The sequence below is a fragment of the Lissotriton helveticus genome, chromosome 5_1, assembly GCF_964261635.1.
Source record: "Lissotriton helveticus chromosome 5_1, aLisHel1.1, whole genome shotgun sequence".
NCBI classification, from domain to species: domain Eukaryota; kingdom Metazoa; phylum Chordata; class Amphibia; order Caudata; family Salamandridae; genus Lissotriton; species Lissotriton helveticus.
Window position 1 is genome coordinate 1,937,667,960 of NC_136065.1, and position 288,358 is coordinate 1,937,956,317.

The following is a 288,358-nucleotide window of genomic DNA, read 5'->3' on the forward strand; positions in this document are numbered from 1 at the left end:
CGAACGGCGGTGTCGCCGTGACGGCGAGAGCCGACGCCTGACCACTTCTCGACGTCGATTACTCGACGCCGCCGCCGCCGAAATCGTCACCGGAGACCTCGACGGCGGTCTGTTCAGTTCCCTCGACGACGGACGTCGCTTCAACCCAGAGCCCTGGGGAGACGGGGAACAGACTGCAGTCATCCGTCTCGACGCTGTAGTCGGTGCAATCGACACAGACGGAGAATGGGGACGTTTGCTGGTCTTCCTGCCCCTGGGGAGCCCACCAGAGGCCTCAGCATGGGCAGAGGAAGCCCTTCCAGACCCACCTTGTGCTTTCAGTCTTCGATCTTCGAGGCCCTGAAGCCTGATCTTCATCCTATCTCTCAGGGTCCTACTAGAGAAACCCTGACAAATGTCACACTCCTCAGGGACATGGGATGAAGGAAGGCAGATGATACACACCTCGTGTGGGTCCGATTTGGCCTTCTTCCTGGAGCACTCTGTCATTATGCCTGCATTATTCGACAAATGCCCAATCAGGAAGTGCACCAAAATACACACAAGGAAGAAAAACTCCAAGTACTTCAAGAAAAGCACTCAAAAAACTTGAAAACAGTGAAAAATCACCAAATAAACCCTTGAAAAGTGAGAGCTCAATGCTCCAGGGTCCTGCTTGCAGGAGCCGGAAAAAAGAACTGAAAGTAAAAGGGACCTGCAGTGCATTCTGGGATACTGTGAGACTTCTGGAAAGTTCTCTTAAAGGCACAGTATCCTGTTCCGAGCCACATAATGGCAGCCCATGGGGCTTGTCTGTCCACTGTCTGTCCACTTCTTCCTCTCTATCATTCCAGAGGGTTTTGCTGTTAAAGGCAAGGTTTTTCTCTTGGAAAACCCTGGACAGACTGTGCTGTTTGTGGATTTTGGTGGAATTTCTAGTTGAAGTACTGGACAGTGTAGCCTGTGGGTATAGGCTGCATTATCTGTCTTTAAATTCTCTCTTAAGTGTCGATGCAGTTCTGCATGGTTTGACAATTTAAGAGATTATTTTTGATTGCTCCGGGGTCCACGCACTTGGGCGGGACTATTCACTAGATTATGACTATACACAGAGATCCCCTACTACAGAATATACAATACAAAACAGGGACAACAATCGGGGGAATGAAAGGAGGAGAAAACAGGCAATACAGTAGAAGCAAAAACAGTAAAAACAACAGCGAAAGAGGCAAAAGCAAACCTAAGGCATACCACTGGCTACCAGCGATGAGTCGCAGGTGTTAGCCTGCGGGTGGAGGTGGGCCTCAAACTCGCAGAAGCAGCTGGGCTCAAGACACGGGTGCAGTCAGGTGGAGCTGTGCGGCGTGGGGTGCGACCTGCCTGGAAAAAGGGTCAAAGGTCGCAAACTGTGTCATAAATAAGGCCCATGCTCTTTACTGAGCTGATGGTGTAGTCTCAAAAATGGTAAATGTCAAAGAAAGTGGTATTAGCATAGAGATTGAAAGTTCCACTGCCCCCGCTGCACTACTATAGCAAGTACCTATTGGACAGTATTTATACTGTCAACTGGGGGGATGCATCAAGGTAGTGACTGAGGGTTGGAGTGTACCTTCTTACAAAGGAAGAGGAAAAAGTTGAAGATGCGTTTCCGTAAGTATGTGTACCACATACATTTCTAGGGTGTTTTGATCTACAATGATGAGAAAGGCAGAAGTGATGACATGTGTGTGATGCCTTCTTGGAGTAGGTGTTTTCCTAAAAATTTGAGTTTTTCTCAGAGATGATGTGCGCTTTGACACAGAAACCATAAACTCAGGTTGCGCTGCATAGTTGGATACAGCATTGATTGGAACAGTTGTTAGTGGCAGGAAACAAATGTGGCAAGTAAAGGCAAGATTACATGATATAGTGAATTGGAAATCTCCACTGTTGGACTAGTGACTTCGCTGATGGGTGAATAGGTGCTTGACTATTCCAAATCTGAGCTCCAAGGCTTGGACTTTTAACACCATTTAGAAGATAGGTGATTAGATGCACGAGAATCTACAGATGGTGCTTTGGTATTGAAATGTGCTTAAATATCAATATTCTTAATTTCTTCAATGCAGTTTTTTTTTACAGTGAACAAGTACCTCTTCTTGACATCACAGTTCTTGATGACAACCGGCATACTTTGAGGTGAAGTCTCTTTTTGGATCTCCCTCTCTAGAAGTCTTCAGAGACAGTAGGACTTAGAGCTCACCCATTACTAACCAAAGCTTACCATTAGTTGGCTTCGAAGTCACTCTTGTTTCCTTGATTCCTATTTTTCACCAGCTACTCCTCGCTTCCAACTTCCTGCTGCATCTTCCAGTACTTGTCCCTGCAGCGGAGAATGGACCATGTAGAGTTTCCTGTCTGCGGTTAGTGTCCTTCCACTGGCCTTTTTAGGTCGAGCTGTTTATAGCTCTGAACTATTGCAGGGGAAACAATACTCTTGAACAAGCGGATTCCTCCCAATGCATGTTGTCTACTGAAGCGTGACGCTTCGCCAGGCGCGCGCTTGGCCTCACACCCCATCCCCATATGCTCGTTTGCCTCCCAAGCTGCTCCCCGCCATGAGACTTCAAAGCAATGCGCTGCTCTGAAGTGATTTTTTTTCACGCGCTCTGCAGGTCACCATTTGCCGCTAGCGCTTTCATCCCTATCAATCCCGAGAGTTGAAATCCCTTGGTGACTTCTGGGGACTGTCATAATGTCTGATATGTACCTTATCCATAGCAGCAATAGTGAGACTACATGCTCACAGTGTATTATCAAAACCAATTTTTTCTTACTTTCAGAACGCAATTTCGGGAGTTATCAACAACTCTCTGCTCTAAATTTGAGGACCACTTTGTGTTTAATAATAAGCCTCACCGAAATCTGAACCTTTCGCAGAAGCCAAAAGGCGTGTGATCGTTGTGGCTGTTCCACTCCAAGGCTGACCTGGTCTGTATGTTTCGCGTGAAATCTGATGCCATTTGTTGTCTGGAGGTGCATGTTGCAGCATCTCTATGTGATTGTCACCATATTTGTGCCTGTGATATTTTGGATGCTCAGTTGATCCTTTTTAGGTCGAGCTATTATATCCCGCAGGATATAAGATTCACGGGTCTGCCACATGCCAGCCAGACACCCATGCTCGTTCCCTCCCACTCGCTCACTCCCCCGCCCCCCATCCCCATCCAAAGTTCTTGTGATGACTGCTCCACCATTCTAAGCCTCTTATAAAATATTTTAACCAACTACTACTCCGTACTTGTTTGCAAACGAGCATTGTGTGGGCTTTTTTTGCTAACGTTCGTTTTTAATCAACCTTGTATGTCTCCTCACGGCCGAGCCGCACTTCTACAATTCCTCATGTTACCTCATTGTTTTACGACGCATGGGAGCTTAATCTGCAGCCATAATGAACTCATCATACATTTTATGTGTAAATGTATGTTCTCGTGTCACCAGAGCGCATAAACATTAATTATTGCGAATTGTTATTTGCGAAATGTCATTTGCAGTTTACTTTACGTAGTACTCATTCACATTCCTCATGGGCTCCGCTTAACTGGACAGCAATTCAGGCTTGGGCTACATTATCTGTGAGGCTTTTATTTACTACAATCAACCTTTTATGCGTCCTCACGGCCGAGCCGCACTTCACAGGCAGCTCGATTTACTTCTCCGGACAACGCAGGGCTCCCTCGCTGTGTTCATTAACTTACCTAGTCAAGCGAGAACAGCATTTAGCGGATGTCCGTCGAACGTAGCATGTGCACGTTTCTGGCCCCGAAGCCGGTACTTAACCTGAACACGCTCAGTTTTCCGTTTGCAAGCCTGCTTGGTGGTGTATCTGAATCTGTAGGGTAGATTTTGTTATTTCTTTTGGTTTGTATTGCATTAATCTTGCTGCTCTATGCTGGTAGAATTGCTGGTGTTGCACCCCTCTAAACGTAACAGCACCACTCAATGCCACAACACCACTCAACGCCACAGCACCCCTCAACGCCACAGCACCCCTCAACGCCACGGCATCCCTCAACGCCACGGCATCCCTCAACGCCACGGCATCCCTCAACGCCACGGCATCCCTCAACGCCACGGCATCCCTCAACGCCACGGCATCCCTCAACGCCACGGCATCACTCAACGCCACGGCATCACTCAACGCCACGGCATCACTCAACGCCACGGCATCACTCAACGCCACGGCATCACTCAACGCCACAGCATCCCTCAACGCCACAGCATCCCTCAACGCCACAGCATCCCTCAACGCCACAGCATCTCTCAATGCCACAGCATCTCTCAATGCCACAGCATCTCTCAGCGCCACTCAACGCCACAGCATCACTCAGCGCAACAGCACCACTCAGCCCCACAGCACCACAGCACCACTGAATGCCACAGCACCACTGAATGCCACAGCATCATTCAGCACCACTCAACGCCACAGCATCACTCAGCACCACTGAAGGCCACAGCATCACTCAGCACCACTGAAGGCCACAGCATCACTCAGCACCACTGAAGGCCACAGCATCACTCTGTGCAACCATTCAACAACTGGTTCTAATATGTTCTCTCAATGTTTCAAGCTTTATTACAAATGTCACAAAAAGATGTTAATATTTCACTGCTGTTCTTGGATTTTCATCACAATAACATACAATGAACATAATCTTCCCAAATGTTATTTACATAATTGTAAGCTATTGCCATTATAAATTACAATAACTTTTATTTAAGTATTAATTATTTAAAAAAACAAAAGCCATTGTTATTTGTAACTTTAATACATCTAAGTCATGTAAATACAACACATATTGCATTACAAATGCTATAGGTGTCGCGTTTGCGAAAGTTAAAAATATTGGCATTGTAAATGACAAAGCTATTAATTACGCTATTTTCAAAACCAACACATAAATAAAATATTTGTCATTTACAATACCAATAGATCAAACTTTCCTAATGCGAGACCTATTGCATTGCAAATGCTTGTTTATTTTACATGCATTCTATACGTGAGCATGTGTATCCAGTCCCTCCTTCCTCCCACCATCTGTGCTCTTGTCCCGCAGCCCCGTCCGCTCCCTGTTCTGGTGCTGTTCCCTCCCTCCTCCCCAACACTTTCTTTATTTGCTTCCCCACCACACTTCCACCACCCCCTTTATTCCCTCCTACGAATGTGTTGCTGCTCCATTCCTTCTCTCCCACATCTGCCTCCTGTTGCTCCCCCACTCTCCTCTACATGTCAGTTGTGTTGTTACCCCTACCACCACCCACAGTTCTACCTGCCCCCTCCAAACCTCCTATCCCCCACAAAACAAAACATGAAATAAACCCAAATAGCTCTCACGGATGGGGGTGCTATTTAGCTTTGTGTAATGTTTTTTATCCATAATGCACAGCAATGTTGGCTATTGTGCTACATGGCTTAAAGAAAAAAAAGCGATAGGACATGGTCAACTATGGGCGAGTAATAGTTTTTTTTTTTACTTTAAGCTATGTTGTACAGCAGCCCACACTGCTCGGAAACATGTCAAAATAAACATTGACAAAGCCAATAGATCTTGCATAGACGAAACCTATTGGCATTACCAATGCTTGTTTTTAAATCTGACTGTTTACACGGAAAAATAATTGGAAAATTGTCAAATAAAATATGGGCTTCCAAAGTTAGTCCATACTTATTCAGACTGACCTTTCTAAAGAAAAGTGTCCAGTTAACTGATATACATTTAGAAACGTGCTTCATGATCATGAGCAGAACTATTCTGCGGACAGCCTTTTTGCTGAGTCCTATTTTTGCTGGCTTTGTGCACTTTACCCCAGCCCAGCAGTTCTTGTGCTTGTTCTCTAGTATGAAAAAATGTGTACACTCCTGATTAGCACATTTAATGTACTCGTAAGTCCCTAAGGGCTCAAGGCCTGCAAATCAAATGCTATCAGTGGGCTGCAACACTCCTTGTGCCACCCTCTGCCGTAGCACTGTAAAACCTGTCCCTTAGGAGGGAGCGGTCCAGGATCAAAGTGAGAAGTTCCTAAAAGGTCCCCAAAAGCGTTTGGAGGTAAAGGATTTCTAGAACCCTTCTAAGCACAAGGGGAGAGGTTCTGGTGGGCAGAAGCCCAAGGCCCCATTTTTCCTGCCTAGGTGTTAACTGTTACCAGTCAAGGCACAAGAGGGGGAGACCCTGCCTGTAACATGAGACTACTTACAGGTGGGCACTCCAAAGGGGAGGCAATGTGGCCTTGACAGGAGGTTGTTCCCAGGAAGAGAGGGTAGAGTATGCCCAGGTGTCCTTTAGTTTTTCAGTGTACCCAGAAGGTAAATGGGTGATCATGGAGGGTGGGAGTCATCACTTTCAGCATATCAGTGAATGGGGTCCTTATCTTTGCTCAGAAGGGAAGGATGCCATCCAGACCATGTGGGTGGAAAAGCTGGTTCCCCAGAGCAGTATCGGACAGGCCATGTATGTAGGGTAACCCAGGCACATGGGCAAGGCTTTTTCCACCCTGTGACTAATGGGTGGGACCGGCCTGAGGAGGGTAATTGTCAGTTCACGTATGCCAATTGGCTACATCCTTGGCCATTTTCTTCTCCCAATGAGAGAAGAGCTAGGCGGGTCGGCTGCACTGGGCGCACAACCCTCTCAGATTTCTGAAGTTATTGTCTCCAGATGGAGAGTACAGAGGTCCGAATGGAGAGAAAGAGATATAAGGTGGAGGACGTCCTCAGTGGGAGACCAGAGAAGAGCACCCCAAGACTGACCCTGCTGATGTCACGTCTGATCTGTAGGGTCTGCCTGCGCTGTCGAAGGTACAGAGACCAGTGGACCGGCCACAGACAGACCCCCTACATGACACAGAGTGTGGCACCCTCGAGGAGGGCTATTGTATCCCCCTGAACGTTCCAGACTGCCAGGCACCTGTTCAGTATCTGGCCTCAAATCAGGGTCTGTACCAAGTCTCAAGATACCACCCCTGAGGTGGTAGAAGTAACAGAGGAAGGAGGGTGTTTATCACCTGAGGGTGCAGCCCCTACTCTGAGGAACCTAAGAGGGCACAGAGACCTCAGGAACAAGTGGGGGGCTCCTTCCCAACTCCAGGGCTAAAGGTGAAGCCTGCCCTAGGCCCCAGGCCCCAGACTGGAACTTCCACCTGGCAGTGGGTGGCTAGTGGCCTGGCTGTAGACACTGACAGATGTAAGTGGCCTTTGTTGGTTGCTGTCCATGTGGGCAGAGGTTTTCCTAGGTTGGGGCCAGAAGTCTGCCAAGGGGGGCAGAATGGGCCACATCACTGTGTTGTCCATAGTGGTACTATCTGCAAACTGGGATGTATCTGTGAACAAGCTAACTTTTGTTGCAAGGTAACAGTCAACACCTGGGCTGGAAAAAGGGAGCCTTGGGCTTCCGCCCATCAGAACTTCCCCCCTTGTGCTCTGAAGGGTTTTTGAAATCCTTTCTCTCCAAACTCTTTTGGGGACATTTGGGAAACTTCTCACTTTTATCCTGGATCCATCCCTCCTGAGGGACAGGTTTTAGGGGTGCTAGTGCAGTGGGTGGCACAATGAGTGCTGCAGACCACTGGTAGCATTTAATTTACAGGCCTTGGGTATACTTGGTGCCGTATACAAGGTAATTACGAGTAAATTAAATGTACCAATCAGAAGTGTACCAATTTTACCATGCCAACAGGAGGAGAACAGGCACATTGCCCTGCTAGGCAGGGGGAGAGTGCACCCAGCCAAAAAAATAGGGCACAACAAAAAGGCAAAACATCTGTGGTAACCCTGTAGAAAGGGCACATTTCCAACAACACTCTAATGAACTTCTTTTTCTTCATCTAAAAGGTTCCTATCTACTAGATGATTGCTTGTTGAGGGCCCTCCCTAAAGAGACCGTGTTTTCCATCATACGTTTACGTTTTTTGAACCCTTCACACTAAGGATTTTCTTGAATATTCTGAAAGGTTACTTGGTGCTATTCAGGAGCCTATGTTATATCTGAGACATTCTAGCCCTGCCTAGCCTTCCCCCTGCTAGACAATCTTGGTCCTCAAGGACATGGTAACTCCACAGGATTCCTGGGTTAAATGCCTCCTGCGATTAAGGTTGTCTCTTACTTTGCTGGATTACTCAAAGATTTGTGACTAGGTCCTACCTGAATGTATATCTTTAGTGGTAGTCAATGTAGAAGCTGCACCCCCAAAACCTTTTACCTTCTCCTTCCCACGTTTTCTCCCTCATGACCCAGGATCACATCTAGATAGCAATGACTGTTGTTCTTTGTTACTTCCAAAGCAACAGCTGCCCCTTTCCACCTGCTTAACCCTGCAAAGCACCTGGCCATGCTGTCAAAAAGTTCAGGCCTCATAGCCAGGGTCTGCAGATGAGGAAAAGCGTTCCTCGTGCACCAGTCCCATGTCCTGGAGGATGGTGCTGAGGTACAGATACATTCAGAGGGACATTGAACAGACAAGTGCCACTACAGCAGCTGTAAACTGTTCTGTCACCTGAGCAGGGAAGTCCATTAAAGGTATTAATTAGTCTACTCTAGCTTTTAGTTGGGAGGCTGTGTTGAAAATGTGGCCTTTCTGCAGGCCAAGCTGATTTTTTTTGCCGGACCTATTTTTACTGATTATAATACCCTGTGCAGTTTACCTCTGCTAACCAGTGGCAAAGAACTTGTGCTCCTTTTTGCAATATGGTTAAATTGGTAGACTCCGGGTTTGTACATTTTAATTTACTTAGACGTCTTTAGTGCATGGCACTACACTCACTGCAAAAGCACTATGAAGCGCTTCTCCAGGCCTGCCATTACAGCCTGGCTGTGCAGTTTTAAAATTGCAAATTCGACCTCTTATGACAGGCCTAAACCTTCCTTTCAAATATTAATAGCTCTCTCCTAAGTACGCCTTATTGCCATTAGGCAGGGTGCATGGTATGTATAAATAGGACGTGTAAAAGTTTAATGTTAAACGTTCTTGCTAATAGAGATTTCTAGGCACAGACTCCTCACCTTTAGAATATTTACCAGATGTCTGTCTGGATCTTAAAATTTTTCAGTAGTGCTTCTGCACACCGGAAAGTGGTGCTCTGCAGCTCCACAGTGACATGCGGGCCTATATAGGCGCGCCCCTACTTCATGAGGTCAGTTAATTTCTACACCACCAGACATGCATCAGGAGCTTCCTCTCGTTCCTCCGAGACTCTTACTGTGATATTTTACACAAAATTTCCTCCCGTGTGCAAGGGAAGTCACCCCCTAAAACGAGAGCTCTCAAGCCCTGTAGAGACTGTTTCAAAGAAATGTTTGTGACAGAATTCCCATCAGGTGTGCCTGTGGTATCTGGGGTGAAGCCATGACTCAAAGGCCTGTGGCGACTGCTCATCAATGAATCTGAAGCCCAACCAGGAATGTGTAGTAAACTTTGTCACCAAGCATAAGAAGACTCCACACCAAGACTTGGAACTCTGTGTCTAAGGCTGCTCTCGATCCTGTTCCTGCTCCCAGAGTCAACAGAGCACCTCGTAAGGTCGGTCTTCGTCGCACTCAAAGTCCTCAGGTAAGCTTAAGAAACACAAGATATCAAAAAAGTGATTCTGCCCCCTCACGCCACTTGCTTTGGCCTAAGCAAGCGCAGGTGCGGCATCACCCTTCATCCCACTACCGAAGTCGACCAACTTTGGAGCAAATCCTGCAGCTGGTTTCGGCACAACCGGAGTTTTAAGCCTTCAGCTACACAGCATCAGATCAAAGAGTTCTGCACAGCGATCCTCCGGCTCTTTGGGTTCCTGGTGCATCCCTCTGGTGTGTCTTTGGGCCCCAAGGTGCAGAGAGGTCTCCACCTGGGATACCACAAGCGGGTTTGCCCTCAATACCAGCAGGACTCACCGCACTTGTTTTGCCTCGGACTCCACTGCGGTATCACAACCCATGCCAGCCCTGGGCATCTCAATGCCGATACTAATTTCACCACCTGAAGAAGCAGCCTCGATTATGCTCTCCGACCATGACCAACATCGCTCAAGAATCCGGTTGAGGCGCCACTTCCCCCACTTGAAGTACCACAGGCTTGAAGACACTCTTTGTATTCCATTTTTGGACTGATTCTGATAATGACTGTGACCTGGATGATGAGTTCACTCAGCATGAGCAAGGTGGCAACTAGTATCAGGACTTACAGGAGGCTATAGGCCTCAATACCTCCCCAGTGACAGGTCTTTTTCCTCCCCCTGGACTAGCCACAGAGCAATCCACTTTCTACCGTGGTCCAGTCAATAGAGTACATGAGACATCCAATGAGTGCAGTGCTCTTTCTGCAATAGAATCTGGTTGAGGAAAAAAATTGGCCAAGGTGGAATGGTGATAAGACCTTAGGGAGAAAGCTAGGATTGGTATCAAGAACAACCTTGTCCAGGTGGATCTGGATGAAGGGCCCTTGTGGTGGAGAGGGTTTGCAGTTTGTTAATGCAGCCAAGCGAAGTAATGCCCGCCAGGCAAGCCACTTTCAAGCAGAGGGGCTGAAGCAGGCATGAATGCATAGGTTCAAATAGTGGTCCCTGGAGCTTGGTGAACACTATATTGCGATTCCACACAGAAGGCACTCTAGGGGGTAAAACTGTTTTGAGATCCTACAAGGCTGTCTTAACTGTAACTTTGAATGGTGGGTAGGGGGGGTAAGTGTTCCCTCTTCTGCATGTACGCTCCAACTGAACAAAGTGTAGGCTAAGAGGTGCACCTAAGGTCTGCTTTCTGCAAGTACAAATGGTGGACAATATCCTGAACAGTAGGCCTCAAGGGACCAACTTTTTGTAATTCCAAAGTAAACAAACCTTTTCCATTTTTCCGTGTAATAAGCCAGCATTGTCGGCCTTCAGGCTAATTTAAGTGTGACATACATTCTTGGAAGGATGAGGTTCCATAATGGTAGGATCTCAGGTGCCAAACTGCAAGTTGAGCTGTCCGGAATCAGAACGAGTCACGGGAGGCCTGGCTTGAGCAGGAACCTCTTGGGAGGGCTGAGAGACATCTCTAGGAGGGTGGAGTACCAGGACTGTCTGGCCAAGGGTAGTGCTACTAGAATGAAGGTTAGTGATGTTGGCCTGCGTTGCCTTACCATGTAGGGAAGCAGCGGGAGGGGTGGAAAAGCATAGGTCAATATCTTAGGCTAATGCATCCATAATGCTTGATCGTTCTCTACTGCACTGGTGTTTTCCCCATATTCCATAAGCCGGGTCTGAATCAAAATTGTTGTTCCACTTGTCTTTAGCATCAGATGTTCCATTCTGAAATCTGCAGGCCCACAAATCTTAATTTTAAAAAATGTTTGCTTACAGGAGCTCTGTTTAATAATTCAATGTTCTTCAGCTGTTCTATTGCCGATTTGCCTGCTCTTAATGAATGCAACTTTTCAAACACCAGAGGGCGTCCTTTTCTGAAACGCTTAACCGCATGCGTGCGGGCGGAATTCCGCCCGTACGCTGGGATTTACTCATTCCCATGTTTCATGACGAGCTGGGCTCGTCATGAGCGTGCGAGGAGGCTACCTCATGACGAGCCCAGCTCGTCATGAGCGTCGAAGGGGTTAAAAATACTGGAGTTTTTATTCTTATGATATTCTCAGTCAGCCCGCACATCTCTTGTGGTCTTAACGGTCACGCATCCCTTCTTCAGTCCAACATTTTTGATATCCCATTAGACTATTTTTCTTGCGTAGTCTTAGACCACCTCTGCCATCTGATGCAATTCAGGATCTCAGTTTGATTGTTGAAATGTATTTTGTGGTCCTGATGAAGGGTAAGCCAACTTAAGAATTCGACTGAAACGTGTATCAACATTTTTTAGCTGTTCATTGTGAGTTGCCTTTGAAGGAGGAATCAAGATCACAGCTGATGGCTTTGTAAACTTTTTAGGTTTGTCTTGTACAGCAGGACTTAACTTTTATGATTAACCCTTTCCATGCTGATGACGGAACCACTTCATCAGCTGCGGTTGGGCTGTGCTGATGACGGAGAGGTTCCGTCATGGCCCGGCCACCGCGCCTGCGCAGTGCTGATTTCGCGCCTGCGCGCCGCGTTCTATTGAGCGGGCGGGGCCATGACAGAACCGCTCCGTCATCAGCACAGCCCAACTGCGGCTGATGATGGAGCGGTTCCGTCATCAGCATGCGGCCGCCCCGCCCCCTTAGCGCTGCGGCGGAATAGCCGCCGCAGCGATGTGGTTAATGGACATTTCTGGATGATTTGCTACACTCCTTTATGAGGGCTACATTTCTGCATAGAATCTCTGTAAACAAGATTGCAGAATTAATTGCAGACGTTGATTTTTTACGTGTCAGTTGATATAACTGGGATCTCCTAAAGGAATGTTTTGTTCAACAAATGGTCTAATTAATTAGGGAAACCTTGTTAATGACATGGAGGCCATCTGGTAATGATGTAATTTGAGGATAGATATCAGTTCTTCATGTATATTTAGTGGGTGATCTTTTACCCATATTTCCCCATAGCCTAGTCAGTGTGTACAATTCCATAGTGCATTGCCCATGAACTGTTGGTATGTATGGGTACATGGCGGCTAAGGATTAGTTACTTACCTGTAATCCTAGTTCTCTTCCAGGGGTATACTCATTAAAGTCATAAGCACTGAATTATCTCCGCCCATAAGCGGGAACCCGGAACACATAACAATATACATATATATGTGTAAATATATATCAAAAAGTACATTGTACTAAAATAATTATACACATATACATGTATAACAACCATAATATGCAGCCCAACCTATACACATAGGCTAATAAAGCCAACCTTACACACGTTCTGAAGCATGAAAATATGCTAAATATAAATGCAATAAACAGGCATGAGCCCAAAATGCATTTCATAACCATGAAAAACTTTTATTTTCATCAAAGAACCTGTTGTAAACAGTTATTAGCCTAAAAGGCTGCATATGAAAAATTGTCTGTGTACAGAAAATCAGACTGGCACCCTGCCTTTAAGGCCCCAGAGAATATGCACACTTTGCCTTTAAGGCCTCTAGGAGAACTCTGTTCCCATCATGCACCACAGGTGACAGTTAGGTCAGTTCTTTTGTACGGTACAGTAAACTTTTAGCAGGAATCTGCACTTAAAAACTTCATAATACATATTGAAAAAACTTCAATGCTACTGCTCGCCCGGGGAGGCGGGAGGGTGCTTATGACTTTAATGAGTATACCCCTGGAAGAGAACTAGGATTACAGGTAAGTAACTAATCCTTCTCTTCCAGGGGATACTCATTAATAGTCATAAGCACTGAATAGAGTAGCAAGCTCATACCCACTAGAAGCGGGCGAACAGACAAATGCATAGATGCACTATTAACAATACAGTGTTTAACTAGAAACAGCAAACAAATTTCTGAGTGATGCTTGTCCCACTTGTGCATCAGCCTGCGCATCAGAATCCAAGCAGTAATGGCGTGTAAACGTATGCACTGAACGCCAAGTAGCTGCTTTACATATCTCTGACATAGCCATGTTCCTAAGGAGAGCCGTGGTAGCAGCTTTCCCTCTCGTAGAATGAGCCCTAGGTCTACCTGATAAAGACTTGTGGGCTAGTTGATAAGCCAGTAAGATACATGACACTATCCATCTAGAAATGGATCTCTTGGATGCTGCCAAACCAGTATTCGTAGGACCATAGTTCACAAACAAACGATCCGTGTGTCTCAAAGACTTCGTTTTATCTAAGTAAAATTTCAAAACCCTCTTTAGATCCAATGAATGCAAAGTCTGCTCAGCCGGACTCGAAGGGTTTGGAAAGAAAGTAGGCAATGTTATGGATTGGTTCACATGAAAATCCGACACCACCTTTGGTAGAAAAGCAGGATGAGTCCTAAGCACCACTCTGTTTCCATGAAAAACTGGGTACGGTTCCTTGCAACACAGAGCCTGAATCTCGCTCACTCTACGAGCAGAAGTGATGGCTACCAGGAATGCTACCTTCCAAGATAAGTGTTGCAAAGAAGCTTTATGTATGGGCTCAAATGGTGGACCCATCAACTTAGTCAATACCACATTAAGCTCCCAAGGTGGAGAAGGAGACCTGACTGGAGGAAAAACCTTCCTTAACCCTTCTAGAAAATCCATAACCACAGGCATCCGAAAAAACGATATCTGTGTAGGCGATTTTCTATAAGCAGTTATTGCAGCAAGATGGACCTTGATAGAGCTAAACTGCAAACCAGACTCAGCAAGGTAAAGAAGATAAGGCAAGATCACCTGTTCTTGACCATGAATAGGATCAAGACCTTTACTCTGACACCAGAGGTAAAAGCGTTTCCACTTAAATCCGTAGGATTGTCTTGTAGAAGGCCGCTTTGCCTCCTTAAGAATGTTCATACACTCCGGATTCAGCTGTAAATGTCCGTACTGGATGACTTCAGGAGCCATGCTGCCAAGCGCAGGGAGGGCAGATTCGGGTGAAACACTCGCCCCTGCTGCTTGGACAGAAGATCCGGGCGACAAGGCAATCTCCTGTGTGGCCTGATGGACAACTGGAGGAGATCTGGGAACCACCACTGGCGTGGCCACTCCGGGCAAATCAGTATCATTCTGGAGTTGGTCTTGTACATCCGGTTGATCACTGCTGGTATCAACGGTGTCGGTGGAAAGGCGTACAGCAAATTTTGACACCAGTCTATCAAAAGGGCATTCCCTTGAGACCCTTTCTGGGAAAACCTGGACGCGAAGACGGGGCATTTTGTGTTTGCCACGTCTGCGAACAGATCGATGTCTGGTGTTCCCCAAGCCTGGAAAATGCTGTGCGCGACGTCTCCGTTGAGAACCCAGTAGTGCGCTTCGACGAAGTCTCAGCTGAGGCCGTCCGCCTCTGAGTTGAGACTTCCTGGTAGGTGAACTGCTGTTATGGACAGGTCTCTTGCAAGTAACCAATGCCAGATGGTCTGGGCTTCTATGGACAGAGTCCTGGATCTGGTACCCCCCTGCTTGTTTAGATAATACATTGTTGTGGTATTGTCTGTTTGTACCAGAAGGGACCGAGCCTGTAGAGATGGAGCCAGAGACTTGAGAGCAAGATGGACCGCTCTGAGTTCGAGTAGATTGATGTGATATCCTTTCTCGAAGTCTGACCATAGCCCTTGTACCTGAAGAGGGCCCATATGTGCCCCCCAACCAAGGAGAGAGGCATCTGTGATGAGAGTCTGCGTTGGTGGGTCCTGATGAAAAGGAACTCCCTTCATCAAGTGTGCCTTCTTCATCCACCACCGAATGGAATCTCTTGCCGACTGTTGGAGATGAATTCGATCCTCCCAGCGTCCCGTACTCTGTTTCCACTGATCTTCCAGACACTGCTGCAGAGGACGCATCTGCAAACGTGCGTTTGGCACGATGAATATGCATGATGCCATGGACCCCAGGAGAGAGGATACTTGCCGAACTGTCGGACGAGCATACTGGAGGAGAAGCACGCACTTCGCCTTGATAGATGACCATCTCTCCTCCGAAGGACACACGTTTTCGTTTTCTGTGTCCAGCTGCGCACCCAGGTAGTGGATTTTCTGGGTGGGATTCATTATGGACTTCTTGTAGTTGACTTGCAGACCCAACTTGCACATGAGTTGGAGGCATATCGATAGATGTTCTTCTAGTAGCGATGGGGATGAACTCTTCAGAAGCCAGTCGTCTAAGTACGGATATATGAAAATCCGTCTCTTTCGAAGTCAAGCTGCCACTACCGCCATACATTTTGAAAATGTTCTGGGAGCTGATCTCAGGCCAAAAGGGAGTACTGAGTACTGGTAATGATGAACCCCTACTTGGAACCTGAGGAACTTGCGATGCTTTCTGGATACCGGAATATGAAAGTACGCATCTTTCAGATCGATGGAGCACATCCAATCCCCTTGGTGTAATTGAGGGAAAATCTGATGAAGAGCCAGCATTCGAAATTTCTCCTTCCGAATGAATTTGTTCAATACTCTCAGGTCCAGAATGGGTCTGAACTCTGTAGCTGGACCTTTTTCCTGTACGAGAAAAAAATCGAGAGTACAGGCCTTGACCTCTCTGTTGAGATGGTACTGGTTCTATGGCGTTCTTCTTCAGACGAACGTTCGCTTCCTGCTGCAAGCGCCCTATATTCCACTGAACCATCCTTAAGGGGCGAATGACAGGAGGGGGCTTCTTGAATCTCAAAAGGTACCCGCTCTGAACAATACTCAGCACCCATCTGTCCTTTGTGATTTGCTTCCACTCGTCCAGATACCACACAATACTTCCTCCAACCAGAGTGGCACACGGTTGTGGAGGAAGCATCCGTTCATTGTTTTTGAGGCTGCTTGGTAGCAGAGGATTGCTGCCTGTTTCCATTGCCTCTGCCTCGCCCAGGTCGTCGCTGTTGAAATTGCGACCTCTGCTGATTCTGGCCTTGATTTTGCGAGGACCAATTCGACTGTTGGCCCCTCTGCTGAAAAGATCTTTTGTCAAAGGGACGAAAATTACCCCGACGACGAAATTCTTTTTTCTTTTCAAGACCGACAGCTTTCAGGGTGTCCAACTCCACTTTCATTTTAGACATTTCGTCGTCAGCGTGAGAGCCAAAAAGAGTCGAACCATTGAAAGGTAAATTCACCATCTTTCTCTGCGCCTCTGGCTTAAGTCCCGTAAGGCGAAGCCAAGCCGTACGTCTAGCACAAACACCATGTGCATAACCATGAGCTGACAGATCCGCCGCATCAGCAGCCGCACTAATACTCTGGTTCGCCACCAATCCTCCTTCTTCTACTATTTCCAGGAAGTCTTTCTGATCCTCCTTAGGGAGTTTATCTGCAAAACGAGTCACTGAGTCCCAAAGCAGACGATCATAGCGACCCAATAAGGCTGACGCACTGGCCACTCTCATGACCGAACCTGAGGTGTTGCACATTCTTCTCCCCAAGGAATCCATACTCTTACTATCCTTTTCAGGTGGAGCAGAAGAGGTAGATGCCGCAGAATGTGCTTTTCTGACTGCCGCCACAATAAGTGAATCCGGAGGAGGGTCAGAACGCAGAAATAAAGGGTCCTCTGCTGGAGCCCTGTACTTCTTAGCAATCCTAGAAGGACCAGAACCCACCGTGGCCGGAGTTAAGAAAGTTCTCATTGCTGGTTCTATTAATCCGGGCACTAACGGTAGAAGAGGTCTACCAGTCGTCTTGTGATGTAGGGTTTCAAAGATGACGGACGTTGATATTTGAGGTACTGCCATCTTGATCTTGAACTTATTCGCCCCACGACACAACACATCATTAAATGTGCCCAAATCATCCACTGGAGACACTCTGGAAGGGGGAGTGGATGAGGTTGTGGGAGAATAGTCTCTATAGGAAGATCTTAAAGAAGACTTCGAAGACGTAGAAGATGAGGAAGGAGACCTACTCCGCCTCGGAGGAGTTGCCGATCGCTGCCTCATTCGCTCCCGTGAACGTGATTTCTCTCTCACTAAGGACCTAGAGCGTGATCTTCTATGCAGCTCCGTCTGAGGGACCGGAGCCCTCATCCCCATCAGTCCTGCATCTGGACGCATTTTCCAATGTCTCAGGCTTTCCAGCCACCTCGGTGACAAGTTAATAGGCCGCCCTACACGCTCAGGTGAAGCCTCAGGTGACACCTGCACAATATTCAGTCCAGTTGAAGACTTGGAGGCTCTGGAAACTACACTGTGCTCAGAAAACAATGAGCCAGATGGAGTCCGTTGTCTGGGCACCAATTGTCTATCATCCGACACCTGTCCTGAGGTTGAGCCCGAATGAGCCACCACAGACGAGTCCTGGTGCACTACTTCTTGTCCCACCGCAGACCTGTCGTCTTGCTGGCCACGCGGAGAAGACAGATGTTCTGGACTGATGTCTGACCTCGACAAAGACCTAATTGAGGTCCGAGAGGCCGGTCTGGATAGTCTCGACGCCGACCCATGTTCGGGTGGGGGAGACCTAGACACTCCATGCTTCGAGCCCGAAGCAGACTTAGACATCGACCTATGTCGCGATGGAGACCTTGATCTTCTCTTTTTAGGTCTTGACGTCGACTCCTTCGACGTCGTCCTTTCTCTCGACGTCGACCTCTTCTTCTTCGACGTCGATGTCGACACTTTCCTCGACGTCGACACCATCCTTCGACGTCGACACACCATCCTTCGACGTCGACACACCATCCTTCGACGTCGACACCTTCGTCGTCGGACGCCTCTCTTCTCTCGACGTCGACTTCTCACGAGCCTTCGACGTCGAACATGGCACCCCCGACGTCGTCTTTACAGCAATCGACACCAGATGTCTCGACGTCGAAAAAGATTTCAACGGCGACCTCGACGCTGAACCTTGCCTCGCCGGCGAAGTCCTCGACGTCGACGGAGCCCTCTTCGACGTCGACACTGTCTTTTTTGACGGCGACGCTCCCTGGAGTCGAGTTTTCTTAGATCTACCTTCTGGAGACGCTGATCTTCGACGTTTAGGATGAGAAGAAGGCTTGGAAGAGGAGAATAAGCCCTTGGAACTCTTCTCACCACGGTTTTCTCTCTCCAGGAGGCCCAGCAACCTCATTTTCTCCCTTTCTCTTAAAGTTCTACTAGAAAGGTTGAGGCAGTGATAACAATCCTCCACCTTATGAGAAGCTGGAAGACACACCACACAAACAGAGTGTGGATCCGTTTTGGACATCTTCTTCCCACAGGAAGGACATTTGTAAAATAAAGGTGGCATTCTGACTAAAAAATACCAACAGTTAGTCAGAACAAGATAGAAAACACCACCAAAATATTCTTTTGTCAAAAAAAGGTAAGAAAAAACCAACTTCTGACAGAAAATACTACAAATGAGCAGAGCTCAAGTTCCAGGTTCCTCACAGAACAAGCCGGAAAAAAGAACTGACCTAACTGTCACCTGTGGTGCATGATGGGAACAGAGTTCTCCTAGAGGCCTTAAAGGCAAAGTGTGCAGATTCTCTGGGGCCTTAAAGGCAGGGTGCCAGTCTGATTTTCTGTACACAGACAATTTTTCATATGCAGCCTTTTAGGCTAATAACTGTTTACAACAGGTTCTTTGATGAAAATAAAAGTTTTTCATGGTTATGAAATGCATTTTGGGCTCATGCCTGTTTATTGCATTTATATTTAGCATATTTTCATGCTTTCGAACGTGTGTAAGGTTGGCTTTATTAGCCTATGTGTATAGGTTAGGCTGCATATTATGGTTGTTATACATGTATATGTGTATAATTATTTTAGTACAATGTACTTTTTGATATATATTTACACATATATATGTATATTGTTATGTGTTCCGGGTTCCCGCTCATGGGCGGAGATAATTCAGTGCTTATGACTATTAATGAGTATCCCCTGGAAGAGAAGCTTGGTTATTTGCTTTTTTCTGGGGTGGCAAATAGGTCTAGCTGTGGGGTGCCTCGATGCTAGAATATGTTATACTAGATAGAAAGAATATACTAAGCATGAGCAGCAATAGCCACACGTGGTATGAACACAGTAGTAACTATAACAAAAAAAACATTGACAGTGGAACCGTACAAGGAACTAGCACCTAACCTGCTATCCCCTATCTGCTGTGCTAAGTCGGAAATACCCGAATGGTGTGCACACAGTTAATGCGGTCACGGTGCAGTCCACTACTCAATTTATTGTGGATAAAACGTTAATAAACCAGAACCGGAGCCCAAATATGTCCAAGTACAGAGCCGAATAAATCTGTACCTGGACATATTTGGGCTCCGGTTCTGCTTTATTAACGTTTCATTCACAATAAATTGAGTGGATACAGAGCGTTCGATTTCTAATTGCTGGTCACACTGATCCATCGCAGTTCTCTAACGAATAGTTAGGAGTGCGTTGCACACGCCCTGAGGAAGTCTATCTCTTTGGACGAAACACGTTGGCTGTTCGACTCAACTTGATGTGCTAGAAGTGAATCAAATAAAGGATGATTTGAAGAAATAATCTTGGACACAGATCTCATAAATTATATATTCATAAAGTGGTGCACCATTTGTTTTGTTAGACAGTAGTAACTACGAAGAGCAGAGAAACAAAGATGACCTGTTGTCAGCAGCTCTAAAGTGGAGCATTTGAAAAGCTTGGAGTGTGGTAGTTTGACCTATGCGTCTCTCCATCTCAGTGGCTAGAGTTGGAGTTATTCTCTTGATGATCTATGCTAAATATAGTCAATAGTTGTTTTGAAAGAAGCTGGCTTTTTATGCAGTGTACCGAAAAGAGGTCCACTGTGTAGAAAGTCCAAACAACCCATATTGGCTTACCGAGCTTAAATTAATAATCCTAAATGCTCTTTGTGGTAGTGTGGGCGGGCAGTATAGGGACATCAAAGGGTAGTACAGGTTAGTGTAAGCATTTGTTTTACACACAGTAAATAAATGAGACATTCAAGATAAAACTCGAGACCAATTTAGAAACATTTTTATAGAATTTTAGACACCAAAATTATTGGTATCAGGTAATTACTTTTGATGTTGCCAAATTTTACAGCAGAAAATAACCACTGTCAGATTTGAGGCATGAGCCTTTAAAGCAGTAATATTATCCATAGACACACTTGCAGGCGCCTTACAGCACTGTTCTTCTGGACTTAAGGTAAGTAGGGGCCAAGGTCCAAGAAAGCACCAAGAGTTCAAATTTACTGGAACTGGCGTGTCCGGGTGCAGAAGTGAATTACGCGGCAGTAGCCTAGAACGCTACCTGATAAAGTCAATGGGAAAAGTATCTATAAGAAAATAGCTGCGACTGGGGTGAGGTTACCAGTCCGCCAGAACCCTAGGAAAGGGCTCGGCTCTTGATGGCCTCAGGATCACGGACACTGTAGGTTTATCTGAGCCCAGACTGGGGAGTTCGGTGCAGAGGAGTTTTGTCTGACAGGTCGGTGAGTTAGAGGCTCTCACAGTTCTCAGTGGTCCTGCAGAAGATGGAAAAGAAAACACAGCAGGACCACTCTTGGTGTGGAGCTGGCCTCTCAGAGTTCCCCGATGTGCAGGTAAGTTTTGGCAGCAGTGGTTTTCTGACTGAACTTAAACAAGCCTTGGTGCTTGCTGCTGGCTCTGGTACCTCGGGTATTGGTGAGGGGTAGTTTGGGGAGGTTGTCCTGCTTCCGGACGAGTCAGAGTAGTTGTAATTGGCAGAGAGCAGTAGTCAGGCATGATGCTGTTCCACAATTCTCACGTCTGCGGCTCTTCTTTGTCCTTCTTTCAGGCAGACACATCTCAGTTCCTGGGTGTCCGGGGGACACCTAAATGTTAAAGTTAGGGGTGTGAAGAGTAGTAGCCAATGGGCTACTTACCCTTGGGGTCACTACACCCCCTATATGACCACTTCCTGATGTGAATGGGCACAACAAGATGGTGGAATCCTTATTTCGTGGAGCACATCAGGTATCCCACCTCAGGGGTGTGACTAGCCTGGTGGTGGTATTGCATAGCTAATTTCCCACCTGTGATGGTACGAAATGGGCCTCAGGGCAGGGTGTGGCATCTCTCTGATCTGAGGGAAGCAAGGCTCGCATATCAAATGCAGCAGGGGCTTTGAAGACCCTGGCATGGATATTCTAAATCACTAGCCATCCCACTGAAGGAGGTGTTTCTGGCCTTGAAGAGCTTGGGGTCTCACCTGCAAGGTGTTCAGAAACCGGTCTGTTGTCACAGGCTGGATGATACCAGTCAGCCAGCATGTCAATATACATCTAGTATAGGTAACCGTACAGATTTATTAAGACAAGGTGTTGGATACCAAACACCATAGGTTTCAGCAAAGTCATGTAGTTGCTGAACACGTAATGACCAGTGCCCAATACATATACTTAAGATAGCTTCCCTGGTCACTTGTACCATCTAGTAATTAAAGTAGACATCACATGCGCTTAGCTGCTCATGCACATATGCCCTCACATGTAATATAATGCACCCTGCCACAGGACTAAAGTGCCGGCTGTAGGTTTGACTTACATATATTACCTGCAGTAACTTGGCATGGCACGCAGTGAGTGTGCCATGTGTATTCACTCATGCTCTACACCATGACACAGAGTCTGTATTCAATTTGTATGGGGGGGATCCATTTGGGTGGCATAATACATGCTGCAGCCCGGAGGGACCGTCTTTAGTACGCAGGCCTTAGGTACCAGGGGTACCACTTACTAGTGACTTACAGGGGGTGCTATAGTGTGTACCAACTGTGCTACAATTAGTCCACTTTACCTTGCTTTTAGGGAAAGAGCACTTGGCTTGGGGCCTGCGTTAGCAGGCACTTTGTCATGGTCATCCCCATTTTTTGCCACTGGTACTGATGTTTTTTGACTGATGTGCACAAAGACAGGCACTTTCCTACATTTTCAACGTTATCTGTAAAAAACGGTTCTCTAACATTAGGTATTTCATATATTTACATGCTTGAATATTCACACTTGTCACCTCAAGAAAGGAAATCTTGTGTTTTGCTCGTGACACAAGAGACAAGCATGCCCTCTCATTGCACAGCCAAGATTTCAACTGCCTGGCCTGCGTAGCTGCTGACCTACCAAAGTGAAACTGCCATAAAACACCTGCACTTATCCTCTCGGCAACAAAGTACCAGAGGATCTTTACTCTTGCATTCATACACAATATGGAGGAGAATACTGGTAAGCATGGTGATATGCCAATAACTGACCTGCACACGACACACACTATGCACAGCCTACAGCTCTCTACCACTCACAGGCAACAATGTTGATTAAACAAAATACGCAATGTAGGCTATGAACACACTGCAATTAGTGTTGACTAGTATGGTGTTACTCGTAACAGGTGATGCAGCATCCGATGGTGTCAGTTCACTACCACAATAATTTACTGAGAGATCCTAAAAGGGCGAGGCACTAAGGCATCAAACAAAAATCACGTTTGTAATTAGACAGTCAGTTTTCCAGCATTGATTTTATTCTGCTTCATTTTCTTCAGACAAAACAAAAAGTACACATTTTGCGCCCTTTCCATATTTTAGTGGATTATTTGTCTTCAAAATCCCTAGAAATAATTCTGGCAAAAAAACAAAAAAATAATAATAAAGACACACACACCTCAGTAGTATTATGTTCTAATACGATTTTGTTAGGAGCTGAGGAAAAGTGTACTACACTTTGCCACACTGAACACTTGCTGCCCTAAACTCCATGCTTCTGGTGTCATGGGATCGCAAAGATTAAAGCAAATGGGATTTGTGCTCTCAGACCACGCATCAACAGATCATGCATGGCATCTAGGGTTGCAACAGTTTTTAGTATTGGTTCTTCAAGAGGTACAGCTGGATATTTTCTACTGCATTGCAGTTTTTAAAACTCTGAGACGATTTAAAAGTGCAGGACAGATAAAAATGCTCTGGGAACAAGTTTTAAAGCTATCCTCACGTTCCTGGCAGCCATCAGAAACAGTGTTTCAGTGCGACCCAAACCTGCCTTGCACCTGGTCATTCGCCGGGAATATTGACACCCCACACTGGACCACATAATGCACCTGGAAACTGCTTGGTCAAAAAGGCATAACCAAAAATATAAATAACCATCAACTGAGCAAGAAATTGGACTAGAATTAACATTCCAGGGAAACCACCACTGAGTAGTGTGGTTCACCAGACTTGCCCACAAAAAAGGCAAGACGCCTCTCCACACCATAGGCAGCAATTATATATGGAGGACAAAATTCTATTGAACATTCAAGCACTTTTAAGCTAGAATAGTCTAAAACATATTTCACAGGCTCAGATGTTACGTGCTGCATAAATTAATCTGCAAATGTTGAAACTGTAAACAGAGACAACGTGTGTAGTGAACTTTGAAAATAGTGAAGTGAAGGAAATAGAGAGCCCTGGATTCTAGCTTAGTTGTCAGATTCCAAAAACACTTGTGACATGATAATGAGGGATGTGAGGATTAAGAGGGAACGGGAACTGCAGCTTGTAGCGAGTAGCGCAAAGCATGCAGACCCCAGATCTTTGGCCCACAGAGCAGGAACTCAAAGTCTTTGGCGGCAGTACTGGGAGCTGCATTCTGTGTTGAGCACCACCACGATGTTCCTCAGCCTATTAGGGAGGGGATGAATAGAGTGCGGACATACAATGGCATCACAATATGTCATGTCAGACTATCAACTGTGAGGAAGGGTAACTAGGTTTCCCCAAAGGGATGCAGATATATCATAGGCAGTTTACCTACAAACCTTGATCAGCCCAGGTCAGTTTCACCAGTACCCCTCAAAAACCCGTAACTATTGTGTTCAGTCGCTCAATGATGCTTTAAGTCCAAAAACAGCCTTATCGCTATCGGCCCACGTTTCACCAGTATCTCTCCTTGTACATCATGCAGCGGTTCAAACCATAATGCACATTCAAAATCAGGTAACTTGCTGTGCTCTATTCACCTATAGAGAGGCCTACCTGAGCCTATGTTGGGAAAAGTGCAACTATTCATCTTTCATCACCAGCTTTCTCTCTTGAATTAGCTATTTCACGCAAATAACTAAGAAAAACAGCAATTTCTCGACCTTTCCCTCCACATGTTCGAATTTTTCCAATGAGCATGGTTTACCAGTCTGTTTCCAACAGCACAGCTGTTTTTTGATCACCCATCAGCAGGCTCCCAACACCAACAATTTGTCCACTGCAAGGACAAGATGCTATAATTAAGAAGGCATCGGAGCTTGGTCCATTTCCCACATCCACCTCGATGAGGGAAAGCCATTTGGTAAGGCCAGAAGAATGGCGTGCGACCTTCACTTGTGGTCATTTCCCTGTACACTGACCTGTCAGCAGTCATGCCTGAGAAGATAAGGGATAAGGAGGATTAAAGATTCCTCTAATGGGCAGCCCATCTCCATAGTAACAAATTATAGATCCCCATCAATCCATCACTTTCTCCTGTCTTTTTGTTTTCTTTCCTGTCGCCTGGCTTGCTGGTCTGCCACAGTACGTGGCATCAGCACCACACTTCCATCATTGGCATACTGCAGAGCATATTGATGAGGAGAGTATGGCTGGCCATTTTCATTGCGTAGGTGATCAAACACTTCTTGGTAAAGACTCTGCACCTTCTGCTTCATTTGCCGAATGGATCGGAGGAATTCTACCTTTTCTCGAAGCAATTTCGACTTGTCTCTTCGCAAATCGTCCACATCATGCTCGAGGTTCAAAATTGTATCCAGCTTCCTCTTACGGCAATTTTGAGCAGCCATCTTGTTTTTTCCTCTCCTCCGAATGTCACGAATTAGGCTAAGCTGTGTCTCACTCAGCTGATATTTTGACAACATCTCGTTAAATTCCTCCACTGGAAGATTAATGATCTTCTCATTGGTGAAGGGTATCTTCATGGCCCTGGCTCTCTGCTCATCCCGGCCCATCTGCTTGTCAAGGAAGTCTTCTTGTGTCTCTTTACTGCTCAATCGCATCACAGGTGACATCTGGGATTCATCGCTGTCTACAACTTCAGGTGCCATGTTATATGTGTGGTTGTGGCCAACCTGCTCTAGATATGGCAAGTATTGGAACTGCGAGGGATCCAGGTAGCTCATACGGCAAAACTTACTATACTCTGGTTGGTATCCAACAGCCCCCTCGGATCCCTCGAAGTCAACAACTTCAGATTCTGAGCTGTACCCAACTGCTCCTTCTTCAGAGAATGAAGTAGAGGAAGAGGATGAAGAAGAGGCTGTTGAGGAAGAAGATTCAGAACTACTAGGAGAAGGAGGGCTGTGACTAGAGTCCAAGGAAAGTCCTGAGTCTGAATCAAATTCCTGTTGTAGCTGGGAAGCCTGTAAAGGATTAAAGCCCTCTTCGATGGCAAGGTCCATCATACTGATCTCTGCAAGCATAGCTTCATCAAGAAGCCCCCCTAAAGGATCTGGCAGTTGAGGACTGGAGGTCTCATTGGTGGTACTGTTCAGCTGAGGCTCGAAGAAGGTGCCAGTGAAGTTGGTGGAGCCAAAGGTTGAATTTAGGTGAGTGGAGTTATCAGGAGCCAATTGGAGCAAAACCGAATTAGAGGTTGAGGACGTTCCTTCAACCACAGGACTGAACAGTGAAGAAAGGTCTTGGGTGCAGCTAGGCAACAACGCCTGATGCAAGCTCACATTCTGGTGAATTGGTGTGCTAGGGGCTAAGCTGAAGTTCATGTTAAGCAGATCGCCGCTTGTGCTGTTGTACAGTGAATCCTCCGTTCTGTTATTCACATCCAGTGCCTAGAATTAAATGGGAATAGATTAGTAAATCTGTAATGACTATTAAAATTGATTAGACAATGCTGCAGGTTACACATTTTGAGCCTAATGTATTCTCGAACAAAAGAAAAGGTAAGATACGGTAGGATACTATGCACAGCTTTAAAACCTCAATCCAGCACACAGCATACAAATAGACCAGCTTTCCCACACCTTGTTAAAGACCACTATAAAAAGGCAGAAACCATAAAGACAAATCTAGGACACAAACAACGGTGACCTTATCCAGCTACAATACAAGATGGAAGACCTCAAAGCAAAAGCAAATGCAACTTTGATAGTCTATACCTAGATACACTGGCCAGTCTTCACTTATTTTCCCTATATAAAAAAAGGGAAATTTTAAATGGCTGATAGTCACCATTATTTGTGTAGTAACAAAAAAACTGTGGTCACACCTATAGCCGCTTAACTGCGGCGGTTCAGCAGAGTGGGCGGGACCACGTCAGCCAACGGACGTGCGCAGCACTACGGAGATAGTGCTCACGACGGTCGTTGGCCGACAAATGCAGCGAAGGGGTTAAAGGAAAGATAACTGGAAAGAAAGGCAATGTAACCCTATAGCATATAGCCTAAAAGACGAGCAAAAATTAGCTCTGTGTCTTAAGGGAATAGCATGCCACCAGTAACCGCCAATGCTCTCTCAGTGACAGATTGTGTGCGCATGTGCCCTTGCTAGTGTCTGTGTGTGTGCGCACAAGTGTGTCTGTGCATTTATATTCTGTAAAGAAGGTTGCTCCACTTAGGTATTTATTCTAGAATACGAATCAAGACATCTTGGTAAAGGTATAAGTGCCCATCATAAATGAGCAATGGATACGTTTCTTGGTAATTCAGCAGTAGCCACTTTACTTTGATTAGATTCAATAGAATACAATAAAATACAGGAAAGAATCCCCCATAAAAAGAAATGCTTGGACGTGGCTAAACCTATACATAGGGCAATAAATGAACAAATATGGACACATTTCTAATGGCTACAGTTTTATTGAGGTAAACATTTCTAACACTAAACATCCACAGTATGTAAAGTCCTCTCTGCTGAATAGGAGGGATTCTGGAGAAAGTTTGGAGGGGAAACAGGTTGACAAGAAATCTGAAGCTACATTAGGGAGGAAACTAGAATAAGTTTACACCATTTTATCTTTTTGGAAAACACACATTAGGTTCAGTACAGTATATCGTGTGACTTTCACCAACTCTATAAGGGTGAAGTGACAGCAACCAGTAAGGCTGCCTTCCAAGAGCTAGGGTGCAAAGCAGCTTATGAATAGGTTTGAAGAGAGTAGAGGGAGACATTAGTTTTGAAAGTTCCACATTGCGCTCTCATGGAGGTAAAGGGCTCCTTAATGGGGGAAAGATTTGTGATTAACTTTCTGTAAGAAGTAATGATATCAAAGAAAATTGCAGCGCAGGTCTCACCGAACAAAGATGATCTGGGAGTACGGTCTCTTGGCACCTGGTTGGAGCAATACTTTCTTCCAGATACAGTAGAATGTCTTCCATGTGAAAGAATGTGAAATTCTGACAGATGGACGGCTCACCTTCTTTCAAATAATGTACATAAGTCGATTAACACAGAAAAATCTCCTGTGGGCTCGCAGACCAGATACCGCACCTCTCCCCATTTCTTGTCATCTAGCTCATTTAATAAGCAGCCTGAGACCTGCTGTGGCAGAACAGCGGCGGGGATGGATTCTTTTAGTGAACCCCGGCCATCTGATCACTCACAATCTCAACAGTCCCTGCATAACGGTTCCACTCCCAACTCCTTGATTCCTTCCCATACCCTTACTACCAGTACACATCTATTAGACATACCTTGTGTGAACCTAGGCCGCACATGCGGAGCCACCAGTAACGTCCCTGACTCTAATTCACTTATTTCATGGAATGTCGCGGGGCTAGCTAGTAAGGCCTTCAACAAAGCTTGGCTAGATGTTATTCACATGCACGACATCTTATGTTTCCAAGAATCTTGGTGCTGTGAAGAAGTTCATCTTCTGGGGTATCAAACTTTTCACTCCCCTGCCACACTATCAGCTCAGGGTCACAACAAGGGGGGGCTCTGTGTCTATGTTTCAACAACAGCAAAGGTTAAGATCCACAAATTCGTCTCTAGCACCCACTTCCAATTTTTACACTTAAAGTGGGGTTCGTTAGAGAATATTGTATTGTTGAACTTTTATAATAATATGGCTGATACCGAATTGGAGTCCACCATGTCACATATATCGCGTCTGTTGTCACATACTGTGGATCGCTTTAAGGGGGTAACAATAATGTGGGCAGGGGACTTTAACTGTACTATTTGCCCACAGTCCGATTCTCCTTTGTGTGGCATTGCAGATTTTGGTGAGGAAAACCCAATTCATTTTGTGCACACAAAGAGGGGGATGTTGCTAAATACATTTGTTTTTAAATTTGATCTTTGTTTTGCCAACCAGTCCTGTCCCGCACCCGTGCAGTTTGAGCCAACCTTTTTTGGTAGAAATTGTAATTCAACTATTTATTTCATCCTGATATCTACTGCCAACTCTGGAATCTTGACCTCGTGGGTGGTCGGCAAGGACGTATTTAGTGACCACTACCCCCTTTCAATCAGTGTAAAAACAAAGGAGCGAAATGCTAAAAATCCTACCCTTCTCACGTATCCCTATAGGATCGAACTATCCAAAACTAATGGCTACGTGGTGAAATGGGAGAAGATTGTACCCGGTGTGTTTTTGAAAAAGCTACTATCCGATTCCGTAAACGATGTTAATCTCTGCCTAGAGGAACAGGTGGACCCTTCTTCTGTCATAACTGCTTTTGCCAATATCCAACAGCGGATAAAAAATTTGCTGACCCGGGCAGCAAATAATAACTACTTACCTAGGGAAGGGTGGTTCGATGGGAAGTGCACAAAAGCTCTAAAAGCCCTTAAAAAAGTTTTGGCACTCAAACCTAGGGACCCTCACACAATTCGCAGTGCTAGGCAAGTATACAAACGCGCATTAAAAGAAAGAACTCAGGCCTTAAAAAAGCAAGCATGGGCCACACTAAGAGAAGCATCCGCCCAGAAAATTACCACTAAGTTCTGGAGATTGGTCAAATCTTTGTACCAACCGAATTATAGCGGTAATAAATTAGATCTGGCAATAACAGGTGACAGATGGTACACACACTTTAGGCAATTGTACATGGACATAAAGCCAGCTGACACTATCATTTCGATAGGGCAGGTCCCAACTGCCTCACAAACCATAGATAGTAGGAGGGATACCCATTCCCGAGTTTGTCCTTTCCCGATTGATATAACTTTTACAGTAGGGGAAATGCAGGATGCAATCAGGGACAGTGCATCAGGCAAAGCACCAGGGCCAGACTGTACCCCGGTAGACGTGTACAAAGCTGAACCAGATTACTGGGCCCCCTTGCTCACAAATGTGTTGAATAAGGGCAATCTAAAGGGGTTCATAGAAACCTGGTCGGATGCAATAGTGGTCCCCATTTTTAAAAAGGGCAGGCGTGACGACCCAACCTGCTATAGGCCAATATCCTTATTAGATGGCCTTATGAAATTAGCAGGGAGGATTATTTTAAAGAGACTTCAGGAGTGGGAGGAGGAACACAATGTAGTCTCACATTTTCAATATGGATTCAGGAAGGGTATAGGGACTGCTGAGCAGTGTTTAAATCTGGCCCTTTTATGCGCTAAATATACGCAGGCTAGAGGTGGGTCACTTTTTATAACTTTTGTTGATTTAAGTTCTGCTTTTGACTGCGTGGACCATACTTTGTTATGGTCAACATTGGCCGAGATGGGCATTGATGCACGCTTAATTACCTTTATTAGAGAACTGTATCATAACTGTGGGGCAAGAGTGAGATTTGGCAAGCAGGGCGAATGTACCGACAAATTCGCCCTGTCAAGAGGGGTTAGGCAAGGGTGTATCCTAGCCCCCAGGCTATTCACTTACTACATAAACTCAGTGGGCCAATACCTCTCTCGCTTTCAAAATGATTACCCTACCGTGAAAGGTTCACCGGTGCCAATCCTCTTGTATGCCGATGACGCGGCCATAATGTCCCAGACCCAAGTGGGACTGCAGAGAGCAGTGACTAAATTTGCAGGTTTTATGCAGGATAGAGGGCTGAAAGTAAACATTTCGAAGACTTTCACCATGCCGTGCACCAACAAGCGCAGGAGGGCGCCATGTAACGTGTCCCTGGACAAACAGAATATAGCCATTGTAGATAAGTTCTGCTACCTGGGTATATTGTTTGACAGGAAATGCCGTTGGAAACAGGCGATTGAAGCAAGGAAACTGGCCTTCACTCACACCATAGGCGCCTTATGCACTTTTTCCAATAGAGTGGGTGGAAAACCCATCAAAGAACTGGTACAAATATATCAGGCGAAGTGTGTGTCCACAGCCACTTACGGGGCGGGACTTTGGGGCATCGAGAAGGATCAATCTCTGCAGAGCTGTGAGAACCAATTCATTAGCTACCTTCTAGGTGTACCAAAAACCTCATCTTCATTTATGACGCACATAGAGACTGGAGTTAAGCATTTGAGCGACATAATCAAGACGGCCCCAATTCTTTTATGGCATAAGGTATGGACAACAAGGGAAGCCAGTTTTAATAGGGACCTCCTGGAGGATTGTTTGGCCCTAGATGGGGTTGCAAATTTCCGATGGTTGTCGTACGTAAGATCTGTACTCAGTGAGATAGGCCTCCCAGATTATTATGTAAAACCTAGAACCCTGGAGGGCGTATCTAGATCAGCTCTCAAAAAAACACTGACCTCCCACCTGGAAACTTTGAGATGGAACGTTGAAAAGAACAAACAAACCATCTTAAACTTTCAAGAAATCACCCCTAACGAAGGCATGCAGATGTATCTAAAAGTGGACCCCAGCCCGTACCACAGAATGCTTTTGTCCCGTCTCCGCCTTGGGATTTTCTTTCGTATGGTTTCTGTACCGGAGATGAATAACTGGTCTTCATTGAAAATGACATGTTTGTGTGACAATACCGCATTTCAATCTAATCTGCATTTAATGTTTTTTTGCTCTTTCTATTCCACCCCCAGAAAACTCTATCTAAAACCTCTCTTAAACTGTTGGGGTGTAAGAAATTGTAGGCCTGCCTTCTTAAGATTGTTAAAATTTGAAGACGAGCATGTGATTTTTGCGGTATCTTGTTTTTTAAGATCTGTCATGTTGCTGCGGAAAAACCATGCGGTAAAACATTCTGGCTTGGGTCCCTCTATCTCTATTGTGTTGGACAGCACAAATTCCATTACATATTGTATTGTACTTGAATGAATTTTTTATTACAATTGCTGTTTTTTAACTGCTAATTTTATATGTAAGCATTTATTAATTGCGATGTTTTTAAATGTATGTGTTGTGCTTTTATGATTTGATGAAAATCGAATAAAGCTTTATTAAAAAAAAAAAAAAATGTACATGCAATCTTGGGGAATATTTATTAAATGGCTATATTGCAAGATTACAAGAGCAAGGTTGCCAAACTTAACAACGGACAGTTTAAGTGTAGCATCCAACTCTAAAATTTAACAGCAGATAGTGTGCACGGCAGCCTCTTGTGTGGATATTCCAATAGGGGAAGAAGGTCAGTGATCACCACTGATGTGGCTACTCTTCTACGATTAGGATCATCCAAACTCTAATAAGAACTGATAGAATCCGGGGTGTCACAAGATAATCATGCACCAACATCTTCAACTTGCTTACAAAAAGGCATTCCTTAGAGTGCCTGGTGAGTAGAAATATAGGTGCATAACCAGAGCATGTCCTACATTTGTGAAATTTTGGGGAAAATCCCAGTAGTAAAAAAAGACACCACACAAATGCGTCATTTAGAATACAGTCATGAGTCTCTTGAAATGCTCTCCAGTGAGACAGTCCGCTCCTGCATTTTGGACACTAGGTAGTAGTTGGATTACATTGAAATGCATGTTCTAGATCTTGCTCCTCCTTGACTGTTGAGATTATGCATCACCGAGTTATTCGCATGTACAAGCAGGCACCTTTGATTTTTCAGACAATGCTAATATACTTTCATCTGCAGTCTGGCATTTGGGAGTAGAACCACGCAAATGCTACTGACCCCTGTAATGATGAAATCTGCCGGACTATTGAATGTGGTGTCCTCGTTTTCTTTCTCTTTGTGAGAAACTTCAAACTCCCCTTCAAGTGATACATTCTTGCTACCTGCGTGTTAAGAATTGCTTCTAGGTGATGGGTGATGAATGGAACAGACCCGCAATCACCTTGGAATGCTTCACTCCGACTCCAGAGCTGGGAAACAAAACTTCTACATGGTAGTGATCAGGTTACTGGAAAGTTGATGCTTTTACAAGCCAGTCCCAAGTATTTCACAAATCTTTCTGAGATGCGGAGAAACTACAGCCAAACACTTTGACAATGTTAGTGGAGCCACTTTAGCTGAAAGAAGTAATGCGTATTGACAGAGTACACTGCCCACCAGCAAAGTAAGGACTCTGATGTTTGACAAAAGGCATATGAAAACAAGCATCTTGGAGGGATGTGGCACATATTTAATCTCCATAGAGTTGGAGTACAATTAATGAAAAGCCTAATTTCTGATATTCTTTTCACAGTAGTTTGCTGTACTTCGAAAACGGGATGGTGCACTCGTCTAGGACTCATCTTTCAAACTACTAGGAATATACCTTTCTGGAATGAGGACCAATCTTACAGCCTTCTTACATAAAAAAGTGCTTACCTCCAGGTGAAGTAAGTCTCAATGGTATACGGATATGTGTTTTTTGGAGGAACGCTTGCAGGAGATTAACACAACCTGGGAGTGTAGCCACTTAGAACAATATTCAGCACCCATCTATCTTAATAGAATTGTATAATATTTCTGCAGTTTAATATAGCACAAATATGGCTCAAAGTTATTGGAACCCTTAGAGCACTAGTTACATTCCTGAAAGTTAAATTTCTTAAGGCACAGGGAGATTAACTGTCCAAAATCACAGGATGCGGAGGCAACGCAGAGACTCAAACCTAGTTCCTTTGTTCCAAAGTCAGCTCTTGTGGCCAGAATGCCACATCTTCCCTTCCAGGTGACAGCTGATGTTCTCCATACTGGCTGACAAACAGAAGCGTGAGAAGTAGCAGTCACTAACTGGCAGGTTTTCCGGCAGCAGCTGATGTTTGGTTCCTTCCTCCCCTTTTGCGGATGTACCAAGACTGGTCAGCTTGCTTCTGATGTTGCTGGTACTTTTGGAACTACTGAGACCACAGCACAACTTCAACACTCTGTTGTGTGCAAAGCTGTTCATGGGTTGTACGTGTGTGTCCTGTACTCTTTAGTCACCCCTACCTGCTCCTTAAGAGTCTCCAGCTCTGCTTTAAAGTGGAGCTAGATTGAGCTATGCAAGGCTAGCCTATTAGAGTACCCAAGAGAAGCCAGGTCGGTTGAATCTGCATTAGTACAGTTCTCATAACTGGGCACAACCCTCCCTCCTTGCAGAACCTCTTTAAACGTCTGTCTTCAAGTGGAACCATCTCTTGAATTCACTAAAGAGTAACCCAGAGCAAGGCTGTGGTGCTCATTTTATTCATCGCAGTTGCGTCACAAAACTTTCTACAAACTGCATCCGTTCTTAATGGAGAGATAGCTCGGTTTGTCCTTGCTTGCAGCTGAAATAACTGAATCTGAAGGAGAAATGCCTAAAGGAGCAAACTCTTGTCCTGGTGGGCTGCATTTTGTCAGACATTTGCACAGGAGCAGAATTTGCCATAGCCGGGTTTGAAAAATAAAAAAAAACTCTACATCGGAGTCTAAAAGCCCCAGGGAGTCTTGCCAAGGAATGATTGAGAGCTTAAAAAAATAACGTTTTAGGTACCTTCCATGACCAAAACTTTATTAACAACTTTATCAATCAGTGGGATTCTCGCTGGAGAAAACTCAGATAACAGGGAGATTTGGCAAAGTGAAAAAAGCAAAGAAAGACAAGAGGCATATGAACGGTGTGGGGATCTTAACATACACAACAAGCACTGGCGTTGCCAATAGGTCTCGCAGTAGGAAAGTTGGAGCTATTACAATTGCAAATAACAATGCCTTTCATTTTTGTTTTCATTTTAAAAACCACTTGGCTGCTTGTTTCCTGCCGACCCTGCACTCCAGAGGATACTTTGGACACTCTACCTCTACGCCTCGCGGAACCCGCTGCGCGGGTCCCGCATCGCAGGGGGGCGCTCCTGTCACTTTTGGAAAGCTGGTTGCTGGGGTCTAACAGGGGCTGAGGGCTGCGAGCGAAAGGGCTGGACTCCATATCCCAGGAGTCCCAGGAAGCCGCGCCCGCTCCACCTGGGCTGCTCTCCCTCACCGCCCCGCCCCCAACGGACTGGGGATTAAATACCGGATTGCCCTGCATCTCGGGGGACCACTTGGCTGCTTGTTTCCTGCCGACCCTGCACTCCAGAGGATACTTTGGACACTCTACCTCTACGCCTCGCGGAACCCGCTGCGCGGGTCCCGCATCGCAGGGGGGCGCTCTTGTCACTTTTGGAAAGCTGGTTGCTGGGGTTTAACAGGGGCTGAGGGCTGCGAGCAAAAGGGCTGGACTCCATATCCCAGGAGTCCCAGGAAGCCGCGCCCGCTCCACCTGGGCTGCTCTCCCTCACCGCCCCGCCCCCAACGGACTGGGGACTAAATCACAGTTATAACATAACGTGTGCATACCGCTGCGCGGGAGCGCGCCGGGACAAGGGCGGGACAAGGGCGGGACAAGGGCGGGACAAGGGCGGGACCGAAGGAGGCCGGGCTGGGCCACATCCCCAACATTTTACTTGCACATCCCATTCTGACCAAGGTGATGCCCTCGCCGGCACCATGTGAAACTCCATCAAGGGAGGGGGGCAGCAACACAGGGACGCTGGACAATTATTTTAAATCTGCCAAAGGAGATGGGGCCAAAGAAAACTCCCTAGAGAGACGTAGGGCGGAGCGACGGCGTTCCATTGAATCCATGAAGAGTAGATCCTTGACAGAAATCACCCCGTATCCTATCTCTCAGGAGGAAGGTACGCCCCCCAATAGCTTAAATCCCCCGCCCCTTGAGGATTTCCCCCTTTTACTCCGGGAAATTCCAAGCACCCCCGGATGGAGCCTACAAAGATTACAGATACAACTCCTCCCACGACAGGCAATACCCCAGTGAATCTGGTCATTCAAACTCCCGTTTTGAATATAAACAAGAAGAGTAAGCCAAAACCAAGTGTTGTGGTAGAGTTGCATAGGCCTCCACCTAGCAAACGCTGTAGGAAGTCAATGGGGGGGCGGGGGAAAACTAAACTTTCTCATTTAGATTTTGGGAAAAAACATACTAACGTACTCCAATTTGGGAAGGATAATGAGACCGCGCCTACTGTTGTCCCCTCTAAGGTCCCAAGTCCTAACATAGCTAGTATTAACAGTGATCCAGTGGCCAACACATCCAATATAAATCCCCCGTCCATATCAATGGGGAGTATAGAATTCCTATTCCGTTCCCTTCTCCAGCCCATCAGTGATAGCCTGAAAAAAGTAGAGATTAGGCTTACTCTACTAGAGACATCTCTTACTACCTTGAACACCTTAGTTAGTAAGCAATCCAAAAATGTGGGACCTTATCCCCCTGTTGGAAACACTCCTAAACCAGGAGCCTCACAGGGTGCCAACAAACTCCCCCCTCCGAGCGCATCTATTGCCCCCCCCTTGCAGCCACTAATGGCTATTCCAGTCGAGGCACCGCGCAATATTCTAGCCAGTAGGCCCTCACAACCAACAGTCGCTGCCCCTCCAAGCTCCCAGATAGGGACCAATGATGGCCACCAAGAAGCTGGCAGCGCCCTTGCACCTTCCCCTGGTCGGCCAGTCCCAAGACCACAGAGACCAGATCTTCCGCCAGAAGCTAATAGTTTAACGGTGGTACTAGCAGGCACCCCCCACCTAAGAACAGGAGAATATGAAGACTACCAATCCCTAAAAAAAAAGGTGATTAAATGGCTGAATTGGAACCGACCCCTACCATCACATTTTAACAATGAGATCATTATGGTTAGAAGGGTCCCTTGGCTAGGGAGGACCAGAAAAACAATAATTGGGGACTGTATTTTGGTAACTTTTAAAGATCCGGGCACTGTCTTGCATATTTGTGAAGGTGTTAATCGTTCACTGGATTCTACCATTCAGACCCTTCCAGTATCCTTTTTCTTCCCTCCAATTCGCATGCACAATGCTCCATTGCATGATGAATGGATAAGGGTGGAACATAGGCGCAGACCCAAGGATTTTGCACAACGCCCTAATCCTCAATTGCCAGACACACCTTATTTCCACTTCAACCGTTTTAATTGCTTGAATAGCTTGGATGGGGTTGATTGACTCTCCGTACATAACCCAGTGCCCCGGGATAACGGCTCCTGCACATTTTCTGAGCCATTTTCCCCGATAGTTGGACAAATTCCTGGACCACCAGAGGGCCCAGTGACTCCGGATAATGGCACCGCAGGACTTTTTGATACATCCGGCCATAATGTTGACATTGCATCTGGAATACTGAATGAGCCAGTGCTTGTGGACAACGGCCCCTGTAGACTTCTTGAGCCACCTGCCCTTGCTACTGGTAATGTGTCAGAACCCTTAATTGATATGGTGTCTGAAACCATCCCCTTTAACTCTTCTGGCACGGCAACTAACACCCCCGAACACTTGAGGTTAATTTGCTGGAATGTTGCTGGACTGGCCAATAAACTGGGTGACCCGGACTGGGCAAATTACATCGAGACTGGAGACGTATGTATGTTCCAGGAAACCTGGGCCAGAGAGGATTACGGTCACCAAGGCTACATGTCATTTTTCATTCCAGCTAGGTGGGAAGGCAAAGGTCGTCCATCAGGGGGGCTTACGACCTGGGTTGCATCTCATTTGGGCTGTGTGGCAACACGGCTGTTGGCTAACTCTGAAGACATTCTTGTGGTTTCATTATCCTGGCCTAACCAAGTCAAACTTATTTTAATTAACATTTATTCTAGGCCAGTGGGAATTGCAAAGGAATCACCGACCATAGATGAACTCTCGAACTATATATCTGAACTACCGAGTGATTCATTCTATGTGGTAGGAGGGGATTTTAATTCCCACTTTGAGCCACTACCCGGTCTTCTGGAGGGGTTTTCATCGGAAGAAGAGGTCAGATGGGCAGTGCCCCCAGTGGAAGGTCCCCCCCCGAAGGTTTGGACCCCACTAGCATTACAAATCACAGCCCTTACCCTAAAGTTTGGAATTAGAGCCTGCAACGGGCGATTGAAATCTGACATACTCAGTAAAACCACCTATAATAGACTGGGAAGTGAGTCTCGCCTGGATTATGTCCTGGCCCAAATAGTGAAGTGGCCAATAGTTCAGGACTTTAGGGTGATGGAGAGGTCCGATAGTGACCACAATCCGCTTGAGCTTGATCTTATCCATCCTGGCCCCCAAGCTCTCGGGATCAACGCGGAAGGGAACAAACCTCCTCTTCTCCTGGATAATAGCAGGAGAAGGATCAGGTGGGAGCACTTGGTTACAAGCAAGAACAAACTCCCCATGCTCTATGATGGGATAACTCCCATCTTGGAAACTGTGGGGAGTTTGGTTACCGAGGCAAACAACAAAGATTCCCAGGCCAAATTGTTCAAGGCTCACGAGGACCTTATAAAAGCTGCGGCCCCCCATCTCTCCTGCAGTTCACGAAAGCCAAGAGAGGGGCGGCAAGGCAAACTATCATGGTATAACCTAGCATGTAGAAGGGCAAAAGCAGAACTCCTCAGACTAATTAAAGAGGGGCTAGGGGGGGATAGCTTAAAACATAGTAGGCGAGCCTACAAGAAACTTGTTGCCCACGCTAAGGCCGAATGGGAGGAAAATCAGTGGGAAGAACTCACCAAGGCACTAGCGATCCAAAACCATCGTCTGTTTTGGAGGATAGTGAGCGGGGGGGTCGGGGAACTTACAATCGGCACTAGAGCCCAACATTGCTCCAGAGGTGTGGCAGGCACACTTCCAGTCTTTATACAGCTCTGAGCCGGGAGAATCTCTTGCTGTAACTGAGGCGGGCTGGCCGGGTTACGAGGGGGAGCCAATAACGCTGGGTGAGGTCACTGCTGCCATCTCAGCTCTTGCTTCGGGAAAGGGACTGGATGGCTTACCTGGGGATATGTTTAAGCAAGAGCCCATTGTCTGGGTGCCCTACCTCACTGCCCTTTTCAATGGAGTCCTTGACGGTATGGAAATCCCTAGTACTTGGCTGGGGGCGGAGGTGGTCCCCATCTTCAAAAAGGGCTCGGCTCTGCTCCCAGCCAACTACAGACCCATCAGTTTAATAGACGTAGCACAGAAGCTGTTTGGTAGGGTTCTGCTGAATCGGCTACAGGATTGGATGGAGGAGGTGGGTGCCCTTAGCCCCTATCAGGCGGGATTTAGGAGGGGAGTATCCACAGTGGACCAGGTTTTCAGATTGAACCTCATCTACTGGAGGGCAGCAAAATTCGAGGGCGGTAGTCTGTACACAATTTTTGTGGACTTACGGGCCGCCTTCGATCTGGTGCCTAGGCGGAAACTCTGGAGCATCCTGGCAGAGATGGGCGTCCCCCCGGATATCCTATTAATCTTACAGAGGCTCCATCACAATAATTATGCCCGAGTGAGGTGTGGGCATTCGGGGGAACTGACCGATAGATTCCCCGTTGGCCGGGGGGTAAGACAGGGTTGTGTGTTGGCACCGACCCTGTTTTGCCTCTTCGTCAACGGGGTAATCGCTCACCTAAATGCCACCGATTACACTGACGCCCCCAAATTGAATGGCAGCAGGGTGCCCGCAATTATGTTTGCGGACGACACCCTGCTGCTATCCAAAACCCCAATGGGGATACAGAGGATCCTTGATTCTTTTGTAGCCTTCTGCACCGACAGGGGGCTAGAAATCAATGCGACAAAAACCAAATTCATGGTTTTGAACCAGAGTCAAAAATTGCGGCCAAATCCGCAACTGGGAGCTGTACGACTTGAGAGAGTATCCACCTTTGAATATCTTGGTGTGACTCTTAACGAAACCATGTCTTGGGGATCCCATCAGACTAGGGCAAACCTCAAGCTCACACAAACAACTGGGGGTATCGCCCGGATGATGACTGGTTCATCATACCGCCCATTGGGGGCACTAATCCAGATATATAAGGCCCAGGCTAGGGGAGCGATCATGTACGGGGCGGAATTGTGGGGTCATATCCCTTGCCGGAGTCTGTCACTTACGGAAAATAAGTTCATAAGACGGATAGCCGCACTACCGCCCAGTACTCCGCTCCTCCCCTTGAGGCTCGATTTGGGCCTACGACCGCTAGCCGATGAAATAAGTCTGAGACCCATAGCTTTCTGGCGTAGGCTGTGGAGCAGTAACGATCTTGCAGAATATAGGGCGGAATTGGTCGAATTACTGAACCACCCAAAAGCGCTTCACATCCCCTGGGTCAAAAACATACAAGTCACTTGTATGGAACTAGGGCTCCCTGACTTATGGACGGATCCGGCGAATGCCGCATCAAACATCTCCAAAAGGTTCCTGGCCAACACATATCATGAACAAAAATTAGCTAGGGCCCGAGTAATGCAGGCAGAAGGGTCCTTATCTTCTGTGTTTTTGCAAAGCAAGGACCTTTATAGGTTTGAAAAGGTATTGGATCCTATCTCCCCTGTACTTGCCAGGAAGTTGTTTCTCCAATGGAGATACGGCACACTGCCCTTCCGGTCCTTTACAAGCACTTGGGCACCATGCTCCATTACAAAGCAGTGTCCGGCCTGTGATGCCATGGAGGAAACCGATCTACATGTGGCTTTCTTCTGCCCAGCCTACAAGGCAGCTAGAAAATACTGGCTCCTCCCACTGATAAGGAATATGGGCTGTAGGGAATATGCACCAATGTATAGGATTTTAAAATCTGATGTCTCTGGCCCAACTGTTTTTGCATTAACAAAATTTTTTATTAAGGTTTGGTACACGCGCAACCGTATTTTAAGACGTTGGGTCCTTCTTAAAATTTCAGATGTATAGTTTTTAAAGCATTTTTGTATATACATTCCAATGGTTTTATCCTTGTATGAATTGATTCATCTGTGATGTATATGTGTACTGTTCATCTTTTATGGCCAATTGGCCGAAATAAAGATTGGAAAATGGAATTTTAAAAACATAAGGGCTTTGTCATTTACAAAACCAATAGCTCCAACTTTCCTACTGCGAGACCTATTGGCAACGCCAGTGCTTGTTTGAGATGCCCATTGATTGGTATCTGCCTTTTAGTGCACATTCCCTGAGATTATTTATTTCTGCTTTCAGTGCACAATTCGGATTATCAGATAGGTTGTGCTACTCTAGTGCATTTCACTAACCAAAAGAATGCAGAGTGACTAGTCTGAGCTACTTAGTGGCACGGTGGTACACAGTGATGGAGTCGGCTCTGTCTAGTTCTGTATGAAATTTTCGGAGTGTGTAACTGACTTTCGACCTTTCCTACCGTCTGTTAATTGAGCTGTTTCTGGTGGTCATTCGGGGTCGAGTATTTGTGAAACAGTATGTGGGCGAGTGGCGGCTCCTTTAAACGTGACATTGATGCAGCCGGTTTAATGCATACCTCCAAGCTTGGCAACAAGGAAACATTCAGACGCACGTGGTTTGTTACATCTCTGACTGGACATGTATGTAATGTTTTTCTCCTGAATTTAATTGAGACAGTAGATTTTTGTTATGACGGGGGTGGGGGGAGAGGCAGCAACACCGTGAAATTGTATTTTGGGGTGAAAATAGACAGGTGCGACTGGCGTACTTGCGCAGGAATTATAACTTTTCAAAAGCAATATTGTGCGTTTTCTGTGTACTTTCACCCTGTATATATTACGCATGCCGGGTCTGTCCGTATCACTGCATTTAAATGGACAACGCCTTACTAAACTTTGCTCGCGAAATCAGCCTGAGTATTGAATGCATCATTCTGTACTTTGGTTATTTTTGAGTTACTTAATAAAAACAAAACGGTACAATTTAGAATATTTTACGGGAGAGAGTGAGGCACGTGCGGGAGAATGTCTTGCTGTACATTGAAGCCATGGCATGCTTTTAAAACACACACAAGTGCTTTTGCCTGTTTACAATGGATTGGAATGAAAGAAAAAAAAACAAGCGAGAAGATGAGCGGCCGGGAAACTGAAAGTACGGCCGGCCGGCCATCCATAAATAATTAGGGGAGGAGAAGCCGAGAAGCCGCAGAGCGCACGCTGGGCGAAGCCCTTTGATGTGCTGCGAAGATGAACGGCCGGGAAACTGAAAGTACGGCCGGCCGGCCAGCCATAAATAATTAAGGGAGGAGAAGCCGAGAAGCCGCAGAGCGCACGCTGGGCAAAGCCCTTTGATGTGCTGTGCGGCCGTTAAAAAAAATGCAATTAGGAGGGAGGGAGGTTGATGCGCGTGCTTGTTTGGTCACGTTATTCACGTGAACTTAAAGAAAACCGCAGCGCAAGAAGCCCTTGGTTTCACGAGGATTTTCAGGACATGAATTCTCCCTCCGCTCAATGCGCTTGCCCGCATTGATAGGTCGCGAGACCTAAAAATCTGTAAGAATCTGTAGATACTAAGAACTATAGATCGAAGCCTCGAGTGTCTAGATTTGGAGCGATTATGTTTGGAGCATTGATAAGAACTCGAGGAACACCTTTACACGTGTGTGATAATCCTTTAGGAATTGGCGAGCTTCTAGGATGTTCAACACAAGTGGTGGGGATCGGTAGTAGAAGCTGTAGGAGCTACTGGAGCCACAGGAGAAATAGGCAAAAAGTAGTTGGTGCTGAAAACGTGGTACTCTGATGGAGTTCCAGGAGCAGAAAACACACACTGGGTTAAAGGTCATCATGGACAATATGCATTTGAATCGTCTGAATTCAGTGTATGTAGCAATCTCTTCTTCTTAACTTGCAAGCCCAAATTCACAAGTGGTCTTCTTCCATGTCCGATGCCTCCTCAAAGTTGATACACTGGATGGGGCTGTGGTAGCAGGTGCACAGTCTCTCAGATCTTCTGTCATTTTGGGATGCTTGAGCTGGTCTTCTTGCAGGCCAATAGAAATGTTCTCCCAATCCTCATGAATATGCTCTGGCGGAAAGTACAGGGGTCTGGGCGATTGAAAACTGGGAAGGCACCCAATATAGACATCACTGTTTGGGTCTTTTTTCCCCACGAGTAGGACACTTCACAAAAAGGGAGCGCATTATATGGAGACATTTTTTTTTTTTTCTGTCTGAAAAACAAAAAATAACTTACTTTTGGTCCTGAAAGACATATAGTAAAGTTCTTTTTGGGAGGCATGGAAAGGTTTTCCAAATAGAAAAAGTATGACCTCAATCCTCCAAGATGCTGGGGGGAAAAAAAAAAATAAAAAAATAAAAAAAAAAAGAACTGCTTCGCCTGTCACCAAGAGAGCATGATGTAATACTAGTGGTATGGTATTCCGTAAAGGAATAGTGACAGTTCCCAGCCTTTTATGCTACATTGCTCTTATTTCATCTCATCCTGCATTTGTAAGGAATATGCTACTTACCAGTATGCATCTGTTCTTGGCATAGAGGGCTGCAGAGTGGTACATTTATGAATAGATCGCCATCTGGTGTTGGGCTCGGATGATTGCACTTGTTTTTCTTCTGGAGAAGTCTTTGTCGTCATAGATGACTCCTCCTCTTGGTGTTAGTGCGCATGGGCATCGGCTCCATCCTTAGATTGTTTTGCCATAGTAGGGTTAGATGGAGTAGTGTAGTATAATACATAAAGATATGCCCATGTAAGTGTATCTAAATAAGATAATGTTGGGACAGACACAGGTTTCCGGGGAGGCAGGGAGGGCATGTACCACTCTGCAGCCCTCTATGCCAAGAACAGATGCATACTGGTAAGTAGCATATTCCGTTCGAGGCATATGGGCTGCAGATGGTACATTTATGAATAGATTGTACAGCAGTTACCTCCCTAGCGGTGGTCACCAGTGTCTGTCGCAACTGTTTGAAATAGAGTTTTTAATACAGCTTGGCCCACTCTGGCTTGTTGTGCAGCCTGTACATCAACACAGTAGTGCTTTGTGAATGTATGTGGTGTAGACCAAGTTGCTGCTCTACATATGTCATCTAGGGGAATGTTCCCTAAGAATGCCATAGATGCTCCTAGTTTTCGTGTAGAATGAGCTCTAGGAGGAACAGTTAATGTTCTCTTTGCTTTAATGTAACATATTTGTATACATCTTACAATCCATCTAGCGATGCCTGCTTTAGAGATAGGATTGCCCTTATGTGTTGGGGAAAATGCTACAAATAGTTGTTTAGTTTTCCTGAAGTTTTGTGTTCTTTCTATGTAGTACAAAATGGCTCTTTTGACATCTAGTGTATGTAGAGCCCTTTCTGCTACCGTCTGTGGCCTTGGAAAGAAGACTGGTAGTTCCACTGGCTGGTTGATGTGAAATGCTGAAATTACTTTAGGCAAGAACTTTGGGTTTGTTCTAAGAACCACTTTATTCTGGTGCAACTGTAGGAATGGTTCTTGTATTGTCAATGCCTGTAATTCACTTACTCTCCTGAGTGAGGTAATGGCTATAAGGAAAGCCACCTTCCATGTAAGGAATTGTATTTCGCACCTATGCATAGGTTCGAAAGGTGGCCCCATTAGTCTGGTGAGTACTACGTTGAGGTTCCAGACTGGGGAAGGTGGTAATCTTGGTGGAATGACTCTTTTAAGGCCTTCCATGAAGGCTTTTATCGCTGGTACTCTGAACAGTGATATGTGCTGCCTGTTTTGTAGGTACGCTGCTATAGCTGCTAGGTGTACCCTGATAGATGTGTACGCTAGATTACATTGCTGTAAGTGTAATAAGTAGCAAATAATCTCCTTTGTTGATACCTCCAGAGGGTTGATATTGTTATTAGTACAGTGTATAGCAAACCTCTTCCACTTAGCTGCATAGCATGCTCTGGTGGTGGGACGTCTCGCTTGTTTAATTATCTCCATGCAATTTGGGGGTAGATCTAGGATTTCAGGAGCCAGATCGCTAGGTTCAATTGTGTGGGATCTGGGTGCATTATTTCTCCATGGTTCTGTGTAAGGTGCATGGGTAGAATTCGTAGCTTTTGATGTGGCACTTGTGAGAGTTGCAGGAGCGTGGTGAACCACGGTTGTCTTGCCCACGTGGGTGCTACTAGTATCATGGTCATTGAGTGTTGTTGTAGTTTTCTGACCACTAATGGGATTAGTGGGAGGGGGAAAAGCGTATGCAAATTTGTTGGACCAATTTATCCATAACGCATTGCCCTGCGACAGGTGGTGCGGGTACCTGGACGCGAAGCTTTGGCATTTTGCGTTCTGATGAGTGGCAAAGAGGTCTATCTCTGGCTGTCCCCATCTTTGGAAGAATGGCTGCAGTATTTGTTGGTGCAGTTCCCATTCGTGTATTTGTTCCGACTGTCTGCTTAAGATGTCTGCTATCTGGTTTTGGACTCCTGGTAGGTGTTCGGCTAACAGATAGATGTTTTGAGGAATGGCCCATCTCCAGATTTCCTGTGCTAGTCTGGATAGTTGGAGAGAGTGCGTCCCCCCCTCTTTTTGAATATAATACATTGCTGTCATGTTGTCTGTTCTGATCAGGACTGCTTTGTTGGTAACATGTATTTGGAAGGCTTTTAATGCTAGAAACACCGCTAGTAGTTCTAGGTAATTGATGTGCAGTCTTTTTTCCTGCACACTCCACCTTCCTTGTACTGTGTATTTCTCCATATGTGCTCCCCATCCTGTGAGCGATGCGTCCGCTGTTATTGTCACCTGTGGAATTGGTTCTAGGAACGACCGCCCCTTGGCAATGTTTGTTGTGTTCCACCACTTCAGAGAGCGGTGTGTGCGGTCGTCTACCAACACCAGATCTGTAATCTGTCCTTGAGCCTGATTCCACTGTGTCGCTAAGCATTCTTGTAGCGGACGCATTTGTAGTTTGGCATATGGTATTAGCAGTATGCAGGATGACATCATCCCTAATAGCTGCATGAACACTCTTGCTGGTAGTGAGTGTTGTGGCTGGAATCTTTGAATGATTGTAAGCATTGTTTGGATCCTGACTGGATTGGGGTATACTTTGGCTTTTTCTGTGTCTATAGTAGCCCCCAGATATTGTTGAACCTTGCTTGGTTGTAGGTGTGACTTTGTGTAGTTCACCGTGAACCCTAGCTGGTGTAGTAGCTGAATTGTCTTTTGTGTGTTTTGAAGACATTCCTCTTGTGACTTGGCCTTTATTAGCCAGTCGTCCAAGTATGGGAAGACATGTATTTGTTGTCTTCTTAGGTGAGCTGCCACCACTGCCAGGCATTTTGTGAACACCCTTGGTGCCGTTGTGACACCAAACGGAAGGACTTTGAACTGATAATGTTGTCCTTCTACCACAAACCTGAGGTATTTCCTGTGGGCTTTGTGAATCGGGATATGAAAGTAAGCGTCTTTTAGATCCAGTGTAGAAAGAAAGTCCCCTTTCTTCAGTAAAGGAAGTACCTGTTGGAGCGTGACCATGTGGAAATGTTCCGAATTTATGTATGCGTTGAGAGGTCTTAGGTCCAGTATCGGTCTTAGAGACCCATCTTTTTGGGGAATTAGGAAGTATAGGGAGTATACTCCTGTTCCTTGTTGGTGCTGTGGAACCTTCTCTATGGCATGCTTTCCTAGCAGGGATAATACTTCCTGCTTTAACAGTGTCAGGTGATCTTGTTTCATTGGACGCTGTTTGGGGGGGATGTTTGGTGGGGTAGATGTGAGTTCCAGGCAATAACCATGTTGGATAATTTGTCTCACCCACCTGTCTGATGTGATGTTTTCCCAGACAGGTAGGAACTGTGATAGGCGTCCCCCGACCGGTGTTATATGGTCTGGGGGGAGCTGTATGAAGTCACTGCTTTGGGGTTGGAGAGTTGCGGTTGTTGTTGTTTCCGCGACCTCTACCCTTGTTGTTGTTACCTCTGTAACTACCTCTAGAATTACCTCTGGGTGATGTAGGTGTAAAAGAGGTTTGTTGCTGGCTTGTACCTGTATTTTTGGATCCTCCTCTATAGGTGGACCTACGAAAGGAACCTCCTTGTGTCGGCTGTTGCAATGCTCCCATTGATTTAGCCGTTTCCGTATCCTTTTTCATTTTTTCTAAGGCCTCATCTGTCCCTGTGCCGAAAAGTGTTTTCCCATCAAAAGGTTGGTTCAGTAACGATGTTTGTACCTCTTGTTTGAACCCTGATACCCTGAGCCATGCATGTCTCCTTAACATGATGCTTGTGTTTGTAGATCTTGCTGCAGTGTCTGCCGCGTCTAGGGCGCACTTTATGGAAGTGTTAGTAATTAACTTCCCTTCTTGTATGAGTTGATCTGCCCTCTTTTGATGTTCTTTAGGGAGATGTGTGATGAGTTTTTCTAATTCATCATAATGCGCTCTGTCATACCTTGCAAGTAGTGCTTGCGTATTAGCTATGCGCCAGATGTTTGCCGCTTGAGATGCTACTCTCTTGCCAGAGGCATCTATTAGCTTAGACTCTGTCAGGAGGTGGAGCTTCTCCTGTAGATAAAGAGTTTGCTCTCTTACGAGCGTTTGTGACCACTAGTGAGTCTAGAGGAATTTGCCCTTTAATGTATATTGGGTATTTTGGAGCTGCCCTATATTTCTTATCGATTCTTGGGTTCAGTACCCTAGCCCTCACTGGGTCTTTGAATATCTCTGATGTATGACTGAGAAGGCTCTTAAGCATTGGTAGTGTTCCTGATGTTCTTTGTGCAGTAGGTAGTGTTTCTAATAAGAAATCCTCTATTTGAGGTTCTGCATGTAGTTCTACCTTGTGATATGTTGCAGCTCTATTAATGAGTTGCGCAAAACCAGTATTATCATCAGGAGGTGAAGGTTTTGAAGGATACATTTCAGGGTCGTTATCGTTATCTGACCCTACATTGTACTCTTCCCATGGGTCTGCCTCCTCTGGGATTGTGTCTTCATCATCCCCAGGATGTTCCCCCTCCCCTGTGTCACTCTCTACATCTGTTGTAGGTGTAGATGGTCGTGTGGGAGGAATATTTGGTCTATTGTGAGGAAGAGGAGAAGATGGTGTGTGTCTAGGTTTTGGAGAAGGGGGAGGAGTTGTATTTGTCCCCCATTGTTCTCTTCTTCGGATGAGTTTTGTCGTCCGAATGTTCATTCTTCCTCTTTTTAGGTAGTTCTGTGACTACCTTGCCAGTTTTTGGATCAATAAACAGAGTCTTTTGTTTAGGATCGGTCTTGTATTCCTGTGTCGGTACCGCAGTTTTCGGTTCCGAAAGGTGTTTTTTCTTCTGACTGTCCATTTGTATTTTCGGCACCGAGATTTTATTCGGATCCGATGTCTTCGGTATCGAAGATGTCCCCGGTGTCGAGGGTGTTTGACGTCGAAACGTGTTTCGGTGTCGACATGGACTGCTTCGACTTCGAGCTTTCCTTGCCTTGGAGCTTCGGTGTCGATGTGGTCCGTTTATCGGAACCACCATGATGGGAGACCGAGTGTTTCGGTTTCGGTTTCGTTGCCGGGCTTGAAGGCGGGGCGTCGGAAACTTTTTTCGGTTGTCTGACCGGGCTCGAGGGCGGGGTCGACACCGTGCGGGGTCTGTTCTTTGGTAAAGGGACGTCGTCACTCACGGTTTGTTGGACGTCGATTTCCTCGACGTCGGACTCGTCCACTTCAGACCCCGCCTCGTCGGCCTCTTCTTCCTCCTCTTCTGGGTGCTGGTCCTCGAACAGCTACGGGATTGCTTGTGACTGCATTCTCGATACCTCGTGTCTTCGGGCTCGACGGTTTCTAATCGTCGATTTTGAAGAGAACGCTGCACAGGCCTCACAGTCCCTGGATTCGTGTTCAGGGGACAAGCAGAGGTTGCACACCTCGTGTAGGTCCTTGTGTGGGAACTTAGCACCACACGTTGGACATTTTTTGAATGGAGTCCTTTCCATGGACCCCGGGCTGGACTACTTCGAGTTTCTCGTAGTCGTCGTCCTTCGAAACGCGTCGGTATGGAAGTGAAGTCGCGTTCGATAACAATACCGTCGAATTGGAAAGGGTTACGCGCCGAATATAACCTTCTTTATCGAAGTCGGTCCGGAGCGCTTCGATCCTCATCCGAACCCGATGGCGGAAAAAAACAATCTAAGGATGGAGCCGATGCCCATGCGCACTAACACCAAGAGGAGGAGTCATCTATGACGACAAAGACTTCTCCAGAAGAAAAACAAGTGCAATCATCCGAGCCCAACACCAGATGGCGATCTATTCATAAATGTACCATCTGCAGCCCATATGCCTCGAACAAAGGGTTTATGAAAGGTTTTTGTTTAACCCTACTGAAAAGAAAGACTTTTTAGATTACTGTAATTTTTTTTTTTATCGAAGAATATTACTGAAAGCTGGATAATCTGGCCTGTAAAAGGCTGTGGAATATAGGTTTTAAAAATACGTTTTTTCCAAAAAGAAAAACATTGTATATTTTGGTGAAAATGTGCTCTGGGATACAGTGCCTGGGAGGGACAATTAAATGCTTAGGACAATAAATGAAGATCCCGTGAGAATAACTATCTTAACTAGGAACAAAAAAAAGGTCTGGTATTCCAAACAGAGGCCACATAATGACTTTAGCAATAAACAAACCTGTAGGTCCATTATAGACATCAGATCCTGCCACTGCTGCTCCAAATCCAGGGGGGACTCTGTATCTGGGAGAAGAGGTGATAAAAGATCCTCTGAAGTCACTGATGGTGTGCCTTCACTAACACTGGACTCCGCTTCTATCAAACCGGAGGGAACAGCAGCTGGAAACTAGGCAAAACAATGCATTAACTTGTGTTAATATTTGCAGATATATTCTATTTGTTACCTAGAAAGGAGGATATCCTGATAAGTATTCGGTACATTGGAATGTGACCAATCGAACGGCATAGCCCTGACAGGAAGGTATTGAAAGTGTGCCCTAGCCCCTATTCCTATACAGTAGCTAGCCTGCAATGTAATTGTAGAACTTACAACTGCTTCTCAAACATTTTCAATTTTAGCATTGTGCATCTGGTAATATGCATGTGATTAGCGCATACACTTTCATACACAACTCCCGCAGCCCCTTCCCAGCTCACATGTGGGAGACTGTCATGGTGGATTTGATTTATGTCAAGAGGGTAGGAGGAGGGTGTTGGTATTCAGCGAGAGTCTGGTGGGTCCTAAAAATAGTATGAAGACAGCGCTGGGCAGCCAATATAAAGATGCATGCCCAATATGTATTTCAAAATTCTCTTTTCAGCTTTGGGTCAAAGTTCACTGACCCAAACCTTTTTTATTGCACTTTCTCATGTTTTACAGTAAAAAGGTGGTTCTTGGCAAAATGCTGGTTGTCCATTACCAACTGGTCAAAGGCCTGACCGAGTGATTATTTTGCCATTGGCGGGAGAAAGGGTGGATAGATTAATATTTGCGAGGCATCATCTTGCCATTATTGTACTTCATTATTGCACATATAATTAGTCTTCCTTCACATTAAAGCAACTCTTTAAAAAATACATTTGCATGGATATCAACAAGTAGTTGCTGTCTAATAGTAATAGAGATATCCATAGTTGTTTGCCATACAGGAAATCTGTGAAAGAGGTGAAGGGGCTTTAAGTTAATGAATGAGGAGGATTGAGGCAACCGTGGGGGGGTTGGGGGAGATGAGTGGGCAGGAAGCGCCAAATGACCTTGACGTCTTTTGGGAGGGAAGGGATGAGGGGGAGCTAGATTGGGCAAAGCAATGGACGGGGGAGAGAGCAACTTAGATCACTTGGGATGGGAGCAGGTTTTGAAAGGGTGGGGAGGGGCTATGTTCCACAAAAAAAGTAGATTAACATTGAAGATAGGAACAAAACGCATGCACACACATGGAAGGCAGACAGCAAAAGCCTCCGGTATCGCTAAACCCTTCTATTTATCCACCAAGTCTTAGTTTGCCTAGTGCTGCTCTTTCCACCTGTGGTTTGGTAGTCTCTCTCAACATTGCACATTTCCACCTCCAATCTCTTCAAAGTTTCTAGCAGTGTTCTCAGCACACTGGACTGATTAGCTATGCTTGCCCCCCTTTTGCAAGCCTTGAAGGCCTCCTTGACCACACCTGGGCTGGTGATTGATTGGCCACTGAAATTAAAGTGTTCTGCAAACGTCCACTTCATCTCCATCCAAAAGAGTTTCTGATAGGGCTACCGATGAAAGCTGCCACGGTCTATACTTGGCAGTGGGTTCCGGGGTCTTGCATACCAATTTAATGGGAGAGTCAGACACAGGGGTATTGAATTTTTTTTCAAACTACTTAACTAAGGGATAAAATGCTACTTAGGTCTACTTGTCCTGTAAAAACCATATGTCTCCCCTAATCCCTACATCTTGAATAAAAGTGGTCAGATAAAACATGTAATATATCATTAAAATCAATAAGCAATTCAATGCTTTGTAATAATACTAAAAGAAAAACTTGAAGTGATATTATTCAGATTATCCCAAAGTATGAAAACTGTATAGGAATACAATAAATGATCTTGCATGGCAGGCAGTTCCAAGACTCATACTGACAATACTACAAAAGTTATGATAGTGGCCTCTTATGTCCGCACACAACCTTAGTGCCTTCTGCTGCAAGCCAGAGATCAATAGCTGTGCTGGGGTCATACTCCTCAAAGTTGGATCCTTCTATCTTAAGAAGCATTAGGTCTTGGATAACATCTTGATTTAACGGTGTTCTTAGTGGGTTTTTAAAGATAGTCATTGCAGAAAATACACGTTCAGCTTCTGCTGTAGTTACACTGAACGTGAGCATCATTTCTACGAGCTTTAATATATTAGTCAACATGGAAGGTCTTGTTGCTAGCAGGGTACAGTATGCAGACAATACAGGAATGCCTTTGGCCTGAAAGCTTTTCAAATGGCATTCAAGTCCACAAAACTCACACACAGGATATATCGGACTCCCGCCCAAAGGCACAAGTTTGGTCTCATTGCAAAAGATAGAGGCCTGCGCTGATCTGCGCCCGACTTCTCCCACCTCGCCTGGCTGTGCCCCCAGGTCTCCGCATACTGGCGCGAGGTCTGCACTGCAACCTGATCCTCTGCTTTGCCTCTTGGGCTTCGTCAAATTTTGTCCAGATGCCTCCTGCTGCTTGATTGCCATGCTGTTGGTCCTCGCGCGGCGCAGGGTTTCAATGTGTTGGGGTCGCAGCCCTGCACCCAAGGTTGCCCTTTGGCTTGAGGATGCGTCACGCTGCCAGACCCTCCGGTCTAGAATTCTGCCACCTGCTGCCAGCCAGATCCCACCCAATGACATATGGGGTCCACTTGTGTCCTACCTTTTAAGTCACAATTTCCAGCGCCCGGCGACTTCGCCAGCGCTCTGCCCACGGCGGCAGCCGGTGAAGATCAATGAGTAGCTCCCCTTCCGCTCTCGCTCCCCTCTGCTCCATCTGCCTCCCTCACCTACTTATGGTGCCTTTTTCAGTTCTCACTTTCTCAGCATCTCCACGATATTGCTCCACGATATTGTTTTCAAGTGTTACATGCTCACGGTAAACTTTCCTGTGACATATTGTACGATTGTGCATAATGCCTTGAAACTGTGCAATCCTGTAATGTAATGTTTACAAACTTATTTTCTTAAACTGCTGCATATATTCACCCAAATCACTCTTTAGGCCTTCTAGGGTCAATGCACACCTCTCTACAGCAGGTGGGACATGCAAGAAAAGCAGTTTATTAGACTGAAAGAATTCTGAAAGTTGAGACACTGGCTGCAGAACATCCCTCAGATTGTAAAGGTTTTTTTTTTATAAATGAAAGCTAATTACAATTGAGAGCACTTCTTTGCCTTAAAGGCAGAATCATCACTCCCAGCTGCAACATGTCCCAGGTGTAGAACCACTACCTGCAGGTTTTGTTGCATGGCTACCAAAGACCTGGTTTTGCTGAATATCCATCTAAACTGTTTAATAATAGGTAATCTGCTAATAGTGTAGGGTTTCCAATCATTGACTACTCTCACCAGCAGTTTCCTGTTAGATAATTGCAGTATGAAACGCGTTACTTACCTGTAACAGCAGTTATCCAGTATTGGTGTCTTTCATAGATTCACATGCCTGAATCATTCCCCGTCGTCGAGACGGGAGCCTCCAGGACATAGAAAAGTAATGTCCTATAGACATACATAGAGAAAAATAGGCCTAAGGGCCTCACCTTAGTAGCCTATCCTTGTCCTTATGTAAAAAGGACCAAACTATTAGAGCCAGCCAATCAGCCATCACCTCCCTCTAGAACCTTCCTGACAGGAGCCTCAGTCTCTCAGATTTTCGTACGCACCAAGCTAGGTAGGCGTAATATAGGTAGTGAGAGGGCGTGAGCCCTTCCAGGGGAGGCGGGAGGGTTGCATGTGAATCTATGAAAGACACCAATACTGGATAACTGCTGTTACAGGTAAGTAACGCGTTTCTTATCCAGTATTAGGGGTGTTTTTCATAGATTCACATGCCTGAATCAGAGTAGTCAGCAATATATTATGCACATTCCTGATGTAAGCATGTTATACTATAGTCATATCCGATAATACATCTATCAGCATACGTCAATACATATATATATATATCTATCTATATATATCATAACAACAAGAGATGTGCATACCAGGATGGCGGGAAGTTGGAGGGCACACCTCACTGGAATAGATGTCGAAGCACCGCCTGTCCCACTGCAGCGTCCTGCAGAAGCTCAACATCCAGGCAGTAGTGTCTGGAGAATGTGTGCGGTGACTTCCATGTCGCCGCTCTGCAAATGTCCAGAATCGGCACTCCAGCGAACAGCGCTGCTGATGTGGACATTGCTCTGGTGGAATGTGCTTGAACAGTAGCATTCAACGGCCGTCCGGCCTTCTCATGGCAGAATGCTATCGCTGAAGAGATCCACCTGGAGATGCTCTGTTTCGTTAGAGGCAGACCCAACCCTGGTCTGCTGTAGGCCACAAAAAGCTGTGACGACTTCCTGAAGCTTTTTGTCTTGTCCAGGTAAAACTTTATACACCTTTTGAGGTCTAAGGAGTAACGTTCTTTCTGCTGCAGTGGTAGGGTTTGCAAAGAAGGAACGTAGAACCACCGGTTCATTAAGGTGAAAGTCTGAAGGCACTTTCGGTATGAACTTAGGATTCATCCTCAGCACCACTCTGTCTTGTTTAAACTGCATGAATGGTTCCTGAATGGATAGAGCTTGTAACTCGCTGACTCTCCTGGCCGATGTTAGAGCGAGCAGAAGAGCCACCTTCCATGAGATATACTTGATGGGTGCTCGATGAATGGGCTCAAAAGGGTGCTTCATGAGTTGGGTGAGGACCAAATTGAGGTGCCATGTGGGTGGGATCCTTCTAGGTCTTGGGAAGGACCTATATAATCCTTTGAGGAACTGCTTAATAAGCCTACTGGACCAAAGCGAAGGAGCCTTTGAGGACCTGGTGAATCGTGAAATTGATGCCAAATGCACTTTTATAGATGCATGCGCCAACCCTGACTGTGATAAGTGCAGAAGGTATGGCAAGATCTGTACAGGTGTAACATGGAGAGGCGATAGTCCGTTCTCAACACACCACATGCAGAAACGTTTCCACTTTAGAGAGTACGTTCTGTTGGTACTGTCCGCTCTTGCTTTCGCCAGTACTTCCCTGCATTCTTGCGGGATGTCTAGATGACAGAATTCTCTGTGCTCAGGAGCCAGGCTGATAATCTGAGCGATTGTAGGTTCGGATGTTGGATCTGTCCGTTGGACATTGTCAGCAGGGTTGGGTGCTGTTGCAGACGAATCGGTGTCCTGATGGAGAGGCGACGAAGGTCCGAGAACCAGTGCTGCCGCGGCCAGAACGGGGCAATTAGGATCAGGGTACAAGGCTCCGCCTTCATCTTCCTGAGGACCCTGGGAATCATCGGGAATGGCGGAAAAGCGTACGCAAATACGCTGAACCAACCGATGGAAAGGGCATTTCCGAGTGACCCTGGTTGGGGATGCCAACTTGCATAGTTTGGGCATTTGGCGTTCTCCCTGGTGGCAAACAGGTCGATTCTCGGGGCTCCCCATTCCGAGAATACTTGATCCAACGTACTCTGGTGGAGCTCCCATTCGTGCGAGAGAGACATCTGTCTGCTGAGGGCGTCCGCGATGGTATTGTCCTTGCCCGGGACATAGTCCGCTTTGAGCGTGATCCCCTGGAGCACTAGCCAGTTCCAGATTTTCTGCGACTCGCGTGATAGAGTGAGCGAACGCGTTCCTCCCTGTTTGTTCAGGTAGTGCATCGTCGTGGTGTTGTCCGTTCTGACGAGCACCTGGGAGTTCTGGATACGTGGTAAAAAGGCTTTCAGTGCCAGGTACACAGCACGCAGTTCCAGAAGGTTTATATGGAAATGCTTCTCCTGCTCTGTCCATTTGCCGCTTACTTGGAGGTCCTGGAGGACAGCTCCCCAGCCTTCCAGGGATGCATCCGTGGTGATCACCAAAGGCGCTGCCGGAAGTAGGAATGGTAGGCCGGCCGACAGATTCCTGTGGTTCATCCACCATTGCAGGGTCTTGGACATTTGTGGTGTTATTCTCACTATGTCCTCGAAAGAACCTGTACTCTGAGTCCATTGGCATGTGAGGGCTTCTTGCAATGGGCGCATCCTGAGCCTGCAGTGCGGGATGAGGAGTATACAGGACGAAATCATGCCTAGTAGTGATTTGAAAGTTCGGACTCTGATGGACTTTCTTGATGCCACCGCCGTGGCCAAAGATATGATCTTGTGTTTCCGTTCGTTTGAAGGAAAAGCTTTTGCGCATTCCGTGTTCAAGGTCGCTCCAAGGAAGGAGATGCTTCTGGTTGGGGTCATGCAGGATTTCTCGAGATTGAGAGTCAATCCTAGCTGCCGAAAGAGATTGGTGCAGGCGTTGGAGGATTCGGTTGCGCCTGCCGCTGAGGGTGCTTTCACCAGCCAGTCGTCGAGGTAGGGAAAGACCTGGTGACCCATTTGACGTAGGAAGGCTGCCACAGGGGAAAGGCACTTCGTGAAGATCCGCGGTGCGGATTTGAGGCCAAACGGTAGGACTTTGAATTGGTAGTGGTGTCCTGCCACCTCGAACCTTAGGAATTTTCTGTGCCCTTTGAGTATCGGGATGTGGTAGTAGGCATCCTGGAGATCTAAGGATGTCATGTAATCTCCTTTTTCTAGAATGCCTAGTATCTCCTGGATAGTCACCATCCTGAACGACTGACTCTTTAGGAAAGAGTTGAGAGCTCTGAGATCCAATATGGGCCTCCACTTTTTCTCCTTGCGTATAAGAAAGAAGCGGGAATAGAATCCCCTCCCTCTTTGAGACGATGGAACCGTCTCGATCGCTCCCTTCTTCAACATCGCAGATATTTCCTGGAGCAACAGCCGTAGATGTTTGTGCGGCAGTTTGCGTGGCGGTGTTGGAGGCGGGATGGTGGTGAATTCCAGGGAATGGCCGAATCTTATTAATTGTAGCACCCATCGATCTGTGGTTATGAGAAGCCAATTTTGTAGGAAATGGGTCAACTTTCCTCCAATCTTTAATGATGGATATTGTGGCTGGACTGGCTGGAGTAATTGGTCACTGGCGTCCTCCAGTGCCCCTCCTCTGGTTCTTTCCTCGGAAGTTCGATCTTCCATACGAAGTTTGGCGACCCTGTTGCTGCTTCTGCTGGTATTGCGATTTATTTTGGTAGGAATAGGAGGATCTATTCTGGAAGGACCCTTTGTAGGAGGACTGGCCCCTGGACCGGTTACCCTGAAAGGACTGGTTTCTTGCCTGCAGCGTACCCAGTGCTCTAGCCGTATCGGTGTCTTTCTTGATTGTCTGGAGCGCTTCATCAATTGTGGCTCCGAAAAGATGTTGCCCGTCGAAGGGCATGTCTAGCACCTTTGCCTGTACTTCTTGCCTGAATGAAGTCGCCTTAAGCCAGCCCTGGCGGCGCAGGACTGCTGCCCCAGCTAATTGGCGAAAGCCCGTCATGGCTCCATCTATGGCACAATCGATGATCTCAGCTGCCGAATTTTGTCCTTCCGAGAGCAGTGCTTTGACTTCCTCCTGAACTGTATCTGGCAGTTCCGCTACATAAGGGACTATATCCTCCCACAGCTGGCGGTTATAACGTCCTAACAGGGCTATGGAGTTGGCCACCTTGATTGTCATGGCTGACGTCGTTGTGAACCTTTTCCCGATTGTGTCCAACTTTCTTCCTTCTTTGTCCGGTGGGGCTGACAAGGGAGAGGAAGGGTTGCGAGAATTCTTTTGGGCTGCCTGGGTTACCACCGAATCTGGTTTCGGGTGTCCATTAAAACAAGCTGCCGCCTTGGTGGGAGCTTTGTATTTCTTATCCAGGCGTGGAACCACCGCAGGTATAGAGGCCGGCGTCATCATCAGTTTCTTTCCCTGGTCCCAGAGAAAGTCTATAATTGGAATCGATTTCGTGATCTTCTTAGTTTGCTCCTTAAAATCATATAAGAAGCATTCCGTTTCAGTCGTTTCCATCTCCATGTGAAAACGCTTCGCTGCCCGTTCCATTATTTTATGGAAACCGCCAATGTCCACTGGCGGAGAGTCTGACTGGCGCGGTTGGGGCGAAGCTGGGGAAGGTGCCACATACTCCTCGTCATCTTCCTGATCCGTTCGATCCTCATGGACTTCGCCCTCTTCCATTTCCTCCGCCTCCTCATCTGAGGAATCTACCACCTGAGGTGAAACTTTTTCCTGGTAGGTCTGCGAAGTTGGCCGTGTCTGTCTTGGGGCTGCCGTTGGTGCATCAGTAGCAGGCGTCGGGCCCCCAGCCTCAGTTGTCGGTGCTTCCGGGAAACGTTGTTTGTAGTCCCGGATAAGGTGTTTAAGGTCATCCACAATGGAAGCAGGAAGGCACACCATCGGGGTCACCTCCGTTCTGACATGAGCTTGGAAAGAGTGCTCCTGGTAGCCCATTTCCTCTTGTTCTTCGTCAGTGCTTTGGCATTTCACATGAAGGTCTGAAATGGACGTAGCCTGATTCGTAAGTTCCTCTTCAGATTCTTCGCTCTGTAGAATCTCTGATGGTAAATGGCTTTGCACCTTGCTTGGTGATGTCGTTTCAGGTGTTATAAGTTTTTTAGCCACTTTACCAGACACAGGACCCTTAGCAGGAGCCCCTGTTGTCGTCCCCGGTGGCGTCGGCGGTGGTAGGGTCCATGACGACGTTTTTATTAGTTTGGACTTCTTCCATGGTTCAATGATGTCCAGATCAGTCGACGACCCTCCCGTCGACGGCATCGTCGTCGACGGCATGATCTCCGTCGCCGGTGCTTCCACAGACGAGACTTTCTTCGTCGACGCGCTCGTCGACGACGCGCTCGTCGATGATTCGTTCCTCGTAGACGATTCATTCCTCGTCGACGTTTTCTTCGTCGACGTTCTCGACGTCGATTCTCCCGTCGACGGCGGACTTCTCGTCGACGGTGCAGACGTCGACGGGCCTATCTTCATCGTCGATGGGTTCCTCGTCGACGGTGTCGTCGCCGACTGGCCCAATTTCATCGTCGATGGGTCCTTCGTCGACGGTGTCGTCGTCGACGGGCCCAACTTCGTCGTCGATGGGGTTTTCGTCGACGACGGCTTCGGCAGTATGATAGATGGTATGGGCTTACCCGCTGACGACGAAGATGGGGTGGTCGTCGTCGAGGCGAGAACAGACGACGCTGTCGTCGTCGTCGACACAGTCGTCGTCGTTGTGGAGACGGCGAGTGGCGTCAGAACCCTTTTTTGTGATGAAGATGACGCAGGCTTGGAGGATGAGTGCGTAGGCTTCTTAAAGGCATGAGAGCCTTTGTCAGACACTGAAGACGACGTCGACCTTGCCTCTGAAGATTTCTTTTGCACCTTCATAGGAGGAGTGTCTGAGGGGCCAGGGGACTCCTCCCTAGGCCTCTTGTGGGAGACGTCTGAGGTCATGGAGAAGCTTCCCTCTGAGGACTCCACATTATCCCTATGTTTAAGCCTGTCCAGCCAAATTAGAAGTCAACCTTCTCTATCCCTCAAGGTCTTGTTAGGGAAAGAGCGACATATCTTGCAGTCTTTAGGGACGTGGTCCGGATAAAGGCAATATAAGCATAGGTCATGCTTGTCCTCCACATGGAGCCTTTTCTTCCCACATGAAGAGCAGGCCCTGAAAAGGGCTTTCTTCTGGGATCCAGACATTCCTTATATTTATGAGGAAAGGAATCACTTACTGCAAGAGAAGAGTCTGAAGTATCCCTGCTCAAGATTTGGAGAAGAATTCCTTGTCACAAGTGAATAAGTAGGTTTTTGAAGAGATCCTGAGAAGAGCTCAGGTTGGAGACTCCCTAGCACAACGTGCGGTAGAAAATCTGAGAGACTGAGGCTCCTGTCAGGAAGGTTCTAGAGGGAGGTGATAGCTGATTGGCTGGCTCTAATAGTTTGGTCCTTTTTACATAAGACAAGGATAGGCTACTAAGGTGAGGCCCTTAGGCCTATTTTTCTCTATGTATGTCTATAGGACATTACTTTTCTATGCACCGGAGGCTCCCGTCTCGACGACGGGGAATGATTCAGGCATGTGAATCTATGAAAGACACCCCTAATACTGGATAACTGTGCTATCGTCAGCAAAAATGCAGAGAAAGCAAGAATTGAACATTTTTGTTGATGTCCTGTCGAATTATATCTATTTCACATTTTATGAATTCTGAGGCTTTTTTGAGTTGTATAATTTTCTCCAGCACCTACGCCTGCATTCTTCACTGTCCTACATAGGGTTTCCATGTCCGAGAGTGGCTTACCTTGTGTTGCAGTTAGGTAAGCATTGTTAAACAAGATGGTTAGTTTTTTCTTTCTCCTTCAGATTTTGCAGGGTTTGCATGTGGGGCTGCTCTGTAGGGGTACTGGAATTGAGGTACTTGCTGTAGGAATCTGAGACTGCAAGGCTTGCTCTTTAATTTCCTGGTGGTGCCATGAAACACGTCATATGTGCCTTACAAGTTTAATGAGCTCTGATTGGTTCAATGCGCAAATGTTCACATCCATTTAAAAATGTGTTTCTACCTGAACTCCAACACTCAAATGCTACAGCAGGATATTTTTGGCAAATAGTGTAGTGCATTTTTGGTGCGTCTCTCTCCTCACTTTCCTAAAGGCCAGAATTCCACCCAGTGAGACTGAAAAACTGATTCTTTTTACAGCATCATACGTTTTGTTCTTGGTTATGTTAGGATGATGTGGGGTGGTGTAAGGCCCAACCTCAGTTTTTTTTAGTTTCCTTCTCCTGGCTTTTCTTTATCAGTGTCTTTACTTTTTATTTAATCCAAAGTTGAATACACTTTGCGGAGACATATTTTCCTGTCAACAGGACAAACTGATCAAGTCTGAGAATATACTTGATTCAGAATTAAATTCACTGTCTAGAAATGTTGAGCTATTTATGGCAAAAAGCTTTTCACTTAGGAGACTGCACTAAATCTTGATATAGTTTTTCTCCACTGGTTTTCCAAATTTCCGAGAACGTTGAGGCAGTATGCTGCAATGAGCCTCCATACTGCTACTACGGTCCGTTGTGATCTGTTTCATGCCAAGTTGTGACGCAATAAAGACTGATGGCACACTGCTTACCCTCTAGATCTAAAAGTCAAGAAAAGATTTACACTAACAACAAGAATTTGAGCTTTGGAAAAGTATATGCTTACATAAAGGTGATTCATCCATATTAAAAATGTTTTAAAAACCTCTAGAAAGTACGTGTAATTGACTGTTCAAGAAAGAAGGCTAAAATAAATAGAGAAAATAATTAACAGAAAGACAGAAAGAAATGAGGCAAAAAGAAAGCAAAGAAAAAGAATGGAACAAGGTAAAGAAAAGGAAAGGCAAACAAGCATTTACAATGCAACGGTTTCGCCTTTGTAAAAGTTAGAGCTATTGGCATTTTTAATGACAAATTTTTTATTTATGTGTTGGTTTTGAAAACATAAATAAATGGCATGGTCATTTACAATGGCAATAGTTGGAAACAATTGTTTGTTAAATCAGAGCAGATGTGAATGACTCGCCCTGCCCAGGTATTTCCTCTATGTCTGTGTACGTTATACACGCGGCACTACAATTACCAGAATGCAGTGGGAATGGACAGTTCACACCTGTTGTGGTAAAAGGCTTCGGAGAGTGAAAACCTCGACCCTGCTCCTGAAAAGCGTCCAACAGCTCAGGGAGCGTGAGACCACATCTCAGGGAAAGTGTGGACTCAGCCCCCAAACAAGTGTCACCCACGTCCCCGAGAGAGTGTGAGACCCTTGCCAAGCAAGGCTGCGACCTTAGTACTGGGAGGGTGAGAAGCGAGCACTAGAACAGAAGTGACCACCTAGGGATTGTGAGACCCCCCCAATCCCCTATCTGCGGCGTGGACGCAGCCAGAACAAGTGTCACCCTCGTCCCTGAGAGAGTGTGAGACCCCAGTCAAGCAAGGCCTCGACCTTAGCACGGGGGGGGGGGGGGGAGAAGTGAGCACTAGAACAGGACTGGCCACCTAGGGAGAGGGAGACCTTCATCTGGAGAGGGTGAACGCAGCCCCGAGCGAGAGACCCTCCAGCCCTGAGAGAGAGACTTTAGCGATGAGAACGTGAGACTGTTAGTCCCAGGGGAGTCCCGGAAGCTCATTTAAGGTGAGACCCGCGCCATGGAAACGGCGTGGGCCCAGCCCTGAGGGAGGAAGACTATAGCCATGGCGTTACATTACCACTGCAACTATAGCTACAGGCAGCCCTTAATTTGAGCCGGGCACGTAATCAACTCCTGCGCTTTTCATGAGCATCAGTGTAGGACACATTCATTTGTGGGAGGCGCGGGAAGATAAAGTGTTTTGCCCAGAATCACAGGACATTGAGTCGAAGCCAAGACTCGAACCTGGTTCCCCAGCTGAGCAGCTCTGGCCTTTACGCTACATCCTCTACCCACTTTTATGGTTAATCGTTGATTCTGTTTTACGCAGCACTAACAATTGAAATGGGCTGGTGTAAGCTGCCTCCTGGCCAGAGCCCTGGCACTTATGGGTTTCAGTCGATTACCCACTTACTACAGGGGTGACAGCGCCAGCTCGCCGAGGTGATGGAGCAGACAGATGTGAGGGTGCACGAGTCACAGCTGCTGCAGTGCTTGGAACTTCAGTGTTAGGAGGCGCTCTTCGCCTCTGACAGAGCGAGGAAAAGTAGCCGCGTCAGCAAAACAAAGCTATATAGGCACACGGGCGCGAGGGCACACATAGGAGTACGTCATAAGCTGTACGTCAATTTCGGACGTCTGGAACACACAGCTGCTTGTAAAACACAAGGGGGAGGGGGGTTGAAAGGTAAACCAGGAGCTGAGAGTGAAGCGAAATCTGGAGTCGGCGGAAAGGAAGGGGTCAAATGGAAGGTGGACGAATACAGGAGTAAAGTGGGTGATGGGCGCATGAAGGGGTAAAGTGGGACATGGGTTAAAGTGGGAGTTTGAAGTAGGAAGGGGTAAAATGGAAGGTGGACGAATACAGGAGTAAAGTGCGTGATGGACGCATGAAGGGTTAAAATGGAAGGTAGGCGAATACAGGAGTCAAGTGCGTGATGGACGCACGAAGGGTTAAAATGGAAGGTAGGCGAATACAGGAGTCAAGTGCGTGATGGACGCATGAAGGGCTAAAAAAGGAGCAGGGGGAAGAAGGGTGAAAAATGACGGCGTGACTTTACAACAACTGACAGGAAAAGAGCACCTACGGGCACACGGACAGCGGGAGTGGGGGCGGGAACGGACAGCGGGAGGGGGTGCCGGAACGGGCACACGGAGAGCAGGGGGGGGGGGTCAGGAACGGGCACACGGACAGCGGGAACGGACAGCGGGACCTCACGCAACCTACCCCTGCAAACGCCACTTCCAAAATGGCGAAAACAAAGCTTTAAAAAAAATAAATAAATAAATAACAACCGCGGGCAAAAGCCTAAAATTCTCGGGAACGCCCACGAATCTGCTCCGGCATTGACGGACAGATCTCTGTTCCAATGGCTAGCCTCCATTTATGGAGCTAGCCAGTGGAACAGAGGGGCGGGACAACACACACATATTGTAGACATAAGATTTCGCCTGCGCGAAAAAGCTGCTGCACAGCAGCCGCTCTAGTACACAAACCTTGGCCGTAGCCCATCTGCTCACCCAGGGGAGTTGTCGCTATAAATCAGTGGCACTGTGGTGCTTGAATTAAGGCCTAGGGTATATTCACTGAGCCCATCCCGCAGAACTGAATGCCCACTGCGTGCTTGGCACTGTCCCGAGTCTGTAGTAGGTATGCCCACTTCCTTGTGTAGAAGAAAGGTCCCAACGTCCCTCCTGTACTGGTCTTGTCCCCTCACACCTTGAGAAGTAGTGGCACTATCTCCACAGTTGTGGTTTTACATTCAGCTACGAACGGGAGTGGGCATTAGTAAGAGCATAGATAGCTGCAGACGGAGTAGGGTCTATGCTGCGTGCAGGGTCCTGGGAGGGAGGGTGAGTGAGTGGGTGGGTGGGTTTGGGTGAGTGAGTGTATCCACATTACTATTCCAGGTACCAAAGCACAGCCCCTCACCACCTTCTTACAGCATCTACCATTCCTATGTGACACTTAGAGTTTATCCATTGGTATCACTTCCTTGGGTGACTCTCTTCCTTGTGTGACTTTACAACTTGTACATTTGCAATTTTTTTCTGCTTGTATCTTTTATGTAACGCACGTAATCCTAAATCCTTATGTCTTGAAACTGGTTCTTATGTAAAGCGCTCCGACACCTTCGGGTAAAGTTCGCGCTATATAAAAGCGCATTAAATAAATAAATACATCTCAAGCTGTCCAAGGCCTGACGCGAGACGCTCTGGCAGCACATACTTTTGGTATGCATTGCGCAGCATTTAGGTCCTTGTTTATTTAATGGCACAGTGTACTCTGTCCTCGTCTATTATCCGACCTACAGAATGGATTTCAGGCTGCACAAATGTCCAGTGGACATGGCTGTTGTAAACATGGCCGCCCAGCCTTGACACCACGGTGTGAACTAAACAACCACAAGTGAGCCTAGATAATCATGGGCCTTAACAGACCCGGGGCCCTAATTAACAATGCAACCTGAACTATGAAAATCAATTCATTGTGCCTAGAAGCAACAAAATTTATTAGTGTGCAGAAGGCAAACGTAAAGTAAACAGAAGCGATGAGGGAAGGGAGCTGCTGCAGGCTGGTTCATTTGTAGTGAAGATGGCGACTACAGAGCCTGGGTTTGCCAACCCTGCCTCGCGGTTCAGTGCACAAGGTCCCTGGTGTACTCGGGAGTTAAGGGGGATTTATGGGAGGATGCATGCGGAGACTAGGCGCGTAGAAGGGGCCGCGTCCCACGCAGGAGTAAAGCCATCCTTCACAACGTCCCGTGTTGAAAGTGACGAAGCCAGACACTGCGGTATCAGAGGGCACGGGCCTGGGCTGCTGGCCGGAGAGAGGGCGCGCAGGGCTGGCTGGGCGTCCATTCATGGTTTCCGTGGTTCAAGGTTCAGACACCTGCGCATTCAGGGCCTCTGATGCACAGCATGGGCCATCTCAGCTCAGCAGGTAAAGAGAGCAGAGGATGCGAGGACGGAAAAGAGGGGAGCGGGGCAGGAAAGATACACTTGAGGCTCTAAAGAGGACACCGCGGGGCAGAGTGGGTACAGCCGCCACGAGAGCTGCAGGAGCCCTGGCACTAGGGCACTGGTACGGATCCAAAGAGGCAGAGGACAGGTCTGCGCCCGACAGAGTGCAGAAGTATTGAGGGACCAGGACACCCCCTCAATGGATGCAGAAGACACCCGACTAAAAGTGGTTCTCAGAAGTTAAGCAATAACAAGTTTGTACATGGACGCGATCTGCAATAAATGCAGGCATAGCCGCCCTCCCCAGCACTGAATGTGAACATTGCCTTTGGGGAGGGGCCAGAGTCCTGGCTGTTCTTTTATAGGTTATTTGACGGGCACACAGGAGGGGGCAGGAACGGACAGCGGGACATCGCGCAACCCACCCCTGCAAAGGACACTTCCGAAATGGCAAAAACAAAGCTTAAACAAAAAACAACAACAAAAACACGCCCACAGCCGCAGGACGTGGGCAAAAGCCTAAAATTCTCGGGAACGCCCACGAATCTGCTCCGGCATTGACGGACAAATCTCTGTTCCAATGGCTAGCCTCCATTTATGGAGCTAGCCAATGGAACAGAGGGGCGGGACTACACACACATACTCTAGACAACAGTTTTCGCCTGCGCGAAACGCTGCTTGCGCAGCTTTCGATAGGCGAAACCTAAAAAGGGAAGAAAAGGGGAAAGGCAAAAGAGAAAGTAGAAAAGCAAAAAGCAAGAAAGAAAATGGATGGAAGGAAGGAAAGAGGGTTCTTAGTATAAAATAAATGATGGATACTAAAAACCAAATTAAACCGCACACATAAGTTTAAATAAAACTACTGCAAATTAAGGACCATATAATGTGTTTTTATCTGGGCAAAGTTGATCAAAGAATCAATGGTGAAATAGAGTCCAGGAATGCCACGAAATAGAAGCAGTTTACTTCAAAGGGAATGTATAACAGCATTGGAAGGAGATCGAGCTGAAATGTCCCATGTGCTCACTTCAAATGTGCCCTACGAGCAAATCGGACAACACTGGTAATTAAGGGACTCCTTGTGTGCGGATCTGCACCATGTGAAAGAGATAAGTACAGTCACTCAAAGTGACTTTATCCGGACGCTTAAGAATGCCAACCCATTGCTCCATGCTGTAGTGGGCGGAAGCAAAATGGGAATGACAACAACCGACTAGTGGGTGAAAAGAGGTGGCAGAAAGCCCCTTTAAGTATATTATTTTAGCAAAATCAAAAGGTCTTGTCTAAAGCCAGACCTAAAAAGCAGTGATGACGCAAACGCATGTAATTCCACTTACTCATGCATGCTGATATATCCACACGCATACTAGTGGAATGATATATATATATATATATATATCCCCCAAAACAATGTGATCCAGCAGGAGTTGAGAGCGCTCCACAGCGTGTGCTTGCTCAGGGGTCGGATCCAGACCCAATTATTATTTTTAAACAAATGGAGCAGCACATCCAGGATTTTTCAAAGCTACTTTATTGAAGCTTCACCCCACCAACGCGTTTCAGCCTCAACAGGCTTTGTTCACGGTCAGTAAGTCCTTCAACTCTTTTCATATTTATACTAGCCCATTTTAGCCATTATGAGTAACGTATATGTATATATATATATATATATATATATATATGTATATATATATATATATATATATATATATATATATATATATATACACACATATACGTTTCGGGACAGCGTCCCTTCGTCAGTGGTTCAACATCGAGAATCACGCCACGCCATTTTTAAAACACATTTGGTTGCAAAAATGAAAAGCGGACTAATTACAAGCTACATTGAGGTCACGCCGTCTTAGAGCAGTCAAAAACAATTTAGAATTGTAAATTGCATACACTCGTAAAACATGATTGTAAATTATCTTTTACATGAATTGTCCCAAAACATTTTAGCCGTTTATCGGCTTACACTGCCCATTGATTTATAACCCCAATATTGACTGTTATTTGAGAGGTCTTCTCGCAATAGGGCTCAGCAATGGAACTATATGTATTCCAGTTAACGCTCATGGTATATTTGCCATGGCAGCTTAAACAATACCATTTATGTTATTATCTTGCCGTGTATCGGCAATTGCAGCCTCATGGCTGCTTAAAATTCCATCTGCCTCGTCCCCCTCAGAAGACATCTCTCATATATTCAATTTTAGCCATTGTATGTTCAGAACCACAACAGACATAAGTACTCAAAAACCCACAACAAAATTTACAAATAAGATTCAAGATTTTCTATGTTCTCCGTGTCATTAATCAGTTCATATTACATTCTCAAATAATCATGATGTCAAAATGATCTATTGTGCAAATTCTAAAAACGGATAATTCATCCAAGATGAGTTCCCATTTCCTCTCCCATATTGAGGCCTCCAGGCGCCTTAGTCTCAAGATCAACAATATAACGTGATTCAAGTCTCCGTAAAGTCAATAATCTATTCCCTCCTCTGGGGCTTTCCGGGACATAGTCCAAGCAGAAGAATCTCAGCAAGTCCCTGTTACTATCATGTTTAATTGCGAAATGTCGAGCAACCGGGTAGGTGAAGTCTTTGTTCCCAATTGCTCTCATATGTTCTAATACTCGCAATTTTACAGGGTTAATTGTGCTACCAACATATTTTAATTGGCAAGGACATATTAGGCAATATACAGCATGATCTGTCATGCAGGACATAAACTTGTTGATCTTTCTCCCATCCCGACATCCCCTCACTTGATAGGTTAGTGTACGTTTACTAAAGGCACAGGCCTTGCACTTCCCACAGGGGAAGAAGCCCTTTGCATCCTTCAAAGTGCCTCTAGTATTACGCAAAGGTTCCAGATAACTCTGAACCATTTGATCTTTTAACGATCTAGCTTTCCTAAAGGTGAGTTGTGGGGTTGGGGGTATATCTGGTCCCACTATATGGTCCGTTTTTAGAATATGCCAATGTTTAGTCAAGATTGATCTCAGTTTAGCAGAATTCGCTGAAAAGGTAGTAACCATGCGAAATTTCCCTTCTACATCAGGTCTCATCTTCTTTACAAATAGACTGCTTCGTTTCAGTTTTTTTTTACACGGTTCAGGGTATCAAGTAGAATCAAGAATAGAAACTTCGGACTCGGACGTCATTGCGAGTGAAGTCTCTGGGGATGAAGTGGCAGACCCCTCCAACTTACTGGATAAGACTCCTTTTCATCTGGAGTTCAAAGTCATCAAGGAGAGCTGGTTAAGGGGTGGAAAAACCAAACCACCGGAAGAGGCAGACAAACAAGACGAGGTGGCTGGAAGAGGAAGGGGCAGAGGAAAGAGCAATACAGCCTCACGTACAACAAGAAGCAAGAAAGTAAACAGATGGTGAAACAAGATTCCCTTACGATTGTCAATCTTTCAAAGAGAGTCCTTTCCCCTTGTGAGGAGTCTGTTTTAAAACTCGGACTTACATTTTGCCCTAACGTGCAGATGGAATACACTCAGACAAGGATTGACCTTTACAAATTCATCAGGAAGGTCAAATTGCACAAGTATTTTAAAGTGAAACCAACAGCTAGAGAGGCAAAATATCTACGTGGCAACAAGAAGGGGACGGATCTCTTAACAGTTAATGACCTAACGACATGTGAGCTCTTGGAAAACCTACGCCAAGGGAATGACTGTGAAACAAGTGTCTCTGACACTACTCTCACCCAGAGATTAGTGTATGTTGGTGTTGATCAAGAGACCCCTAATAGCGGCTTCAAATTACCTTCTAAATTTGTACCACAAACTACAACGGATGCAATCGACACATTCTCTGATGCAGTCATCAGGGATCTGATGACCATGAGAACTGCAACGAAAAGAGTGAAGGACAGTTTTAATATCACCAAAAAACAGAGAATAGCAATTAAGACCTTAGCGGATGATAAATCGATCGTTTTCAAACCTTCGGACAAGGGAGGTAATATCGTAATTATGTCACGTGAGAGTTATGTGGAGGAAGCACAGCGCCAACTACAAGATACACATTGTTAAGAAGAGATTGACAAAAAGGAATATCTTACGAGCATAGAGACCCTGCATGAACTTTTGAGAAAATGGCATTGTAAACAAATGTTGGAGTTGGAGGAATACTTGTTTTTAAAGACCGTAAACCCCATTCTACCCACATTTTACCATCTGCCAAAAGTTCATAAAACATGGATAAACCCCCAGGGAGACCAATCATTTCCTCCATTGGTGGATTGACAGAAAACCTCTCCAAATTCTTGGATCATTTTCTTTTTTAATTCGTTTTGGATTTAAAATCCTACATACGAGATACTACAGACTTTATTGAAAAAATTGAAAATCTGACATGGCAACCAACTTATGTAATGGCCACGCTTGATATAACGAGCCTATACACGTGCATAGAGCATGAACAAGGACTCATTGCCATAGATTACTTCCTGAGTAAAAAACCATTGAAATATGCAATGCACAATAAGATGCTATTAGAGTTAGTGAACTTTTGTTTACATAACATCTTTCTTTTCCAGGAGGTTCTATATAGGCAGCGATGGGTTCCTGCTTCGCCCCCAGCTACGCAAATTTATTCGTGGGCTGGTGGGAGGAGCAGGAGGCCTGGGGTCCCGCAAACGCCACATGGAACAACAAGGTGGTGACCTGGCACAGGTACATTGATGACCTGTTCCTGGTGTGGAATGGGTCTATTGATGAGGCTAAAGAATACATTGAGTTGCTTAATCAGAATGTCTGTAATCTCAGGTTTACTGGGGATGTGAGTAAAACACAGGTCAGTTACTTAGATCTACAGGTGGCTATTAAAGATGGTAAAATTTCTACCTCCCTTTACCGTAAACCAACGGCGGGAAATAGTGTTCTCTTTGCAACCAGCAGTCACCCACGTAAACTGATCAATAGCATCCCCTATCGGGAATTCCTCAGGTTAAAGCATAATTGCACCCATGAGGAAGACTTTAATTTTGCAATTTCAGAAAGTATGGACAGGTTTTTGGAGAGGGGATATAAATTGAATCTTCTACTTGATACCCTGAACCGTGTAACTGCCACGAAGCAGTCTATTTGTAAAGAAGATGAGACCTGATGTAGAAGGGAAATTTCGCATGGTTACTACCTTTTCAGCGAATTCTGCTAAACTGAGATCAATCTTGACTAAACATTGGCATATTCTAAAAACGGACCATATAGTGGGACCAGATATACCCCCAACCCCACAACTCACCTTTAGGAAAGCTAGATCGTTAAAAGATCAAATGGTTCAGAGTTATCTGGAACCTTTGCGTAATACTAGAGGCACTTTGAAGGATGCAAAGGGCTTCTTCCCCTGTGGGAAGTGCAAGGCCTGTGCCTTTAGTAAACGTACACTAACCTATCAAGTGAGGGGATGTCGGGATGGGAGAAAGATCAACAAGTTTATATCCTGCATGACAGATCATGCTGTATATTGCCTAATATGTCCTTGCCAATTAAAATATGTTGGTAGCACAATTAACCCTGTAAAATTGCGAGTATTAGAACATATGAGAGCAATTAGGAACAAAGACTTCACCTACCCGGTTGCTCGACATTTCGCAATTAAACATGATAGTAACAGGGACTTGCTGAGATTCTTCTGCTTGGACTATGTCCCGGAAAGCCCCAGAGGAGGGAATAGATTATTGACTTTACGGAGACTTGAATCACGTTATATTGTTGATCTTGAGACTAAGGCGCCTGGAGGCCTCAATATGGGAGAGGAAATGGGAACTCATCTTGGATGAATTATCCGTTTTTAGAATTTGCACAATAGATCATTTTGACATCATGATTATTTGAGAATGTAATATGAACTGATTAATGACACGGAGAACATAGAAAATCTTGAATTTTATTTGTAAATTTTGTTGTGGGTTTTTGAGTACTTATGTCTGTTGTGGTTCTGAACATACAATGGCTAAAATTGAATATATGAGAAATGTCTTCTGAGGGGGACGAGGCAGATGGAATTTTAAGCAGCCATGAGGCTGCAATTGCCGATACACGGCAAGATAATAACATAAATGGTATTGTTTAAGCTGCCATGGCAAATATACCATGAGCGTTAACTGGAATACATATAGTTCCACTGCTGAGCCCTATTGCGAGAAGACCTCTCAAATAACAGTCAATATTGGGGTTTTAAATCAATGGGCAGTCTAAGCCGATACACGGCTAAAATGTTTTGCGACAATTCATGTAAAAGATAATTTACAATCATGTTTTACGAGTGTATGCAATTTACAATTCTAAATTGTTTTTGACTGCTCTAAGATGGCGTGACCTCAATGTAGCTTGCAATTAGTCCGCTTTTCATTTTTGCAACCAAATGTATTTTAAAAATGGCGTGGCGTGATTCTCGATGTTGAACCACTGAGGAAGGGACGCTGTCCCGAAACGCGTTTGCTTAAGGAATAAAAATACTGTTGCTGCACGAATTTTGAGCCCGTGAGTGCTGTTCTTCTTTCCCAACCCGGCTGGGTATGGGTGAAGGAGTTTGGAGCTGCAATTTAATAACGCGGTACACCGCCGCGTTTTAACGGCACCCGACACTGAGAGTGACTCACGGTTTCAGTGTTTCTGGAGTATATATATATATATATATATATATATATATATATATATATATATATATATATATATATATATATACCACCAGTCCCCGCCTCTTCCCAAAAGAAGGGTCCGACACATGCATTGAGGCTTTACCAGGTAAGATTTATTGCTGCCAAGTTGGAGGGCCCAAACAATTAAAAACACCTGGCAGACGCGTTTCGGCGTTGGCCTTAATCATTGCCAGCATTATGTTTTTTGCGTTGTATTTTGCGTGGGCTGTTCACTGCCTAAAAAACCCCCATTGGAGCTTGGTCGTTCCGATTTAGAGGCACTGCTCTTGCCACCTCAGTTGCAGTGTTTGCTGTTGCTTTCTGGTAGTTGAAGTTCCCACGCTAGCAAGTCCTCCGTACACTTCCCGCTGTTTGTAAAAGCTGACGTTCTCCATCTTGCGGACTCTGGTACAGTGACCGGTCCGGGCATACGATAATGCCCCAGCATACACCAGCAAGTGAGTTCGCCCGCTTTTCACCACGGGACACATGGCAGCAAACGTCTCCCAGCATCGCCTCAACCAGCAAAATATTGCCGCTCTCTCCCCGATTCCACGAAGTAAATCCTGGGCGGGGGGGCGCCACTGTGTGCATTCAGCACGCAAATCAAAAGAAGAGTTGCCGGCCATCAGTGGAGCACCTGAACGAAAGGCGTGTCGGGAATGCAGAGCCGACCACTGCATTTAACACATACCACCAGTCCCCGCCTCTTCCCAAAAGAAGGGTCCGACACATGCATTGAGGCTTTACCAGGTAAGATTTATTGCTGCCAAGTTGGAGGGCCCAAACAATTAAAAACACCTGGCAGACGCGTTTCGGCGTTGGCCTTAATCATTGCCAGCATTATGTTTTTTGCGTTGTATTTTGCGTGGGCTGTTCACTGCCTAAAAAACCCCCATTGGAGCTTGGTCGTTCCGATTTAGAGGCACTGCTCTTGCCACCTCAGTTGCAGTGTTTGCTGTTGCTTTCTGGTAGTTGAAGTTCCCACGCTAGCAAGTCCTCCGTACACTTCCCGCTGTTTGTAAAAGCTGACGTTCTCCATCTTGCGGACTCTGGTACAGTGACCGGTCCGGGCATACGATAATGCCCCAGCATACACCAGCAAGTGAGTTCGCCCGCTTTTCACCACGGGACACATGGCAGCAAACGTCTCCCAGCATCGCCTCAACCAGCAAAATATTGCCGCTCTCTCCCCGATTCCACGAAGTAAATCCTGGGCGGGGGGGCGCCACTGTGTGCATTCAGCACGCAAATCAAAAGAAGAGTTGCCGGCCATCAGTGGAGCACCTGAACGAAAGGCGTGTCGGGAATGCAGAGCCGACCACTGCATTTAACACATACCACCAGTCCCCGCCTCTTCCCAAAAGAAGGGTCCGACACATGCATTGAGGCTTTACCAGGTAAGATTTATTGCTGCCAAGTTGGAGGGCCCAAACAATTAAAAACACCTGGCAGACGCGTTTCGGCGTTGGCCTTAATCATTGCCAGCATTATGTTTTTTGCGTTGTATTTTGCGTGGGCTGTTCACTGCCTAAAAAACCCCCATTGGAGCTTGGTCGTTCCGATTTAGAGGCACTGCTCTTGCCACCTCAGTTGCAGTGTTTGCTGTTGCTTTCTGGTAGTTGAAGTTCCCACGCTAGCAAGTCCTCCGTACACTTCCCGCTGTTTGTAAAAGCTGACGTTCTCCATCTTGCGGACTCTGGTACAGTGACCGGTCCGGGCATACGATAATGCCCCAGCATACACCAGCAAGTGAGTTCGCCCGCTTTTCACCACGGGACACATGGCAGCAAACGTCTCCCAGCATCGCCTCAACCAGCAAAATATTGCCGCTCTCTCCCCGATTCCACGAAGTAAATCCTGGGCGGGGGGGCGCCACTGTGTGCATTCAGCACGCAAATCAAAAGAAGAGTTGCCGGCCATCAGTGGAGCACCTGAACGAAAGGCGCTCGGGAATGCAGAGCCGACCACTGCATTTAACACATACCACCAGTCCCCGCCTCTTCCCAAAAGAAGGGTCCGACACATGCATTGAGGCTTTACCAGGTAAGATTTATTGCTGCCAAGTTGGAGGGCCCAAACAATTAAAAACACCTGGCAGACGCGTTTCGGCGTTGGCCTTAATCATTGCCAGCATTATGTTTTTTGCGTTGTATTTTGCGTGGGCTGTTCACTGCCTAAAAAACCCCCATTGGAGCTTGGTCGTTCCGATTTAGAGGCACTGCTCTTGCCACCTCAGTTGCAGTGTTTGCTGTTGCTTTCTGGTAGTTGAAGTTCCCACGCTAGCAAGTCCTCCGTACACTTCCCGCTGTTTGTAAAAGCTGACGTTCTCCATCTTGCGGACTCTGGTACAGTGACCGGTCCGGGCATACGATAATGCCCCAGCATACACCAGCAAGTGAGTTCGCCCGCTTTTCACCACGGGACACATGGCAGCAAACGTCTCCCAGCATCGTCTCAACCAGCAAAATATTGCCGCTCTCTCCCCGATTCCACGAAGTAAATCCTGGGCGGGGGGGCGCCACTGTGTGCATTCAGCACGCAAATCAAAAGAAGAGTTGCCGGCCATCAGTGGAGCACCTGAACGAAAGGCGTGTCGGGAATGCAGAGCCGACCACTGCATTTAACACATACCACCAGTCCCCGCCTCTTCCCAAAAGAAGGGTCCGACACATGCATTGAGGCTTTACCAGGTAAGATTTATTGCTGCCAAGTTGGAGGGCCCAAACAATTAAAAACACCTGGCAGACGCGTTTCGGCGTTGGCCTTAATCATTGCCAGCATTATGTTTTTTGCGTTGTATTTTGCGTGGGCTGTTCACTGCCTAAAAAACCCCCATTGGAGCTTGGTCGTTCCGATTTAGAGGCACTGCTCTTGCCACCTCAGTTGCAGTGTTTGCTGTTGCTTTCTGGTAGTTGAAGTTCCCACGCTAGCAAGTCCTCCGTACACTTCCCGCTGTTTGTAAAAGCTGACGTTCTCCATCTTGCGGACTCTGGTACAGTGACCGGTCCGGGCATACGATAATGCCCCAGCATACACCAGCAAGTGAGTTCGCCCGCTTTTCACCACGGGACACATGGCAGCAAACGTCTCCCAGCATCGCCTCAACCAGCAAAATATTGCCGCTCTCTCCCCGATTCCACGAAGTAAATCCTGGGCGGGGGGGCGCCACTGTGTGCATTCAGCACGCAAATCAAAAGAAGAGTTGCCGGCCATCAGTGGAGCACCTGAACGAAAGGCGTGTCGGGAATGCAGAGCCGACCACTGCATTTAACACATACCACCAGTCCCCGCCTCTTCCCAAAAGAAGGGTCCGACACATGCATTGAGGCTTTACCAGGTAAGATTTATTGCTGCCAAGTTGGAGGGCCCAAACAATTAAAAACACCTGGCAGACGCGTTTCGGCGTTGGCCTTAATCATTGCCAGCATTATGTTTTTTGCGTTGTATTTTGCGTGGGCTGTTCACTGCCTAAAAAACCCCCATTGGAGCTTGGTCGTTCCGATTTAGAGGCACTGCTCTTGCCACCTCAGTTGCAGTGTTTGCTGTTGCTTTCTGGTAGTTGAAGTTCCCACGCTAGCAAGTCCTCCGTACACTTCCCGCTGTTTGTAAAAGCTGACGTTCTCCATCTTGCGGACTCTGGTACAGTGACCGGTCCGGGCATACGATAATGCCCCAGCATACACCAGCAAGTGAGTTCGCCCGCTTTTCACCACGGGACACATGGCAGCAAACGTCTCCCAGCATCGCCTCAACCAGCAAAATATTGCCGCTCTCTCCCCGATTCCACCAAGTAAATCCTGGGCGGGGGGGCGCCACTGTGTGCATTCAGCACGCAAATCAAAAGAAGAGTTGCCGGCCATCAGTGGAGCACCTGAACGAAAGGCGTGTCGGGAATGCAGAGCCGACCACTGCATTTAACACATACCACCAGCCCCCGCCTCTTCCCAAAAGAAGGGTCCGACACATGCATTGAGGCTTTACCAGGTAAGATTTATTGCTGCCAAGTTGGAGGCCCCAAACAATTAAAAACACCTGGCAGACGCGTTTCGGCGTTGGCCTTAATCATTGCCAGCATTATGTTTTTTGCGTTGTATTTTGCGTGGGCTGTTCACTGCCTAAAAAACCCCCATTGGAGCTTGGTCGTTCCGATTTAGAGGCACTGCTCTTGCCACCTCAGTTGCAGTGTTTGCTGTTGCTTTCTGGTAGTTGAAGTTCCCACGCTAGCAAGTCCTCCGTACACTTCCCGCTGTTTGTAAAAGCTGACGTTCTCCATCTTGCGGACTCTGGTACAGTGACCGGTCCGGGCATACGATAATGCCCCAGCATACACCAGCAAGTGAGTTCGCCCGCTTTTCACCACGGGACACATGGCAGCAAACGTCTCCCAGCATCGTCTCAACCAGCAAAATATTGCCGCTCTCTCCCCGATTCCACGAAGTAAATCCTGGGCGGGGGGGCGCCACTGTGTGCATTCAGCACGCAAATCAAAAGAAGAGTTGCCGGCCATCAGTGGAGCACCTGAACGAAAGGCGTGTCGGGAATGCAGAGCCGACCACTGCATTTAACACATACCACCAGTCCCCGCCTCTTCCCAAAAGAAGGGTCCGACACATGCATTGAGGCTTTACCAGGTAAGATTTATTGCTGCCAAGTTGGAGGGCCCAAACAATTAAAAACACCTGGCAGACGCGTTTCGGCGTTGGCCTTAATCATTGCCAGCATTATGTTTTTTGCGTTGTATTTTGCGTGGGCTGTTCACTGCCTAAAAAACCCCCATTGGAGCTTGGTCGTTCCGATTTAGAGGCACTGCTCTTGCCACCTCAGTTGCAGTGTTTGCTGTTGCTTTCTGGTAGTTGAAGTTCCCACGCTAGCAAGTCCTCCGTACACTTCCCGCTGTTTGTAAAAGCTGACGTTCTCCATCTTGCGGACTCTGGTACAGTGACCGGTCCGGGCATACGATAATGCCCCAGCATACACCAGCAAGTGAGTTCGCCCGCTTTTCACCACGGGACACATGGCAGCAAACGTCTCCCAGCATCGCCTCAACCAGCAAAATATTGCCGCTCTCTCCCCGATTCCACGAAGTAAATCCTGGGCGGGGGGGCGCCACTGTGTGCATTCAGCACGCAAATCAAAAGAAGAGTTGCCGGCCATCAGTGGAGCACCTGAACGAAAGGCGTGTCGGGAATGCAGAGCCGACCACTGCATTTAACACATACCACCAGTCCCCGCCTCTTCCCAAAAGAAGGGTCCGACACATGCATTGAGGCTTTACCAGGTAAGATTTATTGCTGCCAAGTTGGAGGGCCCAAACAATTAAAAACACCTGGCAGACGCGTTTCGGCGTTGGCCTTAATCATTGCCAGCATTATGTTTTTTGCGTTGTATTTTGCGTGGGCTGTTCACTGCCTAAAAAACCCCCATTGGAGCTTGGTCGTTCCGATTTAGAGGCACTGCTCTTGCCACCTCAGTTGCAGTGTTTGCTGTTGCTTTCTGGTAGTTGAAGTTCCCACGCTAGCAAGTCCTCCGTACACTTCCCGCTGTTTGTAAAAGCTGACGTTCTCCATCTTGCGGACTCTGGTACAGTGACCGGTCCGGGCATACGATAATGCCCCAGCATACACCAGCAAGTGAGTTCGCCCGCTTTTCACCACGGGACACATGGCAGCAAACGTCTCCCAGCATCGCCTCAACCAGCAAAATATTGCCGCTCTCTCCCCGATTCCACGAAGTAAATCCTGGGCGGGGGGGCGCCACTGTGTGCATTCAGCACGCAAATCAAAAGAAGAGTTGCCGGCCATCAGTGGAGCACCTGAACGAAAGGCGTGTCGGGAATGCAGAGCCGACCACTGCATTTAACACATACCACCAGTCCCCGCCTCTTCCCAAAAGAAGGGTCCGACACATGCATTGAGGCTTTACCAGGTAAGATTTATTGCTGCCAAGTTGGAGGGCCCAAACAATTAAAAACACCTGGCAGACGCGTTTCGGCGTTGGCCTTAATCATTGCCAGCATTATGTTTTTTGCGTTGTATTTTGCGTGGGCTGTTCACTGCCTAAAAAACCCCCATTGGAGCTTGGTCGTTCCGATTTAGAGGCACTGCTCTTGCCACCTCAGTTGCAGTGTTTGCTGTTGCTTTCTGGTAGTTGAAGTTCCCACGCTAGCAAGTCCTCCGTACACTTCCCGCTGTTTGTAAAAGCTGACGTTCTCCATCTTGCGGACTCTGGTACAGTGACCGGTCCGGGCATACGATAATGCCCCAGCATACACCAGCAAGTGAGTTCGCCCGCTTTTCACCACGGGACACATGGCAGCAAACGTCTCCCAGCATCGCCTCAACCAGCAAAATATTGCCGCTCTCTCCCCGATTCCACGAAGTAAATCCTGGGCGGGGGGGCGCCACTGTGTGCATTCAGCACGCAAATCAAAAGAAGAGTTGCCGGCCATCAGTGGAGCACCTGAACGAAAGGCGTGTCGGGAATGCAGAGCCGACCACTGCATTTAACACATACCACCAGTCCCCGCCTCTTCCCAAAAGAAGGGTCCGACACATGCATTGAGGCTTTACCAGGTAAGATTTATTGCTGCCAAGTTGGAGGGCCCAAACAATTAATATATATATATATATATATATATATATATATATATATATATATATATATATATATATATATATATATATATATATATAATGCCGCTTTCGAATTGCGCTGCAACGAGTCTCGCCAGCCAACAAAAGAAACTCTGACACGGACCAAATGGGCTCCTGCTTTTCCTTTTATTGCAGAGGTACTGTCAAAGACGTTTCGGCTCAACGGAGCCTTGTTCACATGAATATATATATATTGAATTTACTGATCCGAGAAAGATCTCGCTTTTCTGACTTGTAGGCATTGCCAGTGCTTTTTGCAGATGATGTGCAGCATCAACAAAAAGCTGCCAATGCGGTGTAGCATCGTAGAAATGACGATGAGACTATTTCCTAGGTTCACACCTGTACAAGGATGTATGCAAGTGCATGCGTCCCCATAATTGCATGCGCCTCTGGAATGAGTGGACATGTTTTTTTAAATATATATTTATGGATAAAAAATTGACACCCCTTGGCTTGCCTACAGACAAGCCTGTTTCATGCCCTGCCAAGGAGCTAGAAACTCATCGAAGTATGTGTCAAAAATGTTTAAGGAGAAAACTAAACCCCCACGCTTGATTTCCTCGTGCCATCAGTCTTAAAGAATGAACGATGTTTATACTGAACAATAGTGGCGACTGCCTCAAGAAAGCTCTTGAACCAAAATTAAATGAGTCTCATAGTCTCACCACCTTGACTGTTCCAACAGTAAACGGACTCAGCACCCTGGATTATATGCAAGTCTTTTCTAACTTATGGATATAGTGCAAGAGTTCTTGATTCTCTTTATACATAATGAGGAACACACTGAGAAGACCCCCAAGTGAAAACTACACTGTACTAATAATACTGTGCAGTGGTTGCCAACTTGTTAGCCCAATACCCTTGCCCATACTATAGTTAGTACATACAGTGAGCACTGGCAAAGTCAATGGATCTGGAGTTGGCTGCCAGTCTTGACTTAACACATGTTTACTTTGCCATGGTTTTTGTAAAACGCCATTGTTAATTAATTAATTAATTAACAGAAACTCACAGTGAAGTTAAAATCACTAAAGTGGGTTGACCCACTGCCCCATGCTGTAGTGTGCAGAAGAAAATTGTTAATGACAAAAGACAAATGAAGGAAAAGGGCTGTCTGAAAACCCCTATAAAATTATGTGTGCAATTTTAGTAAATTCCACATTCCCCACCCCAAAAGATAGGATAGATAGAACCCAAGAGGTTTGCCTCCCCCACACCCCCCTCCTTTTGCAGCTTACATTCCCCCCATGAAAGTCGGAGTCCCTCAGAGCTCCATCCTAAGCCTGTTGTTGTTTAATCTGTATCTGGCTCCCCTCGCCCTTTCTGGCAGAAGCCTGTGGTGCAACACTTATATCTCATGCTGAAGATACTCAGCTGTTTACCTGTAAAAAGGGCGAGGATTTTGCGGATTAACAAATGCATAAGCAAGGTTTTTGCTTGGTTTAGACGTAACCAGCTACAATGAAACTCTGAGAAATCCGAAGTAATTCTCTTTGGCTCATTCATCCATAATGCCTGGAGGCAATGGTGGCCAACCGATATGTCACCCCCTCAGACATCATCAGGAGATGTGAGAAATCTAGGGGTAAAGATGGATGATTCTCTTTAGATGAAAACCCAAGTTCAATCAGTAGCAGGTACCTGCTACTTCATCCTGAAAATGCCCCGGAGATTACTTCCCCTCCTATCGCTCCCCCACAGAAGGACTGCGGTTCAAGCACTCATCACTTCAAGACTGAACTATGTAAATGTCCTATATTTGGGCCTCCCGGATTGTCTTCTGAACAAACTCCAGGTCATCCAAAATGTGGCAGCTAGAGCCATTCTTATGTTGGGTCATAGAGTACAGATTTCTCCCTATCTAAAGAACTTACAGTGGCTTCCCATTCGTAGCAGAATTCCTTTTAAGGCCCTTGTGTTGGCCTTTAAAGAGCTCCATGGCACAGGTGCCCATTACATTAGGAAACCGGTGTCCTTCTACACTCCCGGTAGAAACTTAAGATCGTCACAACAACATCTGATGACGGTGCCCAAATTTGCCCGCTCTCGCAGAGGCGGCCGTTCTTTTCAAGTGCTGGTGTCCCACCTTTGGAATGGATTGCCTATTGCACTCAGACAATTGACTGATTTATGGCTCTTTAGGAAACATCTCAAAACTTGGTTATTCCATGAATAACCCACTAAGAGAGTCTGCCCTGTAAACAGTTTTACGCATGTTCTGCTGAGCGCCGGACACTATCGTGTAGATGCGCGCTTTACAAATATTGAATAACATAAAATGTTCTTTCGAACGATTACTTTGTAAAACTGTAATGCAGTCATACCAAGATATCTATGAGAAAAATCAAACGACTCCAGGGGCTGTGGGTGGCATAAACGGCACAAATGTAGAGAGAGACAAAGAAAAAGAGTGCTTCCAATTAATTATCCTGCAAAAACCTACGATTCCAAACGTCAGCAACAACCGGTTATCAAGCTTTGAGTATTTCCTGTAGGTGGAGCTACAATCTGCCAATGGCACACACCAGCTAGCTCATGAAGTTATCAAACCTTAAGCTTCTGCCTCTGCAAGAAAGTCTACTTTGCATATATGCTGGCTTCTGGAAGGCAGGTAGCCCAGATATCAGCCCTGTAGCCCACAGGTTGGCCTCTGGATTTCACCTCAAGATGAACAGTGCTACGGGGGTCCTACCTACATGGCCAGTTCGCTCAGGTGCTGGGAACGGTCTTACAGAACACCAGAAGCGATCCCAATGACTTTGGCAGCTTGGGGAGGTGGGGGAAGGGGTCAACCCAGAGCAAGCACGTCTTTGGGCCTTACCAAAGGCAATACACCCAGATTAGTGTTAACGAACATAACGTCCAATGGGCCAAACGTGTTCCAGTCCCGTAAACATGCACCTTTTAGAGTTGTTGATGAATTATGGTCTCGATGCCCAGAGGAGAGTGGAGCCCATTTTGAACACTCGTCAGAAGGTCACGCTCTAACAAAATTTCTGAATGACCACGACCTGGTTCACACTATGGACATGGTGCATTTACCGCAAGATGAGACCTTGCCACCCACCTTCAAGGGTAGAGGCTGCTCGTCATATATTGATTACATTCTCGCCTCACGGGCTTTTAAAAATAAGATCTCCAGGGTGGGGATTGAATGGAACCCGTTTAGCGACCATAATCCATTGGTACTAGATGTCCCCCACCGTGCTGATCCCAGTGGGACCAAGCACGTTGCAACAATTGAGAGGGCTACTGATCAGGGTAGACGCCTCAGGTGGTCGAAGATTGATGGAGATAGGTTCTACAAATCACTGATAGAGAAAGGGAAGTTAGCTTTTGAGGCATGTCTAGATGTGGCAATAGAAGGACAGCAGTTACTTATAGCATTTAAGCATATTACTGATTTAGTAGATGGGCTGTTAAAAACTAGTGCCCAGACAAAAGTTATTGGTAACCAACCATGCTGGTTTGACCGAGACTGTTCTAAAGCTCTGAGGGAACTTAAAGATAGTATTAAAATAAGGCCAAGAGATGCCACACGAGTTGCCTCCTGTAGGAAAAAGTATAAGAGTGAGCTGTGCAGGAGGAAAAAGGCATTACAAGCAAAAAGTTGGGCGGATTTAAGGGAGGCGGGGGAAAAGAGGGACATGACCGAATTTTGGAGAATTATTAATAGGCCCACCTTCCAGGATGATACGGTCCCTAAATTAGGAACAAATATAACATCCACTACGTGGATTACTCATTATAGGGCCCTATATAATCATGAAACGTGTACATCGCATGATCAACGGAATGTCGACCAAGCCCAGCCCATAGCTTTCACACTAAAGGAGATTAAGGTCGGGATTGAGGGGTTGTCTAAAAACAAGGCCCCAGGCCCAGATTGAATCCCGCCTGATCTGTTCTTAAGCTCTGTGGAATTATGGGCCCCTATAATGACAAGAGTCATTAACACTGCAATTCGCCATGGCTTACCGCCCTCCTGGTCTACGGCCATTATTGTCCCGATCTTTAAAAAGGGCAATAGGGATGACCCGCAATGCTATCGCCCCATCTCCTTGATCGACGTATCCGTCCAAATTTTGGGGAGGAGGATACTAAACCGGCTGTCGGAGTGGACCGAGGCGAATAACATTATCTCTGATACACAGTATGGTTTTAGGAAGGGTCGGTCCACGAGCGACCAGTGCTTGAACCTTATATGCTAGCAGCAAAGTACACCAAGGCCAGTACGGAATCCATCTACATGGGATTCATGGATCTGGCAGCTGCCTTTGACCAGGTTAACAGGGACAAGCTCTGGGACATGACTAACATGGGGATAGTAACTCGGTAGCAGTGGAGGTTCCCGCGCGCACTATTATAACACGGAGTGACGTATCATGGTCATTCATTACCTCGTTTACTGTTGAACGCAACCTCCACGTGGCAACACTTCTCTATTTATGAAGAACCACATCTCAACGTCTGATAAGACCAGGGGCCGTTATTCATGCTCCAAGACTACCTACGGTTTAATTACTAGGACTTCAAAGAGTGCTTCTAATCTGTTCATCCTTATTTGGAAATTATGTCTAGTACGTACATCTATATTGCATATTGATCCCATATTTTGAGGCAAGATCTGGAATAGTAAGATCTCTACACCAACACCTTTTAGCCTTGAAAAAGTCTCATGTTGAGACGAAACACGTGTCGGCGGTGTGAGCTGGAATAACTTTTAACGTGTATGAAATAAAGAATGTGAAGAACAACATTTGTTTCTGGATCCATACTTTTGTATCTCGAATGTTATTTTAGAATGGACAGTATTTCCTTAAATGATTGAAATAATTATATTGCACTCCATTTGTTTTTACAACTGATGAGATATAATGATCAATGTTGAATTGATGTCATACTTGGGGTGTGCCTGATTAACCTGTTCTCTTCGCAAAATAATTTACGTTAGCATTCCCTTGCTAGCCTAACACCCCTGGTGGTGGGTGTATAACAGGATTTACTGTGCACCTCCTTTCAAATTGTCTACTTATTATTGACATTACATACTCTAGGAATTGTATTTGCTTGATGTGCGGACGCTTTCTCTCATGAGAAACACTACCACCCAATATTGTGCATAAACATGGGGATAGAGGTCGGCCTTATTAAGAATTGCACAGTAACACCTCAGCGCAAGTAAGGTATAACACGGAGGGGGAATGTACTGATTCTTTTTTCTGTAGAAGTGGGGTACGCCAAGGCTGTATCTTGGCACCCTTTTTGTTTTCCCTGTACATTAACAAACTAGAGCAGCATCTCTTACAGCTGGGATCAGATTGCCCACGAGTAGGGACGCGTCATGTTCCGGTGTTACTTTACGCAGACGACGCGGTCCTCCTCGGGGGAACACCAAAGAGCCTACAGATTTTAATTGATGGTTTTGTATCCTTTATGGGTTCTTTAGATCTTTTTGTTAATCTTGGAAAATCGTATGTTTTATCTGTTGGTAATAAACCATGCAACAAATGCACATTCACGATAGGGAGCCACAAGATAGAGAAGGTCAAATCATTCTCGTATCTGGGCTTACTATTTGACGGGTCTTTAAAATTTAATCACCTGGTGGAGGAACGCTGTCGAAAGATGAATGTCACCAATGGAGCTATTGCAGGTTATGGCAGGAGGTTGGGGAGGTGGTGCCCTGAACAGGTGCTGAACCTGTATAACTCCATGTGTTGCTCCAAAGTCACTTATGGGGCAGAGGTGTGGGGTTTTGTGAATACTTGCCAACTCCAGCGGGAGGAGAATAAATATCTACGCTCCATCCTGAAAGCTCCGCACAGCGTAGCTGCATCCATTGCACACAGGGGGCTAGGGATACCCTATCTTGAGGACTTGGTGACAGTCAGGCCAATTTTAGCTTGGCTAAAAATCTGGATAAACCCTGAGGCAACTTTAAGTAGAGAAATAATGAAGGATTGCTTGGGCAGAGAAAAATGGTTGCGAATCCCGTGGCTCAGTTACGTTAAGTCCGTTCTGGACACGCTGGGCTTCGGGAACCTCTTTTCTGACCCGGCAATAATTACTCCACTCCAGAAGTCGACTGTTAAAAAAGTGTTTTTGGCACATAAAGCCACCCTGAGAACAGAGCTGGATAGGGTCAAAACCACGGTATGTGCCTATAACCTTGTAAAGACCCGAGAAGGAATGGAACCCTATTTATACTTGATGCATAATGCACAAGATAGATTTTTAATGAACCGTTTTAGGCTCAATCTTTTACCATATTTATTGGGATCACCTTTACGGTATTCCACTACAATTAAGCAGAAGGGAACCTGCGGCTGCGACAATAGGTCTCCGCAGGATTCCCTTCATTTTGTATTGTTATGTTCATTTTATTCTGTACCTAGGCGTAGATTTCTGGTAGACATCTTAAGAAAATCTAACATAAAATGCGCCCGAGAGGCTTTGATCTATTTACAACAGGCGAACGATCCCCTTACATTGTGCTGTATTATTAATTTTATTAAAGTGGCTGCTCGATTGAGGGCAACTAGAGGGGGGGGGGACGGGACTGTGAGATTCTTGATACTGGTGTCAAAGTTCCACAATGTCCTTTTTCCTATCATATACTTGGATATAGTTGTATCAATAACAGGATTCATGTTAATTTAATTGTTTTTTAATGATATGAGTATATATATGTATGTTTGTACTTTTTATGGTGATTTTTTAATCATCGAATAAAGAATCCTGACTGACTGACTGAGTTGTTGGCCTTGGGATAGTGCTGATGACACTTGGTGCACGCATACAGGGCAAAGGCCATTCTACAGCTGAGGAGATGCTGTGCTACTCAGGTGCTAGACATTGGCGATGCTCTTAGCCGGCGGACCATCTCTTCTAAGAATCTGCTCTTAACTTGCTGGCCTCTAGCGCTCAAGCCTTGGCCAGTCAGTGGTCTCCACTGCGGCTTACGTGCGGCTCTGGGATTCCACAGAACAGAGTAAACTGAAGGTCTCTCCCCGGTGTTCTACGACGGTCTCATCAACTCCTGCTCTAGTAACCGGGCTGCTGTCACTCTGCCTCGCTATGAAAGCCAGATGAAAACAGACTGCGACCGACCTGCACGAAAGGGATTTGAAACAGCTCTGTCAATGGAAATGTTTGCAGACGCCTCTGCTACCATTGGAGCAGTGATGAGGTCAGCGAGAGCCCGTGCTTCCTGCAGCCACAGGGACACCACATGCACCATTAGAAGCAGAGTATGTCACAGCAGTTGTCTGTTTAGAGTGGGCTGTAATAAAGTATGGTAAACTTCTTGGACACTTATGGCGAATATTCCTTCTAATGATTTATGGCAAGCCAAGATGCCAATTTGCAACACAATAGCAGGCACGGCGCCAAACGTTTGATAATATGGTAGTGCTTATTTTTATACGTAATGTAATCCTCATGGTGGCCAACCAACTGCCTCTTACTGAGACTCTGATGTTCTACCCCCCAGTCAATCACTGACTAGAGCCCAGTCAATAGCTTCTAGCCAATTAGAGGCCTCCAAAGGTTATTTGGCTTTCTGTCAGCATTTCGGAGAGGCTGTGAGCCCCAGAGCGCCCACAGCTTTTATAATATTTACGTGATTTAATGTCCGCTTGTCTGTCTGAAAAAAATAGACATTACATTTTCTTGCCCATCATAAAATTCAACATGTTTCGGACGTCACGCAATAGGATTCCCCCACCCCTGCAGACAGTATGAAGGATAATACCTTTGTCGGTCACCAGGGTGCATTCATCCCTAGATAGGAGCCAATAGTCTAGAAAAAATGATTCATCATGTGAGGAATAATAATATATTATCTTGTGTCTCTGGATTTCTACTTCTTGAAATATCCACTTGTCTCTATTCCTTTACCAAGCTTACTACTATTTTACACGCGGAGGACTGAGCGGGTTGCAAGTTTTGTGTATTCCTTGGCTGCTTATATCAGTGTTAAAATCATCTCCCCAGAGCAGTGTTTTCTGAGTCAAGTTTCTACATATTGTGAAGAGATGCTTGAAAGCCTGGACCATCTATATTTGTTCATTATACATTAACAAACGTGACATGTGCCTGACCTAAGTTACCTTGCTCTACTGGATACTTTACTTGGTCGTCTTTACCGGTGGCAAAAAGTTCAAAGGAAATGTTTTTTCTTTTTAATGTATGGGCACCCCTCTGGAATGCAAGCTATATGAGAAAAAGAAACATGCCACGTCCAATCCTTTGGCAATCTTGGTCTCCCAATCAGAGGTCAAACGATTTCCTGCAAGAGTGCAGTAGAAATAGTAAGTCTCCGGATATACGTCAAGGTCTATGTAGGGTCCATCTACTCATGTTTTGTAATGGTAAGATGACGATATGATGGCAGAGTTTAGTGCGATTCAGTCTCGATGTCTGGATAAAAGCTTGCACAACAAATATGCGTTGCCTCTCTGACATCAGAGGAGATCCAGAAACCACTATGGCCCCAGTCATTCAGAAACAATTCGAATCCTCTTCACCTCAAGTTTTGAATTTATGGAGAGCTGTTAGAATCAATGGAAATAGAGGAAAAGCATAAAGAAGTTTTAGTGGCCAGTCTATCAAAAAGGTAATGGCTTTAGGAACCAGCACAAAATGTCAGCAAGAAAGGACAACCACGAGTGAGGCAGTTAAATGAGTGATACCCACAGTATCTACAGCCATCCTCGACTACTGGCAGCAAGGAGAGTTAAGAGTGTGAATAGATGAAACGAGCAGAGAACAATGGAACTGTAGAAGAATCTGTCCCGGAGTACCCACAGAAGGACCATGGCGCAAGTGAAAACATACCAAGACTAGTGTGAGTACTAGGGTAAGACCAGCCTGTGTTGAGGGGAACCACGCCTACTGCTCTGACACCCACAATATTGCTGGGGTGGCAAAGAGAAGCTATTTAACTGGATAGGTGCCGATAGAAAAGAGAAACGCTTTTATAAGTATCGAGAGCATCAGGAAGCAGTTAATGAATGCATCACCCAACCCGGAGAGACCAGTCGCCTAGTAGAAAAAATTAGAAGCTGCCTCGCCCAAAACTGAAGCCAAAAGTCACACAGATGAAGCAAGCACAAAAACAATTTAGACACTATACACACCCGGCTAAATAGAGGGGTCATCATTAAGCACCTGTCCTGGAAAGGGGTAGAGTGGATGGCCTAGAAGGAGCTGGATAATAGGCGCACACTGACAGACTGTCGCCCTTAGCCTTCTTGCTCCAAGAGATTAGTAAAATTACTCAATTCGACACAACTAAGGAAACGGGGAGGAGTTTTATGGGTGTTCCAAGTTCAAGACAGTTTTAAGAGGATTGGAGGCGTTTAAAAGATCTTGTTGACCAAACCACAATGCGTCCATTTACAACCAGAGGCCCGCTCCTGTGAGATTTTGGGGAAGTAGGGACTGAACAATTAAGCTTACACCAGTAATGATTTTGGGGTATATGCATGTTAAGATTTTAGTGATATCCCTGCGGACCTCAACCTTCTCAGCAGAAAAGAACTAGAGGGAGATCAAAAATGGAGACTGAGAAATACTGTGAGCGTTCAAGCTACTATATTTGAATGTGTGAGGGCTCAACTCAAATAGAATTAAAAAAATGGAAATATCTTTGAAAGCAAGGTGAAGACCAAGACATTGCCTTCTTTCAGAAGACACATCTGCTTCGGGCCTAGCTATTCTCCATGAAACAGGTGATCACCCTTTCAGTTGTGAGCTTAGGCCAATTCAAAAAACATCAAGTGGCCATTTTATGTAGGTGGGACATAGGAGCCACACAATAGGGGAATGGAGTGAGACCCTAAGGGCAGAGTGAGACTTTGAGGACAGGTATGTTAAGACCGACATTGATGAACAAAGCGAGAACCTAACACTCATTAACATATACTCCCCCAATACATAGCAAGAGAAATTCCTGGTGTAGGTGATCAGGGGAGCAACTGGATGATGTTCTGACCATAGTGAGGAATTAGGGTCTATGTAGACAGATCTGCGCCAGCCTCACAACATGCCAAAGCCATGTCCAAGTAACTAAGAGTTGGTTTTGTACCAGGGACCAGACACCCAGAGATATCTGCATCCTGGAAAGAGAAATTATTCTTTCTACTTATCTGTACATACGGGATATGTAAGAACCGATCATCTTGTTACAATCAAGAGGCTTCGGCGCAGGCTACAGGGTGGGACATAGTGTATGGTGAAAAACTTCGGACCTCATAATTAGGAGGAGATGGCAGACATACAAGAATACTTAGAGACCAAGACAGTAGAGCGGAAATAGGTCGGGGGAAATTAATAAAACTTCTCTGAAAATACTCTCAGGACACGACTGCTCACACCCACTGGTACACATTTAAGACAAGAGGCACCGCAAAGATTTAGCTTTGACATTCAGGGCTCACCGGAAGGAAAGACCTGTTAGAATACTATTGCTTAAGGAACTATATTAGGTACAATGTAAACAAACTGACAACCTCCATAAAACTAGTTAGTACAATTGTATCGATTAGGTGGCAACTTCAAATATGAAGAAAAAATAAAGAAGAATATACATTGCTCCATCTAGAACAAACCTTTAAAAAAAAAAAAAAAAAGGAACAAAGCGGACAGACTGTTGGCGCTGCGACTGACAGCACAACAACCAAAGGCATTAAAAACGCTTCCGAATCCCAGGGGGCATGAAGGCAGGGAGAACAGGGGCCTATTCCTCTCATTTGGGAGGCAACTATATACTGTGGATGCTAGAAAAGAAAAGGAGCTATCAAGCTATTTAGAGAAGGTTCTGAAGACCACCATCTCCCCTCAGTGGAAGGGCACACTTTATAGGCCTATTGGATGCAGACTTAGCCATTAACTTCATGTGCCCAAATAAAGCACTATGCTCAGATGGGCTTATGATGACTTTTTAAAGAGAATATACAAGCCTACTTGATGGCCTAATGACTGACCCATTAAACCCTTACCAGAGATACAAAGATACATGCAGCAGAGAAGAAAATACCATAGCTGCATGCCTTTGTTTTTCTATCACCTTGAAACACCAGAAAAAATTGGTGCAAGCAGTAGGCAGGCGTAGCTTAAAAGGAAAATAAATGCAGCTCTGCAGGAGGAGAATGGAGCGCACTTAAACTGCTTGTAACTACAATGGAAGAGAGGAGAATAGCAGTGGAGGAATAGATTAAGGAGCTGCCATTGTCTATTAAGAAGAGCTGCAGAGCTAAAGACTGGGTGTGAGTGTTTGATTGGTTCAGATGCTCCGTCCATCCCCACCCCCTTTTGTACCGCTTTGGCCGCCATAAGTGTGGCAGGGTATGCTCAGACGCGAGTCCCTTGCTCACTTTGCCACTGGATTCAAGCAAGCTGGGCTGAAGATGGCTGTAATGCCAGAAACCGGTCCTCGGAAGCTTGTTTCCGGTCCAGGGAAGGCATGGCTTGGCAGTTCGGGCTGGACTGTTCCCATGAGGCACAGGGTCAGACTGATTTGCATATAGCCATGTCTGAACTGGGGTGGCAGAGTGGGCTGAAGAACGGTGATGGATCAAACCCAGATCTTCTGACTGGGTGTGAGTGAGTGATTGGTTCAGATGCTCCGTCCATCACCACCCCCTTTTGTACCGCAGAGCTAAAGAACAGCATTGTTTTTAACAGTACTATTGCCTATAAGAAATAGTCATGAGAGAAGCAGTAGTCTATTCTACTCAAGAAAGGGCATCTCAAGGGTTCCTCCTATCAAATCAACCCAACCTTATCAACTGTAATCTATTGGAGTCTCTCTTGGTTGAAGAGTATGTGGGATGGGGATGTTGCAGAGGGGAATAGGAGATGTTCCTTCCTTGGATACTTGGTTGTTAAAGGCTTCATGATATTGAGAAAATGCAACAAAAATATTGTGAATGGTCAATACAGAACAGATCAACATTCTAAACTAGTGAGAATAGATGTACAGGTCTGTAGGAGTTAATGGGGGCGCACCAGAGTATTCAATACGAAGAACTTCATTTTCATAGCTTTTTTCATTCATTCAAAACAGCTAGTGCCATCAACCCCCGACTACATTGCTTGAGTAATCAAGACTGGGAGGTTACACCGCTTCTGAGTGGTAGGTGTCTTAGTAATCACGAAAAGCAGACTTTCTCTACCCAACTTTTTTTTAATTATTATTTCTGGTTGGTTCATGATTTCTAGTAACGATTCTGCTGGAGCAATAACTGCACTGAATCCGCTGGCTAGAAGTTTTTTTTTTAATCCTCCTAGTGGGTGCCTAAAATAACTTCTGGGGTCCACAGATTTGAGCTTCAGATTAATTAGCTCAAATATGCAAAGGCAAATATGTGGTAGGCCGCTTGACACTACTAAACCTGTAAGACAATACCATTAAGATATTTTCTTGTTAAGATTATAACATGAAGCATTGACTGCTACACACTTAGCAGACCTCATCACCTGGCTGGCCATCAAATATTCTTTCAGTAGAAATTCCCAAGGATCTTCTTTCCGATCTGTGTTAAGAAAACCTGTTGTGTGTTGTAGGGATTCACAAAGCCATGTGTTTCATGGATTCCCATAGGAGCGAACAGCCAGTCTGTCCTTAGGATAGTGCCATACATAATCTCTGTACGAAACTCCATACAACAGCCTAAGTAGGTAGGTTGGGAATGTATACTTGGATAGAGTGCTTTGCTTCTCCACTAACTGAGGAGTGCTCTGTAATGGGATTAGTAATCTAAAATCATTTAGTTTTGGCATCCTAAAAAAAAAAAAAAAAAAAACTATTGACCTGCACAAACACCATGCTGTTTTTAAAACTTGTCCAGATGGTGCCCCAGTGTCAGGCATAGTTTAAGGGTGCTCCCAAGGAAGGACAAAACAAGGTCAGCTGCTGTAAATTGCTTATGTCATTTCGAACATGGTTCATTCTTAAGAGGGCTATTTTATGGTCTCTGCACTTAAGCTGAAGAAAACAGTAGCGCTAGGTGGCGCACGTCCGGAATGGCCGCACCTCTGTGAGGCTCCCGATGTCCGGCGCCTATATCCTCTAATTATCCTGCAGTCCTGCTTGCAAAAGATATACAGGCACCTGCAGAGGATTCCTGAAGCGGTCCCGGTCCCGCTGGTGTGGCTTCCGCGGTCCGTAAAGCAGAGGCGGTGTAATTCCGACCACTCCCACCAGCTGAGCAGTGCGACTCTGCGACAGCCCTGGAACTGTGCCTGGGACAGAACGGTGACGCGAATGCCGCGGTGGCCACGTGCCGACAGGGCCACGCGGCAGAAACAGACGGCTGGACGGCGCCTAGAGGCTCCCTGTAGTGAGTAGGCTAATAGAAGACTGGCCTACGGAGGCGCTGGCGGTGATTGCAGAACTGTGAGTACCGGATAGTCCAAGATAGTCGTGGCATATTTGGCCTGGTGGGAATCATATACTGTAATGTTGGGCACAAAATGGCAGATAATTGACGAGTGGTGAGGGCAGTCTTTTTTCGAAGTGACTGCTGGCTGCATAAACGCATGTATTGGAGGGCTGACGGCGCATGCCATGTTGCTACAGCTGCTGGACATACAGAGCTAGTTGTGATCAGCGCAGGAGGTGCGGGAATGGGATGGTGCATACGCTCTTAGCATTCATAGACAAACTGATGGTTCACCTACTGACGGCCTAGGTGTAGGTCACATAGCCTACAGCGGAAAGAACCTGGAAGCAAGGTTGGGACCCAGGATAAGGTGCCGCAGTGCCACGGGCCGTGACACTCAAAATCAGGCATAGAGCCCGTCTCACTCCATTGGCCCGACTGTTGGCTGGCGCGGATAAGGGTATTGTCAGAGGCGCCCTGCCTGCAACAATATTGTGCCTAGGGAGAACTGTATGGACATTTAGGAGGCCAGTTGCCTTGAATGAGAGCTCCTATTAGAGACCTTGGAGCCTGCATTGGTGCAACAACCGTCCTGATGCTGTGATTTCTGGCAATGGCCGAAGTGAGCTATGACTAACCTGTTGCTTGCTACACGTGACGAAGGCCGCACCTGCTACCACAACAGCAGATGGTCCCTTAAGGGCTTGCAAAGAGGGGCTGAACGACTAAGAGCTGCGCGATGGGACGGACAGATGCGTGTCAGCCGCGCCTCACGTTTGACTCCAAAAAGAGCACGCGCCCACCGACTATGGAACCAGAACAAACTGTGGAGGAATCCACCACTAAGACAGATGCTGCCGCAACCGGTGATATGCGCACGCTCCTCTCCGAGATGCGCCAAGGGTTCGCGACAATGGCGGACAAAATGTATACTATCACGACGCGTATGGACGCCATCGCACGCAAGTTGGATGGACATGACACGCGATTGAAGGAAGCGGAGCAAAGGATTTCTGATGCGGAGGATGTCACTACACAGCTGAAAACTGCAGTGTCCCAGATGGACAAACTGCTGAAATGTATAAATGCTAAAAATGAGGATATTGAAGCCCAGAGCCGGAGAAATAATGTATGAATTTTGGGTGTGCCGGTAAGTACTAACACTGGTAGACTGGAAGGCTACGTCGAGAAGATGCTGGAAGCGGTGCTTGGCAAGGACGCGCTATCCCCACAATTTGTGGTTGAAAGGGCACACAGATCCCTTGGCCCTAGACCTCCACCCGGCAGTACGCCTAGGCCCATTATAGCACGCCTCCTTAATTATAGGGATAGGGATACGGTACTTTGGGTGGCCAGGAAGAAATGCCAACTGAACTACGACGGAGTGGCCTTTACCATCTAACCTGACTTTACCCCACTTGTGCAGGAAGAGAGACGAAAGTTTAACGCTGTAAAGCAAAAATTGCGACAAGCACAAGTGGAATATGCCCTGCTGTACCCGGCGCGCCTCCGAATCACATACCAAGGTACACAAACGATATTTACAAAACCGCAACAAGTGGAAGACTTTCTGCGAAAACTTAAACGACGGAAGGAAACTACTTCGGAGCAAGGTGAAACCTGCGAAGCACATCTTTCTGATGTAGAATGATACCCCTCCTGTACTATGGCGGATTGGACTGGTACACGGAGAATGTTCATCTGCAACACCGGGAGATTTGACGAAGTCTCTCTACATATTTGTACAAGGTGTGGACATATATTAGATCTATGACTGAGCAGGAAACTGTGGAAGAAGCACGCCGGACAACCTTGCTGCCTGAAGCGAGACGGCATGAAAGCTGACAGTCTCCTTTACCGGGGCGAGGAACACGTGAGCCACCCGGAGGGTTTCCCCAAATGGGAGTGCCCCTACTAAGTTCTGTTACTTTGATGTTGGGGGATACTGGAGTGATTGGGATGCTTCAGTGGGTGGGGGGATGGGTGAGGGAGGGGGGTTGTAATGTTGATGACAAGTTGGGGTGTTCTGAAGTGACAGCGTTGATTCAATACGTGATGATTCCCATCAAGGGGCTGGAATATCGATATAGAGGCGATGGACAGTATGGCGAGGGAGGGTAATGGCTCGCATTTGAATATTCGGTCCTGGAATGTCCGGGGTCTAAATGATGCCCGTAAATGTAGGCAAGTGCTGGCGTATTTGAACAGACAGCAGATTCAGGTAGCAATGCTGCAGGAGACCTCCAAAGGCACATAACACTTTCGCTACTAAATGGGCGTCAGTCAAGGTGTTCTCTTCTTACTCTTCGTATGCAAGAGGGACTGCTATATTAATTAAACAACAAGTTCCCTTTGCGATAGTGGGTTCCATAACGGATCCTCAGGGGCGTTATGTTCTTGTGTGGGGGAGGTTGGGCAGGGACACAGTGACTTTAGCAAATTGATATGCTCCCAATGTAGACACCCCTGATTTTATTGCCACCTTATGGGGACACATAGTGAACATAGAATCTATGCATATCATATGGGGGGGTGATTTTAATGTAGCTTTGGACCCTGCACTAGTTAGGGCGGATGGTACGATGCTCTATCATAATAAGTCGTGGGAAATGCTGCTTGGCATAATGGAGGATGGGTACTTGGTGGATGGGTGGCGGCGGCTACACCCGACGGGGAAGGAAGGGACGCCTTTAACCTCATACACTGGGTCGTGGGCGAGACTAGATTATTGTTTACTGTAAAGAGGATTGGGTACAAGCTGCACATCTCCCTCGTTCATACTCTGACCACTGCCCAGTCAGTATTACACTCAATCTACCTGGGTACGATAGGCCGAGGCCTATGTGAAGGATGCAACCGAAAGCCCTACTGGATTTAGTATTTAGGACAGAGTTGGGGGAAGAAATAAAAGATTTTTTCATACGGAATAAGGGATCTGTGAATAGCGTAGAGAGTATATGGGAGGCTTTTAAGGTCACCTACGAGGGTACTGTATATCCAAATGTTTTGGGGTCCTGAGAGATATTCAATGTACTCAACGAACTTTGGAACAGGATATGAAGCGTCTAGAAGACCGAATGGTAGAGGGGGAGACTGGGAGGGTCCAGAAGGAATTCAGGGACAAGCTATCTGCATTTGAAGAAGAAACCGACAGGGAAGTCAAATTTAGAGGGCGACATTGGGTGGCGCACAGGTATGGAGAAGGGGAGCGCCCGGGGAGGGCTTTAGCGGAGATTACCCGGTGCCCGAGATTCAACAATACAGTACTGGAGGTAGAAACAAAGGGGGAACACTACGACATGATACGGAAGGCATCTTAGACACCTTTAAGGCACACTATGCAGCACTGTACACAACGCAAAGAACAGATGAGGTGGACCTGGATGATTTTTTAGGTGACGTGGCAATGTGCTGGCTAAGTGATGTCCATAGAAAGTTCTTGAGTGCTCCATTAAAAACTGATGAGATCAGGGAGGCCATTATGTCATTGAAGAATGGGAAAGCATCGATTGGACGGTCTGCTCGCTGAATTTTATAAGTGTTATGTTGATATTATGGCGCCAGTCCTGAGAGAAATATTTGAGGAATCCTTGGAAATTGGAGCCCTGCCATCTTCGATGCGAGAAGTGGTTATCACCTCTTTGTTAAAACCTGATAAGCCTCCCAGGAAGCTTCATTCCTATCGACCCTTGTCGCTAAACAACTGCGATACTAAAATACTGGCAAAGGTACTAGCTACCCGACTAACATTAATTATGGATAAGATATTTCTCCCTGACCAATCGGGCTTTATACCTGGCAGGGCCACCACGCATAATTTACGTACATTGTTTTCCTTGATTCAAACGGTGGCGCTAGCATTTCCGGTAGCAGCTGTTTTTTTAAGAAGCCTCTAAGGCATTTGATTCTGTGGAGTGGAGTTATCTGTTCAAAGTATTGCAGCGTATGGGCTTCCCACCACTATTTGTATCCTATATCAAATTGCTGTATTGCCGACCTTCTGCTAAGGTTTTAATCAATGGTCATATGTCTTCGGCCATAGATATCTCGAGGGGCATGCTTCAGGGCTGCCCGCTCTCACCATTGCTTTTTGCGGTAACGTTTGAACAGTTAGCATTAAGATGACGTCAAATTCATCGCGATAGAGCATTTCAGTGTTATCAGCGATAACTTTTGCTATCACTCTATGCAGATTACATCACGTTATAAATTAGGGACCCAGAGCAAAATCTTAACCCCCTCTTGAGGGAATTTCTGGTGTTTGGGCAGATCTTAGTTGTTAATATAAACTAGGGAAAATCTCAGTTTTCCCGCTTTCGCCTGCGGTTTCTAAATTCCCCTTAGACTATCCTATAGAATGGTGTGACTCAGATCTGCACTACTTAGGTGTACAGATATCTCTGGATAGGGAGGCATCACGCTCCAATTGAATTATGGCACTGCAATAACGAAGCTGGCGACTAAGATTACCCGGTGGATATCTTTGCCGCTGTCATTGGCAGGATGAGCATCTCTTGTGAAGATGGTGGTGCTCGCCCAATTTTTATATTGATTTCTCAATATTCCATATTACCCTGGTGCTTTTTTTTTTTTAAGACGTTACGCGCTGAATTGATCAGATTAGTTTGGGGTGGTAGGCAGCCTAGACTAAAATGGGCAGTTCTTATACAGCCCTATGATAAAGGGGGCTTTGATATCCCTGATTGAGCTTTATTATCTTAGCACCTAGGCGCACTATGCTTATCATTGGATGGCGCCTATGCCATACATGCCCCAGATAGCTGTCGAAGACTGGGTGGCTTGGCCTATCCCCCTCAGTGACATGGGCTCTCACTGCTGTTGATACGCCCTTCACTACAGTTACCTGCACGATAGATGCCTGGAGGCGCATTGCACGTCTTCTGGGAATACATCTTTAATATCCGCCACGACTCCCGCTCACTTACCACCTAGAAATTGCCCTCCTACAGGAAATGGGCTTTCGCGCTATGTGTAAGCGTCTGCAGATCGATACGTGGGGGGATTTGTTTTGTGATGGAAAGTTTCGATCACTGGAACAATTCTTTCAGGATACCCACTCCACACCATTAGAGATTTTTTTATATGTCCGATTATGACAGGGAATGAGGGCGTTCCTTCCGGACTTTCCTTGTGAGCCATGATCCCTTGCATCTCATTCTTAGCTCCCCCGACGGGAAACACCTAGTATTGGGATTGTACCGTACAATAAGGGCAAGAAGGGCAGGTGTCAACAGCTCAGCCCATACTCATTGGACTGAAGAATTGGCCCAAATGATATCGGACGAGCAATGGCAATATTGTTGTAGCGTCACAGAAAATGTGTCCTCTAGTTGTAGATTTAAGGTTATACATTAAATTACACTCCTGCCAAAAAATATCGATTTCATCTCTCGGACGATGACAGATGTAACAGGTGTCAGCGGGATGGGGCAGGCTTCCTTCACCTGGCGTGGGAATGTCCAGTTATCTGTGAGTACTAGACACAGATACATGAGGCTTTGGAACAAATGTTGGGCATTACACTGGAAAAGGACCCTCTAATGATGCTACTGGGATATACAGCACACATACCCAAACAAAGTAGGACATTTTTAGACATTGCTCGATTATTGGCAAAACGTAGGGTGGCTTGTAGATGGGGACGGGGAGGGCTCCAAAATTTAAAGAATGGTTACAAGATATCATATACTGTCAAGAACAAGCTTCTATATATGCAGAGTTGTTACTGATGGCTTCTCGGCCAAAGGATATTTGGGGACCTTTGCAGACATATTTACTAAGCAATGACAGGAATGACTCTGTTGAGCCTGCAATGCAAGGTGAACTGGGCACTGAGGACTTAAATGTTTCGTCCTGATATCGTAGTCAACAAGCATAATCCTGACAGGGATTCAGTACCTAATTGCTGTAGATTGTTTTCTGCTTCACTTCTGTGTTATGCAATGGGGTGGAAGGGACATGCCAACTGTGGATGCGATTACGGCTTTGCTATATGTGAGCACTTTGTGATTTCATTGATCGGATACCTGGGACTTCCTCCTAGGTGCAGTACAGCCCTCTCCGAGATATGGCTGAATGGGACTCCAAATGTTGAAGATTAACTTAATGCTGGGGTGCCGTTCGCGGATAGCTTTTGCTCTGCTGACCCTTGACCTCTGCTGGGACTCACTCGTGCTACTTCCCGGAGGTGTGGAACTGCTCCTTGGACTGCTGCAGCGCGGACACGGGCGCTGGGGACTGCGAGGACCAGCACCCTCTGTTCGCTATCAGCTGGTGCCTCTTCCCCTGATTGCCTGCCGGCTCTACAAAAACGCCTCACGGCCCCCGCTTCGCAGGAGCCGTTCGCGGATAGCTTTTGCTCTGCTGACCCTTGACCTCTGCTGGGACTCACTCGTGCTACTTCCCGGAGGTGTGGAACTGCTCCTTGGACTGCTGCAGCGCGGACACGGGCGTGGGGTACTGCGAGGACCAGCATCCTCTGTTTGCTATCAGCTGGTGCCTCTTCCCCCGATTGGCCCTTTACTCGACCTACTTAATCAAGCTACCTGTGCGCATCGCGGGACGCGCACGGGACTAGCCCGGGCCAAGGGCGGGCCAGTTGTAGCTCGTTTGAGCCCGAAAGAGACTGGACTGGGCTCACTCTCTTGGTTCGTTGCCTCGTGGAACTTGTGCTATTTACTTATTGCTTAGTGAGTTTTGGTTGTAATAGACCCTTTGCAATGTCTACACGTGGCGCTAGGAATAAAAATGTGGCAGGAGGATCCCTCTTAACTGGAACACTTGATAATTTTATTACAAGGGCAAACTCCGTGATAGATCAGGGAATTACACTGATGGAACGCAGGGTTTCACAAGATTTAGCCATGGCAAAAAGATCATCCATTGGCAATCTCGCTAACGCCCGTACACCTGAAAACCCACATAGAGGTAACATCATAGTAACAAGCACAGGTATACTGTTCCCCCACTCCAATAGATCAGTCTGATATTCAATCTATTACTGACCTAAATTTGTCTCAATCAACAGAGGAAAACATAGATATTACTGGGAGGGAGGACCCAGAAATAGTAAAGATGCAACTACGAGAGAGGAAGGAGGGAGCAAAACCAAAAAGAAAAAGGGCAAATACAACTATAGGGGGAGGGAGAAAAGCAAAAGTAGCTAAGGGCATGAGAAATATAATAACACCCCAAAGGCAGAAAAATACTGTGGATCTGGATATTTCGCACACACTGGCTATACAGCCCGAAACATTAGCACCTATGGTGAGGACAGAAATCATGGAAACAGGAGATGAGATTGCGGATACATTGTTGGTAAAAATCGGGGCTCTGTTTAATACCGCTATTGCTCCGCTGGTAAATAGGCTTAAAAGGATTGAAAAACAACTCTCCATTTTAGAAGTAAACTGGAAGGACTGGACAGGACCGATCAAAGAATAAAAGGCACCACAATGTGCAATAATGAAAACAACTAATCCGGTGGCACAAAAGCCCAGTAACAAATAGACTCTTGCCCAAACGATGAATCAGACTGTTACTAACTTAGCAGTACCGATCCCTTTGGTCAAATCGCCTGTTGGAGGTAAATGCACAGAGGGGGTTCAAAAAACACGGGAAAATCTAGACAGCTTACTCAGAGGGGACTCAAAGTTTAGTGTATCGCTGAGAAAGCCCACTGTAAATCTACCCCCCGAAGCGAGCCCCTACGTGGTTATATTAACAGGAGTACCAGAGCTAAGAACTCCCAAGGAGGAATCCTTTGCGGCTTTGAAAAATAAGGTGTCCCATTGGTTAAACACAAATCGACCCCTCCCACCTCACATTACAAGTAGAATATTAATGGTGCGCAGAGCTCCGTGGGTGGGTACAACTACCAAAACAACTCCTGGAGATTGCATATTGGTCAGTTTTAATGATACACGTACAGTAGAGTACATATGTAATTGGACTAGCAGGAGCTACCCCGGTGTGCAGTCACCCATAGAGGTTCGACCATTAGCATACTTCTATACACGTAATACCCCATTGACCTATGAGGATGAATGGACAACTGTGACACGGCATAATAGGGGAATGGGTGCCAGACCACAGCCAAAGACAGGAGGCTAGGTGGAGAGGTGTTTATCTAGATAATCGTTATAGTTCCCTAGAAATGGTGGATTGACATCAGAGCCCTAAAAAGAAATCTACAGGACTCAAGGGGGGCAATATGAAAGATCATTATTTAAATCTATCAAACAGAACACACCCCCTAAATAACAACATAGTAACGAAATTGGTGAGTGAGAATGTATCAACACTTGAGGGAACTACAAGCTTGAGGAGATTTTGCTCAAGGAAGATCCACCCAAATCATTTGCCTAGCCTAAAATCCGATGGTCAGGATCAGGGGAGTCCCATAGATCTTATGGAAACTGAAATACCAACATTAGCTACCCCCCCCCGGTCTCAAATAACCAAGTTGCCCTCATAAAGAAGAAGGATGATAATGACTCCATTACTTCTCTTTCATGGAACATAGCGGGTCTATCGAGCAAATTAAAGGTGCTAGGCTGTGTCCCTTATATAGAACAATTTATTATTATCTGCTTTCAAGAATGTTGGGACAGGGAGGAGACCCATTTAAATGGCTTTCGTACCCTTTTTACACCGGCCAAGCTTTCAAAAAGGGGCAGCAACGCGGGGGGCTTATGTACTTATATAGCTAATACTGTAAATATCACGGTTAAAAAGAGCGCCTTAACATCAGACTATTATCAAATATTGGTCTTATCCCTGGGTGGAAAACAAACTATCATTTTGATTAATTTGTATAACAATATCCCCAGGGAGGATACAAATAAGACACTGGCAGATCTTGTGCAAAGCGTGCAACAACTGCTCGAAAACCTACAGGAGGACGTGTGTGTAGTGTTGTTGGGGGGACTTAAATTGCCATCTAAGTACCCAAAGTAATCAAGGAGTTTGTGGGATTCTAAATCTGAAAGGTGATCCCTGCACTCACTTTGAACACTCAAGTGCGGGGAGTGCTTTTAATTCCTTGATCCATTCATTGAGCTTGGGGTTTGGAAATGAATTATGTAACCCGCAGGTCCCCTTTCTACCAACTTTTATGGGCAGGGGTTGCACCACAGTGATCGACTTTGCCTTGATTTCAAATAGTCATTCTGGTTATGTACTAGGTTGTTATAGAGGGGAGTCTGTATTGAGTGACCATTACCCTATCTGCCTCTCTATTGGCTATGCCCAGAATAGTAATAAGTCTGGCAATGTTGTGGAAACCCTTTAGAAATATGGAATAGCTTTAGCTAGGCAGAATGGGTACAACATAAAGTGGAATAAGGTTGAGTCCACGAAATTTATGGCAAACTTAATAAAAGAACACCTTGATGAATTTATGATTTGTCTTACAGAGAATACTGGAAGCGCCCAAATAGTGGCAGCTTTTCAGAAGATTTCTGAAGCAATTCATAAGGCACTAACCAAACCATCTAAAAAGGGCTTAAAAATCGAGGGGGAGGGATAGTTTGATAGAGCCTGCATTAAAGCTTACGCAGCTCTAAAATCTACCCTTAAGAAAGATCCAAAAAATGTTGTTGAAATCAGAATGGCCAGAGCAAGATATCATACCGCAATTAAAATTAGGAAAACCGAATTAAAAGAGGAGGCTTGGAGGACACTACACCAAGCATGCATCTTGAGGACACGGTGGGCTTTTGGAAGGCGGTGAATGCCCCCTTCTTTATTGAAAGAAATACAGATACTTTGGAGGTGGCCATTGATGAGGCAACGTGGGTAGACCATTTTACAAACTTATATAAGAAGGATGCTAGAGTGGAACTTCCCTATAATAATCCTCAGAAGAGGGAAATGGCTAGAATACAAAGTTTATTCCCCTTGACCATCAATTTCACCTTACCTGAAATTGAGCTGGCTATAACGAAAAGCGCTGCAGGAAAAGCGGCTGGCCCAGATGGGGTGCCCGTAGATATTTATAAATCTGACATGGATCTATGGGCACCACTCTTGACTAATGTCCGCAATAGTAGTAACAATACAGGTTTTATTGATACATGGCAAGAGGCGGTAGTGGTCCCCATTTTCAAAAAGGGGGATCGAAACGATCCAAAGTGTTATCGTCCGATTTCGCTTTTAGACTCACTCATGAAAGTGGCAGGACGAGCAATATTGAATAGGCTGCAAGCATGGGCAGATGAAGTAGAAATTCTCTCTAAATTCCAGTACGGTTTCAAGGCGGGCTTAGGAACTGTCGAGCAGGGTCTAAATTTGGCCATTCTCGTAGGGAAATACGTTGTTGCAAAAAAGGGCAATCTGTTCTGGTCATTCGTCGACCTGAGTTCGGCCTTTGACTGCCTTAGTCACGAGATTTTATGGGACACTTTGGCGCAGCTTGGCATTGAAACTACCTTGTTGAATTACATTAAAGAACTATATAGGGGAGCCGGGGCCAAAGTATGTTTTGGGAACAGGGGCGAATGCACATCTGTTTTTCCTATAAGGAAAGGAGTGCGACAGGGTTGCATTCTAGCACCCTTTTTATTTAATTTATACATAAACAGAGTGGCTGCCCAACTACTTATGGATAAAATGGATTTCCCCCAAAGTAAAGGTGCCCCAATACCACTTCTTTTATACGCCGATGGCGCGGTAATCATGTCAAGAACTCAGGTGGGTCTCCAGAGAGCACTTTCTACCTTTGCGGATTATATGGGAGAGAGAGGACTAAAAATAAATATTGCTAAAACTTTTAATATGTGTTGTACATCTAAAAGATATGTCTTTTGCAACACTTTTTTTAGAAAAGTCTAAGATAGAGTCAACAGAAGTTTTTTCCTATTTAGGAATAGTTTTTAATAAAAAGGGAACATGGGTGTCGGCAGCAGAAGCGAGGAAACTAGCATTTTCTCGCGCTATTGGAGCTGTAAAGAAATTTGCTACTAAATTAGGGGCCCGTCCTATACATATTCTCCTCGACATCTATAAGTCGAAATATGTGTCTACAGTAACTTATGGTGCAGGGATATGGGGGATTACTAACATCAGAGATATTCAAATTTGCGAAAATTCGTTTCTACGATTTTTGCTGGCACTCCCACCTTCAGCATCAATTTATGTATGCCACAAAGAGAGAAGTGTCACAGTGAGAAGTGTGGCTCAATGGTTAGAGCGGCAGACCCTGATGCAGAGATCTAGCCCGGGACCAGGGTTCAATTCCCCGCCTCGGCGGGTCTTGGGCTCCAAAATTCCACGGACCTGATAATTCTCGCCTTGGTGCCTATTCCAATCATGGAGTCCCACTCTGCAACTCTGGGCAATAGCTTGCTTAATCTCCACAACGGCCCCCACAACGCTAAGGATGCCTGGCCTCCACCTTGGGGGTACCCAGGAGTGGAAACCTCACAGGGAAAGCCAGGATGGGTTCCACAGCGGTATTCGTACAATCGCCTTGAGACCCTTGCGGGTGAGTAGTGCGCTATACAAGTATCAATTTACATTTACAAAGAACTCGGGCTGTCCTATGTGTCCGATTTAATTAAAATAAGCCCGGTTTTACTTTGGCATAAAGTTTGGAACACGGAAGAAACCGCCCTTAATAGAGATCATACAGGACTGTTTGGAGCTTCAGGAGGGACAAAACATTAAATGGTTTTCCTATGTAAAGTCCTTTTTAGGTGAACTCGGACACCCTGAATACTTCTCTTCTCCGAGTACTCTAAATTCTATTTCTAGAAAAAAACTGAAAGAACAATGCTTGGAACTATTAGAGTTAAAACGATGGCACATGGAAGGGACAAAGGGCTCTGTAATACAGAATCAATTAATGTTGCACGGGAGTGGTTTACAAAAATATTTAATTCTGGTACAGAGCAGTTTCTCTAAAATGCTGTTAACGCGTTTTAGAGGGGACAGCTACTTTAGACTGGTATCGTTTCCAGAAACTAAATTATGGTTAAAAGATCTACCACCGTGCCCATGCGATGATATTTCAAAGAAATCTACTATTCATTGTGTCTTGTTCTGTAAGTTTTACTCGCTTGCAAGAAATAAATATTTAATCCATTTGCTAAAAAAGTGGGGATTGAGACAGTGCAGACCGGTCCTTTTGAAACTTATGTTGCTGGAAGATGAAATGACCATGTTTTCTGTGTCAACTTTCTTGAAAATTGTGATTAGATGCAGGAAATCTATGAACTGATCCTTAATTTAAATAACATTCACCTACCGTTTTAACATCGTTCTGTACCTTCGCATGCTAATTAATTCTGGAACAGATTGTAATCTGTTTTTATTGCTTTTTGTAATGCTTTTATGATTTTTAATATGTAAAATCGAATAAAGCTATCTTTTGACTTTGGACTTAATGCTGATATTAAATGCCTATGAATCCAGTCTATATGCTATGTAATGGCTTGTCATCACGATGTATGAATCTGTATTGTTATTATTCTATGCAAAATGATATAAATACATTAAAAAAAAAATTTGTTAAAGCTGCTGAAAGAATTCCCTGAAAAGGGAAAGACAGGCCCCACAGCACAAAATGCAAAATTAAATTAAATCAGGTTCTAGATGTCAACGATCCATAGAAGGAAGGGAAAAAAATGGCGGTGCGGATACCCATTTATTATTTTGGGAGCGGTGTATACATGTTCCTTTGTGAGAGATACAGAGCATTGGGGTGTTCCTTATGAACAGCTTTGAGACGCAGCTTCTGATCCTTCCACTACATAGCACGACTGTAAGCAGTTAAGGATTAAAAGGCAAGATATAGGCATGAACCCAAAACCCAGTCAAGCACGGCATAACTGTTGACAGTAACCTTCCACATCCCCAAAGACCATCAAATCTGTCCTCTCTAAGACATATTGTATTGTATTCCCTTAACTCTTTAAAGGAATGGGGTGCCTGCAAATTTGGGGACACTCAGTCTGTTCCTTGGGTTATTAGGCCCAGGTGAAGTTTCCAATACGAATGTAATGTGTTATTCTTGTTCTGTAAAATTACATTCTTACTCAACATCTTCTAATTATGCAGAGTTTGCGGCAACATTTAGCAAGAGCACAGGAACATGACTGACAAGCATGCAAGCAGCAGCCGTTTATAGAACTGGCGTTCGTTCCAATAGCATCCTCTCATTTAAAATGTACACGAGGATGCATTTTGCTCTAAAAATAGCTCTAGATGCAGGTCTGCATGTCATAAAAGTAAGCAGATGTTTTCTGAAAGTTTGTGCTATTACGTAAAAGCAAATTATATGAATTTCATACAGCTTTCGGTTTAGTAGGAGTTTAGTAATAGAGAAAAATTGCTTTATATTCCTAAATGTACCCACTCACTTCAGAGTTCTCTCCAAAGGGGAATGTGGCCTCAAGAAGCCGTAGGCATTCCTCTAGAGACAGGCTTGTCTGGTCCGCCAAGGTGGACACCTGAAGAATGAAAAAAAACAGATGAAACCTCAGCAAGAAGCTACCAAGACTCTACATACTCTATCACCGTTCAGACCCTTAAATCACATCTTATATGCTCTCCAGTTGCCCGCTTTCCCGTACCTTCCAGGAAACTAACAACACAATCAACATTGGATATCCATACATCCTGACAGGATTCCGTATAGGACCATGCCACCAATAGATTTTAACAATTTAAGCAAAGGTTACTCTGATGTGCTTGTAAGCAGCCTTCCACGGTCCCGTAGTTCATGCAGAACCATTTTTGCAATCGATACCCCTTTGTAACATGCCATAGCCAACTACCGGATGCACTCACTTCATTTGTTAGGTCACTCATTCCAATGCACTATTATAACGAGCAAGTCCATAAAAAGTTTCCAAGTGGCAAAACTGACGAGAAAGTGTAGGCTCTTACCTGTACCGGGAGGGTTTCTCCAGTCTCTCCATCCACAGCTGACCTAGAGCATCGGACTTCATCCTCTTCTAATCTGCGACCAGCATCAATCTCTTCATGTGCTAATTTCTCCACATCACTTTCCTTTGGTCTGTTGCTGTAATCAAAAATCTCTCGCCCAGCTCCAAGGTCGATGTCCTGCCTCCATAATATGTCAATTAGATCCAGGTCCTGAAGTTGGAAGGGGATCAGGTAGGATGGTAAAAGAGAAGAAAATGTTAGCAACACTGGCAACCCAAGTGAGCTACGCTCCAAAAGCAGTAAGCAATTTGCACACGTCAAGCCCATCAATACCACGGAACCCACACAACGAATATTAAAAACTTCATCCCTCCCCTAAGAGCAGTCTGGACGTCAGGCTAAAAATCATAAACGGCATGCATTAACAGAGCCACGTTCTTTTAAGAAATTTGCAATGGCTGCATCCTCCTCCGCCCAAACTCGGCAGAGTTAGCTCTAGGTTTAAAAAAAACAAAAACACTAACAAGACTTAGCAGTTCCAAGCCATGTTATTGTTAACATAATCGGAGCCAGGATGCTCTATTAGCATGTATGTGATGCGCGATGCCACCAGTTTGTCCAAGAAACTAAACTTGCACTACAGACAGGTGTACCTGAAGAGTGTTCTAGTTTGCGGATGCCGACAGTGACTGAAAATATGTACATTTATCAACATCAGCAAAAGATAAAAGAAAATAAATTGTAAATTGTTTGCGACATGGTTGCAATAGTGTATTAGGACTGCTCTCAATAAAGGGGAGTTTCAAATAACTTCAGGAAAAAGAGTAAAATAATTTAGAATGAGAATAAAAGTCCTAAAAATAACGTCAACTAAATGAAGGAGTACAGAAGAGAGAGAGAGAAAAGACCAAACAAGAGAGACAAATGGGGACAAGATGTGGGAAAATGACATCTACCGTACACAAGTGAAATGTACCAAATGTATGAAGAGGATACACAAATTTTCCAGATTCATCCACCTTCCCTCTACTTTCACAGCCTTTACTCACTGTATGTACCACAATGAGAACAATTTAAATGACTGGCCAATCACGGAGCTTCACCTTTAAAACTATGTTGGATCTGTCATTCCTTTTAACATGAAGAGAAAACATGCTTTAGCTACGTAATATTCATGGATTTTTTTTTTTTAATTACATTTTAGGTAGTCTGAGCAAAATTTTTACAAGAGGGTACTAACAGATCCACAAATACCAAAGAATATTACAAAGTGGAGCATAAAATATAGAAGAAAATATCCAATATATATATATATATATATATATATATATATATATATATATATATATATATATATATATATATATATATATTTTGCATATATAGAACATTTATTTGTAAAGCGCATGTTCACCCAAGGGTATCTTGGCGCTGAATAACATTTATTGTTTCCCAACTCAATGGTACTCATTTTATCAACCTCAGAAGGCTGAAAGGCTGAGTGGACTCACTGGGATTTGAACCTGTGACCATGAGGTAGAACACAGGCCCCTAAAGTGACACATTAGTCCACAAAGCCACCAGACCCCTTCACCACACACACGTAAAATGAAAGTGTAGTATTTAGAGACCATGATTTTGCATATTAATGTATATCTGATATCATGGAGACCTCACAAGTCATAATAATAGATAAAGCTAAGATTGTGTAACAAATCACTTAAATTTAATTTGGTATTTATTAATTAAACAACGCTAAAATAAAATCCACTAATGTTGAGAAGTCTTCCGTATCACTTAAGGTAATTAATCATGTGCTTGTTTAGCAGCAACATATTTTTGGTCGCGAGGACCCTCTACTGCCTTTACATAAAATTAGAAATGTTGTCAAATTGATTTGGAATATTTAAGTTAGCGTTGATGGCCAAAATCATTGGTCTGGGAAGGGTTATAAAGCCATTACCAAACATGAAGTCATTCATTCCAAACTGGGAAAGAAGATCTAGAAATGAAGAAGTTCAAAACAGCGTTAATCTACCCAATTGTCAATTTTCTCAGCTAATGCACCCCATGACCAGATCGTCTGATGCTGCTAGGGATTCACAAAGAAAACCCAAAGCCAGAATATACGGACCTACAACCTCTTGTAGGTAATTAGATTATTAGCTGAGATGGGTGGAAGAACCTCTGGTATCTTGGCACAAAGAAGTCAGGAGTAACAGAGTAAACGTGTAAAGTATTTCACTCAAATAGCAATAAAATGAAGGAAAAAAAACAAGAAAAATCGCAAATTACTTTAGAAGAATAGTACATTTTAATAACTAAAATGACAACAAAATAACAAATGCAATCAGTAAAACCAGAGTTATGAGTCTAAATAGACATTAGAAGCACAACGCGCCACTCGCAGTTATCTGACCACACTGGACATGGGGACAGTCACAAGTTCGGGCCGACCCCGGGTCTGATACAGGGACTAGGTCAGCCCCACGGAATAGTTGAATTCTCAAGGCCAGCGTGAAAGGTGCAGTTCGCATGAGAAGGGGCATGGAGCTGGTCGGGAATCACTGCTGTAGCATGAAGATCCGGTTGTTGTTTGATATTCACGGTCAGCCTGAACTTGCGACTTTCCCCTAGTCCAGTCCAGTCAGATATTGCATTTTTGTCATTTTATTTATTAAAATGAACTCTATTTCCCTAACTTGGTTTGGAATTTTTCTTGGGTTGCGTTTTCACTTTATTACTGGTTTAGTGCTACATAAATACTTTACACGTCGCCTCTAAATTAAGCCGAACTTATTTATGCCAAGCTACCACAGGGTTAAGCACAGGCTCCACCCCTTACTACTAACAACCTAATTTCCTACACCTCTCAACAGAAAAACATTCGAGGTTATGGTTGTACGGTTAGAAAAAGACAAGTCAAGTACATATTTCGTTGAAGGGTCTCTTTGAGAAAAACTAATCTCCAATAAAACATTACTTCATAGCTTACATTTGCAAAACAGCACTTGAGTGAAGCAAAAGAGTTTTGTTAAAATGTCTTTGGGGCAGATAAGACCAAAGTGAAAATATTTGGCTGTAATGACAACCAAACACTAACTATCAACATAAGAACCTCACACCAACTGACAAGCAAGCTGGTGGAGCGGTGATTAAGTGGACCTGCTGCAGCAGCAGCAGAAAGGGGACTAGCCAACATGTGAGCCATCCAAAATCAAAAACGTAACTGGAGGTAAAGAGTGAAACAGGACAAATTGCCCTACTATCAAAGACTGGTTACAGAGCTAGAATAGCATCAGGATTTTAGAACAGCCAGACGTCAGTTCCTTGAGAGATTCTGTGGCGGGACCTATAGAGAACCCTCAACCCTCAGCAAGCTTAGGCAGGTTCAATTCCTTCCAGACAATGAGACAAAATCATAGGAAACCTTTACTGAAAAAGTTATTCCTAAAGGGAGTCACACAAGTTACTGAATTACAAGGTTCACTTTTTCCACATAGGCTACTGAAATTTGGCGTTTTGTTAACAAGGTGAAATGTGTGTGTTGCTGCAGTTTGGGATGAGCCCAGCTATATCCCCAGAAGTAAAACCATACAGGTTTACTTTTTCACACCACTGTGCACATATACATTTATGCTGTGGCACTAAAAATAAACCTTTTTTTAAGCAAATGTAGATGAAAAATGCCATGGAATAATACATGCAGGTGTGTAGAACACCATCCACTCCGGCTCCCCCACCGACCCCTGCCCACACCACATCTTCAACAAAGCCGACTCCATCATCGCACCCCAACTCCGGAACATCATCAACAGCTCCTTCGCATCCGCCACCTTCCCAGAGAGCTGGAAACATGCCGGGCTGAGCGCCCTCCTCAAGAAACCCACCGCGGACACCACGGACCTGAAGAACTTCCGCCCCCATCTCTCTCCTCCCCTTTCCAGCCAAAGTCATCGAGAAGACCGTCAACAGACAACTCTCCGCCTTCCTCGAGACCAACGGATCCCTCGACCCCTCACGGTCCGGCAGCACCGAGACCGCCCTCATCGCAGCCACCGACGACATCAGGTCCCTGCTTGACAACAGAGAAACAGCTGCCCTCATCCTCCTGGACCTCTCAGCAGCCTTCGACACCGTCTGCCACCACACCCTGATACAGCGCCTCAGCAACACAGGAATCCAAGGAGCAGCCCTGGAGTGCATCATCTCAGTCCTCGCCGGAAGAACCCAGAGAGTCCTCCTCCCCCCGTTCCGATCCGCGGCCACCGAAGTCATATGCGGCGACCCGCAAGGATCCTCACTCAGCCCAACCCTCTTCAACGTCTACATGAGCCCTCTCGCAGACATCGCCCGCCGACACAACCTCAACATCATCTCCTACGCCGACGACACCCAGCTGATCCTCTCCCTCACCCAACGACCCCACCACCGCCAAAGCCAACCTCCAGGAAGGAATGAGAGACGTCGCAGAATGGATGAAGATCAGCCATCTGAAACTGAACTCCGACAAGACGGAAGTCCTCATCCTGGGACCATCTCCCTCCGCGTGGGACGACTCCTGGTGGCCCCCTGCCCTGGGCAGCGCACCCAAACCAACGGACCACGCACGCAACCTGGGCTTCATCCTGGACTCCTCCCTCACGATGACCAAGCAAGTGAACGCAGTCTCATCATCCTGCTTCAATACCCTGCGCATGCTCCGAAAGATCTTCCGATGGATCCCCACAGAAACCAGGAAGACTGTCACCCAGGCCCTCGTCACCAGCAGTCTGGACTACGGAAACACCCTCTACGCTGGAACCACAGCCAAACTCCAGAAAAGACTCCAGCGCATTCAGAACGCCTCAGCACGACTCATCCTGGACATCCCTCGCTGCAGCCACATCTCAGCCCACCTAAAAGACCTGCACTGGCTCCCCGTCAACAAGAGGATCACATTCAGACTCCTCACCCACGCACACAAGGCTCTCCACGACATGGGCCCGAAGTACCTCAACAGCCGCCTCTCTTTCTAGACACCCACCCGCCAGCTCCGATCCGCCAGCCTCGCCCTCGCCTCCGTCCCACGAATTCGGAAGTCCACCGTCAGAGGAAGATCCTTCTCCTACCTGGCAGCCAAGACATGGAACTCCCTCCCCACTCACCTACGGCTGACCCTGGATCACCTCTCCTTCAGGAAACAACTCAAGACCTGGCTGTTCGAGCAATAGCGCCCGCCCCCCCCATAGCGCCTTGAGACCCTTACGGGTGAGTAGCGCTCTATACAAATTCTTGTGTGTGATTGATTGATTGATAGAATGTAATATCATATGTTTGTATGACCGCAGAAGGAGGGGCTGTGTTGCATGACTCCCTTTTATGAATCATGGTCTATCTGAACATGCACAAACACACATAAAAGTAGAATGTGAACACCATATACAAACACATAATTGTATCTACCCTTGTGTACCTAAAGAAAAAGACCTGGTCAACTTATAGTTATTAGGTCTCGCCTATGCAGCGCTTGAGCTGTCTGTTCGAGACATGCTGTATTCAGGATATGGGGATAAAGCTCCGCCTACTTTCCACCCATCTTTTTAACCGGTTCCTATCCTTTGTAAATGGTGGCTTTTTATTGATCATTAGGCTTAGTAGTCCCTCCTTAGTACCGCCTCGTCTCTTCTTGTAACCTCCCATGAGGACACCATGTTACATGTATTGTTACGCCCTAGGTTTTAATTACAGCCTCAAGGCACTATTTTCTTAAAGACCTTCAGATAGACACTTACTTAGTCCTAAACTAGGTTGGCAGTGGTTATTTTACTCGTTAGTACATCCCACATTTATATTAGAACTTCTATAAATGTCCCTTCATCAGCTCCACATAGAGTAACTGTAATGGGTGCCCTGGTAATGTCCCGAGTGGATTATTGCAACTCACTCTACTTGGGCACAGGAGAAAAACAACTGAACAAACTGCAGGCAATTCAAAATGCCGCAGCCAGGGTTCTGTTGAACTTACCCTAACGCCACCCAACATCCAAAGTCATCAAGGAACTTCACTGGCTCCCAGTCAGGTGCAGAATACAGTTTAAGGCCCTCTGTCTGGTCCACAAATCCTTGCACGGTATGGGACCAGACGACTTTCCCAAACTCCTCCCTCGATATGTGCCATCGCGTACGCGGAGATCAGCCAATCATGATTGAATAGGTCAGCCAAAAATAAGAAGAATGCGATGGGGTGGCAGGTCTTTTTCCTACCAAGCTTCCAGGCTATGGAACTCTCTGCCCCCTGCACTGCGCTCACAAAAGTCTAAATTATGTTTTAGAAAGGCACTGAAAACCTGGCTTTTTTCTTTGCATTAAGATCTGCTCTCACCGCTCTCTTTGTCATTATAGCGCCAAAACGCCGCAGCATTCGAGCACTTTATAAGTACTTCAGTCAGTCAGTCAGTCAGTCAGTACAACCAAGTCTGGAATTACTATAATAGTTATTTTGTCACATTTCAAAGTTACTAATTGTATATATGGACATAGCTACTTGAATGTACTCATGGTACTGTCTTGCATGCATGCATTATGGGTAGGGTGGATTTACCATATCTTCTGCAGGGTGCAGTACCATATGTGACCAAAAGTTTATGATGCTCACTAGGAACCTCTCGGAGCAGCTTGCGGTACTGCACCTAGACAAGTAGTGCTGGTGCCTTACTCACTAGGGTCTTCTAGGAGCAACTTGCAGTACTGCACTGAGACATAAAATGCCAGTTCCTGGCTCACTACGCAAGCATTTGCAATGCATTAGGTCTTGCATAACTGATAGTATGAGCTATTGGCGGTGCATTATTATTTGCAAAATCTGGAGCTAATCTGGGTTTTTCCTCCACTGCCCAGTTGAGTCGTGCAAATAAAAGTCTCCCCCCCTATCTCCATTGCCTTATTTACTAACATTGGGAATGTTCAGTAAGATACAGGTTGTGAGTACTATATACAGACCTCTACAGGTTTTGAGTACTAACTAAAGAGAACATTTATATTTAAGTAATCTAAACTGTACCCTGTGAGACTGACAGGAAGTAAAATATCTAAGGGCCATATTCTTCCACGTCTTTCCTGAACTTTGAGCATCTTAAGAGGTCATAGAGGCAACTGGAATATATTACGTCTCTGGCAGCTCGGCCATTTCTCCTGGAACCAGCCCAGTCTGTGCCTCACTGCAGAGCGATGCTCACATCTTGTAGCGTTTTCCTTGTTTCAGATTAACAGAACAGAAATTAAAACATTTTAAAGTTCATTTTTACAGTGCGTGAGATTACCGGTTCTTAGCGGATGAACAGCAATATCTATCGCATGGCTCAGTGGATGCGTTCCATAACAGTACTGAACTCATGGCAGGTACACCAGAGGGAAGTGGTTGGAAAACAATGGAAGGCAAATGCTTACACAGTTGTAGATGTAAATGTAAATGTACAGGAATTTATATAGCGCAAATCACCAAGCGGTTTCTAAGCGCTTGCTTAGGGAACCCGTCCTGGTATTCCCCTGTGAGAGAACCCTGGCAGGGTATCCGCAAGGTGAAAGCCAGGCATCCCGCCGCGAGGGGCCGTTGTGGAGATTAAGCAAGCTATTGCCCAGAGTCGCAGAGTGTGAACCCGTGAATCGAGTAGGCACCGGAGCGAGAATTGTCGAGTCCATGGACATTTTAGGACTCAAGACCCCGCCGAGCCGGGAATTGAACCCTGGTCCCGGGCTGACCTCTGCTTCCAGGTCTGCCTCCTCTAACCAGTGAGCCACACTTCTCCACGAGTGTAGGTTTGCCCTTCTAGAAAGGAACCCCCTTCCCATTGCGTCTTCTTCTATTGCTAAATGTTGTCTAGTAGTAAGCACTCTTATAGGTCTCTGTTTGGCTGGAACAACAAAAGAGTTTACTGGTTTAAAGTGAGCTGACCTTGGATAGCTTGTGTTAGAATCCCCAAAAAATAGGACAAATGTGCTTGCTCCAGATTGGCAGAATGTCTGTTAAACAATGCAACACCTTGGTTGACTCAGATTATCCATTCTAGCACCAAAAGGTGGATAATATACAGTTTTACCAGCTTGGAGGGGTCAATATTTTCTGTGGGCTCAAGGGACAGCCTTGATACCAGTGTTGGCAGATACATACACAGGAGCAAGACCGTAGCTCACGGACTGCCGTCCGTCAAGGTGAGGACAGGCCTGGATTACTGGAACTCTAGCATTGTGCTGTAAGCCATGGGGATATAAAATCTTTACTGCCCGTCTGGAGAAGAGCTTGCTCACAATTAAAGATCTCCAAAATGCCCGAAAGACAGAATGCTTAAGGCATCCTTCATGCAGTTTCTTCTAAGCGTTTGCAAGAGCCATGACCCCTACTGGAGTAGCTGGCTTGGCAAAAGTAGCACAGCCCCCAGATAAGAACAGCCTAGTTCCTGGTGCTCCAGTTGCTTTTCTGCATGCTCATGTGAGCCTACACCGCTCAGATCATTATCAACCCTTGGAAGTGTGCGTCGCTGTCACTTCCAGACCGAGAAGGCAGGAAATCAGCAGTTAGACCCTGGGAGGTTTCTCGTTCCACTGGCTTGAGCCAATCTTCATTACGTGCAGTTGTGTTTTTTAACCCTAAAATTCAGTTTCCCGTTGGAACGGTTTAAGCCTTGTGGTCCAGAGAGGGCAGCAGTGCTGAAGTCCACCTCTCCCCCAAACAGACACTCCACAAAAAAAAAAAAAAAAAATGCAACAAACGTTACTGAGAAATAATTGCAAAGTCTACGACTAATTGTTTTTCAGCTCCCTGGTTGTGATTGGATTTAGACACCGAGACTTTGGACACTCTGAAATCAATTTGCTTTGACCTGGGTGAGCTACCCTTATTGTTTGTGCGTTTGAGAAACTCGGCAGCAAAAAATAAAAAATAAATAAAAAACAAGCCGAGATATAGTTGTTACACTTATTTTTGGCTGGTATTTCTATCCATTTTTCTGAACCTTCAAAGACAGCGTTATCAACATATGAAACCCTATAATTCACACTCAACCCACTGGCAGCACCAGATCATAACTTAAGCCACACAGCCACCGTACAGAAAGCCAAGTTTCAGCCCCAAAAATCCTCTAGCACTTTGTCCTTTTCAAACCCCTGTAAATAAAAGTGTAATCCTTTTCTGAAGCTAATGCACTGGATCGACAGTTATTCCCTTATTTATTGTGTCATGTTGTATCTAGGTAGCTAACCTTAACCTCTACCAGAAACTAGTGTACGCCTTGAATTTACTATCACAGGAGAGTGAAGTGCCTAATGGTAGTAACTGGGTTATATACAATGTAAGCGCTGTGGCACTGGTGGGCAGGGCCGGCCTTGGGCGAGCTGGATCCCAGGCCAAATATTCCGAGGGGCGTCGCCGCTGCCTATCCCACTTGGTCTCAACCGGGCCCCTTACAGCCTTTGCAGTCAGCCCTTCATTTACCTCCACGTAATTGTTAGCGCCCCTTTAACCTCCTTCCCTCCTCTCATCTTCCTCACACCTCCTGCCGTCACACAGCAACGATCCCCCGCCCCCACAACAAACACCAAATGTTCTTTCCGTCCAGGGCGCTGTCCCGGTCCAACCGTTTTAGGGCCGGCCCTGCTGGTGGGCCTCAGTCACCAATGGGAAACGAAACATTCCCACACAAGACATCGGCCCGTGGCCAGAGAAACCAAGAAAATGCCACAGCGTCTAGGTGCAGATTTCAACTGTAAGAATAACAGCGGTCACCCTTATTGAAGTACAAATGTGACCACTGTTTTGATGGCTGTACATCAGGAGTCTATGGGCACTGAAATAAGGGCGGGGATGTTTTGCATCGTCGGAGAACGCAGTCTCTAGGTGAGCCCTAAACGCACGGTTCGACATAAACAAAGACGGCCTGTTACCAACGCCTTTGATTCCAAAGGGCAAATAACAGACTAGGACAATGGGGACAGATTAAGTGCATAACCGCCCTGGGCAGCTGAATGAATCACCTCGCAGTTGCTCATCGCTAGAGGCGCTTGCATCAGTTGTGTTAAATGTAGAATGCAGGGAGGAGACAGGCAAAAAAGCTGTATGTTCGCAAGCTGACGCAACAAAACCAAATCCGCAGAATTCGAACAACCCCACCCCATGACATGCAGTTAGTCATTCTACCAGCCCAACTGATGCCTGCTCCTTTCGACAGAGCTATGCCATATGCTAAGCCTGTCTGATGTCTGGCTTGGCCTCATAACACCCTTCTCCCTTTTAGAGGGATACGATTACCTAACATGCAGACAGAGAAAGTCCTGGTCTTAAACACACATGCATCAGACTGGGCTTAAGGGTAGATCTGCCCCCCCCATTTCATGCATACAGATGCAGGTCTTACAGTACCAAATGTAAACATAGCCATACCTTCCTGGAATCCCCATCCGGATGTCTAATAAACACTCTGTTTACTTCCAAGCTGTGAAACTAGAGATGCTCTAGCTTCATCCCTTAGCAGGCACACATATGCTTGTCTTTAAAAAAAGACTTCCAATCAATCGGTTTCTGTAATTGTCTTTATAATTCACTTCATTTTTTGACTTGGGTACTCCAGGAAGGGGATTGAGGACAGCCTTAAGAAGCTGGTGAAGAAGAAATTTGCAGAAAAGCCTGAGGCAGGTGCTCAGTTTATTCAGAAGACCTTAAACAATTTTTCGACATGCACAGATCCTGCATCGGTAGTGCACAGCACAGACCTAGTCATTGAAGCAATTGTAGAGAACTTGACGGTGAAGAACGAGCTCTTCAGGACGCTGGACAAGTTTGCTCCCGAACACACCATATTTGCAAGCAATACTTCCTCCTTGCCCATCACAGAATTTGCAAATGCCACAACAAGGCAAGATCGGTTTGGTGGCCTTCATTTCTTTAACCCTGTTCCGTTGATGAAACTTGTGGAGGTTGTCCGGACTCCTATGACAAGCCAGGCAACAGCAGATTCCCTCACAGATTTTGTGAAAGAGTTGGGAAAGCACCCAGTAGCTTGCCAGAATACCCCTGGATTTCTTGTAAATTGTCTTCTTGTACCCTATCTGATGGAAGCAGTTCGCCTTCACGAGCGTCTATTCCCTGATGAAGGGCATGATGTTAATGCCCGAAATGCATTGGATACGTTGTAAAGACATTGCCTAAGTGAAAACTGTATATCATGAACCCGGATACACTATATTATAAATTTTGTGATACCCAAGTCAAAAAATGAAGTGAATTATAAAGACAATTACAGAAACCGATTGATTGGAAGTCTTTTTTTAAAGACAAGCATATGTGTGCCTGCTAAGGGATGAAGCTAGAGCATCTCTAGTTTCACTGTTTCATGTGTATCTATTGACGCCGTCGGACACTCGACGTCACCTGGCGGAGCACCTTAAATCGACCCAAAATTTGCATCGCACCTCGATTAAAAAACAATTTTTCAAATTTGCAGTGCATCTATCCGATTCCCATTCTGCATACTTCCAAGCTGTGGCACAAACTGATCGAGGATGTACAAATCATGCATACAAAGGAAAAGATGACCTTCCATTCAAACAGAATTAACAGAGCCAAATGGCCACAAAGGAGCAACACAAGATGCTACCAGACTTGAGCAATGCAGATTGGATATCAACTCCTCAATCTCAGAGCTTCTGCAACCAAGTAGCCGATCATTTCATTCCTAATGCTAAAGCAATACACGTACACTTACAAGGGAAAACCAAGCACGTTTTGCAAATCCACAAAGTGGGGATCATTGGAGAAAAACATACCTTTCGGTTCTCCTTCAAGGAACTATTTATTGAATCCCATGAGCTAGTGAGATCAAGTGGTACAGCAGGCACCCCCTCAGATCCTTGATCCCAAATGACATTCAACAACTAAATATCTTCAAATCAAATCTCTAACCACATTCACATTTCCTTCAGAGGTCAAAGCATCGTACATACAAGAATAACTTGAACCACGCCAACCCCCCCCCCCCCAACAACTACAGATTCATTTTCAATGCACCATTGCTTAGTAAACAGAGAGAAATGGCAGCCTTCTCCCATATCTTTAAACACATGGGAGAAAGCGTCTTGCTGTTTTACCAGCAAACAAGATTGCATCATTTCGCCTACAGAGCCCTTACAGACGGTCCTTTGGACCCTCTAGGTGCCCTGTTAACCCGCTATATGCCCACGAGAACCCTCAGATCAGCGGAGATGAACCTGCTGGTGGTTCCCCGTGTGAAGAAGGTGCGTTGGGGCAGTAGAGCATTTTCCATCGTTGCTCCCAAGCTCTGGAACTCGCTTCCACTGGAAATCAAGGCTCAACCATCCCTGTCCCTTTTTAAAAAAGCGCTCAAAACCTGGTGCTTTATCAAGGCCTACCCACAATGAGAGCATATCTGTTGGAGTTAGATTCCTTTTTGGTTAGGCGCATTGACGCCCTTTGGGCTTAGTAGCGCTATACAAATCTGTTTTCATTTCATTCATTTCAGCTAGGAGGAGACACTAAATCCATTGTGATTCCATTTGGGATGACATGAAAAATACAGTGGTTAAAGATGAAGTGACAGCATACATTCTCTTGCCCCCATCTGCAGCATTTGGCAACGTACGTAATGCATTCTTACTGAGCAGAATAAATTCTACGTATCAAAGAAAATATACTTGACTGATCAACATCTGCCTTAAAGCAGTTCAAGCATCTTTGTCCTGTTCTCCTCCAAACCATACTGCATCCACAAAGCAGTTATGCAATGATGAATTCTCTATCAAACCACTACCAGACCTCACCAATTCTTTCAACCTCTCCTCCTGCTTACCTCCTATTCCATTTGCACGTTGACTACAGTCTCTATATTTTCTCTCATACTGCCCCTACATAACCATGGCATCCTTACCTCTTCACAAATGAGAAGCATTCTGTGTACAGAACTACACAGTGAAACACGCATACCAAGTATTAAAATATCAAACAGACCATTTTATGAACACCTGTGTAACTGGGGATGGGCATGAGAGGAAGTGTGGCTTTCGAAGTCGTGATTCTAAAAGCAAAGTCAGTACAACCACAAGGATAGAGGCTTTCCAATCCTGCCTGATCTGGAGTGTAATAGGGTTTCTGGAAAAGCAAGTGGTAAACAGGGGGTGGTGACAGGCCAGCAACTGAATGTGGAGCTTTCTCAGACAGGTCTTCACCTATAACCGAGGGCAAATCGGATCCAAATGTCACAATGACTTGTATGGCTAGGTCTTTCCCAGCTACATACACCTTTCACAGACACTAAAAGTATGTCTGAAGAGTCGCCGTTTCTCCTAAGGTTACTACACCTCTAGTGTAAATTTATCCCTTTACATTTCAACTCCTTATCAAATTGCGCCTACCATACAGTGCACTGTCTGGTAGCAAAAGACCTATTATGGCCCTATAAAGAAAATACTGGGCTTTAGTCTGATCGTTGCTCGCCATTAGTTGGTTTTACTGTCACTCATTTTCTTGCTTTTTATTCAGCGGCCTTCCTCATCCATCCTCTTTGCAGTGTCCTTCCAATGCTCACTTTTAAGAACTACTAGACACAGCACCGTTTCTGCACTTCAGGTATATCGTACTTAAGCATGAGCATGGGTTATTTCCAGCTCTCTCCCTCATCTGCCCACCCGCACAAATGCTTGCTCCCTGCTCACTCTGTGCTTCTCTCATGTACTTTTTTCCCCACCACCTGTGCTCAATGTTGGTCTCTCCCTTGTATGCTTCTCTCCAGCGCTTATGTTACTGGCTTTCGAGCTTCTATGGTGATCCTTTTGAGACCAGTGTTTTTCTCCATCATATGATTCTCTGCCATCTTTCTGTTTCTCTCTCTCTCCCTCATGCGTGCAAAAAAGAAAACAAATGTTTTCATTTACCGACCCAAGTGGCATTCACCATCTTCGATCAATAAATAAAAATAAAGCGAATGGCGTCCACGTCATTACGCACACGTGCATCAGTGGTCAATATCAAAGCATGGCTAACTAATCTACAAAGCTAACTGATGACACAGGGAAAACTTATTGCCTTTGACAATGCTCCCTCCCCCCCCCACACACACAAAATATTACATAATCGAGGGGTGTGTGAAATGTGTGTACTTTGCTTTTCTCCATTATCAAAGTGGGGAGCTGAACTGTTCCTGCAAGAGGGGGGGAAAAAAAGAGGGGGAAGACTAAGGTGGACTATGTACACGCTGGCGTGACCAGAGGTGTAAATGTAACACCTGTGGGCATCCCTTTTGTTGGATGTATTTGCCTCACACACCCCGAAGGATGTCATGCTTCATCATCGGCGGTTGCTCCTCGTCGGGGGGGCGGTGCAATCCCCGACGGGCACACCTCAAAGAGGGGCACTTTGGCGGAGATCTTTTGTATCCAACTGCCCTATGGTGAAGTGTGGGTGTGTGGGCGGGGAGGCAACTGAGCCTGAGGTGAAAGTTAAAATGCAGTAAGAGGTACCGGAAACAATTTTATTCTGGTGGTCCCCCTATTGCAGTTAAAATTGTGAAAGCAAGCTCACTCAGTGTCACCTCGTTAGGTAGAGTGACCTGTGTGGAGCTCTGGAAAACAACAAGTGGTCAACATGTTTCTCGCAAACGGAATATTATCCTGCGATTCATCAGGACCTTAAAAAGTGCAAAATAATAACAGAAGGAAGAAAATTAACTCAATAACATGCCAGTGTCATGTATATGGTGTGGTATGGGTATACAGTTTACCTCCATGGGAAGTCCTATGCCTAGAGTATGAGAAAGAAAGCAAATGCACATTAGTAATACATTTCTCATTTAGAACAGCAAGGATTTGCCAACGCCAGAACGTGAATACAATGCGGCATGCTTGGGGCAGTGTGGGGAATAGTCACTACCTCTCCATGCCAGGTGGTTTCAGCGTGCAGTGTGGTGTGCACACACACTCTAAAACTATATCGGTGAGGGGGTAGAGAATTTAAAAATAATAAAAACAGCAGGCAACTATATACACACCAAGTTGGCTTAGAGTGGCATCATGACCCTAGAGTGTGCGAGTGGCGACAGCTATCATTCAGTGTGTGCTATCAAATCTAAGTGGCTCATATGGTCATGAAGTAATTAGCGCCGAACTCACCTAAGGGTTAAGGGCTAAATACCACATGGGTGATCGGCGGGTCAGTACATCGGGGGAAGCCTTCAGACTTGGCTAGAAAATAGACATGTTACAACAAGGATGAAGAAGAATGCTTCGCATAGTTCAGATATTACAGTCGAGGTGCTGCACAAGATTACAGGAAGCCGGTATTAACTAGGCTGTGAGGTGGTCATGTTACACCTAAGGTCTGGAAATACACTTTCACTGTGTTAGGTGTATTTAAATTTATTTAATGTTATAGTGTCACAGCGCGGTAAGAATTAGGGCAAAAGGATAAGCGAAAAGAGACAGGAAGCCGGTATTGGAAGCTTCCACCTGATCAGGTCTTATGGAGTGCCCACATATTAACACGTGGGTGAAGCTCCGCTTAGTTCACAATAAATTTACTGTACCAATGGACGCGCTGGTAAAATAATCAAGGAGGTCGGTAATGACCTAGTTAAAAAATAGACGTACTGTAACGGAAGTTTGAACAAGAAGGAGCGGGGTCAATGTGCGGTTTGAAAAATAGAAGCGCTACACAAGGAGTGAAGGAAGCCGGTGTTACAGCCTCCAGCCCGTCATGTCTCAGAGCGTGCTAGCATAGAAAGGGTCCGCTTCTTACCTTGCTCTGCCCGTGTCCGCGAGGAGTCACCTACCCATCTCCGCCGAGTCCGGATAGATGGTGTAGCCCTCGTGGAGTTTGTATTTAATGGAGTCCGGATCGGGGGTTTCGATTAAGGGACCCGCCTCCCGCCAAGATCACGTGACTCGGGTGGTTGATGGGTCGGCCATGATGTAGTGGTCAAAAAGGGCCGTGAAATTCATGTGGAAAGCTAATATAAAAGGGTTAATTCCATCGATTATAAGGGGACAGAAGTTTATATTTACCGGTAATTCATGACTAATTCCCGGAAACATTGACTGTCAGCTACTCTTGAATTTAAAAGTAATATTGATAGAATCCCAGGTAAAACTTATAGTTTGTCTGTCAGGATTCATAAATGATGTATAAAATTACGTTCACGGCAGCAGGCTAATTCGTCACGTGATTTCCATATATAGTGTTTGTAATATTTATTTGTATGCCCGGTGGGGGTCTATTGGGTCACGTGATTGCATCAGTATCATTGGTGGTAATGGTGTCCCATGTGGACGGTCTAGGACACACCAGCAGTAGGGTGTAGACCATATATAGTATGTTGTAATTGTAATATTTATATACCCGGTAGGGGGCTATTGGGTCACGTGATTTCATCAGTATCATCGATCGTAATGGTGTCCCATATGGATGGTCTAGAACACACCAGCAGTAGGGTGTAGACCAGTGTGTGCCGGGGTGGGTTGGACCAGGGAGAGTTAAACAAGGAGGTTGATGAGATGCCGCACATTCCCAAACAGGTGGTTAGTGTGGACTCACAGTGAATGCCACGGGATGTCTTCATTCAGTCCCCGGCTATCAGTGGAAAGTCGGTGTACCCATCTCTGCTCCTTCCGAAAGAGAGCATTTTTAGGGCAATTTGGACTGGATTCCAGGACAACCCATGTCATAGAGTCCGCGTTGTGATTGGACTCCACATAATGTTTGCACATTTTGGTATGGGTCTTTTTGCAGCGAAAGTTGCTGCGATGTTCAATGATGCGTGTTTTTACTGGGCGGGTGGTCATCCCAATATATTGCAAATTACAGGGACAGGTCAACAGGTAAATGCAATGTGTTGTGTTGCAATTAGTGTGGTGCCTTAGTTCCCAAGTGAAGGTCTCAGATAGCTTGATGGTTTTCTGTGTCAAGGTGAGCCTACAAACAACGCAGGAGCCACACGGGTAGTGGCCCGTGACAGGTGGTAGATGCCAAAGAGTTTGTTGAGTCTCTTTTATGGTTGTTTTTGGCCTCGTGCTGATCAGGATATCCTTCAGGTTCTGCGATCTCTTGAACGCAAACCGGGGTTGTTCTAAAGTCAGGTCACCTGTATTGAGGATCCCCCAGTGACGTTTGATAGTATTTCTGATTTGGTTAGACAGGGGGGTAAAAGTACTTTGCTTTTCTGCAATTACAAAAAATGTCAGCAAAACTAAGGGAACTTTGATGTCGCAAAATGAAAAAAATTACATTTAGCTCTGTATTTTTAGCACTAAATGTATCCTTGCGCTCACTTTGGACAAGAGGATGCATTTCGTCCCAAAAACAAAACCAAGTGAAAAAATCCCTACTCACTCTCTGCCGTTCGCGTTATTGCTGTGAATTGCTGGTAAATCTCTACCGCGAATAGTGCATTCGCGGTAAATATTTACCAAGAACGGCGAATAATAACGACACGTGGCCTAACTGTCATTGCAAACAAGTGTAATGTGAAATTACGCCAGAATAATGCATTTTGTCCAAGCTAATATAATCGACGCTGCGACCCGAGGCAAATACACGTTCCAGTTAATCAACGGTTTAGAAGTACTGACATTTGAGACTTTACAATTTCTCTCGTCCGAAAGCCCAGCATGTGCGTTCACATTCAAGTTTTCCCAATGAGCTTGCGGCCTAGGGTGCTGTAGGACTATTAAAAGCCAAGAGATCGGAATCGCAACGAGCCGCGTTTACTGGTCCTCTCAGCTTAACTTGAAGGTTACATAAAACGCCATGTCCCAAGCCGGGCCCTGGCTGCTGTCATAAAGTCTGGGTAAACAAGCCCGGATTGACCTGGCGTATCAAGTGCAAGTGGGTCCAGCCAGGCGCCGACAGCCGCCGCTGCTCCCCTCACCCACTGGCTCACAGCAGCAGATACCCCTCCGCAGTCGCCCCCCTTACAATCACATGCTGCCACATGCGATATTTTTATCCGCTTGTGAAAATGTTACAGAGAAAAGGCTAATCCACCAGCTGCAGCTTCCCGGCAGCTGCCTCCCAAGGGATGGCACACTCCGCTTCAAAGAAAGGGGTGCTTTCTGCATTCTTCGGGGGAGGTCAGCTACCAGTTCTGGACAGCTTAGATGAGGCTGAAGGCCCACTTCAATACAGTTCTCGTGGTGGCAGGGCTCGGCTCGGCTCGGCCAGTTGAAGTCTGACACAGAAGGGAAACTCCAAACTCTTCCTCTGCATCAGAGATCCCACAGCTGTTAGCTTTGTACAGGGGAAGTCTTGAGAAGCAGTGAACGTCCATCTCTGTGCATCAAGAATCGGCTCTACCCGAGAAGGTTGAAGGCCCCAGCTTAGTGCAGCAGAGGGTACTGAAGAAATGCTATTTATCACAAGTGTCCTTGTCCTACGACTTAAAGCGTGATACTCTATTTGGGAACTGGACTCTCAGAAGGTAGAGCGGTCAGGCAGTCACTTAGGAAGCAGAAAGTTAGACCCTTAGACACAATATAACAGTAAGTATTAGTTAAAAAATATAAGCTAGTTCTGGAACTTTCACAAATAATCCTTGTATTGACAGTCACGCAAAACGAGCAGCTACTTGTAAAATACAGCCAGGCCCCACTGATCTTTACAGAAAGAAAGAACATTTTCTGAAGGGCACGAGAGGAGAGAGAGAAAAAAAGGGGGGGGGAGGGGGAACCGAAGAGACAAAAAAGAAAGAAAGAGAAAAAGAAAGGAAGTGAAGACTCGAATACAATCCACGAATCTGTCGTGGATTGTTCCTCCACATGCCTTCCTCAAGACCCTGGGCTTCCAATATAGAACCCACAGACCTCAATGTACTGTACCTCTCACAGGCACACATTCATCACAATTCGCACGCTATATAGCACTAAATACTAACACCATGTAGGCAAAGTTAAGCTCACATCAGCTGAGCTTTACCAGTAGGTCTGACTCCACTGACACGGGTAAACAGGCCTGTTCACACCACTGATCACTATTACAAAAACACCATATACTTCCACCACTGTGCTTGTGCTACTTAACTCTTCGGTAAGGGGCGGTAGCCCTTTACCACTTATGAGGGTAGCACTTTGGGAGCCCCGCCCGGTCCAATAAGAAAGACTGCAATACAGGAGTCGGGTCTAAGCCATGGCACGCACACATGATCTGTGTTCGCTTGTGGCACACAAAAGAAAAAACAATACCAAGGCACCAGATATTGTTGTAGGTGGGGCGCTCGGGGAAGGTATGCCCTTCCGTCACTATGTAAGGAACTTTACCATCCCAACACAATGTCATGAGAGGTGCAGGAAAGGGAGCACTGAAAATGCAAGCATCTCGGGTCCCATATCATCGCCGGACAAAACCAGCAGGAGCACATGGAACCAATGACAGGGCGAAAAAGCCCCCACTCCACGCAACAAACTATACTGGACAAATACTCCCTATCAAAGGAAGCAATGACAGGACGCGGGACAATGGCAGAGGACCTAACAGCCACAATGTTGCCTTCATCAGTAGCGCATGAATCCATGCTGCAAGTTATTTTGACAGCTATCTAGGTGGTCAAGACGGACCTCGCTGGGAAAATCGATTCAGTGACGTGTGAAATATGGGATCCTGAGTAAAGGAGGTGGCAGCAAAATCCTATAAATACAGGTCAGTTAATTACAGGATGTGACCAGTCAGTTGAAGGCCAAGCTTTAACACTAAGAAAAGAGCTCCAGGCGCAACAACGATCGAATTATAGGGGGTTCCAGAAAAAGCAGAGGGGCCAACAGTGGACCTATTTGTGGAGGAACTAATAACCAAAATGCTTCAACCAAGGTGACTATCCAAATACTTTTCAGTGGAACAGGCACACCATATTCCGGGCCCTTGACCAAAAGCGGGAGCACCTCAATGCCCCACAATAGCGAAACTCTTCAACTTCTGGAGGCAGGGATGTGATACTGCAGATTGCTCAGAGTGCCCTGCCACTCAAATTCGAGAACGCCACCATTACCCTTTTCCCTTGACTTCACACTAAAAAGGTACAGCAGCAATGACAGAGCCTCCTGGAGGTGAAAGCAGTTCTACGGAAAAATAAATGAAATACTCCATGCTCTTCCATGCAACGCTCAGAATAGCCTCGGATAAGGTTGGGATCCTTGTCCACCTTATGTACTTCACCTGGCTCCAACAGAGATTAGTGCATTACTAATGCCGGTTTTAAACCAGGCTCTGAGTTCAGGAGCTTTTCCCCTAGTATGGAAAAAGGCATGCGTTCGCCCGCTGCTAAAAAAAGACAAAGCTAGACCCCGTTGATGAAAAAACTAATCGCCCTATCTCTTGCTTGCCTCTGCCTGCCAAACTACTGGAGAAAGCCTTGAATTCGGAGCTATCATCCTATCTTGAGATTAACAACTTGCTCGACAATACTCAACACGGCTTTCGTGCAAAACACTCTACGGAAACAGCACTAATAATGGCGGCAGAGGAAATACGAAAGGGCATGGATGAGGGAGGTAGAGTCACTCTGGTCCTGCTGGATTTAACAGCGGCCTTTGACACCGTAAACCATGAGGTACTTATTCAAAGGCGTGTCAAGGGCATAGCGTTGGATCTTCTCACCTCCTTCTTGTCAGAGAACAAGTTATCCTCTGGAATGGTTATCAATCAGAAAAATTCACCCTTCCAGGAGGAGTTCCGCAGGGATCTGCTTTGTCGCCTACTCTGTTCAACAGTTATGTCGCCCCTCTGGCGAAATTAATTAAAGAACAAGGCCTTAAGCTAGTGTCATATGTAGATGACACTCAGCTGATAGTGTCAGTTTCTCATTCAGTGAAGGCCAAGGCAGCTGACTTTTCCTTTTGTATGTCCATGGTTATGTCTTGGATGAATCAGAACTTTTTAAAGCTGAACACCGCAAAACAGAAGTCCTTGAATTCGGCCAAAAAGCCTCCATCTGGAATCAGCTTTGGTGGCGTAGATCAGCTGGGGCTTGTCCGCTCCCAGTGGTTAAAGTTAGGAATCTCGGCATAGTGTTTGACAAAGACATGTCTTGGCAGCCACAGATTAATCAAGTGACCTCAGCGTGCTTTTTTATGTTAAAAGGGCTGAGAAAGATACTGCCGTTTATCCCCTTCTTCCTCAGGAAAACAGTTATAATTGCTACTATCTTCTCTAGAATTGATTATGGTAATGCTCTTTATCTGGGAGCTGGCACTGCGCAATTGGCCAAGCTGCAATCAGTTCAAAATGCAGAAGCGAGAGTACTTCTCAATCTGCCCAAACATCATCCTACTTCCCGCTCTATTAGGCAACTACACTGGCTTCCAGTACAACGACGGGTGGAATTTAAAGCATTATGCTTGGTTCATAAGGCATTGCCGGAGATGGGGCTTTAGATCTTCAATCCCTATTCTCTCGATACCAGCCTACCCATTCCTTGAGGTCTGCTGCGCATTGTCTGGTCAATGTCCCGAAGATCAAAAGATCACGATGGGGAGGCAAGGGCTTCTCCCATCTGGCCTCAAGGTTATGGAACTCAGCCCCCTTACACCTCAGACAGATCTCTAACCGTAGGCTGTTTAGGAGGGAAATTAAGACATGGCTTTTCACCCAATGATGCATCGGTCAGTACTTGTTTAGTTACTTTACTTAGCGCCAAGACGCCTCGGCATTAGTGCGCTTTAGAAATACCATCAGTCAGTCAGTCAGCTACGACTCCTGAGGCGGCATGGGACGACTGGCTCGATGGATGGAGGACGGCAGGGAAAGCCTGGGGGTGAATAAACAAAACAAAAAAATACCACAGAGACACGGGCGAACTGACCCATGACCGGACACACCTGGCCCCAGATCAAACAGAGGACCCATCACGGAGCTCTGATCCCTTGAAGAATGGCAGGGAATGACTATAACCATTGGGAAATCACAGACAAACGCACATGAGCTCGTCATGAACCGCGGGTTTTCGAAAAAGTCAGCGCACAGCGGGAAAACGCTTAGCGCGGATGAGGTTAAGCACAGACGTTGAAGGGAGATACCGAGAACAGAAGAGGTTGGGATCTTGTGGACAGAGACTATCTACACAGATAAATTAATGTTTAGTCAATTAACTGAATGATCTATAGGACAACCTTATGATATGGGATATGTTACTATACACCTGATGAAGAATATATATATATATATAAATATATATATATATATATATATATATATACACATATATATATATATATATGACGCTCGAAACTCTTTGCATATAGTTCAAAAGAGGCAGCACTCACAACCCAAGAGGTGTCCAGTTATTTTATTCGTAGGGAACAAAAAAGCACAGACGCGTTTCGGCGTTAGCCTTCGTCAGTGTGTCACTCGTTAGTTTCAAACATCCCATAGAAATACGAAAATCTGTAAATATTAACATAGACATAGGACTGTAACCCTTTGTGCCTCTATGGGCGCCATGTTGGAAGGGTGTTTATCCAGATAGTGGGTCTGTTATAATTCATTCATTAATACTAAGGTGAAAATAAAGCCGTGGATCGGCTAATGTCCTATGTTCAAAGGTACGATGTCATATTTACAGAGAAACAGTGCAAAAAATAATAATAAAAATATAGTCTCAAACATATAAAGAGGACGTTCAAATGCAGGGGCGTAAGGAAAAAATTACACATGTATGTACGATATATCCATAATGGCCAGAGAGGATATCCAAAACTCTCAACTATACTCCTAGAGGGTGCACAAGTCTGACACCGTTCATCCTTAAGCTGCTATACATCACATTTTACTCAGGTTATTTAAAACCCATAGTGGGAAACAGCAAAAGAAAAACAACATACTTTTCTATCAGTTCAGATTCCAATCTGGCCCAAATCAAATTCCATACATACATGTTTTCATATATTGAATATATACCTATCTACATAATTACGTCCTTACTTTGAACTGACATTCCAAGCGGAATGGGTAGAACGCAGTGTAGTGGTCTTCTATATGAAATGTGATTTATATTTCATTCCAACAAAGAGAGTTGATATTTTGGGATTTTTTGATATTGTTAGAATACAGTATTTACACTATCCACAAAATATACAAAATATACAGTATACAAAATATACAGATGGTCTTAAGGCTGGCAGTATATAGGTAGGGCTTTACATGGGGCTTACTAAACACCATGGTTTATTTCCCTAAATGACATGAAAGTTCCTCACTGCTATTCATCCCTCCCGGATGTTTAGCCGAAAGGTCTACGATATATCTCGACTCGAGTCTACGGAGTCTCCTTAAGCGGTCACCTCCTCTTACGTTTGGTGGGACAATGTCCAATCCAAAGAATCGGAGTTTTGTGCGGTCTTTGTTGTGTTCCTCAGCAAAGTGCCGGGCAACCGGGTATGAAATATCTACTTTTTCGATTGCTCGCTGGTGTTCGAGAATCCTCAGTTTGAGTTCCTTAATAGTGCTGCCTATGTAGCTCAGGCCACATGGGCAGACTAAACAGTAAACTACAAACTGGGTACTGCATGTAATAAAGTGCTTGATTTGCACTTTCTTGCCGGTGTCTGGAATGACATATGATAGTACACGTCTGCTGCCACTGCAAGCCTTGCAGTGACCGCAAGGAAAGAAACCAGCCATCTGCTTTAAAGAGTTGGTTTTAGGAGGTAGTTTGTCAAGATGACTCAAAACTAACATGTCGTTTAATGACCTTGCCCTACTGAACGTAATTAAGGGATGTGTGGGTAGGTCATCCTTTAATATACTGTCAGTCTTCAGTATGTGCCAGTTCTTGTTAAGCATAGCTTTCAGATCTTTAGCTCCCCTAGAATACGGAGTAATTAATCTGAATTTTCCACTCTTTTTGTTGGTGTTTCTGTTTTTCGTCACATTAGGATCATCTGTAGCCAGCAAAGTATTTCTCTGTATCCTCCTTACCTTATTCAGAGTCTTTTTCAATAAGGTATTGCCATAACCCCTCATTGAAAATCTCGCTAGGCATTCCGAGGCAGCCGCCTCGAAATCAGATTCTTTGGAGCAGTTCCTGCGGATTCTGAGCAGTTCTCCGTAGGGAATGCTGTTTTTTAGTGGGGTGGGATGGCTGCTGCTGGCAAAAAGTGTGGAATTACCAGCAGTTTCTTTTCTGTACAGAGTGGTCTGCAGGAGATTGTCTTCAATGTACACTCTCAGGTCCAGATACTCCGCTGCCACCGGACTCACTGAACCCGAGAAGTGCAAATTGAGGCCATTGGTGTTAAGAATCTTTATGAATTCCTCTGCCGTGTCCATCCCTCCATCCCAGACGATAAACAAATCGTCAATATAACGATACCAGCATTTTACTTGTCCTGTGTCTGTACCAACTGTGCAGCTTCTGGGCACCTGCTCCTCCCACCAGCCAACGAACAGGTTCGCGTAGCTGGGAGCGAAGCAGGTACCCATCGCCGTCCCTGAGGTTTGTATGTACAGCTGGTCCTCAAAGAGGAAAATGTTGTTAGACAGAATTCAATGAACTCTAAAATCATTTCGTTGTGATGTGCATATTTCATTTGGCGTTGTTCTAGAGCATGTGCAACCGCTTCGAGACCCTGCTTGTGATCTATACAAGTGTATAGACTTGTAATGTCTAAAACCATTATTAGGTATCCAGAGTCCCATCTTAGTTCCTGGATCTTAGTCAGGAAGTCTTTCGTGTCTCTTATATATGATTTTTGCTTGATCACCAATGGAAATAAAACGTTATCAACAAAACGGGACAAGTTCTCCGTCAAGCTGCCAATCGATGATATTATTGGACGGCCAGGGGGATTTATCATGTTCTTATGTAACTTGGGGAGATGGTAGAAGGTTGGTAACATAGGGGTGTGGTTCCTTAGGAAGAGGTTCTCATCTTTCCCGAGCATATTCAGAATATACCATTTTTGTATTAATGCATCATAGTTGATGATGCTTCTTTGGTACGCTGTGTTCGTGCATTCCTGGTAAAAGCTTCTATCAGCGAGTTGCCTTAATGCCTCAATACGGTATTGATCTCTGCTTATTAGGACCACATTACCCCCTTTGTCCGAGGGCTTGATTACCAGGAGTTTATCATCCATCAGATTCTTTATTGCTTGGCGTTGACATTCCGTGATGTTATTTGTTGCATGAGTTGGTTGCGATTTCCTGTAGTTAGTTAGGTCTCTTTTCATTGCCTCTGTGAAAACATCGACTGCGTCCCATGATGCTTGTGGTACAAAGGTCGATGCCGGTTTAAACGAGCTCTCCTCTCTTACTTGTTCCACCCCTTGTAGAACAGCTCGTTGAGCAATGGTCAAGTTTGCCAGTTCGTGATCGGGCTCTTGGTCCAACCGTAAGTCCTCTAATGCTTCGATGGCTGGTAAATCTTTGGAGCTGAGTATGTCCATCTCATTAACTTTAGTAGTTTTCTTGTTAGTTTTTAAATGCGGACGCATTTTAAAATGTTTATGGAGCTTCAGCTTCCTAGTAAATCGAAACAGATCAATTCTGGTCTGTGTATACTCGAGGTCATTCGTTGGACAAAAGGTGAGACCTAAACTTAAGACTTCAGTCTCCGCTTCCGTGAGTACCCTTGATGTCAGATTCACTACAGTGAGACTGGCAGAGTCAGTATTGTCATCAAGATTCACATTTGTTGTTTCTTGGTCGTCCGGCGGTTCTGCCATGAGGAAGCTCTTGCATTTCCTCTGCCTCCTCTTCCCGCCACCTGCCCTCCTCGTCCTCCTCCTCTGGTTGATGTTGTTGTGGCATCTGCATCCGCATCGGGCGGCTTGTTTTTGCCACCCCTTAGCCAGGAGCTTTTGATCACCTCGTACTCTTCCTGAAAAGGAGTCTTCTTTGGGCGGGCCCCTTGTAGATCATACATTGCACCTTGTGAATCCAAGTCATTCTGCCTCCGTTGTTCGTCTCCCGACTCGTTCTCAGTCAGGTCTGATTCAGAGGTAACGAGTTCTATCTCCGGTGCTCTGCTTGTGGTGGTTACCATGGTTCTTTTCTGGAGAGCCTTACGTTGTTGTATAGCTCCTATATATCCTTATATCGTGTTAAGTTAGCATAGGTACATTTGAGATTTAAACGCCATTTTTCCTTTCTTGCAACTTCTGCACACGACCCTTAATTGTTGACTTAGCTTTCAACCTAGTGGTTTGCCGTGGTGTATGTGAGAATAATATGTTATTGCTCTGATATCAGTTTTGTTTGTTAAACCATGTCTGCACGGAGAGTGCTGAAGTTTCAGGAGCAACACGATATGGAATTGTTATGAGGTCTGATCTCCACGCCTTCATAGTCATAACACAAGTGCAGCCTTTGCCAACTTGGGGTTGAGGCGGGATTGATATTGCTTTGCACGAGAATTGTTAACACACTTGATGCGGTGCACATGCAGAGAGAGCTGGTGTATGCTGATGTGATTCCTTCATGCTAGGACACTAAGGTATGGGCCCGCCCTAAAACAACCCAAAGAGACCTTCTTAGCTAATAATATAATATATGTGTTAGGGAGGGTGAGATATAAGTGTTGTTAACTCTTATTCATTACAGCATGTTAACATGCTGTCACCATTCGCTTTTTATGTCTTAGTAACTATGCTGATAATTTTGCTACTGATAATAAGTATACTTGTATTATCTAAGATACTGCGCCTGAGAAGACGGCATTAGTAAATAAACATTTCAAATGCACATGTGTCTTCTTTACTCCATGTTCTGGTTTGTAATGATAATATAACGAAAGAGTGTTCATGAGTCCCACGTACCCTGAGGTACTGTAAGTTCATGTTCTGGTTTGTCTAAACATTGGGAGTTTGATATGTCCAATGAGACACTGTAGCTAGCTCGGTAAGGGGTGAGTTGGTTGCTAAGGTAAGTTTTGGGACACCCTAATTTGCCGAGGTTCCACTCCTCTGTGCACAGTTCTGTGTGAGTACAGAAACCCTGCAACATGGCGCCCAACGGTTTCGGTGGTCTTATATCATGACACTCGAGTAGTTTATCGTTCATGCCTTAACCCCTTCACATCCGTTTCCGGAAAACGGGGTGTCGGTGAAACCTACCTATTTTTTGAAATAGGTCGTTATTCAAGCTTGATTCTTTCTTAAACGGTTTCTTTGAATTACTACCCAGTTGTGCTACAAAGTATTCTTTGTGTGTTCTTGTTTCCAGTGTTGTCATGGCGGCGGTGGCTATTGCGCAGCATAGTCGCGTAGCGGTACGCAACCATCTTCAGACGTACCAGGTCCCAGTAGATGGGATGGCTGTGATTTTCGTGGTATGTGCAGATCCGGCGTTTCCTTACGAGTTGTTTTACTCTTGGGTTACGTTTCCGGCTGTGGACGCTAATTCTGGTTTGTTCCACTCCTACACCGCCTCGTATGTCCCAGCTGAATATACGCCGTACAGGGCATTGGAAATACCTATTGATCATTGGCAGCATCGAGTTTGGTTTGATGGCGCCCTCCCCCACTCTTTGTCCCCTGCGAGGTTAGGTCCACTCTCAATTCCAGGTACAAATTGGCCTGCGTTGGGTGGCTTTACCCCGCACCCGAATCACGGGGCTTGTACCCTGGCAGAAATTCGCAGGCTACATGTAGTTTCCATTTCCGTGATTCGTGCTTTAGTGCAATACATCGGTCGACATCTTCCTGGTGGTCCCCAGGGGGGTGCGGCCGCTCCCATGGAACGAGGCGGAATGCGTCTCAATCCAGTGATGGTTAATTCGGTTTTTGGTGCGCGTCCTGTTGACAACGATGACTTCCCATTCTGGCTAGCAGAGAAGTTTGATCAACTGGAGGCGGTTTTTCCGAATTCTACTCCTGCTGATAAACATAGAATGTTAACGATTACTCTACCGAAGGATATTACTCCTGAACTTGCTGACTGTGAAAGCTGGGGAAAAACTTTTGCGGCAGTTTATACGAGGTGCTTCGGCACCCCGTCTATGAATGCTCTGCCTGAAATCATTAGACGTGTTCAGAATGATCACGGTCCAGAGGCAGCGGTTGAATTGGGTATGCGCCTGTGTGGTTCTTTTGAGATTGTAAGTGATCTCATTCTCTCCAATGTTAAAGGAGATGCAGTTAACTTTCAGGTGTCGAATGCTTTGGCTGCTCTGCCCGATGCCGACAAACCCCGCCAGTTAGCAAAGATTGTGGTGGCCGCTTATAAGACAATTGGCCGCACAAGTAGAGGTCTGAAATATTTTCCAGTGAAGGATAAAAAAACAACCTCAGGGACAATCTGCAGTGACAGATGTCCAGCCCAAGTCCAAAAAACAGAATTGGCCTAAAAAACAGACACAGGGGAAGCAGACTAGGCAAACTCAGGATCCTGTTCCTGCAATACAAGCTCCTGCGCCGGCAGACAGAGTTTATGATTTGCGCGATCGCGCGATGATTAAATCACCTGATCGTTTTCAGGGTTCTGATCAACGCTCTCCTCGTTCCTTTCAGGAAACATCGGCCCAGAAGACCGGTGGTGGAGGAGGGGGTGGACGTGGACGTGGTGGCCAGCAGGGACGTGGTCAGTCCCGCCAGACAGACGGCGCAGTGAAGCAGGAGGATTCTACGCCTAAGCGTCCGCAGTTTGCGAAGAAGAAAGTCGCGGCCTTAACAGCGCATAGATATGCCACAGATAGTGAGAACGCGGCTTCGGAATCTGACGTGGGCTCTGACCTTGCTGGACAGCGCGGCGGAGATTACCATAGTCAGAGAGGCGCTCCGTCCACTACTGAGGGTGACAGCGACTGAAGTTTTTGTTGTTATAGAAACAGCCGATACGAGATTGGCTCCCCCTGAAAGACTTTTTGAAATTGTCCTGTTAATTGAAGGTGACATACAGCGTACTGTCAGAGGGGTATTTTGGGAGAACCTTTCGTCTACGTACGACATTTTGCTTTCCGAGGCTGACTGGCCCCCACCTTTTGTGCTCGCAGCGCCGCGAGGGGAGGAGGTAATCCTTCCCAGTTTCGCGCACACTGTCTCAACTGAGCATGCGCAGCATTTTGCAGAAGAGTGGGCTCGTGCTCTTGCACCGGCTCTCTACCGCAACCAATGTGGTTGGGACAAATTGTCCCCATGCCACGAAATTCCTTTGCGGTCTGAGCCGCAGCCTCAGCCTCAATATCCCATACGGCGTGAAGCTAAAGCGGCCGTCGCAGAAATCCTTGAACAATTGGAATATCAGGGAGTTATTGAAACGTGTGTGTCACCAATGAATAATCCCCTTTTTACTGTGACCAACGGATCATATCGTTTGGTATTGGATTACCGGCATTTGAACTCGCATTGCCGTAACTGTGCAGTACAGAATACTCACGGCTCTGCCCTAGTGGATAGTCTAGTGCGTAAGCGTTTCAAGACAACGCTTGACATTTCCAATGGTTTTTATGCCCACAGACTGGATGGCTTTAGCTCCCAATGGACAAGTTTTACGTCCGCTGGTGTGCAAAAATGCTTCCGGCGACTCCCAATGGGCTACAAAAATAGTCCTGGGGTCTTCACCTCCAGAATAGTCACACTATTGGAGGGAATCGATCCGGATGCATGTTCTTATGTGGATGATATTTATCTCACAGACGACGAAATTTGGATGCATCTGTGTCGAGTGAATTCCATAATTTGTACCTTTGCAGACATGGGTTACAAATTTAATTTTGCGAAATCGCACATTGCAGAACACACAGTGTTGTTTTTGGGCTATGAGCTCAACAATGAAGGTAGAGGTTTGGCTCCTCACTTCTTAGAGAAGTGCGCACAATTGCGCGCTCCAACAACACTGAAAAAATTACAATCTTTACTGGGCTTTTTGAATTTCGGCAGAACTTACATTCCGGATTATGCCCAGCGTATCAAGCCTTTGTATGCTTTGATACAACCAACTTTCTCAAAATCATGCTGGCTGCCTGAGCATTCAGCCATTTTGCTATCCTTGCAGGCTGATCTGCTCGCTTCTAAATATTTACCAACTTGGTAATAAGAATAATTCCCGGGACGGTGGGTTTCACATACCTCACTTTTAATGAAGGTGACACAGTACCTATCGCTTACAAGTCACACTTGTACACTTCGGCTGAGATGCGGTTTCCCACAGTGGAAAAAGTTTTAACTGCTGTACAGATGGCAATTCTAAAAGAACGAGCACGGTCTCAGGGGAAACGCATGCTAGTGGTAACACCCTGTCCTCATTTGGAGGCAGTCACGAAAGCCAGTGTACCAAATTCAAAGGCTTTGCACCCTCGGTGGATTCAGTGGGCTGCGTCATTGTCATCCACGGATGTCATGTTTATTTTTGACGCTTCCTTACGGTCGCAGGAGTACTTGCAGTATGAATTCGTTCATCCTGCTCCTCTGGCGATGCGACCTTTGGAGGACTTCCATTGCATCATTTACACTGATGGGTCGGCGCAGGTTGCGCATGGCTCTAAACATGCCTACGTTTCCGCATGCGCCATTGTGGTCGGTGCTATGTTGAATGATGAGTTCATTTCCAGGGAGGTACACACGTTGCCCCTGGGCGATTGCACCGCACAATTGGCAGAGCTTCGTGCTCTCTTACTAGCTTTGGAGTACGCAGATCCAAGTGTTACTACTCTAATTGTAAGTGATTCTTACTACTGTGTCCAATCTTACAATGAAAACTTGTTCTTTTGGATTCAAAATGATTTTCATGATTCCAAGGGTAGCACAATAAAACATAAAATGATCTGGGTTCGAGTGGCAGAGCTTAAGGCTATGTTGCCACTCGTTTATGTGATTCATACTCTCGGTCATCAGCGCGTGGGAGTTCACGCTGTTGGCAACTCGCTTGCTGATGAAGCGGCGAAATCAGCAGTATCTACATACTTAGTTGCAGCAGTTACTAGGTCTAAAACCAAGATTGATAGCGACATCTTGGCAGCGATTGCTGCCTCTGAGAAGGGAAGTAAACATCCTGCGGGATTCCCTTCGAAGTATAAATACCACTTAAGTCCCGAAAAGGTTCCTTTTGTGACAATTCCTGATGTTGGGGAACGGCTGATTCCCAACTCGGATCGCAGAGCAGACTTGATTACAGCGGCTCATGAAGGTGTGGCGTCTGCGCATGCGGGCGTCTCGGCCACTGTAACTCAATTACAACTACGTTTCTGGTGGCGGGGACTGTACAAACAGACGCGTGATTATGTCCTTCTTTGTGACATATGCCAGCAGATTAAACCTTCAACTGCTACGCGTCCGCCTCAGACTCAGTTGTACATTTCTAATAAACCGCTAGGCTGTGTTTATTTAGATCACTGCGGTCCATTTTCATCTGATACTGCGTATAAATACATCTTAGTAGCAGTTGACTCATGCACACGCTTTGTGTGGGTATGGCCACATCGCAGCGCTGATTCACGGACTGTCATTAGAGATTTGCGTATCTTTATAGGGATTTTTGCCTGTGGTACCTTCCATTCGGATCAGGGTCCGGCTTTCGCCTCTAAGGCGTATAAGGATGCCATGACTTCGATGGGGGTCCAAGTCAAGTTTTCGTCACCCTACAGACCTGAGGGTAATAGTGTAGTTGAACGAATGAACCGTGATTTAAAGCAATCTTTGACAGCCCGAGTTATAGGCACTGGCAGAAACTGGCTGGCTCACCTCTATGGCGTGCAGAGTGCTCTTAATAATCTCCCTAGAAGGTCTCTGGGTGGGCGGACCCCATACGAAATGCTCTTTGGCATCAAGATGTACGTCCCTGACCTTGACGGTCTAGACTCTGTGGTTCGCGCCACTTCCTTTGACGCAGATGAACATTGCAATGTTTTACAGAATCTACAAAAGACCAGAGACAGTCTTGCAAAGGAACATTTGCCCTCCACATCGGATGATGCGTTGCAGATCCCGGTAGTTGGCTGGCTACCCCAAGTTGGAGAACTGGTTCGAGAGAAGATCGACAACAAGAAAGAGTTTGGTCCCTCCTATCGAGCTCCAGTCCCAGTGCTTGGAGTGAAGGGCACAAGAACAGTCATTTTACCACCACTTCCAGGTCGTAAGGAAAACAGGTTTATTTCTATTGACAATGTCAAGATACACAGAGTGGCCGATTCTTCTTAGCATGACACCGGCTGTTTCCTGTCCTTCCATTGTGAGAAATTCAATTATGCCCACTGCCTCTAATATTGAACCTGAAGTGGCCATCGAATTACCTGCTGTTTCCAGTCCATTATTAAATAATTTGCCCGGAACTAACATGGATGAGACAGACTATACATACCCCACTGATTTGTCCATGCCTGACCTGCAAGCTCGTTTAGCCACGGAATCCAGATTTTCATTTGACTCTGCTTCCCTTGCCTCGAAAAAACCCTCTCAAATTGCGGTATATGCTAGCCTGTTTAAAAAACATTTTTTGATTCCTCCTTGGATATACATTTGGCTGGTCCTTTTTTCGGTTTACCTTTTTATGTCAATTGGTTTTGTGTTTTATTTTTTTCGGATTATGAATGGACACTATGTCGAGGAGAGAACTTGCATTACTCATTTAAATGGAACATTGGCCCCACTTTCCTCTTCACATTCTACACACAGATTAAAAAGAGACTTGACTTTGGTTAACATCACAGCATGGCCTGTTCTGGATGGAATCGCGTGGGATGCAGTTCGTTTTCAGATTCATGGCCCAACGGAAGTCGTTAATGTTCCTAATGTACTAAGAGTTAATATGGGGGATGTGGTGAAACAAAACATTCGTTCTGATGATTGGGATGTTAATGCTGTGGAAAGTTTGTTTTCTGATTTGAAATACTATGCTGCTTTTGATGCTGAGGATTTATATTTAGAATCTGCTAATTATGGTGAATTGTTCTGTTACCAACATTATGGCAATCACTTCTTACACAAAACATCTTCCCGAAGGGAGGCTGTTAATTTTACTCAGTGGGAACATTGCCCAGCTCCTACACAAGGGAGTTCAGAAACGTTTCTTAAAAAGTATACTTATTTCACTGACTTTAACCAGTCCAGTCCCGAGTCCTTTTATTTTAAATTTCACAAACAGCCACTGTCCAAGGTTAGACTTACCGATACAAAATTGTTGTACTCGAAGGCCTTCCTAGATCAATTAGTTACTGGGGGCTATGAGTTATGGAAGGAAACAATAGACCTTAAATCAGTTTGGGGTTCAAGGGCCTGGCAGGTACGAGGCACTGAGGCTTTGCACCGTGCATGTCTCATCCCGAATCATATGTTGTTTTTAAATGAAACCATTTCCCAGACCACATGCTTTGGATTGGCTACATCTAAAAGGTTAAACACCCCGTCTTTCCCGGAGTTGGAGGAATATGAGAATTGGAGTAATTTTACTCAATTGTCCATTAAAGATATACAGGCTCTGCTTCTTAATTCCTCCTTTAACATTTCCAGTATGAATCCCAAGGGTTGGCTGCTTTGGCACCGTAGTGCTGATTCTTGCCAAAAAAGATTTTTGAATATATCTGACGGTTTTAAGACTGTTAGATCGGATCCCCGGTTTGATTTGAGTCATACTGTCACCTCTTACTCTGTGGGCAAGTTGTGTCAAGCTTGGCTGAAACATTCAACTTTACCTGCGGTTAAGTATCACCTTTCCAAACTGAATGCAGACGTGGATTTGAATGATTTCATTAAAGGCCCAGCTAGTGGCAGGTCGAAAAGGTGGTTATATGGGGTTTACAATGAAATTTGGAAACTCTCACAGATTGAGGCCGCTTCACGCCTTAGGGCTATTGATCAGGCGAATCTTGAGAAAGTGCTTGCAGTTGTTGACAATAGCATTAACGTGCTTTCCTCTAGAATTTACACATTAGATAATATTGTGTCGTCTGTTGTTGATATTGTGCATGATGAAGTGTCAGTATTATACCATGGTCAAAATCAATTACGGTCAATCATGCAGTTTGCATGGACACTTCAGACTCTGAAAATGGGTAAAGTTCCCTGGGGATACATGAACGTTTCCTCTTTATTTTCACCGTTTAATTTGACAGACAAACAACGCTTGCTTTCAATGCGTGATGCTTCCTTTTCTATGCTCCATATTGAAAGGTTGGAATCTTTACCTTTTTCTGTGGCAGAAGCCACTACTGCTACGTGGCTTATCCACGGTTTAATAACACTGCCTTTTGCTTTATATAAGTTTTCAAATTGTATGAAATACGTGCCAATAGGTCGTTTTGAACCCTTAGGTAGCGGTTTTCTTCATGAGGTCTGGTCACTCCCATACACATACAGATGTTTCAAGGATGAACAAGAAGTTTATCTAACAGGGGATGAGTGTACTGAGACGCCAGATCATTCTTTAATGTGCAGACACATACAGTTACACGGTTCATGTAACAAGGACCGACCGAATATGGCTTGCGTTTTACAGGGCACGCCAGTTCCTGCTATCATCCCCACGTTTAAATTGTTAGAGAATGGTAGTTATTTAATGCTCAATAATGAAAACTGTTGTGGTTTAATTAAAGGTATAGCTTTCATAGTAACAGTTAGTGAGCGAGTTATTTGCTGCAGAAATGTTCTTTATCCTCCCACACGTGAACATAGGGAGTCTTCCATTTGGCCACAGATACCGACCTTGGAGGCAGAATTCAGCGGCATGGCTAGAATAAGAGCTCTATTGTCCCAGAAAGAGGTGGCCTTGAGCTCGGCCCGTGAAACGTTCGTGCTTCACATTGCTAACACCCGTACGGAGGTTCAGGCTCTTTTAAATACTGATTTGCCTTTGCATTTCGGAGCCATGGTCCGTTCTATCTTTAACGCATCCTCCACAACGGGCCTAGCACATTTTTTTTAAGTTGTTAGCGGTGGTCTCGTGACTTCCTTTGAGAAGATTTTTGGAGTCATCCCTGCCTTCTTCCATTCTATTTTTTCATCCTTATTTGGAGGGTTCCCGTTTTTCCTTGCATTAGCGGCTGGCGCATTGGTGGTTTTCTGCCTTTTTAAATATGGATGCCCTTCCTGTGCAAGACCACGCTCAGCTGCTACTGACGCGGTTTCGCAACCGCATGCTTGATTATTATGGCACACTGCCGTTGGCGACTCTAAGCACGGCGTTTGGATTATCTTTTCGGTTCTCCTATTTCACCTGTGTCCAGCCTGTATTTCGCTGCCTGACCTGTGATTTCCTTTGGGCCATTGATTTGTGTCTCTGCGGACCAATATCTTCTGACGTCGATTTTGATCAACTGATGAGTCCTATCATTGCTCACGAGTTGGTTTGTTCTGACGAAAGGATTATGGCCTTGGCGGTGGCACATGGACTAATGGGTCCCTGGGATGTGTTGTCGGCAGCGCAAAATTTCTTGGAACGAAGTTTTCTTGAAAACCCACCGAGCTGTCCTCTGATGGTTATAGAGGATCCGGTGCTGGAAGATCACGTATGTTCCTTTCATCTTTTAAATTGGATGGCTGAACTGTTTTCGGATGAGGACAGTGACTTCCTCCTGGAGGCTGTTGCAGCTTACTTTTCATATACAGTCTTATCATAGACACTGCCTCAAATTGACATGCTGATTGATAGCATTTCCTTGATTTTATTGACTTTTAGTCAAGACATTTTTTTTTCTTGCCTATTGGCTTGAGCCACATTATACTTGTGGGCTATTTTTTAGCATTAGTTTTTATAATTGAATTTTTATTCATGCTCGTTTATAATTGGATTCTGCTCTCATGTGATGGCACTTCTGTTATCTTATTTAGTCCGTTCTCGGATCATGGGGGGGTGTTGTATAGCTCCTATATATCCTTATATCGTGTTAAGTTAGCATAGGTACATTTGAGATTTAAACGCCATTTTTCCTTTCTTGCAACTTCTGCACACGACCCTTAATTGTTGACTTAGCTTTCAACCTAGTGGTTTGCCGTGGTGTATGTGAGAATAATATGTTATTGCTCTGATATCAGTTTTGTTTGTTAAACCATGTCTGCACGGAGAGTGCTGAAGTTTCAGGAGCAACACGATATGGAATTGTTATGAGGTCTGATCTCCACGCCTTCATAGTCATAACACAAGTGCAGCCTTTGCCAACTTGGGGTTGAGGCGGGATTGATATTGCTTTGCACGAGAATTGTTAACACACTTGATGCGGTGCACATGCAGAGAGAGCTGGTGTATGCTGATGTGATTCCTTCATGCTAGGACACTAAGGTATGGGCCCGCCCTAAAACAACCCAAAGAGACCTTCTTAGCTAATAATATAATATATGTGTTAGGGAGGGTGAGATATAAGTGTTGTTAACTCTTATTCATTACAGCATGTTAACATGCTGTCACCATTCGCTTTTTATGTCTTAGTAACTATGCTGATAATTTTGCTACTGATAATAAGTATACTTGTATTATCTAAGATACTGCGCCTGAGAAGACGGCATTAGTAAATAAACATTTCAAATGCACATGTGTCTTCTTTACTCCATGTTCTGGTTTGTAATGATAATATAACGAAAGAGTGTTCATGAGTCCCACGTACCCTGAGGTACTGTAAGTTCATGTTCTGGTTTGTCTAAACATTGGGAGTTTGATATGTCCAATGAGACACTGTAGCTAGCTCGGTAAGGGGTGAGTTGGTTGCTAAGGTAAGTTTTGGGACACCCTAATTTGCCGAGGTTCCACTCCTCTGTGCACAGTTCTGTGTGAGTACAGAAACCCTGCAACAACGTGGGGCATCATATTTCTTAGCGTAAGTGAGTACACGCCCGGTTGCGTAGTCGTTGGCATCGCGCTCATATTTTTCTTGCTTGCGCGTTCTTATCTTTTGTTCATACTTCGCTAATCTCGTCTTCATCTGGTCCCTCATCTGGGTTATTAATGCCTTTACTCCATTATCCATTTCTTTACCTAGCTCCTCATTGATCAGATCAATTTCCGCCAGTGCTTTCCCCCTGTCGCTCCAGGCGTACGTACTTTACTAGGATTTTCAGGGTGCCCTCACAGTAGGATGCCGTGTGCTCAAACCAGTCTGTGAGAAGTTCGGGATCCGGATGTTCATACGTAGGCACCGTGTGCACTCAGCCCCCTAGGTACTCTCTTCTCTTCAATGTAATTTGTTAGGCTTGTAGCCTCCCACCACTTGCGCACTTCGCGCTCATGTAGCTTCTCCAGTTTCAAGAATGTCTCTTTAAGTTTATGATCCTGTGGTCGTTCTTCAGGCATTGTTCTCGTTGCCACTAGCGCTGCTGCCCCCTTGCGCTTGAACATGTCTTTCGCAGCGTTCATACGCTCTGTATCAGAAAACATCTTTAACACTGTTGTTGGAAGTTAGATGTTGATAATCACAATGGGGTTGCTCCTGTGATGTACTACAACCCTCAGTGCATAGTCCCCTTTAAAACTCGGACACCTCTCGGTCTTGCGGGCGTTCTATTGGCAAATACCGCTACACGCTCAAACATCAATGCGTGAAAGGGAAAGGCAGAAAGTCAGCTTACCGGCAAGCGCGTCTTCCGTCCGGGGGCCCGGAGCAAGTCCAGCGCGCTAATCCCTTCCGTCGATACACTGCCGGTGTTGAGATGGTCCTTTCAAAAATACTGTCCAGCGGCTGCAATGGTGCACAGCGTAACTCCTCCTCGGAAACGCTCAACTCCCACGGAAAGCCGTGCACACGTGAACGGGTGCTGCTAGCGCTCGTAACTCTTCTCAGATACATAAGAGGCAGCACTCACAGACCAAGAGGTGTCCAGTGTTTTAATTTTTTAGGGAACAGAAAAGCACAGACGCGTTTCGGCGTTAGCCTTCGTCAGTGTGTCACTCGTCAATTACAAACATCCCATGAAATATAGAAATCAGTGGACATTGACATAAACATAGGACTTTACCCCTTTGTGCCTCTACGGGCGCCATATTGGAAAGGTGTTCTATCCATATAGGGGTCTGTTTCAATTCATCCGTTAATACTCCCGGTGAAATAAAGCCGTGGATCGGCTAGTGTCCTATGATAGAATGTGCAATGTCTTATTTACAGATAAACAGTGCAAAAAACAGTAAACAATCAAAGAAAACATTAAAGATAAAGGCGTAAACAGGGGTTTGACATGCATTGATAGTGTATCCCAATGGGCCAAGAAGAACCTCTGAGACTCTCGACTGAGTTACCTAAGAAGTACAAAGGTCTATCACGGTTTATCCTTGGACTGCTATAAATTCCATTGCATTTAAATTCTGCTGAGCCCACAATGAGGAACACCAATCGTAAAGCATGATCTGTTCCAGGTCGAGATTCCATATTGGCCAATTAAGCTTCAGTATATACACATTTTCAATATATACATATCTACATAATTACGTCCTAACTTTAAACTCACAGTTTAAGCAAAAGGGGTAAGAAAACTAATCATCAACGCAGTTACATTATATAGTTCATTCCAACTTCAAGAGTCGATATTTTGGGAATTTAAGTGTTATTAGAATATAGTATTAACACCATGTACAAAATATACAAAGTATACAAATGGTCCTTAGACTGACAGTATGTAAGCAGAGCCACCTATCGGAAGTACTTGTCCCTATGGTCTTATTTCCCCAGGTGACATGATAGTTCCTCTCCGCTATTCATCCCTCCCGGGTGTTTGGCGGAAAGATCTACAATGTATCTTGACTCAAGTCTGCGGAGTCTCCTTAACCGGTCACCTCCTCTTACATTGGGTGGAACAATGTCCAATCCAAAGAATCGGAGTTTTGTGCGGTCTTTGTTGTGTTCCTCAGCAAAGTGCCGGGCAACCGGATATGAGATGTCTACTTTCTCGATTGCCCGCTGGTGTTCCAGGATCCTCAGTTTGAGTTCCTTAATAGTACTGCCTATGTAGCACAGGCCGCATGGGCAGACTAAGCAGTAAACTACAAACTGGGTGCTGCATGTGATAAAGTGCTTAATCTGCACTTTGTTTCCGGTGTCTGGTATATCATATGATAGCACACGTCTGCTGCCGCTGCATGCCTTGCAGTGGCTGCAGGGAAAGAAACCCGCCATATGCTTTAAAGAATTGGTTTTCGGAGGTAGCTTGTCTAAATGACTCGAGACCAACATGTCACTTAATGACCTTGCCCTACTGAACGTAATTAAAGGATGTGTAGGTAGGTCATCCTTCAATATACTGTCAGTCTTCAGTATGTGCCAGTTCTTATTAAGCATGGCTTTCAGATCTTTAGCTCCCCTAGAATACGGGGTGATTAGTCTAAATTTCCCACTCTCTTTGTTGGATTTTCTGTTTCTCATCATAGTAGGGTCATCTGTGGCCAGCAAAGTAGCTCTCAGTATCTTCCTTACCTTATTCAAAGTGTTTTTCAGTAAGGTATTACCATAGCCCCTCATGGAGAATCTCACTGGACATTCCGAGGCTGCCGCCTCGAAGTCAGAGTCCTTAGAGCAGTTCCTGCGGATTCTGAGTAGTTCTCCGTAGGGAATGCTGTTTTTCAACTGGGTGGGATGGCGGCTGCTGGCAAAAAGTGTCGAGTTGCCGGCAGTTTCTTTTTTGTACAAGGTGGTATGCAGATGGTTGCCTTCAATATACACCCTCCGGCCCAGATATTCCGCTGCCACCGGACTAACTGATCCCAAAAAGCGCAAATTGAGGTCATTGGTGTTAAGAATTTTAATAAATTCTTCTGCCGTGTCCATCCCTCCATCCCAGACGATAAACAAATCGTCAATATAACGATACCAGCATTTTACCTGCCCTGTGTCTGTACCAACTGTACAGCTCCTGGGTACCTGCTCCTCCCACCAGCCAACGAACAAGTTCGCGTAGCTGGGAGCGAAGCAGGTACCCATCGCCGTCCCTGATGTTTGTATGTACAGTTGGTCCTCGAAGAGGAAAATGTTATTAGTCAGACAAAATTCAATGAACTCTAAAATCATTTCATTGTGACTTGCATATTTCATTTGTCGTCGCTTCAGAGCATGTTCAATAGCTTCGAGACCCTGCCTGTGGTCTATGCAGGTGTAAAGACTTGTGATGTCTAAAACCATTAGCAGGTACCCAGAATCCCATGTTAGTTCCTGGATCTTGGTCAAGAAGTCTTTCGTGTCCCTTATGTACGATTTTAACTCAATCACCAAGGGAAATAAAATGTTATCAACAAAACGAGACAAATTCTCCGTCAAGCTGCCAATAGATGATATTATTGGACGGCCAGGGGGATTCTCCATGTTCTTGTGTAACTTGGGGAGATGGTAAAAAGTAGGTAGCATGGGGGTGTGGTTCCTTAGGAAAAGATTTTCATCTTTCCCGAGCATGTTAAGAGTATACCATTTTTGTACTATGGTATCATAGTTGGTAATACTTGTTTGATACACTGTGTTCGTGCATTCCTTGTAGAAGTTTCTATCTGCAAGTTGCCTCAGTTCTATATTGGTCTCTGCTCATTAGAACCACATTCCCCCCTTTATCCGAGGGCTTAATCACCAAGAGTTTGTCATTCATCAGAGCCCTTAATGCTTGGCGTTGGCATTCGGTGATGTTATTCACTGGGTTTAGCGGTTGCGATATATATATATATATATATATCAGGGCTCGAAAAATCCTAAAAAATGCACTAGACCTGTAGGTCTAGTAACCTACAAAATCTTCTCGACCTAAATGAAATGCACTTGATCTCTGAAAGCTGAGCAAATGTGACAAGTTAACGAGATTTAAAAGCATTTTTATTGCCCATTTAATTTGTGAGCAATATAGATGCCTTTAAATCTTGCTATCTTGTCACATTCCCTCTGCTTTCAGAGGCAGAGGTCAAGTGTCAGTTTGTATTGCTACTCGCCTGAAAGGGCGAGTAGGACCTAAAAATAGCTCACCCTGAACTAATCTGACTTGCAATTGCGAGCGGTCGAGTAAATTTTTCGATCCCTGCATATATATATTTCCCAAAACCGCTCGTAAGCATATGCACACTCACTCAGAAGCTGGTTTTGCTGAACATTTTTTTATTCTCAGGTAACGCGTCCGGCGGACACACCTGCGGCCAAAGCCCACCTGATTTACAGTACGATTGTACTGGGGAGTTAGGGGGGGGGTGGGAAGTTTTGAACCCACTTCGCAGGGCAGCAGGGACGGGGGAGTGGGGCTGCAATAGGTTAGGAGGCCACGTTCAAGGTGGCATTGCTTTACAGTTATACCTGATGCTCAGCTTGACAAACATGAAGAATTGGGGAGGTACGACACAAAGGGGGTGGGGGGGGAGAGGAGGCAAACGCCTACTAGGGCCACATGTCAAACGCACCACATGACAACAAGGGGTGAAAAGACAGGATTGCTGAACCTACCTACAAGGCGAACACATGCCAGTGCAGATCTGAGAATATTGACCTGGAATGTTAACGGCATAGGCCACAAAATAAAACGTACAATGGTATTGCAATATCTCTGGCTACACAATCCGGACATAGCTTTGTTACAGGAAACACACTTAAAAGGTAACAATTACAACACCCTGGATAGGGGTGGCTATAAACTCCTAGCACATGCAGGGTTCACATCGGGAATCACAAAGAACAGGGATCCTGGTGGGGACGGCACTTCCCTTTATACTGGGCAAGGTCAGGAGCGATTAGATGGGCAGATACATGGCGCTGACAGGGGTCTGGGAGAGAAAGGTTATCCACATATGGTCACTATACATACCACCAAGACTTTACGCTAACACAATGCCCGCCATCAATGCACTATTGCTTGAACTACCAATAGGCATCTTGATTCTGAGAGGAGACATGAGTGCACATTGGACCCCATAAAAGATAGAATATCAACCACAGATAGGGGAATGAGTACAGAACCCCGGAGAGAATTCATGAAGGCCCTCAGATTACTAGCTTTATGGAGGGAGATATTCTCGTTTAAACTAATGACATTCCACCACAGCAGGTTGGTTTAGGGGGGCAACTCACAAGACGAGGGGCATATCAGAGCATGCACCAGTGGCGGTATACATGAAGGGACCCACTAAAGATACCACACTGCCACCAAGACTAGACTAGACCCGTGGCTCTTCAAAGGTCAGCTGCTCAAAGATTAAGTGAGACAACGGACACAGCAATATTACCAAGAAAATGTAGTCACCGTAGATTCAGCATGCATAGTGTGGGAAGCATATAAAACAGTGATTAGAGGGTGCATGCAAGCTTTAGCTGGGGTTAAAAAGAAGAAACAGGTTCCAGTATGTCAATATAGAAACTGAGCTGGCCGGACTTGAGACTAAAGACAGAAATGCAGGGGGACTAGATGCCCAGGTTAAACACCAGATCCGACTCAAGCTGCAGGAGCTGAGGGACATGTGGAAGGGAAGGCCAGGGCACAGGCCAAAGCGACCCAGAAAAGATTGTTTGAGGTAGGGGACAAAGCCAATACATTGATGGCTTGGCTAGAGAAACGGGGCAAAGAAAGAAATTGAGTGTTGGAAATGTGTACCCCATGAGGAGAAACAAGCAGGACATCAGAAGAGATAGCCTCAGCATTTGCAATGCATTATGAGAGCATGCATCAGTCAACCACAAATAGTACTGGACCAGACTGTGCTAACTTCCTCAGAGAACCTAGTCTTCCCACACTATCCCCCGGCGAACAGGTAGATCTAATTAAAAACTTAACTGAGGGAGACATAGGGCGCGCTATTAGAGCCTTGAAGACAGAAAAGGTGTATGTACCAAACGGCATTCCAGCCAAATTATATAAAAGAGTAGAGTGTCATGGCACCGCATAGGCTAAATATGTACCAAGAGGCACTGGAGCCGGGTATCCTCCCGGAGGACCAACAGATGGCCACCATCGTAGCTATTCTGAAAAAGGGTAAACCACTGACAGACTAACTCATACCGCCCAATTTCCCTGCTTCATATAGAAGCAAAAGTGCTGGTGAGAGTTTTGGCGACTAGACGGAGTACAGTACTCGGGTTTTATGCCACATAGAAGCACCCGGCCGACTTAATCTACAATGATTATATGGAGTAATCCATTTTATGAAGCAAAATCGGGAAGAAGACGCAGTGCTCCTTTCATTAGATGCCCGTATGGCCTTTGATAGCATCGAATGGCCGTATCCATTTGCAGTGCTAGAACGTCTGGGACTAGGCTTAAAGTTTTGTGCTTGAGTCCATCTCTTGTATACCAACTCACTAGTCAGTGTGACAGTAAATGGGCCGATATCACAGCCAATAAACCTGCACAAGGGTACAAGGCAGGGTTGCCCGCTATCCCAGATGCGTTTTCAATTAGCCTTGGAACCCCTAGCAGCGTGGGTCAGAGGTGAGCCTCTGATAATGGGGATACCAGGAAGGAACGACTGGGATGGGAAAAGATCACTGTATGCGGATGATATATTATTATACATCACAAACCCAAAGTCATCGCCATTCTGAATACTTCCCCAAATATTTGGAATATGTGGATACTCGGGGTATCAGATAAATTGAGATAAATCACTCTTTTGTGCTGGCGGGAGCGGCACAGGCATTGCCATCCAGTGCTCAAACCCTGAAATAAAAGACAAATTCAAATACCTGGGAAGTATGATCTCAAAAACAGACATTGAATTCCTAGAGGACAACGTATTCCCACATTCAGACCGGCTTTGAAATGATGTAGTACAATGAAGACAGTTACCACTGTCTCTCGCAGGAAGGGCTGGACTGTTTAAAATGATAGCGCTACCCTCCGATTACTCTATGCTTTACAGAATACACCATGTAGGGTACCATCAGACTTCTTTCGAAAAGTAGACCGTGAAATAAGATTATTACTATGGGATGGTGGGGGGTAGGGGGGGGGAGGGAGCCCTAGGATAGCCATACACATATTACAGAGGGGAGTCTTTGTTGGTGGACTTACCATTCCAGACATCAAAAAATATTACTGGGCAGCACAGCTAGTCACGATTAACGCATGGGTCTTTACGGAAAGGGACAAACCTGCATACAGGGTATGGGGGCAGAGAGGATATCTAGCAGCTCTTCATCAAAAACGGAGGGGGTACACCCAACTACCACCACATACGCAAACGGTAATAAATATATGGCGAGAGGCAAAAAAAATCCTGGGATGGGAGGGAAAGATTACAGGAAGGACTCCGCTATGGGATAGTGACCTCCTAAGGGAAGTAGGTGGACTACAGGGTTTCAGCAAGTAGAAACAACTGGTTATTGACTACTTAGAAAATGTATGGAGGGGATGAAAGATGATTGAATTTGAAGAGTTAGAAACGGAATACGAAGTGTCCGATACCAAACAATATAGATAAATCCAGATGAAGCACGCACTGCAATGGCACATCCCAGAGGGCGAACACATAGTGGAGTACATGCCACGTGAGGATAGGCTACTACTGGATCCCATGACTTATAAAAAAAAATAATGAACACACCTGACCTATTAGGAACCCTATGAGAATCGTGGGAAATGGACCTAGGCATATTGGAAGAGGATGACAGAGGCTATACAGAGCCCTAAAGAGGTTGCAATAAATGCGCGATCTCGCCTTGTAGAGTTACAAATTCATAGATCCTACACCTCAAGGGCACTTCTCCACCGAATGGGCCACAGTGACACGGACCTATGTACCCGGGGCTGTGGGGAAACTGGCACATTTTTCCACATGTTGTGGGCCTGCCATAGCATTCAGCAGTATTGGGAAACAACCGTACGGGTAATGGCTGAAGTAGTAGGACAAGAATTCTCAAGGAGGGCCAAGTGGCACATACTATGTGGGAAAGATCAAAATAGATGGCAAAAAGACACAACACTATGGCTCAAGATAGCTGACATGTTCGCTAAAAGAAATATAGCACAAGCATGGGGGGAAACCCAATCACCGGGGGTTACTGATTGGCAGGAGGGCCTAGACTGGTGCTGAACTGCTGAAAAAGTGGTGTACCAAAACAGGGGGAGAACACTGAGATCCAGGCGATCATAATCAATCAATCAATCATTTGTATAGCGCGCTACTCACCCGGAGGGTCTCAAGGCGCTTGGGGGAGGGGGGGTCCTCTACTGCTCGAACAGCCAGGTCTTGAGTTGCTTCCTGAAGGAGAGGTGGTCTTGGGTCAGGCGGAGGTGGATGGGGAGGGAGTTCCACGTCTTGGCAGCCAGGTAGGAGAAGGATCTTCCTCCCGTTGTGGCTCTTCGGATGCGGGGAACGGCGGCGAGGGCGTGGCTGGTCGATCGTAGCTGGCGGGTGGGAGTGTAGAAGGTCAGGCGGTCGTTGAGGTATCTGGGGCCTTGGTTGTGGAGAGCTTTGTGTGCGTGGGTGAGGAGTCGGAATGTGATTCTCTTGCTGACGGGGAGCCAGTGCAGGTCTCTCAGGTGTCCGGTGATGTGGCTGTGTCGGGGGATGTCCCTGATGAGTCGTGCGGAGGCGTTCTGAATGTGCTGGAGTCTTTTCTGGAGTTTGGCTGTGGTTCCGGCGTAGAGGGAGATGGCGTAGTCCAGTCGGCTGGTGACGAGGGCCTGGGTGACAGTCTTCCTGGTTTCGGTGGGGATCCACCGGAAGATCTTGCGTAGCATGCGTAGGATGTTGAAGCATGACGAGGAGACGGCGTTGACTTGTCTGGTCATCAAGAGGGAGGAGTCCAGGATGAAGCCCACGTTGCGTGCGTGGTCCGTTGGTTTGGGTGCGCTGCCCTGGGCAGGGGGCCACCAGGAGTCGTCCCAGGCGGAGGGTGATGATCCCAGGATGAGGACTTCCGTCTTATCTGAGTTCAGTTTCAGGCGGCTGTTCATCATCCACTCGGCTACGTCTTTCATCCTTTCATGTAGGTTGGTTCTGGCGGTTGCAGGGTCGTTGGTGAGGGAGAGGATAAGCTGGGTGTCGTCGGCGTAGGAGAGGATGTTGAGGTTGTGTTGGCGTGCGATGGCCGCGATGGGGCTCATGTAGATGTTGAACAGCGTGGGGCTGAGTGATGAACCTTGTGGTATGCCGGAGATGACTTTGGTGGCCTCGGATCTGAACAGGGGGAGGCGGACTCTCTGTGTTCTTCCGGCGGGGAAGGAGATGATCCACTCCAGTGCCTTCTCCTGGATTCCGATGTTGTTCAGGCGCTGCACTAGGGTGCGATGGCAGACAGTGTCGAACTCTGCGGAGAGGTCCAGGAGGATGAGGGCCGCTGTTTCCCCGTTGTCGAGCAGGGCTCGGATGTCGTCGGTGGCTGCGATGAGGGCGGTCTCAGTACTGTGGTTGGCCCGGAAGCCGGACTGTGAGTGGTCGAGGGATCCATTCGTCTCGAGGAAGGCGGCCAGCTGTCTGTTGACGGTCTTCTCGATGACTTTGGCAGGAAAAGGAAGGAACGAGATGGGGCGGAGTTTTTGAGGTCGGTGGGGTCCGCTGATGGTTTCTTCAGTAGGGCGCTGAGTTCGGCGTGCTTCCAGCTCTCTGGGAAGGTGGCGGTGTCATAGGAGGTGTTGATGATGTCCCGGAGATGGGGTGCGATGACGGAGTCGGCCTTGTTGAAGACGTGGTGAGGGCAGGGGTCGGTTGGTGATCCGGAGTGGATGGAGTTCATCGTGCGGATGGTGTCTTCGGTGCTGACCGGGGTCCAGGCGCGGAGGGTGGTGGTGGTGGTGGGGGGCGTTGGTACGGTCGTAGGGTGCGTCGGCTGTGTGCTGAAACTGTTGTGTATGTCTGCGATCTTGCTGTGGAAGAACGAGGCGAGCGAGTTGCAGAGGTCTTGCGAGGGAGTGATGTAGTTGTTTCCGGCGCTGGGGTTCGAGAGCTCTTTGACGATGTTGAAGAGTTCCTTGCTGTTGTGGGCGTTGTTGTCCAGTCGTTCCTTGAATACAGTTTTCTTGGTGGTGTGGATCAGCTGGTGGTGTTTTCGGGTGGCGTGCTCGAGTGTGGTCATGATGTCTGTAGTCGGGTCTCTGCGCCAGGCCAGGCTCTCTCGAGGGCCCGGCAGTTCTTCTTAGAGCTCTTGAGTTCGTCGGTGAACCAGGATGCTTTCTTGCTGCCGGGTCTGACGCGGGGGGTCGTCAGTGGAGCGAGGTCGTCTGCGCAGTTGGTGATCCATCTTGTGAGGTTGTCGACGGCTTGGTTGCGTTTCGTTGAGCTGGCGGGAGGGTTCTGGCTCAGGGATGTGGCGAGATGGTCGGTGGTGATCTTGTTCCAGCTTCTGCGGGGGACCTGTTGCGGGTGGTGGTGAGTGGTGGTCCTACTGAAGCTGAAGTGGACGCAGCTGTGGTCTGTCCAGTAGAGTCCGGTGGTGTGGCTGAAGGAGATGTCCTTTCTGGAGGAGAAGACGGGGTCAAGCGTGTGGCCGGCGTAGTGGGTGGGGGCTGTCACCAGTTGCTTGAGTCCGAGGTTGGCGAGGTTGTCCAGCAGGGTGGTGGTGTTGCGGTCGTTGTTTGTTCTCCAGGTGGAAGTTGAGGTCTCCTAGGAGGATGTAGTCAGCGGAGGGGAGGGCGTGCGGGCTGATGAAGTCGGCGATGTCTTCGCTGAATTGTGTGTGGGGTCCTGGGGGTCTGTAGATGAGGGTGCCTCTGAGAGTGGTCTTGGGGTCGGTGTGTATCTGGAAGTGAAGATGTTCGGCGGTTGTGAGGGTGTCGTCGGAGTTGGTCGTGATGCGGATGGTGTTCTTGTGGACGATGGCGATGCCTCCTCCGGTCTGGTTGACGCGGTCCCTCCGGGTGATCTTGTATCCGTCCGGGATGGCGATGGCGATGTCAGGCGCTGAGGAGGCGTTCATCCATGTTTCCGTGAGGAAGGCGACGACTGGAGATGTGGATTCGAGGAGGTTCCAGAGTTCGACGGTGTGTCTGTGGACGGAGCGGGTGTTGAGCAGGATGCACTTCAGGTGGTTGCTGCTGGTGCTCGGCTTGGCGGGTGCGGTGCAGGTCCGCGTGCAGGAGAACTTGCAGGATTGGCAGGTGAAGGGTCCGTGGGTGCGTCCTGGGGTGGCTCGGTGGCAGCCGGGGATCCGGCCGGTATGGAGTGCGTTGAGGGTGGTGGCGTCGTAAGTCCGGCGGGTGGGCTGGCAGCTGCGGGGGCCAGGGTTCCTGGCGCTGGGCGCAGACGGGCGCAGACGGGCTTGCCTTTGGCGCACAATCGGCGCACCCGCTGCGCGTGGCCGCTGCGCGTGCGAACTCCGCCATATGTAGGGCAGCGGGAGGGAGGAGCAACTGGGAGGCGGGAGCGGGGTGGCGCGGGGATGGGGATACACAAGGAAAGAGGGGGCGGGGCCGCAGGGGAGCAGCGGCAGGGAGCGGGGAGGGGGCACTGGCAGGAAGCGGTCACGGGGGGCGAGGAGCGAAAACACAAACAGGGGGCAAACCAGGGGGCACAGGGAGGAAGAACAAGCACAGGGGACGACAGTAACAGGTCACAGGGCAAGAAAGACAAAAGGAAGACAACAACCTATGCCACAGGGGCTGCGTCGACGGAGCGAGGCAGTCAGGGACACCGGGCGCACTCAGGGGAGCCGCGCGGCGGGTGGAGCGACCTACAGACCAGGGTCGGGTCAGGTCAGGTCAGGTCATAGAAGCATTGATGGGGGAATGCCAATCCAGTAAGATTACATAAGAAGGCTATATGGCACTAAAAAAGGGGCTTAAGATCATGTTTAATTGAAACTAGGACTGATAAGAACCGGTTGTAGTAAGTTTATAATATAACGAAGACTGAAAGTGTAAAATGTTATGGATACTTTTTGAACGATGAAGGCCGCCTTATGATAGAGCACCTGTTTTGCCACGCTTATGTTTTTTTACAAAAAAAAAAGACAGAAAAAAAAAAAAGGAAAATGCAAGCATCTCATACCGATTACCAGTGAGCTTCGAGCCAGCTCAGGTGAGCGAGAAAGTAACTCAGACATCTCGGTATCATACAATTTCAATAGTTCAGCACAGGGAGGTCTAAATTGGAAATGGAAAGCCAAATAAAAACAACAAGATCTCCAAAGCAAGTGTGTCTGGACATCAGTGACCTTACCTTGCATATGCGTGGTTAGTTTTCCTTGTGGCCCTTACACACTAGGGACATGATAAAAGAAGCTAAAAACTAATCCTCACTCGACAAGTACGCCCCACAGAGTCTAACTCTTCATTGGACAGGAGCCACTGAAAAGGGGGGTACTTTCAACCGCACATTCCAAAGATGGCTGTACTTCCCATGGCACTATAAGGCCTATCCCAGATCCTTCTTACTGTAGACGTCACCTAGCAGTATCAAAACTTCAGTGACTGAGTTACCTAATGACAAGGATGCAGGACCTGCTACCAAAGATGCCTCGACCCTCCTGGATAGCCTGATTCCGCGGTGGTATAGGGCGGTACTGGGGCTCCATCAAATTAATGCAAAAAGCCAATTTGCTCTTCTACGACTGCTCTTGAAATATGTGTCTAACAAAGAATTGTATGTTGTTTTCTGATATAGCTCATCTCACTTGATAGATTATGTATGAAAATATATATTATATACACGCTCACCAAAAGCAAATAGGTCTCACCTATGCAAGATCTATTGGCTTTGCCACTGTTTTTTAGCCGTGCATCTTTATATTGCTTTTTATTTTTAATTTAATTTAATTTCCATCATGCTACACAGAAGCCACATAGCTTTACAAGGCAAACAAAACCATGACAAAGCTAAATTGCTCTATTTGACTTTTAAATGTTTAAGCCATGCTGTGTAGCTGCATGGATGCTGTACAGCACAGTTAAAAGTTGGAAGAAAAGCGTTATGATACGGCTAGTATTGAGTGCAACAAAGCACCGTTTTTACCCTTTTGCTCTTTTTTTTAGCCATGCTGCACGGCCGCTGCGTTTCTGTACAACATGGCTAAAAAACATTGACAATGCCAATAAAACTTGAATAGTTGATATTGGCTTTACCAATGCTTATTTACTAAGCGGACGCAAGTAATTCTAAGGAGACAAGTGGAGGAGAGCAGATATGGCGCTAGGGCCAGAGCTGCTGACTTCAGAACTGGGGAATCTGGATCAAGGGCCAATGTTGGGTCAACATCCTGTGACTCTGGGCAAACCACATTATCTACACCCCTCCCCCCACAGAAAAAAATGATGTGAACTCAAGAAATTTAACTGGTGCTCATGTAAAGAGCTCCAGTATCTTTGGGTCGGGTTTGTGATATTTGATATTGGCAAAAACAAATTAAGAAATACCCTAATCACAGCGGACAGACACTAAGTTAAATCAATCTGTACTTGGTCTATGCTCCACACAGAGAAAGGAAGTGACATCTTGCATGTGCGTTGCTAAATTATAAGGCAGCAAAGAAGAGTGATAATGATGCCAATGAATAGTAAGCAATTGGCGGGCTGAAAACCCCTGTTTATTTTAGACTCCCGCCCCCAACACACCATAGATTGTCACCAAGCGACAGCGCATGTGAGCCTCCTGCAGGATCGACCTAAAAAACATGATGGCCAAGCCCGCCTAAACATTCCCTTCCACCAGACAACACCAGTGCCTAGCAACGGGTGCATGCATACAAAAAGAACAATTGATGGATTGAATGCTAAACAATGTTAAACATTCAACCCCAGTACAGAGATCTGGGCCTAAATCCATTGTTTTTTGCTCCCAATGCCATTCCATTTTGGACCCAGACATATGCAAAAAAAAATCTTGACCCTGCTCCCAGTGGGAACAGTTCAGCTCGAACGGTCAGGCCAGGTACTCCCAGACCGGAAACAAGCATCCTAGGAACCGGTTCAAGGTATCCATCCTCATCAGCCAGGGCAGTTTGACACAGTGGCAGTTCAGGCTGGACTCTTACCATTGGGGAGCAGGGTCAAGACTGATGTGCAGATGGCTGGGTCCAAACTGGAATGGTGAGCAAAAAAATCCAATGCATTTAGACACAGATTTATGTACGGGGGTGGGGGAGGGAGGTGTTTGAATTGTGCAACATTCAATCCAGCAATTGTTCATTTTGCAACGGGTGCAGGCTCCTGTAAGAGGTAACGTGTTTGTGTGTACACACACACACACACACACACGCACACACACACACACAACCCTCATCCCCCTCACCCACCCCACCCCCCAACTTGTGAATTTCAACATCATGACAGCTCCCAAACAATTCTTAAGAGCTTTAAAGTAGTCGAGCCACTAGGATTAAGCAGCAAGGAAGGACCAAATTATGTGGCAGGGTTTTTTAAACTATATTATAAAACATTTAACTGCAGTATTTTAATTAATTTGATTTTTATAAATAATACATTTTGTTTAAATCTGCAATGTGCAGTAAATAACTATGCAATAAACACTGCAGCTAAAAAAGTGCATAATTCTACTGAGCTCGGACTACTATACACTGATCATTGATGATTCTTAATCAATTTTGTATTTTTTTTTGTTTCAACAAAGAGAGGAATAGTGCAGTATTTCACTATTTTCAATAAACATTCCCCCGATTCTTAAAACACGTTTCAACAGCATTTGTGGTACAAGTTTTGTTTTGCATGCTAGTTCTGTGCATTATGGTCAGGCCAACTGGAATTATGCGATTCTACAAAGTTTTCAAGATAATTATTCCACCCATGCCAATTAATCCATCATTTGCTGCATACTCGACAGATGTTTACAAAAAAATGTTTTTGGAAGGGAGACGTTGTTGGAGAACGTGGGACATTTTTCTGTTACAGAAGGGTGGTTCTGACTACACCATTTCTTAGAGACCTCAAAAAAGCTCTATATAATCCTCCGACTATCAGACTATGTAGAAAGCTCCTGCAGGTCGTACGCTAGGCATCAGTGTAAATCGAGATTTGGCTATTGTCAGTGTCTTGATTCAGGACTCTGTCCACTGTAGAAGGATAAGATGTTATTCTGCAGCTCTTGTGTAAGAGAAGAGAAATCATGCTGGTCTGGGTGGCAAGAGGCAGAGAGCTATATCCCTCACAGTATCAACAATACATCAGTGGGGGAGGTAGGGCATCTGTGTTGCCTGCTATATCCTTATAGGATGATGCAGGTTATTTTACTTCTCCATGCCGTTCCACACCAGACACTGGGGAAACGTATGTCTGGCGGCATACTCTAACTACGCTAGAGGAACCGCGATCCTTATTCATAAAGGTATTGGCTGGAACCAGATTCAAAAGCAGTCTGACCCGGAAGAAAGGTACATCTAACTCGGATCGGTCAGGCTGGTCTTGGTGACAGTCTATGGCCCCGAATCCGGGGCAGCATAATGCAAACCGGCTGTGACACAAAACTATGGGGGGGGGGGGGGGGGGGATGGGGGAATTTCAATGCCATCCTTGAGGGCTCTCTGGATCGCAGGGGAGCGACTCGCAAACTGCACCCCAATGCCAGCACTGTGTTAAACACACTAATAAAAGACAGCTGATTTATAGATATATGGAGACAGTGGCACCCAGACATGACGGAGGGCACATGCGTTATGGTGCAACACTTAGCCTGGTCTCGCATTGATTACTGGCTTGTAACTAAAGACGTAGGCATGTGGGCTATAGGCATTAAACACCTCCCTCGAACCCTCTCGGACCATGCACCATGCTTGCTTCATCTACAAATAACGACTGCACCTACCAGAGAATTTCAATGGAAGCTCCCACCTAAAGCCTTACAAGATGCCGCTTATAGAGAGGAAATAAAAAGTGATATCCTCGAATACTTCTCACTCAATGAGGGATCGGTATCATCCCCAACATCTCTATGGGAGGCATTCAAGGTGGCAAGTGTATCGCCAGACAAGCCGGAATACTTCAGGCCTTTAGACAAACACTCAAAAACCTAGAAACACAAATCTGAACACTTGAGCTTGACTACTACCAGTCTGGCGATTGCAAGCTACTTTCCCAAATCAGGAGCAGTTTGATGAGTTTGAAGAGGGGGTACAGAGAAAGGTTCAATACTGGAGCAAAAACACACAAGCTAGAAGGTATGGGAAAAGTGATGGGCCTGGGAACACAGTAGTAGCCCTACTCAGACCTCCACACACCACAAATTACATTACAGAACTGAGAGATGAGGCACAGCAGACAATTAGGGGCCCAGATGATATAATGAACCACATCACAAAGTTCTATTCAGATCTTTACACATCGCAGTGCACTAGCCAACCAGAGAATATGCAACCCTACTTTGATTCGGTGGAGCTGCTGTGGCTGAGCAATGCACACAGAGCATATCTAGACGAACCATTCACCGAAGAAGACGTAGTCTAGGTCATCAATAGTTTACCACCTGACAAAGCCCTAGGCTGGACGGCCGGCAGGCCTCTTTTAGGTCTCGGGTCTAGCGCCACACTGCGTAAGCAGTGTGGGCGGAGCCCGAGATTTTATGTTTTGGCTACAGTGGGGCTTGAACCCGCCCCTCTTCTCCATTGGCTGGCTTCCTAAACGGAGGCCGGCCATTGGAGGACAGGGGCGTCACTCTGTTCAAGCCCAGTCTTTTTGCGATTCGGGGGCGTGTTTTTGCAGTTTTTTAGCCGTGACGTCATCCGTCACTCAACTGCTAAAAACACATCCCCGAATCGCAAAAATGGCGCCGCTTTTGTGACGCCATTTCTGGATGAACGCTGCCGGAAGAAGTCGAGTCCTCAGGAAGACCTCCCCTGCTGTAAGTGTCCCTGTCTCATCTCCCACCCCATCCCTCAAATCTGGTCCTCTCGCCTTCTGAAGCCCCTTTCCTTCTAACCCTCCCTCCTGCTGGCCCCTCGCTCTGCTGTCTTTCTCTCGTACACCTTCCCCTGGTGCTCTCCGCTCTCCCTTCCGTCCAATCATCTCCCTCCTGTTCACCTGCTGCCCCGATAATCTCGCCCCGTCCTTTCCTGTCGCTCCCTCTGCAGCCCCCAACCCCCTCCTCTCTGGCCTCAACCCCGGCGCCCCATCATCTCCCTCCTGTTCACCTGCTGCCCCGATAATCTCGCCCGTCCTTTCCTGTCGCTCCCTCTGCAGCCCGACCTCCCCCTCCTCTTTGGCCTCAACCCCTGCTGAGCCCTCTCACTTCTGCCACGTAATTGGAAGAGGCACTCGAAAAAAATGTTTTGCCTCGGATGACACAATGTGGTTTCGTGGGGCTAATCTGAGATTTTCTGGTCTCGCAGTCAGCAAATCAACCAGTAGTTGGTGTGTTATGAAAGCTCGGCTCGTTTTCGACTCGAGGGCCCAAAAGGACCTGAGCGCGAGCCAGCCATCGGGCTCCAGATGCTCATGTCTTCCACACATCTAACCTCATCTCTCTCTTCTGCCTCTTTCCCCTCGATCTCCCTCTCTTTTCTACATCCTCCACTTCTCCCTTCCCTCATTCTCTTTTTAAAAAAAATATTTTTATTTGCATTTTATCAAAACTCAACAATACAGTCGTAAAATCAGCAGTACATATACCTCTACTCCCACACCCACCCACCTCAAAGCCACAAATTTCTGCCTCAGTGCGAAACATCTCAATTCAATGTCCACTGATACAAGGTGTAATTATCACATCGCGTAATACTTGAAGTCCTCTTGTCAGTACTCTCGCGGTGGAATAGCCAGATTTTAAAGTACCCATCCCTCACAACCCCCGTCCAACCCATGGTAATGCCGCCATTTGGTCCAGACCCTTCGAAATTTTTTGGGGCACCCCCTTGCTTTATACGTCACTCTCGGCTGCCATGTAGAGGTCCAACCCTCTCCTCCATTCCTCTAGTCCTGGCGGCTCCGGTGACCCCCAGTACTATGCAATATCCCTTTTCGCTACTACAAGTGCGAGAACTAGGAAGGTGAGGAGTGGGCGTGGCAGGTCTACCTCATTCGTCATGCCCAGTAGCGCTAGCTTGGGTTCCCGTTGGAGCGTGACCCCCAAAACCTCCCCCAGCTCTGTGAATATGTGCGCCCAGTAAGTTTGTAACTTGTCGCATGCCCAGATGGTGTGATAAAAATCTCCGTCGTGTTGGCGGCATCTAAGACAGTGCGAGTCTTCTACTTTCCCCATTCTATGGAGTCGCATTCTATCGTAGTAGGTTCTGTGGAGCACATTGAACTGGATAAGGCGTAGTCTAGATTTAATTGCCACCTCCCGGGGATGCGTTAATGCTATATCCCAGTCCAAATCCTCCATGTCCCCCACCTCCGCCTCCCACGTACGTCTAAGCTTCGCCAAGTCACCTAGCATATTGTTAGTTAAGGTTTTGTATGTGAGGGAGACCGCCTTCCCTTGGATCCGTTCTTGGAGCAGTCTTCCCTCCAAAGGCGCATATTCTGGGATATCGTTTAGTGGGACATTCTGGGCCCGCCACGCGTGTCGCAGCTGTGTATATTTGAAGAGCTGTGAGTGATGCAGCCCAAACTCTGACTTGAGGACCAGAAAGGATTTCAGCTCCCCTCTGGCGATCACATCCCCTATAGTGGAGATACCTATATCATCCCATCTTCGGAAGCCGCGTAGCTTATTGAGCTCTGCTAACCACTGACAGTGCCATAATGGTGTCTGCCGGGTGGGCTGCTTCTCCCATCCCATGCGCCGTGTGGCCTTAGTCCACGCGTTTAGCGTGAGGGTCGTCGCAGGGAGGAGCGGTGCCCGTCTAGTGCCCCTGTAGAGATAGTACAGTAAGTTTTGAGTCGATAGTTTAAACCTCTCTAGGGCATAGGTTGGGTGATCCGCCGGGGCATGCAGCTACTCATTAATCGGTGCCATGTGTTCCGCCCAATAGTAAGCCTCCAGGTTAGGGAGTGAGATCCCCCCACTATATTGGTGCCTTTGGAGCGTAGTCAGGGCCACTCTAGGTTGCTTACCTAACCAAAGAAAGGTTCTCAGGTCAGAAAGGATTTTAGCCATGAGCGTTGTCGGAAGCGGGTAATATTCGTTCTGTAGGGCGTAAAGATATTTAGGTAGAATGATCATCTTATACATGGCCGCTCGACCTAGAAGTGTGAGCAGGAGCTGTCTCCAGCAGTCATATCCGCCACTGAGTTCAATATGATCCGTTCCAGATTCTTTTTGAACGATAGCATCTTATCTAGAGCCTTCAGTCGTCGTCTACAGTTGCCCCGGCAGCCTTCCCCATTGGTCCCGTCCCCCAGGGTCGTACAAGATAGATTTGTGCCAATTTATTGTGTATCCTGCTCGTCTACCATAGTGCTCTAGTTCCCGGAATAGCTCCGGGACAGTGGTCTCTGGTTTTGTGATATATAAGAGGACATCATCCGCATATAGAGATCTTTTCTTGTGCGGGTTCTGTGTCTGTACGTTCAAAACCAGAGATGCCCTCATTTTGTCGAATCCTGGCTGCAAGTACCTCGATGGTAAGTGCAAAGAGGAGGGGAGATAGGGGGCAGCCCTGCCGTGTCCCCCTCTGGATCCGGAATTCACGTGATAACCGAGAGCCAGGGTGAGGGTGAACGGGAGGCTTAGTGTAGAGGAGTTGGACCCACCTCTGGAACTTAGGGCCAAAACCAAATTTGTGGAGCACAGCATAGAGGAATGGCCAGTGAATCGCGTTGAAGGCTTTTTCGGCGTCTAGGGAAAGAAACCAGTGTAAGTCGCTCCTTCCCCTCACTTCCTGTAGCCAGTTATGGGTACGTCTAAGGTTCAGTTTGGTTGCTCTGTCCGGTAAAAGACCTGACTGATCCAGATGTATAAGATCCGGGATCACCGACCTCAGACGGAACGCCAAGATGGTCGCTAGAAGTTTCACTTCCGTGTTTAGGAGGGAGATGGGGTGGTAGGACGCACAGTCCTCTCGCGATTTGCCCTCTAGCTTCCCTCATTCTCGTGCACCCCATCTCTCTCCTCCTGTCTTCCCTCGCCCCTTCCTCTACCGCCCCTCCGTCTTATCACTCTGCCCTTGCAGCCCCTCTCTTTCGCCCCCATCCTCTTCTGCCCCTCGTCCTCCCCGGTCTCTAGCCTCTCCCCTTCACCTCCCCCCACTCTCCCACAGACCTCTCTCTCTCTCTCTCTCTCTCTCTCTCGCTCTCTCTCTCTCTCTTCTTCCCCATAGTCTCCCTCCCACCCGGCACACTCTCCGGTGTCTCGTCTCTCTCCCTTCCATCCCCTCCAGCGGGTCCTTCCTTCCACTGCAGTGCTCTTCCTCCTCCTCCGAGGGTCCCTCCATCAGAGGCGGCCCAGGTGTTTCTCCTGTCTCTGAGGCCCCTCCTGTGCAGGCTGAGGGGCGTCAGCGGGCTGGCAGCTCAGGCAGCAGAGAGTGATGCGACGCAGGCATGTTTACAGCCCCCGGAAAGGAGGCTGGCCTGTTACAGGGGCCCCACCGAGCTGCACCCCGACAGGTAGAAAGGAGGAGCAGCAAACGCTCGGTGTGCCTGGCCCCCTGGCAGGATATGACGTCGCTAAGATTCTCGAGCGTTGGGTGGGCACAAATGCGCAAGTATAGTTTAGTGAGGACATGACAACCACATATTAACTGCAACACTTTCCAAGCTGTGATCGGTGTTATAGAGATAACAGGGGAAGATGGAGAAACACGTTTAAAGTGAGCATTTGAAGTGTACGGCGTGGCTTGCGTAGTGGAAGAAGAAAGGCTTGTTTGAGGCAAGCAGTACTTAATTTGTTCCTGCGGTTGAGGGTGGTGGTAAATAGGAACTAATTTGAGGTCCGGGACTTATTTTTCTTTATCAGATCATTTTCTCACGGTTTTCTACACTACAAGTCCCAGCATGCTTAGCAATGCGGCCTGAAAAACCAGGGCTTGCTGAACGTCACCCTCACGATGGGTGATCAGCTGCCTGTTTGTGGTGCTTCTTTACAACCACACGTGTATCTTCTCATCCAAGTTAAGAAACTATGGCCCATGGTTGTCACCAGTCCCTAGACTGCGTCTCCCTCCCCATTAACCCACTCACTCCTGCCTTTACTTAGTACTTAGGTAACACTAGCCGGAGGTTGCAGAGCTATACATAAAATGCACAGAGAGGGGCGAGCATTAGGGGAGCAGGGATGTCTGCCCAGGGGTCCAGGGAATAAGCAAGGAAAATGCTCCCTTTGACTGCAGTTGGGGCAGTAACTAAAGCATTGCCCAGGTTCATTGGGCGCCGGTGCCACTGCACCAAATGCTAGCCACGCTCCTGGAGCCGAGGGATATTCAGTTCTTTCTTTGGGGATGTCGAGTGCAGCAGGGACGTTAAAGGAGGCGTCTCTGTAACACCACCAGAGGATATACGTTTACTAACATAATCTGCCCATACATTTTTAGGGCACAGCATCATCAAATAAAGTAAGACGCTGCGGCAGCGCCAGGAGCTCTTTAATATCACAGACTGTGCCCTTGTGAAGGTGCCAGCTGTAAAGGGCTCGGGTTGAGCCAGACTGGCGCCCACTGCGGGGGTCGCACCGCTGTCTCCGCACCCCCTGCTAGGACTGTCAGGGGCCAGAAGCCGTCACTCAGCCTCGAGGCGCCGGGCGCTTCTCAGGTGCTGAAGAGGTGTGACGGGGCCATCAAAGCGCCTTCTCATAATTTTCTTTTTTTGTATTTTACAAATTGTATATTTCATGTTATTATTTTTAACTTCCTGTATGGTTTACCGTTATACATTTTAAGACTCATCAGTCATGCTTACAGTTTACTGTTTAACTTCAGCTGTTTTCCCTTTATTTCTCCTTTTCTTTATGACTTCTACCCAAAATTATGTTTTTTTTGCTGTTAATTACATTATTGCATTTTTTCTTTTTTTTTCTATTGTATTAGTGCTTACTCTTATGTAACGTCTTTATGGATTTATTGTGCTTATTTTGTCCGAAATTACTTTAATAAAATTTTTCCTGAACTTAAAAAAAGCGCCTTCTCAGCCAACGGGGCGGCAGGGGATAAACGGGCGACCCCAGACCAGCTAAACCGGGTTCAGGTCGGATTGACCCTTGCCCCCCTCCCTTGAGGCGAGAGATAGGGGTGGGCGGGAAACGGACAACCCCCCCCCCCCTTTATCGACTCTTAGAAGAGGCCCCCGTCATTCATCCTCGTGTCTGCTTAGCTGTCATTGCCCCAGCGCCCCTCTTCCTCTAAGAATATAAACCTAGTTTAGGGAAAATGTCTGCTATGAACCATTCATCCTACGTGCTGTGATGTCGGGGCTGTAGAGGGGCGAAGAGATCCGTGGATCCAGGAGAGCGGATGTGCTGCGAAGAGAAGGGGGGGCAGGGGGTCAGAAAGAAACGCTGGGGATGTGGAGTGACGCTGGAATGTGAAGAAAATGTAGGGCTAAGAATAAGTGCTAGGGATGTGGGGTGACGATGGGTCTGTGGAAAAATACTGGGCTGTGAAGAGATGCTGGGGGCTGTGAAGAGATGCTGGGGGCTGTGAAGAGATGCTGGGGGCTGTGAAGAGATGCTGGGGGCTGTGAAGGGATGCTGGGGGCTGTGAAGGGATGCTGGGGGCTGTGAAGGGATGCTGGGGGCGAACCACCGACAGAACCTTTCTAAAATAAGCTTGACTCACTCAAATATGTCTTGTCAAAAACACTTGGCGGTTGTTTGATGAGATTATAATAAGGAATGATTGAAGAAACGCAGTGAACAGTAGACCGATGCACAGTGAAAGGGCTTGGTCGCAAGGATATATCGGTCTTTGTCGCAAGGATATACCGGTCTTTGTTGGGATTATTGCTCTGATTAAATGAGACGGGCCTAAACATCAAGGCTGACTGGCGACGAGCCGCTTTGTGTGCAATTAATTTTTTTACTGTCACAGGTGCTACGTGCAGAAAAGTGGAACAATTGCCAATACAAGAACAAGATTAAAATAGTTTCTCGTAAAACAAATAATAGTTTAATGACGCACATTAACAGACCTAACGCTTCCACCCTGTTCAGTATAACCGTTCATGTCCAATACATTATTGGAATACATAACTTTACTTTGCAATTGCTGCCAGGCTTTTCTAAAAAGCTCAATAAATTGCGTCCCGCATATCCGCTGGCTTTTACGTGGTCACAGAATTTGACATCGGGTGACCTAAGAATCCCATTTTCTGAATAGGTTTTTTCCGGAAACGACTTATAAACTCATCTAAACCAGAATATAGATAGGTGAGACAAGGTTTAACAGTCATAATCGCGTACTTGATATCATTTCCTCCTTTATGTAACTGACAAATGGCTCTGTGTGTGTGGGGGGGGGCTCTGTGTGTGTGGTGGGCTCTGTGTGTGTGGTGGGCTCTGTGTGTGTGGTGGGCTCTGTGTGTGTGGTGGGCTCTGTGTGTGTGGTGGGCTCTGTGTGTGTGTGTGGTGGGTTCTGTGTGTGTGTGGTGGGCTCTGTGTGTGTGTGCGGTGGGCTCTGTGTGTGTGTGCGGTGGGCTCTGTGTGTGTGTGTGTGCGGTGGGCTCTGTGTGTGTGTGCGGTGGGCTCTGTGTGTGTGTGGTGGGCTCTGTGTGTGTGTGGGGTGGGCTCTGTGTGGGGTGGGCTCTGTGTGTGTGTGGGGTGGGCTCTGTGTGTGTGTGTGGGGTGGGCTCTGTGTGTGTGTGGTGGGCTCTGTGTGTGTGTGGTGGGCTCTGTGTGTGTGTGTGTGGTGGGCTCTGTGTGTGTGTGTGTGGTGGGCTCTGTGTGTGTGTGTGTGGTGGGCTCTGTGTGTGTGTGTGTGGTGGGCTCTGTGTGTGTGTGTGGTGGGCTCTGTGTGTGTGTGGTGGGCTCTGTGTGTGTGTGGTGGGCTCTGTGTGTGTGTGGTGGGCTCGGTGTGTGTGTGTGTGTGTGTGTGTGTGGTGGGCTCTGTGTGTGTGTGTGTGTGTGGTGGGCTCTGTGTGTGTGTGTGTGTGTGGTGGGCTCTGTGTGTGTGTGTGTGGTGGGCTCTGTGTGTGTGTGTGTGGTGGGCTCTGTGTGTGCGTGTGTGTGGTGGGCTGTGTGTGCGTGTGTGTGGTGGGCTGTGTGTGCGTGCGTGTGGTGGGCTCGGTGTGTGCGTGTGTGTGGTGGGCTCGGTGTGTGCGCGTGTGTGGTGGGCTCGGTGTGTGCGCGTGTGTGGTGGGCTCTGTGTGTGTGTGTGTGTGGTGGGCTCTGTGTGTGTGTGTGTGGTGGGCTCTGTGTGTGTGTGTGTGGTGGGCTCTGTGTGTGCGTGTGTGTGGTGGGCGGTGTGTGCGTGTGTGTGGTGGGCTCGGTGTGTGCGTGTGTGTGGTGGGCTCGGTGTGTGCGCGTGTGTGGTGGGCTCGGTGTGTGCGCGTGTGTGGTGGGCTCGGTGTGTGCGCGTGTGTGGTGGGCTCTGTGTGTGCGCGTGTGTGGTGGGCTCTGTGTGTGCGCGTGTGTGGTGGGCTCTGTGTGTGCGCGTGTGTGGTGGGCTCTGTGTGTGCGCGTGTGTGGTGGGCTCTGTGTGTGCATGTGTGTTGTGGGCTCTGTGTGTGTGTGTGGTGGGCTCTGTGTGTGTGTGTGGTGGGCTCTGTGTGTATGTGTGGTGGGCTGTGTGTGTGTGTGTGGTGGGCTCTGTGTGTGTGTGTGTGTGTGTGTGGTGGGCTCTGTGTGTGTGTGTGTGTGTGGTGGGCTCTGTGTGTGTGTGGTGGGATCTGTGTGTGTGTGTGGTGGGCTCTGTGTGTGTGTGGTGGGCTCTGTGTGCGTGTGTGGTGGGCTCTGTGTGCGTGTGTGGTGGGCTCTGTGTGCGTGTGTGGTGGGCTCTGTGTGCGTGTGTGGTGGGCTCTGTGTGCGTGTGTGGTGGGCTCTGTGTGCGTGTGTGGTGGGCTCTGTGTGCGTGTGTGGTGGGCTCTGTGTGCGTGTGTGGTGGGCTCTGTGTGTGTGTGTGTGTGTGGTGGGCTCTGTGTGTGTGTGTGGTGGGCCCTGTGTGTGTCTGGTGTGCTGTGTGTGTGTGTGTGTGTGTGTGTGAGTGTGAGTGTGAGTGTGTGTGTGTGTGTGTGTGTGTGGTGGGTTCTGTGTGTGTGTGTGTGTGTGTGTGTGTGTGTGGCTCTGTGTGTGTGGCTCTCTGTGGGTGCAAATGCAATAGGTCTCGCATTTGCGAGAGATTAAGCTATTGACATTGTAAGTGATAATGCCATTTATTTATCTGTTTTCAAAACCAACACATAAATAAAGATTTTGTCATTTACAATGCCAACAGCTCTAACTTTGGCAAAGCCGAGACCGTTACATTGTAAATGCTTGTTTATAAATGTTACGCATCTATCCTTGCTTCTCACCTTATGGCGGTAAACCAGGAGTCCCTTGAAAATTGTAGACTACCCCCTACACTTAGAGAAGCAAGCATATTGTTGCTACTTAAGCCTGACAAAGCATCAGATCTCTGTGACTCATTGTCCACTATCCCTAATCAACACAGATAATAACATTTAAGCCAAATTGCTAGCCAATAAAGTTCAGCCGCTTTTACCGCTCATTACCAGACCAGATCAATCTGGTTTTATTCCCAGGAAATAGACTGCACATAATTTGCTCACTTTCTTCACGATCCTTCACTACCTCGACCCACAATTTCCCACGGTGGCAGCACTCCTTGACGCCACCAAGGCAGTTGACTCCCTGGAGTAGCCATTTCTTTTTGCTGTACTTACGAGATTGGGATTTTGTCCGCTCGTTACACAACAGATTCAACTGCTATATTCAGATCCCACTGTAAACGGTCAAATATCAGACGCATTTACTATAACCCGTGGAACGAGACAGGGATGTCCCCTTCCCCCTGCTCTTCGTGATAGTGATGAAACCACTTGCAGCGCCACTGCGGCAACATCACGCAGCCAGAGTCTTGGGTTTCTCTTCTAGAGGGATAATAATATCACAACATGCAGACGATATTACCTTAGATATTAATAATCCCCAAATGAACTCAATTTGGCGGCATGTCCAGCATACAGATTAACTGGAAGAAATCCACTCCACTCCATCTCCACTGACAGAGCACCACCCCATTCGAACTTGACTTCCGTCGGCTCAGTTAAATATCTGGGGATTTGGTTAAGCAGAGATACCCAAGAATTATGGAACATGAAGATAAGGCGTACCATTGCCTGGCTAGAGGAGAAAGTTAAAGTCTGGTACACACTGCCACAGTCCCTAGTGTAAAAAATAGCAATCGCTAAAATGATAGTCCTCTCCAAGTGTCTGTATCTTTTTGTAAATGTCCCTCTCAAACTTACTCAAGCATTCTTCAACACTATGCGCTCGTTGATATCACTAGTATGGGCGAGAGGACAGGCTAGAGTCTCTTGGGAAACATTGACGCTCCCACAGAGCCAGGGGGGGACTGGGCACGCCCGATTTTCCCTATACGCATACTGCGCACAAGCGTAATTCTTACATACGACCCCTTTCCAGCCCCACATGGCGGTCGAGTATGATATAGCTGCACCTACTCCTCTAGAAGTGGCATTGTACCGACCATACAAACACCCCCACCGCGCCATTGACACCACAGTAACATTGCGATGGGCATGGAACGGATTACGGAAGAGCGCCAATACAAAGATACTATTTGCCCCCTCAATAATCTTTCGCCAAAAACCAGCAATGCCCCCGTTAGAGGATCAAGGCGCCTTAGCGAGAGCTCGGAGACTTAGCATCATCAGCTATGCAGATTTATATCGGGAAGAAGGGTTCATTGGCGCACCATCCGCGACAGACACGCCGTCAGATGCATAGCACATTTCCAGACTCCACTCCTGCCCTACAGGCCCTAGAGCACATACTCACCACTCCCTCAGCCCACAAGCTAATTACAAGACTCTACTCGTCCATGCAAACACACTGTCCAGTGACAACACCAAAACACTGAACAGTGGAACACAGAGTTGTGTCCCCAAACTATAAACTCAGGTAAATCCATTTTAAAATTCATAAATCAATACTACAGAACACCTATACAATTGTTTCGTATGGGCATTGGGCCCAACGTGGAGTGCGGAAGAGGTCACACAGAACAGGTAACTTTTCTGCACATGGCCTGGGACTGCCCCCAGATTGCGGCATATTGGAGAGAGATCTTTCTAAAAATAAGTGAAATACTCAGGACACACAGAGCCTAGGGCACTAGTGGGATTACTGGGGTACGTCAGGGAAGTCTCATTGGGGGTCCGCAGGTTATTGGCTATGCTGTTACTATTAGCAAAACAGAGTCGCCATGAGGTGGGGTAGGCCAAACCCCACCCTGCTTAAAGACTGGATCCTTGAGGTCACATTTTGTCAAGAACAACTCACTGCCTTTTGGGAAATAATGCCCATTGCATCTCGACCAAGGGACATATGGGGTCCCTTTGTCACTTGGCTGAGGATGTCAGAACAAAACGTACCAGAACCTAGCGAAACATCCACTATTACTTAATTGCCTTCCTGGTTCACATGTTTGTCCCTCATGTACCTGAACTGATAATGCCCAATATGATTTGTTCCTCATGACAACCTGAGTGATGTGGCGGTGTTCCCGAGTGATGTGGCGGTGTTCCCGAGTGATGTGGCGGTGTTCCCGAGTGATGTGGCGGTGCTCCCGAGTGATGTGGCGGTGCTCCCGAGTGATGTGGCGGTGCTCCCGAGTGATGTGGCGGTGCTCCCGAGTGATGTGGCGGTGCTCCCGAGTGATGTGGCGGTGCTCCCGAGTGATGTGGCGGTGCTCCCGAGTGATGTGGCGGTGCTCCCGAGTGATGTGGCGGTGCTCCCGAGTGATGTGGCGGTGCTCCCGAGTGATGTGGCGGTGCTCCCGAGTGATGTGGCGGTGCTCCCGAGTGATGTGGCGGTGCTCCCGAGTGATGTGGCGGTGCTCCCGAGTGATGTGGCGGTGCTCCCGAGTGATGTGGCGGTGCTCCCGAGTGATGTGGCGGTGCTCCCGAGTGATGTGGCGGTGCTCCCGAGTGATGTGGCGGTGCTCCCGAGTGATGTGGCGGTGCTCCCGAGTGATGTGGCGGTGCTCCCGAGTGATGTGGCGGTGCTCCCGAGTGATGTGGCGGTGTTCCCGAGTGATGTGGCGGTGTTCCCGAGTGATGTGGCGGTGTTCCCGAGTGATGTGGCGGTGTTCCCGAGTGATGTGGCGGTGTTCCCGAGGTGGTGTCCCTGAGTGGTGTCCCCGAGTGATGTGGCGGTGCTCCCGAGTGATGTGGCGGTGCTCCCGAGTGATGTGGCGGTGCTCCCGAGTGATGTGGCGGTGCTCCCGAGTGATGTGGCGGTGCTCCCGAGTGATGTGGCGGTGCTCCCGAGTGATGTGGCGGTGCTCCCGAGTGATGTGGCGGTGCTCCCGAGTGATGTGGCGGTGCTCCCGAGTGATGTGGCGGTGCTCCCGAGTGATGTGGCGGTGTTCCCGAGTGATGTGGCGGTGCTCCCGAGTGATGTGGCGGTGTTCCCGAGTGATGTGGCGGTGTTCCCGAGTGATGTGGCGGTGTTCCCGAGGTGGTGTCCCTGAGTGGTGTCCCCGAGTGATGTGGCGGTGCTCCCGAGTGATGTGGCGGTGCTCCCGAGTGATGTGGCGGTGCTCCCGAGTGATGTGGCGGTGCTCCCGAGTGATGTGGCGGTGCTCCCGAGTGATGTGGCGGTGTTCCCGAGTGATGTGGCGGTGTTCCCGAGTGATGTGGCGGTGTTCCCGAGTGATGTGGCGGTGTTCCCGAGGTGGTGTCCCTGAGTGGTGTCCCCGAGTGATGTGGCGGTGTCCCCGAGTGATGTGGCGGTGCTCCCGAGTGATGTGGCGGTGCTCCCGAGTGATGTGGCGGTGCTCCCGAGTGATGTGGCGGTGCTCCCGAGTGATGTGGCGGTGCTCCCGAGTGATGTGGCGGTGCTCCCGAGTGATGTGGCGGTGCTCCAGAGTGATGTGGCGGTGCTCCAGAGTGATGTGGCGGTGCTCCAGAGTGATGTGGCGGTGTTCCTGAGGTGGTGTCCCAGAGTGATGTGGCGGTGCTCCCAGAGCGATGTGGCGGTGCCCCCAGAGCGATGCGGCGGTGCCCCCAGAGCGATGCGGCGGTGCCCCCAGAGCGGTGCGGCGGTGCCCCCAGAGCGGTGCGGCGGTGCCCCCAGAGCGGTGCGGCGGTGCCCCCAGAGCGGTGTGGCGGTGCCCCCAGAGCGGTGTGGCGGTGCCCCCAGAGCGGTGTGGCGGTGCCCCCAGAGCGGTGTGGCGGTGCCCCCAGAGCGGTGTGGTGGTGCCCCCGAGTGGTGTGGTGGTGTCCCCGAGTGGTGTGGTGGTGTCCCCGAGTGGTGTGGTGGTGTCCCCGAGTGGTGTGGTGGTGTCCCCGAGTGGTGTGGTGGTGTCTCAGAGTGGTGTGGTGGTGTCTCCGAGTGGTGTGGTGGTGTCTCCGAGTGGTGTGGTGGTGTCCCTGAGTGGTGTGGTGGTGTCCCTGAGTGGTGTGGTGGTGTCCCTGAGTGGTGTGGTGGTGTCCCCGATTGGTGTGGTGGTGTCCCTGAGTGGTGTGCAGTGCGCCAGGTTGCGCGTATTCTAGTCAGGCGGCTATGTATGTACCACAAGCTAAGTGCATACGGGCGACAACAGGTGTGCAATTGTCAAGGCAACTGTGGAAGCAACTAGTCCAGTGTGAAATGTCACAAAACAGGGAGGACCGCACCCACAAACGATACATGCATGATGTTTACTGGAGCAAAGTGCGCGTTCATCAGTAAACAACACGAGTGATGACGAAAAGCTTAAACAAGTGAAGAGCGCACACCGAACAGAACATGGGAAGAGAGACTCAAGAGGGCGTTCATCCCTCGGAAGGTATCGCTATCAGCTAGTCATCCTGCGTGTGATGGAACTTCGGGAATGTAGGAAACGGCCTGATGCGGCGAGGCTTCCGCAGTCGGCATGGCTCCCAGGCAAAGTATAGGGCATGAAAAAGAGACTAATGGATAAAGCAACACACACGAAAAGAACGCATCGGAAAGCGATTTAAGAATATTGTGCCCGCACCCAATATTACTGTGGTGTTGGCATGTTTGAAAATCAGAAACCTTCGCGCGGAATGCAACAAAGTAATATGCTAGTCAGGATGAAGGAGAGAAAAAGTGTGGGGGCGGAGAGTGGTGCAGCAGCAGAGACTGAAGCTAAAAATACATCTTAAAAAAGCTCTCCATTGCGTGGCGCGGGAGCGCATTCCTTTGAAGTCTGATTGGGGTGGAGCGGCTTCCTTTGAAGTCTGATGCCGAGGCTCAGACAAATGGTGGTATGCGAGCGGCTTCCTTTCAAGTCTGATGCGGGAGGGGCCCAAATGGTGGTGTGCTATGTGGCTGGCTCTGTGCACGCGCATAGATCACATGAACTGTATGCGATCTGCAGCCGTTTTGGTAGACTTTTCTTTTCCGCTTACTATAATCTCGCCGGGCAATGCGCAAGCGCATTGGCTCAGGCGAGACCTAAAAATGAACAAAAAAAAGCACTAGGGTATTCAAGAGCAGAAAAAGGGAACATTAAATGCCAAATATGAGGTCTGCAGTAGTGCAGTCCATGGAAGCCTGATACTAGATGGACACCACATGTTGGAGCCCCGGACCTCAAGAAAGAGGACTTAGTACCACAAGCCTCATATTGGCACTAAGCTGTAAACTGTAGAGATTCTCAACCACCGAAGCCCCAATAACAACCAACTAGCAAAACCTGGGAAAAGGGTACTTTTAACAATTCCTTCCAGTACATAAGTTACTTCTCTGTCTCTCCAAAAAATGCACTAGATTCAGACCTTCAAGCAGACCAGCACCGGTTTGGCAATGTTTCACAGACCATCAATGACCAAAACCATGGGGAATGTTTTTGACGAGAGTGCTAAAAATCACTTAACATCCAACTCAAAGTCCTGATTCATGAAGACATGTTCGCACTGTGATGAGAATCCAGTGGGCCCAAATTGGCGAGCTCTGTCACCTTCAAGATACAAGGCGCATTGGCAAGTGTGTAGTTTAATCTCTTAGCAAACCTGTAGCTCTTTATAATGGCCAGCGCTAAACTGTATGTGACCAGCGGAGTGCAAAGTTTCAAGCACTCAACTATACCAAACAGCCCCTTCCTTCCCAATAACAAAGAATTCATTTGCTTCTCATCCACAATGGTGCTTTTGTTACACACCATCACTCCTACTGCCGAGCTATTCCCAGAACTGACCCCTCAATTCATGCATCTACAAATCCAGCAAGTAAATGGAAAAGACTTTCTAATTCGCTACACTCGCACCCACCAATACTTTCCTGACGAGCAGGCCTTGGCAAAATGATTTCCCAGAATATACACCTCCTTTACAAGAAGGTACTAGCTTATTTCTCCTCCTCCCCCTCTGCAGCCTGTTCATGTATGCGTTCTGGCAGTAGAGCCAAGTTTTCTGAAATGTGTGTGCCAGCTCCAGACCACAGGCTCTCCTTCCAGGCATACTTCTTTTCCTATTGAAATATCCTGTTTAGTTCTGTGTCTAGTTTTGTCCTGCCCCACTCGGAAATCCCCACCTCTTGTTTGTGACAGAGGGCGGTTCCTAGGTACTGCAGGCCTGACCGGAATGGGCGCAACCACAGATTTTTAAATTGCAGTGCCAACCCAGAACCGGCATCGCCTGTTCCAGAGCAGCAAGGCAAACCTATGAAAAGGTCAACGGCACCTGCAGGGTGGGAGAAGCGCATTCCAGCATCTCTGCTTTCCTCTTCACTCCCATTTCTCAAAACAAATCACTGAAAAGGTGTAGTGTAAGTTAACTACCATCCCAACAAGACACAGCAGTAAAGACTGCCACCTCTAAATCTTTGAGGCCAAAACAATAGGGCGGTGCGGTGACCGGAGGTAAAGAAAGCCAAATTATATGGAGGCACATGCGGGGGGAAATATACAAACTCCCAGTCATGGTATGGAACACGACAGAGAGAATGAACATCTAAACCAAGACATGGTTCAAGCCTGAGCTACAGGGGGGTGTATGAAACCCTTAACTCCAAACCACTGGGGCATGACACAACCCTTAACTGTTGGGATGAATGCCCTCGGTGCTCTTTGAAAAAGAAGAGCCATGCTGCCTTTCAGGTTTTTCTGGTTAGGGTAGCGTGTTCTCTGATGGACTCCAAAACCAGAGAAGGCCACTAGGAATTGTATCTCTTCATCCTTCTGTTCCAATATACCCCAAAGTCCGAATGTGGTTATTGCTTTTTCGACCCACCCAAGTCCGTGACAGGAACAGATGTATAGCACAGTGGCACCTTTTTTTTTTTTTAACTGGACCCTTGTACCTAGATTTCCTAGTGGCTGTACCACATGCCAGATAAAAGATCAGTCCAGTTCGTCTAAATATGTGACTTTCCTGGGAAGGATGGCTAGGTCCATGCTGGACATGCCCAGAGCTGCACATGCTGCTTTCCAGTCACTGAAACCTGCTGCAACATGATGGTGGTGGCGATGTCACAGGCACGTGAAAATTCGGTATATAAGCATATAAATAAATCTGTGCAGAGAAAGTTTCCCCTCCCTGAGATACACTCAGCTACCCCGCTTTCTTGTATTTTTGCACGTTGCCAAAGCTATGTCTAGCCCTCATTCCAGAAAGCACTTGGACCACTGCATACTGGTTTTCCCTCCAACTTATGGCTTCAAAGCCCGGGAAAGCAAGCGCAAACTTTAAATAAAGCAGTTTTTGTGATTGGTTGTGTCTTTAAGCCTTGGTCACCAGAAGACTAATGAATTACACCTGCTACGTCTCCCCCATCCACTCCCCACGACCAGTACTTGCAGTCGGTCGGGATGGACAAGGAGGAGGCTTACATAATCTGGGGGTCCGGATGGAAAATTCCCTCTTTCGAGCTCCATGCCAAAAAAGTGTCAGGCACTTGCTTTTCCCACCAACGTGGTTTGAAACCCATAGGTGGGTCTGAAACCCATTCTGGGGGTTTTCCGACGCTTTCACACGACAAGTGATTATTCAATCAATGGTTCTGTCATGTCTCGACTACAGCAACAGGCTGCTACTAGGCTTTAATAAAGTGTCACGAAGAGACTCCAAAGGGCACAGAAAGCATTATTTTTGCCCTCCCTAAGCACTGTCACACCTCCCATCTCCTGCACCATCTACATTGGCTGCCTATCAAACAGAGAATTCAGTTTAAATCTCTCTGTGCCACCCATAAGATCTTACACAGCCAGGGCCCCCAGATACTGCAGGGGCTCAGTACAGTTTATGTCCCAACACGAGCACCGCGCTCCGCTCACCTGTATCTGGTCTGCACCCCTAGGGTGCCCAGGAGCAGATCGGGAGGGCGCTCTTTGAGGTCTCTGGCCTCTGTCCTATGGAACTCTATTCCACTCATGGCGCGCTGCACACAAGATCATTGCGCATTCCAAAAGCGCATTCCAAAAACAGATTAAAACCTGGCTGTTTTCATCCATCTAGTTCATGTGTATGCGCATGCCGCGCTCCTGTTCCGTGGCTCTTAGAAACGGAGTATACCTGACTGTCTCTTCATCTGGCTTGCATCACTTTCGCTGGTCACCCGTCTGTGACCACTGGGACGCCCCTAAGTTGATGCAGCCATGCGCTAAACAAGCACGTCTAACATAACATAACATAACATAACATAACATAACATAACATATCAATGTTGGAAGAAAACATCTTCCAATAGTCTGGAAAGCTGAAACCTTACTTCGGTGATTTGTGGAAAGAAAAAAAGAGCCCATCTGCATGAGGAGCACGGTGGTCCACCCCTGGAGAAATAGACTTAATTCCATGAGGATCTGCAGAAGGGCCAGCTGATTTGAAGAGCTGAAATAGTTCAACCACAATGAGATGAGATCCCCACAATCCAGCTGACAGATGAAAGCATCCTGTCCTGAACTGCATCGCATCCTCAGACAGAGCTGCATCATATGGGTCGCAAGCTCCACTGTCACCTGCAGTCACAAATCTAATGAGACAGAAGTGGTTGCCCCTGCCAATAGAAAATACTGGGACTGACAGTGCCAGAGATGCAGGGTCAAAAGTTTAAGTAACCCGTGGATTTAATGGAGGACAATTGCCCACTACATGTGTCCTACCTCTTCGTTTCTTAACTACTTGAAGGGTTTTACTTACTTTGGACTGAGCCCTAACCAGATTCCTGTAACCTGACCCAGGGGTCAGCAGAGACTACATTGCTAGATCTTCGGTGCAGCATCATTGTCTTCAATGTCGTGGGGTCCTTGTATGCGTAGTATGAGTTTGGACACACCTTGCAGCAAATGGTTGCCACAGAAGTACCTGTTACATGAAGTTTTTTTTGCTTTCTACAGCTAAAGCACTGACTGGACTTTAAAGCTATTCAGTACTAGTGTGAAATTCTGGGGTTGTGTTTTTAACTCAGCAAACACAAGGAGATGATGGCTGGAGCGCTGAACCTTTTCAGACACTCACCCCCAGTCACATACCTGGGTTGAATCCATCATCATGCTTTGGCTCACTTTGCCACCCTAGTTCAGACCCAGCCATATGCAAATCAGTCTTATAATACAACAGTCCAGCCCAAACTGCCAAGCCAGGTCTTCCCTGGACCGAAAACAAGCATCCTGGGACCGGTAATAGGGTAACACCCCTCATCAGCCAGGCTAGCTTGAATCTGTGACTGGAGGCGAGTGTCTGAAAAGTTTCAGCACTCCATCTATCATCTCCTTGTGTTTGCTCTGCTTGCCCGGAGTTGGCTGGGTATGCCCAGACATAGGACCCTTGCTCACTTTGCCACTGGATTCAAGCTAGCCTGGCAGATGAAGGGTGTTACCCCGAGACCGGTCCCAGGGTGCTCGTTTCCGGTCCAGGGAAGACCTGGCTGCCTTGGCAGTTCGGGCTTGACTGTTCCCATGATTAACAGGGCCAAGACTGATTTGCAATGGCTGGGGTGGCGAAGTGAGCTAAAGAACGATCATGGATTCAACCCAGATCTGTGACTGGGGTGAGTGTCTGAAAAGTTTCAGCACCCCGTCCATCATCTCCTTATGTTTGCGTTGAATTTTTAACTACCTTTCAGAGAAAGCCTTCCTATGTGTTAATGTATTACGTACAAAAAAGCATGCTTAAAATAAGTGAGTCTTAAGCTCTTTTCTGAAGTGGGAGTGATTTTCACAGGTGCATAGTTGCATTGGCAGTTTCTTCCAGAGGTGAGGGTCAAGGAGGGAGAATGATCTACAGCCTGCCTGGGCCTTTCTGAACCTAGGGACTTTAAGCCAGGTATTGTCACATGATCTTAAAAGTCTTGAAGGGGTGTAAAACAAAAGTTTAGAGGCTAGGTATGTGGTCCCTGGTCCACGGAGGACAAGGGCTGACTGCTTGCTCTTACTAGAGTCAAATGCCGGAAGGCAGTAACTTGGTTAGAAAACTGGAAATCAATAGTATTGTGGCCCTAAAACACCAATGGTGAAAAAAATGCTCAGTGGCCATTCATCATCCCTAGCTGGTAACTGACTTAGAACCCAAGTAAAGACTTCACATAAAAAATGTGACCCAGAATGGTAGTTTGTTTCAGACTATATTGTGGGTTACACCGTCATATGCACACGACTACCATGTTGACATAATTGTCTCAAGTGTTTAACTCCGACATAGGGGCTCATGTAAAGACAGAACCAGTTCCCAGTTTTAACGTCTTTATTTCGAAGTTTTCCTTCATAAAAGACAAGCATATAAAATACATACACAAAACACATATCTAATATATACAAATTTATACATACAGTTAGAATTTTCAAGAGTCTTGTTTAAAAACAAATAAATGACAGTGAAAGACGTTTAAGTACACGTTAATACAATTAATAAAGGTCAATTCAAGAATGCTACCCAGGAAATATATGTTAGTAAAATTGTCACTCAGCTACTGGCTCTTCGTGCAAGTTATCAGAATACTAGTTTGAAGAGTAAACTTCATTACTCAAGCAATACAGTGTTTATACTGTAGATCTTCGAGGGGAGCAGTATGAGGTACATGGATAAAAATCATACAAATCCCAAATGGAGATGGGGCCGTCACCTTCGTGGGGCTGGCAGGATCGTAAATAGGGGACAGTGTTCCTATTCCTAAATTTAACAAGGATTAGGTCCCCGGGAATGTCCTTAGGTAGAGAGCCAAACCAGCCCACCCTTCTGGCACTCAGTATACCTCCATCCTTATTGGGTGGCAGTGGTCTATTTTTATCTAGCCAGAAGATGACCTTGTGTAATAGGTCCTGGTATCTCTCGGGTTTCCTGCGTGGGGGAGCTGGTACTCCAGAGAGAACTAGCACAAAGGGGGCGGCTTCCGGGGGCAGGTCTATATGTGCTGCTCTGTTTGGCTCTGCTCTAGCGGCTGGGTAGTTTGTTAATAAGGGTTTGGGGACAATTTTAGTGACCAGTGGAGGTTGGCACTTAGGGGGCTGTTTAGTAGTCCGGACATTTATTTTTGAGTTGTTCAAGGGTTTACGGCCAGTTCTAGTATCAATTAGGGGTAGCATGCTGGGAAGTTGTCTATCAACGGAAGCAGATTTTGTTATGTCCGTCAGCATAGGGCCTGCAGGTACAGTGGGTGAAGTGGTACAATTGGGTATTGCCATATTTATAACAGATGAAGAGTTAGTCTTAATAGCCATCTCTATACTTGTCAGCCTATCCCCTAAAGAAGTAATTTGTTCTAGCAGGGGTGCCATTACAGATTTTAACAATTGTTCAAGCTGAGGCATTAATTGCAATAGAGGATCATCCAAGCGTTCAGCGACCCCCCTGGGTATGATGGAGTTTGTGGCAGGCGTTGGGGGATCGATACAAAGTTTTTGATTTTTAGGTTGGAGCTCGCAATCATTTGTCCCGTCATGTTTCCTTTTCATACTTTGGGCCGGCAACACCACAGTGGCCTGAATGTTATCCTCATTGGGTGGTAGGGGAGGTTCACAAGTTCTATCAGAGGGAGCGTTAGTAGTAAGGCCTTTTACGGGGGGGGATGTTATTGGGATGAACTTAGTCCCACACAGAGCATTTAATTCCTCCCAGTAGGACAAGATTGGCAAGCTAGCTGGGGTGTGTGACGGGGATAACAATTGGGAACGGTCATCAATATCAATTTCGCAGGTATTGGTGGGTGATGCATAACTCTGGAAAAGATGTTCCATTCTCTGGTAGTGCTATGGGAGTTTGGTATGCCCCCTTATATGACACTGAAAAAGAATAAAAAATAAAAACCAGGAATGTCCGCGAATAGTCATGTACATGGTATCTATAACTGTACCTTCTATTGCTATGGGGCCAGGAAACGTGGCCCGTCCCATCCTCCTCGTGCCTCTGAGGGCCACAGGGGGCCCGCCCTTTGCCCGGGCTTAGCCCGGCGCTCCCGCGACGCGGGACTGTTGGGGGACTTTGTAGCGCCTCCTGGCGCGGAAGTGGTATCCCGCGGCTTCCTGCCGCAAATCAGGCTGGGGATTGTAGTCTCCCCCGCACGGCTGCTGCAGCGCGATGTCAGGGGCTGCGGCGGCGGGGGGAGACAGCTGGCAGGGTCCCGCTACAGTGGAGGGTAAGTGCTCCGAGCCACACAGGGCTACACAGGTCCGTGGCTAGTGGCCGCCCGCTCCCCTGGGACTGCTGGGGGACTTTGTAGCGCCTCCTGGCGCGGAAGTGGTATCCCGCGGCTTCCTGCCGCAAATCAGGCTGGGGATTGTAGTCTCCCCCGCACGGCTGCTGCAGCGCGATGTCAGGGGCTGCGGCGGCGGGGGGAGACAGCTGGCAGGGTCCCGCTACAGTGGAGGGTAAGTGCTCCGAGCCACACAGGGCTACACAGGTCCGTGGCTAGTGGCCGCCCGCTCCCCTGGGACTGCTGGGGGACTTTGTAGCGCCTCCTGGCGCGGAAGTGGTATCCCGCGGCTTCCTGCCGCAAATCAGGCTGGGGATTGTAGTCTCCCCCGCACGGCTGCTGCAGCGCGATGTCAGGGTCTGCGGCGGCGGGGGGAGACAGCTGGCAGGGTCCCGCTACAGTGGAGGGTAAGTGCTCCGAGCCACACAGGGCTACACAGGTCCGTGGCTAGTGTAAAGACAGAACACTTTGTGGCTCAAGTTTATAGTTTCTCTACAAAGTAGAAGGACTACAGTGGGACATGAGCACTGTTGGTGATTCATGGCCAAAGTGGCACTGTGCGAGCCATGAACACAGTGCTGGGGAGCAGACAGAGCTAGGAAAGCGTGTGAAAGATTTTCAAAGAAGTAATCCGTTATCAGTTGGGAGTCATTAGTAGCTTATAGGAAGGTGCAGATGTGGGGTTTAGAGACTACCTTTAAGGGACTGCTGGGGGTTGTGTAGACTATTGGGGTAACAATCATTGTCAGGCGTTTATAAACAAAATTGCTGTGACCTAGTGCTAAAGGACTCTCGAGTTAATGCAAAGATGGCATGCTCAGAGTGCAGATTACATCACGTACTGTGGAAGAATTGGCCTAAATGTACTGGTTTTGCACCTTTGCAGGTCTGTCTAGAGGTCGTGTTTTACTCAAATTTAGTATCCATATCGGGCCTAACAGACCCTATTTCGTGCATTAGCTAGACCCAAATCCCCAAACAAGGCAACATCTGAATCAGTCACTTCACCCAAGTAATGGTGACTCGCTCCTCTCCCCCGAGTTGAGTGGTCGCTCGCCTGTGTCCCTCTGAGACATTTGGTATCGTTGTGCCTCTTTGCATCGCATTACTGCATTATTATTTGCTGCCTGCTGTTTGCCTGATCGCCGCCTAGCTCTACTTGCACTTTAATAGCTAAAATTGCCGATTTCACCCTGTTTGCGCACTGTGCCGCTCTGTATTCATATCTGCATTATTATTTCTGCCTGCTGCCTGCCTGATCGCCGCTTAGCTTTACCTGCAATTCTAAGTGTTATTTCCGCTGTTTTTGACTCTGTTTGCGGGTTTGCTGTACTCCCCCCCCTCCGCCTCCATTTTGTTTGTTGTTGTCGTAGTCTGTAGCCCGCCCCGCCTCCCAGCTGAGACGCCCTCGCCCCTCCCCCTCCAATATCCATATATGACAGTTCTTCCCGCGCGCAGCGTTCACGCGCAGCGACCGCGCCCAATTCGCGCCAAAGGTAAGCCCGTCTACGCCCGTCCGCGCCTGGACCGCGCCCAGCGCCAGACCCCCTGCCCCCCGCGCTGCCCAGCCCTCCCGCATTACCTACGATGCCGCCACCCTCCTAGCCCTTAACCCCGGTCGCGCCCCCAACTGCGTCCAAGCCGCTCCTGGACACACCCATGGACCTCTCTCTTGCTACTCCTGCAAATTCATCGGCACCGACAACATCTCCGCTACGACCACACCACAGATTCCCGACCCCAACTACCTACAATGCATCTTGCTCAACACCCGATCGGTCCACAGGCACGCAATTGACCTATGGAATCTACTAGACACCACCTCTCCAGACATCGCCTTCCTAACGGAAACATGGATGAACGCTTCCTCCGCCCCAGACATCACCATTGCCATCCCTGAAGACTATAAGATCACACGCAAGGACCGTACCGGCCACACAGGAGGAGGAATCGCTATCGTCCATAAAAAATCAATCCACATCTCAACCAGCTCTGACGTCAATCTCGCCAACTCTGAACACCTTCACTTCCAGATCCACATCGACCCCAAGACCACACTCAGAGGCACCCTCCTCTACAGACCACCAGGACCCCGCGCAAAATTCAGTGAAGACATCACGGACTTCATCACTCCACACGCGCTCCCCTCCAAAGATTACATCCTTCTGGGAGACCTCAACTTTCACCTTGAAAAGAACAACGACCGCAACACCACCACCCTCTTGGACAACCTCGCCAACCTCGGACTTAAACAACTGGTCACTTCCCCCACCCACATAGCAGGTCATACTCTCGACCCTATCTTCACCTCCAGCAATCACGTCTCCTTCAGCCACACCACAGATCTCCTCTGGACTGACCACAGCTGCGTTCACTTTACCTACAACAAGCCTAAACTCATCAACCACCCCCAACCAACGCTGCAAAGAAACTGGAACAAAATCACCATCGACCAGATCTCCTCATCACTCCTTCTAAACACCCCAGCCCACTCTTCTAACCCAGACCAAGCCGCCGCCAACTTCGCCCTATGGTTATCCAACAGCGCCGACATCCTAGCACCACTGAAAAAACGTCAAAGCAAATCTGGCAACAAGAAGGCCTCATGGTTCAACGATGATCTTAAGAAGTCCAAGAAACTCTGCCGCTCCCTTGAAAAGGCCTGGAAAAAAGACCCAACCACTAGCACCAAGGACGCCTTCAAAAACGCCACCCGCATACACCACCAACTAATCCGAAAGGCCAAGAAAACAGCATTCAAGGATCGACTAGACAACAACGCCCACAACAGCAAGGAACTTTTCAACATCGTCAAGGAATTCACCAATCCCTCGGCCAACTCCAACGACATCACCCCCTCCCAAGCCCTCTGCGACTCCCTGGCTTTATTCTTCCACAACAAAATTGCAGACATCCACAACAGCTTCAACAACCAACCCGAAGACCAACCCACCCAACCATATGCTGAACATTCACCCCCCTTGAACACCCTTAACGACTGGAACCCAATCTCCACGGAGGACACCATCCGCCTGATGAACTCCATCCACTCAGGATCCCCTACAGACCCATGTCCTCACCACATCTTCAACAAAGCAGACTCCATCATAGCACCACACCTCCGAGACGTCATCAACTGCTCCTTCAACTCCGCCACCTTCCCGGAAAGCTGGAAACACGCTGAACTCACCGCCCTTCTGAAAAAACCCACAGCGGACCCCACCGAACTCAAAAATTACCGCCCCATCTCGCTCCTTCCTTTCCCGGCCAAAGTCATCGAGAAAGCTGTCAACAACCAGCTCGCCGCTTTCCTCGAAGCCAACAAATCCCTCGACTCCTCACAGTCTGGCTTCCGAGCTAAACACAGCACTGAGACCGCCCTCATCGCAGCAACAGACGACATTCGAACTCTACTGGACAATGGAGACACAGTCGCCCTCATCCTTCTCGACCTCTCTGCAGCCTTCGACACAGTCTGCCACAACACCCTTTTACAACGCCTCAAAAACATAGGAATCCAAGGAAAAGCACTAGAATGGATCACCTCCTTCCTCACCGGAAGAACCCAGAGAGTCCGCCTTCCACCATTCAAGTCCGAGGCCACTGAAGTCATCTGTGGCGTACCACAAGGATCCTCACTCAGTCCCACCCTCTTCAACGTATACATGAGCCCCCTCGCGGCCATCGCCCGCCAACACAACCTCAAAATAATCTCCTACGCGGATGACACTCAACTGATCCTTTCACTCACCAATGACCCTAGCACCGCCAAAACTAACCTACACGAAGGAATGAAAGAAGTTGCCGAATGGATGAAACACAGCCGTCTGAAACTGAACTCAGATAAAACAGAAGTCCTCATATTAGGTACATCCCCCTCTGCATGGGACGACTCCTGGTGGCCGGAAGCCCTTGGAAAAGCACCCATCCCGACGGACCACGCACGGAACCTGGGCGTCATCCTGGACTCCTCACTCTCAATGACCAGACAAGTCAACGCCGTCTCATCATCCTGCTTCAACATCCTTCGCATGCTCAAAAAAACATTTCGCTGGATCCCCACCGAAACCAGAAAAACAGTCACCCACGCTCTGGTCACGAGCCGTCTGGACTACGGAAACACCCTCTACGCAGGTACTACCGCTAAACTCCAGAAAAAACTCCAACGAATCCAAAACGCCTCAGCCAGGATCATATTAGACATCCCGCGTAACGAACACATCTCTGGTCACCTGAAAAACCTCCACTGGCTACCCGTCAATAAGAGGATCACTTTCCGACTTCTGACCCACGAACACAAGGCACTCTACGAAATCGGACCAGAATGCCTCAACTCACGACTGTCCTTCTACACCCCCCCCCGCCAACTACGATCCTCCAACCAAGCCCTCGCCACTGTACCTCGCATCAACAAGACCACCATGGGAGGTAGATCCTTCTCATACCTGGCGGCTAAAACATGGAACTCACTTCCCACTTACCTTCGCCTTACCCAGAACCACCTAGCATTCAGAAAGCAACTTAAAACGTGGATATTTGACAAGTAATCCTCCTCCCCTCCCTAAGCGCCTTGAGACCCTCTGGGTATGTAGTGCGCTATATAAATTTTATGACTTATGACTTATGTGAAAAGAAATGAACTGCTTAAAGACTGAGCCCTGAAAATATGCCCCGCACCCAATTTTCAAAGGGATCTCTGTATTGATGCCTTTAAACATACAAGACGCTAATGTGACAGGCCAGGGCAGGTATACAAACTGAACGCCAGCCAAGTAAACACATTTCGGACATTCTGAACTCCCCACAAAACTGTACAGGATTCTAGAGGGCACAACGTGTGACACGGGGTTAGGTATCAGTTACCAAATGTGGCTAATATCTTCCAGCAACAGACTTGGGTAGACGGGTGATGCAAGGTCGCCCCAGAAATAGATCTATGCTCGTCAACCTAAACAGTCCCATCTCAGAGCGTCTGAAAAGGTTTCTGTCCGGGCATGCACCTCCCAACAAACGCAAGCCGGTATTTGGTTTCAGTATAAGAAAAACAAACAAGGGGGTGGGGGAAGAGTTGGGGGGAGAGTTGGAGGGATAAAGCGGAGATCAGATTTAAGAGATCCAGAAGGGTAGGATGCAAGATAGGCACCTACCTCTTTTGTCAGGTCGTCGTTGCTGGGGGGCGCCACCGCTCCCTGGTCTTCCTCTTCTTCCCCATAGTCTTGCTCGGGCACGCCTTCGGCCCTCACCGTGGATTCAAGGTTACCGACCTCCTGCAGCCCGCCGACACTGTCGATGGTGATGGGTGGGTTGGGCTGGGCACTGGACACGGAGCTTTCGGGCTCCCTGTGCACCAGCCAGGCATCCACCTCTGCGCTGGGGACCTGCAGCCGGTCCAGGGCTCTCACCTGGCTGAGGAGGCGGCGGGTGGTGAAGAAGCTGTCCAGGTCCACACTCTTGGGGTGGACGTCATAGCCCTGCAAGGTGTTGCGGAGGTTGTGGAACTGAGTCTGGGTGTACGCCGAGCTGGGGCCCAGGATGATCTCTCGCAGGTGGGGCAGCCGGGGGTTCAGGTAGCTGTCCACGTCCACACGCACGCCAATCAAGCTCAGTAGGATGGTGAATTGGATGAGGCCTTCTGTGAAATACTTCTTCAGAGACAGCATTTCTGAGCAAAACCAACCCAAAAGGCAATAAAACAGACTAAAAAACACATACGCTGACCAGCTTTAGAGTCCAGCAGGTGCAGGTGGGCTTTCGGGTTTGTCAGACAGAGCTTCAGATAAGGACCCCCACGCCTGGAAAGGCCCTAGGCAGTCAGTGCGTAAGTTCCCGGGTTCGGCGCCAGCGAGCGCTCCCTTTGTCCCCTCGTGCTCACCGGCCCGGCCTGCCCGGCTCCCTCCAGACGCGTGCTCCCTTTGTCTGCTGTCCTCGGGGCGGGTGCTGACTTCCTTCGATCCTCGGGGTCAGTCCCTGGAGTGTGGACGGTGCTCTCCGGTGCCGCGTGCTCAGCTGTTCTGACTCTTGCCGCTCCCCGGGGACGGCGAATCTATTTCAGGGGAGGCTCCACTCTCCCACACGTGACTCATCCGCGGCCCAAAGTTCGTTCCAGCAACTTCCGTCAACACTCCCGGCACTCGAGCTCTGGTCTAATGGCAGCCGCCGGCGCAACGGTCCCTTCCAGTCAGGCTTTCGTTTACAATGTATATCTAACAAGGAAAAACGACACGAAAGCCCAGTAAATAGACAAACCAATACACTTAACAGGCCCTGAACCCAAACTCAACACTAGTGCAAAGCATGCATCCCGAGTGCCATATTACACTATATTTAGCCTCACACTTAAAAACGCCATGTGCCACACAACTTCTGCTACATCAATATGTAACACACAGGGGCACTTAAACTTCAAGTGTCACCAGAAATAGCATCATCTCAGTTCTTGATAGTCAGTAGTAGCTATACAATAAAAACAAGTACGCTCCTGTTATTCCCCAATACTCACTGTACACACCACTATTTCTCAAACGAAACCAAACCCGTCAACTGCAACACACTGGTGCTAAAAAGAAGCAGGTCATATCTACAATACAATAAGTATCAAACCGGACCTTAAATATAGTAAGTACAACGTGACCTTGTCAACAATATACTGTACCACAAACTAAACGTTGTGAAGTACAATCCAGTGCCTACCCCCTTTAAATATTAAAGCACGCTACTCCTTTAACCTAACCCCACCAACATCACCACACTCCAAACCAACTAGAGCTCGCCAATGAAAACAAGCTGCCAGAAACTAACCAAAACTCATCAACAACACACTGCCACAAACTAGATCTCGACACAATCCACAGTGCCACTAACCAGCCTCGTCAGCTATAATAAATTGTATCTCAAGAATCCAGACCCTGCGGGTCACAATACACTGTGCCTCGAGCTACCCAGACACTAGCAACCACAAGCCACTGCGCCTCAAGTCAACCAGAAACGCACAAGGGGTCAAACTAACCAGACCCCCCTCAACTAGAAAATGCACTGTACCTCAAACTAACAGCACCCCGGCAACGCAAGTACTCATCAACTACAAACCACTGTCGCCAATTGTTGAACCAAAGCAACGTCCCACAAACCAGAATCCAACAACTACAAATTACCCACCCCAACCACAACGAACTGCCTGAAACCAATCAGACTATCTGTTAGCTTCCGACTGTGCCTGAACCCAACCAGCCTACCAATCAACTACAACACACTGGGCCTGAACTCAACCCGCCCATCAACCACACTGAGCCCGAACTCAAGTGGACTACCCTGTTAAACTGCATTGTCCTGAACCCAACTAGACGGACCGTCATCTACACCACACTGAGCCATAAATCAACTAGACTACCCATCGACGATACTGCACAGTGCTTGAACCCAACCAGGTTACCCGTCAACAGCACGCTGTGCTTGAACCCAATTAGACTACCCTTTATTTATACTGCACTGTGCCTGAACCCAAACAGCCCCTGTCAAGTACAACATACTACACCTGAAGCCAACTATACTTGTCAACTACACAGCACTGTTGTCTAAACTCAGGCCCTGTCAACTACATACTGTGCCACAAACTGACCAGATCCTGTAAAACACACTGCAGCAGACTAACCAAACACCAATTGACTACAATGCACTTTGGGACAAACAACCAAAACCCTGTTGACCACAACAGAGTGTGCAGCAAACAAACCAGGACCTGTAGACAACGTTATTTTGTCATTCAATCAAACAGCATGTGTATAGCACAGCACTATCAGTGAAATGTCAACATAAAAGAATTACTGAACCAATTGTTTGTACAGAGCGGTCAACTAAAACACATGGTGCCTGAACCCCCCCAGACTACCCATGAACTACAACACATGGTGCTGAACCCAACCAGACCCCATAAACTACACTGCACTGTGCCTAAAAACCCAATCGACCCTATCAATTACGACACAGTCTGAAGCCAACCACACGCCGTCAAGTATGCTGCAATGTGCCTCAACCAAACAAGACACTATAAATTACACCACACTGTGCTGTACCCACATAACCATACCATACCTTGACCCACACCCCATCAAATTCATCGCACTGTGCCTGAACTCAGGACCTGTGAACTACAACATATTGTGATGCAAACTGATAAGATCCTGTCAATAACGCACTGCAGAATAATCTAACCAGACCCAGCTGACCACAAAACACTGTTGGACAAACAAGCCAGTCCCGGTTGACTTTAACACTTTGTGGGTCAAACAAACCAGATCCTGTCAACTACAATACAGTGCGCCAAACAAGCCAGGCCCTATTTACTACAAGGCGCTAACAAACCAGGATCCATCAATTACAAAGCATACTGGCGCAAATTTCAAATTGCAAAAACTACAGGACAACGAGGCCAAGTCAACTACAATACACTGTGCCTCAAAGTACACACCGTCAACTTCCACACAGAAAGGTACACACTAACTAGATCCCATGAATTATAATAAAATAAACTAGGAGTCAAACGCCTCAGCTCTCATTTATTGATCATCTGTTCTTAGAGCTTGACTTTGCCATAAAGAACTTCATTTTCGGACGTTCCACGTCAGCTCTAACCCTACCCAACCCATAAACACAAGTCAAGTTTCTCTAGGGCCTCGCAAGGGTGAACGTGGACAATGGATGGTACTGAAAAGAAGGGCTGGTTAGGTATGAAAGGGACAAGCGAATATGCCCAGTTTAAGATGGAACTTGACTCAGGGCTGTTTTACTCCTTCCCCCCCCCCCCCCAACACGTACCCTTTTCCACAACCAACATTTCCAATTCCTCCGAGACGTGTTAGACCATATACGTCTTCTAGTGTCCCACTCACTGCGTTTCGACGTACCTCTCCCATGTGAAAGTCACACTTACCACCTAAACTCATCCACTTCCCGTTTCCACCTTGCAGCTCCTTTCACTTCTCCACAGCCCTCCCTTTGCACACAGCCGGCGTCCATCTCTACTCCCAGTTATTACCACCAACTGCTCATGGCTTCCTAACACAGATCATCCTCCTCGCCAAAGATTAGGAGGGCGGCAACCTTCAATGAGCTCCACATGGTTGACCTCCATCTTCACCACTATCTCCTGTCTATGCACTCACACACACCAAAAATCCGTGCCATCCGTCTCCAGTTGTCTCAGACCCTCACCCCTCTAGCCCCACTTCGGCTCCGTGCCCTGCAGCCGCTGACGGCCGGCCCCGCCCCGGCTTCCGTCCTGTCAGTGACGCCGCCGCACAAACAAACGCACAGAGCGAACAGTCGACACTTCCGCATCACCGGGGCAACATAGTTGGGGCACGGCCTTGCACCAATCATGTCACATCCTAGACCGAAACTACGCCAAACGACACAACCACTAACCAATCGGAGCTCTGCGGCGACTAAACCAACACAAAGTGACAGCAATAACCTCCAGTCACTTTGCAGATTAGAGCGGGCGCCCACCCTCGCAGGTCTGCAGTGGCGCAGATTGACGAAGATGTTGTCCAACCAAAACTGTGCGCCAGCCGTCTCCTGATGAGCTCAGCCAATGGCATTTACTACCGTTATAACAGAAGATAGGGCCTAGCGAAACGGAGGATGTGCTGGGTAAGCCTACTACTCGTCGCGGACACCAGGTGGTCCGCGTTATAAATGTATCCATAGCACAGCTGATATAAGTAAATAAATAAAGACGAAACTTAGTGTCCGGCCTTTCGGGACTCCTTAAGCGCCTCCCACAGTGACTTGCAGAAACAAATGGGGCTACGCCCACAAACCTGCTTTTGTGTGCGCATGCGTTGGACCGGAGTCCAACCGCGTTCTGGAAAGATCTGGGTGAATGGCGTCATAAGGCTGACAACGTGCGGGAAATCCCCTAACAAGCACTGTGAGCTCAAAGGACAAAGGCAGCGTGGGCGCATTGCAAGATCGCCATCTTGAAACGGGGAGTTTCCAGCCTTTGGAAATGTCCCTGCTGATAGGAAAGAATAACGAAGAAAGCAACACAGTTGTACAGCGCATGCGCCGTGATTTATTTTATATGCTATTTTGTGTGTATGCGCAATGTGTTTTCGATTTCATAAAACCGGAGTTCGGCCACGTGCGCGCTTGAGCTCTGGGGTGCCATTGCTAATCAATTAGATACAGCAGTTGTGAAACAAGAAATATAATGAGTAAAACATTCAAGGATTTGTAATACGTATTCGCATTTAGATGTGGTACTACGGTCAGAGCTGCCAACTTTGAGCTATAGAACCAGGTTCAAGTATCGGCTCAACATCCTGTGATTCTGGGCACATCACTTAATCTCCCAGTGCCTAAAAAGTTAATGTGTCCTTTTGTTCTGTAACGAAGCTCATACAAAGCACTTAAATACCTCCTGTTAGAGTTTGCGGAATATACTGCAAAAAAAGTATAGCCCGATATTCGTAGGGTTACTCATAGATGCCAAGGTTTCATATTGCTATGCGTGACATTTTCATAATTTCAGTGTGATTATGAGTGACATTTCAATGACAATGAGTGACACATTTCCGCGAGCAAAATCAAGCATACATTAAATTAAATTTGAGCAACAAAAACATCTTTAAAGTACTGTAAAGCACCTGAAATAATAATAATAATAAGCCATTTGTAAAGCGCCTGGCTACACAAGAACAGTGTGTCCCCGCGCCAACTGCTGATAAATTTCGAGAGGCAGATGTTAATAAGCCCTAGGGAGGGTTTACATGGTAGGGAACAGAAACGTTTAAAGTTTCCCCCGGAATCTTAATTCGGATGGTTCCATTCGAAGATGAAGCGGGAGTTTGTTCCACTGTTTAGAGGCCAGGTACCTAAAGGAACGGCCACCCATCCTGGCCCTGATGATACGGGGAAGTTTAAAAAACATCGCGCCGGACGATCTTAAATTCCGAATGGGGCGATGTGCAGTAAGGAGGTTCTTTAGGTAATCGGGGCCCTTGCCCTGTGCGATGCGGTGCGCATAACAAAGAGCTTTAAATTTAATCCGCTCCCTAACTGGAAGCCAGTGGAGCTTGGCCAGAGCGGTCTTCCCAGAAGCTCTGCGCGAAAGCCCAAGCACAAGGCGTGCGGCAGCATTCTGTACGCACTGAAGTTGGTGAAGGCCTTTCTGACTCAGCCCTATCAGCAGGGCGTTCCCATAGTCAAGGTGCGGAGTGACCAGAGCATGGACAATGGTTTTTCTGGCTCCGGTAGGGAGGAGATCCAAAACCTTCCGAAGAACCCTCAATATACCAAAGCACCTTCCGGACACCCTACTAACATGGGCCTTGTAGGAAAGGTCTGAGTCCAGCATTACACCGAGGTTTCTTACCGAATCCGCGGGAAGGGGGGGACTCCCCAATTCAATGGGCCACCACATGCGAGACCATGCTGATGCTGCTCTCCCAACTATCAATAGTTCTGTTTTTTTCGCCATTAAGGCGCAGGCAGTTATTGTTCATCCATACTGCCACTGCAGACAAACAGTTCGAAAAGTTGGTGGCGTCTTCTCTGCGGTCGGGCGAGAGCTTAAACATCAGCTGGGTGTCATCGGCATAGCTAACAATGCCCACCCCAAATGCCTCCACCACGTGAGCCAGGGGTTCCATATAGATATTGAACAGGGTAGGGCTCAAGCTTGAGCCCTGAGGGACCCCATGGCTCACCTTCCGGAGGGAAGATTTGAAGGGTGGGCAGTGTATCTGAAAACTTCTATTGGCCAAAAAGGATCGTAGTCAAAAACAAGGAGGAGCTTTAGAGGGTAAAGCTAGTCAATAGGTCGCCCTCCACTCAATATGCAACTACTACACAACAAGACCTAGACTATGAAAGCACATGTGAAAATTACACCCTTATGTAGGATATTTCGTATGTTGCTTTTTGTTTGCAGACCTTACTCCCCTTCTTAAATATTAAATGGGGTAGCCGAAATACCTGAGGGTAGTGCTATATTCAACAAATGCCTGATTCTCATTCACAAATAAAATGCAGTTGTGAGACCACTCATACCACACTTAATCTCGTGTCCAACATATATAGTGCTAAACCGAAAAAAAGTGTGCAAGAGCGAGATGGCACCTCACGGGCGCACCACCAAACGGGGACCTGACTGGTACTCGCCAGGACAGCCCTGTTGTCATCATCGGTACCATCAAGCTCAGAACAGAAAATAGTGTCCAGATACACAAAAGATTTGTGAGAAAGGTGCAGTGAACATAAAGCAAAAAAGTGACCTCTAAAGTGTCAATCAAAACATTAAAACACTCATAACACAACACAGACAGTACAATTTTATTCAGTTTCTTGTGTTGTGTATGGAAGAATAAAAAGAAAAAAGTAGATGTGGTTATCACCTATTTAACCACTCATACTTTTACTTGCCAACATGTTTCATTGCCTTTTGACTTTTAGGCAATTTCATCAGGGCGTCATATGTATCAAAACCACTGCAAATGGACCCACACGTCTTCACAACTGTAAAAAACATAAAATCCGCACCAATGTAGTTAACCCAAGCATTTAGCCTGTGTCTACTCTGTATGTCACACAATTGACCTCCTGATAATTACCCTCAATTGGCCATAGGTGCTCCTACCAGCCGGATGGAACACGGTTGTTATTTAAAAAGGTAGAAAAATCGCCAGAAGTCGATTATTCACTCCTCCCCTTCGAAATGCTAGAAACGATAGGGAAAGTGCACTCATTAGGCAAATTGCAAAAATGCATATCTCTATATATTGCAACGATGTAACTAGAGGGCCCTGCAAGTTATTAAAAGGACGCTCTGCAAACACTCCACCCGGTTTAGGCATGAGTAATGAATCCCAAGACTCGAGGGCAATTTTTTCAGCATGCTCAGTGTGTCTCTCACAACAACCACGAGCTGCGGAAAACGCTTTCTATCCCCTGCTGTTTAAGCGACCCAAAACCTTACCGGACGGTGGAGAAGCTGCCGCCGTATCTCAGCCCATGCATTCTTGCCGTTTAGTCACAGGGAAGCACTTGTAATGCCTTGCGCGGTCTCGCGTAGACACGCGTCCGCCATCTTGGATTGGGCAAATTCCTATTTCCCTCAATGTAAAGTGCTCAATGAGATCTAGATCACGCGAGATTCGCTCGTGATCACGCTTTTTCAGGGAAAACCAATAAAAACTTTATGCACGTTTATGTAGGAAGACAAGTATCGATTTTAGTTTTCAGTGGAAAAATGTGTATATGAGAGTCACCTATTAATTGTGTAGTTCTCTACTGCTCATGGTCCCAACAATTAATTCTCATTGATTTATTAAGAGAAGGAGGCTCAGATGAGACCATGTTTTAGATCATGTAAAATTGAGCGTTAATCCCCGTGGATAGGTGAATGAAAGTCATATACATATAAACAAGAGAGAGGATCCAAAGTTTGTATATATCCATATGTACATGTATACATAAACCAATCGGGATTATAACATACCATAATTAGAATATAGGTGTACCCTCATACGAATGCCAATACAGACTCATTTCTGATGGAAGGTTCAACGTATCTTATTCCACTCCAATAAATCGTAGCCAAGCATACGCTGATCCTGCCACCCCCATCTCAGAGAGACGAGACAGCAGCGTTGTGTGCAGCACGGTGTCAAAGGCTGCACTCAGGTATAATAAAACCAACGCTGCTGTCTCACCTTCATCCACTATCTGTCTGAGGCACTCAGTGGAAAAGAAAACGGCCGACTCTGTTGAGTAGCCAGTTCTAAATCCCGATTGTGAGGGATGGAGGAGGTCTTCCTCCTCAAGATATTCCATGAGCTGTCTGTTAGCTACCTTTTCCACGATTTTTGAACAGAAGGGAAGAAGGGAGATGGGGCGGAGGTTTTGGAGTTGAGAGATATGAATATTGGCTTTCTTTTTTAGAGGAATGACCTGAGCTGTTTTCCACACCTCGAGTACGTGACATTCCTGAAAAGACAGAGTCACCATGTGACTAATGTAGTCAATTAATGTGCTCTCCATGACTCCTTTACACCAAGCCGGTGGGCACGCGTCACAGGGAGAGCCAGATTGTATGCTGTTGACAATAAATAATAGTTCCTGTCTTTCAGGTGTTTTAAAACAAGTAAGATGAGATTTCTTTGTAGAAGCGTCTCTTACATCCCCTTGGTTGCATAAGAGATCATTGCTGTTTTTAAAGGTGGCATGAATTTTGTCGACCTTATCCAGAAAGAAATCAGCTACAAGATCACAAATCTCAGTAGAGTAAGTATCTTGGGCTTCGAGTCTAGATGGAACCGTGAGTTCTTTGTAAATGCTGAAAAGTTCTCTGGTGGGGTTATCCGCTAGCTCTATTCTATTCTTAAAATAGATACTTTTCTCCAGTCTCATCAGTTTCTGGTATTTTTTTAGTTCCATTCTATAACGTACTTTGAGTTCTGGAGCATAGTTCTGCCTCCAACTCCGTTCCATAGTTTTACATTTGGCTTTAGCCAGGTAAGTTTTTCTGAGAACCAGGGTGCAGTTCTTGATTGCCTTGCCGGGGGTTTGAGTGTCCAAGGCGCTGTCTCGTCCAAAGCATTGGACATCCAATTCTCATAACTGCTCCATGCCTCCTGTAAAGTGTTACTTAGAGGCAGGGGATGTTCTAATAGGGTGCTTTCAAACAAATCTGGAGTAAATTTCTTCCAGTCCCTGCGCGTCTGCAATAAGGGTTTCCTAAATCTAATTCCTGGGGGCTCACTTTCTATTTCAAACGGGACGATACTATGATCCGACCAAATCATTTGGACCGGAGATAGAACCTTAGTGCCTTCCCAATTAGCAAAAATAGGGTCCAGGAGGTGGCCCAGCTGATGCGTGGGGGCTGTGGATAGCAGTTTGACCCCCAAGGATTCCAATACTGCAGCCACAGCTTGTGCCTCTCTGCAGTCTGTGTCTTCAAAAGTGAAGATTTAAATCTCCCAGGATGAGAAACCTTTTGTATCTGATCGCTGACTGAGTTATTAGTTCCAAGAGTTGGTCTCCGAACTGTGCAGCACCCCCTGGTGGGCGGTATATCAATAATCCATTGACGACGTTTTTGGGTCCTACTTTTATGGTGAAGAAGCCACTCTCACTGTTAGGTAGGGTAGCCTTTAGTAGTGTACATTCTAGGTCTGATTTATAAATAAGGGCTAGTCCCCCTCCTCGCTGTTTTTGTCTGTCTAGTCTAAGTAGACTGTAACCAGGGGGATCGCTTCGAGAGCATCCGGAGATGATGTTTCGTCCAGCCATGTCTCGGTGAGAAACATAGCATCCGGGTCTCTGTTTATCAGCAGATTGTATATCTCAATTTTATGTTTCTTCATAGACCTGCAGTTTAATAGTAACATATTTAACTTGGCTTCTTCCCTCGCCTCCCTTCTAAAAGATGGTAAGGTTTGGTTACATTTCTCGCAATAGGGGGGTAATGACTCGGCCAATAGAGTGTGATAACAGCTATTTTCCGGTCTCTGACATAACGATAGTAGGTCATGTTTAGTATAGCATAGTTGGTGCCTGTACATGCCCAGCGGACCGACTGGCTCTGAAGGACCAAGGGGTCCTGCCCCGCGCCCCGATCAATCGCGGACGGGTGCAGACGGGCAGGACTCTGGCTTGACTCCAGCGCGTGTACGGCGCGCCCGCTGTACGCGTCCGCTGCGCGGAGCCATGGCCGTATGGTTTTATAGCCGCTCCCGAGCGCCAGAAGAGGAGAGCCCTCTCAGAGATGGCCGCCGCTCAATTCTCAGCCCGGGCCCCAGGAGATGACGGCCCTACAATCGGCCAGTCGTTGCGGGGGACGGCAAGTAGTCTGCCTGCACTAAGCAGAGTGCAATAAGGATGTAATTTAAAGGGGGCTGAATCCTTCACCCTAATATCGGTGAGTGATTCGATAGCGCCACGGTGGTCTGCAGCGCAAAGCGCTGATGCCAGGGGGGGAAAGGACACAGAGGGAAAATCACACGATACGAAGTTAAGATCAATTAAAATTAACAACCGCCCGGCTCACGCCTCAGGGGTCAAAATAGCAGCAGTACATTAAGCCTCAGGCTTAGGCGCAGAGAAGTCTCAGGCAGAGCCAACAGCTAGTGCACTGTAATGTTTAAAATTTTATAAACAAGTCTCTCTCAAAATTTACTCAGTTGTTTCGAGGTTCTTCAAGGAATGGCCCATTCAACTTGAGGCCGCTCAGCACAAATTAGTAAATATTCAAAATAAACAACCTGCTCTATGTTACAACTGTGTTATCTTTAATATGTTTTTACTACCTACTTTGCTTATCTCTTGGTATTTCACTTGGTATGTTCCGCCTCCCCTCCCCTGCATTCCGATTGGTACATTCCTGGATGCTCTGGATGCTACCATAGAATGTTGAATGAGGCACTGTGACCAAAAACTGGTGGAGAGAGGAGCTGTGTAGAATAAAGGTTTTTCTTACCTTAAGTGGTCTTCGTATCACTGGCGACGATCTGTGAAAGGGGACAGATGTTACCTACTCCTCCCCTTCTGCGTACACTCCACCAGCTTTTCTTCATCAAAGCAGTTCTCCAGACTGGTGTTTATCAACATCCAGGACATTAGCAGACCTTCTCTTCTCTTCAAGTCAGTCCCTGGTGAGGTCTTGTTTTCATTGTTGGATGACTGCTTCGCATTCTGTTTATTGCACTGTGACTGCTTTGCTTTCTCAATTCCTGTTGAGCGTTTCCTGGTGCTCTTCTGTGCTGGAAGTGGGGCTGTCTTCTATTTTTCGAATAAACCTTCTCCCTGTCCTGCCCAGCACTGCGTGGCTCCTGAACACCTTTTCTCTGACTGGGAACCGCTTTCATTCTTGCCTGCTCTGATCCTGCGTTCCTTGGTGGCGATCTTTGCTGGTGTGGCGCTCCTCACCGGACTCACGACACCCGTGTCACAGCATTGCCACTGCAGGGCCTCGGTCTCGTTGCGCCTTGTTGGGTCCGGGCACTTTCTGTGTCCTTTTGAGGCAAGGCGACTTGAGGTCTCCTGATATGTGTGCTCCTACTGCCGATTTATCTTAATCATCAGCCTTCCCAGCTCCGACGACTGGCGTCCTGCTGGCAGCCTTCCCAGCTCCGACGACTGGTATCCTGCTGATTAGCTTGAGGTCCGCCTTTTGCCAAATTTCTTCCGGAGCTCCTCATTAGGAACGCCCTCAACGCCTAGCCTCACACTACCGGCCCAAGCTCTAACATTCACTGTTGCCTCAGCAACCCCTGGGCTGGTATTTTCATCAATTTCATTGTAGGAACGCTCGGGGTTTATCGCTTCAGTGGTCTTTGTCTTCGTATCACTCTATTTTCCATCCACATGCTCCAATAACTGGTGTATTTTTGACGCACTTTAGTTTAGCTAGCATTCATGTACCACACGTATACATCCGGGTACCAGCTGCCTCACAAACATGGGCACCATCTTCGAGAGACACCTACCATCCTCTTGAGGAGTGCTGAAAGCACTGAATTTAATTTCCTATCATCACCCAAGTCAAGCACAGTTGAGCTGTTTGATACGAAGACGAAGACCACTTAAGGTAAGAAAAACCTTTATTCTACACAGCTCCTCTCTCCACCAGTTTCAGGTCAACAGTGCCTCATTCAACATTCTAAGGTAGCCTCCAGAGCATCCAGGAATGTACCAATCGGAATGCAGGGGAGGGGAGGCCGAAACATACCAAGTGAAATACCAAGAGATAAGCAAAGTAAAGTTAATAAAAACATATTAAAGATAACACAGTTGTAACACATCTTCCCCCCTTAATACCAATGCAACCAAATTCATTTGTACATAATAAAGTCTTTATGCCATTCCGGAATTTTGCGTGTTCTTTGGGTAGAGGAAAGGTTGTTTGACTGTGACTGTGTGGGGAGTCTATGGTTTGCTGATTGACTGTGTTCATGTTGTGACTTAACTAACCTATCCATACTCCACAATTGGTCATTGTCTAAAATGGCTGTGTTGTTTCTTACAGCTGTTATACGCATAGGTTTAGAACAAATTTGGTCTCAGAATTGCTACTTCTAGGATTTCTGACACAAACCCAGTCCCCCACCTTCCATTGTGGAATCTTGGTTCCATGTTTGGCGTCATACTGAGTTTCGTACTTGTTTTGGTGAATGTGAGTTTTGTCTTTGAACTCTTGCATGTCATTCGTGATGTGGGACCCCCCTCCTAACCAGTTGGGGAAGAATTTGGTGCAAGGTTTCCTCCCTCTTAAGGCAGAAAAAGGAGAGATGCCTGTGATTTGATTAGGGGTGGTATGATAAGCCCACAACATCTCTTGCAAAGCTTGTTCTGTAGGGATACTGTTGATACTAGCTAATTGTATACAACCTTTAACCATGCGGTTCATTCTCTCTACAAGGCCATTGGCCCTGGGACAGTAGAGCGGTGATCTTACATGTGATATATCAAGTTTGCTGAGAAATTCTGTCATGGCATGAGAAGTAAATTGGACCCCATTGTCCGTGATGATGAATGCAGGGATGCCTTCTGTCGCAAATGTATCCCTAAGGAATTGAGTGACTGTCATAGTTGTTATTTGACTAACCATCTTAACAATAGTCCAATGTGAATGATAATCCACCAAGACTAATGCGAACTGCTTGGCTACCCCTCTGAGGTTGAATGGACCCATTATGTCTAATGCGATTTTTTTTCACATGGTTTATCTGGTACCGATATCGGGAAGATGGGAGTTTTCCTAGATATTTTTGACTTGTTGCTGTTAGCACATGTTAAGCAATTCTTAACTTATGTTTCTACTAATGAGTCCATGTTGGGGAACCAGTATCGTTCACGTAGTCTTGCTTTGGTTAAGCTTCTGCCTAAGTGACCCTCGTGAACGAGATCAATTATTCTACTTCTAAGAGCTTCTGGTGGAATTATTCTGTCATTTCTATATAAGACGCCTTGTTCTAAGTTCAGCTCATGACGTACCTCCCAGAATTTCTTTGTATCAGTACTCATCTGGTCATGTGAATCAGGCCAACCATGTGTAGTGTACAAAATGAGTTGTGCCATGGTGTTATCTGTGTCCATACAATTTAACCATTCTTGGGGAGAGATGGTGGTAAGATTAAGTTGGAATATAGGGTACTCACATACTTCAAATTTCTCTTCCCTGTGAAGAGTGCTTCTGGAAAGAAAATCTGTTTTGTACACCTGGCACATATTCAATTCTAAAACAGAAACCTTCCAACCCTAATATCCATTTGGCTATACGAGGGGTGTTGCAAGAATTGTTTTTCGGGTTAAACATAAAAACCAAAGGTTTGTGATCTGTACGTATCCAAAATTGAATGCCCCAAAGAAAACACTTAAAATGTTTCACCCCCCCCAAAAACAAGCTAATGCTTCTCTTTCCACCACCGAATAGTGGCAAAAGCAACGATTCTTTCTTTGCCATCAATAATCTGTGAGAGGGTAGCCCCCAAACCTTTTCCACTAGCGTCTGTGGTAAGAATCATCTTTCGGTATGCTCAAAGTTACACAAGTAAGGGGCTGAAAGTATGCCTTCCTTTACCTTAGAAAAGGATATCTGGTGTTCCTCTGACCACTGAAATTGAATGTTCTTTTTAGTGAGTTCCCTGAGATTGGCGGTCAACTCAGCAAAATGATTGACATATTTAGCCATGTATTCTGCCAATCCCAAGAAAGATTTGAGTTCCTCTTTATTGGTAGGTGCTGGGGCCTCTTTCACTGCTTCAACCAGACAATGTTTAGGTTTAAATTCTTCTTTGGAAATGCAATGGCCTAGGTATTCTACAGATTCTACACCCAGTTGACATTTCTCTCTCTTAAGTGTGAGTCCGCATTTTTGAACTTTGAAAGAACTTGTCTTAAGATGTTGTCATGTTCCTTGATGTTGGCACCATATATCAGAATGTCATCCTGAAAGCAAAGTGTTTTGGGTACTCCATCAGGGATGCGTTGCATAATTTTCTGAAATACCGCTGACGCAGAGGCTAGCCCGAACGGCATGCGACAGAACATGAATGTTCCCAAGGGTGTAGTAAACGTAGTGAGTCTTCTAGAGTCTGGATGTAGCTCCACCTGATGGTATGCTATGGAGAGATCCAGAACGCTGAAATGCGTAGCCTCCCCCATAGTACTCAGCATCTCATGGATGAGGGGTAAGAGATGTCTTTCTACTAAAATGCTGTTATTTAAGTCCCGTAAATCAATGTACATCCTGATGTCTTGACTATGGTTCTTCTTCGCGATAACAATGGGGGCTACCCATTTCGAGCAATTGACTGGCTGTATGATATTTAATTTTTCCAATCTGGTTAATTCTTTTCTTAATGATTCCCACATAAGTTGGGGAATGGGTCTGGTTTTGTGGACTACAGGACGAGCATTATGTTTCCACTGAATTCTGTGTTGAAAGTCTTTGAGTAACCCTAAGTTCTCAGAGAATACTTCTGGAAATTCATTGGTAATATGCTCACTGTTGTTTGAAAGATTAGTGAACAAGACTTGCTCCGGATTATTGGGGTCTAACTTAATTCCTAACTCCTTTTGATGTTGCCATCCCAGTAAGTTGGATCCAGTTTCCACAACATACACTTTACCTACAGTGGAACGGTCCTTAAAAGAAAGGATGGACTTGAACATTCCTTTCATGGGTATGGGGGTCTCTATTGTAACCACTGGGAGCTATATCTGCCTTACAGAGTTACTTTTGTTCTTAGCCTAATATGGATTTAAAATCTGAGAAATTTACCAGGGTGAATGGGGAACAAGAGTCTGCAAACATTTTGACATTTTTCCCGTCAATGTAAACTTCGCATTCAGGATATTTTTGTTGATCACTAGCTCCCACTTCATTGATTTGTAGAATTATCTTCTTGACTTGAGCTTTATCATCGCTGGGTTTGTTACCCCCAATTTGTCTCGGGAAGCATCCACAAACTCTTGCTAGGTGCCCTTTCTTGTTGCATTTCCTGCACCAGGCAGATTTGGCTTGACAATTAGGATCATTGTCCAAATGGTTGTTTCTTCCGCAGCGATAACATTTTAACTTTGGATTTTCTAGATCTCCTGTCTGGTTACGCCAATTATCCTTCTTAGGTTTGGGTATCTCATTTTTGATTTTGCAGACTTCTGACTCTTCATCTATGTTGGGTATTTCTGCCACTCTTTCATTAGAATCAGAGGAATGTATCTCTTTAATGCAAATATCCGTATGTACAATAGATTTTGCTATTTTAATTGCTTCTTGGAGATCTGGCTGTTTTTGTAACAAGTTCTTCTGAATCTCTTTGTTATTAGTACAGCGTACTAATTGGTCTCTAATTAATGAATACTTTAAATCCTGGAAGTCACATAGCTTGCTGAGACCCCTAAGAATCGTAACATAAGTAGAAACACTTTCTTGTTTTCCTTGTGAACGACTGAAATATTTATGTCTTTCTAATACTATATTTACCTTGTCCCCAAAATGAATACGTAATTTTATTAACGTGGTATTGTACACGTCTTCATCATCCTCTTCCATCTCTGGTTCTGGAAGTGATTCAAATACTTTCCTTCCAGTAGGACCTACATTGTGTAACAGAATATGCTGTTTACTGAAAGCACTGAACTTTTCCCCTCCAATGGCCACCAGATAGGACTCGAATATTTTCTCCCAGTCTTCCCATGGGACGCTGGGTTCCCCAAACTCATTAAAAAATGGGGCTGGTTGTGACATGCTTGCAGCTGCCATAATGTCAGATACTACAAGAATGAAAGTAACCACAGAAAGTAGATATTATGGTGAGGTACCTCGTAAAAGCTGACAAAATGGCACCTTAAATATGTGCTAAGGGAGAAGGGTGAAAGGAGTTCTAATACATATATACCATGCATTAAGTATATACAAATTTAAAGATCACACGCTGATAATCAACATAAAAGTTCAAGGAGAGATATCAGATAAATACAAGAATGAAACTAGCTACATAAGGTAGGTATGATGGTGAGGTATTCTATAATAGGTGACAAATGATACCTTAAATTTGTGCTAAGGAAAATGAGTGTAAGGAATTCTAACAAAGCATATACATGAATTGAACAAGAACATACAATTAGGTTATCACATGCAGATAGAAGAATATATATGTTAAAGGTGTGTGTGTCACCATGATCGCAAATGACACACTATACTGTACCTATGTTCAAACACACAATTTTCTGGAAGCAGTTGTGTAAATACAATTGGTGTGCGTATCACCGTACAATGGAGTATTCAAATGGGTTGACACGCTGAGGAGTGCATGTCTCCGAAGATATTGATGGAATTCAACATGAATAGATAAGAAATTTGGTGTGCGTGTCACCGCGAAAACAACACTTCCATGTATAGATACACTGAGGAGTGCGTGTCTCCGAGGTGTACCAAAAGGTTGAAGGATGGATTACAGGAGAGAGCGGTGTGCGTGTCACAGTGTAGAATTACAGGACTCCAAATATTAGAGGAAAGGGTTAACTAAGGCTGGGGGTGTGAGCTGAGGGAGAGACGCTAACACGAACGACGACAGAGGCCCCGCTGTGGCGCGCTGGGCATCGGCACTGTCGTCAACTAATTAGGTTCTGAGGCAGCTGAAACACGAAAGACGACAGAGGCCCCGCTGTGGCGCGCTGGGCGTCGGCACTGTCGTCAACTAGTTAGGTTCTGAGACAGCTGAAGCGATAAACGCCTAGCGTTCCTACATTGAAATTGACGAAAATACCGGCCCAAGGGTTGCTGAGGCAACCGGTGAATGTTAGAGCTTGGGCCGGTAGTGTGAGGCTGGGGCGTTGAGGGCTTTCCTAACGAGGAGCTCCGGAAGAAATTTGGCAGAAGGCGCACCTCAGGCTATTCAGCAGGACACCAGTCGTCGGAGCTGGGAAGGCTGCCAGCAGGACACCAGTCGTCGGAGCTGGGAAGGCTGATGATTAAGATAAATCGGCAGTGGGAGCACAGATATCAGGAGACCTCACGTCGCCTTGCCTAAACAGGACACAGAAAGCGCCCGGACCCAACAAGGCGCAACGAGACCGAGGCCCCGCAGTGGCAATGCTGTGACACGGGTGTCGTGAGTCCGGTGAGGAGCGCCACACCAGCGAGGATCTCCACCAAGGAACGCAGGATCAGAGCAGGCAAGAATGAAAGCGGTTCCCAGTCAGAGAATAGGTGTTCAGGAGCCACCCAGTGCTGGGCAGGACAGGGAGAAGGTTTATTCGAAAAATGGAAGACAGTCCCCCTTCCAGCACAGAAGAGCACCAGGAAACGCTCAACAGGAATTGAGAAAGCAGTCAGAGTGCAATAAACAGAATGCGAAGCAGTCATCCAACGATGAAAACAAGACCTCACCAGGGACTGACTTGAAGAGAAGAGAAGGTCTGCTAATGTCCCGGATGTTGATAAACACCAGTCTGGAGAACTGCTTTGATGAAGAAAAGCTGGTGGAGTCTACGCAGAAGGGGAGGAGTAGTTAACATCTGTCCCCTTTCACAGACCGGCACCAGTGATACGAAGACCACTTAAGGTAAGAAAACCCTCTATTCTACACAGCTCCTCTCTCCACCAGTTTCAAATCAACAGTGCCTCATTCAACATTCTAAGGTAGCCTCCAGAGCATCCAGGAATGTACCAATCAGAATGCAGGGGAGGGGAGGCGGAACATACCAAGTGAAATACCAAGAGATAAGCAAAGTACTGTTAATAAAACATATTAAAGATAACACAGTTGTAACACTGTTGGCTCGCCAGGGTGAAGTCAAGTGAAAACTAAGGGGGGGGGGCAGACTGGAGCAGTAGCACACACCCGGGCATTTTGGTCAAGGCAGCTTCAGGCCCTGTGAAGCACACATTTAGTCACAGCATGCGCGGTCAGCAGCCTCGTCAAGCCAGTGGGCAATTATAAGAAAGGTGATAGATCATGTGTAGTGGCGTTAGTAAACAGTGTCAAGTGAGCGTTTAGGCCAGAGAAATCATGTTACAACAGCCACCTGAGAAAGGTGTAGTGCCGTGCATGTTGTTTGTGCGTGTCACTGACTGGCCGCTATGTGCAAGTTTGTGTGTGACTGCAAGTGTGGGTGTGACTCGTGTGTAGGTGGTGTAGGAAGTTAGAAGGCAAGTCAGGCACACAGATTTGCAAATTGATTACCTGCAGCAACTGTTACTTTATGCCCCTCACTGACTCCTAGCAGGGTTAGGCACACACTTACTTGAAATTCAGTGGCGCCAGCATGAGAGCAGCTGCATTTCACGTGATGCCGGCTGCCTGGCTTCCCTCTTTGGGCCAGAATTATAAAATTATCAAATCAGGTCGGCGCAATCTAACGGAAGTTAGAGACACCGGGCGGGGGTTGACTCCGGCGGTGCATGCCTGTACTTGGAGCTTTACTGTACAGAAATATATGATCACCTGCGCTCACGAGGGTTACTGCGGCGCCAGGCCCTTCTCCTCCTCAGAATCCAGTCCTGAATGAAACATCACACTCAAGCATTTAGAAAGAGGGCTGTGACGTACATAATTTTAAAGTAAAGTCTCGCGGCAATTAGGAATCGCTGCGCTGCCTATGAAATACCAGGGACAGCAAGGCGGGAATCTTATTCAATTGATACAATGAATCAGCAACTGTAGCCGGCAAACCTGCGGGAGCAGCGCGTGCTCACCAGGGCCTGTTGCCAGCCACATCAGCAGCTATAGTTTAGCATAGTAATATGTATGCAGGCAGGCATTTAGTGGGCAGCGCTAACGGCTTTGACAGCCCAGGCACTATGCATGTAATGCGTGAAAATGCATTTCTGTGCAGCGATGCGAATCACCACACTGAAATGTGTTAGACACACGCCTGATGCGTGATACGTGGCAGAACTGGTTACTTTGACCTATGCATAGGTTTATGTATTACAGCCTTTTTGTTCATAACCTTTTGTAGCAAAAATTGAACAGACTCTCTTTATTTGACAAAGTAGACTAGTTACGTTTGGTGAACATTGTTATGTTCACCAAACGTAACTAGTCTACTTTGTCATTGACAGGTTGAACGCAGATTCAAATCTTGGCTGAAATCCAATCGGCGACTATTGCGGGAACGTTTTGCTACACGCCAGAGTTGTAGGCTATGTGAGCAACATCAAAAGGAAAACGATTGCAGCCAAGATTTGAATCTGCGTTCAACCTGTCCATGCAACGGAGCGTTCCAGGCATAAAACAGCTGACTACGCCGCTGTGAAGGAAACCTAGTCAACTGCAATCGAGAACGCCCCAAACACTGATGTGTTCACACCTCCTTAAGTCACACTTGACAGTTTCTGCATAGGAAATCAGAACATCTTGGTCCTGATGAGAACCCGACATAGGGTTGGGTTTGAAACGCGTCGAGCCCATCTGTCTGCCCTTGCCAAACAAACTGTGTATTTTGATTAGACTTACCACGGAACAAATTAGTTTGTTTGATGTATAGAAGGGTGGTAATTTGAAATCATCCCTACATTTCTACTATTAGTAATTGTGATCTTTTCGTTTGGCGCAGGGATTCATGAATTTGTTCATCAACTTTTTATTAGCACTGGTGTGTTGTATGGATGATATGTGAGATAGTGAGTTTTGTTTGTGAATGAGTGTGGGAAGGTGTGGTTGAGTGAGAATCTGGAGCGTCTGTGGGTGTCACACTTGAGCGTAGTTATTTGTATATAGCTTTCTTTTTGGTTTTGATATAAGGTTTGCTACACATGTTTTTGAAATACTTTTGATAAAATGTGCTCTAAATGAATTTGGAAATAAAATAAAACAAATGATGGATTAATTTCTAGATGGACGTATATGTTTCATTCATATAGCCTAGAGAAAATTAATTTCCATAATTGTTACTCAGTACTGGCAATTGCTCTGTTTTGATGTTATATGAACTCAGCCTTACTGAGGTGAGTCAAGGCCCTTTGGTGTTTTTTTTACTCAACTGGAATAATGGCAGCTGTGCCTTTATTTTTTGTTAATTTCGATCGCTGAGCGGCCACATGCCTTTTTTCCTGTTTATTTACTTTCTGTTACAATGACGGCACCCACACTTAGGCTTTAAACATCTGATCCGTCTGAAACGTCCCTTTTGTTTTGGAACTAGAAAGATACTTGAGTTAGTTCCCCTGCCCTGATTCATGGGAACCCGAGTGATGGCTCTTTTTAGAATTAAGAAATTAATAGCTGATCTCATGGCTTTCAGTTTCACAGGATCGTGAGGATTTGGTGTATGAATTGTCCCAGATGAGGGGATGGGGGGGGGGGCAAAGAAAACTCTTATCTGCTAGCCTTGTTTAAGTACTGACAGTACCAAAGAGTCTGATGTGGATGATTTTACCCATTCCTGAAAAAATGCTTTATCCATACTCCAACCTGCGAGTCTGGGCCATCTTTAGCATAGTGCGAACCATTGAGAAATCTTGGGAGAAAATTACTTTTTTATCTGGTCAGATTGAACCCTGAAAGTCTTTCCTTTTTTGTTTCCTTGAAAAAGAAAATTAGGAAAATTGTCTCCTTGAAGGATGTCTGAATGAGGATTTTGAGACATTAAGTCTTGAAAATGAAGAGGATGTAAGTGACTGCCTGAAGAAAGAAGAATGCTTTTTCTCCTTAAAAATCTTATGGATTTTGTCTTCCAACTCTGACCCAAAAACCTTGACACCTTCAAAGGGAAGACGCAAGGCAGTGTTCTAGTGTGCAGAGTCAGTGTGCCAGCTTCCTAAAAAAGTTGCTTCTGGCTGCTATGATTGCACCTTCTGAAAGAGCCCCTGTTCTAACCACATCAAGCAGGATATCAGCTAGAAAACCAGTCTGAGATAACGCTCAGGGCAGTATAGGCACCATATATACCTGCTTGCATAGCTAAATTGGATCCAGTGTAGGCCTTCTTAAGAACAAAGTCCACTCTTTTGTCAGTGGAGTCCTTCAACATATTTGCTTCACCAACGGAGAACCTACCAACCAAACTGGCCAATAAAGAATCAACCATAACTGTTTCAGGTATTTTCTTATCCGTGTCTCTTAAGGGATATACACTTAGATGTAGGTGGCCAATTACCGGTCGGTAACGGCCGAATTCGGCCGTTACCTACCGGTAATTGGATTTTGAGATGTAGGAGCATGCTTTACAGAATCGGTATTTTACAGAATCTGTATTTACAGATTCGGTAAAATTACAGAATCGGTAAATACAGACTCGGTAAAAATACCGAGTCTGTAAAAGCATATGTAGGTAGCACATCTTTGAGTGCCGCAGGCCTTTCAGATTCGGTATTTTAACACCCAATCCAATTGGGTGTTAAAATACCGAATTCAGGTGTGCATGCACATGTGTGCATGCACACCTAGCCATGTGACAGACAGACATGCCCTTAGGGCATGTCTGTGTGCCACATGGCGCACATGCCTATTTTTGGGGTGCCAGAGGGTGTCAAAGTGACACCCCCTGCACCCTTGCTAAAATCGGTATTTACCGATTCTGTAATTACAGAATCGGTATTGCCATTGATTCCTATGGGCTTCACAGCCCATAGGAATCAATAGGAAATACCGATTCGGTATTTCCAGATTCGGTAAATACCGAATCTTAAAGATTCGGTATTTACACATCTGGAAATACCTACATCTCCCCCCTTCATATTTACCACTTCTTAAATACCGAATCGGTACAATTCGGTATTTAAGAAGTGGTAAATAAGAATTACCTACATCGGGCCCATAGTTTGGACATAAAACGAAGAACCACTATCTTATCTGCTCCTTTCATTCATGTAGAATAACATCTAAGATATGTTGTTTTAGAGGCAAAGACTGAGCACTAGATTTAAGAATCTGATGTAAAACTGGGTTAGTGGAAGTGGAAGATGTGTTTTCTACTGGAAACCTCATATTGCACTGAAGTTTGGACAGGATCTCAGGAAGGAGTTCCTTATCGATGTATTTGCCCTTTTGTTTTGCCAGTCACCGGTTACTCATCCTAGGGGTCAGACAAAATGTCATTTTTCTCCTTGGTTTCATCTTTAGTTTTTACTGATGATAAGGTCTTCAAAATAATTCTCTTCACCTTATCCTCAAACTCCTCATCCTCAAGCTGAGCTCGTCATGAGCGTCGAAGGGGTTAAAGGGCTGGTATTTACTGTGAGACCATCATCAGACTCCACATGTTGTTCCCAATTAAAGGGGAAGTACTTAGAACAGGTACTTGAAAGACCTGGTAAATATCACACATCACTTGACATAAACACAAATTCGATATATCCCTGCAAAGTAGTAGCTCAGTCATAGATACGTTTTGTGTTTTTATAGTTGACTGTTTTAATGTCATTTCTGAAATGTCCTAGCAATAGATCCACAAGATGTAGTGCATTTCTTCACATACATATATTTCTAAACTATCTTTTGACCTACAATTCTCTTTTAAAATGTAAATATTTCATAAGCTATCTAATCATTAAACAGACTCCAGCCAGTTTCTCGGAATAATCAAAAGGACAATAGCGTTTCCAGTCGATAAGATAATGCAATTGCAATAGAACCCATGAATCACAAATGTCCTGCACCTTATACTCTAATCGGCCATCAATCTTAACATATGGTGATTTTTCCCTAGCCTTTGTGTTTTTTAAAGGAGTTGGTAAGGAGACATGATGGAAGTGTTCTCCAGGAAGGTAGAAGTTTCAGCCTGATGGTGACTAGATGAGTGATCCTGGTGATACTGAGTGGACATAGAATCTTGGACTGAGTGAAGACCCATGGATTAAGAATGGAAGACTGGCAGAGGACAACCTTAACACCAATTTTATAGTTTGGTGCTGGTCATCTACGTTGATTGGCCTGAACCTGATTTAACTTGACATTCTTTAAATCTTGAAGAAGGATCTTCCTGATTTTTGTTTAAATCTTTTTTTTTTAATTGACATTTTTGTACATTCTTTCCGAACAAGAACATTAGTACAGTGGCATCATACATCATAACAGCATTAGGATAATGCAGCTCATGGTACAGCATTCTGTTATACATTAACAGCTTGTGGCTGTGTTATTTTGGGATATTACTTTAAGAGTTTCATTACGTTAGCAATAATGGCTTTGGTGAGACATTGTGGTACACAACGTACAGGGCTCAAAAAATCTTTGAAATGTTACTAGACCTGGAGGACTAGTAATGGACTAGTAATTTTAATAATCTACTCGACCTAACTGTAATGCACTTGACCCGTGAACTGGTCTCAAATTGTGTGATCCTAGGCAAATATTTTGTCTTATGGAGCCGCCTTTTTCTTTATCATCAAATAAGAGAACACATTCGAATATGCAAGTTCACTATTTCTACTGTGCAAAAAAACTCTTTATTTAGCAGACTAAATGTTTGCTCCATGCATAACAAGAATCATGCCCATATATAGGGTACACATGATTCTTTCCTTTTAGTTCACTATTAGCATTGTCATCTGGGTAGGAGCAGTAATAATTCCCAGTTCATGTTTAAAAACTCACTTTTCATAAATATATTACCATAGCATGATGTGGTAGTGCATTGTCATTTACAGATAGCTTATTTTCCATTGTAGTGGCCACAAAACTTTCCTACTAACACATAATTTTACTGATAATAACACACAAACAATGCTTGGAAATTGGGTTTCAGCAAAAATATTTAACGTTTGCACATCACCAAGTAAAGTTTTCTAATTTGTTTTGATCCAATAAAAAAATATTTTCACCACAGAATTACAAAAATGGGTGTTTAGAACAAGTGAAATCTATTTGAAATGTTTGAACAGTTAACTTAGCTATTTTCAGTGTTGTTGAAAAAAAGCCTGACATCTTACAGCCTTTCATTTAAAATGCTTTGCACAGTTCAATTGTCACATAGTTTAATTTACAAAATCCTTTAACTTAAATCACAGAAAGAAAAATAAATGTAATAAAATGAGCTGACTTTTGACCTCTGCCTCTGAAAGCCAGCAAATGTGACAAAATAACAAAATGTGATGGCATTTTTATTGCTCTTTCTCTTTGTGAGCAATAAAGATGCCTTTAAATCTTGCTATCTTGTCACATTTGCGCTGCTGTCAGGGACAGAGGTCAAAAGTCAGTTTGTCTTCCCTGAAGTTAGAGGATTTTCAACTGGCCAGAAAAGGCAAGTAGTCCCTAAAAATAGCTCCTCCTGAATAAATCTTGCTTGACTATGCCAGTGGATTTTTTGAGCCCTGATGTATCTATGTTCTGAACATGATGCATCACTTATTTGAACTGTGAAAGTAGGATGCAACAAAATGAGGACAACTTATTCAAATCAGGGGTAGGGTGATTGTCTAAGACCCCTGCCAGTTGTAGCTGTTGATAAATCGCTTGTTGCCGGGGCCTAGACTATGTTAGTAGGGCTCTGTTCTTCCTAGGCCTCTCTGTGTGTACTCTCTGAACCCAAGTGTTGGTTAGGCTGGCGCTGTGTTCCCTCTTGCTTTTCCTCCGCGGCTGCCACTAGGGCCTGTAAGTTTGACACTATGGTCTCCCAGTTACTAGCCAGGGGAAACTTGCATAGCCCCAGCAGTTCTTTTCTACGCAGGGCCACCCTCTCCGCCCTAGCCCAGTTGAACAGTGATCGGTGCCAGGCTATTGTGTGGGGGGCTATCGAAGATTTCCATCTCTTGATCATCAAGAGTTTCGGTGTGGGCCGAGGAGGAGCCTAGCCTGCAACCATGATGGCCGCCTGATCCCTCGGCTCCGCCGACCCTTTCGCTTTCCCTCCGAAGGGCTCTTTATCCTGCCGGTTATCCTGTACCCACGTTGATGCTACGGACTCGGGAAACTGTCCTGACTCCAACGGTACGCTCCCCGGCGTCCTTCCTGCAGCGGATGCGACGAAACGTCCTTGTCCCGTTCTGAGCCTGATGGCGGTGTCCGGGTCTTTGTTATATGAGGGCGACCGACCCTGAGTACAACGACCGCGCCTGCTCACGACGGCGGCGGTCGGCTGGCAGAGAGCGGCCGCAGTACTTCTCTTTCGTCGCAACGTTCCATCCTGCCCAGCCCGCCTCAACGCTTGCAACGCTGTTACAGCGGCCAGTGCTACATTGTGTCTTTCCCCAGCCGGTCGACGGCTTTTGATGCCTCTTTGTATTCCGGCAACGCTGTGGGTGCCATCTTGGATCGAGCGCTCGATGTTTGCATTTACCGACACTGGGCTACACTACTGATGTTTGTGTCGACTGGCGCTGCACCGCAACTGAGTGCGGTGTAACAACATAGTGTGTGTCCCCTGGGCCCCCATGGTAGCTTTATCGACGGAGTGCTGATGGGCGGTATACGATGGCTGTCTTTGATCGGTGTGGGGATCAAGCCTGTGTCTGTGAGCCCCGAGTGTGGGAAGCTGCTGCGTCTATCTCTCCTGTGGCGTCTCCGACGCTTGACGATGTGCTGAGCGCTTTGGGTTCTCTGCGAGCTGCCCTATCTATCAATGCCCGGGACCTGGGGGACCGCCTTGATGCCATTCTGCCAGCGGAGCCCGTGACTTGCTGTTTGGGTTTTCGCATGCGGTGCACTTCGCCACACCCTGTGCTCGGTTGCCGAGATGTGCCTGCCCAGATCTACGTGGAGGAGTTGGATGGCCCAGCTGTGATATTGCCTGTCGTGGTTGGGCCGAGGAGTGCACTGCCTGGGCTGGTGCATTGGCTGGGGGATGATTTTTGGACGCGATGCTGGACGACTCCTTTGTGTACTGCTGGCACGTTTCTCTGCCCTATCCTGGCTTTGCTACTCCTGTTTTGGCTGATCGCTCTTCGAAGGATGCTGTTGTGTGTCTCCCTGCTTTGTACAGCAGACGACCACGGGACATTGAGGTGGACAGACCTTGGTGGACAGAACTCGTTCTTGTGGTTGTCGTTTCGTTTGCTTCTTCCATCCACGATGGCTACGCCGCGATGGTGCCTCGTCGTCGTGCTCGTTCGGAGCGGACAAGGTTGATGATGGTTTTTCTCTTTCTTGCCTCCTGCTGCCTGTTTTGAATGGATAATGTTCGCTGGACTGGGGAGTTGGACGTTGGATTTCGCTTTGGGTCCCGGAGCCGGGGGGGGGGGGGGTTGGCTGGGTTTACCTGTATTTATGGTTTTGTTTACAACTGTCTGGCCCTCCTCCGCTCTGCACTGATTTTCCTTTCCTTTTTCCTTTTATTCTTTCTATATTTCGGGTACTCTTCGGGGCGACAGGCACACTGCTGGGGGGGGGGGGGTGGCCGTAGCCTCTGCATGCGTGTAGGGTGGGGGGTTAGAATTCTCTCTCTTTGTTTCGGTTTCTATGGGCCTTTTTTTCTTTTCTATATTCTAATTTTTGTCTTTTTCGGGTAGTGGGTGGGATCGATGCGGGGTGGGTGTTGATATGCAATTGATGTGCTGTGGGACTGTTCATCCTTTTGTGTTCATTGTATGTCGCCATTTTGATTTAGTCTCACGGCTTGCTGGATCTCTGTTGGTACGCCTCGCCCGCTTCTGTTTTAGACGGATTGTATGGACTTCGATCCTCCTCCATTCCTATTCCTATGTTATATTCTATAAATTTAAAATGTAAACCTTCACTTATCCTATGCCTCGGTATTATCCGTGTCCCTGGTGGACTGCTGAACACTTATACTTAGTCTTGATTTGTTACCGAGTCGCCGTTTTGATTGCTGATTTGACCTGTAGGATGTTGTGGCCGGCCGGTTGGTTGTGGGCCCGTATTTGTTTGACAATACTACGAAATAAAGGTTTAAAAAAAAAAAACAAAAAAAGAGTTTCGGTGTGACTAGGCCCAAGTTTGAAATTCGGGAGGTAGCTCTGTTTTTAGTGCTCGCCTGGCGTTGCAACACGAAGCGCAGCCGCCAGCGAGACTTATTGTCGCTGTGTTGCCTCCCCAAGTGATACAGACCGGTGCACGAGCAGACACCGGTCTGTGAACGCGCTTCTAAGACGTGGCCCCGTCCCACAGCCTCACAAGCAGCGCAGGCGCCGCCACTGGCACGAGCCGCAGGGAACACCAACGTTCACGCTCACGGCGTCACGCTCCTGCCCTCCCGCGTCTCTTCCAAGGCTGTTCTGCGGTCCAGGCCGACGTGTTAGCTATCTAAGTTTTCTGGACCAACCCGACCCTGATTGACTTCACCGGACCAACCCGGTGCTCCTGTGTGGAGTTAGCCAGCACATCGACGTCTCAGCCACCTATTCTCTGTGCTCAGCCATCTGTGTGAATGCGACAGGGCTGGCCACGTGAGTGGCGACAGCACGCGGTGATCTCTTTGTTAGGGGGTGAGATGTTTCTGCTGCAACGCCAAACTCGACCCGGAGGTATTTGAGGGTTTTACACGAGCACCAATTATGTTACACAGGGACACATTCATTTTTGATAGGCACAGGAGATTAAGTGATTTGCCCAGAATCACAGGATGTTCAGCCGACGCCCCAGCTGGCAACTCTGACTATTAAGCCACATCCTATCTGGGCTGTAGGGCTGTACTGCCAGGCAGAGCAGAGAGCGAGAGAGGGGGCTTGTCGCTGGCTTAGCCGCTTTGTATGTTGTCCGGACAGTGTTTTCGGATATGACTTCCGATGACAAGCCCTTGGCCGCCAGCTGCACGCGGGTTGGTGCTGAGCTAGCAGCTCCTGTTTTTACAGGCGCGCGGCCAGTCACTCGACCCCTGATGATGGTCGGAGCCAGTCAGCAAAGGCACGGAGCAGCGATGTAAGCCAGCAGGTGGGTGCATTTGCTTCAGGCTAAGCGAGCATTGTGTAGGCCAGCTGGGGCGCGGCACTACTGCGCTCTCAGCGCCAGAAAGTGTTTACCTATGTCCACGGACACTGAAAGTATGCGAGTTTGCTTCCGCTGTGTCTGCCACGTAATTACAAATGTGCCGCATTTGCCACATAATGCATCAATTGGCATAATTTGAACATTTCGCCAAAATCGTTTCTACTTCAAACGGATGAAAAGATAATAAACAGGCAGTGGCAGCCCTTTGCAAAGATAAACTGGCCATCTGCCAATTGCTGCATTCAGGGGTTCAGCAGCTATGCATGGGTGAAATTAAATGAGGTCCAGTTAATCGAATGATTTTCACCGGGCGCGGTGCTTAGTTTGTGCCAGGATTGCATGCGGGGGAGGGGCACTGGCCGCCATTTTTGGGGATCAGGGCTTATTTTTTTATCATTCGTTGTCCCAGAGCACTGAAATGTCGTGCATTTAGCTCCTGCTGTGAGTTCTGTGGCCTCGGGTTTTTCATAAGAACGGGATTGACGCCCTGTGTAATGCCAGGCAGAGTTAAGTAAAGCTGCAGCAAGGGGCAGAGTCAGCGAGGCAGATGGCCTTCAGAACTCCGGAGAAGGTGGATGTTTGTTTTCACGTTCCTGCTTCTGGCGCCGAGAGTGTCCAGTTGACTGGAACTATTACCCTTACTAATTCTGAGGGAAAGTGCTACCTGAAGGGCTAGGCATTGTCACTGGATGTATGATGTTACAACGCATACTTTTACAACGCCTACCTTTACAACGCAATTTTTACAACGCAACATCCATTACAACGCATTCCATTACAACGTATGCATTTACAACGAATTTTTAAAAACTACCTTTACAACGCATTCCATTACATAGCATACTACCTTTACAACGCATACCATTACAACGCATAACATTACATTGCATATAAGGTAAGTATTGGATAGTGTAGGGGTAAAAATGACTATTCTAACTCCAGGGGATGCAACAGTAGGGTAAGTGTTGGATAGTGTAGGGGTTAAAATTACTATTCGAACTCCAGGGGGTGCAACAGTAGGGTAAGTGTTGGATAGTGTAGGGGTTAAAATTACTATTCTAACTCCAGGGGGTGCAACAGTAGGGTAAGTTTTGGATAGTGTAAGGGTACTATGTGTTGTAGTGCTATGTGTTGTAATAGTATGCGTTGTAATTACTGCGTTGTAATGACATGCGTTGTAGTGGTGTGCGTTGTAGTGCCATACGTTGTAATGGTTGCGTTGTAAATGCATGCGTTGTAATGGATGTTGCGTTGTAAAAGTTTTGTTGTAATGGTAGTGCGTTGTAAAAGTTGCGTTGTAAAGGTTGTTCCCCATTGTCACTACTTGCTTGTAAAATGTTATTGCACGTGAGTAGTGAGTATTGTCTTTAAGCCATTTGCTCACGTCAGGATGCACTTGCAATAAGAAAATAAAGAGTGTGATTTTAAACACATCACAATATCTTCACGTATAACATTCATATGTTTAGTCTCAACTGACCTGAGAAATTTCGGGTCAAACCACTTATTTACTGCTGCTTAATCTATATGCATCATATACAATTTGTGCTGGCATATTCTTCATCTCGGCTCATCATCCTCATTACCTTTAACGAAGTGACTCTAAGTCCCTTATTTGATGCGGCTTGGGCGATTACTGTATGCAATGGTGTGGCATCCATTGGCTCTCACTCTATCTACCTATCGCCCTCACTCTATCTATCTATCTATCTATCTCCCTCACTCTATCTATCGCCCTCACTCTATCTCTATATATCGCCCTCACTCTATCTATCTATCACCCTCACTCTATCTATCTGTCTATCTATCGCCCTCACTCTGTCTATCTATCACTATCACTCTATCTATCTATCTATCTATCTATCTATCTATCTATCTATCTATCTATCTATCTATCTATCTATCTATCTATCTATCTATCTATCTATCTATCTATCTATCTATCGCCCTCACTATCTATCGCCCTCCCTCTATCTATCGCCCTCCATCTATCTATCTAGCGCCCTCACTCTATCTGTCTATCTATCACCATCACTCTATCTGTCTATCTATCACCCTCACTCTATCTGTCTATCTATCGCCATCACTCTATCTATCTACCTATCTGTCTATCTATCTATCTGTCTATCTATCGCCCTTACTCTATCTATCTCCCTCACTCTATCTATCGCCCTCCCTCTATCTATCGCCCTCACTCTATCCATCTATCACACTCACTCTATCTATCTCCCTCACTCTATCTATCGCCCTCCCTCTATCTATCGCCCTCCCTCTATCGCATCATCACAGCATCACTCAGCACCACCACAGCATCACTCAGGGGCACCACAACATCACCATGCGCTACCACAGCATCACTGAACGCCACAGCATCACTCGTCACCACCACAACCTCACTCAGCGCCACCACAGCATCAATCTGTGCAACCATTCAACAACGACTAGTACAAATATGTTCTCTCAATGTTTCAAGCTTTATAACAAATGTCACAAAAAGATGTTAATATTTCACTTCTGTTCTTGGATTTTCATCACAATAAAATACACTGAACATAATCTTCACAAAAGTTATTGACAGAAGTTTAAGCTATTGCCATTATAAATTACAATGACTTTTATTTAAATATTAATTATTAAGAAAAATTAAAAGCCATTGTTATTTGTAATAGCAATACATCTAAGTCACGTAAATTCAACACATTGCATTACAAATGCTATAGGTGTCACATTTGCGAAAGTTATAACTATTGGCATTGTAAATGACAAAGCTATTAATTTCGCTATTTTCAAAACCAACACATAAATAAAAAAATTGTCATTTACAATACCAATAGCTCAAACTTTCCTAATGTGAGACCTATTGCATTGCAAATGCTTGTATTACAATGTGACTTGAGCAGCTCTAGATTTAGGCCAAACATATTAAATATCATAAGCTGGTAAGGAGCAGCATGGTCCCTGGGAGTGTGCTTATCCACCCCCACATTCCTCCCTTTGGTGCACCCTCTTACTTTCTGTTTGTTTCTTTACTGTGGCTTGTTGCCCCTGTTTGGTACCTAGACATGTTTAACCAGTTGCTTGCTTGTTGTTGTTGTAGTTGAAGTAAGTGGCATTGTTTTTATCTTCTGCTTATGTCCTCAACTCCCTGTTCAGACCTCTTTATAGTGTGAAATACTAGACGATATTGGCAGTTGTAGGTACCCTAAAAGTTGCTAAGCAGGGTGATTACCCCCTTCTCGTAGGGTGAATGAATGAAAAGTTTAGTGTGTCAATTAACAAAAATTGTTACAAATGATTGAGTGTGGCTCTGTGTGTGTGTGGCTCTGTGTGTGTGTGGCTCTGTGTGTGTCTATGTGTGTGTGGCTCTGTGTGTGTGTGTGTGGCTCTGTGTGTGTGGCTCTGTGTGTGTGTGGCTCTGTGTGTGGCTCTGTGTATGTGTGTGGCTCTCTGTGTATGTGTGTGGCTCTCTGTATGTGTGTGGGTGCAAATGCAATAGGTCTCGCATTTGCGAGAGATTAAGCTATTGGCATTGTACATGACAATGCCATTTATTTATCTGTTTTCAAAACCAACACATAAATAAAAATGTTGTCATTTACAATGCCAATAGCTCTAACTTTTGCAAAGGCGAGACCGTTGCATTGTAAATGCTTGTTCGTATTCCTACTAAAGAGATGTAATTGTAATATATATGCCTTCCAACGAAAGGGGATGTTGCTTCCTGTGCAATTGGGCAGTGTAGTTGCGACGTTAGTCCACAATTCGCCTATAGCAGGGCAATGCCATAACATGTGTAATATGTCTGCGTTCAGTAAGTAGTGTCTGGGGCAAGCTGTATCAGTTAGGTGAAAAGACTTATTAATCTGGGTGGGGCGAGATATGTCCGGTGCAGTATGAAAAATTGAATCTGCTTGAATGCTGATTGCGCAGGACATACGTCGGACCTTCCAAAGCAGTCGCTCATTCCTTGTCTATGAGTGTGTGTTCCCGATCTTCCTCCCAGTGCTGTCTCAGGGGGGTCAGGGTAATTGCCGTGTGTTGGCGTAATGACAATGCAAACCAACGAGTCAGATGTCCCTGGTCTCCCATCACATGTAGGTATTTAATCGTGTGGTGTGTGGGTGGTTCCGAAGCCAGATTGCCCCATTTGGATGACGGGGAGTCTATGAGTGCACAATGTAGTAGGAATTGTCCAGGATGCATATTTTCCTCAGATAAAAGCTTTGAGTACGGGATGAGGGAGCCATCAAGAAAAAGGTGCCCCTTGTCATAAATACCCACCGTGTCCCAGCTTCACAGTTCGGCTGCTGTGGTGTATGTGCTTCCTCGTGGCGTTCCCAGTAAGGGGATGGCCGGGGCATACAGTATGGTGTCTTTAGTGAGAAAGAGGGATCTGCGGTAGCATTTAAAAATGCTATTTTGAGTAATAGTGCACCCAGGCCCCCAGGTTTCGCGCATGGATGAAATGTGCTAAGTAAGGCGTGGTATGGTACTGGTGGTTGCAAGGAGGCTGTATCTGTCAGGTGTCGGGAAGACAGACATCTAGCTATCCACTGCAGTTTGATGATTAGGTAATTGTGTCCGAAATTGAGCACTGCCAGCCCTCCCTGCCCTGTTGGCACATATAGTTTCCTCAGGGAGACTCTGTCTCAACGTCCCCCAAAGAAAATCCCTCATTGTCTTTTCCCACATACGGAAATAGGAGGGGGAGATGAAAATAGGTAGGGTACTGAAGTAATAGAGGTGGCGTGGAATGATCACCATCTTTGTGAGGGCAATTCTACCTGAGACCGTTAATGTGGGTTCTTCCAGAAGCTCATTTGTGACTGAATGGCAGTAGTGGCTCTGATAATATTTCCCTCAAACAGGTCCTCTTTGTTTCGGTATATGTGTACCCCATGGTATCTAAAAGTAAAAGTACACCATGGCACTGAGATTTCACCGAGGGAATAGCCCGGATCTGCGGTTGCTCGTAAGAAAGGAGAGAGAATGGATTTCGCGGCATTTACGTTGAGTCCTGATGCTTCGGCAAAAAATGTTAGCGCTAGGTCCAAAGATGGCTTGATTGCATGGAGATCTCTCACATACAGCAGCAAGTCATCTATGTGAGAAGTTGGCCTGGTATATGATGTTCACTATTCTAGTGAGCACCTTGCACCAGTCCAAACAACCCTTATGGTGATGGTCCACCAAGTAGGTGACCTCTCCCTTTTTCTCAACAATGATGTGGGGTCCAGACCATTTGTCCTGGAGTGCTGCTGGGGCCACTGGCTCCAACACCCACACCTTCTGTCCTGGCTGGTACTCAGTCAGCACAGCCTTTTGGTCATGCCAAGCTTTTTGAAGTTCTTGGCTAGCCTCAAGGTTTTTAGAAGCCTTCTTCTTATACTCAGCCATCCTGGAGCGGAGACCAAGTACATAGTCCACTATGTCTTGTTTAGGCTTTTTGAGAGGTAACTCCCATCCTTCCTTCACCAGACATAGGGGTCCCCTTACAGGATGCCCAAACAAAAGTTCAAAAGGGCTGTAGCCAACCCCCTTTTGTGGGACCTCTCTGTAAGCAAACAGAAGGCAGGGTAGAAGGATGTCCCATCTTCGCCTAAGCTTTTCAGGTAAACCCTTGATCATACCCTTGAGGGTTTTGTTGAATCTTTCAACAATCCCATTGCACTGTGGATGGTAGGGTGTAGTGAATTTGTAATTGACACCACACTCCTTCCACATAGCAGTCAAGTACCCAGACATGAAGTTTGCACCTCTGTCTGAGACTACCTCATTTGGAAAGCCCACCCTTGAGAAAACTCCCAGGAGGCCTCTTGCCACAACAGGAGCTGTTGTGGTCCTTAGGGGAATAGCTTCTGGATACTTGGTGGCATGATCCACTACCACCAGTATAAATCTGTGCCCAGAGGCTGTTTGGGGATCCATTGGTCCAACAATGCAAATCCCAACTCTTTCAAAGGGTACCCCCACCACAGGTAGTGGTATGAGGGGGGCTTTGTTGTGCCACCTGATTTGCCACTGGCTTGGCAGGTCACACAGGAGCGACAAAACTCCTTAGTATCTTCTGACATGTGGGGCCAGTGAAAGTGAGGGAAAAGCCTGTCCCAGGTCTTGTTCTGGCCTAGATGTCCTGCTAAGGGAATATCATGGGCTAAGGTAAGAAGGAAACCCCTAAAGGCCTGAGGTATGACCAACCTCCTGGAAGCACCAGGCTTGGGGTCTCGACACTCACAATAAAGGAGTCCTTCATCCCAATAAACTCTATGGGTACCTGTAGCATTCCCAGCAGCCTCAGAAGCAGCTTGCTGTCTGAGGGGTTCAAGAGAGGGGCAGTCTAACTATGCCTGCCTCAAGTCTGCCCTTGAAGGTCCCCCTGTCCCAAGAAACTCAACCTGGTCAGGTTCAAGTTCTTCTAGGACAGTTCCGTCAGGAGTCTCAGAATCAGCTTCCTGAGAAGGCTGATCCTCACTTGTAGGCAGGGGGGAAGGCACTACCTTAACCCTACTGCTCTTTCTCTTGGATGGCACTTGGTCCATAGTTTCAGGATCCAAGGCCTGTTCAGTTTGGCACTTTTTGGCCTGTGACCTGGTCACAGCAAGTACATGTGCTGATATGCCTAACATCTCTGCATGAGTCCTATACTCCACTTCTGACCATACTGAAGATTCAAGATCATTGCCCAACATACATTCAACTGGGAGGTCTGCACTTACCACAACTCGTTTGAGGCCAGTTACCCCTCCCCAGGAGAAGTTAACAACTGCCACACTATGGGTAGTAGTGACATTGCTAGCATTGGTCACCAGGTAATTATCACCCAGTACAATCTGTCCAGGGTCCACAAAGTTAAGTGTCACCATAGTGACACTGGCACATGTGTCCCTGTAGGCCTGAGCCACTTTCTTATTTATCAAAGGTGTTTGCCTGTACTTGCCCAGGGTACTGGGACTCACAGTTGAGGACATAGCCATGTCCACATTACAGATAAGAACAGCCTGGGTTGGTATCCTGACTAAGCCAGAATCCACCTCAGTACCCATGGTTAACCCCACTATAGCCTTGGGTTGGGAACTACCACTGTTAACTCTACGAGGGGGTGCAGGTGCCTTAGGGGCTACAGTGGTAGGGGCTGTACCTTTCTTGGTGCACTCATTAAACCAGTGAGAGGCAGATTTACAATAATTACACCAAGGTTTCTTTGGACCTTCTTTCTTCTTCTTCTTAGAAGTTTGGGACCCCCCTTCATTAGAATTTTGGGGGCCTGATGAAGACTTCTGGGGCCCGATGTAGGTCTCCAATTACCGGTTGGTAACGGCCGATTTTGGCCGTTACCGACCGGTATTTGGGAATTGACATGTAGGTGGCATTTAAGTTACAGATTCGGTATATTTAACGATTCGGTAAATTTACCGATTCTGTAAAATACCGAATCGGTAAATTTACCGAATCGGTAAATACAGATGTAGGTGGCACTGAAAACAGTGCCACAGGCCATTACCGAATCGTTATTTACCATGGATTACTATGCCATGGTAAATAACGGATTCCAGTGTACATGCACATCTGTGCATGTACACCTGTACCATGTGGCACACAGATATGCCCTAAGGGCATGTATGTGTGTCACATGGCACACAAGCCAGTAACAGAGGTGCAACAGGGTGTCAAAGTGACACCCTGTCCCCATTGTCAAATCGGTAATTTTACTGATTCGGTAATTACCGAATCGGTATTTGCTATTGAATCCTATGGGCTTCAAGGCCCATAGGAATCAATGGCAAATACGGATTCGGTAATTACGGAATCGGTAATTACCGAATCTTACCGATTCGGAAATGAAATAGGAAAAATTATCTAAATCCCGATTGCCAGTTCTTAAATACCGAATCGGTATGATTCGGTATTTAAGAATCGGTAATCTGGGATTACCTACATCGGCCCTTAAGTCTTTTGGTTTCTGATCCCCACCTTTTTGGTCTGCCTTTTTCTGATCACCACCTTGGACCTGGTTTTTCTGCTTAACCCTGGTTCTGACCCATTTGTCTGCTTGTTACCCAATTCTTGGGGAGAGGTCAGATCTGAGTCAATCAGGTGTTGGTGCAACAACTGGTTCTGACAATTATTAAGGATTTGCTCTCTCATGATCAAATTATACAATCCTGTATAGTACTTAACTTTACTTCCCAATAACCATGCTTCCAGAGCCCTAGTGGCACAATCAACAAAATCAGTCCAGTCCTGAGTCTTTGTCTTCTGGGTATCTCTGAACATCAACCTGTACTGTTCAGTGGTTAGGCCGAACCCATCAATCAGAGCACTCTTCAAGACAGTGTAATTGTTAGCATCATCATCACTAACTGTGAGGAGCTTGTCTCTTCCTTTTTCTGAAAAAGAGAGCCACAAGATTGCTGCCCACTGACTTTGGGGTACCTTCTGTACTTTGCAGGCCCTCTGCAAAGCAGTTATCCATTTGTGGATGTCATCCCCAACTTTGATGGGGGGCACAATCTTACTCAGGTGTCTGTTGTCATAGGACCTGTCTTTATCCTTAGGGATATTGCTGCCACCAGTGGAATCTAATCCACTTAACTTTTGCTCCCTTGCCAAAGCAAGTTTTGCTTGGGCTAGGGCAAGTTCTTCCTTCTCTATTCTGAGTTGGATTTCCCTCATCCTAGCCTCATGTTCCCTCCTTTGAGAGGAAGTCATTCCCCTCTGAGAACCTCTAGAGCCATTGGAGTGGAGAGATTCACCTGAGTGAGATCTGTCCCTCCTATACCTCTGGTTAAACCCACTGGAAGGCATGAATGGGGCTCCCCCATGCTCAGCCCCAAATTGGCTTAAGTTGGCCTGGCTAAGTCTTCTGACTCCCACCTGGCCTTGGCTTCCCTCCCCATCTTCAGAGTCATCTGCCTCCCCATCATCCTCATTATCTATGATAGTAGGATCAGTGGTATCCTCTACTGAGGGCAGGACCTCATCTGCATTCCCTGTAGGACCGGAACCAGATGCTTTCTGAGCATCATGCTCTTCTAGGATTTCCATCAGGTGCTGAAGGGTAGGGTTGGAACCCTGTTTCAACCTCCTTGTGGTACACAAGTGTCTCAGCTCTTGGAAGTTGAGTGTTTCATATCTATGGGGTGCCCTTGGAGGGTCACTCCCCAGAGGTAGAGTCACACTTGGCTCACCTGTGGCAGACATGATCTAGTGAGGTGTGGTGTGTGCACCTACCTACACTAAGTGTTTCCTACTGAACCTCCCTAGGAGTTGTAGTCAGGGTGTGCTAGGCCCTTTGGTCTACAACAACTAAGTTCAGTAGAACTTAAGTATTCTAAGTCTTGTTTTATATGTACCTATAGGTACCTGTATGATCTTTCAAATGATATTGCAAAGATTACAATTGGTAAAACAACAGCAAGCTCAAATCCCAACCGCTGCACACCAATGTGAGAAGTTGGCCTGGTATATGATGTTCACTATTCTATTTAGCACCTTGCACCAGTCCAAACAACCCTTATGGTGATGGTTGTAAAGTCAACCTTATAGACCAGCTATCCTAGTGGTAGAATGGACAAAGCAGTCTTAGGCTAAACTCAAGAGGGCATGTGAAGCCAGCTGTTTTACCATATGCAATCCCCTCAATACCAAGTGAAAGGACACCACACAGGTTGTATATCAAAATATATATGTATTTATTTCAAACACAATCCTCTGAACTCTTTATGAGGTCAGAGGCACCAGCACATAACACGATACTTAATCAAAATACAATAAGTTGCACAAAATACAGTAATGCCCTAGGGGCACTTCGAACCATATACTAAAATAGTGGTATAAGAACCACGTCACGAACAAAGGAAAGGCCTAGGGCCTGGAGAATCGCTGGGGCTACACTGTACTACCAATTGATAGAAAGCAGGAGGCCCACGGGATGCGCGTGCAGTGTCTTTACATGCACGCAAGTTACCACAGAGTTAGAATGGGAACGAAAGAATTGGAAACTAGTTCTTTTAGGACACTTCCGGATGGACTAGGGAAAAGCTACTTGAAACTAGGGGCCAGATGTAGGTAGCCAAATACCGGTCGGTAACGGCCGAATTCGGCCGTTACCGACCGGTATTTGGCTTTTGAGATGTAGGTGCCTGAAAACAGGCAATTTCGGTAATTTTACCGAATCTGTAAATATACCGGTCGGTAAATTTACCGACCGGTATTTTTACAGATTCGGTAAAATCGAGATGTAGGTGGGACTCTTCTGAGTCCCACTAGCCCTACAAAATCGGTATTTTACCATCAAATACAAGTTGATGGTAAAATACCGATTCAGGTGTGCATGCACATGTGTGCATGCACACCTGTGCCATATGACAGGCAGACCTGCCCTTAGGGCAGGTATGCCTGCCACATGGCACCTGAACCCGTTTTGGGGGTGCTAGAGGGTGTCAAAGTGACACCCCCTGCACCCTTGTGTAATTCGGTATTTACCGATTCGGTAAATACCGACCGGTAAATGCCCAATCATTCCTATGGGCTTCAAAGCCCATAGGAATGAATGGGCATTTACCGGTCGGTATTTACCGAATCGGTAAATACCGAATTTTACCGATTCGGTAAATGCACATCTGTATTTACCTACATCTCGGTACTTATATTTGACCACTTCTTAAATACCGAATCGGTATGATTCGGTATTTAAGAGGTGGTAAAATAATTTTACCTACATCTGGCCCTAGGACACTAGGATAGTCAATACCCACAGGAGTAGTGAAATACTCACGTTACCTCACCCACAGGAAGCGGGTGCATAGGTGTCAAAGTGTGTCGGGTTTCGTCGCTGATTCCTGTGGAGCCTTGGAGAAAGATGCTGCAGGCGACCACGAGAGAAGTGTCCGGGTGGATCCAAGGGCGGATCGAGGATGAAGAGTACCTGAAAGCAGAGGGGACAGAGTCTGGGTCACTAGCCAGTGACCAGGATGGAACCAGGAAGGAACCAGGCGATGTCGCAAAGCAATCAGGTGATGTCGTGAAGCTTGTCTCTGCAGCCACGTGGACCAGGAGGTGTCGACGACGACCAGGAGCTGGGCACGGACTGTCCCACAAAGGATCTCGCTGTCGGCGGTGTCGGCTTCCGGATTAGAGTCAACAAGCCTTGGCAAAGGCAACCCACACAGAAAAGGAAGATGGCTTCTTAATCAGACCAGCAAGGTCTGATGGGCTGCTCCTTTTCAGGGAAGCAAGGGCCAGTCTGGAGCATCCAGACCAGCGTTGTAAATCAAAGGTTTTGTCGTTACAGAGGCCACTAGCCAACGGGCAAGTGACCGGGAGACGCGTCGAGCAGAAAAATGCAGAAGGGCCCCAGGCAGAACTCGTGGAGTGTGGAGGGCTGATCTTCGGTGCAGTTGGTGCTCGGGGCTGGGGCTTCTCAATCCCCAATACACAACTTCGAGGGTGCTTCAGAAGTTGCACGGAAAGCAATTCGCTGGCTTTCCAAGATGGCCGGTCCCACATCTCGCTTCGCCTCCACGGTTCTCAGCTTTGCTGTGGCTGTGGATCGGGCTGAAGGAAATCTGGAAGTCCGGGTCTTGTCAGGCTCTGTGCTCGGGCTCCGGCAGGAGCGTCGACAAAGCAAACCGTTGATCGCTTGATGGTGCCTGCTTGTGCAGGGTGGTCACTCCTTGACCACAAGGGAGATTCTTCAGTCTTCTACGTGGTGTAGGATGTGGAAGGTCCAGAGTTTCGTATCAGAGTTTTAGTCAGGATAAATCTAAAATCTTGGGACTCAGCTCCTACCTATATACCAAATTTAGGGGCTGGATTACCTGCTAGGTCCCTCCTATGGGTGGGACCCAGGAAGGGGGTGGTTACACCCCTTTCCCTTTGTCCAGTGTGGTGCCAGAGCTGGGGCTGGAGTGCCCCAGCACCGGTTTGAACTGGACTATGCATGGGACACCTTGTGTGCCCCAGGCAGTGTCTCATTTCATTCAGCCCTCCCTGCCCCAATACACTATAGCCTGTCTGGGGTGGTGCTAGCACCTCCCAAGACAGGAAACCTATTGTCCAAGCCTCCCTCGCTGGAAGGACTCCCAGCAGCAGGAGGTCAGACTTGTGTCTGTGGCAGCAGCATCCATTTTGTGATGCTGAGGCTCCGGTTAACTTTAACCGGGATTAGTGGAAGTAACATGTCTTCTCCCTCTAGAAGGGTGGAATGCTACCCCCATCGCCAGAACTGGCGAGGGGGTAGTATTCCAAAGCGTATGACACCTTACACGACATGTTTTGATAAAGCCAAACCAAAGTTAGCATTTAACCGCGAGGTTTATAATGCACTTAAGAGTATATGGTATGGCAATATCCTAGAACACCTATAAGGACATGGTTCCGAAAGCTATAGACAGGCTCAGCTCATGCTAGAGCCTCATCTCACATAAAACCAAGCACTCTGCCTCCAGGATTGTTAAAGCCTGCCATAGGAGCGACTTATAGGTGTACATGTGTCTAGATATAAGGGTAGATATAGGAATACTATACCTAAGCAAGGGGTGATTACACGACCTTGCCCCAGCTGAGTGATCAGCCAGTTGTGTCAGTTTGGATGGCCAGCCAGGGGTGGCAAAAGATATTCTGCAGCCCCTGGTAGGCCTTGGGTGCACCTATGCCCTGGGTACCTAGAGTACACTGTACAGGGGCTCACAAGAGTGACCCAAATCCCAATTGGTGATGTACCTAAAGTACATGGTGTGAATTTAGAGAGAGAACAGCAGGGCTGTGGGTCTGATTAGCAGGCCCACAGCCACATCTAAGTCGAAAACCAGTGAAGGAAAAAGCAAAAAGTGGTGTGACCATAGGAAAGCAGACCGTACTCTCCTACAATCTGCGTATAATGAGATTGTATGCGTGCCGTCTCCCCGGGGGATACCCATGTCCACGTGCGCATGGATGTACACTACCAGTGGCTCAGCTGCTAGCGAGAAGAAGAGAGGGGATAATGGGCAGTCCTGTCTTGTCCCTCATCCCACTTTTATAGGATTTGCGATATTAGGTCCGTCTTGACCCTGATCGTCGGGCACTTGTATAGTATCCTAACCATGTGAAGGAAGTAAGGCCCTCTGCCAAATCTAGGCAAGGATGCAAAGATCTACTCCCACTCAAGAGACTCAAAAGCTCTCTCGAGGTCTAGCACTAGGCAGCCCGATCAAGGCCAAATCAGAGGGGCGTGCTCTGCCACCCTAAAATAACGGCGATATTGAGGGCAGTGTTACGGGCAGGAACAAACCCGTTTTGGCCCGGGTGCACAAGGGCGGGGATACACAGCGCCAACCAGTTTGCTAGCATCTTCGCTAATATTTTATAGCCCGTATTTAAGATCGCTAGAGGTCTATACAATCCAAGGGACATTGTACCCTTGCTCAGCTTTAGTAATTAGACCACATTAGCTGTGCACATTGATGGCAGTAGGGCCATGCTACTGATTGCCGCGGTGAATAAGTCGTGCAGTCGTGGCATCAAGGTTTCCGCATATGTCTTAAAGGATTCAGTTGGGAGCCCGTCTGGTCCCGGAGTTTTCCCGGATGCCAGCGACGCTGGTGCTGCTCGGACTTCGTCCACTGTTAAGGGGTAGTCCAAATCTAGGTGCTGGTTGATAGTTTGTTTTTTTAACCCTTTTTTATTGATTTTTACAAGATAACAGTAAATACAGTGCAGTATATGTTGATCCACATATATAAAAATACTTTATATTGTGCAGGTACTTGCATACAAAGCCAAAACCAGATTCTAGTTGCATGAGGGTGGAGTAGGTGGGTATCACAGTTATCAAAAAATTCACAACGGGTTCAATACCTCATCTATCTCTAATACATCTCTCCCGGTCTCAAGGGCTGCGTTCTGAGGCTGTGATGATCCTGGCGTGGCTACAGTGTCTGGTGTGTCCTGTAAATACAAGTGAAGTGGTTGCCATATATCTAGGGGTCTCGCCGTGGGCGGCCGTAGTTGTGCATAGGTGTCATTGTTAGTGTTGCAGTATGTCATACTGCACAGCCATGACTTGACTGTTGGTGTGTGCTAACTGCCCCAGTTCATGGCCACTCCCTGCTTAGCTATGAGCAATGCAATAGCAACAAATCTCGTTTGGAAGTCGTTTGGATCTGGGGCGGTCATGTGTATACCCAAGTAGCGCCATTAGGGGAATGGGCGTGAGGGCAAAGTCTATGATTTTGGAGATTTCCACAAAAACTGCTGACCAAAATGTGCCTATCTTTGCACATGTCCATGTGAGGTGTGTGAAGTCCGCATCTGGGGAGCCGTATTTCGGGCATAAATACAACCTAGAAGTGTCTATGTGGTGTAGCGCACTCAGTGATTTATACGCCCTCCAAAGAAATTTAAAATGTAACAGTTTATGCCTGGAATTTGGCAAGTGTGCGTTTCACAAGCGATTCCTGCAGGATAGGGATCCAACCATTACCCGCCACTGGCATTGCAGATGAATACAAAATCCGTGAACCTGTAATTTTTAGTAGTTTGTGCCATGATCAACTAGTTGTAGATGGTGTTTGGATGTCGTTAGGGTCTCGCGGGTAGCCAACTGGCAGGTCCCAAAGGACGCAGGAAGAGCCAAGTCAGCTTCTGGCCTGTAATAAGGAATTTGTATGTCCGCATAATACCAGTGGCGCTCAAAACTCGCCTGCGCCACCAGATAGTAAACATGGAAGTTTGGTACCCCAGACCCTCCCCTCTCATATGGTAGCATGAGGGCATCCCAGCTTACTGCGGACTGCTTACCGCCCCACACCAAACATATCAACATGGTACGAAGGTTGGAAAAGAAGCTGTTGTACAGTGGAATTGGGATATTATACATATAGATACAGAAATTGTGGGAGGACCATCATTTTAACAATAGCCATTCTCCCAGCCATGGACAGAGGCAAAGACATCCATTTCTCAATGTTTTGCCCTAGCCGCTCAAGCTCTGGCCCGTAATTTAATTGTAGGATACGATCTTTCTCCCTATGGATATAAATCCCAAGATATTTAACAGATTCCTCACACCATGCCAGGAGGTAATCACTCAATTTTCTACAGAGTGCCACAGTCAATTGAAACACCTCTGACTTTTCCCAGTTAATACACAGCCCAGAGAGGTTGCCATATCTGGTGACCTCGGAAAGCAGTGGCACCAGGTTATTATCTGGATGTTGTACATATAGTATGATGTCATCCGCATATAGAGTGAGCAACAGCTGGCTCATGTTAAACTGTAAACCCGTATGGCTATGTTACTTCTGTAAGTGTTGCACCAACATATCTAAAGCCAGCACAAATAATAAGGGGGACATAGAGCAGTCTTGACGGGTTCCCCGTGCACGTAGGAATTCAGGTGACAGCGTTCTATTAAGTCGAACGCGGGCTTTAGGTTGCATGTACAACAGCCGCACCACTGCAAGGAACCGGTCCGGCACTCCAAACCTGCTCATTGTAGCGTAGAGGAAAGGCCATTCGAGTGACTCAAAGTCCTTTGGAGCATCTAGCAGCACAGCGGCTTCCGGAACTGAAGGATCTATTCTGTGCAGTGTCGTAAACAATGTACGAAGGTTTAGCGCAGTTGATTTGTGAGGAATGAATCTTGACTGTGCAGGGGAGGTCAGCTTTTCGATTATAAGTGCCAGTCTCGTAGCCAGCAGTTTAGCTAAAACATTATTATCAAAGTTTAAGAGCGACAGGGGTCTGTAGGATCCACATCGCAACGGATCCTTGCCCGTCTTTGGGAGTAAGATTATAACCGCCTCTCTTAGGTTGGGTGGGAGCACCCCAGTGTCTATGGCTTCCTGATATACATCGATTAAGTAGTGCGCAAGGATATCCTTATACTTTTTATAGAAACAGCAGGTGAACCCACCAAGCCCCGGAGCCTTGGGGCCATCCAGCACATCTATGGCATCAGTCACCTCATCTTTTGAGTAGGGTCCCGTAAGAAACTCCTGATGAGCTTTTTCCATCCAGACCATTGAGACCATCTTCAAGATGGTCTGCGAAGGCCCCTGGTTGCACGGTCGTTCTGGAGGAGTACAGTGTTGTGTAATATGCAAGCACTTCTCTTAAAATACCCACAATGCCAATTATGTGTGAGTTATCGCTGCCCGTAAGCTCCGCAATATACGTCGGTTTAAGGGATTGTTTTAGTATGTTAGCAACGGTCCTACCCGGTCGTTCACTCTCCCCATATCTCCTGGCTATTGCATACTTGGCAAGCTAATGCGCCTCATGCTCCGCTGCCTCCCGAAACTCCGCCATAAGGGCCACGCACTGCTGTAATCTAGAGGGAGCAGCAGGCCAACTGTCCTGCTGATCTATGTCTGCCAGTTGCGTTTCAATGTGAGCAATTGTGCGCCTTAAGTCTCTTAGGATCCCTGCATTGTGTGATATGCACACTCCTCTGGTGTATACCTTGAACGCCTCCCACAGTGTGGCTTTAGACATCACTGAGCCCCTATTTAATGTAAAATATTCTCTGATCGCCGCACCTAACTGCAACAAATACCGCATCTCTCAGTGCCATATCAGGGAACCGCCATGAGCGTTCCACCTCACCTGCACGTGGCACTCGTAGTTCCGCTACTACCGGGGAATGATCTGATAATGTACGTGGGAGGGTTGTCATTCCAGTTACCCACAGCGCCAGACCAGGCGACAGGAACCAGTAATCAAGTCGGGTCCACATGTTATATGGCGCGGAATAGTGCGTGTATCCGCCCTGACTGTTGTTTTAGTATCTCCATGTATCTACCAGCCCATAGCTATCAATTATATCTAGTAATGCCCTCCTAGCTCTCAGTTTTGTGTCCACTGTGGTGGCGGTACTGCCGTGCACTGGGTCTAGCAATAAATTAAAGCCCCCCCATGCGAATCTGGTCTGCCGCATGCGTGTGATGTGTGTATGAATGGACTCAAAGAACTCAGGGTCGTCAACATTTGGCGCAAACACATTTACAAACAGTACGGAATGTTCCAATATGTAACCTTTGAGCAGGAGATATCGCCTCCTAGGTTTATGGTACACCTCTGTCTCCCTGATTGGTACTCTTTTATGTATCAATATCGCCACCCGCCTTGCATACGAGCTATGTCTAGCGTAGTAGCGGTGTGCTCCACAGCCACCCACAAAGGCTGATTTCACGGAAGGGTTTAGATGAGTTTCTTGCCCGAATGCAATGTCCACCTAATGACGCTGCATGTAGTTAACCTGCACTAACCTGCACTTGCGAGTATTATTGAGGCTCCTTACATTCCAAGTCATTAACACAATCCATGCTTCCGGTTGTACTTTGTTAGACATATCCTAACAGTATAATCTCTGCCAGTGCCTGCATCCGTTTTACTGTTCCTGCACTGTTACTTAATAAATAAACTAAGCCGTGTAACCACCAATTTCCCATACCAAACTTACGGGGAAAAACCCAACCCCAATCAACTAAGTTAAAGCATAAAAAACACAACAATAACACCATAAAAACGCCAATGGAAGTGGTGCATCCGCACATAGTGGGAGGCAACACCACGCCGCTAACCAATTTTATTGGCACTTAAGCGACTGAAAAAACTAATTCTGACATCCAAACCTGGAGGTGATGGTGATAGGCAGTTAACCAGTTTGAGTATACAACTGTCTGTGAGGCAGTACAACGTGTGCATGGTGCTTGTTCGTTAAACACTGTTCATGGGACACCAAGTACGTTCAGCTAGCTGTGCAGAGATCTGCGCTGGTACCAGAGTTCGGGACACTCTGCAATGGGGAGGGTGCGTTACGTTGCCGCCCCGACTTGGAATAGTTCTGGCAGAATTCCTGTGCCTCGTGAGGGTTGTCGAAAATACGGGATCGCCCATCCACATCCACCTTGAGTCGTGCGGGATACAGCATCCCGTACCGCAGACCCAGCTTGCGAAGGCTCGCTTTAACCCCGCCGTATTTTCTCCTCGCCTCCTGCACCAAAGCCGTGAAATCCGGGGACAGTGAGATGGCAGAGCTCTGCAACTCCAACCCCTTTCCTGCACCATTCTCTGAGCAGTGTCCCTATCTCTGAAATTAAGCAGACATGCAGTTGGCGGGCATCCAGGGTTGGGTCGTAGCTCAAGAATGCGATGTGCTCGCTCCACTACGAATTTGGCAGTGAAGGACTCTGCTCCAAACAAGTCAGTGAATAAAGATTCCACAAACCAGTCCAGCCGCCCTGGATTTGTAGATTCGGGCACACCCATAATTCGGACGTTGTTTTGACACCCCCGAGCTTCCGAATCCTCATTCTATACTGCAGCAGCTTTAAGGAGCTTCTCCATATGCTCCAGCCGCCTGGTGGTCTGTGCTGTGCCATCCTCTAGCTCCGAAATGCTCCCTTCTGCAGTGGTTTAATGACCCTCCTGGTTATCGAGCCGGGCCCCCATCGCCTCCCTTCTCTTATCCAAGTTATCAAAGCGGGTATACAGGGCCTGAAACCAAGCCCTCAGTTCAGTAAGGACGGCATCAGGCCCCCCCATTTTTGCTGTGGAGGATCCACCCCCCTCCGCCATGCTTGCTTGGTTGGTAGCTGCAGTAGGTCCAGGTGGCTTGAAAGAGAAGGTGCTTTGTTTGGGGTCCTTACGACCCATGCCACAGAGGTGGGAAGAGGTGTGGCGCCGCGGCCAGGGCGACTGACGCTGGAATCTGGGGATCACGGTTCGATCCCCGGCTCCGGCGGCAGGTTAGCCCAGCACCATGTGACTCTGGGCAATAGCTCGCTTAATCTTCCCGACGGCCCCCAGCGCCTAGAGACCCTTACGGGTGATTGTGCGCTTTACAAATGTGGACTTTACTTTACTTTACAGACGTTAGGCCCTGTCTGGCCTGCGATGCAGGCCTGACCCAATCTCTAGGCTCCTGGAGACGCAACACGTTGTTTATTTTTAGGTACCCACCGCAGGTGCGTAGTATGGGACAGCTACCAAGCCCCTGCACCAAAGGGGGGAGAGGAGACAGTCAAACTATTTCTGGGTCGCCTTGGGTGTCGCTATAACATAGAGGGCGGTGAGTTGCCTCTCCTTCCGTCCAAAAGGGCCGGTCCTGATGGTGGGGGGGGGGGGAGCCACCAAGCACGCACACGTCACACCGGGCCTGTCGGCCGGTCCCCAGGCTCATCCGTGGCTCCTATCACCGCAGGACCTCCGGGGGTGTGCCTGTGTGACAGTGAATGGTCTGAGCAGCGCACACTGGTAGCTCCCTTCCACCGCCCCCTTGATTTGAGTTTGGGCGCCCACCGCAGCACACAGAGTGTAGTAGGAGCGTTTCCCCTGTTGCACTTGCGGGGGGAAGCGAGGCAGTCGAGTTGAAGCGTGCTACGGCTGCCCCCCACCTCCACTCATTACCCCCACCTTCCTGCTGCAGTCGCGCCCTCCGTCCTAGGATTCAGCGTCTCCGGATGCTCAGCAACATCTGCTACACGAGTCCCCGACTTCTCCCCCTCTAGCTGGCCGATAGTTAGTGTAGGCAATTCGACAGTATCCAAAAATGCCCTTATGTGCTGATCGTCCCATCGCGAGCCAGATGTGTACTGTCTGGCATAATGTTTCGTCATTACTGCATGAATGTCTCGTTGTGTGTATCTCATTTTCCCTGACTATTCCACTAACAGCTGTATGGGACGGTGTGGGTGTTCCTGACAGATTAAATAGGCCAGTAGGTTGCCTGCTTTATCTGCTGTTGAGTGAGTTGGAGCTGAGTGAGCCAGATAGTTGTGACAGCACAGCATTTCTAATAGTTCTGCACGTTTAGCTTGAATGTCATCCAGTTGCGTTTTTGCTTCAGGTGCATTGAAGGCTAATGTCTCTTAAGTGGAGGAGTTGCCGCTCGATAGTTGACAGGGAAGCATCTAGTTGCTTGCGGATGCTCCATGTATGGCCCAAACAGTGCCCTCGGGTCACGGCGTTATAGTCCTCTCAGTCTGTCAAGGGTGAGTCAGTGGAGCCCATATTGTGATCAAAATAGTAAATCACTGCCACCTCCAGTGAACTACCTAATGCCTGGTCCTCCAATGCTGCTATTTGTAGCCGTCGGGTAGGGACTGGGGGGCCCCTGCCTCCCAGCCAAGATGCATTATCTGGGGATTATGATCTGAATGCGCTCAACCCAGGTATTCCGTGCTTTGGTTTGGGATCATGGCTGCCAATGACAGTATGCGATCTAATTGCACATGTATGTTATGGAATGGTGAGTAGAAAGAGTATATCCGTGTGTCAAGGCTGCGCTTGCTCCAGACATCCATCAGGGACCAGTGTCCCATCCAAGTGCATAGGAAGTGTGCGTTTGAAGAGGCTGTAGTGCTGTTTAGGGGAGGGAAGAAGCGATCTAGTGAGACGTCCAAGACCGAATTAAAATCACCCTCATTAGCCAAGGGACATCTTTCTAGTGGGCCAGGAGTGCCGAAAGTCCACAAAAGAAGTCATTCTGATCTGTGTTAGGTGCATAAATGGAGCCCAAAAGAATGGGTTGCCCATTAAGTCTCCCTTTGAGGAAAACATAGCGCCCCGCGGGATCCTCCACCAGCTCCTCCTCCTCTCATTGGACCCCCGCCTTCACCCAGATCAATACACCTCTCGCTAGAGACGAATAGTTAGTGCTGTATACCTGCCCACGTCAGCGGCGGCGTAGTTGGCAGCCTCTGAGCTTGCCAGATGTGTTTCCCCACGTAGAGCGATATTAGCTGCTCTACGTTGCAAGTAGGCATAGATAAAGTACCTCCGAGTTTGTGTATGGCTACCCCAAACCTTCCAGGTTATGACATTAAGGCTAGCTATAAGGATAGTGTGGATCTACCAATCTCAGCTTACGCAGCTGGTTTACACAACAGGCATGTGTGTGACGGCAACAAGTCTCTGAATAAGGCATTAACTCTGTGGGGAAAAACAATATTGAAATCAAGAAGACATGTAACTTCATAAGAGCGGACCTCAAGCGGGGGGTCGACCCAAAAAATTGTGCCTAACTGTGGCGATTAACTTGTCATAGGATGACTACGGAAGGGAGTGTAGGATAGGAATGAGCCTGTGTGGCCCATCCCTGTGTAAGTAACAATTTAAGGTGGCATTATGCCGAAACATCGCATATGCATGTCGCTACATAAGTTTGAGACATGAGGTGCCAGGAGCGGGCATGAGGATGATTAAGTGATATCGCCTCTTTACACGCTATCTGGCTATGAGATGGTCTGTGTGGAGACATGCAGAGCTGATATAGAATGTTATGATGTAAGCGCTGGCAAGGGAATGTTGTAGAGGAACTGAAGAAGCTGGTGAGCGTGGAGCTCAGCTGGGGAAGTTGTATTAAAATAAAGATTTTCTGGATGTACTTCCTGTTCCTGGATTCTTACACTGGCGACGAGTTGAGGGAACTGTGCAGGGGATAGTCCTGCGATATCATCACAGCTGGATTAAACAATAAGGCAAGTTATCGATTTCATTGTGGGTTAATTGAAAAGAAAAGGAAAAAAAAAGTGTGATTGTCTATAATTGATGAGAACTATGCATATGTCACTGGTCCGCTTCCGATGTGTTTGTTGTCATTTCAATTTTTAATTGAGCTTACTTGTTTTACGACCGTTATCGCCGCGTGAGGGTTGGCACGCGGCTTGTCCTTCAGAGACCTGCGCGAGGCCAGAATGCTGCCAGCGTGTGTGATCAGCGCATGACTTGTCCTACTAAGCAAAGAACCAGCGCGTGTCAGTGGCGTAACGAACCTCGAGGGGGCTCCCCTGCAGGGTAAGTGAAGGGGCCTCCTTCCGGACTCAATCTAGAGCTCCCCAGCAGAAGTGCGGTGCTGACGGGGCCCTTTGGAGGGTGAGGGCCCCCCCCGCACCGCGGGGGCTGCAGGGGCCTGTGTTACGCACCTGGCCCGTGTGATCGCGCTGCCTCTGTTATCGAGAAAAGGTGCTGCAGTGGTCTTGCGGCATGATTCCCGGCATGTAATTCAAATATGCCTCAATGAAGCATAACACCAGTAACGTGAGGCGGGCGTGTCCTAATATGCCTCAGTGAGCAATCACTGATCCTGATTACCGTGATTCTGCATCTGTCGATTGAAGCTGCAAATATCCGTACCTGCAGTTAATCAAACTGTGTACCCCAGTGACACATGAAATTAATAAAGCTGGAAGTACAAAGAGGATACAAACCTCCTGTTTCATGCTTCTTGTTCCAGCAACTGGTTTCCTGCTCTCTGCTCCTACAACTACAATAGAAGAAGGTCTGTCTGATACTACACAATAAACATGGAAACAAGAATACTAAAATATTACAAGGCAACCACTGTGTGATTTATTTTAGTTTATTGTGGTAGTTTGTTATGTTAATCTATTATATTAGATAGTTATTTTAATTTATGGTATTGAGTTTATTGCAGGGATGGGTGATCAAGCTATGTCTTCGCCTCCACCTTTCCTAGCTTCTCCTCGAGATCCACCTTTACCGTAGAAGCAGGGAAAGAAATAGTTTCTCACCTATATGTTAGCTATTGGTGGAGATCGCTATGATCCACCTAGGCGCCAGGCAATCTTGCTTCATCATTTAGGTATTGAAGGGAGGAGAATTTATGAAGATTTACCAGAGGTATCATTGGGTATGGGTGATGGTGTTAACTTTTCCTGACAAGACCTGGGAAAAGCTAGCTATTTATTGGGAACCGTAGCTAAGTTGGGAACAGCGGACAGATTCATCATAGTTTTAGTAGATTACCACTCCAAGTGGTTTGTCATCAAGACAGTGCTGAAAGTGAATTCATCTACTGTTATTGGATTTATGAAGGAAGTTTTTTGTGGATGAAGGAATACCTAAAACTATTGTATCCGATAATGGGGTGCAGTTCGTTTCTAGGGAAATGACGGCTTATCTTTCTGGTATGGAGATTGTACATGAGAAAGTAGCTCTTTTCCAACCTCAAGCTAACCGATTGGTGGAGAGAGTGAACCGATTAGTGATGGAGAATATACAGCTGTCTTTAGCTAATCATTTGTCGTGGAAGAAGGAATTGAGGAAAATGATGTGGGCACATAGGACGGCTCCTCACTCTGTGACAGGAATTCCCCATTTGTTTCCTTAAAAGGAAGGTTGCCGAGTACCAACGAGTGTCCTCTGTGTTTGAGAAGTGTAGGGAATATTGTGGTGGATTGAGAAGAAGTAAAAAGAGTTCTAAGGTTGCAAGGAAAGAATGTAGTATACTACAACAGAAGGACGGGTGTCGGAAGGTGTAATGTTGGAACTGGTGGTAAGTAAATACTCTACCCCATGCAAAGTGAAAGAAGTGAAACGCGTGTGGTGGTCTTGGAGAATGGTGCTATGAGAAGTTTAGGTGATGTGTGTAAGTTTATGACTTAATACCCTGCATCACTATTATGTGCGCTTAACAATGAATCTACTGTGACATTGTAATATGCATACAATTTTATAGTTTTATTATTGTTGCTATGTAGTTGTTCTGTAATTTTTATCTACAAATGTGAGCTTCTAGTTCAAAGTATTGTAAAGGGTGAGATGTGTGGAGACATGCAGAGCTGACATCATAGAATGTTATGATGTCAGTTCTGAGAAGGGTATGTTGTAGAGGAACTGAAGAAGCTGGTGAGCGTGGAGCTCAGCTGGGCATGTCATATTAAAATAAAGCTTTTGTGGATGTACTTTGTGTTCCTGGATTCTTACAGTCAGCCTATGTAATTTTGTCAAATAGTTTAAACTGATGTCTGAGGAATGATGTCCTGTAGGTGAGGTGAGCTAGCGTCTGTCGACCATTTCATTCCATGAGACCTCGATGAAGAAGTCGTAAAGCCATCCAGCGGCGATGATCTTGTTGGCTGGAGAGCGGCTGCCACCTGTAGCGCCTCCTGGCGTTCCAACCTAACCTGGACCTAACCTGCTCAGGGTCCGGGGCAGTTATAGGAGATGCCCTCGCATGCCTCTGCCTCTACCTCGCCGACGATTATGACGGGCCCTCTTTTGTATCTGGAATTCGTCAGGGGGCCTGGGCACAGTCGCCAGTCCGTTTTCCTCCAGCCAATCCCAGGCCTCCATTGGAGTACCGAAGTATCGGATGTTTCCATTCCGGATGACCCGTAGTCGAGCTGGAAAGAGTAGAAAGTAGTTGCAGTTTGACTGCCCCAAAGGTGGTGTGTCTCTTCTGCACCTGAGCGGTGTAGTCGGGAAAGAAGGAGACTGTGGCATTTTGTACACTAGGGCCAGGGTGCTTCCCCACTTCCCTTAATATCACATCACAGTCCCAGAAGTTCAGCATGTGAAACAAGAAGGGGCGCCGGCTATCTCCCGGTGGAGGCTTACTGGCGGGGATCCTATGTGCGCGTTCTACTACAAATTGTGGGGAGAGCAAGCCCGGGGGTAGTTACTCTCTCATCCAGGTCCCGAACCTCTGCCCCCTCCGGCAATCCAATTGTTGCGTCGTGACCTCCCTTTAGCATCATCAACTTTATTGTCTTGCATGCGATCAGCCAACTTGTGATGATCTGCCCACGAGAGTGTGAAGTCCGCTGTGATGCCGTCTGTTCTGCTCCACTGCTGTGCCTACCTTTTCCACTGCTCCCAGCATGGTATCCAATTTACCCGAGAGTTCAGGGTGATCATGCTTTGAAGATTTCCCTGTGCTCCTGGGCGATCCCCCAACTGCGCCATGTGTTGCATTGTCCTGATGGGTGGTCACTCAAAGGCGGCCCATGACTAATTGCTGTGCACTGTGCATAAGGAGTAGATTATGCGCAAATCTTGCCTGAGACAACCGACGTGCGGGAGAAAATCTAGTGATGTGTTCTTCACAATGCCTCTCACAAGTGCATTTGGGAATTGCAGGGATCGTCCCACTTTCTCTTAGATAATTGCAGTTTAGATGTGTCTGAGACTGCAGACACTCCGGTGTCTGCTGAGGACCCACTCACTCCCCAACTCCCAAAGATGCAGCTGATAGCTTTAGTGAAGGATGGGGGGAAGGGGGAAGCTAGGAAGCTGCGCCCCTTCCGCACCCCTGCTTATCTGGTGCTCTGCCTGCTCAAAACTGACCTCCCCAAACACAGGAACATACCCCATGGCGCAGACGCGGGCTGGTGTGCACAGGGGGCCGTATCCGGCACTGGCGGGCCTCCTATCAGGTCAGGAGACTCTTTCAGCACCCCATGTTGTAGAGCTGCAGCCACCAGCAGTCCTGGGGGCGACTGTCCGGGAATCAGGACCCAGCCCTCCAGCCTCCACTGATATTGAATGGGATGTGAGCCCCGGGCCGATGACCACAGCAACAATGTCCCGGTGTTCACCAGAGGCCACCGTCACTGAGAGGGGGGACAGTACGCGCCCAGCTGGTCCCAGCATTGAGTCTAGATAACCCCACCTATTGTGACCGTGTCTGTGCAACGGCTCCCCACAGGGCCCGGTTCCAATCGGCCTCCCGGTCCTTTTTTAGGTCTCGCCTATTAATCCCGCAAGGGATAATAGACGAGAGTATAGAGGGCAAACCAAGGTCTGAAACCATCGCGGATTTCGGACAGTTCGTGTGGTGCACTCATGCGGAAAGTGCGTCCACATCAAAGCCATCAGCCTCCCTCCCACAGGCATCTGTCACTTCCCCAGCGTGCGCAGTGCGCGCTCTGCCTCACTTCTCCTCCCCCCTAAACATCCCGCTTTCACTTTCACGGCCGCGAGATCTAAACCAATAACTAAGTCAGCAATAATCTACCTTGGTGGGTGCAACCACCCGTCTGCTCAATTTGAATGTCGGGTTTCTCGTTTCGTATCAAGCCTGTCTGCCTCTTGTGTTCCGCAGCTTTACAGGGAAGCTACAGTCGAGATCTAAACCAATCTGTGAATGGAAACTGCCTCTTGTGTTCCGCAGCTTTACAGGGAAGCTACAGTCGAGATCTAAACCAATAACTAAGTCAGCAATAATCTACCTTGGTGGGTGCAACCACCCGTCTGCTCAATTTGAATGTTGGGTTTCTCGTTTCGTATCAAGCCAGTCTGCCTCTTGTGTTCTGCAGCTTTACAGGGAAGCTACAGTTGAGATCTAAACCAATCTGTGAATGGAAACTGTCTTTACTATCCTGCCACCAGGGAGTGACCTAAAAATATAGCAGCGGCACTGCAGACTGGCTGCATGGAGCATTACAGCATGCCTGCGCTGGTGAGTCATGAGGTTTAATGGCCGAGTGACTCCAAACACATGACACTTCTTCGAGCCCGCTAATGCTTCTCAGTTATTTCATTCAGGTCCGGCGCCTGCTCTGTGAACGGGGACTGAACGGCCCTAGCTTCACCCATGCCATGGGGCACGGTAAACGGGTGTGCTAAAGTCGTGATACATGGCTTGTTTCGAATCATCTTCCGACCTTTCTTTATTATCCATGCTCTCAAAATTCATTGCCAAGTCAGGAGAAACGGAAATCGTCCTTTTTTTCTGAGACCTAAAAGGCAGTCATTTTAGCATTTACTGATCTTTCTGCCACAAGTCGGAGTGCATGGTTCGGCACTTTCAGCGTCCCATCTAAATGACTTTCCTTTATATAGTGTTTCATACCGGTCTTAAGCAGTTTATTATTCCGTTTAATGGTCCTCCGCTTGTTGCCCAAAAGGCTAGGAAGTTTTAAACTTGTGACCAGCAGATGTCGGCTTCTGGCACGCATTTGATGCCTCGTTTTAAAGTGTACTGCAGAAAGCTGAGCTGTCCAGGCTAGTTTAAAACTTAGCCCCGCAAAGCATCGAGTTTCAGATGGCCTTATTCGAGCTTTTATTGATCTGCCTCGTATATGTGTTCACCTGCGCACTGAATCCTCGTCCCTGCCCACACCACCACAGCACCACTCAGCACCACCACAGCATCACTCAGCACCACCACATTATCACTCAGCACCAGCACAGCACCACTCAGCACCACCACAGCACCACTCAGCACCACCACAGCACCACTCAGCACCACCACGCAGCACCACCACATTATCACTCAGCACCACCACATTATCACTCAGCACCACCACAGCATTACTCAGCACCACCACAGCACCACTCAGCACCACCACTTTATCACTCAGCACCACCACATTATCACTCAGCACCACCACAGCACCACCACAGCACCACTCAGCACCACCACAGCACCACTCATCACCACCACAGCACCACTCAGCACCACCACAGCATCACTCAGCAGCACCACTCAGCACCACCACAGAATCACTCAGCACCACCGCAGCATCACTCAGCACCATCACAGTATCACTCAGCACCACCACAGCACCACTCAGCACCACCACAGCACCACTCAGCACCACCACAGCATCACTCAGGGGCACCACAACATCACTATGCGCTATCACAGCATCACTGAACGCCACAGCATCACTCGTCGCCACCACAACATCACTCCGCGCCATCACAGCATCAATCTGTGCAACCGTTCAACAACAACTGGTTCAAATATGTTCTCTCAATGTTTCAAGCTTTATTACAAATGTCACAAAAAGATGTTAATATTTCACTTCTGTTCTTGGATTTTCGTCACAATAAAATACACTGAACATAATCTTCACAAAAGTTATTTACAAAAGTTTAAGCTATTGCCATTATAAATTACAATCACTTTTATTTAAGTATTAATTATTTTTAAAAATTAAAAGCCATTGTTATTTGTAATATCAATACATCTAAGTCACGTAAATACAAAACATGTTGCGTTACAAATGCTATAGGTGTCAGATTTGCAAAAGTTATAACTATTGGCATTGTAAATGACAAAGCTATTAATTTAGCTATTTTCAAAACCAACACATAAATAAAAAAAAATTCATTTACAAGACCAATAGCTCAAAGTTTCCTAATGCGAGACCTATTGCATTGCAAATGCTTGTTGCTCCTGGTATCTCAGCTGCAAGGATATGAATGACTGCGGGAGTCTAGGACTGACCCGCCCCTGGACCTCTCCCATCCCGGTCACAAGTGTCCTTGATGTCGGGCCAACTCGAGCATCAGGCACGAGGAGGAGAACAGCTTAGGCCCGAAGTGACCCCCCACGCTGTCTGCAGCCCCGGGCGGCCAACTTCAGGCTGCCGGGTGCTCCTAAACTCAGTCCTGCTGTAACGTGTCATTATACCAGGGGGGCCTGGGCCCGATCGACCCCAGACCTTCCCCTGCTCCCGCCAGCGGCCAATCTCCAGTTCCCAGGGATCACCTGCACTGACGATCCACCAGCCGGGGAGCAGCGGGCCTCTCGTTCAGCTTTACTCACACCAGTAGGAGACCCCTATCTGGCCATTTGGGTGGCAGGCAGCAGCTCCGTCGTTACCGCTGAGGCTATACCGATCGCACAGGCTCCTCTCAGACAGCACGCTAGGCCGAAATGGCCCTTAGTGGCTCCAGAAGGCGCCAGAATTATGAGCACCCAACGGGCAGGGAGGTCCATCTCCATGCGGCGTCGGCCACCACTCCCAGGAGGCACTGGATCGGCTGCACAGTAGGCCGTGGCTGCGAACCAACACCGTTAGGGAGTCTGATGCGGTGATAAGCCCCTCATTGGGTGTAGCGGAAGTTCCCCTTCACCTTCCAACGCAGCAGGGCCGGTATTTAGCAGATTTATGCAGCGATGTTCAGGATCAATCAATCAATCAATCAATCAATCATGCCATTTGTATAGCGCACTACTCACCCGGGAGGGTCTCAAGGCGCTTGGGGGAGGGGCATGCTACTGCTCAAACAGCCAGGTCTTGAGTTGTTTCCTGAAGGCGAGATGGTCCTGGGTCAGCCGAAGGTGGATGGGGAGGGAGTTCCAAGTCTTGGCAGCCAGGTAAGAGAAGGATCTTCCTCCGGCGGTGGCTCTTCGGATGCGTGGTACGGCTGCGAGGGCGAGGCTGGTGGACCGTAGCTGGCGGGTGGGCGTGTAGAAGGTCAGGCGGTCGTTGAGGTACTTGGGGCCCAGGTCGTGGAGAGACTTGTGTGCGTGGGTGAGGAGCCGGAACGTGATCCTCTTGTCGACGGGGAGCCAATGCAGGTTCCTCAGGTGGCTGGAGATGTGGCTGCGTCGGGGGACATCCAGGATGAGTCGGGCGGAGGCGTTCTGGATGCGCTGGAGTCTTTTCTGTAGCTTGGCTGTGGTTCCGGCGTAGAGGGCGTTTCCGTAGTCCAGTCGGCTGGTGACGAGTGCCTGGGTGACAGTCTTCCTGGTCTCTGTCGGGATCCAGCGGAAGATCTTGCGAAGCATACGCAGGGTGTTGAAGCACGATGAGGAGACGGCGTTGACTTGTCTGGTCATCGAGAGGGAGGGGTCCAGGATGAAGCCCAGGTTGCGTGCGTGGTCGGTTGGCTTGGGTGCGGTGCCCAGGGCTGGGGGCCACCAGGAGTCATCCCAGGCGGAGGGCGAAGATCCCAGGATGAGGACTTCCGTCTTGTCTGAGTTCAGTTTCAGGCGGCTGTCCTTCATCCACTCGGCAACGTCTTTCATCCCTTCGTGTAGGCAGGTTCTGGCGGTGTTGGGGTCTCTGGTGAGGGAGAGGATCAGCTGGGTGTCGTCGGCGTAAGAGATGATGTTGAGGTTGTGCTGGCGTGCAATGGCTGCGAGAGGTTTCATGTAGATGTTGAAGAGGGTGGGGCTGAGTGAAGATCCTTGTGGGACGCCGCAGATGACTTCGGTGGCCTCGGAGCGAAACGGGGGGAGGCGGACTCTTTGTGTTCTTCCGGCGAGGAACGAGATGATCCACTCCAGTGCCTTCTCTTGGATACCGATGTTGCTGAGGCGCTGGACTAGGGTGCGGTGGCAGACCGTGTCGAACGCAGCGGAGAGGTCCAGGAGGATGAGGGCCACTGTTTCCCCCTTGTCGAGCAGGGTCCGGATGTCGTCGGTGGCTGCGATGAGGGCGGTCTCGGTGCATGTCGATAACATGGGGATTGTACCCCGAGCTCCAATAGAACACATCAGCTATTTTAGGTGGTTGGCCACGCCCCCTCAAGAAGGATCTTCCTGATATAGGTGACATTTTGCTAGAATGGCAGGAACAGAATATCATTGGGGAAAATTTCAAAGGTGGAATTCTGTGAGAGCAAAAAAGGGTGAAAACGTGGTTATTGAGTGCCCAATATTGTTGTAAACAAACTCTGCAACAGTGATCAGGGACTTCCAATCGTTCTGAGAGCCAGATACATAATATCTTAAAAATTCTTTCAGAGTTTATTTTATTTGAGGGTTTGTATACAACATGAATTATTACCCCACAAGGGTGACAGAGCATTTTACTTTACATATGCCATAGAAATTATACAACTTTCTTTTTGTTAGATTTATATCGAGGCATATATATCAGTATAGTGTCAAAATATACATTGGTGTGCCCAGCAGCTCGGGTCAGAGTCCCTTATTATTCCAGGAGGTCCACAAGCAGCACAGAGACTACAACATTTCCCCAGCTACCCCTTGTCTCCTTGACGTGAGTGCCGAACATGCCATCTGCACGGTCACTATCAACTCCAACAGATCAGCTACCCTCCGCAACAGAAGCGTGGTCAAAAGCAATCTAGCCCCTGTTCACCTGTCCGCCCTGACTCCCGGCACACCCTCCGACCCCTCTCTGTCTGGTCTCTTAATCAACTGCCGAACAGCATCTAAGCACGCCGCCGATATTGCGGACCTCATCCTGAACAAAGATTTGAATTAGCAATCCTAATAGAATCATGGCTTAACAAATCCTCATCTCCCTGCCTGGACCTCTTAGTCCCTCCCAACTATAACATTGCAAAGCTGGACAGGCAATCTAGCAAGAAAGGAGGAGGCATCGCTTGCATCTACCGCTCTAACCTTCTAGTCACGGAACTTCTAGCGGATACCACAGACTCCTGCGAATGCCTCACCCTCTTCATTTGCAGCAACTCCACCCAACTGTGTAATCTGCACATCTTCTACCACCTCCCAGGCTTGAGCAACTCCTTCACTGACCACCTCATGGAAATCATCACAACTAAAATTTCCTCGAACGCTGAAGGTATTTTCCTGGATGACTTCAACTTACACTGGAACGATCCCAAGGATCCTCATGTCAACGCCATCAAAGACCTACTGGCCGATCAAGCCCTGTCCCAAGCCTGTTCACTCTCAACTCACTCGAAGGGGGCCACTCTGGACTGGATCATCTCCAAAGAATCAACAGTCAACCTTATCTCTATAGACCCTTGTGACTGGTCTGACCATCACGTTATTTCCTTCCTACTACCTGGCACCCACAAGTCAACTGCGGCGGAGAATATGAGTGGCGGTGAGTGAAACCGTCAGAATGTATGAAGTGAAGCATCAGGAAATCGACGGAGCCAGTGTCGCCCCGGTCGCTTCAAGCTCCAGTCAAGTTCCAAACACAGTACGGCGTACCCGCCCCTACTTCTGGCAGACACTGGATGCTTCACTTCATACACTCTTACGGTTTCACTCACCGCCACCCATATTCTCCGCCGCAGTATAACGTCTCATCAGGACGTACTTCTCCCACCTTTAGGTCCACATGCTTTTAATGGCCCACCAACCTAACTGAGACGCATTCTGGAAGGACCGCCACATTGGGCCCCCGTCATCAACATTACTAGGCATAGTGACGTCTGTTTGTGACACCCCGGTCGGGGTGGAATTATCACGGCCTCGGGCCATCGCAAGATAGTTCAACATCGCCTCACAGCCCTGAAGAAGTCACGGGATCCTTCCCGCATGTGACGAAACACGCGTTGGCTGGTTGCTTTTCGTTGTTTGATTCATTAAATACATTCATATTACATACTGGTGTTGACCAAAGATTTTCATTATATGAGACATTACCACCGTGGTTTTATCCTCCTCACGTGTGCCCAGGACTGTGTTCCCATTATTGGTGTGGGTTTTTAACTCACACACTTTTGGGGGTTACAGGGTACTTCCCCTGACCTGGCGGCACCGCATACTTAGAGCATAACAGACAGAACGCTAAAAAGGTTGAGCGCTAATCTTCCTGTCTCGACTAAAAACCCTACAGAGATTAAGTACTTGTCAATGATATCCAGATGTTATGGCTCTTTGAATACCTAATGTTTTTGCAAAGTGACATCCAAAATCTGGAACTGTATTGAGATCCTCACTCAGAAATAATCTTTAGAGGAAGACCATGAAGCCTAAAGATGTTGGAATAAAATGTCTTTGCCTTTTTTTTGGTGCAGAAATAATTTTAGGTACGGCTGAGAAATGTGCCATTTTAGTAAGTGAGTTTCCTACCTCCATTATAACACTACAGTGTTCAGAGGTTGGCAAGTCCACTATGACATCCATGGCTATTAGCTCCCAAGGTCTGGTGGGCAGCTCAGAATTGCAAATGACTACCGTCTTCGTTTGTGTCGCATATTTACTTTGAGCACACTTTTCACAAGAGTTTATGTAATCACATATATTATGTTGCAGACTTGGCCACCAAAATTTCCTCTTCAGTACCTCCTCAGTAGTTTTTATTCCTGTATGACCTGAGACTAAGAAGTTGTTGTGAGAAGTTAGCCTGGCATATGATGTTCACTATTCTAGTGGGCACCTTCCACCAGTCTAAACGACCCTTATTGATGGTGGTTGTAAAGTCAACCTTATAGACAAGCTATCGTAGTGGTAGCATGTACCAGCAGTCTTAGGCTAAAACTTCAGAGAGCGTGTGAAGCCAGCTGTTTTACCATATATAATCCCTTGAATACCAAATGAAAGGACACCACACAAGGTATATATCAAATATATATGTATTTATTACTAACACAACCCCTCTGCACTCTTTATGAGGTCAGAGTTTGAGATACGTTACAAGTTACAATGTAAACATACTATAAGTTGCACAAATACAATTCTGTCCTAGGGGCCTCACAAACCATATACTAAGTAAGTGGTATAAGAACCACTTCAGGAATAGTGAATAGGCCTAGGGCCTAGGGATTCGCTGGGGCTACACTACAGAACCAAAGGTTAGGAAGTAGGAGACCCGCGGGAGACGCATGCAGTGTGGGAACACAGTCGCGAGCTACCATTGACTTACAATGGGGAACGAAGAAGTCACAAAGTTACTGATTAAGGACACTTCCGGGTGGACTACGGTGAAACCCCTTTTAACTAGGACACTTGAAGAGTCAATACCCATGGGAGCACCAGAGTACTCGAGTTACCTCACCCAGGGAAGCCGGGTGCATAGGTGTCTTTTCGTGTCGGGTTTCGTAGAAGCTTTCAATGGAGACCTTCAAAAGAAGTGCTGCAGGCAGCCGAAGGAAGAGTGTCCGGGTGGATCCATGGGTGGATCTAGGAGCTGAAGAACCTGAAAGCAAAGGGGACAGAGTCTGGGTCACTAGCCAGTGACCAGGAAGGAACCAGGATGGAACCAGGTGATGTCGCGATGCAAATAGGTGAAGAGGTGAAGCTTGTCTCTGCAGCCACGAGGACCAGGAGGCGTCGTCGACAACCAGGAGCTGGATTCGAGCTGTCCCATGAAGGATCTAGTTGACTGCGGTGTTGGTATCCGGATTGGACCAACAAGTCTTGGCAACTGCAACCCATGCAGGAAGTGAAGAGTGGCTTCAGGTCAGACCAGCAAGGTCTGAGGAGCTTCTCCTTTGCAGGGAAGCTGGAGCAAGCTTGGAACAACCAGGAAAGCAAGATGATTTCAAAGGTTCGCCTTCAGGGGGCTCACTAGCCAACGGGCTAGCAACCGGGAAGACGCGTCGAGCTGAAATGCAGGAGCGGGCCCCACGCGGCACTCGTGAAGTGAGGGGGGCTGAGCTTCGGTGCAAATGGTGCTCGGGTCTGGGGCTTCTTGTGCCCCAATGCACAACTGCGAGTTACCTCAGGAGTCAATGCAGTTAGCAATTTGCAGGATGTCCAGGGAGTCTGGTCCCACGTCTCTCGTGTTCCGTCACGGGTCTCAGCTTTGCTGTGGATGTGGGTCGGAGTCTAAGAAGTCTGGAAGTCCAGTCCTGAGTAGCTGAGTCTTCGGGTTCCATCGGGAGCGTCAACAAAGCAAACCGGCAAGTTACTGGTGGTGCCTGTTTGAACAGGGTGGTCTCTCCTTGACCACAAGGGAGATGTCTTCCGTCTTCTAGTCGATATAGAAAGTCGAAGGTCCAGGAGTTTCGTTTCAGAGTTTCGTTCTAGGATAATCTAATGTCTCTAGACACAGCTCCTATCTTTATACTAATATAAGGGGCTGGATTACCTGCTAGGTCCCTCCTATGGGTGGACCCTGAGAAGGGGGTGGTTACACCCCTTTCTCTTTGTCCAGTTTTGTGCCAGAGCGGGGCTGGAGTGCCCCAGCAACTGGTTTGAACTGGGCTATGCATGGAGCACCTTGTGTGCCCCAGGCAGTGTCTCGTTTTGCAGCCCTCCCTGCCCCAATACACTAAAAGCCTGTCTGGGGAGGTGCTAGCACCTCCCAAGGCAGGAAACCTATTGTCCTGGCCTCCCCTGCCGGAGTTTCATCCAGCAGTAGGAGGTCAAACTCGTGTCTGTGGCAGCAGTATCCATTTTGTGATGCCGAGGCTCTGTTTAACTTTAACCGGGTAAAGCAGTAACCAACATGTCTTCTCCCTCTAGAAGGGTAGAATGCTACCCCCGCCACCAGAATTGGCGGGGGGGGGGGGTAGTATTCCAAAGTGTTTGACACCTTACACGACACGAACTGGGGTGGCAGAGTGGGTTAAAGAACGGTGATGGATCAAACCCAGATCTTTTGACTGGGTGTGAGTGTTTGATTGGTTCAGATGCTCCGTCCATCACCACCCCCTTTTGTACCGCTTTGGCCGCCATAAGTGTGGCAGGGTATGCTCAGACATGAGTCCCTTGCTCACTTTGCCACTGGATTCAAGCAAGCCGGGCTGAAGATGGCTGGAATGCCAGAAACCGGTCCTCGGAAGCTTGTTTCCGGTCCAGGGAAGGCATGGCTTGGCAGTTCGGGCTGGACTGTTCCCATGAGGCACAGGGTCAGACTGATTTGCATATAGCCATGTCTGAACTGGGGTGGCAGAGTGGGCTAAAGAACGGTGATGGATCAAACCCAAATCTTTTGACTGGGTGTGAGTGTTTGATTGGTTCAGATGCTCCGTCCATCACCACCCCCTTTTGTACCGCTTTGGCCGCCATAAGTGTGGCAGGGTATGCTCAGACGTGAGTCCCTTGCTCACTTTGCCACTGGATTCAAGCAAGCCGGGCTGAAGACGGCTGGAATGCCAGAAACCGGTCCTCGGAAGCTTGTTTCCGGTCCAGGGAAGGCATGGCTTGGCATTTCGGGCTGGACTGTTCCCATGAGGCACAGGGTCAGACTGATTTGCATATAGCCATGTCTGAACTGGGGTGGCAGAGTGGGCTAAAGAACGGTGATGGATCAAACCCAGATCTTTTGACTGGGTGTGAGTGTTTGATTGGTTCAGATGCTCCGTCCATCACCACCCCCTTTTGTACCGCTTTGGCCGCCATAAGTGTGGCAGGGTATGCTCATACGTGAGTCCCTTGCTCACTTTGCCACTGGATTCAAGCAAGCCGGGCTGAAGACGGCTGGAAAGCCAGAAACCGGTCCCCGGAAGCTTGTTTCCGGTCCAGGGAAGGCATGGCTTGGCAGTTCGGGCTGGACTGTTCCCATGAGGCACAGGGTCAGACTGATTTGCATATAGCCATGTCTTGAACTGGGGTGGCAGAGTGGGCTAAAGAACGGTGATGGATCAAACCCAGATCTTTTGACTGGGTGTGAGTGTTTGATTGGTTCAGATGCTCCGTCCATCACCACCCCCTTTTGTACCGCTTTGGCCGCCATAAGTGTGGCAGGGTATGCTCAGACGTGAGTCCCTTGCTCACTTTGCCACTGGATTCAAGCAAGCCGGGCTGAAGACGGCTGGAATGCCAGAAACCGGTCCTCGGAAGCTTGTTTCCGGTCCAGGGAAGGCATGGCTTGGCAGTTCGGGCTGGACTGTTCCCATGAGGCACAGGGTCAAACTGATTTGCATTACTATAAGTTGCACAAATACAATTCTGTCCTAGGGGCCTCACAAACCATATACTAAGTAAGTGGTATAAGAACCACTTCAGGAATAGTGAATAGGCCTAGGGCCTAGGGATTCGCTGGGGCTACACTACAGAACCAAAGGTTAGGAAGTAGGAGACCCGCGGGAGACGCATGCAGTGTGGGAACACAGTCGCGAGCTACCATTGACTTACAATGGGGAACGAAGAAGTCACAAAGTTACTGATTAAGGACACTTCCGGGTGGACTACGGTGAAACCCCTTTTAACTAGGACACTTGAAGAGTCAATACCCATGGGAGCACCAGAGTACTCGAGTTACCTCACCCAGGGAAGCCGGGTGCATAGGTGTCTTTTCGTGTCGGGTTTCGTAGAAGCTTTCAATGGAGACCTTCAAAAGAAGTGCTGCAGGCAGCCGAAGGAAGAGTGTCCGGGTGGATCCATGGGTGGATCTAGGAGCTGAAGAACCTGAAAGCAAAGGGGACAGAGTCTGGGTCACTAGCCAGTGACCAGGAAGGAACCAGGATGGAACCAGGTGATGTCGCGATGCAAATAGGTGAAGAGGTGAAGCTTGTCTCTGCAGCCACGAGGACCAGGAGGCGTCGTCGACAACCAGGAGCTGGATTCGAGCTGTCCCATGAAGGATCTAGTTGACTGCGGTGTTGGTATCCGGATTGGACCAACAAGTCTTGGCAACTGCAACCCATGCAGGAAGTGAAGAGTGGCTTCAGGTCAGACCAGCAAGGTCTGAGGAGCTTCTCCTTTGCAGGGAAGCTGGAGCAAGCTTGGAACAACCAGGAAAGCAAGATGATTTCAAAGGTTCGCCTTCAGGGGGCTCACTAGCCAACGGGCTAGCAACCGGGAAGACGCGTCGAGCTGAAATGCAGGAGCGGGCCCCACGCGGCACTCGTGAAGTGAGGGGGGCTGAGCTTCGGTGCAAATGGTGCTCGGGTCTGGGGCTTCTTGTGCCCCAATGCACAACTGCGAGTTACCTCAGGAGTCAATGCAGTTAGCAATTTGCAGGATGTCCAGGGAGTCTGGTCCCACGTCTCTCGTGTTCCGTCACGGGTCTCAGCTTTGCTGTGGATGTGGGTCGGAGTCTAAGAAGTCTGGAAGTCCAGTCCTGAGTAGCTGAGTCTTCGGGTTCCATCGGGAGCGTCAACAAAGCAAACCGGCAAGTTACTGGTGGTGCCTGTTTGAACAGGGTGGTCTCTCCTTGACCACAAGGGAGATGTCTTCCGTCTTCTAGTCGATATAGAAAGTCGAAGGTCCAGGAGTTTCGTTTCAGAGTTTCGTTCTAGGATAATCTAATGTCTCTAGACACAGCTCCTATCTTTATACTAATATAAGGGGCTGGATTACCTGCTAGGTCCCTCCTATGGGTGGACCCTGAGAAGGGGGTGGTTACACCCCTTTCTCTTTGTCCAGTTTTGTGCCAGAGCGGGGCTGGAGTGCCCCAGCAACTGGTTTGAACTGGGCTATGCATGGAGCACCTTGTGTGCCCCAGGCAGTGTCTCGTTTTGCAGCCCTCCCTGCCCCAATACACTAAAAGCCTGTCTGGGGAGGTGCTAGCACCTCCCAAGGCAGGAAACCTATTGTCCTGGCCTCCCCTGCCGGAGTTTCATCCAGCAGTAGGAGGTCAAACTCGTGTCTGTGGCAGCAGTATCCATTTTGTGATGCCGAGGCTCTGTTTAACTTTAACCGGGTAAAGCAGTAACCAACATGTCTTCTCCCTCTAGAAGGGTAGAATGCTACCCCCGCCACCAGAATTGGCGGGGGGGGGGGGTAGTATTCCAAAGTGTTTGACACCTTACACGACACGAACTGGGGTGGCAGAGTGGGTTAAAGAACGGTGATGGATCAAACCCAGATCTTTTGACTGGGTGTGAGTGTTTGATTGGTTCAGATGCTCCGTCCATCACCACCCCCTTTTGTACCGCTTTGGCCGCCATAAGTGTGGCAGGGTATGCTCAGACATGAGTCCCTTGCTCACTTTGCCACTGGATTCAAGCAAGCCGGGCTGAAGATGGCTGGAATGCCAGAAACCGGTCCTCGGAAGCTTGTTTCCGGTCCAGGGAAGGCATGGCTTGGCAGTTCGGGCTGGACTGTTCCCATGAGGCACAGGGTCAGACTGATTTGCATATAGCCATGTCTGAACTGGGGTGGCAGAGTGGGCTAAAGAACAGTGATGGATCAAACCCAAATCTTTTGACTGGGTGTGAGTGTTTGATTGGTTCAGATGCTCCGTCCATCACCACCCCCTTTTGTACCGCTTTGGCCGCCATAAGTGTGGCAGGGTATGCTCAGACGTGAGTCCCTTGCTCACTTTGCCACTGGATTCAAGCAAGCCGGGCTGAAGACGGCTGGAATGCCAGAAACCGGTCCTCGGAAGCTTGTTTCCGGTCCAGGGAAGGCATGGCTTGGCATTTCGGGCTGGACTGTTCCCATGAGGCACAGGGTCAGACTGATTTGCATATAGCCATGTCTGAACTGGGGTGGCAGAGTGGGCTAAAGAACGGTGATGGATCAAACCCAGATCTTTTGACTGGGTGTGAGTGTTTGATTGGTTCAGATGCTCCGTCCATCACCACCCCCTTTTGTACCGCTTTGGCCGCCATAAGTGTGGCAGGGTATGCTCATACGTGAGTCCCTTGCTCACTTTGCCACTGGATTCAAGCAAGCCGGGCTGAAGACGGCTGGAAAGCCAGAAACCGGTCCCCGGAAGCTTGTTTCCGGTCCAGGGAAGGCATGGCTTGGCAGTTCGGGCTGGACTGTTCCCATGAGGCACAGGGTCAGACTGATTTGCATATAGCCATGTCTTGAACTGGGGTGGCAGAGTGGGCTAAAGAACGGTGATGGATCAAACCCAGATCTTTTGACTGGGTGTGAGTGTTTGATTGGTTCAGATGCTCCGTCCATCACCACCCCCTTTTGTACCGCTTTGGCCGCCATAAGTGTGGCAGGGTATGCTCAGACGTGAGTCCCTTGCTCACTTTGCCACTGGATTCAAGCAAGCCGGGCTGAAGACGGCTGGAATGCCAGAAACCGGTCCTCGGAAGCTTGTTTCCGGTCCAGGGAAGGCATGGCTTGGCAGTTCGGGCTGGACTGTTCCCATGAGGCACAGGGTCAAACTGATTTGCATATAGCCATGTCTGAACTGGGGTGGCAGAGTGGGCTAAAGAACGGTGATGGATCAAACCCAGATCTTTTGACTGGGTGTGAGTGTTTGATTGGTTCAGATGCTCCGTCCATCACCACCCCCTTTTGTACCGCTTTGGCCGCCATAAGTGTGGCAGGGTATGCTCATACGTGAGTCCCTTGCTCACTTTGCCACTGGATTCAAGCAATCCGGGCCGAAGACGGCTGGAATGCCAGAAACCGGTCCTCTGAAGCTTGTTTCTGGTCCAGGGAAGGCCCTTGCACAGTGATGACGATTGAAAAATCCTTGGTTTAGATTAACTGGAGCACACTGGTGGGGGGAGGGGTTAGGGGAGGTGAGGGAGGGAGAAGCAAATGACAAAGGGGTACAACTCTTGGACAGCACAGTATTGAGCAAGGCTATAGAATGCATGAACAGTGTGATCAATATCTGAAAGCTTGAAGGCCAAGAAGGTTAATGGGATAGTGAATATAGTATGCACACAAGTTTAATGGAAGGAAATGTACAATTATAGACTGTGATGAGAAATGTGCCCCTACTGAAACTGTGTCATAAATATGGATGTTGTGTTTGTGTTACAAATCAATTAAAAATATAAAAAAATAAAATAAATAACAATCACAACTTCAATAGACACAGGGCCTAGAGCATGTAGAAACGCTGGAATCCCAAGGAACCACCCAGAAGAGTGACACAGGGAGCCCACGGAGGAGGGGTGCAGTGAGGAAACACGACTGCATTCTCCGTACAACTCTATGGGAAAGTCACGGTTGTAAAATTAGAGTTTAAGGACACTTCTATGAGGACTTCAAGCAAACTCTTTGGAACATAGGAGGTTCTAGAGCCAACCCACCAGTGAGCACCGAAGTACACGAGTTACCTATCTCAGAGGAGCCGGGTGCATAGGGGTCAAGTGGTGTCGTAAACCTTTGTCGTTTTCAATGGAGAGTTGAAAAGAAGTACTGCTGCCAGGAAGGCAAAGAGTGTCTGGTGGAATCCAAGCCTGGATTCTAGGTGAGAGGAACCTGAAAGCAGAGGGGACAGAGTCTGAATCACGCCAGGAGACCAGGGGCTCGGTGTCAAATGCCCACCAATGTCGAGTGATTCAGGTGCGAAGAAGGGATGCTTGACTCTGCAACCACGGGGACCTGGAGGCGTCAAGGACGACCAGGATCCGGAGGTGAGCTGTCCCACGAAGGATGTTGAATGCTGAGGGGTCTGTGTCTGGCTGGAGCACCAACGAGTCTTGGCTCATGCAACCCACTCGGGCAGAACAAACAGGTTACGGTGTGGGCCAGCAAGGTCCAGCGGACTCTCCAAGCTATGGGGAGTCAAGGCGCATCTGAAGCAACCAGGTAAGCCCAGGAACAAACAAGGTGATCCTCGCCCGGACCCACAGGCCAACGGACCAGGGATTGCGATGAGACCTCAAGCGAGTTTGCAAAGCACCAGCCCACAGAGCACTCGGTAAGTGGAGGCCGGATATCTTAGGTGCAAATACTGTTCAGGGTCAGGACTACACGGAGTCCAATGCACAAGCTCGGGGAACGCCAACAAGCCTATGCATAAATGTACGCGGTGCACAGGGGTTCGGGTTGCACAACCCCATAAGGGATACTGGTCTAAGAATCGTTGAGAGGTCAGATCTACCTCAGAGACCTTTGGGAACCCACCTCCTGTGTTGCTGAAATCTTCAGAGTCCGCAGGATCACTGGAGAAGCAAGCCAGCCAGATGCGCTTAGGTGCCTGCTGCTGCAGGGGGGGTAACTCCTTTAATCCAAGGGAGATTATTCAGTCGTGCAATCCTTGTGCAGACAGTCGAAGTACTTGACTTCTTCTTAGCAGAATCTTGTCCAGGTAAAATCTAAAGTCCTGTAGCCAGGTAACCCACCATGTGAAGGGGTTGGGAAGATTTTGTGGACCCTCCTAGGGGAGGGGCAGGACAGAGGGGTGGCTACACCCATGTCCTTTCTCCAGTTTCGCGCTAGAGCAGGAGCCAATGGTTGCCAGAACTGGTTTGAGCTGGACTATGCACAGGGACACCAAATGTGCCCCCAGTGCAGACTTTCTGGCACTCTCAGAGTACACCCACCCAGCCCCAATACACTAAATCCTGTCTGGGAGGTGGTTACACCTCCTTGTGACAGGATGCCTATTGTCATCCCTTCCTCTCCGCGTGCTTGGCTCAGCAGCGGGAGAGCAGAATCGTGTCTGTGGCTGGCAGCATCCATTTTATGCTGGCCAGGTCAAGAAAGCTGGTACCGGGTAGACCGGTGACCCACTGAAGTGGTTCTAGAAGGGTGGAATCATACCTCCCACACCAGTTACTGGTGTGGAGGTATGATTCCAAGGTGTTTGACACCAAACATAACATGTTTCTAAGCAGCTGTTTTAATGTTAGCATTTACCGCAAGGTTATAATGCACTTAAACCTAGATGTCTGGCTGCATCACAGACAACCCCGGAGAACGGTCTCCGAAGGCTGCAGAGGGGCCCTACTCATGCAGGGGCACCCTGTCACGTAAACCTAGCGCCCTGCCTTCAGGATTGATAAGGTCTGCCATAGGGGTGACTGATCCGTTTTTGGCCTAACGGCTAAGGCGCTCGACCTCGGACCTGGGGATCTGGGTTCGAGTCTCGGTAACGACGCCCAAAACCCCCTGTGATTCTGGGCAAATCACTTAATCTCCCCGTGCCTAAAATGAACGTAACTGGTGCTATGTAAAGCGCTCTGATAACTGATTCGGTTCGGTTCTAGTTCGCGCTATATAAAACTCTGCAAAAAAAAAAAAGTGTAGTGATTTTGATAGATGTAGTGAACCTATATCTAAGTAAGTGGTGCAAGCACCATCTTACACAGTCTGCTGTAGCAGGCCTGTCGTGTGATTTTGAATGGCCTCTCATGGGTGGCAAAATACATGCTGCAGCCCTTAGGAGGCCTCTGGGGTACCTATGCCCTGGGTACATGATGTACCACGGCATTGGTACCCCAGTTTGTAGTGTACCTAAAGTACATATATAGCAATTTAAGGGAGAAAGCAGATAGACTGGGTTCCTGGATAGCAGGATCCCAGTCAGACTAGTCAAAAACAATGAGATATCAGCAAAAAGTGGGGGTAACCATAAGAAGCAGATTCTACTTTCCTACAGCATCTGAAGGTGGTCTACTGTTCATACCCGGCCTCGATTTGTATTCGATGGTAGGCTCCTCAAAGGTCCGTCTTAGTATAGATCAACCTTGCACCTCCTCTAGAGTGTCAGAAAATTAAGGGAAGAGATTAGTGATCTTTTACAGTAGATACAAAGCAGAAGTTCTTTCACATCTTTTTTTGGGACAAAGAACAAAGTCACTCCTGCAGGAGACCTGAATAGAACAATCAGCAGGGTGTTTTGTTTTTCTTTGAGATATTTGAGAGAGGCTGTTTTCGAAGGGAGAGTGAGAAAATCAAGCCAAAGGGTACTACAGCATGTGGTATTAATTTGATTGAACCAACAAAGGTTTGGTACTTTGGATTCAGAAAACAGCTCTATGTAATCTTGATACACTTCATGATTTGAAGACCGTTTTGCCACATATTGAACAGGATGGTCTACTTTAGGGTTAGGAACTGTCAAAGGATGGTGAATCCTACAATTATCCACTCTAAATTCAGACTCTAGAAAAAGTTTCCTAGCTGACCAATTGATGTAGTAGTTATGCCAATTAATACCAAGAATTAGTGGACGGTGTGGATTTGAAATAATGGAGAATTTTCCCCAGATTATTGTACCAGTTGCAAAATCACCCATATCCAATCTCTGCCTCGTGGTTCCGGCAGGTTAATGTGGCACTGGGTCAGTTCCTATGGGCCCCAGGGGCCGTACGGGTTGCGGAGCGTACCTGCTTCCTGTCCACGTACTGTGGGGGGCTGGCGACTTCGGATATACTCTCCTACTATCAGGCGTCACACCTCCTGGTTCTTAATGACTGGTGGTATGGGGATCGGAGTGATCTGGCGTACGCACTGGAACGTTTCTTAATGGGAGATCACTCGCTCCACACTCTCCTATGTGCGGCACGGTTGCGGCGGCTCCTGCCGCCTAGCACGCAATTGATATTCCAAATCTGGAGACAGGCCCTGAGGCAGATGGGATGGTGGGGTAACCTGACGGTTAAGAGAGACCCCCCTCTGGCGCAATGGTAGGTTCCCGGGCTTGGCGGCGCTTGGAGGCTTTGGGGGTTGGGATAGCATAGGTATTTCCAAGTTAGGAGATGTGTTGACGGGGGTGACACTGAAGTCTTTTCAGGAGTTGAGTCAAGAATTCTGTATGCCCCGTACCCAGTTTTTCAAATATCTTCAATTCCGCCATGCGATCTCACCCTGCCTCGTAGGTTTGGAATCGCTTCCTGAGTTTAGCCCCTTGGAAGCCAAAGTTTTTATGGGAGACTTGGGGCCTAAGAAGATTTCCAGTATATATCGATCTCTGGTCACGCATTGTTCCCCCTCACTGCAGAAGTTGCGGGACGCCTGGGAGGCGGATGTAGGGACTCTAGAAGAAGAGGACTGGCGAGAGGCGTTGGCCGGGCCCCGGAGTACGGCCATCTCCATGCGCCTCCAGTTGATACAATTCAAATACCTCCATAGGGTATACTTCACTAGATATCGGCTGTGGCGGGCAGGATTGATAGGTTCCCCGGATTGCTTGAGATGTGTGAGAGAACCTGGGACATTTATGCATATGGTATGGGGCTGTCCTGTGTTGGCTAGATTTTGGAAAGGGATCTGGGATTGTCTGTCCAAAGTGCTGGGATGGGACCTCCCCCGTACTCGACAGCTAGGCTTCCTTCATGTGATGGAAGGGGTGGGACGGAACATCTACAAATTACACTTATTGTTGTTGGGCCTCACTCTGGCTAAGCGGGATGTGGCCAGAGCCTGGAAGGATACTCGAGCTCCAGCGATTGTAGCATGGAAAAAGGGGCTAGACTTCTGTATGGGTCTGGAGGGACCCAATGATGAAGAATCTATGGTGTAGCCCAGGGTTGTCCACGGAAATACATCAAAATTTGGAAGAGGTGGGCTGATTATAGAGGCCTGGAGCTTGAGCCCCCGGATGAGAGAGATCCCCTGGTAAATGTGGATTGAGATATTGTTGATATGTCCACGCTTTGGGTTTGGTTGCACCGCACCAACGAGCATATGAAGAAAGCTGACCATGCGACGGGGGGGGGGGTTGGGTTAGGGAGGAGAGGGAGGGGTGGGGTTTCCTTCTATGTTTGCTCCTGTTATTATAGCTTGACCTCTTGCTTTGAAAATGGATTGTGATTTCTGTATGGCAGTTTTATGAGTCCTGCAGTGATCTCTGGAGTGCAGGACCCTGCATTATATGTGCAATCCTTAATAAAACAAGTTTTCAAAAAAAAATGGAGAATGTTTAGATGAGCTAGTACCTGTAAGGTCAGATTTTCAGTTTCTTCTGTTCCAAGACCAGATGCAACCAGGGTTCTGTCTGCTATTGGAATGTCTTCAGATGTAAGCAGAAAAGAGTGATCCCCAGCACAACAGAGATAGTTATTCAAGGTGCCACAGCCAATAAGTACAGGGACAGTATTCCAAACAAAAGAGGAATCCTGAGTTGTTTGTTAATTGAGGCTGGGAAACATCCTTTGAACTTGCCCCGAACTCCAGGTGAAGTGGTGAGCTTTCTAGTTTTCTGAACATTTCTAAGATGAAGTTGTCCCCCCTATTGTTTAATGTATATATCAAAACTTTTGTTTGTTCCCTTAGAGAAGAACCCTCAATTCTGCCTTTTAAGATTGCAGATTTGGACCTTAAAGTTGCCCTCTATGCAGACGACCTTTTAATGTATACATCTGATCATGTTACAGCTATACCAACATTATATAAGTTAGCAGAAGAATTTGGCAAAATCTCTGGCTATAAAATCAATAGGGAGAAAACTGAAATGATGAGCTGGTACAGATGTAATACCGGAGTTGAAGGGTCGGATGAGATACTTAGGTATTCACCTGCCGCAGCAGCTGAAAGATACACCTAAAATCAGCTGGGAGAAGGTTTAAATGTACAGGAATATTAATTTATATAGCGCAAATCACCAAGCGGTTTCTAAGCGCTTGCTTAGGGAACCCGTCCTGGTATTCCCCTGTGAGATAACCCCGGCAGGGTATCCGCAAGGTGAAAGCCAGGCATCCTGCGGCGAGGGCCGTTGTGGAGATTAAGCAAGCTATTGTCCAGAGTCGCAGAGTGTGAGCCCGTGAATCGAGTAGGCACCGGAGCGAGAATTGTCGAGTCCATGGACATTTTAGGACTCAAGACCCCGCCGAGCCGGGAATTGAACCCTGGTCCCTGGCAGGAAGACAGGCGGGAAACCCAAGGTGAGGAAAGGGGGTGTGCCAGCCTGTGCCAACTCCACCCCTGAGGTGGGAGAGGCGAGGTGAAGCAAAACTCCGGGCTACCGCCATCTTGAGGTTGGGGAGCCCTGCCCAATCAGAGCTAGGCCCCTGACCCCCTCCCACAGGAGAGGAGCAGGATAGTGGGTGTAGTCACCCCAGGACCGGGACCCATTGGTCCCTGCCCTTTCCCTACCTGTAACTCCCCTAAATGTAGTATTTAGGGGCACCCTGAACCTTCTTTTCTCAGATCCCGATTTGAAAACAAGAAGAGGAACAAGAAACAAGAAGACCTGCCGTGCAGCTGCTTACAAGAGAACCCTACAGGCCTGTTGATCCTTGAACCTGCTCCTACTAAACCCCAGCGTCTCCTGAGGACAGCAACCTTGAAATCCCCAATGGACCTGCCTGCCTTGATCCTCTAAAAGACTGGGACTCCCATGAGCAGTGGTTCTGCTCTAACAGCAAAACCCCTGGTGCCAGCCAGGAACCGCGAATCCAGCACACTCTGCCCCCGCCGAGCCCGTCCTGTGTCTGAGTGGACAAAGACCAAGAGGACATCACCCCCGGCGACTGTGACCCAGAATCCAGTGCCCAAAGACCCTCCTGGACGATCCTGGACGCCTGCAGCCTCACAACCAGAGACCCCTCCAAGCACGACCAGCTGAGGGTAAGATTTCCCGACGTCCAAAGACACCCCTGCACCCAGCACCCCATGGCCGCACGGCCCCCTGTGCCCAACTCCTGGATGCCTACTTATCCTCCAAGATCCCAACTTATCTCTCGAAGTGGTGGTCGCAGCTGAAGAATCTCCAAACCGAGCCTGCCGCCAACTTCTAAGACTCCCATTGAATAACATTGATGGCTCAAAAGCACCCTGCACCCAGCCGCCTGAGTGCCCCTGGGAGTGCAACCTTTGTCCTAATCTACTTCCCCATTTGCCCTGAGCAAGTGACCTGGAGCCCAGCTCCCACAGCCGCGTGGCCTGCTAACCAGCAGCCACCAACCAAAGATCCCTTGCCTACCATAGGATAACATTGGGCCTACTACCTCTGCACCCGGCTGCCCTTGTGCCGCTGAGGGTGTAACAACTGTACCTACTTGACCCTGGGAGACCCCTGAGTCTATGCCCAGAACCTTAACGCTACCAGTCGAGTACTTACTCAAAAGCCGATAACTCACTTTTCTTCCATAGGGTAAAATTGACTGGTTTCACTTGGAAATTCTTTTAAGTGTGGAGTTTTGAAACTTTTAAATATTCATCTAAAATCAGCCAAACAATGAATTCCGATTTACTCACCTGTTATTAGGAGAGATCCTAGTGCTGTATCTTTTAGCCCAATTGAATATAATGGGAAACCCGATCTATCCTTGAGGGCCTGGGCAAATCAAATAAACGGGTAAAAAGCGCCTTCAATGGATTTATTTAAAATACTCTGCTAAATTGCTTTAGATATATAATATTAGTTGCACGAGTTAATAATCAACTAGCCAGCAAGATATTATTTAAATACTTTTTATCCAAGAAATATTTTTGTTCTTTATAAGGACATCAGAACCAATATACCAAACAATAAATATTCAAAACACGGGTCTATATAGAAAAAAGTTATATCTTTTGAAATTAATCAAGGGTACTACACAGTTTATACAGACAATGTAACAGGAGGAAAATAAATACAGTTGTATAATCCTTCAGTGTCACTATTGTAAACACTTCTTCTTGTTATATATTATTTTCCAGAAGAGAGTGTAAGTGTTGACGTTTCAGTCTCTATGCATTTGTCCATGAGACCATCTTCAGGACTATCATAAATTTAACAGTTGACCCCTAGTGAAACATGAAATAGATAATAATGATCAGGTATGAATTTAAACTGTACATACTTTTATTTACAAAAATTAATTAATACACCTGTGCAAATAACTTATCATTTCTCAAGTAACAACATGTTGCATCAATCACGTTTAAAAGTATCTGAAGAAGGGAGGAGCCAAGATGGCGATCGGGATGGCTGCGTAACTGCTTGGCTCTGTGTGCCCTCCCGCCCCGCACATATATCCTGTGATAAACCCGAGCAGTTTTCGCTAATTTCAGTAGGTGAAGGGTAGCGTTCACTTACCGCTTGCTTTTGAGGCTCCACCGTGCAGTAGACCCGAAGAACTGCCTCCGTCTCTTTGGCGGCCTTCGAGGTGCTGCGGCCGGGATCTCGAGTGAGGGGAGTGTCCGGTTATGATTGCAACACCGGCGGCCTCTGGTCGCGATGGGAAGCCGGTCCGAGAGAGCCTGAGAACTGTGAGCCGAAAGAGATGATACCAACCCACCCCCAATGGTGGGTTGCCCTGCGGGAGGTGCGAAATATCCGGGATGGAGTGAGTCCATGATGCCCAGTTCCCCTTCGGTGTGATACCCGGTTATGTTAACAGCCCTCCCTGGGAACCGGCGGGTGACTCCCGGCAGCGGGGAGCTCGTTTAGCCTTTCGGTGACTCTCCTTTCCGCTGCCTGCCCAGACTATTGAGATCCCGCTGTGAATCCTGCTGTTCCCGGGGGTAGGGCCTGCTCCTGAGGTGCGGTGGAGGGGAAAGAGAACGTGACGGCTGAAATGGCGGATGATGCTTCCCCGTGCACCCCTCACCCGGGCAGAGAAACCGGTGCGCAAGGGAACCCCGGGGTCTGGCCCTGTGAGAAACCGCCCACGCCCAAACATGTCCTGACTGCACTGACAACCCTGCGGACAGCCCTGCTCCGGGAGGCCCGAGATTTGGGACAAAGGATGGCCGCCATTGTTGTCCCACCCTCTTGTAACGGCGCGGATCGCTCTCAGGGAGGCGCCGCTGTGTCTGCCTCTGCTTCATCGACGTGTTCCCCGGATGAGTCTGCGTTCTTAGAGACGTGGATAGATTTGGTTCGTGTGCCTACTGTGGATGCATCTGTGGCGCATGTGATCGTCTCACCGGGGCCTTTCTTTGATCGGTAAGTGGAGGAACGGCATCGACACACGACTGGGGCGGCCCCGTCGGGGTTTTGGCGCTTCCCGCTTCATGTGTTTCCCTTTCTGTGTTTGGCGGGACTGTGTTCGGACTTGAGACTGTTGGCGGTGTTGACATTGTTCCACTCAGACTTCCGCCATGCATCATCGGCGAAATTTCGGTGGCTGGGGTCCTATGTAGCGGCGCCACTGCCTGGTCCTCCCGGTGTAATCGGACCCTTTGTGCTATTTTGTATCCCGTTTGAGGGTTGGTTCAATGTTGGTATTATTGACAAACGTGGCCGGGGTGAATTCGATTGGAATATGGTGGGACTCGCAGCTGGTTGATGGTGATTTGGGGGCGCTTAGCGGGGCTGTCATTGATTGCCTTCTACGTGATTGCTGCTACCTGTACTTCTTTTGCCTTTACTGTTTATACGATTTTTCTATGCGGAGGTGGGAGGGGCCGGATGACCGGATCGAGGGCCCTTCTCCTGTATTTTTTTTCTCTTCTTTTTCTCTTTTTCTTCTCTGTATTTCGGGTCTCTTATTTAGGGCGACAGGCACGCTGCTGGGGGGGTAGGCCGTAGCCTTTTGCAGGGGTGCAGGGTTGAGGGTTGGGGGATGGGTTTGTGGTTTTGTTCTATCTTGTTTCTATGGCCCTTTGCCCTTTTCCTTTTTCGATGTCGTCGTCTTCCATGTCTCCCATATTGTGTTTCGCCTTGAGGGGTGGGGCTAGTTCGCTATTCTTGCTTGGTGTCTATTGCATCTATCCTGATTCGTATACCCCCTCCCCCATCCTTTTTATTTCTGTACATCACTGGCGTAAACTCCTTGCTTTAGTTAGCTATATTAGGGGTGTGTGATTATGCGACATTGAATCTTATTTTCTTTTCCTGTTATTACAAAATGAACCGTCTCAGATCCTTATTATCGCATGGTACTTTAATTATATGGTATATCCTGGATGCTACTCAGCTCTTGACCTCCGGACCGCTGTATGTTTTTCTACCACCTTACTTTTAATCGATTTGAATAGCGGCCGGCCGGACTGGTTGTAGGCCCATGTTTGTATCTCCGTATCATGATAATAAAGGTTCTTTAAAAAAAAAAAAAAAAAAAGTATCTGAAGATGTATATGTTATGTAACATCCTTAGAACGCATAAAAATTATTTCTATTCATAAGAACACAAACATTGTTTCATATATATACAATTTTACCTAAATCATGTTTTTCATTGGTCTATTCTAATTAGGCACTGTGATTTGATCTAAGGCCACACATCATGATATTGTATACATATTATTCTGAAATTGATTTATACAGAACACAAAAAAATTAAGCAAATACAATACATTTATTGGAAATCATCTTATCTTATAATCCATTTCAACTACAAATTCAAACAGCCACAACGTGTATTTTTAGAATTTTTAAAAAACATATGTTGTGGAGTCAGAGCAATGGTGAATATACATATCTCACCGCCATCTCAAACTGCCCAGCCATTATTATAGATTACTCTCGGATTACTCAGAAAACCTATTTCTTGATTGTCCATAAATAAGCAGATAGCAATCCTTAGGAAGTTTGATTATAAAAGTGTTATTTTACCCATCTTGACTGAACCGGAATTAAGGAATGCCTGGATTGTTACATGGAGACCACTCTTATTTACTATAAATTTATTCGGACCTATTTTACACATTGCCCCGGTTGTATTGTCAATTTTGCTCACTTAAATGTAGATCTGGCTTTTCTGTTATAGGAAGTTTAACGTAATTAAAAAGGAAACAAATACCTGAATGATGTTTCCAAAAATTCCACAATTATAGAATGCACATGATATGCATATGTCAAATCGATCGTCGTTCTATGACTCTATTAATAAAAAAGCAATACATCTATTTGAGTATGTTCATCTATGTCTGTATATACATTTTACTCATTTAAATTTCTTACCTTCTATATTTAATGCAGATGGACGTCAAAAGATATAGGTAAGTGAATTCTGGCGCTTTTTTGACGGTATAATTGAATTTCCAATCCTCAGCGATTTCTCAATTCAATGAATTTAATCTAAAGTAGTAATTTACTTGTGACATGAGTCAATATTTAGTTGTTATACAACCGGGAGTAAAATGCAAAGAGCTCTATCTTTTCTAAGTCATACCTGTTAAACTTTTGTAACTCAGCAAAAATACCTGACCCTGGGAGACCCCTGAGTCTCCCAGAACCTTAACTCTGCCAGTCGAGTACTTACCCAAAAGCCGATAACTCACTTTTCTTCCTTAGGGTAGCATTGACTGGTTTCACTTGGAAATTCTTTTAAGTGTGGAGTTTTGAAACTTTAAAATATTCATCTAAAATCAGCCGAACAACGAATTCCGATGTACTCACCTGTTATTAGGAGAGATCCCAGTGCTGTATCTTTTAGCCCAATTGAATATTGAACCTGAAAAGTAACTATAACAGTGATTTACTGTTTACTCAATTTTCTTCCATAGGAATCCATTGTCTGTTTTTTACCAGAAAAGTTTCTGTCGATTTTCAAAAACTACAAATATTCCTTAAAAACCGCCTGTATGACTTAAACGCATTATTTCAATTGTTTACAGGAGATACACCAGTGCTGGATCCAGGATCCAACACTGAGTAAGGAAAAGTAACGATAACATTACTTACCTGCTAAGTGAATTTCCTCCCATAGGATAACATTGGTGATTCTATGTGAAAAAGTTTCAACTTTTAAAATACAATAATACTCCTTACAAATCACTACTGTAACCAAACGCCTTTTACTCAATTGTTTACAGGAGATGTCCCAGGACTGAATCTAGGATCCACTCCTGTGGTTAGAAAAGTAATCTATAAAGTAACTAATTACATTTAACTATAAATACACATTGAGCTCAATGCTGCATTGTGTTTGAAATTGTGTTGCCTATTACAACAACTGTAGCTATTGTATTCAAAAGTCTATTGCCTATTTGAAAAGTATTTAACTAAAGTATCTCATTCTGAGAAAGTATATTTTGATACCTATTGTTGGTTCTAAAATAAAACAACTATATATTTCTATACAAACAATTGGCCTAGGTTCAGTTCTTGAGTGTGTGAGTCCATTTGCTGACTGAGTGTGTACAACAAATGCTTTACACTGTCCTCTGATACTGCCTTACTGCTCGACCAAGCTACCACTTTAGAGAGTAAGGTTATATCTAACTTTAGCCTCTGTCAAACCTCTGGGGACTGTGGACTCTGTGCACACTGTACCTTACTTTGGTCCAGTATATACAGAGCCACTTTCTTACACCCCCACTCCCCGGCATCTGCCCACCCGTCATGTGTGTCAGTCTGGGCAGAGACAGCTTCCCAGGCACACACAGACAGTTCTTGAGCTGCCAGCCGCTCCCGAGTACTGCACAGGTCTTTAAAAGTCCCTTCTCATGTTAATGAGGCTTTGTTGGTTTTCACCCTTTCTTAGAGTCCCTGCATCTCCACTCTGCCTATTGCTGGAAGAATTAGCCCCCCCAGGCATTCCACAGGCCCATGGCAAGAGTAACCTGAAAGTCGGACCTGTGCCATATTACCACTGCACTTCAAAGTTATGAAAGACCACACCTTTCACGGAGCTCAAATTTAAAGGCAGTGGCAGGTGCACGTTAATCAACTACAAGCGCGCTTTGCAAGAGTCTGTGTGCGTGCTGGTGAAATGCACAGTGCGTGAGCGCCCATGCAGGTTACAGGGAACAATGCTCATGATGCCTCTCCAGTAAATGAGATAAGATCATGCACGTTTCCGGGTCTTGATAAGTGAGTCAACTCATCCTTTAATTTTTCTTTTAGTCCCTTACAAAAAAGGGTAAACAAGGCTGAATCCTCTTCTCTAGCATGAACCTGACATTTAAAAATATAAGTGTGGCGATCTAGGCTTCCTTGACTAGTCTCCAAAATGTCCTCTTCTGCTTCATGCTTCAGATCCTGCAGATCAAAGGTACGTGTAACCTCAGTAAGGTAGGCAGAAAAGTTATCAAGGAGAGGTGTGATTGAGAGATCAAAGGCGTTACCCAGGCTAAGGTTTTTCCAGTAGTATTGCTAACAATAAACCACACTTTTGATTGATCACTTGCGTACATGTGGCTTAGCTGTAAAAAGTGCCTTACAGGTGTTCAGAAATTCCTTCAGCTTGTGAGTGTTCCCATCAAACTTCTGTCAGAAAGGGGCTTAACTGACGCCCCCTTAGTCCAGCAGTGCGAGGGGGTGAGGAGGGCGGGACCTGACTCCTGGTTGCCGTGTCCTTGCACTGTCTAGCTCAATAAACTATGTGTGACACAAGAGTGATTTCAGGAACTATACTTTATTCTTCACGGTGGCAACTAACTGTATATCTAAGCAAGCCCTTTGCCTTTTTACCCGCATATGTCTGTCCGCTTCCTGCAGGTGGCCACACCCATGCGGTGCCTGCTCGGAACCGGAGGATGAGTTCTACAGGGTCCTAATGCCCCCACACTACACCTCCCACCAGCTTAACAGAAAATTGCAATATTAGTAAATAAATAAAAAACAGATTTGCACCTCTTCAGTTAGTCTGCTAGGCAAATACACATGCCCTCCGGACCTTGTGGTGACTTGCTGGACAGGAGCCGTCTTCACGCTGCCTCTCTGTGGGCACACCTGTTTCAGGCGTCACAGTAGACTGGAATGAACCTCGCCTGCCAGAGTTCGCTTGGTCTGAAGAATGACTAATTCGTTTGAAGTAGGACACATCTCTGTTGATGGATATAAAATTTGCTAGCATTTGCACCAAGAAGTTTCAATTCTATGAAGGACAGGGAGGCGAGGATTATTGCTTCTTTATCTTTACTGCCAAAACACAGCAGTCAATAAAAAAAGGTTTACGCTTACAAAAAACGAAATTTCCCATGATATGCTGCCACTAACCACCAGTCATATCTCAGCAGACCATATAAGAGTCACCATTTCCTTCATAAGATCCTCTTTTTTTGCTCCGAATAGTCTGTAATCCAACTGTGTAAACAACAAACAACACCCAGGGCCATTTCCGACGGCCATCAAACAGGAGAGCAACCTCTCATCCAGGAACTGGAACAAAATAAGTCATCCTTGACAAGAAAATGACGGAATCATTCAACTTTCTGATCCGACTCTTGAAGAAAGGGAAAAAAATAACCCGTAAAATCCATTTACCCAATGCAAATATATATGGGTGGGTTAAATTATAACAATTATAATACAAATCGGGCGGGATAATCCTTGCCTCTATGTCCTTAATAAATTTGAAAATTCTTGGCGCGAATGCTAGCAAATTTTATATTCTATTTCAGGATCAGATGCTCTGTTTATTTCTATTTTAGCACTTATCAAATACCACAGCAGTAATATCGCCATCGGGTTTATAAGAACATTGTTTAAATGTAAACTCAGATGACCAATCAGCTAATTTCATAATGTCCTGAATGGTTGAACCCAACATAAAAGATTTTGAGGCCATTGCCCCTCGAACAGAATGAGGTCCAAAGTATCAATACCCGCTTCCGCCATGACTGATTTTAACCATCTAGCAATTGTGGCAGAGGCATCTGTTTTGAACTGGTTTTGTAAAGCAATTAACAATTGTGTAGAACCCTCAGGTTGTAAAGAACAAGTACATTCCTCGTAAGCCTTCAAACATTGAACAACACATAATTTAACATTAGTAGAAAAAGCATAATACTCTATGCAACTAGAAAAAGTCTTTGTTCTGCCAGTTATGGTAAAAGAAACTCCTCTGGAGTGAAAACTCTACCAGTTAAGTCCAGAATTCTCAGATCCGAAGTACGTCTACAGGCAGATAAACATAAAAGCATAGCTAATTTAGCTGACAACTGTTTCCTGGATAACAGGTAATTAACTGGCCATCTGTCAAAGAGAGCTAGGATCAAAGATATATCCCAAAAAAGGAATAATTCGCTTTGGGAGGGTTAGCCTCCCTGATGCCTTTAATTAGTTTACCTACCACCAGATATACCTAGCGGTTTTTCATTCACTTGGGTATGGCCTGCAGTAATGGCTGATCCAAAATTAATCACCGATCGGTAAGATAAGCCAGCTGAAGCCTTGTCAGACAAAAATTCACAATGTAGGATAATTCTGCCCCCACCAGATCCACCTGTTATTCCAAGCACCAACGCACCCTGCGTCGCCACACAGAGGAATATCTTTTCCTGGTAGAGTGGGCCTAGGCCCGTTGTGTGAAATTTGAAGCTGTGTCCGAAATGCCTAGCAATTCCTACTGTTGCCTGAAAGCTTCCATGCCATCAGGGACAACTGCCTTGACAGTATCATCGGATGCAGTTCTCTGTGAGGGCCCAGGAGCATCTTCTGAGACCAAAGAAGGAGGCTAGGACAATCGCAGGTAATTTATAACAGAATTGGAAACCAAAGCTGAGATTTCCACAGAGGGGTCACCAAGACTATCTCCATAACTTGCCGGATGATCTGGGTTGTCACCCTGGGAATGAGAATGAAAGGGGGGAAACTGATAATTCAGATTCATTGACCAGTCCTCAGAAAAGGCATCCATCGCCCTCGCTAACGGATCTGGACTCCAACTGAAGAGTGCCTGTAACTGGCAGTGCACCCGGGAGGTGAACAGGTCTATCGCGCAAGGTCCCCACACTGCCTGTATCCATTGGAACAGACGCGGGAGGAGCTGCCAGTCGATATAGTCCGTCAGGTTTCTGGAGTTCCAGTCCGCAGCCGCATTGGAGCGATCTGGAATGTACTCTGCTGTCACCAATATCTGTTTACTCAGACAATAATGCCAAAAATCTTTGACTATCTCCACCGACAGGGATGACCACGTTCATCCCAACTAGTTGATGTATCTCACTGTGAAAATGTTGTTCATCCTGAGAAGGATGCAACAAGAAACTTCAATTGGGGAAGGGGTCCATATCCCAAGGACACTGCCAACAACTCCAGACAGTTTTTGTGAAGAGATAATTCCTGGAGAGGCCAACTGTCTCCTGTGGCGATATCTCAGCAACGTGCACCCGAGCCCCGTCGGGTGGCATCTGATTCTATTATAACTTCCGCTTGGGACCCGAAGATGGCTCTGCTGTTTCACGCATCCACATGTCCTAATCACCATTGGATTTCTTCCCTCACTTCCAGTGTTAAAGGAACTTGATCTGTATAAGACATACCCTTCTGTATAGGTTGAATTTGTAGTCGCTGGAGAGCCCGGTAATGAAGAGGACCTGAAAAAATGGCTTGGATTGAGGAAGCCAACAGTCCCACCAAACAGGCAATCACCCGCAGAGACACCACCTGTCGGGACAGAACCAATGTCAATTCCTTCTTTAGATCACGTAAATATGGACTTGGGAAGCTTTTGCTGTGCCGACTGAAAGTTGATGTCAAACCCAAGAAAGATGAGATGGACAGAGAATTGATTTAGGTCCGTTGATGACAAAGACCAAATCTTGCAGGAGAGTTATTGTGGTCTGTAAGTGAAGACTGGCTAATGACTGGGATTGAACCATGATGAGAATATCGTCCAGATATACGATCATGCGTATTCGCTGCGTTCTGAGACTGACTATCACCGGCTTTATCACCTTGGTGAAACATCATGGTGCCGAAAAAAGCTCTAAAGGAAGGGCCAATATTCGAACCACCTGTTCCTCCACCAGAATTTAAGAAATCGCCGATGAGGAGGAATGATGGGAATATGTTAAATATGCATCTTTTAGGTCCAGTCGGACCATCCAATCCCCTTTCCGCAGCAGATCTGTCAACAGATGGATGCCCTCCCTCTTGAAATGTTTGTACACTATGAAGTGGTTGAAGCATCTTCAATCCAGAACCAGTCTGTGACCACCTCCCTTTTTCTGGACCAAGAAAACATTGCTGCAGAAACTGCAGGTGCCGTCGTCGCATAACGGCACCCCACGCTTCTGCAACAGATCCTATATTTCTGTATCTAGAAAAACGCACTCTGTTTTTTTCAATTTGTTTTTCTTGAGCAGAATAAAACAACATACATTAAAGCCAGCATCCCTTAACATCGATATACATTATATTACAATTAATACATCATTTTTAATTACAGAGGAGTAATCATGTCAAACAGCTGGAATATGTCGGGCAAAAATCCTATCAATCCAGCTAGCTTGTTTACATAAAAAATAGGTAACACCGAAGTAGTATATGTTTATGGTTAAAACCTTCTCTTGTAAACTTAGAATCCTGAGAATATCATTGAGGAGCATAACTTAAACAATTAGACAAAGTGCCAGTGCTAGGGCAAATATATGCTCCCGAAGGTAGCTAAACTAAAGTGCAAGCCTTCTCTAGTACTAAAGTGCAAAAAATAGAATTACGGTCAAAGAAATGTCATTTGACAGTGTAATTTACATGATCAAGTAAAGTGCAAATGCAAGTGCAGATATATACTCCCATTCTCGTAAAAAGGGAAATGGACATACCATTGATGACCCGGAAGTATGATTCATAAAAGAAAATCAGAAATAATCCTTACCCCTGAACCTTCTTATTAATCATAAACATAATCCAGATAATTATTCAACACCAGTCCCCGAAGATGCCTTTTCATTTGATCAAAAAGTTTAATTGCTCCCCCCCTTTTAGCATATGCTTCTTCAAAGGTTCTCACACGTTTCATTTTTTTATACCATTCAATAAGAGTTGGGTTCTTGGTTGTTTTCCAATTCTGCAAGATCAATGAACGTGCCCCCAAGAAGGAAATTGATATAAACATTTCACCCCCTTTTGTTAACACCTGATTTGCTCTTTGTTTTAATAAACCAAATAATGCCGCCTCCGGTTCTAGTTGTATAATTCCAGCCAAAACTGCCTCAAACTAGGGCATGTACAGGCAATATGTAGCCAACCGCCCTCACCGGCTTGCTGACATCGAAAACAGGTATTTTCCACCTCCGGATAGATTTTATTGAGGGCCTGTGGTGTATAATATTCCGACCATCAGGACAGAAAAGCCATCCTTTTAAAATGTTCAGCCCTAAGTAGCTTATTACCATTCTGCGAAATGGCTTGCCATTCTCTAACTGAGAAATTGCAAGCCAATTCATTTTTTGTTTTTTCTAAGAAATTAATAACAACCCAAGCCTCCCCTTGATTTTGAAAACTCTATACCAATTCCCTACGCCTCTCAATTTAATTCTAAACACGGATGCAAGAACTGAAGGGGTGTCTGTGTTACCTAAGGGTGCATATTTATTTATCCAGGATCTGAACTGAAGGAAACTAAAAACAAGCATTAGAAATGCAATCGGGCTCGGATTTATTTGAGTTTGAGCTAATGGCATTGTAAATGCCAATGTATTGTTGCTATGTGTTATGGAGTGTGTTCATGTGGTGTGTACTGCCAGTGATCTCCTTGTGAGTGTGAGAATATTGCACCGTTACTGCCTGTGTTGTCCTTGTGAGTGTGAGAAGCTTGCACCTCTGCTGCCTGTGGTCTCCTTGTGAGTGTAAGAACTTGCACTGCTGCTGCCTGTGATGTCCTTCTTGTGAGTGTAAGAAGCTTGCACTGCTGCTGCCTGTGATGTCGTTCTTGTGAGTGTGAGAAGCTTGCACAGCTGCTGCCTGTGAGTATGAGAAGATTGCATTGTGCATCTCTGTGCTGTGCCTGTTCTTTATAAGGGACTCTTGCTCTGTTGCTGCTGCTGCCTTGGCACAGTACCTGCTGTGAGTGTGTGAGGGAAGCTTGCACCGCTGCTGCTTGTGATGTCCTTCTTGTGAGTGGGAGAAGCTTGCACCTCAGCTGCCTGTGGTATCCTTGTGAGTGTAACAAGCTTGCACAGCTGCTGCCTGTGATGTCCTTCGTGTGAGTGTGAGAAGCTTGCACCGCTGCTGCCTGTGAGTATGAGAAGATTGCATTGTGCATCTCTGTGCTGTGCCTGTTCTTTGTAAGGGACTCTTGCTCTGTTGCTGCTGCTGCCTTGGCAAGGTACCTGCTGTGAGTGTGTAAGGGAAGCTTGCACCACTGCTGCTTGTGATGTCGTTCTTGCGAGTGTGAGAAGCTTGCACCTCTGCTGCCTGTCGTCTCCTTGTGAGTGTAAGTAGCTTGCACTGCTGCTGCCTGTGATGTCGTTCTTGTGAGTGTGAGAAGCTTGCACCGCTGCTGCTTGTGATGTCCTTCTTGTGAGTGGGAGAAGCTTGCACCTCAGCTGCCTGTGGTCTCCTTGTGAGTGTGAGAAGCTTGCACCGCTGCTGTTTGTGATGTCCTTCTTGTGAGTGTGAGAAGCTTGCACCGCTGCTGTTTGTGATGTCCTTCTTGTGAGTGGGAGAAGCTTGCAACTCAGCTGCCTGTGGTCTCCTTGTGAGTGCAAGAAGCTTGCACAGCTGCTGCCTGTGATGTCCTACTCACTACTCTACTCTACTCACTACTCACTACTCTGCACTCACTACTCACTACTCTACTCACTACTCTACTCACTACTCACTACTCTACTCACTACTCTACTCACTACTCTGCACTCACTACTCACTACTCTGCTCACTACTCACTACTCTACTCACTACTCTCCACTCACTACTCTGCACTCACTACTCACTACTCACTTCTCTACTCACTACTCTGCACTCACTACTTTACTCTCTACTCACTACTCTACTCACTACTCACTACTCTACTCACTACTCTACTCACTACTCTACTCACTACTCACTTCTCTACTCACTACTCTGCACTCACTACTCTACTCACTACTCACTACTCTGTACTCACTACTCACTACTCTACACACTACTCTACTCACTACTCTACTCACTACTCACTTCTCTACTCACTACTCTGCACTCACTACTTTACTCACTACTCTACTCACCTCACTACTCTACTCACTACTCTACTCACTACTGACTACTATACTCACTACTCTGCACTCACTACTCACTACTCACCTCACTACTCTACTCACTACTCACTACTCTACTCACTACTCACTTCTCTACTCACTTCTCTGCACTCACTACTTTACTCACTGCTCTACTCTACTCACCTCACTACTCTACTCACTACTCTACTCACTACTCTACTCACTACTCTGCACTCACTACTCACTACTCTACTCACTACTCTACCCACTACTCTACTCACTACTCTACTCACTACTCACTACTCTACTCACTACTCTACTCACTACTTTCTACTCACTACTCACTACTCTACTCACTACTCACTACTCACTACTCTGCACTCACTACTCACTACTCTGCTCACTACTCACTACTCTACTCACTACTCACTACTCTACTCACTACTCACCTGACTACTCTACTCACTACTCTACTCACTACTCTACTCACTACTCTACTCACTACACTACTCACTACTCTACTCACTACTCACTACTCTGCACTCACTACTCACTACTCTGCTCACTACTCACTACTCTGCTCACTACTCACTACTCTGCTCACTACTCTCCACTCACTACTCTACTCACTACTCTACTCACTACTTTCTACTCACTACTCTACTCACTACTCACTACTCTACTCACTACTCACTACTCTGCACTCCATACTCACTACTCTACTCACTACTCTACTCACTACTCTACTCACTACTCTACTCACTACTCACTTCTCTACTCACTACTCTGCACTCACTACTTTACTCACTACTCTACTCACCTCACTACTCTACTCACTACTCACTACTCTACACACTACTCTACTCACTACTCTACTCACTACTCTACTCTCTACTCACTACTCTACTCTACTCACTACTCACTACTCTGCACTCACTACTCACTACTCTACTCACTACTCACTACTCTGCACTCACTACTCTACACACTACTCTACTCACTACTCTACTCCCTACTCTACTCACTACTCTACTCACTACTCACTACTCTACTCACTACTCACCTCACTACTCTACTCACTACTCACTACTCTACTCTACTCACTACTCTACTCACTACTCACTACTCTGCACTCACTACTCACTACTCTACTCACTACTCTACTCACTACTCACTACTCTGCACTCACTACTCACTACTCTACTCACTACTCACTACTCTGCACTCACTACTCTACTCACTACTCTACTCACTACTCTACTCACTACTCTACTCACTACTCACTACTCTACTCACTACTCTGCACTAACTACTCACTACTCTACTCACTACTCTACTCACTGCTCTGCACTCACTACTCACTACTCTGCACTCACTACTCACTACTCTACTCACTACTCACTACTCTACTCACTACTCTACTCACTACTCTACTCACTACTCTGCACTCACTACTCACTACTCTACTCACTACTCTACTCACTACTCACTACTGCACTCACTACTCACTACTCTGCACTCACTACTCTACTCACTACTCTACTCACTACTCTACTCACTACTCACTACTCTACTCACTACTCACTACTCTACTCACTACTCAACTCACTACTCACTACTCTACTCACTACTCACTACTCTACTCACTACTCTACTCACTACTCACTACTCACTACTCTACTCACTACTCACTTCTCCTCTCCCTACTCTGCACTCCCTACTCTGCACTCCCTACTCTGCCCTCCCTACTCTGCCCTCCCTACTCTGCCCTCCCTACTCTGCCTGAAGCAAGTCTCTAATGATAGGACACTGAATGATAGTACAATGAGTGATCTGGTACAACGGCAGTAGGAATCTGGTAACCGGACTGTGAGAGTAAATGTGAGGCTCCCAGTGAGAGGAAAGCGAGGTGGAGTGTTTTTTTTATGAAAGGGTGGAGAGAGTGAGTCATGGTGACGAGACAGGGAGCGAGTGAGGAATCTGGCAATAGCTGGGAAGATGCAAGGGATCTGGTAAGAGGACAACGAGAGCTACTGCAAGGGGTCTGTTATGAGGGCAGTAAATTAAAGTGATCTTCTATTTTGACATTAAAAGTTTGAGTTCGGGTGAGTGGGCACGAGTGCTTATCAAAGCACTTTGTTTGTTTTTTTACTTTCAGCTGTGCTGCATAGCAGCCAGGCTGCTGTACAACATGGCTAAACATATCCCTGACAAAACCAACAGATTTTGTATAGGAGAGTCCTATTTGCTTTGCCAATGCTTGTTTAGCCTACCTCAGTCAAAGAGCAGGCCGGGTTTGCCGGCGCGCACACAGAGCTCAAGGGAAAAAAAACACAACAGTGCACACGCTCCCAGCACCATCTGCCTTCAATTACCGGCACCTCGGACAGCTGGTAATTGAGGATTTATGTATTCTTCTGCGCGTGTCCGAACACTTTATGCAGGAAGTGGACATTGAAAAAATTCCAAAGCCCTATGGCGTGCTGCCTTACTTAAACACAGCCTTGCCTGGACCAATTACCATTCACATCGCAGAATACCACACGCAAAAACCGCGCGCTTTCTGGAATGCGGCAGCCCACAGCCCTTTCTGAACTTTTTTTTTTTTATAACATTAGAGCTCGGAAGCCCCGCCCCACTTCGTGTGACGTAGGCCCGAGCCCTAAAAAGGAGCCTATTCTGAGTGCCACATCTGGGCTGCACCTCCTCCCAGGTCATACATCTGCCTCTTAACAGAAAGTGACCTAACTCTTTAAAACCTTTTAACTCCCAAAGTTTAATATGACTACTATGAATAAAAAGGACCAAGCTTCTAGCCTCTGACAACCCTAAATATTAAATTCCCGTCGATTCTGCTTTTTGCAAATCTAGAAGAGAATTCTTGTAGCGTCTTATATCTTACTTTTTAGGCAATTTTTGATGTTTTTAAAAACACAGGAAGCTGAGTCCCTGCTGCATCAGCCATTTTCCTCATAAAAAAACCGATCCAAAGACCCCCTATTATCAAACAAACTAACTAGAATATCCATATATGCTGCCTCATAATAGGTTTGAATATGGGGAAGTGCCAACCCCCCCAACTTGTATATAGCTGCAAAATGTATAGTTTTACTCTTGAAGCTTTTTAATTCCAAATAAATAGACGAAAAAGTGTATCCAATTCTCTAAAATATGCTACTGTCTCTTTAATCGGGACATTGGAAAAAGAAAAATGAATAAGGGTAATACTGACATCTTGATCAGGGCAACCCGTCCTATCAAAGAAAGAGGGAGGAAGCCCCATTTACCCAATAAATCTTTGATCTTACTCAATGTAGCTTCATAGTTTAGCTTATAAAGATCTGCATATCAGTTTGATACATAGATTCCTAAATAGCGGATCGTTTCAGGGGAGCAAGCTTGTTGTTTCATAATATCCGGAAGAAAATTGCAATAAACAATAAGTGCCAATACTTCCTTTTTTTGTGATTAATTTTGTATACTCCAATTGCTTCAAACTGAGCGAACTCCTTCAAGATTTGATCAACATTATGCTTTTCCGGTTTAAGGTAGACTATCACATCATCAGCAAATAATTTAATTTTAGACATCCCCCCTGTAGGAGTTTTTAATACTATGTTTGGTCTACCTAATCTTTACTGCTAAAGGCTCTATGAAGAAAGTAAACAAAACCGCCGATAGGGGACACCCCTGTCAGGTCCCACGTTTTATATCTATTAAGCCTATAGATTTAGAATGTATCCTAATTTGGGCCTGGGCTCCTTGATAGATATTCCGAAGCATGGTAATTATTCGATCTGGAAAACCAAATTTTTCAAGACCATAAAATAGTGCTCCCCAATTCACAAGGTCAAATGCCTTTTCGGCGTAAACCATCATTATTATTGCAGGAGTTCGATGAGTATTAAAATAGTCAATTGCTTGAATAAGTAAACTTGTATTTGATGACATTGATCTGCCTGCTATAAAGCCAGCTTGGTCCTTGTGAATTGCATGCTGAGCCATAGATGTAAATCGATTTGCGCACATTTTCATCAAAATTTTATAATCTACATTTAGGAGAATAATTGGCCTATAAGAGCCAACTTCCCTACGATTTTTCCCTTTTTAACGAAGCTAACTATTGATGATTCCTTAAAGGCTGTTAGAATTTCCCCTCCTGCACTAACAAAATGAAAAAGCTCAAGCATAAAAGGAAGTAATTCTGCCGAGAAAACTTTATAAAATTCGGTCGGCAGACCATCATTCCCGCAAGCCTTACCTCCAGGCATTGAAGTTAGAGCCCTGGAGATTTCTTCTACCAAAAAGTCGGCCACTAAGGCCTCTTTTTGACCTGTTGAAAGTTGAGGGAGAGCTAGATCTTCAAAACAAGACTGTATAGCATGATTAGCTACCTGGTAGTCAGTTGAGTAAAGGTCTTTATAATGATCTATAAATATTTTAGAGATATTATCTAAACGCACTCTTGTTGGGAAAAAAAGTCGCTGTTGAGGTTACGACTCTTGATGAGGAGTCAGATAAAACTCTGGTTTAAACCCTTGAACCGTTTGTAAAATTCATGCATCTTCTTGACAGAATCCTCCAGTTGTGAAGGAAATACTGAATACGACTCCCCAAACGCATAACTGAGGTATCAATAAGTCTTACCTGTAGAACCCTGGGATTGAAATCCCACTCTATGAACGCCTCTGTTGATACGGTATCTGGAAAATCTTTGTAAGGTGAGGTAGAAGGTGTCACCTCTGGTGGAGTCCGAATCACGTCTGCCTCCGACATATAAACCTCTAGGGGGACCTTGACAGGAGGACTGGCCTGGCGAGCGGCCCCTGCCTCGCCCGGCCCGGTTAAAAAGACCAGCCTGAAAGACCCTCTTGATATTGGAGTGGGCTTTATCTAATGACGTAAAGGTACCCACATATTTATACACATCTTTGACAAATTTATCTCTGAAGAGATTGCCTTCCGCCAAGGGAGCTGCTTCAGCCGAAGCAAGCTTTTTGAGGTTAGAGTCCATTCTCATAAGAAGTGACTTACGCCGGTCCATGGATAAGGCGCAATTCGCGTTCCCCAATAAGCACATTGTTCATTGGGTCCTGCCAGCCAATATATTAGGATCCACAGGAGCAGAGGACTCTTTTGCCACAAAAGCCATTTCTAAAGTATTAGCTAGAGGCCCAGCCAAGTCCAATATCTTGTCCCGACATCAACGCCAGGCGCGGTCTTTACTCTTTTGGGGATCCTTCGCAAACTTTTTCAGGAAGCTTAGCATGCTGGGATATATTTCTGGGGTTTCAGCCACCTTATCAGGAATGCCGAGTCTGGGACATTCCACCCGAAGGCGGTTGCGCACTTCTTTTACAAAGCCTTTTCTCAGATTTTCATGAAGCTACTCCGATATTTCCGGCAGAGGAGCACAATCCGATGAGTGGAGGTGGACAATACTCGCAGGGTAAAAAAGTAGAGGGATTGGAGGGACTCAGGGCGGGAACACTGGGCATAGCTAAGGCAGATTTTCTCGCCTTTTTCTACTTAGGTGGTTTTCCATGATCTGAATGGGAAGAATCTGTGTCAGTAGTGTCTGTGTGAGCTTTCTCGTTGCACTTTGACTGTGCACCTCCTGAAGATGAAGGGACTGAATAACCATGATCACCCATATGACCCTGAGGGAGAGTCACCAGGATGCCTGCATGAGACCACTCTGAAGACTTGGCTTTAACTTTACGCGGCTCCTCTGAGGAGCCTGCTTGAGGGTCTGGAGTTGGAGAGTTCTGAAAACCTTGACGCTTCGCATAACTTTCTAATTGCTCAGTAATAGGTTTGAGGGCGGCTGTCAAAGCCTGTATCATTGTACTGGGGACAGCATTCTCAAAAGCCCTATTGAGTTACTGCTGGACCGAAGCATCCAGACCGTCCACTAAATTGTCTTCCAGCTGGGGTCCCTGTTGCTCCACATAATGGGATTCGTACTCCTCAAAGGGAACCCAATCCTCCATTATCAGGCAGCTAGTAATCAAATCAAGCGTAAATGCCAAGTCTATCCAATCAAGGATCAGTAAGGGGGGAGTCAACCCCACTTGCACACAATTGAAATCAGTCCAGCACTTAGCTCCTCAGCACAAGCTGTAGTCGCCAATCGTTATAGCCCCAGAGTCCAGGACGTCACGAGCCAAAGATTTAATGGATCCTGCACTCACTCCAAGGGCAGCTTAGTTATTACAGCCAGGCCGAAAAACCCACACTGCCTTCAAGAGGTAGCGTTCAGCCGAGCATAGCTAATTGCTCCGGCGAGGAGGAAGTATCTAGTATGGTCGTGTGTAGCCCAGAAACCCCCAAACAAGCCAATTGAGCTACACACGTCTGTCGGAAATGTCAGGCTCGCAGTAAGATTGGGCCTGTATTAGGGAAGGCTCCGATTGTGTTACATGAAGACCGCGAAGTCAGTGGGTCAAAATAGAAGAGAATTTGAGCAAACCAGTATTAGGCCCGCTCCCGGAAGCAACAGGAGGGCCCGAGACATTTGCGTGGCCAAGTTGCGCGGCCAAGTCGCGGACGCAGCACACAAGGAGAAATAAGTCTCCCTACGATGGACACAAATGATATTACAGGCAGCTCGGTCCCTCGGATGCGAGCGCACAGGGGAAACAGCCGATTAGACTAATTTACAGTGAGCAAACCCGCACAATATGCACATCACTAAATATAAACAAATGCAGAGCCACTTATCTCAGCTACAAGCAGTAAAGAAAGAGACTCTTATGAAGGAAATGGAGACTCTTATATGGCCTGCTGAGATATGATTGGTGGCAAAGCATCATGGGAAATATAGTTTTTTGTAAAGTTAAACGTTTTTTCATTGACTGCTGTGCTTTGGCAGTAAAGAAAGAGAAGCAATAACCGGAGCCTCCAGTCCTGAAATACAATTTCCCAATTCAAGAGGCTGTGACCATGTATCCTGTTCTCTCCACTATTCATAGAGGATCTTTGTCGAATGGGGTGTTAATTTTTTTTCTTTGTTTTTGTCTGAAGACCACCAGTCCCCCTTTCCACTGGCACTCTCTCGAACATGCCATCATTTGTCTACATATAACTTAATTTTCTCTTTCTTGTGTGAGTTAGTAGCTTTAAATTTTTAAGTTTTCACTTGCTTTTCAACAGTCCACTGAAGAAGTGTGGCTCGGAATGCCTGACCCAACATGAGGGTGGATGGGTGCTCACCAATTGTGGAATGAGTTGTGACAAGAGCAGAAAGACATTGAGCTATGCACATAAAAAATGTTTTGGGGATATGCATGATACATTTAATTTTGCAGCAGGCATATTCAGGGCCGGACTGGGAACCAAAGTGCTTGTCCAGTCCCCCACCCCCCGGGAGGGGTTTGGAGGTGCGACCACGCTCTTTGCCAGGGCGGCCGAATTTGTTACAGGGCCGTTTTTGCAGCAACACTGCAAAAACGGCCTTGTAACAAAAACGGCCCCCAGGGGCCCAAAATCGGCCCCCACCCTTGCGGCGCACCGGGGGATTGCCCGGTGCCCGCAACGGCCAGTCCGGGCCTGGGCATATTAACCCTCTGTGCTACCTTAGATGAGTCAAAACTGCCACTAGACTAAATTATAATTTCTCTCCAGCAGGTACATTAATCACCACCATGCCTCGAAAACTCATAAAAATGTTACTAGACTTGCAGGTTCGTGACTTGAAAAATCTACTTGACCTAACTGTAATGCACTTGACCCATAATCTGGTCTCAAATTGTGTGATCCAAGCAAATATTATATTTTACAGGTCCGCCTTTTTCTTGGTTATCACGCATGAGAGCACCTTGAAATATGCAAGTTCAACATTTCTGCTGTACAAAAAACTATTTTGTTTGATGTTATAGACTAAACTTTTGCTCCATGTATAATAAAAATCTAGGCCACATACAGGGTACAAATAACCCCTGACCTGCCTCTTAGTTCACTAATAGCATTGTCATCAGGCCGGGGACAGAAATGTTTCTCACTTTTAATAAATGTATTACTAAATCATGATTTGGTAGCACACTGTTATTTACAAACAGCATATTTTCCATTGAAATCACCTCAAACATTCCCACTAACATGCAGTTTTACTGATAAAACTATATTACATTTAAAACAATAATCTGTGGAAATTGGGTTTCAGCACATCACCAAGTAAAGTGTACTGATTTCTTTTCATCCAATTAAAAACGTTTTTCATCACAGAGAATTTCAAATCGTTTGAAGTGTTTGTACAGTTTATTTACAAGCTATTTAAAGGTTGTGTTAGAAAAAAGACTGACATCCTGCAGCCTATCACTTCACACTGTACAGCACAATTGTCAGACAGTTCACTTTACCAAATTCTCTGACTTTGCTGCTTATTTTATCCTGGCAGTAGTGTTGACGTTTCTTTCTCTGGCTGTAATCTGTAAGAAATAAACTTACATTTGACCTTTATCTCTGAATGCAGAGATTTACAGACATCTTTATTGCTCATTCACTTTCTGAAAGAATGGAACACCTGTTCCTTATCAGCTTGCAAAAAAGGGCCAGTAGGATCTAAAAAAAATAGCTTGTCCTGATAAAATCTGACCTGCCACAGCAAGTGAGCGAGTAGATTTCTCTAAGCCTGGCCAGAGTTATCTTGACACTTTCATTGTTGCCCTAAAACTGATGAATATACATGGAACTTTGCAGTGTTTTTAAAACTCCTGCACTGCTACAAAACCGGCCCCCACTAACAAAACCAGCTTCTCACCCTTCCAGCCTCCCGGAGAAACACCTGATGCCAGGTACGGCCAGTCCGACCTTGGTGTCAGGGCGGGTTTAGGGCGGTTTTGTATGGCGCGTGATGTTTCTTGAGTCGATGATACTGCCTCCATGGCTGTCACTTGTCGTTCTGCTCTCAACTCCGGCCCGAGCAGCCAATAGCATTTTGTGTAGCATAAAAGTGTTGCAGGGCATGTGGCGTCTAAATGTGTCAGATAGACACTGATCTCTGATGCGAAGAAGCATAGCTTATTTGTTATTAAACTCACTGAATTTAAAGTGCTTGGTGAGGGTTTCAAATATTTCTACAAATTCATCCAATGTCTCACCTTCTTGTCGGTGTGCTCTGTGGAACATGTAGCGTTAATAACCCACATTTGAGGAGCAGTGCTTAATTCATTTTGTGGTAGGAGGTGGCTTCTTCGCCTGTTAGTTTGTTTATGGCGTAATTGACTCTTTCTCCCACCAAATTTTGAATATATTTGACTATCTTGACATCATTGGTTTCCTCACTAGCGTTGGCATAGTCTTCAAAGTTGTTAATCCACACAGCCCATCTTGCACCAATATTTTATTTCTTGGCCATGTAGAAAGGAGGCGGTCGTTTTAAGAAAACAGCCGAGTTGTACATGACCCCCTCCCACATATGCCATGGTGATGCAAATGCTGCAGTGCTAGTACCCGTGGGCCACAGTCGTGACAGTGATACAGGTGAAATCGCCTGTCGGTGCGCCACGAATGGGAGGAGAGGAACGTACTGTAAATCAAACGTACCACGGGTTTGATGGAACCTTGCAGCCGTTATTTAGTTGACTATCCCTTTTACCCAGACTGAAAATCAGCTGTAGGTTCCCGGGCTTGAATGCAGCAGGAGCATAGAAGAACCCCAGAGGCAGACTGGCCAGATTAGCAGTGAGGCAGGAACTCCTGTTTATTTGCAGCGCAAACGAGGAGGCCGGGAGAGTTGGCCCCAGCAGCATTCCTCCGTAGAGCTCCATGTGATCAGTGTAGCAAGGCTCCACTCAGGCACGGTCTTGCAGCGTGCAGCATAAGGAGAGCCGACAGGCGTGCAACGCCCATAGGCCTAAAAGGGCTTTAGCCCACCCCACCGCTGTGTGTCTCAGCCTCGGCTTCTGCAATGTGAGCTGCTGTGGGCTCGGCTGGGAAGTGTCTGGAATCTTATCTCTGGTGCATTCGAGTTATTCACAGAACTTTAAAAGACCATTTACATGCCTTTGTGAACAGGTCCAACTAGGCGTAGTGTTTTTTCACTGGTTCCAGTACCTCCTGGGTCCGCACTCTGCCTATTCCGTACATTTGTATTTTATTTTTACTGCCAAAGTGGGAGAAAGCATTTTGTGAAAAGGCATCTCACGAGTGGGGATGCCACCTTTCCTATGGAAAAATACTGGCCATTTGTTGTTGTTTAAGGAGTCTGCAACGGCATCACCTTGACACTAAATAAGGCTGTAAATTAAATGTTTTGTATTAATTTGTAACATGACTTTTCTGTCTTTGTTTCCTTTAATTATTAGTCATGGATCATTAATGCAGTCCTCAAACACTTATTTTTGTAATGGCTGGGACATCAAAATACTGGTGCTGCCAGTATAAATCCGATCAGCTGGCAACCCTTATCAGGAGACTGGAAGTTTGTTGCCGGATCAGCACATTATTTCGTTCCTCCACTCTCCATCGCTGATTGCCATAATAGCAATAGTTTTACTTATATCCGGAAACCCTATGCCATGGTCAATACAATGCTTAGTTATTCCTGGTGTCTGATAATACATTCTGCATTCAGACAACTCCCTCTCCTCATGTGACACTTCACTCACCTGTCACTCTCACTGCAATCTCACTCAAACAAGCACATCACTCACCATGCATTCTTTCCTCCCACTCTCCACTTTCACCCTCACTCAAACTCATATGTGTGAGAGGCTGGCCTGGTATATGATGAACACTTATGTAGGTGGACACCCTGCACCAGTCCAGACAACCCTTATGGTGATTTAGGAGGTCTTAGACAACTATAGAGAGCTCACTAAGTGGTAGCTGGGGAGACCAGCCTTCAGGCTTAGTCCAGAAGGAGTGTAAAGCAGCTTGTTTTCTCAGAATGCAATCTTATAGGTATAGATTAAATGAAAAAGAACCACACAAGGTATCTATAAAAATATGTATTTATTATATAACACTCAATAACACGTTTAGATATCTCCTACCCGGAGATATACACAATGCACACAATACTTTGCATAGAAATCATGCAAATAGCACAGAATACACAGTGAACCAACCACAGGGGACAAAACCATATATAAAGAAAGTGGTATAAGAACCATGACTCTTGTCAAGACAATGTCCAGAGCACGTAAAAGTGCCGGAGACCCAAGGTGAGTGACCAAGAGCCTCACAGAGATCGTGTGAAGTGTGGGAACACAACAGCGTTCTCTGTACAAATCAGCATGTAAGTCGCGGTTACAATTTTAAAGAAAAAGGACCCTTCCCAGTGGACCCTGAAGCAAACCAGTGGAAGACAGAAGGTTGGAGAGCCACCCCACTAGTTAATACTCAAGTACCCATGTTACCTACACCAGCGAAGCCATGTGCATAGGTGTGAACATGTGTCGGAAACCAACGTTGAACAAATGGAGGATTTCAGGAAAGTGCAGCTGCTGGAGAGGAGAAGGTGTCCGGTGGAATCCAAAGGAGGTTTCTTGTTGAGAGGTACCTGCAAGCAGAGGGGACAGAGTCTATGTCACTCAGGAGTGACCCGGAGACCTGGAGGACGAATGCCCACCGATGTCTGGTGTTGCAGGAAAGGTTGACGTGACCATGACTCTACAGCTATGAGGATCAGGGGATGCTGAGGAAGACCAGGTGCCGTGCATGAGCTTTCCTACGTCGGATATCGATAGTTGAGGAGTCGGTGTAAGTCGGAAGCACCAACAACGAACTGCAAACAACGTGGAGGTCGAAGAAGGTGCAATGTCGGGACCAGCAAGCTCCAGGGGACTCAACACAAGCAGGGGAGTCAGGGCAGGCCTGAGCAATCAGTGGAGCCCAAAATAAACAAAGGTGACCCTCAACAGGACCCACAGGCAGTAGGTACTGTAGTCACAAGAGGACCTTTAGCAGCTCAGAAAAAGATGCTGGCCACAATGCGGTGTGGACAAAGATTCTGGTCACTGGAGATGCTCGAGGTTGGGGCTACTTTGAGCCCGAAGATCTTGGTGGAAGGAAGCCAACCAGCCTTTGAAACGACAAGTCGACGGGTAGCACAGGGGTTCAGTTCCTGCACTCCTACAAGGGATACTGACCTCAAACCTGGTGAGAGGGCAGGGCAGGCCTCAAGAGTTGTAGACAACCACCACATGGTTGCTGAGCCTTTCGGAGTCCGTGGGAGCTCAGGATCAGCAGACCGGTCAGCTTCACTGTGGTGCTTGCAGATGCAGGAAAATGACTCCTTCACTCCAAAGGAGATTCATTCAGGTGTCTTTGATTCCCACAGACCTTGTAAGGTTCTTGTATGGTGCACTGGCACAGATGAGGCAGCAGACTGAAAAGGAGACGAAGTCGAACCCAAACGAATTCCAGTGAAGTCCAGAGTGCCCAGACGATAGAAGTTGAAGTGGTGTCTGAACTGAATTGTGTCCCAAGACGAATCTAGGGACCTACACCCAGGTAAGCCCTTAAGTACCCTAAAGAAAGGGTTGGGACGATTCAGGGTTCCCTCCCAGGGGAGATACTGGACAGTGGGGAGGATACTCCCATGTCCTTTGTCCAGTTTCGTGCCAGAGCACAACCCAATGGCTCCCAGAGCTGGTTTGAACTGGACCAAACGTGCCCCTCATTCAGACTGAGTGGTGCTGGCAGGCGCACCCACCCGGCCCCCATCACTAAATCCTGTCTGGAAGGTGGTCACACCTCCCTGTGACAGGATACCTATTGTTCTGCCTTCCCCTGCTCGAACTTGGCTCAGCAGCAGGAGGGCAGAATCGTGTCTCTGGTCGGCAGCAGCCATATTGTGCTGTCTGGGTCTAGAAGACTGGCACCGGGAGCACTGAGAGCCTAAAGGAGGCTTGTTCCAGTGCTTGGAATCAAACCTCCACACCGTTTATGGTATGGGGGTATGATTCCAACATGTATGCTCTGCCCTGAGTCCCACCCTGTTTAACATATACATGGCACCTCTGGCAGAAGTAGTACAATCGTTCGGCGTAGAGCTTGTCTCTTACGCCGACGACACTCAACTTCTAATCTCCCTGTCCCAAGCTCCCTCCTCTGAGGCCTATAATTTCAGATCCTGCATGTGCAAGCTTGCCGCATGGATGACTGAACATTGCCTTAAATTAAATGGCACTAAAACGGAGGTACTAATAATAGGTGGAAAGGACACAAAATGGACGAAAGAGTGGTGGCCCACTTGTCTGGGTCCCTTACCGACTCCCAACCAGGAAGCAAAAAACTTAGGTGTCTGGATAGACAACAAGCTCTCCTTTGACAGTCATGTCAAAAAAACAGTAGGTAAGTGCTTCGGAGTCATGAAAACCCTCAATCGTACCCTGGATTTGCTCCCACTAAATTCCAGGCGTACCATGACTCAGGCACTTATCACCTCCCGTATTGATTATGGAAACGTGCTGCTGCTGGGCACGTCCATAAAAAACATCAGAAGATTACAAGTCTTGCAGAACTCAGCAGCTCGCCTAGTACTAAGACTTCCTCGTAGAGCTCCCTCCAAACCTTCCCTGACTACCCTCCACTGGCTGCCCATTAGCAAGAGGATACTATTTAAGGCACTCCTCTGGTGCCACAGAATCATTCACCAAAAAGCCCCCTCCTACCTATCCGATCTGGCATTACTGTATGAGCCCAACAGATCTCTTAGATCGAAAGGTATGGGCTTGCTCAAAACATCGCTCCCAAAAAAAGCTAGAATGGGAGGTAAGTCCTTCCGCCCTCTGGCAGCTAAGGAGTGGAATATCCTCCCTACGAACATCAGATTAGAAACGAATGAGGCAGCTTTTAGAAAATTGCTGAAAACCCGTTTATTTACTCTCTAGTGGTATCTATCTCTGCCTCTCCCTCCATAACTCTCTCTCCACAGCGCGGGGACACGCCGGGAGGCGTCACCAGGCGCTTTACAAACCCCTTTAATAATAATAATAATATGATACCAAACATGATATGATTAGTTGCAGCCAGTTTCGAGATGGTCATTGAGTATTTACGCAGTGCCCCTCTATATAGTATATGGCTGTTTCACTTACAACTTGGGAGAATTGGCTCTGTAGGCTGTATGGGTGTCCTGCTCATACAGGGGCACCCTCACACTTAGAAGTAAGCACCGTGCCTTCAGGATTGCAAAGGCCTGCTATAGGTGTGACTTATAGGTTTTAAGGGCAGTGACCCTAGATATAGAAAACCTTTATCTTTCATACATGGTACTAGCACCAGCTTACACAGGTTGCAAGGCAGGCCTGTAGTTACAGATTGAATTATGGTTTCCCATGGGTGGCATAATACATGCTTCAGCCCATGGGGGACCTCTGGGGTACCTATGCCCTGGGTACCTTAGTGCCATATACTAGGGACAGAAAAGGGTGCCTCCTTATCCAATCTGTGATGTTCCCAAGTACTGAAAATAACAATTTAAGGGAGAAAGCAGAGAGACTGTTGTCCTGATTTGCAGGATCCCAGTGAGACTAGTCAAAAACAGCTTAGCACTAGGTAAAAAGTGTGGGTAACCATAACAGGAGATCCTACTTTCCTACACTATGTCACAGCACTCACCTAGCAGTCACTCCTCTCACCCTACTCTCACACTGTCATGTCGCTCACTGTGCACTAACAGTTCACCCTTCACTTACATGGGCACATCACTCACCCTGCACTCACACCACACAAACAAGCACATCATTCACTCTGGAGTCATACCACTCACACTGCACTTCCTCCTCTTACCAGTCGCTCTCACAGATCACCCTTCACTCTCACCGCTTACCCTGCACAACACCACCCTGCAATCACTCCTCTCACTGTGCACGCATTCCTCTCACCCGACACCCACAAGAGCCCTCCTTTCACATTACATTCATGCAGCTCACCTGACACTCACATCTGCACATTTTTCACCCTACACTCGCACCACTCACGCAACATTTACTCACACTATTCACCATCACTCAGCACTTACACGAGCACACCTCTTACTCAGCACATATAACAATATCACAACTCTCATGAATATACACTTATTTCTAAAAAGGCACCCACAGAATACCTGCTCTTTCTGTAGTTCTTGATGGCTACTTAATTCCATCTTAGCAACGGAGCTGGAGCAGGAGGGGAGAGAATGTGGGATGGCGCAAAGAGGAAAACTAGTGCTGAGGCTTTGGGGAATGGTGATGGATTGAGGATCGTGTGACACCTTCAGCTATTCCTGGCTTTTCATTCACCACAATGCTTCATTCCGAGGCTTGTCCTTTTTTTTTTTACAAAGTAAGTTGGGTCTCTAAAATGTTAAGTGTTACTGGATAAAAGACTATGGTTGCCGAAGAAGTCATGCATATCATAAGATCAGTTGGATGCTGTGACATTACATGTTAGAACATGGGTTAGTTAATTTCCAGTATTGTAACTGCTTGCTCCACATGTGAAACCAAATATAAGGCGTGCACAGCTATTTTAAGGAAGTGTACTTTTCATTCACATCATACTTGTAACAAACATTGACAAGGCAGTATATAGCGTATAAAGAATATGTTTTTACTGAGCTTCACTAAAAGGCAAGGCTGGTATAACAGAAGCAGCAGGGAAAGCTTTTCTAACAAAATAAAAGCAGATTGACTAATGGAAGTGTTAGTGGTATGTGTCTGTGTGAGTGTGACAGAGTACAAATGAAGGAAAGCGTGCAAGAGATATAGTGAGAATGTGTGTGAGAGAGAATGTGCGTGTGTCAGTGCATGTGTGTTATACATGCAAGTGTGCTGCTGGTCTGGAAGTTTTTCTTGCCTTGTGGACAAGGGCACTAATAGAATATGGATGGGAGGTGTTACCTATGGCAAATTGCAGGTCCTGACATGCTTCTAATAAAGACACCAACATTGACTGTGGGGACTCAAACTGTCTGAGAAAGCCAGTAACCCAGTCATACCCAGGGACAGGGACACAGTACACGCACCACCACACCTGGCTGAAAGCCCTACATGATGCACATAATTCTTAGCATATGG

The 288,358-nt window shown here is 46.7% G+C and overlaps 1 protein-coding gene and 2 pseudogenes across 8 annotated transcripts; 1 reads left to right on the forward strand and 2 right to left on the reverse strand.

Moving 5' to 3' along the window:
- Positions 1-22,952: 22,952 nt before the first annotated feature.
- NFE2L1 (NFE2 like bZIP transcription factor 1) lies at positions 22,953-188,429 on the reverse strand. Of its 8 annotated transcripts, none has more exons than XM_078645563.1 (6): positions 188,292-188,429; positions 184,232-185,287; positions 104,756-104,965; positions 104,227-104,316; positions 49,090-49,257; positions 22,953-26,262 (listed from the first exon to the last, which is right to left on the reverse strand). In XM_078645563.1, exons 2-6 carry the CDS (start codon positions 184,742-184,744, stop codon positions 24,937-24,939), a joined length of 2,307 nt encoding a protein of 768 aa, XP_078501689.1. In that variant the 5' UTR covers positions 184,745-185,287; positions 188,292-188,429; the 3' UTR covers positions 22,953-24,936. The 8 variants fall into 8 exon arrangements, with proteins under 8 accessions (XP_078501689.1, XP_078501690.1, XP_078501691.1 ...); XM_078645564.1 differs by having other exon boundaries at positions 188,011-188,389; XM_078645565.1 differs by having other exon boundaries at positions 188,249-188,372.
- Positions 115,355-115,921, forward strand: LOC144756525 (hydroxyacyl-coenzyme A dehydrogenase, mitochondrial pseudogene; annotated as a pseudogene).
- Positions 188,430-268,935: 80,506 nt separating the features above from the next.
- Positions 268,936-277,121, reverse strand: LOC144752829 (uncharacterized; annotated as a pseudogene).
- Between the last annotated feature and the right edge of the window lie 11,237 nt (positions 277,122-288,358).

Coding starts and splice junctions, on each gene's coding strand:
- NFE2L1 (XM_078645563.1), bottom strand. CDS start 184,744: ATGCTGTCTCTGAAGAAGTATTTCACAGAAGGCCTCATCCAATTCACC. Junction 104,317..104,755: donor GAGAAACCCTCCCGGTACAG/GTAAGAGCCTAC, acceptor TTCATTCTTCAG/GTGTCCACCTTGGCGGACCA. Junction 26,263..49,089: donor TGTCTATAATGGACCTACAG/GTTTGTTTATTG, acceptor ATTTAATTCTAG/GCACTGGATGTGAATAACAG.